General features: G+C 32.7%; 9 protein-coding genes and 1 long non-coding RNA gene across 17 annotated transcripts; 4 read left to right on the forward strand and 6 right to left on the reverse strand.

Annotated features, from left to right (window-relative positions):
* The first annotated feature begins 27,028 nt into the window (after positions 1 to 27,028).
* Positions 27,029 to 29,260, forward strand: LOC145325021 (uncharacterized). The gene is made up of 2 exons (XM_080167813.1): positions 27,029 to 27,175; positions 28,369 to 29,260. Exons 1-2 carry the CDS (start codon positions 27,170 to 27,172, stop codon positions 29,077 to 29,079), a joined length of 717 nt encoding a protein of 238 aa, XP_080023939.1. The 5' UTR covers positions 27,029 to 27,169; the 3' UTR covers positions 29,080 to 29,260.
* Positions 29,261 to 50,925: 21,665 nt separating this feature from the next.
* On the forward strand, positions 50,926 to 76,655 carry LOC145325038 (putative cytochrome P450 49a1). Of its 3 annotated transcripts, XM_080167834.1 has the most exons (21): positions 50,926 to 51,082; positions 54,052 to 54,131; positions 54,903 to 55,008; positions 60,459 to 60,512; positions 61,027 to 61,084; positions 61,614 to 61,656; positions 61,897 to 61,949; positions 62,643 to 62,723; positions 63,069 to 63,134; positions 63,468 to 63,524; positions 63,969 to 64,059; positions 64,546 to 64,646; positions 65,228 to 65,312; positions 65,711 to 65,778; positions 67,337 to 67,423; positions 67,734 to 67,832; positions 72,692 to 72,760; positions 73,270 to 73,314; positions 74,749 to 74,800; positions 75,448 to 75,549; positions 75,961 to 76,655. In XM_080167834.1, the coding sequence occupies exons 1-21, from the start codon at positions 51,027 to 51,029 to the stop codon at positions 76,011 to 76,013; spliced, it is 1,506 nt and encodes a 501-aa protein (XP_080023960.1). In that variant the 5' UTR covers positions 50,926 to 51,026; the 3' UTR covers positions 76,014 to 76,655. The 3 variants fall into 3 exon arrangements, with proteins under 3 accessions (XP_080023960.1, XP_080023962.1, XP_080023961.1); XM_080167836.1 differs by lacking the exons at positions 72,692 to 72,760; positions 73,270 to 73,314; positions 74,749 to 74,800; positions 75,448 to 75,549; positions 75,961 to 76,655 and adding an exon at positions 72,299 to 72,391; XM_080167835.1 differs by lacking the exons at positions 72,692 to 72,760; positions 73,270 to 73,314; positions 74,749 to 74,800; positions 75,448 to 75,549; positions 75,961 to 76,655 and adding an exon at positions 70,583 to 70,686.
* A 16,699-nt stretch (positions 76,656 to 93,354) lies between these two features.
* Positions 93,355 to 97,037, forward strand: LOC145325032 (uncharacterized). Its single transcript, XM_080167826.1, has 4 exons — positions 93,355 to 93,561; positions 94,026 to 94,068; positions 95,244 to 95,298; positions 96,758 to 97,037. The coding sequence occupies exons 1-4, from the start codon at positions 93,466 to 93,468 to the stop codon at positions 96,897 to 96,899; spliced, it is 336 nt and encodes a 111-aa protein (XP_080023952.1). The 5' UTR covers positions 93,355 to 93,465; the 3' UTR covers positions 96,900 to 97,037.
* On the forward strand, positions 96,770 to 111,890 carry LOC145325031 (uncharacterized). 2 transcript variants are annotated; one of them, XM_080167824.1, is made up of 10 exons: positions 96,770 to 96,846; positions 97,014 to 97,065; positions 97,642 to 97,716; positions 98,148 to 98,228; positions 108,968 to 109,030; positions 109,567 to 109,662; positions 109,987 to 110,093; positions 110,378 to 110,468; positions 110,751 to 110,832; positions 111,668 to 111,890. In XM_080167824.1, the coding sequence occupies exons 3-10, from the start codon at positions 97,681 to 97,683 to the stop codon at positions 111,769 to 111,771; spliced, it is 660 nt and encodes a 219-aa protein (XP_080023950.1). In that variant the 5' UTR covers positions 96,770 to 96,846; positions 97,014 to 97,065; positions 97,642 to 97,680; the 3' UTR covers positions 111,772 to 111,890. The 2 variants fall into 2 exon arrangements, with proteins under 2 accessions (XP_080023950.1, XP_080023951.1); XM_080167825.1 differs by lacking the exon at positions 96,770 to 96,846 and having other exon boundaries at positions 96,933 to 97,065.
* Positions 111,891 to 112,340: 450 nt separating this feature from the next.
* On the reverse strand, positions 112,341 to 143,022 carry LOC145325029 (mitogen-activated protein kinase kinase kinase 5-like). Its single transcript, XM_080167822.1, has 23 exons — positions 142,941 to 143,022; positions 142,413 to 142,522; positions 141,951 to 142,039; positions 141,432 to 141,527; positions 140,895 to 141,009; positions 140,508 to 140,639; positions 140,144 to 140,249; positions 139,480 to 139,541; positions 139,204 to 139,307; positions 138,205 to 138,293; positions 137,478 to 137,505; positions 136,887 to 136,943; positions 120,283 to 120,376; positions 119,334 to 119,474; positions 118,978 to 119,034; positions 118,218 to 118,334; positions 117,586 to 117,648; positions 117,113 to 117,199; positions 116,556 to 116,726; positions 116,219 to 116,319; positions 114,562 to 114,805; positions 114,060 to 114,175; positions 112,341 to 113,511 (listed from the first exon to the last, which is right to left on the reverse strand). Exons 1-23 carry the CDS (start codon positions 142,999 to 143,001, stop codon positions 113,409 to 113,411), a joined length of 2,343 nt encoding a protein of 780 aa, XP_080023948.1. The 5' UTR covers positions 143,002 to 143,022; the 3' UTR covers positions 112,341 to 113,408.
* A 332-nt stretch (positions 143,023 to 143,354) lies between these two features.
* LOC145324440 (mitogen-activated protein kinase kinase kinase 15-like) lies at positions 143,355 to 155,242 on the reverse strand. The gene is made up of 17 exons (XM_080167026.1): positions 155,176 to 155,242; positions 154,767 to 154,907; positions 154,253 to 154,420; positions 153,699 to 153,776; positions 153,303 to 153,423; positions 152,571 to 152,716; positions 151,984 to 152,066; positions 151,319 to 151,438; positions 150,634 to 150,706; positions 150,257 to 150,343; positions 148,259 to 148,348; positions 147,733 to 147,888; positions 145,941 to 146,020; positions 145,757 to 145,844; positions 144,482 to 144,535; positions 143,834 to 143,941; positions 143,355 to 143,495 (listed from the first exon to the last, which is right to left on the reverse strand). Exons 1-17 carry the CDS (start codon positions 155,188 to 155,190, stop codon positions 143,355 to 143,357), a joined length of 1,749 nt encoding a protein of 582 aa, XP_080023152.1. The 5' UTR covers positions 155,191 to 155,242.
* On the reverse strand, positions 155,236 to 173,103 carry LOC145325028 (uncharacterized). Of its 4 annotated transcripts, none has more exons than XM_080167820.1 (28): positions 172,976 to 173,103; positions 172,035 to 172,138; positions 171,502 to 171,547; positions 171,144 to 171,208; positions 170,631 to 170,695; positions 169,319 to 169,430; positions 168,861 to 168,901; positions 167,990 to 168,041; positions 166,873 to 166,961; positions 165,965 to 166,426; positions 165,577 to 165,828; positions 165,276 to 165,341; positions 164,776 to 165,099; positions 164,354 to 164,464; positions 163,439 to 163,702; positions 162,872 to 162,973; positions 162,563 to 162,712; positions 162,278 to 162,361; positions 160,812 to 160,939; positions 160,336 to 160,461; positions 159,262 to 159,325; positions 158,378 to 158,409; positions 157,319 to 158,026; positions 157,025 to 157,120; positions 156,746 to 156,815; positions 156,331 to 156,384; positions 156,069 to 156,145; positions 155,236 to 155,782 (listed from the first exon to the last, which is right to left on the reverse strand). In XM_080167820.1, the coding sequence occupies exons 1-28, from the start codon at positions 173,066 to 173,068 to the stop codon at positions 155,693 to 155,695; spliced, it is 3,927 nt and encodes a 1,308-aa protein (XP_080023946.1). In that variant the 5' UTR covers positions 173,069 to 173,103; the 3' UTR covers positions 155,236 to 155,692. The 4 variants fall into 4 exon arrangements, with proteins under 4 accessions (XP_080023946.1, XP_080023945.1, XP_080023943.1 ...); XM_080167819.1 differs by having other exon boundaries at positions 157,319 to 158,023; positions 165,276 to 165,347; XM_080167817.1 differs by having other exon boundaries at positions 165,276 to 165,347.
* On the reverse strand, positions 173,084 to 218,937 carry LOC145325027 (histone-lysine N-methyltransferase eggless-like). Of its 2 annotated transcripts, none has more exons than XM_080167816.1 (44): positions 218,778 to 218,937; positions 217,978 to 218,680; positions 217,543 to 217,617; positions 217,152 to 217,322; positions 216,819 to 216,879; positions 216,214 to 216,311; positions 215,460 to 215,497; positions 214,864 to 214,950; positions 214,372 to 214,454; positions 213,505 to 213,579; positions 212,896 to 212,989; positions 211,400 to 211,473; positions 211,035 to 211,143; positions 210,583 to 210,676; positions 210,187 to 210,287; positions 209,947 to 210,074; positions 209,165 to 209,273; positions 208,580 to 208,645; positions 207,982 to 208,071; positions 207,602 to 207,691; positions 207,330 to 207,403; positions 207,044 to 207,095; positions 206,618 to 206,769; positions 206,299 to 206,374; positions 205,384 to 205,445; positions 204,969 to 205,056; positions 204,735 to 204,817; positions 204,224 to 204,309; positions 203,530 to 203,574; positions 202,796 to 202,886; positions 201,907 to 201,993; positions 201,152 to 201,261; positions 200,460 to 200,545; positions 200,163 to 200,219; positions 199,639 to 199,764; positions 179,630 to 179,759; positions 179,144 to 179,247; positions 178,532 to 178,685; positions 176,999 to 177,064; positions 175,832 to 175,905; positions 174,754 to 174,863; positions 174,340 to 174,393; positions 173,964 to 174,039; positions 173,084 to 173,652 (listed from the first exon to the last, which is right to left on the reverse strand). In XM_080167816.1, exons 1-44 carry the CDS (start codon positions 218,850 to 218,852, stop codon positions 173,581 to 173,583), a joined length of 4,536 nt encoding a protein of 1,511 aa, XP_080023942.1. In that variant the 5' UTR covers positions 218,853 to 218,937; the 3' UTR covers positions 173,084 to 173,580. The 2 variants fall into 2 exon arrangements, with proteins under 2 accessions (XP_080023942.1, XP_080023941.1); XM_080167815.1 differs by having other exon boundaries at positions 217,152 to 217,325; positions 218,778 to 218,918.
* Positions 218,938 to 219,404: 467 nt separating this feature from the next.
* Positions 219,405 to 226,621, reverse strand: Bem46 (abhydrolase domain containing 13-like protein Bem46). The gene is made up of 14 exons (XM_080167823.1): positions 226,478 to 226,621; positions 226,013 to 226,073; positions 225,555 to 225,651; positions 225,174 to 225,274; positions 224,410 to 224,533; positions 224,134 to 224,241; positions 223,693 to 223,813; positions 223,359 to 223,462; positions 222,802 to 222,911; positions 222,396 to 222,484; positions 221,580 to 221,647; positions 221,007 to 221,082; positions 220,530 to 220,652; positions 219,405 to 219,932 (listed from the first exon to the last, which is right to left on the reverse strand). Exons 1-13 carry the CDS (start codon positions 226,502 to 226,504, stop codon positions 220,572 to 220,574), a joined length of 1,167 nt encoding a protein of 388 aa, XP_080023949.1. The 5' UTR covers positions 226,505 to 226,621; the 3' UTR covers positions 219,405 to 219,932; positions 220,530 to 220,571.
* Positions 226,622 to 236,892: 10,271 nt separating this feature from the next.
* On the reverse strand, positions 236,893 to 237,817 carry LOC145325033 (uncharacterized). The gene is made up of 3 exons (XR_013881383.1): positions 237,754 to 237,817; positions 237,363 to 237,412; positions 236,893 to 237,061 (listed from the first exon to the last, which is right to left on the reverse strand). It is a non-coding gene; the product is annotated as an uncharacterized LOC145325033 (long non-coding RNA).
* Between the last annotated feature and the right edge of the window lie 1,342 nt (positions 237,818 to 239,159).

Below are 239,159 nucleotides of genomic sequence, written 5' to 3' on the forward strand. Positions count from 1 at the left end.
CCACTGCCATCTTATTCTTATACTTTAATCTATAAAACTTTGTGTACTGCAGTGTAATTCATAGTCCAATGTCTTCCTCTTCCCTGCTTGTTGGAAATAACAAACCCTCTAACTACATTACCTATATAGTAGCTGCACTGTTAACAAAATTATCTTGACACCACCTTCTTAACCATATATGGCCGCCAGAAGAATAAGCTTTGTTTACTAAAAAATAAACCAACTCAATATGTCAACCTTTTTATGGAGTTTAAGTCCATTTGATTTGCAACTATTTGGATTTACGATCCAAAAAAAAACATTCAGTTATAGACATTTAAATGCGAAAAAATGGTAAAGAATAAGAATAATAGTATATGGTATTAGAGCAGTTTTCCGCGGACATGTAAATGAAAATCAAAAAATATGATTGATATTCTTTATTCCTAAATAATTGTCTATAATACGACACGATACTTGATTTTTAGGTACGAAACAACTCTAATCTAGTAGATATTATTTTGCTTTGAAGCCATAATGGAAAAATAATGCGATAAAAAAGGTAACAAATTAGAAATAGAAATTGTTTGGTAGTGTTTCGATAATAAAAAGAAAAACAGGGAAAATTATTTTATCGTTCATTGTCCTATCCCATTATTCCTGGTAGTTAGGCCAGATGAAGAAAAAAAACAATCAATGGTTAATATTGGATAAAAGGTTCGTGACTTAAGATTTTCAAGCTTCAACAATCGAAAGATAAAGTGGATGTATTTGGGGGGATCAAATATTTTATATTTTGGGCCTTTTATTTCCATCCTACTTAGAGGATATTAATTAGGATTTAACTGTTGATTTTTTAACCTTTTTTATGCAGCGCTTGACAGCTATGCTTTGTTGGTGGCTCAGCTGCGGCTAATAAGTAATTTGTCGACTTCGGTTTTTTTAAGCTGCTAACTTTTATTTTAATGACATACGAGTTGATAGAACGGTTAAAATTTTACATCAGGCTGCATGCTAAATGCATATTAATCTTACTACCATGTGTCCTATTGAGTAGAGAAACTAATTCTAGAGTATCTACGCTACTAATATCCTATAAAGAAATGCAACAAAACCGTATTTACAAAGAAAATTAAAAGTAATAATAAAAATAAATAAATGGCTGTGTAAATTTAATTTAGAATTTTACACCTTTTTAATATAATAAAAGTACATGTAATGTTATACTTTTAACCGTTGCATTTTCTAGAATTCGTGTTTTGAAAATATCCCCAGGCGGCCAATAGAACTTTTTTTGTAGTAGCGCAGCAACTTTATAAGTTGTGAAGTTCGTATTTACATTTTTTTCAAACCCATTAAGAAGGCAGTCTTTACTTACGTGGCTTTTTACTTTAGAACCAAAAACACAAAGGTTGTTAAAAAAGCAAAATATAACTTATAGCTGACTTATAGTCGGAAAATATTTATCAATCAAGAAAACAGAATTAATTTGTTTAGAACTCTATCTCTTTTAGAAGCTGAGAAAACAGGATAAATAAAAGGGGGACCTGTTAAATGTTAAACATAAATATGTCTAAATAAAAGCCTGTTATTACAATTAACTTTTACTTTTTATATAAATATATTTTAGCTTGTAAATACTGCACTTTTTATATACAAAATATTCCTTGTAAAAAGAATAAAACAAATAAAATGATTATATTAAGCGGACAATAAGCTCTAAAAATCGTTATTAAGAAAAAGATTACAACATCAATAAAACAAAGCTTGAACAGTACATGAAACTTCATCTAGCTGAACTTACTCTACTTTTTTGTTATATAGAAGCTATTCTTTTTCTAATATACTTCATCGTTTCATGAATCTAAATAAGCTGTTTAAAATTATAGGAAATTTATAAAAAGCTAGGAAAAACATTTGTTTGTTTTGTGAAAACTTTAAAAAGATATTTTTTTGTATAAATCTATTACTCTATTTAGATTTAGCCTAATTTGCATAAAAGATTTGAAAGCGGTAAAAAGCTTCCAATTTATTTTGTTCTGAAGTGAGAATTCGTGATACGGAATTATTTCTATTTTGACCCAACTACTGATACGAGGCAGTTTGCCACTTTCCCCTAAAGTTCTTAGCAAGCACAGCCCCCCCCCCCCCACCCACCCTCTTATCTTTAAAAAGTTTAAAACTATAGTAGGGGTGTCTTTTACACCTAACCCCTGCGGTTGGCTCCTAACGCTGCTTGCCTAAACCTGCGGTCCCCTCACCCTGTGAGACTACCATGTATCCAATATAACCTAACATAACCTAGCCTAAGTTTCTTAGGTGGATTTCAGATTTTTGGGAGGGAATGGGGGAAAATACTTCCATTGAAGATTTGGTGGGGATCAGAAAGGTGGGGGGGGGGGCCAAAGGAAATCACACCCAATATTTTCCGATATTCAAAATTCTCAGTAAACTATAAACATGCAAAGAATCTTATATTTCTCAAATATGCAGTTGAATGTAAATCTATATACATCAACAATTTGGAAAACACATTATTCTAAAAAATATTTTGCCCTTTTGCTAGGAGGGCAGCTACTCGGTAACTAGTGTATGTCTGAAATACAGGCTGACCGCCATTAACAGTTAAGTAAGTCTTTTACAAGCTAATTGATAAAATATCAGGCCAATTTATTTTTTCATTTCATGGAAGCTTTACAATAGCTTTACTTTTGTCTTGTTATTGAGGGAGTGGTCATTGGACTGTTGTCCCCAATATTTCTTATTCGTTGGATTAACAACTTTGGGGGCTTTTATTAAATTCTGATTGGTTGGTACAATAAGTTCAGTGTACAAACGTTTTAACCACTATTTGAAATATACAGAAGAGGTAATTTAGTGTGTCATAATTGGGAATGTACATTAGTTTATCGGCCATGGTCCATTATCCCTTTATACCCCTGTTATGTAGGACCTTACCTGTAAAGTAGCTGCTCTGATAAAATGACCAAAACTCAAATTCTCAGATGTTGTAATGTAATCTCTCCTTTTGGACGTAAAATAAAAAAAATCTCCCAAAATAGATGACTTAATGTAATTTAGTTAGAAAAGGCGTTTCCAGTGGGTTAAGTTACTTTTTTTACCCACTGAGGGAGGGTGAGGACAATGGCTTATAAAATATCAAATATTAATCAGAAAACAAGGAATTAATTCATACCTCAAGATTTGGAAGAAGGCATGTTAATTAATTGTCCATTGTCCTATCACCCGATCCCTGTACATTATCCCAACATATGGAAGACTTGTTTGTTAAATTGTGAGCTTAACAAGGATGACAACATCCATAAAAGCGAAGCTCTGAAACGATATGACAGACGAACTTTAACTTTTGTTGAGTGTCAGAACTGAATATACAAAATATGAAAATAAAAGGTTTGACAAAATTATACGTAAATTTGTTGCAAAACTTCTGAAATACAGAATTCTGTTTAAGGACATACTGACATTTTTAATACTTGATTATAGAGATGCCTCGCTCATAATATTGTACCTTATTGTAATAGGAATTAGTTTTTTCAAAATCAGATCGATCGGATAAAAAATTGTTATTAAAAAAGTACAAAAATCAACATGTTTAAAATGGACGTACGGACATTCTGGTAACGTAATAGAGTTGCTACGCTTTCTAAGTCGTACCTAATTACTACAGGAATCACCATGCAAAGTTTGAAGTCGATAGGACAATTTTAACAGGCCCAAATTAACGAATAAAAGAGAAAGAGAAAATAATCTCGGACGGACGTACGGACAGACGGACCGACCATAATTATAGAAAAGCTTCGCTTTTAAAAATAGATCATGGTTGTATATTCGAGTAGTCATTAACGAAAAATAATTCTTTAAAGTGTGCTGAGCTTCTATTCAGCTTTTCTCTATGTAATTCTAGTTCTTTAAATATAACTTTTTTCATGTATAATTTGATATTTTCAAAATAAATAAACATTAAACCCTACCTTCCAATTCTGTAAGAATAGAAATAACATGCATAAAAGCTAAAACTAATAAACAGCGCTTCCCCCAAAATTTGTGATTCTCTTTATGTCATGTTAGGTTTTGCATACAAAGTATCCCCGCAAGGTTATGGCACCACAGGAGGGCTAGGGCCTCATGCAGGAGTTGGCTAAGGAAGGAAAACTAACTCCCATCCGCTATTTCAATTTTTTTTTAAATATATGTGTTCTTGAACTTTTGTCTTCAGGTAAAATTTAATGACGAAGCCCAAAATTCATAACTTTTGCACCACGTCGTCTTCCTGTGACGTCATAAAATGAGGAGAAGTGGGAAAGAAAATCCCTAAAAAAGAGATGGAGAATATGACGTCACAGGATGACGACGTGGTGCAAAAGTTATGTATTTTGGGCTTCGTCTTAACCTTCTGTTATAAAATGAAGTAACATTGATGGAACTCTAAGTATCTAGTCAAACACATCCTTCTTCCTTCGTTACCTAGAAATATATTGAAAATGAAGCGTTGTTATTAGGTTAGGTTATTATGAGCAGGGTTAGGGCATTACAGAGGTGAATTCTCAAAAAAAACTTTTGCCTCACTAAAATTATTTGCCCCACTAAAATTTTAGTGAGGCAAAATTATCCCCTCTAAATTTTTAGTGAGCCTCACTGATTTTAGTGGGGCAAACTGATTTTAGTGAGGCAATTTTTTTTTAAGAATTCACCTCAGGTATAGGCAAAGTTTAGGCCCTCATGCAGAGGTTAGCCACAAGGAAAGAAAATTTCCCCAATGGATTATTTTCAATTTATCCCACAAATAAGAAAGAGGTTTCTGTGGTCAACTTGTCATTTGGACAAGCATCTACATTCTTAACAGAAAGGTGAAGAATTACTACAACCTGTATAAAAAACTTGTATTAACCCCCCCCCCCCCCATAATAATAATCTGCACATTGCATAGATATTATGTGTATACAACGTCCATGATAAAAATGTTGCCAAAAAATTGTTTCCAAAATTTACACAGGCACCCAGAAATAGATATGTGTGTGTGTGTGTGTTTCAGGAATAAATAGTAAATATTTTTCTTAAACAATAATTTGAATTGTTGTTGTTTGCCGGTGTTTATTAAGATACCCCTTAAAATATGCATATCCTATAATATGAAGCAGTAAGGATTTTTGTCTGTTCTTTTAATAACTACAAAACTTATTGGGTTCTCCATTTCATGAAAATGTCTTATAGGTCCCTGGATGGTTTTAGGCTATTTAATCTGGGTTGGCAAGGGCTATTTTATCTTATGTCGACTTAGACCTTATTGGACAAAATCATATAAAATTATCTTACAGGCTAGTATATAAGTTAGTGTATAAATAAAGTCTTTTTCCTTATATTTATATCTATGTAAGGCTAAAGAAATCCTATTATTTAGGATTTGGCTTCTGTCACTATTAGCAACTTAAATGGCAAAAGGCAAACGTAGATATAAAATCTTCTGATTCAATGTCGAAAAATTTCTGGGCTCATTAAGCAGAAATTTAAAATTTCCATCATATCAAATACCTAAATTCAGTTGTATTCTATAGTTTGTTCAAGTTATCTATCCTTTTTCCCTGAAACAAGTTGTTGCGGTTATGAATTGAGCTACTTTTGGCTGCAATTTCCATAAATAGTAGCATAATAATAATAATATTCATATAACAAACAAGAATATTCATGCTGATAAGTAGAGCAGAAAAAATTATTTGGTAAAAAATGAAAACTTTAAACAATACTAAAGCATTGATACAGTGTGTTTTTTATGAGAACTTTTTTAAAAGCAATTTTACCCCACTTATAGTTATCAGAATTTAATGATTAATGGCTTATTTTCTTCGTTTTTTAATGCAATTAATAAAACAACAAAAAAATATTTTAGTTTTTTTTAAAAAAGTAGAGTAAAATAAAACATTCGAAACCTAGGTGTCAACATCTAAAAATGGTTTTAGCGCATTTTTCTTATGCTCAAATATTCAATCTTTTGCAAGAATGGCTGCCAAACACTTCAACTATTGAGATATAGAGCTAAAAATGTAAACAGACAATATCAAGGACATGTACTAGAACATATCAAAGTTTGAAGGTCATATCTCAACCAGGGAGGGAGTACTGCCCCCCCCCCCCCCAAAGTCGACTACAGAAAATTCAATTTTTTTCTTGGCATAAGAAAAATGCGCCTAAACCATTTTTAGATGTTGACACCTAAGTTTTGAATTTTAGATTTCACTATACTTTTTAAATAAAACTGAAATATATTTTTTTGGTGTTCTATTAATTGCATTAAAAAACGAAGAAAATAAGCCATTAATCATTAAATTCTGATAACTATAAGTGAGGTAAAATTGCTTTCAAAAAAGTTTTCATAAAAAAAAACACTAAATATTATAACATTCCTTCGAAATATTTCTTAAAATGAGTTATTTACACCCCAATGTATGAAATGATCGAGGTATATTGTATACTTTTGTATATAAAAGTTAAAAGTTTATTAATTTATTAACTATAGAACATTATGATTACAAAATAGCACTTGAAATAAACAAAAAAAAATCAAGAAATCCGTTTTTTTATAAAATCAAATCATTTATAAATCCCAAAATCAAGATTTTGAAAGAACAAAAAAAAACGTTGGTAATTGATTTAATTGTTATAAGTGGCAAATTAAATTCTTTCAAATGACTTTGAGTGCACTAATAAATGGGTGGGGAGAGGGGGAGAAAATATGACAAAGACCGATTTTGTCGAGCTAAACCAATTTCTTTAACTGTTTAATGTTTCAAAGCGAATATTTTCTATGATTATGGTCTTCCGTCCGAACATTCATAAGCTCTTACTTTTAACTTAGGCAAGTTCGAATGTCCGATTGATTTTAAACTTTGTTAGGTAAAATTTAGAATGCGTAGCAACTCTGTAATAGTCTGTAAGTTTATTACAAAGCTATTTTTAACTTTAAGGACATTAAATTGTTATTTTCTGACACTCTTAAAGTGTTGATGTTCGTTTGTCATATCGTCTGATTTAAGAGCTTCACTTTTATATGAATGTTGTTTTAAAGAATTACAGGTATACTGTTTTGCTTTGCATATCTGTCTGTCTGTCCGTCTAAAGTATTTTAAATAAATAAGCTGATTTAAACAAAAGTTAAAGAAAAATACTTTTGTAAATATTCCATTGATTTCGGAAGAAATATAGTATAAAACTTACTTTGTCCTATAATCATGATGAATAGTACTGCTTCAATGAGTCTTTTTTCTTGTGAAGATTTGTTAGTTTCACTTCCTATGAACACTCATATCCTTGTTGCTTTTTTGTTGTATTTTAAAAATCATCATTGACATTCTAAATTGTTTGAGCAGATTGAAAATTTTGACAGTTTAGATAATAAACAAGAATAAAAACATATACTAGTAGGGAGACCCTGAAATATAATAAAAATGAGGAAAATATGAGTTAAAGGTAAATTAATCATATATTTTCTAAATATCAGCCGAGTGCTTCTGCCATTTTTTTTCTTTTAGCGTAAAATCGGCAATTGTTGCTTTACAAATAACAATTCACACTAACTAATTTTATATTGGACTTTCTATGTAAAAGAGAGAAAAAAATAATACGTCTTAATGATATTTAAGCTATAAATGACGTTAAATAAAGGCGTTATAAAACTATAAACATCATATTCAAATAACGGATCTAATGCAATTATATCACTTGCTGTATGGCTCCTAATCCCATTAATTGCCATTGGATAAAAATTAAATAAGAGCCGTACCTACTGGAAAAAAAAACTATAGTATCTTGTTGTAGACAATTGTCAGAACTGAATATACAAAATATAAAAATATAAGGTTTGACAAAATTATACGTAAATTTGTTGCAAAACTTCTTAAATACAGAATTCTGTTTAAGGACATACTGGTATTTTAATACTTGATTATAGAGATGCTTCGCTCATAATATTGTAACTTATTGTAAAAGGAATCCGTAATAAAAAAAAATCAGATCAATCGGATGATTTTATCACATAAAAATTGTTATTAAAAAAGTAAAAAAATCATCATGTTTAAAAAAGACGTACGGACATTCTGGTAACAATTATAGAGTTGCTACGCTTTCTTAATCGTACCTAACTACTACAGGAATCACCATGCAAAGTTTGAAATCGATAGAACAATTCTAACATGCCTAATTAACGAATAAAAGCTAACTATCTCGGACGGACGGACGGACCCTTATTATAGAAAAGCTTCGCTTTTAAGAATACGTATCCATAGGCACTTCAAGACAAACACCGAAAAAAATACAAAGAAATTTTATTTTTGTGTCATCAATACAATACGTTTTCTTTTCATTGAATACGTACAATTTTTAGTAGCGAAGCTACTCTATAATTCACTTTGTCCGTCCGTCCGTCAGTCCGTCAGTCAGTCCGTCAGTCCGTCAGTCCGTAACGCTATGGGGGAAATGGGATTTACTCAGCTCCTATAAAAGATAAAATGCTGAAATTTTTTGACAACATTCCCATCATTAAGGAGCACAATTGACTATAAAACATCATTGGCGTTCGGACCGATTTTTAGCAGGTTTTAGGCTATTTTTATATTTTTCACATTTTTCTCCATATCTTCAGTGTTTATGGTCCGATTTTCAAAATTTTTTCAGTTACAGATATCAAAATTAAATTTCCCGTCGTTTAAAGGAACAACCATGAAGACCAGACTGCCTTTTCAGCAGGTTTTAGGCTATTTTTTTTATTTTTCCTATTTCCCCATATCTTCAGTGTTTATGGTCCGATTTTCAAAATTTTTTCAGTTATAGATATCAAAATTAAATTTTCCGTCTTTTAAAGAAAACAACCATGACGGCCAGACTGCCTTTTTAGCAGGTTTTAGGCTGTTTTTTTTATATATTTAACATCTTTCTCCATATCTTCAGTGTTTATAGTCCGATTTTCAAAATTTTTCAGTTTTATATATCAAAATTAAATTTCCCGTCTTTAAAACAAAATAACCATGACGGCCAAACTGCCTTTTTAGCAGGTTTTAGGCTATTTTTATATATTTAACACTTTTTTCCATATCTTCAGTGTATATGGTCCGATTTTCCAAATTTTTTAAGTTAAGGATTTAAAAATTAAATTTTTTGTCGTTTTAATAAAACAACTATGACGGCCAGACTGCCTTTTATTAGGTTTTTGGCTATTTTTATATGTTTTACATATTTCCCCATATCTTTGTATATTTTGATGCAATTTTCAAACTTTTATGGGATATCTGTATCAAAATAATTTTTCCCATTATAATTTACTTTGACCATCGTCATCATGCAAAATAAAACAAGGTTTCATGTTTATTTTATCCAATAAATCTATTCTTGATTTTAGTAAAAACCTTTTAAATCTACGTATTCCAATCGACGATTTTTTGTGCTTCGCTACTTATGGATGTTGTCATCCTTGTTTTATTATATAATTGATTATTTTAAACAATACACAATTGAAGAAAATTACCTTAGGGCATTTTTGACACTTTGATAAGCATTGAAATACATCACACTGAACAAGAAGGACAACAAACATAAAAGCGAAGCTTAAAAATTAACAAATAAATAAATTAAAATATGTTGTACAATGTTTAAATTAATTGAACTGAAAAATTGAACATTTTAGCAGGGAGGTAGGGGACATTGTGCTATTCATTACACCAGTAATCAAAGTTTTATAATAAAGATTTATCATTCATTGGCTCAACATCTTTGGGGACATTTTAGTTAGTTCATTAAGTTGAATGTCAAAACATTTCAACCAATAATTGTAATCTACAGAAGGGGTAATTTTGTTCATCATCATTGGGGATATATATACATCAATTTATCGGCCATTGTCTTATCCCTTTAGATACCTGACATTTTAGCCATATTTTAAAGTATATTTTTGTTAATGAATCTTGAATATCTTAAATTTTAAAATGACAGATTTTATTACATTCCCATATTATAGAAAAGCTTATTTCTGAAAACAAGAGAGAAAGAAAGAGAGAAAAGAGAGAACAAACAAATACAAATACAATGATGAGAAATTACGAAGGATAAACTCAATTAATGCGCTTTTTCCAAAAAAAAAAAACCTATCATAAATCCGTGAAAGTTCTCATATAGTTGTTACACAAACTTACTGTTAGATACCTATAACTAACGAAAATACGATGAAACGCCCCTTAAGAGGCGTTGCCACGGAGGGGACTATACTCGAATTTACTTCTTGATATCTCTCTAAGTTTAATCGTTGAAATGTAAATCAATGTCTTAGCAATTTTTGAGTTAATCCATGTATTATTATAATGTGTGTCCATTACCATCAGAGATGTAGAATAAATAATTTGAAGGTATTTGAAAACAAGGATGACAACATCCATAAAAGCGAAGCACTGAAAAGGTAGGACAAACGGTCACGAACACTTATATAGTGTCAGAACTGAATAATCAGAATATATATGTATAAGAGTCGAAGCTAAATTGTAAGTAAATTTGTTGAAAAACTGCTTTATACAGGATAATGTTTATAGACATACTTACATATTTAGGACTTGATTATAGAGTTGCTTCGCCTATAACATTATACTTTGTTGTCCCAGAAATCAATATACCAAAAATCAGACCAATCGGATGGTTAGATCACATAAAAATTTGTTGTTAAAAAAGTAAAAAAATCAACATGTTTAAAATGGACGTACGGAAATTTTGGTAATAAATATAGAGTTGCTACGCTTTCTAAATCGTACCTAACAACTAAAGGAATCACCATGCAAAATTTGAAATCGATAGGACAATTCTAACATGACTAAATTAACGAAAAAAGCTACTGGCTGCTACTTGGCTGTGTTAATATAAGCGATACCATTGGTTGATTTTCAATGAACTAATAGAAAGGTTGCCCAAGGTGGTTGCGATGGGGACTCGGGGAGATACAGTTATTTAACCCTTTCTCCCTCTAGTGTTTCACTCTAATATTTAAACGACTGAACCAATTTTCACGTAAGTTTTGCATTTGTCCAGAAGAGGTATTAAAGAGGTATTGGGATGGAGTTGGGACAATAATCCCTACCCCTAACACGACAAGTGGCCAATAATTTAAACAATTAACTTATCTGTATATCCATGAATACAATAAACACACCTGAGATAGAATTTTAGAAACACAATAATTTCACCCACAGGCAATTTTAGACAGCTATGAAATCTAAACAGGGAACAATTTTTTCATCAGAATAAATATAGCAGAAAAGGAAAGAATGTTATGACTTAAAGACAGGCTAAAAGATGCTATGTAAAAAGAAAGAAAGAGAGACTGAGAAAGACAGAAAGCAAGAAAAAAAAATCTGAAGAAAAACTGTCTGTCTGTCCCTATCTTTCTGACCATTGAACCGATATTGTTCTTCTTTACACAGTAGCATTTCATAGGTCATGGGAAATTTTATAATTATCATGGGGGAGGGTACGACCACCCTCCCAGAAAACATACCCTAGACAAAATGTCCCCAACCAATTTTTTTAAATTTCTTTTTACAACAAAATATAATTTATGTGCCCCAAGAGGCCTCTAGGATCGTATCCACTACCAATAAAGATATACTTAAAGAGAGTAAGATAGGCAGATAAAAAGATAAATATATCTACATAAACGCTATTAAGACAAAATTCAAGTGCGAAACATAATATGATGTATCCCATTTTCTTACGCGTTATAACCATTCTTTCACTTCTTTTCAATTCACACTAACTAATTTTATATTGGACTTTCTATGTAAAAGAGAGAAAAAAATAATACGTCTTAATGATATTTAAGCTATAAATGACGTTAAATAAAGGCGTTATAAAACTATAAACATCATATTCAAATAACGGATCTAATGCAATTATATCACTTGCTGTATGGCTCCTAATCCCATTAATTGCCATTGGATAAAAATTAAATAAGAGCCGTACCTACTGGAAAAAAAAAACTATAGTATCTTGTTGTAGACAATTGTCAGAACTGAATATACAAAATATAAAAATATAAGGTTTGACAAAATTATACGTAAATTTGTTGCAAAACTTCTTAAATACAGAATTCTGTTTAAGGACATACTGGTATTTTAATACTTGATTATAGAGATGCTTCGCTCATAATATTGTAACTTATTGTAAAAGGAATCCGTAATAAAAAAAAATCAGATCAATCGGATGATTTTATCACATAAAAATTGTTATTAAAAAAGTAAAAAAATCATCATGTTTAAAAAAGACGTACGGACATTCTGGTAACAATTATAGAGTTGCTACGCTTTCTTAATCGTACCTAACTACTACAGGAATCACCATGCAAAGTTTGAAATCGATAGAACAATTCTAACATGCCTAATTAACGAATAAAAGCTAACTATCTCGGACGGACGGACGGACCCTTATTATAGAAAAGCTTCGCTTTTAAGAATACGTATCCATAGGCACTTCAAGACAAACACCGAAAAAAATACAAAGAAATTTTATTTTTGTGTCATCAATACAATACGTTTTCTTTTCATTGAATACGTACAATTTTTAGTAGCGAAGCTACTCTATAATTCACTTTGTCCGTCCGTCCGTCAGTCCGTCAGTCAGTCCGTCAGTCCGTCAGTCCGTAACGCTATGGGGGAAATGGGATTTACTCAGCTCCTATAAAAGATAAAATGCTGAAATTTTTTGACAACATTCCCATCATTAAGGAGCACAATTGACTATTAAACATCATTGGCGTTTGGACCGATTTTTAGCAGGTTTTAGGCTATTTTTATATTTTTCACATTTTTCTCCATATCTTCAGTGTTTATGGTCCGATTTTCAAAATTTTTTCAGTTACAGATATCAAAATTAAATTTCCCGTCGTTTAAAGGAACAACCATGAAGACCAGACTGCCTTTTCAGCAGGTTTTAGGCTATTTTTTTTATTTTTCCTATTTCCCCATATCTTCAGTGTTTATGGTCCGATTTTCAAAATTTTTTCAGTTATAGATATCAAAATTAAATTTTCCGTCTTTTAAAGAAAACAACCATGACGGCCAGACTGCCTTTTTAGCAGGTTTTAGGCTGTTTTTTTTATATATTTAACATCTTTCTCCATATCTTCAGTGTTTATAGTCCGATTTTCAAAATTTTTCAGTTTTATATATCAAAATTAAATTTCCCGTCTTTAAAACAAAATAACCATGACGGCCAAACTGCCTTTTTAGCAGGTTTTAGGCTATTTTTATATATTTAACACTTTTTTCCATATCTTCAGTGTATATGGTCCGATTTTCCAAATTTTTTAAGTTAAGGATTTAAAAATTAAATTTTTTGTCGTTTTAATAAAACAACTATGACGGCCAGACTGCCTTTTATTAGGTTTTTGGCTATTTTTATATGTTTTACATATTTCCCCATATCTTTGTATATTTTGATGCAATTTTCAAACTTTTATGGGATATCTGTATCAAAATAATTTTTCCCATTATAATTTACTTTGACCATCGTCATCATGCAAAATAAAACAAGGTTTCATGTTTATTTTATCCAATAAATCTATTCTTGATTTTAGTAAAAACCTTTTAAATCTACGTATTCCAATCGACGATTTTTTGTGCTTCGCTACTTATGGATGTTGTCATCCTTGTTTTATTATATAATTGATTATTTCAAACAATACACAATTGAAGAAAATTACCTTAGGGCATTTTTGACACTTTGATAAGCATTGAAATACATCACACTGAACAAGAAGGACAACAAACATAAAAGCGAAGCTTAAAAATTAACAAATAAATAAATTAAAATATGTTGTACAATGTTTAAATTAATTGAACTGAAAAATTGAACATTTTAGCAGGGAGGTAGGGGACATTGTGCTATTCATTACACCAGTAATCAAAGTTTTATAATAAAGATTTATCATTCATTGGCTCAACATCTTTGGGGACATTTTAGTTAGTTCATTAAGTTGAATGTCAAAACATTTCAACCAATAATTGTAATCTACAGAAGGGGTAATTTTGTTCATCATCATTGGGGATATATATACATCAATTTATCGGCCATTGTCTTATCCCTTTAGATACCTGACATTTTAGCCATATTTTAAAGTATATTTTTGTTAATGAATCTTGAATATCTTAAATTTTAAAATGACAGATTTTATTACATTCCCATATTATAGAAAAGCTTATTTCTGAAAACAAGAGAGAAAGAAAGAGAGAAAAGAGAGAACAAACAAATACAAATACAATGATGAGAAATTACGAAGGATAAACTCAATTAATGCGCTTTTTCCAAAAAAAAAAAACCTATCATAAATCCGTGAAAGTTCTCATATAGTTGTTACACAAACTTACTGTTAGATACCTATAACTAACGAAAATACGATGAAACGCCCCTTAAGAGGCGTTGCCACGGAGGGGACTATACTCGAATTTACTTCTTGATATCTCTCTAAGTTTAATCGTTGAAATGTAAATCAATGTCTTAGCAATTTTTGAGTTAATCCATGTATTATTATAATGTGTGTCCATTACCATCAGAGATGTAGAATAAATAATTTGAAGGTATTTGAAAACAAGGATGACAACATCCATAAAAGCGAAGCACTGAAAAGGTAGGACAAACGGTCACGAACACTTATATAGTGTCAGAACTGAATAATCAGAATATATATGTATAAGAGTCGAAGCTAAATTGTAAGTAAATTTGTTGAAAAACTGCTTTATACAGGATAATGTTTATAGACATACTTACATATTTAGGACTTGATTATAGAGTTGCTTCGCCTATAACATTATACTTTGTTGTCCCAGAAATCAATATACCAAAAATCAGACCAATCGGATGGTTAGATCACATAAAAATTTGTTGTTAAAAAAGTAAAAAAATCAACATGTTTAAAATGGACGTACGGAAATTTTGGTAATAAATATAGAGTTGCTACGCTTTCTAAATCGTACCTAACAACTAAAGGAATCACCATGCAAAATTTGAAATCGATAGGACAATTCTAACATGACTAAATTAACGAAAAAAGCTACTGGCTGCTACTTGGCTGTGTTAATATAAGCGATACCATTGGTTGATTTTCAATGAACTAATAGAAAGGTTGCCCAAGGTGGTTGCGATGGGGACTCGGGGAGATACAGTTATTTAACCCTTTCTCCCTCTAGTGTTTCACTCTAATATTTAAACGACTGAACCAATTTTCACGTAAGTTTTGCATTTGTCCAGAAGAGGTATTAAAGAGGTATTGGGATGGAGTTGGGACAATAATCCCTACCCCTAACACGACAAGTGGCCAATAATTTAAACAATTAACTTATCTGTATATCCATGAATACAATAAACACACCTGAGATAGAATTTTAGAAACACAATAATTTCACCCACAGGCAATTTTAGACAGCTATGAAATCTAAACAGGGAACAATTTTTTCATCAGAATAAATATAGCAGAAAAGGAAAGAATGTTATGACTTAAAGACAGGCTAAAAGATGCTATGTAAAAAGAAAGAAAGAGAGACTGAGAAAGACAGAAAGCAAGAAAAAAAAATCTGAAGAAAAACTGTCTGTCTGTCCCTATCTTTCTGACCATTGAACCGATATTGTTCTTCTTTACACAGTAGCATTTCATAGGTCATGGGAAATTTTATAATTATCATGGGGGAGGGTACGACCACCCTCCCAGAAAACATACCCTAGACAAAATGTCCCCAACCAATTTTTTTAAATTTCTTTTTACAACAAAATATAATTTATGTGCCCCAAGAGGCCTCTAGGATCGTATCCACTACCAATAAAGATATACTTAAAGAGAGTAAGATAGGCAGATAAAAAGATAAATATATCTACATAAACGCTATTAAGACAAAATTCAAGTGCGAAACATAATATGATGTATCCCATTTTCTTACGCGTTATAACCATTCTTATCTTTTTACTTTTGTTTCTAAATCAGCAATTGAATTAAAGCCTCCACAACCCCCCCCCCCCTTCTTTCAGGGGTTCTAAGAATTCGTGAGATTTATATAATAGATTATTTGGTGTGTAATCATCATTGGCGTAAAAAAGGGATTGTTAAAATGTTTAAACTACCAGGTTGCTTTGCTGTTTTTCTCTTTGTTCATACTCAAAACAATTTTGATTCATAGGTTAGTAGTAAAATTTATATTTGTTCCTTAAGATCTCGCTAACCACTAAATCACAACATATAAACAAGGATAACATCCATAAAAGCAAGTCCTGAAACGATAGGACAAATGAGCTGAACACTTATAGAATATAGGGTGTCCGAACTTAATAAGCAGAATATATGTGGTATTCGGCAACCGTGAGCCATGTCTATGGCACCCCTGATCTGGGGTTCGGTGGAGGGTCAATGGCCCTCCCCCGAGTCCTGGGGAAGGGGTCTAGTGACCCCCTCCCTACGCTTAGAATTAATGATTGAATCTGTCATGTTTATTATGGTTAACTGTATTCTTAATTCTCCCCCACCCTTTCCAGGGATGGGGGAATCATTATTGCCCAAACTGACCATTGTATATGTATTATTTATGCTTTTATGTTATGATTATTTATTCCTATCCATGTAATTATTGTTTGTTGTATATAGCTTCAGTATCTCTTAACCCTTCAATAAAGTGACAACTGAAAATAGATGTTGATCATTATCTAGTGAAAGCTAGAGAAGCGTAGCTTCTCTATAGTAAGGTGTCCACGTCTGTCACACTGCCGTAATCTAATTGAACTCCGGTGTCTGCCATTTATCCTCGGCGGATACCACAACTTTGGTGACAGCTGTGTGAGATTACGGCGAACCACAAGTGTAGAGCAGACGCGCATCTGAGGCTAAGGTACTCCCAGCAGTGAATCTGGCAAAACTGACGCAAGCAACCTGAATTACCCACCCTGGACAGCAAAGTTTAACTCTGCATCCGGCAGTTGTGGAAGCGAGACAGCGAAATCTGACGAATAACCGCGAGCAGCGCTGATATCTAACGGAGAATTGAGCGCCAAAAGGGCTGAAACAGGCCTGCGGACCGGCTGAAACAAGCCAAATAAGTGTAAACGGCTGAAAATAGGCCAACTTTACTGCAAGAAATAGCAGGATCCGAACCAGTGGCGCTAGCAGGACGGGACATTCCCTGCCGCCATCAGCCGGATTTGGATCAGCGGCGCTAGCAGGACGGGACATTCCCTGCCGCCGATAGGCTGAAACATGCCACATAGCTGCAAGCTGCGAGCTAACATACGAGTGTAGTGCACCAGAACAGAGAAAAACTACGTCAACCCCGAGTATCCTGAGAAGCTACAACGCAGCCACCCATCTAGAAAACAGATATTATATCACATTTGCAGGGATTACCACCCTAGTGTGATGGCCAAACAATAGATTTATGAGCAAAGCTTGGCAAACAAATTGTTGTGTTGTGATAAATCTAAGAATAGAACAGGCTTGGATTACTGTGTATTGTGATAACAGCTAAAAATAGAACAGAGTTGGTAAACAAATCTGTTATGCAATTGTGATAAGGACAAAAATAGAAGCTAGATGTAATATAATCAAAACAATCTCAAGCCCACAGCACAACAACAATACACCCCTTATTCCAAGGGAAGGGGAGGGGCCCCTCTCCATTGAAGGCAAATACAATCAGGGTGATATAATAGATAAGCCTAAGATTAAGAAGAAAAGGCCCTATTACACCAGCACACAGTTACCCCCCTCCCTCACAGGGGGAACGGACGGAGTTACCCCCGTCCCCTCACGCGCTTCCCCCTTCCTACCCACACTAGACTAAGTCCGTCTGTAGTGTGGAGCTAGCGATCGGATACACAGAGCGCCATTCACGGGTAGCGCAACAGAGTGCGGAAAATATCATAAATCCAACGGACAAAGCGGACCAATGAGAGAGCGAGTTGAGGGGTGAGAGCGCGTTTTCCCCGTGTGCGCGGATTTGACGGCGCGAACGCGCGTTACAAGGACAGGAGATTCCACGCACACACACACACACACACTCACACCAGAGCGGAGCTACTCCATAGCATTTAACAGGGGTATTTTTAGCAAATAAAGAATTGCAAGTTTCTTTCCTTCTAGCTCTCGTGTGATAAGGGAAAACCCAATCAGTTCCTGACAGCAGTTCAGACCCTCAACATCTATCTACCTCTACCAGCCTACCCTACAACCTCAACACCTAACTAGTGATAAGTACAGCTAAGTTATATCTTTGTAACTAAACGCCCAACCTAGTGATACAAACAGTGTTGGCTGTTAGGCTAGGAAGCCTCAAGTGACAAACCATTCAATTCTAGTACTGTATAACTTTGTGCCCGCCGTTTCACCGTTGACCCAATGGACCAGCATCAAGCCCCAGGAGGTGACCAAGCCCCAGGATGGCTCCAGGATGACCCTCAGCCGGCCCCAGCCGAGTACCGCAAGCTGATGCTGAGCAATCTGCCGGAGTTTAGAGGGCCGCCCAAACAATCCTGGTCGGCACATATCCGCAGACTTGAGATGTCATGGGCGGCTTACCGCGTACCACCTCATGATTCCCTCAACCGCCGCAACGCCCTACTACTGTCACTGGTAGGGCAAGCGGCGGAAATGGCGTCCCATCTGTTTGGCGAGGCAGGCCAAGCCTTGACCTACGAACAGGTCAAGACCGAGTGTGAGTTGCTATTTCGCCCTGCTTTTGAATCCCAAACGCTTAAACAAGCGTTTAGGGATTACAAGCAACACTCGACAGAACCTATACAAGCGTACATATCAACTAAGTGCGCCTTGTATAGGGACGCCTACAACCATGAGGATCTTGAGTTGTTGGTGGACGAATTAAATCGTGGAATTCGTAACGCCAACGTAAAACGCCTCATGATGAACCATGAAATTACGAGTGTACCTGAGTACACTCGTAAGGCCATGTTCACCGTGACCATGGTTACTAAGCAGCTGAAGGAAGGTGTGTGCTTAGTGGACTCGACCGACGGGCTGACTGGATCTGCCTGCATCCAGTTGCCCCAATATGACGAGTCGGAGCCAATGGAGATTGGCTCCTTGGCTCCGGGTCTCCACCAGATGGGGAAGGTCGCTCCAGATGACAAGGTTCCAGGCCGCTGCTACCGCTGCCAGGGGAGAGGCCACCGAGCTCGAGACTGCCCAACGCCTGTGGAAGTTAGCCTAGAGGAGAGACGCACCCAGCCACGCCGTGACCGTTCTGCCAAGTGTGAGCGTTGCCACTATGACGGTCACACGGCGGCCGATTGTAGAGCCGACTGGGCCCAGGTAGCCAGCCGCAGGCGCACCGCCGACAAGGGTGCCCCTCCAGGGAAGCCCAGCAGAGTGGCCCATATGGAAGGGAGCGCGCCCCCAGCACCACCACAGCAAGCAGCCGCCCCCAGAGCTGCGGACCGAGCCGATGGGATGCCGCAGTTTGGGACTGTCCCAGCTAGGATCAACGTACTGGGCGGCGCGGCTGAACCCAACCGGGTTGGCCTAGGCTTCAGTCTTAACCATCTGGGGCCAGAGCTGATACAGCCCAACAACATAGCCGAGCCAGAGGTGCTGAGGCCCCAGCCTTTTAGCCTCAACATGATGGAACCTGCCCGACTGAGCCTACCCAGCAAGAGTGGAGGGGCGCTGCCCAGCGTCCCTGAGACGGTGTATGGGGAGGCCCTGGCAGCCGCTGAACGAGAGAGGCAGGAGGTGCTAGCCAGCACCTCTGCATCGATGTATGGGACGCCACCCGGCGTCGCCACCTGGGATGATGGGGGGGTGCTATCCAGCGCCTCCCACCTGGTGCCTGGGGCGACAACCGTCGCCGCCACCGAGATACCTGGATCCTGGAACGAGCCAGCCTCCAACCTGATGTCTGGGGCGACAACCGTCGCCGCCACCGAGAGACCTGAGTCCTGGAACGAGCCAGCGGTCCCAGAGGGAGGGGTGACACCCGTCACCCCCAGTCAGCCAGCGCCACCAGCCTGCAGGGAGAGCCCAGCTACATGCCAGCCAGCGCCACCAGCCTGCAGGGAGAGTCCAGCTACATGCCATCCAGAGCCCCCTGCCAGCCAAGGGAACCCAGCTGCTCAACATCAGGATAAGTTGAATTTGTTAAATGAGTTGTATCCAAAATATGGTAAACACCCAGCCTTGCCTGTGCCCCCTGCACCTGAGGCTGGGGAGATTGAAATTTGGGAAAATAAGGACTTGCCTGTGCCACATGCACCTGAGTTCCTAGGGCAGGGGAGGGCAGTGAGTAAGGGCGAGCCTGTGCCACATGCACTTCAGCCCCATGCCACTGGGCATGCCTTGGACAAGGGAAGGGAGCACTTAGGGCTAGGGGAGCCGACACCCAGGCAAGTGCCAGTCGCTTGCCAGTCTGTCATTGGGGAGGGTATCGGGGTGCCTCGGCCGCATACAGATAACGCTCAATGGAAATTTGTATCTAGCCAGGAGCAGCCCAGCCGTGTCCAGCCCCAAGAAGTAGCCGTGACCAGAGCTGAAGATCCCCAGCCGCGTGTACGAGGAAGATGGTTACCTGGAAGCCTCTCCCATTGGTGGATGGTCCTGTGGGGCCTCCTGCTGGCAGCCGTGTGGCCTACAACCAGCTACGTCCTGGTGGGGTGGGACTGTGCCAACCCCACCCATGTCACGTCTTACAATAAAGAAAAGATGTGTGAGACGGAGCCCCTACACCAGGAGGTGCCCCTGGGCCATGAAGTACACGTCCTGCAGCAAGTCAAGGTGAGGGAAACCACTGGGTTCAGCTGTCAGCTCACCGTGTCCCAGTGGACATTCAGGTGTGGGGTATGGGGTCACCTCAAGGTGACCTCGGTCCCCACCCTCATGAGGCCAACCAAGATAGACCCAGAAGCGTGCCGAGACCTGGCCAGGAACCGAGTATACACGTTGCCAGGCAAGATCCAGCCACTGACGTTCCAGCTGAACCACCCCCTGTTCTTCACCATCGACATGGTGGGCGCCCTCGTCAACAGCCCCGAGGGGGTGGGTTGCGAGGGGGAGGACGTCCCCTTTGAGGGCCAGCTATACCGCAACGAATTAGTGCTCCAGGAGCGGCGGCTGCTGGTCAAGGAGGAGACCTATGTGGTGGAGGATGGACGGGTGGAGTCCCAGTCTGACCACCTGACCCTAGAGTGTCCCCATTCTGAGCTGTCCTGCATCACTGGGGAAGCAACCTACGTGTGGGACCACCTGGGAAGAGATTGCCCCTTGAGGCTGATCCGCAGCCTCCAGCCCAGCCTGGTGATGGATGCATATCTGGTTGACCATCAGGCCCAGTTTTTCATCAACATGACCAACCCCACCTCGATTGTGAACTGCGACTTCGAGGCCCATGCCACCAACCATCCAGCGTTGTTCGTGGCAGCTGACCCAGCCGCGGGTGCGCTGCCCAGAGTGTCGGCCAGGGATGTTGACGTTCCCCTTCAAGCACAGATCCATGCAGGTTATATTGGGTTTACCCTGGAAACGCGCATGAAAAGCACTGCAGCAGAAGAAGTAGCGGCCAACTGCTGGAAGCTCCAGCAACTAGATCCGGCCCACCCGGTGCGTGTCCAGGGGAGCACGTTCTCGGTACTGAGGGGAGACATCCTGCTGCAGCTGACCTGCCAAAGGCACAAGTACGTTGTCCGCGAACACAAGGAGTGTTGGGACAAAGTGCCAGTAGAGCCCACAGGTTTTGTAGACGCTGTGACACGGGTATACAGTGAGCACGCCACCAAGATTCCCTGCTCCTCCACCTACCCCCTGACTGTGCACGCGGAGGAAGGCTGGATAGAGTTAACCCCTGCTCCCAAGAAGAGGCCACCCCCGCTGGATACGCCTAAGCAGTTGTTGACAGAACCCTTAGATGACTTCAGTTCAGGTGGTTTGTATTCGCAGGCTGAGTTGAACGACTGGCAACAACTGCTGGCGTTCCCAGCATACAAGAGTGCCATGCTGACCGGCCTATCCTATGGCTCCTGCGTTCAGCAAGGCAGCTGTTCGGCCACAGGAGACCATGGGATAGTGTCCTACAACATTGACCGACTGGCGGAGGAAGGAGAGGCAGCCCTGGATGTCTGGGCAGGATTTAGACAAGCCATCCACGAGTGGGGAGATGGCGCAGCCATACTGTGCTTGCTGTTGTTGATCCTCAAACTGCTGGGGGACCTAACCATCATTTCTCTGGCAGCAGCACAGGGAGGAGTCCGGGCAGCCCTGAATGCGATATCACAAGTGTTCCTGTACCATCCAGCTTTATATAGGAAAGCGCTGGCTAGAGCCAGGCTCAACCATGCCAAGTCCCGGGACTTTTCAGTGGACTGGGATGCCATTCCCATCGGCAGGGAAGCAGCCGAGGAAATGGTGTCTATGAAATCAACTGACAGCGGGCATGACCGCCCAGGTAGGCCAGGACCGCCCTCTGGCAGACCCCGCGGCCCCTCAGGAGGACAGGCCGCTGCGCAGACAATCAACCTGGCAGCCAGTGCCCCAGCCGCTGCCAACAACAACCAGCAGGCCCCACTGCTGACCGTTCCAGCAACAACTGTGCCACCAGCAAACCTGATACCTGCCGGCGCTGACCAACGTATCCAACCCAAGTCAGCCTCTGCCTTCTATCCCACATTGGGAGCCCATCAACCCAAAGAAGATACTCACCACTAGGATTCTATTGAATCATTATCGTTTGTATATATTTTAGCCCTAAGGAGCGGGCCGAAGGCCTCAACCACTGTCGGAAGTCTGGTAGGGAAACCACCTCCCAGCCTTCCGAGGGGAGAGTTGTGGTATTCGGCAACCGTGAGCCATGTCTATGGCACCCCTGATCTGGGGTTCGGTGGAGGGTCAATGGCCCTCCCCCGAGTCCTGGGGAAGGGGTCTAGTGACCCCCTCCCTACGCTTAGAATTAATGATTGAATCTGTCATGTTTATTATGGTTAACTGTATTCTTAATTCTCCCCCACCCTTTCCAGGGATGGGGGAATCATTATTGCCCAAACTGACCATTGTATATGTATTATTTATGCTTTTATGTTATGATTATTTATTCCTATCCATGTAATTATTGTTTGTTGTATATAGCTTCAGTATCTCTTAACCCTTCAATAAAGTGACAACTGAAAATAGATGTTGATCATTATCTAGTGAAAGCTAGAGAAGCGTAGCTTCTCTATAGTAAGGTGTCCACGTCTGTCACACTGCCGTAATCTAATTGAACTCCGGTGTCTGCCATTTATCCTCGGCGGATACCACATATAAATTGAAATTCAAAATAAATTGTAAATAAATTTGTTGCAAAACTGATAACCTACAAGATACTGTTTAAGGACATACTTACATTTTTAGGATTATAGAGATGCGTTGACTACAACATTGTAAATTGTTATAAAAGGAATCAGCATTCAAAAATTTAGAAGAATAGGATAATCACATAAAAATTGTTGTTAAAAAGGTTAAAAAGCAACATGTTTAGAATGGAAGTACGGACTTTCTGGTAACGATTATAGAGTTGCTAAGCTTTCTAAATCATACTTAATTGTTATAGGATTCATCAGGCAAAGTTTGAAATCGATAGGATAATTCTAACATGACTAACGGACCAAACCAAATTATAGAAAATCTTTACTTTTAAAAATGTAAACACAGACTTGAAATTAAGTTAGAGATATTTTGTTAATAGTAGAACAAAAGTAAGTAACCCCTGAAAAAACAAGGATGACAACATCCATAAAAGCGAAGCACTGAAACGGTAGGACAAACGGACATTAACACTTGTATAGTATCTAAACTGAAAAATCGGAACATAAATTATAAATGTCGAATCAAAATTGTAGGTAAATTTGTTGAAAAACTGCTTAAAACAGGATAATGTTTATGGACATACTTACATTTTTGGACTTGATTATAGAGTTGCTTCGCTTATGATATTGTTCTTTGTTGTCCCAGGAATCAATATACCAAAAATCAGATCAAACGGATAATTAAAACAATTGAAAATTTGTTGTTAAAAAGTAGAAAAATCAATATATTTAAAATGGACGTACGGACATTCCGGTAATGATTATAGAGTTGCTACGCTTTCTAAATCGTACCCAACTACTACAGGAATCATCATGCAAAGTTTGAAATCGATAGGACAATTCTAACTTGCCTAAATTAACGAATGAAAGCTATCTATCTCGGACGGACGGACGGACGGACGGACACTGTACGGACGGACGGACGGACCGACCCTAATTATAGAAAAGCTTCGCTTTTAAAAACTCTCTGCATGCCCTTGCTTTGTAATGTATAGTGAAATAATATAAAACAGTTAGATTTCGTTTAATTCAAAATTTTGCTGAGTAACCAATGGAAAATTAACATTTTCTTTGGAATTTTCTTTTTTCTTTGCTTTTTTTGTCCATGGGCTTATTGCCAACTTTAATCGTTGCCTAGTGTTAAAAGGCTTTCCTATTATTTCCTTTCTAAAGAAAAAAATACATTTGGAAGGGGTGGGGTCATAGACGTCCAAGGGGGGTATAAAGTGGGGATTCTCCCCCCCCCCCTCCCAAACGAATTTGGGGGTGCCCCAAATTTTTTTTCATTTTACCCCCCCCCCCCCCCCCATTTAAAATTTACCCCTATCCTATACCCCCCAAAAAATAAAAAATCTTTAACAAAAAAATAATTTTGCGTACTTCGCGCGCATTTTTAATACTAAATATTTAATAAAATTTAAATTAACCCCCTCCCCCCCTAAGCAAATACAACGAAAAAAAATGTTAACCCTCTCCCCCTCAGTAAGCCCGAATTTATAAAAAAAAAATTGGTAGTGACGTAAAACTAAAAGCCAACATTTCATGGTATTTTAGGACACTCATAACTTATTTCTAAAACATTAAGGATGACAACATCCATAAAAGCGAAGATCTGAAACGATAGGACATACTTACGTTTTTAGGACTTGATTATAGAGATGCTTCATTATAACATTGTACTTTGTTGTACTAGGAATTACAATTCCAAAAATTGGATGATTTTATCATATAAAAATTTGTTGTTAAAAAAGTTAAAAATCAACATGTTTAAAATGGATTCTTGTAACGATCATAGAGTTGCTACGCTTTTTTAATCTTACCCAACTACTACAGAAATCACCAAGCAAAGTTTGAAATTGATAACATGCCTAAATTAACGAAAATGGCCAGACGGACGGACGGACCGACCCTAATTATAGAAAAGCTTCGCTTTTAAACATATGAATGACAACTCAAAGTTATATTGACATGGTTTCTTCAACCCTTGTTAAAAATAAAGTTTTTTTATAAATAGGGTCTGTTAGTCCATAACGGTTAGCTCTTATCGTTAAATTAAGCATGTTAGAATTATCCTATCGATTTCAAACTTTGCATGATGATTCCTGTAACACTTTGGTATTATTATGAAAGTTTTGCAACTCTATAATCGTTGCCAGATAGTCCGTACGTCGATTTAAAACACATTAATATAAACTTTTTGTGTGATATATTTATCCTATTCATCTGAGTTTCGGAATATTTAGTCTTATGATAACAAGGTACAATATTATAAACGAAACGTTTCCCTAATCAAGTCCTGTACATGTAAGAATATCTTAAAACAGTATCATATATTTAATCCTTTTTTCATTTTTAAAATTATTTTGAATAGACATCAAAATTAATATTCTGCCCAAAAAGTTCTTACACTCTACAAGTGTGTATGTTTGTTTGTCATACAGTCTTTTCTAAAGTTTCGCTTTTATGGGTGTTGTAATCCTTGTTTATAAGAATGCTTATTGTCTGTCTCTTTCTTTTAAGTATTTTTTTCTCACAAAAATTCAATTTGTGTACGCGTACTTTATTTTAATTTCTTTTCTAATTAATCTTTATGAAGCATGATACAATTTGGAACATGAGTGTACTCTTTATTACTTGAGCCAGTAATTATAGATTATTGTTTTGTAGCTGCTTGATTCATAATATTACTGGTATGATTGTAGATCACAATATATTTTTTTGTGACGAGATACAATTCTTATTTGTAATATAAATTTTTGACTATTATTTCAGTTATGGATTTGTTTTTTTTAAATGTAGTAAAGAGTATGTTTGTTGTTTACTTAATTTTAATAATCTTAAAATTTAAAGAAATACGATTCAAAAGAAGGAAAAACTTACCTATCTAAACAAATAGGATCTACCATTGCAAGAATAAACACTCAAGAAAAGAGTAATCAATTCAAATCCCAGACTGTGATATATGTATTTGGTTTTAACAAATATTTGGAGAAATGGATTTTTAACTAGCATGAAATAATTTCGCCTTTGTTTTTTAACATCTTGTTGTTATAAATATATATTTTCACATTTATATTTTTAATAATCATTTTTCATTTTTTATGACACCTTCGAGCAAGGACATCCAACTTTTTTTCAGGGGGATAAAAGGAGGATTTTTAACAAAGGTTTGAGGGGGTAATCTAATGTATTTTTATTTTTTTTATTTTTAGGGGTGTAAACATCTATTTGCGCCCCCCGGGCCCCCCCCCCCCCCTTTGGATGTTTATGCCTGCGAGAAAAAAAACAATAGTATTTGATAAAAATTCAAGAAAATACCAGATTTTTTTTTCAAATCAAAGATAATGATAAAAAGCACGTAGCTTTCCACCCTTCAAATATACACATGCCTATTAATGGAAAAATACTTCGAAGGCATTGTAGAATATATTTTCATATATATGAATCATATAATTTCATATATGTGATATATATATAATATAAACTTCAGGTTTTACATAGTAAATGCCCCGCCCTTTCATCCATTCAATGCCCTGTCTTTGCGTACTCAAATACGCATAAACTTCATTCTACGCACACACCCACACACACAAATATACGCACTTTTGCGTCATGCCGGGGGGAAAGCAGAGTACAACCACACAACGGCGGACCGCGTCACTAAAAAACAGCTGTCGCTTTTTTCAATGTACCGTCACGGCGACAGCTGCGTACATGCGTACAGGGAGACGCACGGCATGTGACGCATTTGGGCGCGTCACGACGCCGTATAAATAATATAAAGGCTTTCAAATTGGACCATTGGATCTGCAGAATCCAAACAGTGTACACAATGAAGGTGTGTGGACTATTTTTTATTGTGATTTTTCAAACATGTTATTTTTTTTTACTTTTAGCCTTTTTTATGGTGGTTGTCATTTTAAGCTAGTAACATGCCCAATTTGAGTGTGAATTAATTTCTGATCTAATAACGCAAATAATTTTTAATTCTAATAGTTTAATAGTAACAGTTTTATCTTTTTTTGAAACCACAAATCATTTTGTGAATTACTTTTTTAATTATTTCATATTAACCCAATTATAAATGTCTTATAATAAAACAAGTATTTTTAATTATTAAATTAGTAAGGTTTTGATAATCTTATTTTTTAAAATGATAAATATAATTTTTATTTCCTGAATAATAATAAGATTAAAACAATACAAAATCATTCAAATTAAATGCAAAACAAAATACTTAAAAGTGATTTAACGGTTTTGTTATTATAAATTTTTTCTTGACTAAGGAGCATTGTGAAGATTTCATATCATTATGGTCATTAACTACATTTTTTTCATAAAGAAGTTTTTTTATTTCATTGTGTTGCATATAGTTCTTATATTTCCTCGCTGGTTAAGCAGTTTAATTACCCCCCCTCCCCCCCTCCCATCCCTTCAACAATCTTCCCTCTTAATGTTATAGTTGTGTAAAAATTTATTGCATCATTAATTTGCATCTTTATATCCAGAAATCATTTTCAGATTGGCGCATTTTTTGTGCAAAATATTTATTTGATGTTTCGCAGAATTTTTTTGGAAAAAGAAGGAGGGGAGAGGGGCGTGTGTACTGTCTTTTGTCCAAAATATTTATATCAATTAAATAGTCTTTATTTCTTTTAACAGTTTTTGTTTTGTCCAAATAAAAATATATTTGCAAATAATTAGAAAATATTAATTTAATTTCTACAAATTATGTCTTTGTTTATAATTTTAAATCAATAAGGCATTTCATTGCCTTTTAATTAATTTGTTTTGTAGATATTTAATTTTAGACAGATCTACACAAGTTTCTTTGCAGAAAGGGAGAGGACAATATAAAATCTTTTTTCAAATAACAATTTAGTATTAGAGATAGTATTTTTTTTATCTTCTATTGTGCCGTCCCTTTTATATTAGTTATTCTTCAATAATGACAATTTTCGTATGGATGAGAACCGGTTCCTATCCACCGGATTCAAATGAATACGAGAATGATAATTTTTTTTTATTTAGGTGTTCCTTACCCTCCTGGCCGTAGTTGCCTCCCCCATCCTTGCTGACAAGCCCCACCATGCCCCCGCCTACGGCTATGCCCCCGAGTACTACTGCCGTGACACCAACACCTCCATCTACGCCGAGGTGTGCGTGCCCGCCTTCGCCGAGCAGGTGACTCCCGTCACCCTGGCCACCAAGGTTGTCGTCGATGCCGACTACTGCTTCGACGAGGTCCTGACTGTGTGCGAGGAGACCAACGAGATTGTTGAGCGTGAGATCTGCACCTACGAGTACGCCCGTGAGGACGTCACCGCTCCCTGCACCACCACCCAGGTCACCTATGACAACCGTGCCGAGACCATGAAGGTGACCACCTGTGCCCCCAGCGGCTACGGAACCCCCGGCTACGGCCATGGCGAGCACCAGTACTGCAGAGAAGAGTACCAGACCCAGGCCTACAAGGTGCCTCTGGTCACCGTGCCCAAGGAGGAGACCTGCAAGCTGGCCTACCCCGCCCCCAGCAGAGTTTGCGTCACCAAGTCCATCACCATCACCGAGGTCAAGTGCCAAGACAAGGTCGAGCAGAAGTGCTTCAACGTTGCTGAATTCAAGGACTCCAGCGTTACCATCCAGCAGAAGGAGATCGTTATTGGAGAGCCCAGCTGCGAGCAACTGACTCTGACCCTGCCCACCCAGGCCTGCACCAAGCACGAGCCCTACCACGGTTAAGTTACCCTCCCAACAAATTTTTTCCCAAATCCTCTCCCCCTATCCCCAACAAACCCTGTCCTAAATCCCCTTCCCTCCCCCCCCCCCCCATGATAATATATGAAAAAAGATCCATGCTGTGAAACCATATTATTTATTTATTTATTTAATAAAATGTAGAATAAATTATTTGGTCTGCTAATTCTTGTTTTTTAAATATTAATGTTGGTTTTATTATAAAAATTTATGCATGGTAGGTAAAACAACAAACACACACACACACACACACATAAAAAACACATCAATCTTATTATCAAAATTCTATCATTTCCTTCCCAAGTTTTTTGTAAGTAAAGTTCTCCCTCCTCCCTCTTGTCCCCCTCTGAGTGGTAATGATGAGGGTGTATGCAAACTTCCTGCACTTGCATATAATAATACAGTCAGGGTTTTCAATTAACATTCATTTGTCATTATACAATTTGAAATTTTTTTAAGTCTTAAAGATATCAAAAAAATAATTTAGTTTTGTCTAAATTTTAAAAACAAAAATGCATTACATTTATTTATTTTGCAACCTTGATTCATAATTTTGCAATCATACATATATCTTTGCAAATTGCATTATGTAAAAAAAATCCGCAACCATATTGCTCTATGCAATTCTGTGTATAATATATAGCTGGTTTTATTTTGGTTAGACTTGTTAGACTTAAATATAAGTAGAATTTTATAGCTTAATTGAAACAAATTAGTCAGTCTTATATTTATTTGATTATCCAATTTAAAATGCATAAGTTTAATCATTTATTTTTTAAAGAGCTTTCAATTTTATAAATGTTATATTTGTATTTAAATTTTTATTTGTATGACTAATATTAATATTGGTAAAATTACCACTTATAAAAACGTTATGTGGCTGAGCTGGGGTTATGATTGACTTATTTTTTCGTCTAATTAATCATAGATTTATGTGAACAAAATAATGTAAATCTATCTATGAAGCAAAAATTTTACAAATATATTATATATAGATATAAAATTAGATATATAAGCTTAGATGGCAAATCAGACAGAATAATCAGTCAAACTAAATTAGGAATTTAAAGAAAAATTTCTAAAGATATACATATTTAGTTACATTTCATTTATTCAAATAAAATGAGGGAATAAAATTTTAGACGTTCCCCATGCAAAGATTAATCCTAAGAATTTTAACCAATGTATGCACTTTTTGTACCAATGAAGTGTTCGGATTGTTCAGAAACTGTCTTTCGAATGGTCCAGTAAAGACATCTAGAATTTCTATATATACAGCAGGGGCGTGCAGAAGGGGGTGTATCCCCTCTACACTCTCTTGACAATTGTTTACACGCTCCTTTTACACTAATAATACAGCCAAGGGGGTGTCGAGTGTATAAAAAAAGTCACACCCCCTCAAATCTAAGGAAAATAAAAGTTGCAGCCTTCGCGTCAATTTACAAGTTCAGGGGCACCTTTTGACTTCTGAGTGAATGGGTGGACACCTAGGGTGAATGGGTGGTGTATCTTACCCCCTACCACTAACTATACACCCGTCTTGTCTTTGGTTTAGTGTTAAGATATTCGAAAATATTTTGGACGCAACTTTTTGAACTGGTCGTGTAATGATTAATGTATCCAATTATTGTCAAATCTATTTTACATCCCACCAATATTACATACAACAAGGATGACAACGCCCATAAAAGCGAAGCTTCGAAATTAAGCGGAAGAACAAACGAACATGAACACTTGTGGAGTGTCAAAACTTAAAAAACAGAAGACCCTGTATTCTCCAAGTGTTTTTTTCTATTTATAAGCAAGTAGCTTTCTGTTTTTTTGTAGGGACCTGGCAGTGTTTATATTTCCGACGCTGTTAGATGATTTCAAAGACCCAATATAAAATCGTGTGCAGAGTCACATTTAGCTCATGTCCCCTCTATTCTTTTACTTTATTGACAGGCAGAAACTTAGAGAGTAGCTTCGCTAATACAAATCTGTGAATACTTTGAGCTTAACAGATCTATTTCAGAGAAAAAGTAATATTGAAAGGTTTGGTGATTTTTTCTCTCCATATAACCCTATCAAATTGTATTTAAAGCAGCTAAGAACTTTTTAAGTTGCCCTTCCGAATTAAAGTTAAAATATCATAATAAGAAAAAGTAATTAATCACTTGCTCTATCCTAAAAGAACGGAGGGGAAGGGGAAGCTAAAACATCATCCTGTTTTTTCTGTCCTTTTAATGGATTTATTGTTACTTGGATCGTACACCAGATTTTCATTTTCTATAATGAAGTTTACTCTCAAGCTGGCTAAAATAATGATCTACCCCATCCCCTCCCCTCCTACTGAACAAACAGCCCGACCAATAAAAGCGAAGGGATATGTATGTATGTATTTCATTAATTTAACTATCGATATACAATTTATGATAATAATATAGGATAAGGTAAGAATAGTTTATGGTACAAGGATAGTAGAGCTTAGTACACCTCTTTTAGTACATGGCATTACTGGTAGAGGTTTTACTACTAACTCGATTATGATTAAAATTTAGGGGTGTAAAACCCCCCTGGAGATATGATTTCAAAATTAAATGTGACTTAACTGGTGGTTACTATGTAGTTATATTGTAATTATAATTGTAGTTATATTGTAGTTATGAATGTAGTTATATTGTAGTTAGAAATGTAGTTATATATATATGTTGTTATTATTGTAGTTATAATATAATTTTGTAAGTAAAAAAATTGTAGAAATAATAAATGTCATTTAGGAGTTCTAAAATGTAAAAATATGCTGATCTGTGTGTTTAGAAGAAAATTATGCTGATTGTATCATAAATAGAATTTTTTATTGTGATATTTAGAAGGAAGCTACTCTTTATTTAGATGTTTAAATTGTTTGCAGCTGTGATTTATTAGGATGGAATGTGGTGGCCGTTTAGGTTACGGTAATTTGGTTTGGAGAAGTTTACATTGCTGACATTTTTGTTAAATCATCTATATAATATTGACATCCCTGAAAGTTTAGGTTAATATATGTAGTCATAAATAGATAAATGCCCTTGCCCTCATTAAGCATAATCTAAAGACTAATTTTGGGAGACCCTTGTAATAGAAAATGCTAACCCCAATACTTAGCTAGCAAAATTCTGATACTAGGCCATTGTTGTCAAGTTTATTACAGAAATGAATAATGTAAGTATAATTTTATAACTAATGTCAAGCAGATTAAGAGTTGAACGTGGTGGCCGATTAGGATACATTATTTTAGGTTTGCAGTTGATATTGGTGACATTTGCTGTTAAATCTACTTAATAAAAAAAACACCTCTGAAAGTTTAAATTGTTATTTGTAGTCAATATAGATTCATGCCCCACCCCATTAAGCGTAAATCTAAGGACTAATTTTTTGGAGACCTACATAAAACCTAGAAAAATGCTAACCCACACACTTAGCTAGCAGAATTCTGATGCTAGGCCAATTTTGTTATATTACAGAAGTGAGTGTTGTAAGTATAATTTTACAACTAATGTCTGGCAGATTAAGTTATATTAGAAGATTTGATGGAAGATTTTTTTTTTGAAGGCTAAGTTGACTATGAAATATTACTTATTTTCTTGGGAATAAGTGGCCGTTTTAGGTAAAATATTTTAAATTTGAAGAATTTTGTTTTTATAAATGAAGGCGGAGATGACATAGTAGCGATTTTAATTTATGAGGATTATAAAATTTTGAAGATGAAGTGTTGATATTGTCTTGGAAATGTGGCTGACATTGAATTGGGTTTGTAGTTATTATCACTTAGATCCATTTTGGGTTGTAGTTTCTAGAAGTTGTGTCTTGGAATAAATATTTTAATATAACTAAAGTTGATATTTATAAGTTACATTTTTTGTGTGAAGTGACTCACTTAAGTCACAAGTGAGTTTACTGCAGCTTTCACATTGTGCATGCGACCGTATGCTCTGAGAGCTTACACTAAACTGATATTACAACCTAAATTAACGACAATTTTTCTCCTGTCATAATATCCATTTATATTTTACATCCAGTCTCTCATTTTTAGAAAGCTTTAAAAATATAGCCATAGATAAAAGTAAGAATTAATATTTCATGAGTATTACAACATTAATGGGATGCCAGCAAACCTGGTTTATATGCTTTACTAATGCAATAAAAGTTCAAATAACACTAAAAATACATAATGATAAAAATAATGGGATCGGCTGAACGTACAGATCATACCCGCACACCATTTTAAGTGGCATAAGAAGGCCTACAAATAATCTGGAATGGCCAAGATCCAATGATGCACAGGGAAAGCTTCACTGAAGAAAAACGCGTAAAATAGGTCTTTTTCGCGCATTTCTCTGCACTGCGAGATAATTATGCATTATTGATTTATGGCTATTCCAGATCATTTGTAGGCCTTCTTATGCCACTTTAAACAGTGTGCGGGCATGATCTGTACGTTCAGCCGTTTGACAGCTAGCAGCCTTTAAAATTCATAGATTTTTGGAAAATTGCGTTACCAGCAATATTTTACCGTAAACTGCAGTAGATCCAAATAATGTAAAATTAAAGTGTTCCAGTCAACTTTTAGTTCCTGCAGGTCCTGTCACTCCAGGTCTACAGGAATCTTTGAACAGCTCCTGTGACTACTATATTTTTGACTTGACCCTTAAAGGTGGAGAGAGGGAGAGGGGGGAGGGGTTAGTAGTTTGCGTTGAACGCAGGGTCACCCAGGTAAAGAGCAAAAATATTTTCATGATTTGAATAAAGCATTTTATGTTACCACTGCACATCACAATAATAACTTATCTTATGCAGTAGTACATCCTAATACGAAATATACTGTGTGCAAGTTGATTTCAGGTTCTAGGTATGATCCTCTAGGTTTCTCTTTTCCTATTCTTTTGATTTTTGCAACTTGATTTTTGGGACCATTAGGAATAATGGGGTATAGTCCCTTTCGTAACATCGCACCTTATGAGGCGATTCTACGTATTTTTCACAGTAGCTTTTCTCCTCCTTCTAGCCACTGCGGGGGGCTCTAACCATGCCGGGCCAATTACCTAACCCTGTAGGGCAATCACCTAACCCAATATAACCTAACCTAACCTAAAATAACCTATAAAAAGCCATTTTAAAAATACGACGAATGTTACGAAAGGGACTATTCCCTAATAATGTTATAAGCAAAACATATCTTTTTTTGATTCTTAAAATGTATGTCTGTCCATATTAAGAACTAGAGTTGGCTCGATATAACTATCTCACTATTGGCTAGTTTTCTATAAGTACATATCTATTTATCTATTTTAATTTTCCTCCCTCACCATTACTATCTAAAAGAAAGAAGTAAATATTTAATATTTAAATGATTTTAAAAAGATTTCTTCAATTATATTTTTTATTTACATTACCATCACCAAAGGGTTATTATGATTAAAATTTTAGTTTTAATATTTGAACACTACGGAAGTGTCGCCACAATCGAATTCTTTTAAAACAGAGTTTTCTTAGATTTTCTATATTATGAACGTATATTTTTTGTTTATTAAATCAAGATTAAATACTTCAATGTAATTCAAATATCAACATGGATTGGAAAACTTTATTCATTCCATAAACAAATAGAATAAAGGTCTTATCGCTTTGGTCAATGAGAATTTAATGAGAATTATTGGAGCACTATGAGTTTTGAACTTTTATTCCTTGGAAAACTTGAGCTCGTTTATAGACATTTATTTCCTATATAGATCTGACATGGTTCTTGAAGCAATAAAGCAGGCTGTTTTGTAAATGTTAAAAATTGGAAGAATCTATTAAATAAAAGTTATCGCAAATATACTTAGTAAATAAGGTATTGAAGTAAGTTACACGGAATTTTTTATTCAAACTTCTAAATGATATCGAATTCTATATGGTATGATGCCCTATATTTGTTCATGTTCATTTCTCTGACTTCCTGATTTGTTAAGCTTCGTTTTTATAGAAGTTTTCATCCTTGTTTAAAATCATGAAATTTTTTTCTGTAGTTTACCCAAATACTAAACTGCAAATGTCGTCGTATGGCTAAGAGTTTTAAAATATTTTAAATGAATTTATAATGTCTGCATAAGTTTTCATTATTAACAATTTTACAACATGCAGTCATCAAATATGAAAACGAATACATGGTAATTCAAATTGCTAACTTGAATAGCATAGACATTCATGGTGGGGGGTGTAGGGGTGTTTACTCCCCTCAAACTTTGAAACCTCTCACTTTACCCCTATCAAAAAATATTATAATACCCACCTCAAATCTTAGAAATAATTCATTTTACCCCACTCAAAAAGCTTTGACGTCCTTGTTTATTTAGCATACTAAATTTAATATTTCAAGTTTCTGTTTGAAAAGCAGACAAAAATATATCCACATAAATTATGTTGATTTTTATTATGTGAATCAGATCAGATCAGCACACTTATACATAAAATAAGTAGGTAATCTTAATTGTTTTAAGCATTTTCTATGTAATCTATATATATATACATATTTCTGGTGTTTCATGTCCACGTTGTCCACGTTTATTACCAGAAACCTTTTGAAATAAAATCTTTATATTTTTCTTAATGATGATAATTTCCAATGATGATACAACAAAGTTTTCCCTATGTAGATTACAATTAGTTGTTGTAACGTTTGGACACTCATCCTGATGAACCAACCAATCAAACATTTATTTATAGTCTTCAAATTTGTTAATCCAACGAATAAAAAACGTTATTTTAAAACTTTGGAAACAAGTGAAAAAAACTTAAACAGCCCAATGTCCCAATACCTCCCTGACTACAGAGAGTTTTTAGCAAAAAATTCAGCTGTTTATATAGATAGCAGCCGAAAAAATCACAGTTCCCCAATAGCGTTTCTGGCAGACAAAGTGAGTTAATAATTAAAGTCGCCTCTACAAATGAGTAGCAAGCAAATAACCAAGACAAACCAACACGAGAGTCCTAAAGTTGCTTAGCTTCTAAAATTTTCCATCCTCAAATATTTAAACACCCTTATAAGAATTATGAATCTTCAACTATTAAGAATATTCCGTTTAGAAAATATAACTTTTATATATGGAATTTACAATTAATTATCATTTTCACAATTTCTTACAAATTAACTAATTAATTTGCTAATTAACTATTAAATGATATCATAATATTTCATTAATTACTTTTTGGTGGTTTTTGTATTAACTTTAATTCTCAGTTTAAAATAAAGTGTCCTTTATAGGAAAAACAATTTTTACATGATATCCTTATCTAAGATGTTTTGATACAAAAGAGTTTCTTAAAGATACATATACACTAAGAAATATAAGTTTTCCGGAATTTTAATGTTAGGGGGAGATTTGAAATCTGCATCAAATTTTAAGGATTTTTTATAAAATTCGTATTTTGTATAATTCTTTATCTAAAAGCGGAAATGCATTTTAAGTTAATTAATTTTGACCAATAGGATAGGTGGATTTTAAACTACCTGCGCTCTTATTGGTTGAATGATGTACGCCATCCAATCAGAGCGCAGATTTTTTAAATCCACCAATCACAGATGCCAAAATTAATTAACTTAAATTGCATTTCCGCTTTTAGATAAAGAATTATAGAAAAAAGAAATTTTATAAAAATTCCTCAAAATTTGATGCAGATTTCAAATCTCCCCCTAACTTTAAAATTCCGGAAAACTTATTTATCTTAATATATACACACACACACACACACCACAATAACCCTTCAGTGCTACCCTTTTCAACCTAACCTGACCTAAAATTGCCCTCCACCCCCCTCCCCTACGCTTCTATGACTGTTTTCGGCCTTGTTATTATACGTGATTCTCAAGGTAGACATTTCAATCTTTACATCCCCTTATCAACAATCTATGATTATGGTATCTGTTACTATTGCATGATCCGTAATTTCCAAGTTCTTATCATATTTTAGATCTCTCCTTAATATGGAAACTACTGCACTTAATTCAGTTAATACGAAGTGATAAAGTGAATAATATCTAAACAAAAGTGATATTATATCGTTACAAGAAAGTCCGTAATTTTTATTAAAACATGTTAAATTTTTACTTTTTTGACAACATGATATAATTATCCTATCCATCTGATTTTAAAACACTGATTTCTATTACAATAAGGTACAATACTAAAAGCGAAGCATCTCTATAATTAAGTTCTAAAAATGTAAGTATATCCTGAAAAAGTGTACTGTATTTAATCAGTTTTGCAACAAATTTACTTACAATTTTGTTTAGATCTATAATTTATATTCTGCTTATTCAGTTCTGACACGCTACATATGGTAATGTTCGTTTATCCTATCAATTCAGAGCTTTAAGGGACAACAAAAAAACTATAAAAAAATTATTTAATTATATAAAAAATTATAAACAACCTTATAAAAACATGCAAGAAAAATGGGGATGGGAGAAAAAAAATATTAGTTATAAAAATTTGACGTATTACGTATTTCTGGTTTGTTCTAGAAAGCTGCTCTTTAAAGATTGTTATCATAAATAATGATAAGAATTGGTATTCCTCAGGGAACTTAAGGGATAAGACAATATTATATACATCATAAATAATAATAATAGGGGGGGGGGGGGGGTAATGCAACCATCTCGTAATCAATGTATAAATTAAGATTCGAATTTTAATCTGAAATTTTGCATGGGTAATCCTTTTGGTATGTATATTTTTCCTAAATCGAACAAAGAGTTGAAAAAGTAACGGCTAACGGCTGGCGGCTTAGGTCTAAAAATTTTTAAAGTGCTCTCTCTATCGTTGGATTAATATGTTGGGTACTTTCATTAAATATTGATAGGTTGGTTCAAACTAGCAGTTTTCAAACGTTTACACAATAATTTAACCAGCTAAAGGGGTAATTCTGTAAATATTCATTACAGCACTTGAGTTGTAGGGGGGGGGGGGGGGGAAGTCTCCTCCCATTTTCAATTTTCCAAAGTGTTTAGTTTCAGTTGAGGCGAATAAATAGGATTCGAAGCCACACTGGAAAAATTGTAATGTAACTATGCTATTAACATCGTTTAAAGAATACCATACTTATTCCAAAAATAAATACTCTAAAATTCAAATGATTTCCTAAAAACTGAAGTAAATTCAAAAGAATTTAAACAATGGTTATTGTATCATTTATCTGATGTACGGCCAATGTCATTTTTCTTGGTAAATTATGTTAGTGGTTAAGCTACTCTACAAGCAGGGCAATTTTAGTAACACATACGGCAAAAAAAACAAGTAAAATGGTGCTTTCCCTCTAAGTGGCTGTCGATCACGGAAACCCCTCTCTTTTTTAAAAATAAATTGAAAATAAGGCGGTTTTTTTTCAAACTGTTCGGGGGCTCAAACCATGTGGGACTCGCCAGTATCCAAAAAAACCTAACCTAACTATCCCCCCCCCCTTATTTTCAATTTGTTTTAAAATCGGTAGTTTTCTGGGCTTGACAAAGTTTTTAAGTGAAAGTATTGATTTTACAGCATTTTGGTGTGACTTAGGAAATAATCTACGCAACTATTAAACGTTATCGTTTTTGGTTGTACTTCTAAATTGTATTTTTGTCAATTTCACCATGCTATTTATAAAGGAACCTTGAAATGTAGATATTTTGTGGGGTAGAACATTATCAGTTTTCCCAGAAACATTCTAATCATTTTTTGTTTTGAGAGGAGGGTGTTGGTCATGAGAAAGAAATTTAGTTAATTTTGAAGTTTTTCATGTTGAATGTTTTATTTTAAATATTCAAGCTTTCAATGAAAATTTTTTATATATAAAAACAGGTGGATGTTTAGTTTATCGATCATTGTTCCATTACCCCATTCCTGTAAGTTACTATAGTTACAATTTTTGCTGATGATAATGATGAGAAGATGATTAAAGTCCCTTAAAAGGTTATGACGTCATACGATAGAATAAGAGTCCAGAGGTGAATTCTTTAAAAAAACGTTTGCCCCACTAAAATCAGTTTGCCCTTCTAAAATTTTAGTGAGGCAAAATTATCCCCTCTGATTTTTTAGTTTTCCTCACTGATTTTAGTGGAGCAAAAGTTTTTTAAGAATTCACCTCAGTATATACTGTAATTGACCAATGGTAAAATTTATGCTGGCCTCTCATTGGTTATTTTATCTTATGACGTCATAATCTGTTGAGGGACTTTAATCATCTTCTAATGATGAATATATTTTTTTACATCCAAATAGCTTGATTTTACTAGACTTTAGATTTACACAATATTTAGTAGTTAAGCTACTCTATAGTTCGAAATATCTGTCTGTCCGTCTAATCGTCAGTTAGTTAAATGACGACTGAATTTTATCTGAATATTCTCTACAACAATGATTTGAGCATTGAGTATAAAATTTACTTTGTCCTTCAGTATGTTTCTGACGGTCATTTTATTTTTGTACAAAAAAAAAGTATAATTACTCAGCTGTTATTATAGATAGACGGCTGTTTTTTCGTAGAGCTTCATTTCTCATGGACATTGTCATCCTTGTTTCTCTAGATACAAACGTGTTATTATTTTTGTAGGTTTTGTTTTGAGCTGATTTGATATAGAATCTATAAAAATTTATCAAAAATCTAAAAAAAAATCTATCTATAATTACTTAAATCTAACAACAGAAATAAAAAATAAAAACACACACCTTACAAAATCATGATAATTATTCATTTCGAGCTTGCGGCTTTGCTTTAAAATTGTAGAAAAAATCTAAAAAAGAAATAGCCGAAACCATGCCTGGACCTTTTAAAGCTTCCCTAAAAGGGATAACTTAATCAGTTCAGTAGTTTACTGCTGTATATAATTGGAATATTAACCATGGAAACAAGACGGACATATATTCTTATTAGTAGCCAAGCTACTCTATAATTCACATTGTCTGTCCGTCCGTCCTTCAGTAACGCTATGGGGGAAACGTGATTTTCTCGGATCCTATTAGAGATAGACAGCTTAATTCTTTAGTGAAGATTACTATGACATATGCATATCTAATCTAATCATTGTTTTGTCCGCCTGTTTTTTAATTGGGGTGCTAGATCGGTTCCGTGATTTTTATTTTTGAAGTTTTTTTATAACATACTCTATTTTCCCAGATGTTTTTTCATAATTTTAGAGCTTCGCTACTTATGGATGTTGTCATCCTTGTATAACTTCTTAATCAAGAACACTGAAGTGGGTGTAATTTTTATGAGTTTCATATCCCCCACAAAATCCTTATTATTTAACTTTTATTTTGTAATACTTTTATTTATGGATTTATTGAATTACTTGGATCTTACACAAGGTTTTCATGTACTTTTATGAAGTGAAACTCGTATCTGGCTAAAAAAAATTATATACCCCATATTCTCCCTTTACCCCTTCCCCTCCCCTCCTACTGTAGAAACTAACTAACCATAAAATGATGTCCATGTTAGCAACCTAAATTGACGACAATTTTTCCCATGTCATAATATCCACGTATATTCTATATTTATGATTTTTTTGCTTTAAAAATTTTTATGATGACTCAACATTTAATCTGTGCATGAAAAGTGCATGATGTTTAATAGAATATATGGTTTCTTAAGCAATCACATTCATGGTGGTATAAGTTGAAAATTAACCCGACCCCCCCCCCCCCCCCCTTCCACTCCAACATTACTAATATGATTTTGACGGTAAAGTTTAAATTAAAGTCAGAAAACAGTAAAAGTGTCGAACTATGACGAAGTGACGAATTAACAATTAACCAATGAGAAGCCAGTATTCACAATGGTAAAATATATAGCGGCCTCTCATTGGTTAATTGTTATTTTTTTCTGACGTCATAGTTCGACACTTTTACTGTTTTCGGGGGTGGGGGGGTGACGCAAATTTCAGATCCATGATTTCGCGATTTGAGAAAAATTTATCTTTATATTATAGCGAATTAAATAATCTTGCAAGCATCGCTTTTATCTTATGAAGAAAAATCAGCGAAAAACTAGATCTGAAATTTGCGTCACCCTTCAAATATGACGCATGACCGCTACGACCGCAAGACGTAGCAGTAAATTGTCCACTATCAACTAATCTGATTTTAACATTTTAAATTTGTTGATTATGCAGATCTATAAGATTTGTTATAGAAACAATATAAATAGTACATAATACACGTATTATGAGCTAATTTTCTAAGCCAGGTTTTTCTAGCACGTACTAGTCTTATTTTTTTGCACATACTATTTGCAACATTTTTATTGTTTTTAACAAGGAAGTAATGCAGCGAAGTTTTGAAATAGCATTTTCTTTCTTTAGTAATTTTTAGGGGGATGTCTATGTGAGTAGACATAAAGAAAAACATTATATTACGTTCCACTTACTCTTTTTTGTTGTTAGCTGGCTTTTATGAGTTCCTTTCTAGAAGCAAAGCTCCTCTATAACGTACTTTGTCTGTCCGTCGGTCCGTAACGCTGTGATGTAAATGAAATTTTGTCTGCTACTATTTGAGATAGACTGCTGTTATTTACTTCCAATATACTTCTTTGTCCGTCAGTCGGTCATGCTTTAAAAGAAATATAAATATTTTTAAACTTGTCCATCTCTTTTTTAGTAGCAAAGCTACTCTATCATCCTTTTTCTGTCAGTCAGTCAGTTACACTTTATGGGTGATCTGATTTTCTAAAAAAAAATGCATATTGATTCTAAAAATTATTCAGTATCACTTTTTGGGTAATGTGATTTTCTTGATAAATTAAAAAAAAATGCATATTGATTCTATAAAAATTGTTTTTAGCATTCCATCCACAATAATAAAATCATCTAAAAATAAGGTCATTGCTTATAAAACGTTACAAATATATCTGTACTTAAATTAAATATGTTCATATTGTCTGTACTGTTTTTAACTGCCTTTTTCCCAAATATGACGAATGCTTTTGTTATGCTTTTGCATAGATAAACTATTTCACTTTTGTCAATTTAGAGTGCTAAAAAAAGCCTTAACAAATATTTGAACCCTTTTCATACACTCTCATATATATTTGTAAAATGTTACCTTTTTAAAAACCCGAAGAAAATATAAAATAACATGATAATATCAATTTAAGGGTCCTACTACAAACGCAGAAGTCCCAAACGTCGGAGTGGACACTTAACCTAATCTAACCTATTTTAGACTACCTTTTAAGTTTTTTTTTAAATGCCTAACCCCTGCGGGGGGCTTATTTGTACATTCATATCTTAACCTAACCTAATCTGTATAGAAATACTCAATCAAATTGATATTTTAACATTCCTGCGTTAGTCCACTCCGACGTTTCGGACTCCTGCGTTTGTCCTGGGACCAATTTAAGTTAAATGTAAACAAGGTTGACAACATCCATAAAAGCGAAGCTCTGAAAAGGTCGGACAAACAAACATTAACATCACTTGTAAAGTGTCAAAACTGAAAAGTAGAATATAAATGTATAAGTCTAAACAAATTGACAAAAAGAGCTAACCGTTACGGATGGATGGACGTAGTAACGGACTATAATTATAGAAAAGCTTCGCTTTAAAAAATATAAATCGCAACATTTTTAGAAAATAGTAGCTAACCACACTTTTCTTCTAAACAAAACGTGTTTCTTTTACTTGGAATCAAAACATTTTTCATTGATCTATCTCTATATCCATGGTATTGAACATTTCATACATTGCCTTTACAGGCCAAATCAATTTGTACTTAAGCCCTGGAATAGATAGGACAATAGGAAGTTAAAAAATATCTTCTTTTAATATTCATTGTAAGATTCTTTCTTAAGGGATAAGACAATGAACGACAAATTTATGTGCATACCCAATAATAATAAACAATTTTACACTTTCTGTAGATTAAAGCTATTGGTTGATAATTTTGGCACTTAATTTAGTGAACCAACCAATTAAAATGTAAAAAGTACCCGAAGTTTTTAAGTTAACAAATAAGAAAACATGAAATGAAAATTTAAGCACTACGTTATGATTATTAGTCCAATGCCCCCTTTCTTTTCTTTTCTTTTCTTTTCTGACTTGTCTTAAATATCTTTTTGAGTACAAATGGGCTATTCCTAAACCAAAAACTGGATAGGAATATCATTCTCATTTAAACAAAAACTCATTTTTATGCTAAAATGTGGTTTAATTTTGGTTTTTAAATTTCATTTATTTCTCTGGTATCATTTTTCTTTCTTTTAGTAATTAATAAAAATTATAAAATCTTCCAAAAAAAATTAAAAATCTTCTAAACATGATACCAGGGAAATAAATGAATATTTACATCCACTATTTAAGGGGTTGTTTATATGGGAATGGGGTATTCCTGTCCAGTTTTTTGTTTAGGAATGAATATTTCTTACCCGAGGGAATAAATGATGGACCGATAGGTCATCATTTATTCACAAGGGTAAGAAATATTCATTCCTAAACAAAAAACTGGACAGGAATATCATTCTCATTTAAACAAAAACTCATTTTTATGCCAGTAAAATGTAGTTTTATTTTGGTTTTTAAATTTCATTTATTTCCCTAGTAAAATTTTTCTTTCTTTTAGTAATTAATAAAAATTCAAAAATCTTCCAAAAAAAATTTAAAATCTTCTAAAATCATACCAGGGATATAAATGAGATACCAGGGAAATAAATGAATATTTACATCCACTATTTAAGGGGTTGTTTATATGGGAATGAATATTTACATCCACTATTTAAGGGGTTGTTTATATGGGAATGATAAAAGACATGCATTTTTATGCACATTGATTTAAAAAATTACAGAAGATTTTGATCCTTAGTTAAAAATGTCTTTTCAAGATTTTCTGAATTTGTTTATACACAGGAAACAATAGGATCAAACTTTAAACTGTTTTAACCTATTTTTGAATGGGGGGTCAAAAATATACTAGGACACCTATAGAATCAGACTGCAGAGCCCAAATTTGAATTAAGTCCCCAATAAACTTTTTTTGGGGGATTTAAAAATTAATTTTTAGTGTTGCTGTAATCATTTTGACCGAAGCAAAAGCTCTTTTTTTACTTCGGGTAATATTGTGGCTTACAGAACATTTTTATATAATTCACTTTATATTGATACAGTAAAAAAGCATTACTCTGTTCATTGGAAATAATTTTTTTTCTCCAAAACAATTAATTTCATTGAAAAATCTAACATTTACAATAAAACAAATAATTCTGAAATCTAACCAATAAGAAGTCTTGTTTTATACAATTCTTTACAATTCAAAAAAAGAGTGTTTTCACAAAGTGACGTATTTCCAATGTAGTTAAATATTTTTTATTTAATTAAAATGAAAAGAATGAAAACCATACACATAAAAGATACATACTTTTTAAAATTATTTTAAAAGATAAGTTTGAATAATCTTATTTTATAACACATTTGTATATGTGACAAAAATAAATTTGTTGTATTGCATAAACATTTGTTGTCATTTAACCCTTTACAGCCATTTTTTATGTTTTTAAAATAAGTGAGAGAACACAAACATGTTAATGTTAATTCGTTGATATACTATAAAGAATTGACTTTTTAGTGAATTTTTATAGTAAAATCATAAGGCCTAATTTTACTCTATACCAGAATACAATATTTATGAAGCAAAACACTCTAAAAGCTACGAATTTTACCCAAATAAAAAAAAGACCTTTTGCTTTGGTCAAAATGATCACGGCAACAGTAAAAATTAATATTTAAATCCCCCAAAAAAAGTTTATTAGGGACTTAATTCAAATTTAGGCTTTGCAGTCTCATTCTACTGGTGTCATAGTATATTTTTTATATACGTTTTAAAAATAGGTTAAAAACAGTTTAATGAGACCTAAAACTTTCTAACAGCAGAATTATGCGCCATTTTATGTTTCCTGTACACTTTTGTACACAAAGAAGCTGCGCATTTTTATAGAGAAAGTTTATGCTTTTCCTTCCAATTTCCTAGCAGCTACATTAAAACTGATGTATGTTTGTTTGTCGAACTGTCCGTTTGTTGGGAAAAAAAAATAAAACAACCAAAATGTAGGGGTTATGTATTTTTTCAATCGAAGAATTTTCTTGCGATGGTAGTGGTACCTTTTCCAAAAATAATCACAAACTTTTCCTGGACCTACTGCAAAGGTTGAGCGTTTAGCTAGTCCGTCTTAGAAAAAAAAACTAACGGCTGCGCCCTAGCATTTAGGAGCTCTGCATATAAGTGATCAAGAGAAAGCAATAAATATTCTGAAACTGAAATATAAAATCTCCAAAATTATCACGAGACCTATGTGAAGCTTCCATAAAGAAGGTGTATCAACTATTTTTTTTATAGCTAGCCGGTTCTTTTAGTAAGTAGTAGATGTAAAATTTTTCATAGAATTCAGATATGCAATCGGTTTTTTTGTAGACCTCTTATTTTTTAAGTAATCTAAGTTTAAAAAAAAAAAAATTAAGTCGATTTTAAGGTACTAAAATGCAACAAAAAAAAGAAAGAAAATGGTCATTATGAACAAAAATAGTAAGATCTTTAATTTGACACCTTACTTTTTCAATTCTGTCAGGTAATTATTGAAAAAATCGATTTTTTTTAACCCACGAGAATAAAAACTTTGAACTTAATTTTATTATTTCACAAATAAAAAAATATGGGTTCATATATACCTTCAGAATCAGAAAAATATTACGAATCCATTGTAAGCAAAATTGAAAAAAAAAGTTTACAATATAGTATATAAACTACAATAAAAGGAATTATATGAAAAAATCATATTATATTGTACAGGCAACGTCTTAATTCTTCAATTGAGTATAAAAATGGGAAGGGGGTAAAGAGGGGGTAAAGAGGGGGTAAAAAAGGGAAGACAATAGTGTTGTCTGAACAAAAAAAATAATTGGCCATTTCTTTAATTTTTTAATTTTTTAATTTTTTTCAATTTTGCTTACAATGGATTCGTAATATTTTTCTGATTCTGAAGGTATATATGAACCCATGTTTTTTATGTCTGTTTGAGAAAATATTTAGGTCTAAAGTTTTTATTATACCGAGGTTAAAAAAATAGATTTTTTCAATAATTACTCAACAGAATTTTAAAAGTAAGGTGTCAAATTAAAGATCTTACTATTTTTGTTCATACTGGCCATTTTCTTCTTTTATTTTGTTGCGTTTTAGTACCTTAAAACCGACTTAATTATTTTTTTAAAAAACTTAAATTACTTAAAAAATAAGAGGTCTACAAAAAAACCGATTGCATATCTGAATTCTATGAAAAATTTTACATCTACTACTTACTAAAAGAACCGGCTAGCTATAAAAAAAAAAGTTGATACAACTTCTTTGAGAAAAATAACTGAACTACTTAATATAACTTTAATACTATGCTATAGATAATTTTTCAGTATAGCTGAGAACCGGTTCTAATCTACCGGATATTAGTCGGTTTCAAATCGATACTGGAAAACAATTTGCAGTATTTCTGTATAACTTTATGTTTGGTATTTTTTGTTTACATAATTCAATATTTACATAATTATGTAAGTGTATATTTCAACTATTGTTAAGCAAAGGTCTTTACAAAATATTTATGTAATTGTATGTTTTTAATATGATTGAGCAACGGTCTTGGAAAAATATTTTGGTAACCGCTAACCGCTGATTCGACCGGGTTCTCCTTAACAGGGTAGATTCTCATATGTCCCGGGAAGGTTTTTAACTATTTTGGGGGAGGGTGCCACCAACCTCCCGAGAGAAATCACAAAAAATCGAGAGAAAAAATCGACTTGAACGCAACATAGACAATAATTACATATTTGAAATAAAAAAAAAACATTGTAGGTGCCACTAGAGGCCTCTAGGGGCGTAGACGCCAGTGCCTAAAATAGAAGTAAATAACAACATATATATATTTTAAAATTTTTCGAAATCACAAATCCTTATTGCATTTAAAGCATTCACTCTTTGAAATTTTAATACCATCATTATATTAGGTTATTTGTTTATCTTACTAACTTTGTTTGATGGAAATGACGTCCAATTGACGTACAGATACCATAAATAGTTAAAGAGTAGCCACGCTACTCAAAAAAGTGTATATTTACCCTTTGGATATTTTAAACCAAAAAGTTATAAAGATAAGATAACAGTTAGGGAGTTGAATCCATTTTTATAGAAGCAGAAATATAATCTATGATTATGGTTTTGACCCTCTAAAACTGTAATCTACCCTTCCACTTTCCCCTCTCTTGGTGAAGATATCTTCAACGCCGATACGATTTTTGAAATATAAGAGTCCACTTTTGTCTCTCTTGTTGAAGATATCTTCACCAAGAGAGGCAAAAGTGGAATCTTGAATTTCAAAAATCGTATCGGCGTTGAAGATATCTTCACCAAGAGAGGGGAAAGTGGAATCTTACATTTCAAAAATCGTATCGGCGTTGAAGATATCTTCACCAAGAGAGGGGAAAGTGGAAAGGTAGATTACAGTTTTAGAGGGTCCAAACCATAATCATAGATTATATTTCTGCTTCTATAAAAATGGGTTCAACTCCCTAACTGGATAATGATAAAAAAAAACTTTAAGTTGGCTGATATATTTTTTTGAAGTAGCACTGCTACTCTATAACCAAAATTTTACCGTCTGTTCGTCAATTGGTCAGCAACGTTTAGGGGAAAACATGAATTTCTCAGCTATCATTCAAGATAGACGGCTAAACTTTTGTTATACTATGGTAATGAGCATCCTGTATATAATTTATTTGTCCCGTCACAGTTTTTCGGTAATTTTATCTGTACATACAATGGGAAAAAAAGATTTAATCGGCTGCTATTATAGATTGACAGCTGATTTTATCGGTGAAGAGTCGTGCGAATCTATTCGAAACATCACTTGCTCCATTTGTCTGTCTTTAATGCTTTATAGAACATCAAAAGGGGAAATGTGTTTTTCTCCTCTGTTTTTTGAGATAGAAGGGTTTAATTATTTTGGTGAAAATTTAGGTGACAAAAGCGCGTCTACCCTGCATGTTAACTTGTCCATTGTTCTAATGATACTGCCCTTAAACACATAAATGAAATTTTGTGTGACAATTCGTATGACAACCGAGCATAGTGTTTGTTTGTTGCAGCCCTGATTCTCTGAAGATAGGATTCCTATGCACACAGAGATTGGAGGTGAGAATCCTATGCTCAATCTTAGATTGGAAAGCTTCTCGCACAGCTGATTGTTTTCTATGTTACATTACAAGCTGACCCGCAATTATCATGGAAGCTACTCAATTATTACATCACCCTGGCCTAGAGTTTTGGCAGGTGTTCCATATTAAGCCACCCTATTTAATGGCACTCTCATACGAGGAGCATGGACGAGGGAAAGCATGGTCAAAGCTGCTTGATTGGTAGAATCCTAACTTATTACAAATCTCCATCCTAACAACTTTAGGGCATCTCAGGGCATCTCAGGGCATAGCTATATACTTTTTATGCTGTCTACGTTGCTCTTCCTCCATTAGTATTTGCATTGCAGTTCTTACTTTTACTAGCTTTGATAATTATTGATGTTGCCATCCTTGTTTTAAATGTTATAGAGTGTGTGCGCCTATAATTTTACATGTGTGAAAATTGTGTTTCTCCTATGAAATTTCTCTATAAAAAAACGTTTCTATGCCTATTCTAGCTAATGTATAGTATCTATAAAATGTACTAAAGATAGGCTTGCGCAAAAAGTCTTAATTTTAGGTACTTAACTGACAATAGTTTTGAAATGATAAATCTATGGAAATCTATTGACTTTTAGCCTTATTAAACACTTTTAATTATCCTAATTTGATCACAAGTTATTTTTTTAAAGATGTCATCAAAGTTTTAAAATCTTTACTTTGGACCAGTCTATCGATGAAAGGCCTAAACAAGCAACGCTTTACTAAGCGCGTCGGGCAGATTTCTGTTTAGTTTGATATTCTACGTGAGCAGAGGTGCAGTCACATAGAATGTATATACTGCGTAATAAAGAAAAAAAACACGCCGCCGTGGTTAAACGCACATTTTAGACAGTAAAGACTATACCACAAAGAAGTGATTATCACAATAAAAATATAAAATATACTCCTATAATTCATATTAATTACTTTTTTTTTAATTGATATAAAAAATATTGTTTGAAAAATACCAAGTTTTGTATTTTAACTAGAATTATTTGTTTAATATACTCATAATATATATAAATATATGCATTTTGTATGAATTTTATATTTTAGTAGACACAGATAGGTAAATAGATATATAGAGCGAGTGTAAATATGTTTTAAAAAACTTTATAGAACGATTGAGAATGAAAACCTTATTTTTTTAAAAGTATATATTTGGCCTGTACAAAGATGTTAGTTTGATATAAATCAGCCTTGGGTTGAGAAACATAGCTTTTAAAACTAGATAAAGAAAGGTAGTTAATACTAAACCGGTCGGACTTATCAAAAAGCGAAATTTATAAATTAACAAATAAATAATTTTTTTTAAATAGTAAGGAAGCTACTCTATAACTTTAGCATAATTACGTCCATCCGTTTATAGTTTTTTTTTAACATACATAAAAAAAAACATTTATTCAGTGACAGATTACGCCACGTCTTACGAAGCAGTACATACAATAGTACACCAATATATTTACGCAGATATTTCTTTTTTATTTGTGGATGTTAAAAAAGTTTTTTCATTTTCTACTTTTACTGTTAACTAGTATCTGCGCCCCTTGCATACTAGGGGTCGAAAGGAAGAGGACAGAAAAATAGCCAAAAACCATCCCCGGACTTAAATCTAAAAAAAGAAAATCGGTTCATTAGTTAGTTCGAGATCATAACTGATAAATAGAAATCTTTTATTACTTTAAAGATACTAGCAGCTTCGCCCCTAAAGGCCTCAAGGGACACTTGAGGAAGAGGGAGTTGAATCCCAAACCCCATTTTTAAAAGCGAAGCTTTTCTATAATTAGGGTCCGTACGTCCGTCCGTCACGGATAGCTTTTTTCGTTAATTTAGACATGTTAGAATTGTCCTATAGATTTCAAATTTTGCATGGTGATTCCTTTAGTAGTTAGGTACGATTTAGAAAGCGTAACAACTCTATAACATTACTAAAATGTCCGTACGTCCATTTTAAACATGTTGATTTTTTTACTTTTTTAAATAGCTTTTTTCGTTAATTTAGGCATGTTAGAATTGTCCAATCGATTTCAAATTTTGCATGGTGATTCCTGTAATAGTTAGGTACGAGTTAGAAAGCGTAGCAACTCTATAATCAATTTTAAACATGTTGATTTTTTTACATTTTTAACAACAAATTTGTATGTGACCTAATTATCCGATTGGTCTGATTTTTGGTATACTGATTCCTGGAATAACAAAGTACAATATTATAAGCGAAGCAACTCTATAATCAAGTCTTAAAAATGTTCAAGCAGTTTTTCAACAAATTTACTTACAATTTTCCTTTTACTCTTATACATTCGCATTCTGATTATTCAGTTCTGACATTATACAAGTGTTAATGTCCGTTTGTCCTACCGTTTCAGAGCTTCGCTTTTATGGATGTTGTCATCCTTGTTAAATTTAGATTTTAAAAAAAGAGAAAAAAAATTATTTCAGGGGGGGCGGGAATTTTTTCTAAGGGTGATTTCTATTGGGAGGGTGGTGGTACCCTCCCCCAAAATAATTATAAACCTTCCCGGGACTTATGAGAAGCTACCCTGTTAAGGAGAATCAGATCGGTTCAGCGGTTAGTGAGATCCTTTGGTACAAACAAACAAACAGATAGACAGTTAGACATCGTTCTACTTTGTATTAAAGAAAGATACCAAAAAAACTGAAAATTAAAATTTTTGATAAAATTGTAAATTACAGATAGCATAAAGCTACTAAAATGAAGTATAAGATGAAGTTATTACTCAGAGATTTAACAAAACTTAGCACCTCAAGGTAGGTTTACTTCTTTGGTCAGGGAGGGAGGAGACATTGGACTGTAAATTACACTGGTAACCAAAGTTTTATAGCCTTGTTTTCTTATTCTTTTGCTGATAAAACATTGGGTACTTTTGTTCAATTTTGATTGTTTGGTTGAAAACCAAACTGTTCAACCAATAATTTTAAGGGATAATTTTGTTTATCATCATTGGGGGTTATTTCAATTTATCGTCCATAGTCTTATCAATCAAGATCCTTGCTGGATCAATCATCATGTCATTATTTTAATCTTAAAATTTCCACAACAAAAACAAATTACATCTTCAAGTATTTTATTTTTTGAAAAGCTCATTAAGTTTACAGAGACGTTTGTTCTTAAACTTTTTAAAAACATTATATGCATAATTATATTGTGTAAAGATTAAGCATCGTTAGAAATATCATTATTATAGAGTAGTTGCTCTTTTAGAAATTGTACTTTTGTTTATTTGTCTATGATTATTAGGGGGGGGGGGGTGGAGTCATTGGACTGTTAATTATATTAGTACACAAAGATTCTTAGTCATGTTTTCTTATTCGTTGTATCTTAAACTTTTTGTATTGGAATTTTGATTGTAATGTCCAAACTTTTCAACCAACAATTTAATAATATACTCAAGTGGAAATTTAATCACTAATGGGTACGTATATGAATTTATCGTCTAGTGTCTTATCCCTTAAGATCCCTGATTATTATATAAGATAAATGATATATACAAAAATACGCAAAAAAAAAATATTTTTCATATGCAGAATACATGTGTTTGTCGCAAATATACAGGGTGTTTTTTTTTAATGGAACAAAAGTATTGCTTAATATAACCCACTTGCCATTGACAGAAATTAATAATCTATATCTTAATTTCTTCATTGGGTTGGGGAGTTTTGTATAAGAAAAAAATACTTGTCGATTTTCAACAAATTATGTCTAAAAAACAGGTTTTTCCAAAGTACCTATTTTTGGATGATTTTTGGATCATGAATAATTTAAAGAGTGTGCAAAAATGCGTACATTTTTAAAATTCAAATTGCGCGGCTTGTGTTAATAGTAGAAAAATGTTATTTATATCGTTAGAATCGTCGTAAACTCTAGTTTTTGGGTGTTTAAGAACTATTCCTGTGCTACGTATAGTTTAGGAGCTACGTGGTAAAATGTCCCAACTTACTTAAAACTTTTCAACCTTTCTCACATTTTCCAACCTAGCTTCTATACCTAATACAAATAACATGAATATGATACATATATTTCCAAAAACTAGAGTTTATGAGAATTCTAACGGTATGCGTAATATTTTTCTACTATTAACACAAGCCGTACAATTTGATTTTTTAAAATGTACGCATTTTTGCACACTCTTTAAATTGGTCATGATCCAAAAATCTTCCAAAAATAGGTACTTTGGAAAAACCAGTTTTTAAGGCATAATTATTGAAAATCGATAAACCCAATGAAGAAATTAAGATATAGATTATTAATTTCTGTTAATTGCAAGTGGGTTATATTCAGCAATAGTTTTGTTCCATTAAAAAAAAAATACCCTGTATATATGCAATATAATGCATATATCAAGCCTTGATAGGACACTGTCAGATAGATTTATCTTATAAAGGGTGAGCAAAAAAAAATGCGTACCTTTTTAAAATTGAAATTGCGCGGCTTGTTTTAATAGTAGAAAAATGTTACGCATATCGTTAGAACCGTTAGGAAGTCTATTTTTTGGAAATATAAAAACGATTCCTGTGCTACGTATAGTTTAGGAGCTATGTGGTAAAATGTCCCAACTAGCTTAAAACTACACTTGCGAGTAAATCATTAAAGATTAAAGCATACAAAAAAATATGTACCTTTTTAAAGTTGAGATTGCGCGGCTTGTGTTAATAGTAGAAAAACGTTATGCATATCGTTAGAACCGCTATGAAGTCTATTTGTTGGAAATATAAGAACCATTACTGTGCAACTTATAGTTTAGGAGCTACGTAGAAGAATGTCCCAACTGACTTAAAACTTGACTTGAGAGTAAATCATTAAAGATAAAAAAAAATGTGTGCAAAAATGCATACATTTTTAAAATTCAAACTGCTCGGCTTGTGTGAATAGTAGAAAAATGCTATGTATATCATTATAACCGTCATAAGCTCTATTTTTTGGAAATATGAGTACGATTTTTGTGCTATTTTTAATTTAGGAGCTGTATTGATAAATGTGAGAAAAGTGGAAAAATTTCATCTTTAATGATTTACTCGCAAGTCAAGTTTTAATTCATTGGGGACATTCTACCACATAGCTCATAAATTATACGTAGCACAGGAATCGTTTTTATATTTCCAAAAAATAGACTTCATAGCGGTTCTAATGGTATGCATAACGTTTTTCTACTATTAACACAAGCTGAGCAACTAGAATTTTTAAAAATGTACGTATTTTTATTTGTATACCCTTTACTTTAATCTTTAATGATTTACTCGCAAGTCAAGTTTTAAGCCAGTTGGGACATTTTAACACGTAGCTCCCCAACTATACGTAGCAGAGGAATCGTTCTTATATTTCCAAAAAATAGACTTTATAGCGGTTCTAATGGTATGCATAACGTTTTTCTACTATTAACACAAGCCGCGCAATTTCAATTTCAAAAAGGTACGCATTTTTTTTTGCTCACCCTTTACTACTGGCAATATGTGAACTGTGTCAAGGATAAAAGCGAAGCTAAAAAATCCTACAAGGGAGAAAAGGAAAAATTGGGGGGAGAAGGGTTTCATTTGTCTTTTTGATGGGTGTCCACTCCCTTCCCTCCCAATTCACAACTACCAATAAAAAATAGCATAAATCCATTCAGCAGCAAATTCCTTATTATTTATAGTCTAAACGGTAGAACGATTATCGACATCTTTCACTCCAACCGTACAGGCAGACATTATTTTACTATGTATTTAAAATAATTATTTAGGCTTCAGTCAACAACAGCTTTACCCCTAACAGATGCCTTTGTGAAAGCCAAGCCATATGAAGATATTCCAATGCCCAGAGGTCAATATTTGTTCAAGCGCTGCTACTCTGTAACTAACACATGTCCGTATGGTTACAGCGTATATAAATCGAGGAAAATTCAAATAAAATTGTTTTATTTCATTTATAATGTTGAAAAGAACGTATCCTAATTTTTGTAATTTTATTTTAACCCATTTGTTGAAAGCTCCCAAAGTTTAAAGTTTTGACTCAACGGGGTAAAAAAAATAGATTTTTTCAATAATTACTCAACAGAATTCAAAAAGTAAGATGTCAAATAAAGATCTTACTGGTTTTTAATTTCAATTTTCATCTTTTTTGTTGCGTTTTAGTACCTTGAAACCAACTTAATTTTTAAAAAAAATACTTAAATTACTTCAAAAATAAGAGGTCTACAAAAAACCGATTGCATATCTAAATTCATGGATCATTTTACATCTACTACTTACTAAAAACACCGACTAGCTATTTTTTTTAAATCACAAAAGTTGGGACACGTTTTTTTAGAAAATTAAGTTTTGCTCTATAGATTACTACCGGCTGCACCGCTAGAAATCACTTTTAAAGATTTGCGGGTGGGGATTGTCCCACTTAACTAGATTTTAGTTTTAAAAAGGAAAAAAATTGGGGGGGGGGGGGAATAAACATTACTGCAAAGGAGAGCCACTTAGGTTAGCGATACTTTTTGGTTCGGACACAATGACAGGCAGACTTACAAACAGAACACCTCCTGTTACTTGAATTTTTATCTTATTCATTCACAAGAAAACTGAATTAATAATCCTAATTTAGGTTTACCAATAATTGGAAATACACATCAGATGTTACGGAAAGAAAATATGAAATATTCGGACAGATATTTTGCTGGGCTCAGAGACCAATATGGTGACATTTTTAAGTAAGTTCTATAAAAACGTACGGGAAGAAAGTCGCTAAAAAAAATCAGCATGTGACGTAATAAATATGAGGGAGATGACGATGAGAGGAGAAGTGGGAAAGAAAAACCCCAGAAAAGAGATTGATATTCCCTCATTTTTATTACGTCATATGCTGATTTTTTAGCCACATTCTCTCCGTTCAATAAAAACAAATATTTTTGTCGCTAATTTTCAAGGAGTAATAATCTCATCCATAATCGCGTAATGTTTAAAGTTGTAACATTGTACATTAAGTTTTGCAATAAAATTATTGATTTTCTTAACCGTCGAATTTTTGCTCGACTCTTTAGTTTACGTCGGTGATCACTGGGATTTTCGAACGCATAGAAATTTCGTACGAAAGTTTTTTCGTCGTGATCTATTCATGATAGTTCAAATAATATGATACGCAAATTGATCAAAAATATTGAAATAAATTACTACAGTAAATTTCAATTTTACTTAAAGAATAAATCTATTATTTAAAGGTATTTTTAAAGTTTTTTAATGTTCAATCTATACATATATATTTTAAAAGTCTTAAAAAAGGTAAAAGTATCTCAGAGTACATTAAACAAGTATATGCCAATAAATGGTAACATAATCACAACAAATAATAACATAATCAACATTTTCTTTACTATGCAAATTTCTATGTTTAAAGCTTGAAATAAGTTTTTAAGAAATGTTTTTTTACATTTACTTATCCCTGAACTCTGTGAGTATGGTAGATTTACAAACAGCTGCATATAATAAAATTTTTTTAAGGATTAATACTATCAGGTACAAAATTTAATACAACACATTTTTTAAAGTGCAACTTAATTGGATTAAATGAAAAGATAAAAAAAAACCAAAAGTTTGTGTGCTTTAACTCATACCTACATATCCCATCATTTACCATTGTTTCTAATTTGGGGACGGACTATCTCTGTGAAACTCCTATAACTCTAAATTTGCCTAACCTAAGACAATATTATGTAAGTGTGTGTGTGTGTGTGTGTTTTTGTAAAGAATTATATATTTTGTTAACTTTTACATTGGTATCCTTGATTAAATCTTCTTGAAAATAGGGTAATAAACTTATGTTTCTACATCCTTCCTGTATCTATATATAAGTGTTTATATATTTTAGCAAATTAAATTAATGTTATATTATTATTATCTGATTCAATAAGACTGACATCTACTAATCTATTTTAAGGGTTGATATGGTATAACAATAAGAGTTTACATTTTTCTTTTTTTATAAATACAAATACTTTCATGCAAAAAAAAACAATAAAATGAAAGCCTTTTTCAAATTTTAAATATTTTTTGTGACACAATAAAATAAAATCGTATAAATATCTTATTTGCATGGAAACATACTTTTTGGTTTAATTTTAGAAAGAATATTTAAGTAAATTTAATACTTAAAAATGAACTTAAGAAGAATTGTCAGAACACTGTTTCATGACAACAAGAAAGTATTACAATTAAAAACAAGGATGAATATTACTATAATTGCACAGCTTAAACAATCAAAGGCTAATTTTCATACTATATATACCCAAACACTATTATTCTTATACGAAATTTAAATTAAATAATTCTTATATCTGCAATTTTTAAAAGCCACATTTTTTTGTATCTGGTCGGTTAATCCGTCCGTTAGTGAATAACGTAGAGTTCTGCTTGTTTTGGTATACTTACTATCTCAAATTAAGAGTACAATAAGGAATATAAGGAGTATTTGCAACAAATTAACAACGAATTTATATTCAAATTATTTACTTTATTTCGCATCTTCATTATAAAAAGTCACTAAATTTTCTTTTACGTTATTCTCTTTGAATGCTCACTTGAGTTATAGAGTAGCTTCGGGTTTTTTTATGACGGAGTGAAAGAGTGGGAGGAGTTACAATAAAAAATAGGAGGGAGAGTTCTCACCGAATATTATTTCTACCTTCTGCAGCGCAACTACTTTACAAATAGGTTTTCTAAAGCAATAGTTTTACAAATAGTCAAGATTTTTAAAAACTTTTCAAGTCAAAACCTTAATTATTTACAGTCTCCGTCAATAGACATTAGATCAATAAAACAATTTACAGTTTTTTTATCTGGTCAAAATAATTTGTTTTTTGTTCACAACAATAACTTAGATATTATTTTTTACTAATAACCGTTTGTTTATTTTATTCGTATTTTCTCTCCTTTTTCTCTTGTCTTGTAACTGTAGGTTTTTAAAAACAATCAAGAATTGTCCCCAATGTTGTACATACATACAAACTAGACGGAAGAGGGAAATTGGAGAGATTCAACTTATCTTAAGAGAAGGTCGCAATGACTTATATCTATTATTTGTACAGAAATTTTCAATGTACCAAAAATTTAAATTGTATGCTTTTATTCTATAGTATAAATTGATAAGGTGCATTTTGTATGTAGCAAAGGATCTTGCTAACCACTGATACGAAATGGTTCTCCTTTACAGTGTAGATTTGCATAGGTCCTGGGAACATTTATACCATTTTGGGGGAGGGTACCATCATCTTACATTTATGATTGAAACTAAAAAGAATGGGGTCCAATACAAGTGCCCCCAGAGGCCTTTGGGGTATAGCTGCAAGCTGTCATTATTGTGACAAAATCTTTTATTTTGGAAGTATTAACAACGTAAAATATAAATATGTCCAATCTTTACCTATACATATTTTGCAAGTTAATCTTGCTTTGTAATAAGAAATGTAGAAGAGTTTTCTAAGAAAGACCTGAATATGGATTTGTAATAGATGTATTATTATGTTTTTATGTTCTCTAATAAAGTGAAGCACGCAGAGGGCTAAAATGACGATTACCCCTTAAACCTCCTTCTACACCATCCCCTCTCTTCCTACGGATAAACTAACTGACCAACACAGGAGTTCCATGTTTGCAACCTAGGTTGACGAAGATTTATTGTATATTTATTGTATATTTATTAAAATTGGTTGTCACGCGCTCCTACTCTTCCCATTTAATCTGGAATACAGGGATAGAACCATTGACTACAAAGTTATACCCCCACCCCCCGCAAAAATAATTATGATCAAAAATCGATAAACCTAGATTGGACAGTGGGAAAAAATAATTTTCGAGAAATCTAAAACAATATATAAAGTAATAAAGACCAAGACATAATAAATGAAGTAATAATTATTAGCCACTAGGGGAGCTTATTGTTTGTCAGAAAATAGCCTAAATCCATTTTAATTCTTTCCTGAAAAGTTTTCTGAGATCTTTAGCTTCAGACAAAAAAGGATAGTATAGGCCAATATAAATATAGGTTAGAGATATTATTTTATAGCCCATTGTCATATCACTGTTTTCCAGAAATTATTTCTCTTCCTTCTTCCAAGTATAAGATGTGCTCAAGACGTTTTTACAATAATGCAATATTGAGCAGCACAACATATCTCTGACTAAAAACGTCGGTACGTGCGTAATAATGTATGTAAAGCAGAGTAGATTGCATTAGTGTTTCATGTCCCAAAAGGTCTAGTAAAGGGCTGTAATGGCGTTCCAACTTTTCAGGAAATGGTAGTGTTGGTTTGGGGAAGGTTTTATGCTATTGAATATAGAAATATCGAATCCTCATCATTGTAAACAATTTATATTTAAAAAGCTAATAATTTGAACGATTTATTGCTAAAATTTGGAAAAATTTTTGTTGTTGAATGAAATGAATACCAATACTCAATCTTGTTGTATCTTATAAATCATTATACATAATGGGTCGCGTTAAACTTAACTTCGTGGCGTATAATATTGTAGGAAACGTTTGTTTGTACAATGTTATAGGCAAAGCTTCTCTAAAATCAAGTTCTAAAAATGCAAGTATGTCCTTAAACATTTTTCTGTATATAAGCAGTTTTGCAAGAAATCTAATACAATTTTGTTAGGTAAAGTTTTTACATTTACTACATTTATATTCTGTTTATTCAGATCTGACACTCTACAAGTGTTAATATTCATTTGTCATAAAATTTCCGAGCTTCGCTTTTATGGATGTTGCCATAAATTCTCATATATTATAAACGTACATAAAAGTCCATAGAAAAGTCTTGACAAAATTTTAAGTAATTTGCTGCAAAACTGATTAATTAGAGGATGCTGTTTAAGGACAAGACATGTTTATCACATATTTATTTATGTATTTTAACGCATATTTTCCTGACAAAAAGATTGGCAAGGTGAATTATAGAGTAGCTTTTCTCTTAACTTGCACTTCTCATAAACTTGATAGGTCACTCATATTTATTATTATGGTGTTTCATTCTTATAACAAAATAAATGTGCTATACAAAAACTCAAAAAATAATTTAGTTTATGAAAACTAGACTCCATTAAATATAAAAGAAGACAACAAAAGAAGATGAAATGCAATAAACTTTAGCAGAAAATATTCATTACATATTGTCAATTGTTCAATATGTGAATATAATAGATACATTTCTTAACTTTTTATATTTTGTTTTCAATATTAGGATACATAAACATTTGCTATATTGTTAATTTGCAGAAATGTGTGAAGGACTTAATATCATAACGACATAGTGTGACATTAGGTGTTTATACATTACAGCTAAGAAAAAATAACTGGACTCTCCGTTTAGAGGAGACTGGTTTGGTCCAAAAAATTATAATTATAATTTTCACAAGATTTATTTGAATAATAAATGAAAATATGTAGAAAAAACATTGCTAATTAATAATTTATTATTATTTTTCTTTTTAATTTAACGGTAAATGTATGAACGCCATGATCTGCACCTGTTGTCTACTACTTCCTTTCTCTCCAAACGGGCGTTTACATAGGGGGGATAAAGGGAACAGACCCCACCTTTTTTAAAATTCAGGAGAAGACCAACTTTAACTTTTAAACTCCAAAAAATTTTAAAGTTTGTTAACCTCAAAAAGAAGTATTATTGTATGAGGTATAATAAAAAAGGTTATACCAATACGATATTATAAGGAGAATAAATAAAAACCAAAATTTTGAAGTTTAAATGTTTACCCTCCTAAAAGATAAAAAGCTTGGACGTCCTTGCCTATATAATGTAAAGATTACCCCCCCCCCCACAAAAAAAAATAAATTCGGGTTGCCATAGGCCCCCCCACAAAATTTGGAATTTTAACCCCCCAAAATGAAAAAACTTGGACGCCCTTGAAATAACCCCACTTTTTTGGGATTATGAATACGAACTTTCTGTACGATTTTTCCAAATTTATGTTCTCTACGAAGAAACTCTCACGAAAATGATACCTGCAATCTTTACGTCGTACGGAGTTTATATATGTATGACTCAACTAAGCATCAAGTATGATATTAATTTCGATATGATTGTTAGCCTAAATATACCATGAATTTAGATATTGAATAGAATAATAATATACTTGTTTTTTTCAGATTAAGATTGGTGAATAAAGATCTTGTCTTCATTTGCTCTCCAGAGGCCTCCAGGTAAATTTTAAAACAGTTTAATATAGAATAAATTTGCTGCTAAAAACATCTAGTTTTTAATAATTAGGCTAGATGTGTTTATATGAACTTTGTAGTTTACAAAATTTCATAAAATTAAATTTTCTTGTGCTTTAAATAAATTAGGGCATAATAAAATAGTAGTGAAGCTACTCTATAACTACTACATGTGTCTGTTTGTCCGGCAATCCGTCTGTGTGGGGGAAATTTGATTTTCTCGACTGCTATTGACGATGAAAAGCTGGAAATCTTAGTAAAGATTCCAATGATAAATGTGCAATTCTATACATTGTTTTGTCCGTCTGTTTGTCGATCATGCTTTAAAGGACATACATTTTATTTTTTAATTGTTTCATAATATTCTTTCATGTTTTGCACATTATCTCTTTTTTTTTCTTTGTTATGACAACTGAACATCTGTTATGTAACTCACTTTGTCCGTTTGTCCATTCCATGATATTTTTATGCTTCGCTAATTATGGATATTTTTATTTAGAACCCTTTATTCCAAGGATGGTACAATGCCATATTTACCTGGGTTTGAAAAGTTTGAGGTAATAGTTATTTCTCGCATCGTATTATAAACAGCTTTCCGCGGATATAGACATTTTTATATTCTTAGAAAGCTGGATATAATACTGTGCTAGGCATAGTTTTTTTCGTTTGGATGAGAACCGGTTCGAATGAATACGAGAAAATATTTTTTTTAATTATCATAATTCATAAATGTGCGGTTTCAGAACAGAAACCCTCCCCCACTTCCCTTCTTATATTGAAATAGCCGCATGCTTAGGGAACCCCAGGGGTTTGACACAAAGAACCCAACACCTTTTTTTCAATTTATGTAAAAAGTAATGGGATGGGGAGGGGGGGCGGGACGTTCTGTATCTGCTAGTCACACTCACTTTGAGGGAAAGCACCGAATAAAATATCGACTTTAAATACAAGTGAATAGTCCACATCTTTTTGCTTAGTTAGGTTAATAAAATATTTCAAGCATTTTTTTCTGTTTTTATTGTAGCATTAATTACCAACAAATTAACCTCTTAAAGATAAATTTGTTTATATATTATTTTTTTTTAGGAAATTCGAAGTAAATCTTTACCTCATTATTTTCCACTTCCAGGTATAATGCACTGTTACTATGGTTGGTTTTAGGCTTTTTTTCTGACCTCTCTTGTCAATTCCTTAGAGGCTACAGGCGAGGCAACTAGTATTCCTTTAAGTACTTACTTTTATAGTAATGAATCAACTCTAAAGCACATTATCTGTCCGTCTGTCTGTAAGATAAAAGTGATTTGATGTTATTATATTTTATGTTTCTCTGCTTCGCTGCTTATAGATGTTGTCAGCCTTGTTTGTTTAGGATTATTGTCGCAAGGTGAGGCATGGAGAGAATTTAGGAGCGCAGTTCAACAGGTAAATTTTCATAAGTAACTTCCACATGGATATAGGATATACGTTAAGCTATATAAGTTGGAAAGAATTTTAATGTATATAATACCTAGATTTGAAATCTGCATAATATTTTAAGGATTTTTTATAAAATTCGTTTTTTATATAGTTCTTTATTTAAAATCGCAAATACAATTTAAGTTAATTAATTTTGACCAATAGGATAGGTGGATTGAAAACTACCTGAGCACTAATTGGTTAAATGATGTAAGAAACTTAAGCTTCTCCAATCAGAGCGCAGATTGTTTTCAACCCACCATCACAGATGTCAAAATTAATTAACTTAAATTGTATTTGCGCTTTTAGATAAAGAATTATACAAAAAACGAATTTTATAAAAAAAAAATCCTTAAAATTTTATGCAGATTTCAAATCTATTATATACATTAAAATTCTTTCCAACTTATATAGCTTAATATACGTGGATATATTGACAGATAAATGTTGTCATCAATTTATCTGGCTAATATGTACCTCATTTATTGGTCAGCTCGTTCAGTCGTTAGGAGGGGTGATGGGGTAAAGGGGTGGATGGGGTATCGTTATTTTAGCCAGCTACAAGCATCACTTCATTAGAGTACATGAAAATCTCGTGCAACATCAAAGTAATAACATATCGATTATGAAAGATTTACTTGATTTAGATTTTTTATTCAGGACATGATGAGACCTCGAAGTGCTTTGTATTATACTGAACATTTGAATCAAACTGCAGACCTACTTTGTGATAAATTATGGGTATGATCTTATTTTTATTTTGTACCTGTTTTAATTTTGTATATCTTTGATATAACATAACTTGTGTCAAAGTTTTTTTTCAAGATTTAAATTTTTTTTTAAATTTTTCAGCTTTTATGCTTCAGAAAATAGTTTTCAGTATGGCTTCGATTCTCAGCCATACTGAAAAATTATGTATAGCATAGTATTAATAATCTTTGATAATTGTAAAAGACATATGTTTTCATGAAAACTTATTCTGTTAACTAGCATGTCTGTTTAAGAAAGGGCTGTAAACTTATTTTCATATCCCAAAATGTGCTAGTTTTATAAAAACTAAGCTTGACACAAATTTATTTTGTATAGGAAAGTATAGATGAACACGGAGACGCATCAAACACAAATCTAATTTTTCAAAAATTTGCTCTGGAGGTAAAACATTAAACCTGGGATGATTTTATCCATTAGTAGAGCAGCAACAACAAACAATTTAATATGAATAATCTTTAGTTCGAGAAAGGTGAAACGAATCAGGAATCTTAAGGGATAAACTAATTGCCGATGAATTGGTGTTCACCCCCAAAATTACCCCTTCTGTAGATTACAATTAGTGGTTAACTCTCAATTAAATAATCCAGCCAATCAAAATTCAATAAAGTCTCTAAGGTTGTTAAGCCAACGAACATGAAAACGTTATTATAAGACTAGTGTAATAAACAAACCTATGTCCCCTCTTATTGATAATAAATCAACTATACCTTTTAGGCCTCAGGTATTATGTTCATCGGCAGCCATCTAGGTGTTCTTTCTGGAGAAGGGGAGGTAAGAAAGAAGCTGTTTATAGTGCCTATGAAAAATGACGTCATTCAATACAAATGACTTATGATAGGCCAATACGCATAATATATAAAATGCTAGCGGCTACGCCCCCTAGATGCCTCTAGGGGTACTTAAGGTGGTGGTGGGAAGTCACCACCCTTGCCCCCCAATACATTTAACTTTAGTTTTAATAAGAAAAAAGACACTTTTAATTAGGAGGGGTGGGTCTTTTTTTCGAGGAGCAATTACTTTTGGGAGGGTGGTGGTACTTTCCCCCAAAATAGCTATAAAGCTTCTCAGGACCTATATGAAGTTACAATGTAAAGGAGAACCATATCGGTCCAGCAGTTAGCGAATTCCTTCAATACAGACAGACAGACAGAGATCCTTTAAATTATTTTAGGGATGGTTAATTTAAAGCATAAAATTTTAATTTGATATTTTTAGGGTAAAAAATTGATGGATGCTGTTACTGTATTAATTTCAAAACTTCAACTTTTGTTGAATCTTCCCATGTGGATTCTCAAACTTAAAGGAGGTAAAATCGAACGAATAAATCAACTGAAATTATAAAACTATAGTATATGGCCGTTTACGAGATCTTTTAGCATTTAATAGGCAAAATACTAAAAGAAATTCTTTGGCTAGCCTAAGAATTAGGGTTTCATTAGACTTGTATATGTTTAAAAGAATGCGTAAGACTTAAGAACTTTAACGTCTAGGCTAGTCTTAGAAACTATATATAATTTGGCCAATTTTATTAAAGCCTTAAAAAATAATTTCAATATTCATATTCTTGGTAGAGTGTGTAACAATAGTCTATGAAAGTGTACAAAAAATCCATCAAATGATATAACATCTATTAATTTTATCTTGTATTTATTTTCGTAGTGTTTGTAACTAAGTTGATGGAGTAGGTTGAGACACTTTTGTATAGGCACTAGGGCCAGCTTAAGCTCTACGTTCAAGCATATTATGACCTAAAACAATGTCATATCAGACCTCCTCTTTATTATTTATTTAGAATATAAAGCCTTGGTGGACTGTATGACAACGATCTATGAAATATGTAATGAAAAAATCCTCGAAGCAATTGAAAGAGATAAAACTGACGGCTCTTTAGAGGTAAAAAATATAATGATATATGCCTGATAATGCCTTTTTTATTAGCAAAGCTACTCTATAATTTACTTTGTCCATTAGTCAGTTCGTAAAGCTATGGGGGAAACGTGATTTTCTCGGCTCCTATACAAGATAGACAGCTGAAATTTTGAGTGAAGATTATGAAGATTATCTATAAATTGTTTTGCCCATCTGTCTGTTATTTGAGGTGCTACATCGATTCCTAGATTTTCAAGTTTTCGTAATTTTCTCAATTCTTTTACAAGATAGAGGAATGAAATTTTCAGGGATCAATCAATTTTAGATTCTACTTAATTTCACGTAGTTTTGATAAGATTTGTCTGTCAATTGGGGTGCTAGATCGATTCCTAGATTTTTAAGTTTTCGTGATTTTAAAGGTTGCGTGATTTGAAAGGTTTCCTGTTTTACCTATTTTATCATGTTAAATGTTTATTGTATGACACTGCTCTATAGTAAATTTTTTCCCAATATCAATTCATAATTTTTGGATGTTGTCATCCTTGTTATTAGAAAGACGGACTACGAATATTTATAAAGAATACAAATGTACATTTTTACTTTAGGGAACAGTTTTGGCCAAGTTGATAGAACGGTGTGGGAAAGAGTCTCCTATTCCAATTATAATGGCTGTTGATGCTTTAGCTGCAGGTATAATACAATCTTTGCCATAATGTCGACATAATATCAGATAATTAGCTTTTCAAAGAAATAATATTTTTGGTAGTATTTCTATAAAAAAAATCTTCTATTTTATAGCATTTTACTTTGTATTATAGATAAATATTTTTTCTCGCTGCAGTCACTGAACAGATTGAGTTTTCAATTTTAGGAAAGATTTATATATGTTATTGCTGACATGTTTCCCTTGAAGATAGAGGAGCACCCAAAAAAGTTATAAACCTTTCTGGAAATATGAGAAGCTTCACTATAAAATAAGTTATAACAGTTTAGCAGCGAGATCTTGAGGTACACATACACACAGCCAGACAAACGTACTGTTAAGTTACAAAAGTTAATCACTTTATTTAATGTTGATTTATGTTAAGGTATTGATACAACAGCACATACGGCCTCCTTTCTGGCATATCATCTGGCCATAAATCCTGATAAACAGGTAAACATGCAGGCGGTTTCCCTCAAAATCCCTATTCGAGCAGAGAACCCCTTCTTCCTTTTTATAAAATGAGTTAAAAATATGAGGAGGGGTATATTTAGAATTGTTTGTTTATTACTTTCGATCAGGTTAGGTAAGGTTATATTGGCTTGTTGGTAGCTTCGAATGGTTAGGGAACCTAAGGTATAGGTCACGCAGGTGGTAGGCAAAAGAAAAAACTAATCCACCCCCAACCTCCTTTCTTTTACTTTATTTCAAAATGAGGGGGTCGAATTTCAGTTCTCGACAGCTCTAGGGAATCTCGGAGCAAAAAAAGGGTACTAATTCTACAATTTTTCATTTACGTATCCGCGGCTAACTTTCTATTAAATAATATTATCAGCTAACTTTTTTATTAAGTAATAAATTTGTAAAACAATATAATAAGGCAAATAATTATTACTTAATCTCTACTGCAAGGCACAATTATCAAGTTTTGTACTTTTCGTTGTTTGTGTCCTTAATTGTATGTCATCGTGAATTTTTTTCTTGAAAGATTAGGTTGTTATTAGACTTTGTACAGTACAATTTTGCTGCGTTTTGTTTTTGTAAAATATTTGAAAATGAAAATGCATTAAATGTACTATGTTAAATTAAGGAAATTTTCAAATTAAATTAAAACTGTATGAACATAAAGTTATAGAAATTTTTCAAACTTGAATATTAGAGTAACAGGATGTCTGTCTGTGTGCATGTGTATGTGTGTAGCAAAGAATCTCGCTAACTGCTGAACTAATAATGTTCTCTTTTACAGTGAAGCTTTCCATAGGTTCATGGAAGGTTTATAACTATTTTGGAGGAGGGTATCACAACCCTCCCAAGAGTTATTGAGCTTAGAAAAAAATGCCCCCCCCCCAAAAAAAAAAAAAATACTTTTTTATCTTATTCTTTTAAAACCAAAATTAAAAGTGCAGGGTTGACTTTTTACCCCCCCCCCCCCCTCCCTCACTTAAGTTAGGATCCTCTGAATAAAAAGAAAAAAGCTTATATAGATCACATAAAATGACATGAGATCCCTGGATAATGCTTATAATTTAATTTAATTGTAGACAGTTTTCCACGGATAGCAAGGGCGTCCAAGCTATTTTATTTTCTTGGGGGGGTGGGGGTAAAAATTCAAAATTTAAAATTTTGGGGGTGCAAATTCATTTAGGAAACGGGGGGGGGGAATCTTTCTATCATATGGGCAAGGACGTCCAAGCTTTTTTTTGGGGGGGGGGGTCAAAATTCAAAATTCATTGGGGGTGGGGGGGGAGTAATCACCCCTTTATCCCCCCCCCCCTTATTGGACGTTCTTGACGGAAAGTAAAATAAAATGTTTAAATTTGTCTAGGAAAAAATCATTTAGGGAACGGGGGGGGGGGGGGGTAATCTTTATATCATATGGGCAAGGACGTCCCAGCTTTTACTTTTTTGGGGGGTCAAAATGTAAATTTCATTGGGGGGGGGGGAGTAATCACCCCTTTATCCCCCCCCCCCCATTGGCGGAAAGTAAAACAAAATGTTTAAATTTGTCTAGGAGAAGTTATATGAGGAAATCTGCCACGTTGTTGGGCCTAAAGGTGATATGACTGAGACTAAACTAGCAGAAATGAGATATCTAAAGGTATAGTTTATCTAATATTCATATTAGTCCGTCTGTGACGTTAGAAACTGTAGTTTTCTCGGCTGATAGCTGAAATTTTTGGTTGGTTTGTACCAATGATTGTCCAGTAATTTATTAGGCCCGTCGGTTTGTCGGTCATGCTCCAAAATACTTATTCATTTAATGATTTTCCTTAAATCATAGCATTTACATTTTCTTCGTTTTATTGGCAACCTCTATAGCTCAATATGTCTGTATGGTCAGCCATATACATGATATTATGTGCTTCGCTGCTTATGGATGTTTTTATCCTTGTTGTTTTCTGATTTAGGCATGTCAACAGGAATCTCAACGGATATGGCCCATAGCAAATGGTACAGCAAGGAAAACTCAGGAAGATATGATCCTTTCTGGTTTTCATATACCTAAGGTATGTAATCTGAAAGTAGTAAGGTTTTTACGAAAGAAACTAAAGATCTTGGAAACGGCTGGGTTGGTTGGATTGTAAGTTACAGAGAAGTTTCTACACCTCTTGCCCTTTTATAAAGACTAGGGGCAAAGTAGCGAATTATTCTACATAGTTATTAGGACGGCTTAGCGGTTAACAATTTTTTGCGGTCGGTTCAAATATGACAAAGAATAGCTGCTGTGAACTCTGCTGGATAAGACAATCAATCCTACGAACTTGTATAACATGTTGTACAGTAGACTCAACTGTTTACTAACATTTTGATTGCGTCTAAAAAAGAAAAATGAAGTTTATGAGTGGCGCAGTAACTAAAGCAGTCAAAGAAGGTGTGTCAACTATTTTTTTTATAGCTAGCCGGTTCTTTTAGTAAGTAGTAGATGTAAAATTTTTCATAGAATTCAGATATGCAATCGGTTTTTTTGTAGACCTCTTATTTTTAAAGTAATTTAAGTTTAAAAAAAAAAAATAAGTCGATTTTAAGGTACTAAAATGCAACAAAAAAAAGAAAGAAAATGGTCATTATGAACAAAAATAGTAAGATCTTTAATTTGACACCTTACTTTTTCAATTCTGTCAGGTAATTATTGAAAAAATCGATTTTTTTAAACCCACGAGAATAAAAACTTTGAACTTAATTTTATTATTTCACAAATAAAAAAATATGGGTTCATATATACCTTTAGAATCAGAAAAATATTACGAATCCATTGTAAGCAAAATTGAAAAAAAAAGTTTACAATATAGTATATAAACTACAATAAAAGGAATTATATGAAAATATCATATTATATTGTACAGGCAACGTCTTAATTCTTGAATTGAGTATAAAAATGGGAAGGGGGTAAAGAGGGGGTAAAAAAGGGAAGACAATAGTGTTGCCTGAACAAAAAATATAATTGGCCATTTGTTTATTTTTTAACTTTTTTTCAATTTTGCTTACAATGGATTCGTAATATTTTTCTGATTCTAAAGGTATATATGAACCTATGTTTTTTATGTCTGTTGGAGAAAATATTTAGGTCTAAAGTTTTTATTATACCGAGGTTAAAAAAATAGATTTTTTCAATAATTACTCAACAGAATTTTAAAAGTAAGGTGTCAAATTAAAGATCTTACTATTTTTGTTCTTACTGGCCATTTTCTTCTTTTATTTTGTTGCGTTTTAGTACCTTAAAACCGACTTAATTTTTTTTTTAAAAACTTAAATTACTTAAAAAATAAGAGGTCTACAAAAAAACCGATTGCATATCTGAATTCTATGAAAAATTTTACATCTACTACTTACTAAAAGAACCGGCTAGCTATAAAAAAAAGTTGATACAACTTCTTTAAAAAAATACAAGAACAGAAAAGTACAATTTAGACTGTGACAATTTTGTCATTAAATAGCAGAATGTTAAATTTATCTTAAACCGTGGTATTTCATTGACAGCAGCTACGATCCTAGGGACCTTTAGGGGCACTTGAAGGACGGGAAGGAGGTTGTCGACCCTCAACTTTTAGGAAATGTTTTTACAAAAAAAAAACTTTTTAGATCATTTATTAAAGGGGCGAATTCTCTTAGGGGGGGGGGGGTTAGAGATATCCTCCTCAAAAATAGTTATAAACCTTTTATGCACAAATAAGAAGCTTCACAGTAAATGAGAACCATATCGGTTCAGATGTTAAAGAGATCCTTCGCTACAAACAAACAAACAGACAGACATCGTTCTACTTTGTATTAACTCAACTCCCTAGCTGGTTAAGGTACTTTATCTTAATGTATTGACATAGTGATGGACGTACAGACATGTCCTATTTATGGAGTAGCAGCGCATTTTCTGTACAAACTCTGAATTTAATTTTTAAAAGACAAAAGTGAAAAGATACAAAACAACATTCCCAAAAAAGTACTATGTCGTCAACTTGTCAAAATTTTGTTCAGTATTTGTATTTAAATAAAAAGATTTATTAACCTAGACGGGCTATCAAACACACTAGTCCGTCTAACTAAAAAGGTTTCTAGCAAACGACGTTTTTTATTAAATTTAGTCAATAATAAGAAATTTTTGGACTACTTTTCCTAAGGTATTCAACTATTTATAGATGACATTGCCCGTTCTTACCATAACATTGCCGGTTTGTTCGTACACTGTGTTGCTATTGGTCCAAGTTATTAATTAGGGATCTAGACCTTCTATATTTATTCTGAAATCAATGCAATATGTATTGTTTTCAATGAACTTAAAAATTATTTGTTTACTGAGTCTAAATTTCTTTATAAAGGAAAATGATCCGCGTAAAAAAAATTTGTTATTAAAAAAGTATCTCTTAAGTCTTCTGCAGTTTCTATGCAGTCTACACTCTCTACGCCGTTGTATTTTTTAATATCGAAATATACAAACAAGTCATAATTACCTTATTTTAATTTACCGTTCTTTTTCGATGTGTTTTTACTTGGATGTTGCACCAGATTTGCTTGTACTCTGATAATGTAACATTCGCAGCTGGCTAAAATAACGATAACCCCATCCATCTTCTTTACCCAAACCTCTCCCCACATCCTGGATGAACTATCTGACCAATAATTAAATGAGGTTTACAATAGCAAGATAAATTGACGACAAATTTTTCACATGTCAATATTAATTTAGGATAAAACAGTAATCAGAGTTGGAATTCTCACCTCAAATGTTAATATATCCAAGTATATAATATATCCATTAATTTAGGACACAACTGTAATCAGAGTTGGAATTCTCACCTCAAATGTTAATATATCCACATATATAATATATCCATTAATTTAGGACACAACTGTAATCAGAGTTGGAATTCTCACCTCAAATGTTAATATATCCACGTATATAATGTATCCATTAATTTAGTATACAACAGTAATCAGAGTTGGAATTCTCACCTCAAATGTTAATATATCCACATTCCACGTATATAATATATCCATTTATTTAGAATACAACTGTAATCAGAGTTTGAATTCTCACCTCAAATGTTAATATATCCACATATATAATATATCCATAAATTTAGGACACAACAGTAATCAGAGTTGGAATTATCACCTCAAATGTTAATAATATATCCACATATATAATATATCCATTAATTTAGGATACAACTGTAATCAGAGTTGGAATGCTCACCTCAAATGTTAATATATCCACGTATATAATATATCCATTAATTTAGGACACAACAGTAATCAGAGTTGGAATTCTCACCTCAAATGTTAATATATCCACATATCTATAATACAAAGTAGCTTGATGTCTGTCCGTCCGTCCCTAAAGATCTCGGTAACCACTGAACCGATCGGATTCTACTCTTCAGGGAATATACCTACTGGTCCTGTGGTGGTTTTAGGCTATTTTCTTAGGGGGTGGTACACCCCAAACCCCCCCAAAAATATTTTTTTTACTTTTTTTGTAAAATCTCAGTAACTGCTGATCAAATTGGGCTCTACCCTTCTGGGAATATACCTACTGGTCCTCTGGTGGTTTTAAGCTATTTTCTTGGGGGGTGGGACACCCCAACCTCCCCAAAAATAAAAAAATCCCTACTTCCAAAATTTTTAATTTTTTAAAATTTTTGTAAACAAAAACCAGTAATTGGGGTGGGGGAACCCAAATGCAACATGGGGCGAAGCCCCCCCCAAAAAAAAAAATTTAAATATTTTTTTTTAACTTTAATTTTTGTGTATGCGAATAACCTAGGTTTAATTTTTACGAATTGAAATTTTTGTGTATACGGCAAACAACCTGGGTTTAATTTGTACAAATTAAAATTTTTGTGCATAAAACGCACAACCTGGGTTTAATTTTACCACAGAGTAATTAAACAAAGAATAATTTTTTTGAATATTTCTATTTAGGAGGGTTGACTTCCCATTACTTCATAGGGCGAAGCCCCTAGAGGCTAGGGGCGAAGCCGCTAGTATAATATATTCATTAATTTAGGACACAACAGTAATCAGAGTTGAAATTCTCACCTCAAATGTTAATATATCCACGTATACAATATATCCATTAATTAAGGATACAACTGTAATCAGAGTTGGAATTCTCACCTCAAATGTTAATAATATATCCACATATATAATATATCCATTAATTTAGGATACAACTGTAATCAGAGTTGGAATTCTCACCTCAAATGTTAATATATCCACATATATAATATATCCATTAATTTAGGGCACAACAGTAATCAGAGTTGGAATTCTCACCTCAAATGTTAATATATCCACATATATAATATATCCATTTATTTAGAATACAACTGTAATCAGAGTTAGAATTCTCACCTCAAATGTTAATATATCCACGTATATAATATATCCATTAATTTAGGATACAACAGTAATCAGAGTTGGAATTCTCACCTCAAATGTTAATATATCCACATGTATAATATATCAATTAATTAAGGACACAACTGTAATCAGAGTTGGAATTCTCACATCAAATGTTAATATATCCACGTATATAACATATCCATTAATTTAGGACACAACTGTAATTAGAGTTGGAATTCTCACCTCAAATGTTAATATATCCACATATATAATATATCCATTAATTAAGGACACAACTGTAATCAGAGTTGGAATTCTTACCTCAAATGTTAATATATCCACGTATATAATTTATCCATTAATTAAGGACACAACAGTAATCAGAGTTGGAATTCTCACCTCAAATGTTAATAATATATCCACATATATAATATATCTTTTAATTTAGGACACAACAGTAATCAGAGTTGGAATTCTCACCTCAAATGTTAATATATCCACGTATATAATTTATCCATTAATTTAGGACACAACAGTAATCAGAGTTGGAATTCTCACATCAAATGATGGGAAATATTACAAAGATCCAGAAAAGGTTAGATATTCACTTTTTTACAAACAAATGGAATATTTGCATCTACGCCCCTAGAGGCATCTAGGAGTATTATAGGGAATGGGGGGGGGGAAGTCGACCCTCTTATTTGTATTTTAGATTTTCATAAACAAAATTTCTACGGGCGATTACTCTTGGTGGTATACCTTCACGAAAATAGTTATAAACGTTCCTTGCACCTACAAGAAGCTTCACTGTACAAAGCAACCCTATCGGTTTGCAGAAAGCGGATCACTCACTACACGACATCCTGTTACTTTTCTTTTATTTATGGTTATGGACTTATGCTCATTTGTCATGGGAATCTTCGCAAGGAATAAGAGAGGCTTATTAAACATTCATATCAGCCAAGTAAAACTTAATCTACATCATTTTATGGACAGACATGTCGCGTCGTCGCCTTTAATCTGATTTTTTCCCTAAAAATACTTTAAAGGACGGATGGAAGACGACATAAAAATCTTAGTTTAAAATTATTCAATTTTTTTTAGTTCTTGCCTGAAAGATGGATAAGAGGTTGCCCTCATAATCAAAAGGTAATAGAATTAAACTTAGGTATACCTATATGCTAAGATAGGGAATACAATTAGCTTTAGATTAGCTTTAATTTATGTGATTCAGCTTAGTTTTTTAGCAATTAAAACTTTTCTAAAATTTCTTAAAAGCTATGCGTTTTTGTACATGTGACTAACATACGACTAGAACCCATTAAGATAAGCTTTTGACAATATTCTTGGAATATTGTACAAAGATAGGGTGAGACAGCTAGTATGCAATTTTCAAGGATTTAATAAAAAAATTTTTTATATAACACATTAATGGATATATGTAGAATATAGGTGGATATTATGATAAGGGACATATTGACATCAATTTAGGTTGCTAACATAGAACTCATTTATTGGACAGTTCGCTAAACCAGTAGGAGGGTAGGGGATGTGGTAAGGGGGTTGATTGAGGATCGTTATCTTAACCCGCTGCAAGTTTCACTTTATTAGAAAACATGAAAATCTGGTGTAATATCCAAGTGATAATATATACATTAACACATGCTCAATGCTTGTGATGTCTTGTCCAGGAGGTTGCGCCTTGGTAATTTTAACACCTCCTTAACTTTCTTAGGGGGTGATAAGAAAAACTTTATTATTGGGTGTACCTCAAAATTTTAGCTAATTAGGAATTGGGTGTAATGTCCCTTTAGCTCCCTCCCAAACGACATATTTTAATGCATCACAAAAATTTTGCAATGAAGATTGAAATTAGATCTGTATTGAAAATTCTTCCATATGTATAAGAATTTTTAATAAGAATCTCGGTACCTTCACTTTTTTTTATTTTTTTTAGTTATAATCCAAAGTATTTGAAAAAAATACGTGATATATTCATTGTTTGCTGATAAACTTAGATGTTTTGCATTAATTTCGTTTAAGGAAAACTGACATTATTCCTGGTCGAGTTTCACGTTGTTTTCCATGCTTAATATTTATGCAATTTTCCTTTAAAATTTATTATATAACAAAATAATCCTTTCTTATCACTATTTAATTAAGTTTTTATTAAGATAATATTAATATTTTATACAGTATTTTCCTTGTTATAAAATATTAATTTTTTTGCTCGATGCTAGTACATTTTATTTGACCAAGATAAAAAGAGGTTAGGTAGATGTTTGTTGTTTCATTTTTTTCATGTTTGTCTAAGTATTAAGAATTCGTAAACAGCTTAACTTTTATCAGGCAAGCCTGTTTCATTGAAAAATTTATAAGCTAAGAAATCAACCTTCCCACTAAAAAAAAACAATCTTTTATACTTTTTCGGCTATAATGCAGGTCTTGGCAGCCACCTTTAATCCCTATTTTCCAAAAATAAAATTAAATATCCAAAAGGATTTAAATTTGAGGCTAACACGCGGCTGACACGCAGCTGGCGAGCTTGGTCAAATGATTGTTTTAAAAAAAATGTTTTTTTAGGTTGATCCTTTTGCCAACTTGCCATTTGGACATGGAGCTCGAGCTTGCATAGGTAAGTTAATATATCGTCTGTCTGCCAGTCCTTCAGTCCGTACGTAACGTAAAGAAATATTCTCTGCAGCTGTTTAAAATAGTGAGCAATTTTTTTTTGAATATTTCCGGTACCAATTAGCATCTAGTATATAATTTTAACTTGGTCTTTCGGTCATGCAAACATCTCGTATACGCATATTCCTAGGGAAGCCTACTCAGTTCCACACCAAACATCTACTGTTAGTCATGCAATTTAAATTTTATATATATTATGAAAAATTGTAAAGTACACCTGGTACTGGGCAGTAGCTTGGTGTACTATTGTATGTACTGCTTCATAAGACGGGGCGTAATCTGTCACTGAATAAATGTTTTTTATGCTTTTAAAGACAAAATACTTATCTTTATAAAGGTTTCGCGATTTTTTTATGATTTATCGCGTGTCAGTTTATAATGAACTTAAGCTGACCCTAGTGGCTATGCAAAAGTATCTCTTCCTACTTCAAGACTACTTGTGTCCAAACACTCAAAAACTATGGCTACACACACGCGCATACACACTGGGATAATTTTAATACTTTTTTCGTGAAACTAGAAAACTAGTAGACCAATTACACAATGCGCCAACTAGCAATAAAAAAATGAACTAATATCTATTATTTTTAGGTCAAAGGTTTGCAAAGCTAGAGCTGTACATGGTCGCCTTCAGACTTGTTCAAAGGTTCAAGCTGGAATACCATCATGATCCTGTTCATGTCGACTTTACAGGTAAATTTTAATCTTTTGCCAGGGAAGTGTAAACTTAATTTGGGGGAAAGAGAAAAAAAATGGAAGGCAGGCACATTCAATATTCACACTCTTATTACCACATTAGGAAATTATCAGAACTACATATTATCACAACAGCAATTATTTTTCAAAGTCTTATTATTAACCTTTTATAAAAGTAACAGGGTGTCAATCAGTTTTGTTGTCAGTGTGTGTGTGTGCAGCGTAAAATCTCGCTTATCGCTGAACAGGTATGGGTTCTTCTTAAAAGCTGAAGTAACTTTAAGGTTTATTTTGGGAGAGTTTGCCCCTTTATTAGTGGATTCTACTAATTTATAGTGTGGCTCGACTGTAGGATAATAAAAATATAAGCAGCTGAAAATTATATAACTGTATTTTTTTATATTTTAGGAGTTGGACATCCAGATAGAGACGTGAGGTTAAGGCTTATACCAAGAAATTAAACTAATTGTAAAGTAGCAGCGCTACAAAAAGAAATAGGGAGAATAATATGGCAGAAGATTAATTTATCTTCCATTAATATATCCTACTTTTATCAAAATTATAAACAAATTGATATACATAAGTATCATAAACCTGTAAAAAGCATTTGAAATTCTATATTTTATGAATGTTAGCAAAACTACACTACAAGTGTTTAAGTCTGTCCATCTTTCTGTCTGTATTGCTTGTGTTGATCGATTTTTAATAATGAACCTTAAAATAGAAACAATTTGAGAATTTTTTTATATTCCATCTTTCCCTAACACTCTCAATACGGTTGATCGCATAATTTACTTGTAATATCGAACAGCTTCGCCACTATTGGACATAATGATCCTTGTTAATCTTCAAATTATTAGAACCAGTTCATATATTTGTAAAAATAACATTAGCAATAAAAATATTTTTTCTATTTAATTTAGATTTTTAACATACTATTGTTTTTATGATATTAAAATGAAAAAAATAATATCTTTATCAGAATTAAATTATCAAAAAATGTACCTTTAATAATATGTTATGTATCAAATGTGTATATTACATTATGTAAATATGTTATATTTTGAATATATTTTTTGAAAATAAAACAATAAAATGAAAAATGATTATTAATTGGCGTACTAAACTATAAGGAAATATGTAAAAAGAATAATCTAATGCCATTGTTCAACCCCTTACAAATTCAGTGAATATAAACGTTCTTTATTTTTTAAAAGCAGAGATTTTGTATAATTAGGGTCGGTTCGTCCATCCGTCCGTAACGGTTAGCTCTTATTGTTAATTTAGGCATGTTAGAACTGTCCTATTGATTGCATGGTGATTCCTATAGTAGTCAGGTACGGTTTAAAAAGCGTAGCAACTCTATAATCGTTACCAGTATTTCCGTTCGTCCATTATAAACATGTTGATTTTACAGCAAATTTTTATGTGATATAATTATTCGATTGATCTGATTTTTTCGGAATACTGATTCCTAGGACAAAAAGTTACACTGTTATGAACGAAGCATCTCAGTCAAGTTCTAAAAATGTAAGTATGTCCTTGAACATTATCTTGTATTTAATCTGTTTTTCAACAAATTTACTTAAAATTTTGTTTCGATTTTTATACATTTAAATTCTTATTATTCAGTTCTGACACTCTACAAGTGTTAATGTTCTAATGTCTTACCATTTCAGAGCTTCGCTTTTATGGATTTTGTCATCCATATTTTCTTTTACAAAATTAAACTTCGTATATTTGAGTAGAAAATAAAAATGGCAATTTATCACAAAGTATTTTGTAGGGCACTTATACCCCCCCCCCTCCATATTTTAAATATATCCTTACATAAAAATGACAGGATGTCTATGAGTCTGTCTGTCTGTGTGTACCGAAGGATCTCGCTAACAGCTGATATGGTTCTCCTTAGGTCCTCGGGGAGGGTACCACCACCCAGCAAAGAGAAATCGCCATTAGAAAAAAAGGGTATAGTCCTTTCCATGACATCGCTCCATATGGGGCGATGATTTTCTATAGCTCCTTCAAGGAGCTATAGCATAGCCTCTTATCATATGGAGCGATGTGAAAGCCCCTTTTAAGGAGCGTTCATATCGCCCCTTATGATAAGAGGCTATGCTATAGCTCCTTCATGGCCTCTTAATAGCTCCTTTGAAGGGGCGTTAATATCGCCTCTTATGATAAGAGGCTATACTATAGCCCCATGATGGCTCCTTCATAGCCTCTCCATCGCCCCTCCGTAGTCCCTTACCTTAATTTATATAACATCCCACTTGATGGCCCCTACATCGCTCCTCCATCGCCCCTTCTCCAAATTTATATTACATTGTACTTTGATGGCCCCTACATCGCTCCTACATCGCCCCTTCATCGCTCCTACATCGCTCCTTCATCGCTCCTTCTCCAAATTTATATTAAATTGTACTGTGATGGCCCCTACATCGCTCCTACATCGCTCCTTCATCACTCCTACATCGCCCCTCCATCGCTCCTCCATCGCTCCTTCATCGCTCCTTCTCCAAATTTATATTAAATTGTACTGTGATGGCCCCTACATCGCTCCTACATCGCTCCTTCATCGCTCCTACATCGCCCCTTCATCGCTCCTTCTCCAAATTTATATTACATTGTACTTTGATGGCCCCTACATCGCCCCTCCATCGCTCCTACATCGCCCCTCCATCGCTCCTTCATCGCTCCATCTCCAAATTTATATTACATTGTACTTTGATGGCCCCTACATCGCCCCTCCATCGCTCCTTCTCCAAATTTATATTAAATTGTACTGTGATGGCCCCTACATCGCTCCTTCATCGCTCCTTCATCGCTCCTACATCGCCCCTTCATCGCTCCTTCTCCAAATTTATATTACATTGTACTTTGATGGCCCCTACATCGCCCCTCCATCGCTCCTACATCGCCCCTCCATCGCTCCTACATCGCTCCTTCATCGCTCCTTCATCGCTCCTTCTCCAAATTTATATTAAATTGTACTGTGATGGCCCCTACATCGCTCCTACATCGCTCCTTCATCGCACCTACATCGCCCCTTCATCGCTCCTTCTCCAAATTTATATTACATTGCAACTTGATGGCCCCTACATCGCTCCTCCATCGCTCCTTCATCGCTCCTACATCGCCCCTTCATCGCTACTTCTCCAAATTTATATTACATTGCAACTTGATGGCCCCTACATCGCTCCTCCATCGCCCCTTAATAGCCCCTTACCTTAATTTATATAACAAAGCTCCTATATGGCCTCTCTATCGCCCCTTAATAGCCACTTACCTTAATTTATATAAAATAGCCCTACATAGCCTCTCCATCGCCCCTTAATAGCCCCTTACCTTAATTTATATAGCATAGCCCCTACATAGCCTCTCCATCGCCCCTTAATAGCCCCTTACCCTAATCTATATAACATAGCCCCTACATAGCCCCTTCATCGCTCCTTCTCCAAATTTATATTACATTGTACTTTGATGGCCCCTACATCGCCCCTACATCGCTCCTCCATCGCTCCTTCATCGCTCCTACATCGCCCCTTAATAGCCCCTTACCTAAATTTATATAACAAAGCTCCTATATAGCCTCTCCATCGCCCCTTAATAGCCCCTTACCTTAATTTATATAACATAGCCCCTACATAGCCTCTCAATCGCCCCTTAATAGCCCCTTACCTTAATTTATATAACATAGCCCTACATAGCCTCTCCATCGCCCCTTAATAGCCCCTTACCTTAATTTATATAGCATAGCCCCTACATAGCCTCTCCATCGCCCCTTAATAGCCCCTTACCCTAATCTATATAACATAGCCCCTACATAGCCCCTTCATCGCTCCTTCTCCAAATTTATATTACATTGTACTTTGATGGCCCCTACATCGCCCCTACATCGCTCCTCCATCGCTCCTTCATCGCTCCTACATCGCCCCTTAATAGCCCCTTACCTTAATTTATATAAAAAAGCCCCTACATAGCCTCTCCATCGCCCCTTAATAGCTCCTTACCTTAATTTATATAACATAGCCCCTACATAGCCTCTCCATCGCCCCTTAATAGCCCCTTACCTTAATTTATATAACAAAGCCCCTACATAGCCTCTCCATCGCCCCTTAATAGCCCCTTACCTTAATTTATATAGCATAGCCCCTACATAGCCTCTCCATCGCCCCTTAATAGCCCCTTACCCTAATCTATATAACATAGCCCCTACATAGCCTCTCCATCGCCCCTTAATAGCCCCTTACCTTAATTTATATAGCATAACCCCTACATAGCCTCTCCATCGCCCCTTAATAGCCCCTTACCCTAATCTATATAACATAGCCCCTACATAGCCCCTTCATCGCTCCTTCTCCAAATTTATATTACATTGTACTTTCTCATCGCTCCTTACCCTAATCTATATAACATAGCCCCTACATAGCCCCTTCATCGCTCCTTCTCCAAATTTATATTACATTGTACTTTCTTCATCGCTCCTACATCGCCCCTTAATAGCCCCTTACCTTAATTTATATAAAAAAGCCCCTACATAGCCTCTCAATCGCCCCTTAATAGCCCCTTACCTTAATTTATATAACATAGCCCCTACATAGCCTCTCAATCGCCCCTTAATAGCCCCTTACCTTAATTTATATAACATAGCCCTACATAGCCTCTCCATCGCCCCTTAATAGCCCCTTACCTTAATTTATATAGCATAGCCCCTACATAGCCTCTCCATCGCCCCTTAATAGCCCCTTACCCTAATCTATATAACATAGCCCCTACATAGCCTCTCCATCGCCCCTTAATAGCCCCTTACCTAAATTTATATAACAAAGCTCCTATATAGCCTCTCCATCGCCCCTTAATAGCCCCTTATCTTAATTTATATAACATAGCCCCTACATAGCCTCTCAATCGCCCCTTAATAGCCCCTTACCTTAATTTATATAACATAGCCCTACATAGCCTCTCCATCGCCCCTTAATAGCCCCTTACCTTAATTTATATAGCATAGCCCCTACATAGCCTCTCCATCGCCCCTTAATAGCCCCTTACCCTAATCTATATAACATAGCCCCTACATAGCCCCTTCATCGCTCCTTCTCCAAATTTATATTACATTGTACTTTGATGGCCCCTACATCGCCCCTACATCGCTCCTCCATCGCTCCTTCATCGCTCCTACATCGCCCCTTAATAGCCCCTTACCTAAATTTATATAACAAAGCTCCTATATAGCCTCTCCATCGCCCCTTAATAGCCCCTTACCTTAATTTATATAACATAGCCCCTACATAGCCTCTCAATCGCCCCTTAATAGCCCCTTACCTTAATTTATATAACATAGCCCTACATAGCCTCTCCATCGCCCCTTAATAGCCCCTTACCTTAATTTATATAGCATAGCCCCTACATAGCCTCTCCATCGCCCCTTAATAGCCCCTTACCCTAATCTATATAACATAGCCCCTACATAGCCTCTCCATCGCCCCTTAATAGCCCCTTACCTAAATTTATATAACAAAGCTCCTATATAGCCTCTCCATCGCCCCTTAATAGCCCCTTACCTTAATTTATATAACATAGCCCCTACATAGCCTCTCAATCGCCCCTTAATAGCCCCTTACCTTAATTTATATAACATAGCCCTACATAGCCTCTCCATCGCCCCTTAATAGCCCCTTACCTTAATTTATATAGCATAGCCCCTACATAGCCTCTCCATCGCCCCTTAATAGCCCCTTACCTTAATTTATATAGCATAGCCCCTACATAGCCTCTCCATCGCCCCTTAATAGCCCCTTACCCTAATCTATATAACATAGCCCCTACATAGCCTCTCCATCGCCCCTTAATAGCCCCTTACCTAAATTTATATAACAAAGCTCCTATATAGCCTCTCCATCGCCCCTTAATAGCCCCTTACCTTAATTTATATAACATAGCCCCTACATAGCCTCTCAATCGCCCCTTAATAGCCCCTTACCTTAATTTATATAACATAGCCCTACATAGCCTCTCCATCGCCCCTTAATAGCCCCTTACCTTAATTTATATAACATAGCCCTACATAGCCTCTCCATCGCCCCTTAATAGCCCCTTACCTTAATTTATATAGCATAGCCCCTACATAGCCTCTCCATCGCCCCTTAATAGCCTCTTACCTTAATTTATATAATCCTTACCTTAATATATATAACATAGCCCCTACATAGCCTCTCCATCGTCCCTAAATAGCCCCTTACCCTAATTTATATAACATAGCCCCTACATAGCCTCTCCATCGCCCCTTAATAGCCTCTTACCTTAATTTATATAACATAGGCCCTACAAAGCATCTCCATCGCCCCTTACCTTAATTATATAACATAGCCCCTACATAGCCTCTCCATCGCCCCTTAATAGCCTCTTACCTTAATTTATATAACATAGCCCCTACATAGCCTCTTCATCGCCCCTTACCTTAATTTATATAACATAGGCCCTTTATGGCTCCTGTACAGCCTCTGTAATTGTATTGCCCCTTCATTATAGAAGGTAGGGCATTAAGGTAAGGAAGGAATGTGACCCTCTACAGTTTTAAATTTAAGTTTTAAAAGGATGACAAGGATGACAACATTTATAAAAGCAAAGCTCTGAAACGGTAGAAAAAAGTTTAATGAACATTAATAATGTAGAATGTCAGAACTGAATAGTCAGAACATAAATTTAAAATTCGAAACAAAATTGTAAGTAAATTTATTGAGAAATTGCTTACATGCAGGAAAATGCTTAAGGACGTACTCACATTTTTTGGACTTGTTTATAGATATGATTCGCTTATAACATTCTATTTTGTTGTCCTAGGAATCAGTATCCCAGAAATCAGATTAATCGGATAATTTTGATACATAAAAATTTGTTGTAAGTTAATAATTAGTATGCTTAAAATGGACGTACGGATATTCTGATAATGATTATAGACTTTCTAAATCGTACCTTTCTACTACAGGAATCACATGCCTAAATTAACGAAAATAGCTAACCGTTACGGACGTACGGACTGATCCTTAATATAGAAAAGCTTTGCTTTTAAAAAGTTAAAAAGATTTTTTGAGGGGATGGGGTAATATTTTTCTTGGGGTGAATTTTCTGGGAGGGTGGAGATACCCTCCCTCGAAATAATTATAAACCCTCTATGAACTTAAAAGAAGCTTCACTGTAAAGGAGAACCATATAGGTTCAGCGGTTAGCTTTTCTACAGACAAAAAAAGATTACTACTTTATATAATAGGTTATGAAAAAGGAAAAAAAAGCAAGATAACAAGGATAACAACATTCACAAAAGCAAAGCTCTAAAATCAGGAGGTCAAACATAAATTTTGTTAAAATTAGCGTAAATCTATAATACAAAGTAGAATGATGTCTGTCCATCCGTCTGTCTGTCTGTTTGTCCGTCTGTCTGTCAGTCCCTTAAGATCTCGGTAACCACTGAACCGATTATATTCTACTATTCAGGGATTATACCTACTGGTCCTGTGGTGGTTTTAGGCTATTTTCTTGGGGGGTGGGATACCCCCAACCCCCCCAAAAACAAAAAAATCCCCCCCCATTTTTTTTTTGCTGAAGATTTTCTTGGTCCTATTACGAATTTCGCCAAAAAAAATTTTTATCACCTCTTGGGGTAAAGCCCCTAGAGGCTAGGGGCGAATCTGCTAGTATAGAATATAGTAAAAGGGCATAATTTTATTTTTAGTATTTGATTATAATACTAAACCTTGTTGTCCTAAGAAACATTACTCCAAAACCCAGATGAATGGGACAATGATATTATACAAAAAAAATGGACGTACATACTTTCTAGTAATGAATATAGTATTGTACCCAACTGTTATAGAAATCATTCTGCAAAGTTTGAAATCGATAGGATATTTATAACATGTCTAAATTAAAGAAAATGTCGTCTAACCGTTTGGACGTACGGACAAACCAATCCTTACTATAGAAAAGTTTCGCATTTAAAAAGGAAAATTATAATGAAAATATAATGAATTAATAAAATAAATATAAATAATATAATAACATAATGAAATAAAGAAAAAAAAATAAACTAAGAGAATGAAATTTTTTAGTTAAATAGAATATTGAATAAGGATCATATAATGGACAAACAGACAAAGTAAGTTATAGAGCAGACTTTAAGAGAATATGCTATTACTCAAAGATTATCACGAAACCTAAGTCTTTTGAAGCATAATTGAGAGACAGACAAAATAATTTATAGACTGGATATACATATGTCATGGGAATATTCACTAAAAATCTCAACAGTCTATCTTTAACAATAGCAGAGAAAACCACATGCTTAACTTAATGAGAAGAGCAATGACGAAAGGACTAACCCTAATTGTAGAAAAGTTTCTCTTTTAACAAAAAAAGTATTTTTTTTGGTCTGAAGCTTAAAAATTTCATAAACTGACTAAATTCTCCATTTAAGGGAAGCTTCACATAGGTCATGGGATGGTTTTTTGCTATTTCATTTTCAGATTTAAGCCCCTAATTGGTTTAGGCTATTTTTCTGCCTCCTTACATTAAAAAGAGCGCAGCTGCAAGTGAATAAGAAAAGAGAAATATAAAAGAAGAATACATATTATCCTATTATATAAAGTAGTAAAACATAAACAAACGTTGGAGTGGACAAACCTAGGAATGGGACAATCGTCGGAGTGGACATTGCTTATGTAAAACGCAGGAGTGTCTTTAATTTTATTTATAAGATAAAAATCTTTCAAAACAAAAAAAAAATCTTGAATATCTTTTCTCACAGACTGAAATTTTAAAATCAGTCTGACAGTTTTCCAAAGTAGGTAAGTTCTATCGAAAGGCAAAGGTTTGAAACAGATAGAACATTTCATTAAACTAAAACATATTTTTTTCTCACATTGTTTACAACTGTCAAATATGTTTTTTTATATGCCTAACCCCTGCAGGGGGCTTATTTGTATATTTATATCTTAACCTAACCTAACCTGTGTAGAAATAACTAAACAAATGTTGTTGAAACCTAATTTTTAAGATATTATAGACACTTCTGCGTTTTACTTATATAATGTCCACTCCGACATTTGTCCGAAATATCCTGCGTTTGTCCACGTTAGTAAGGCTTTCTGTTCTGAAACTTAAGATCTCAATAACTACTAAACAGATTGCGCTTTCTATTTCAGGTAAGCTTAATATTTGTCTTGTAATGGCTTTAGGCTATTTTATTTTAAGTCGAGGGATGGTTTTAGGCTATTCTATTTTAAGTCCTGGGAAGGTTTTAGGCTTTTATTCATTCCCCTTTGAATACAGAGCCAATAGATGCTGGGGGCGTAGCCGCTAGTCGATATACAAAGTTTTTTTTTGTCTGTAGCAAAGGATCTCGTTTGCTCCTAAACCGATATGATGTATGTCTGTCTGTCTATATCGTAGGATCTTGCTAACCGCTGAGTCCTGAGATGATTTTAAGATAGTTTATTTTTTTTCCTTATAATAAAATAACAGGATATTTGTCCATAAAAAGCGAAGCAATATCTTAATTTTTGTTGTTGGAACTGTTATTCAGTTGATTATACCGAGGATCTAAAGGAATAAGACAATGGCCGATAAATTTTTATCCTTCCCTAATAACGATACACAAAATTGCAACACTACAACCAAAATATGACAAAAGTCCCCAAAGTTTTGAGCCAACGAATAAGAAAACTTCATTATAAAACTTTGGAGACTATTGTAAAAATTGCCTAATGTTTCCTTTCTCCCTGAGATTATACAGACTATCCTTAAACTAATATTTACATTAAAGTAACAGGATGTTTATCAGTATCAACTGAACCGATATGCTTCTCCTTTACATTGAAGCTTATTTTACTCGCAGGAAAAGTTTTCATTTTGGGGAGGGGACCAACACTTTCAGCCCCCGGAAGGTATCACTTCCCTTAAATTCTTAACCTTCCCCCTCCCCCCCCCCTCTCCACCACATCTATTCATTAAAGTACTCCTAGGGTCATCTATGGGATTAGCCGTTAGTGACTTAAAAATAATTCAAGTGCAATGATATATTTACCAAATTAATACGATAATTTTGTATACATTTTTTATGAAAAAAAATTATTTTGCCAAAGGCAGCCAAAAAATAAGCAGCAAATATTTCAAAAATGCTCTGATAATCAGAGATCTACAGGGATAAGACGAGTGTCGATAAAATGATATATATACATATATACAGTGTGTTTTTTTATGAGAACTTTTTTGAAAGCAATTTTACCTTACTTATAGTTATCAGAATTTAATGATTAATGGCTTATTCTCTTCTTTTTTTATAACCTTTAATAGAAAAGCAAAAAATATTTCAGTTTTTATTCAAAAAGTACAGTAAATTAAAAAATTTAAATCTTAGGTGTCAACATCTAAAAATGGTTTTAGTGCATTTTTCTTATAATCTACCTTTGCAAGAATGGCTGCAAAACGCTTCAAAGTTGAGATATAGAGCTAAAAATTTATATAGATACTATTTGTGACATGTACTAGAACATTTTGAAATTTGAAGGCCATATCTCAACCAGGGAGGGAATACTGGCCCCCCAATGTACTCCCTCCATTCTTGGAAAGGGTAGAAGATTTGAGCATTAGAAAAATGCGCTAAAACCATTTCTCGTATTCATTTGAATCCGGTGGATAGGAACCGGTTCTCATCCATACGAAAAAACTATGTCTAGCATCGTATTATATCCAGCTTTCTACGAATATAGATATGTACAATCATAAGATTAAACCCAGTTTTTTTAGCCGGTGCCTTCGGCACCTCGGGGCTAAAAAAACTAGTTTTAATCTCATAATTGTACTTTCTATATCCGCGGAAAGCCGTTTATAATACGATGCGAGAAATAACTATTTTAGATGTTGACACCCATGTTTTGAAATTTTGAATTTACTGTACTTTTTAAATAAAAACTGAAATATTTTTTTGCTTTTCTGTTAATGGTTATAAAAAACGAAGAGAATAAGCCATTAAATTCTGATAACTATAAGTAGGGTAAAATTGCTTTCAAAAATGTTCTCATAAAAAAAACACTTTATATATATGTATGTTTATATATTAATTATTCCCATTGATGATTCACAAAATTACCCCTTCTTTAGTTTAGAATTAGTGGTTGAAACATTTAGACACTCAACTTAATGAACTAAACAATCACTAAACAATAAAAAGTCCCCAAGGTTGTTAATCTAACGAATAAGAAAACGGTATTATAAAACTTTGGAGACTAGACAGCACTCTTGGATAAGCCAACTTATAACACTTTGGGAACTATCCCAATCCTCCCTGGCGAAATGACAATGAGATTTTTTGGTAAATTTGTGGCAAACTTTATTCTTAATAAATTAGCACTTGCCAAAATTATACTGGAGAGATATTTCATTGAAGAATAAATCTTTTTTTTTGCCCAAACTTTTCGTCAGCCAATAATAACAGATAAGTTAAACATTGTAAAAATAATATAGTAACTTAACTCGAGTTGTCGAGAAATTAGGTCCTGAGATGGTTTTAGGCCTGGAAAGGTTTATAACAATTTTATCTGTATTTCTTAAAATAAATTAACAGAATCTTTGTCTGTATGTATGAATGTCTGTCTGTACCGAAGGATCTTGCTAACCGCTGAACCAATATGGTTCTCCTTTACAGTGAAGATTCCTATAGGTCCTGAGATCGTTCTCCTTAATAGGGTAGCTTCTCATAGGTCCTGGGGAGGTTAATAACTATTTTATTTTAATCCTTATAATAAAGTAACAGGATCTTTGTCTGTATGTATGTCTGTCTGTACCTTGCTAACCACTAAACCGACATGGTTCTCCTTTACAGTGAAGCTTCCTATGGGTAATGAGATGGCTTTAGGCCATTTTATTTTTAATCCTTATAAAAAGTAACAGGATCATTGTCTGTATGTATCAAAGAAGATCGCTAACTGCAGAACCGATATGGTTCTCCTTTATAGGGTAGCTTCCAATAGATCCTGGGAAGGTGTATAACTGTTTCGAAGGAGGATATAAGGGGCTATTAAGGGGCGATGGAGAGGCTATATAGAGGCTATGTTATATAAATTAAGGTAAGGGGCTTTTAAGTGGCGATGGAGGGCTATTAAGGGGCGATGGAGAGGCTATGTTATATAAATTAAGGTAAGGAGCTATTAAGGGGCGATGGAGAGGCTATGTAGCGGCTATGTTATATAAATTGGCTATTAAGGGGCGATGGAGAGGCTATATAGGGGCTATTTTATATAAATTAAGGTAAAGGACTATTAAGGGGCGATGGAGAGGCTATATAGGGGCTATGCTATATAAATTAAGGTAAGGGGCTATTAAGGGGCTATGTTATATAAATTCGGGTAAGGGGCTATTAAGGGGCGATGGGGAGGCTATGTAGGAGCTATGTTATATAATTAAGGTAAGGGGATATTAAGGGGCGATGGAGAGGCTATGTAGGGGCTATGTTACATAATTAAGGTAAGAGGCTATTATGGGGCGATGGAGAGGCTATGTAGGAGCTTTGTTATATAGATTAAGGTAAGGGGCTATTAAGGGGCGATGGAGAGGCTTTGTAGGGGCTATGTTATATAGATTAGGGTAAGGGGCTATTAAGGGGCGATGGAGAGGCTATGTAGGGGCTATGCTATATAAATTAAGGTAAGGGGCTATTAAGGGGCGATGGAGAGGCTATGTAGGGCTATGTTATATAAATTAAGGTAAGGGGCTATTAAGGGGCGATTGAGAGGCTATGTAGGGGCTATGTTATATAAATTAAGGTAAGGGGCTATTAAGGGGCGATGGAGAGGCTATATAGGAGCTTTGTTATATAAATTTAGGTAAGGGGCTATTAAGGGGCGATGGAGAGGCTATGTAGGGGCTATGTTATATAGATTAGGGTAAGGGGCTATTAAGGGGCGATGGAGAGGCTATGTAGGGGCTATGCTATATAAATTAAGGTAAGGGGCTATTAAGGGGCGATGGAGAGGCTATGTAGGGCTATGTTATATAAATTAAGGTAAGGGGCTATTAAGGGGCGATTGAGAGGCTATGTAGGGGCTATGTTATATAAATTAAGGTAAGGGGCTATTAAGGGGCGATGGAGAGGCTATATAGGAGCTTTGTTATATAAATTTAGGTAAGGGGCTATTAAGGGGCGATGTAGGAGCGATGAAGGAGCGATGGAGGAGCGATGTAGGGGCGATGTAGGGGCCATCAAAGTACAATGTAATATAAATTTGGAGAAGGAGCGATGAAGGGGCTATGTAGGGGCTATGTTATATAGATTAGGGTAAGGGGCTATTAAGGGGCGATGGAGAGGCTATGTAGGGGCTATGCTATATAAATTAAGGTAAGGGGCTATTAAGGGGCGATGGAGAGGCTATGTAGGGCTATGTTATATAAATTAAGGTAAGGGGCTATTAAGGGGCGATTGAGAGGCTATGTAGGGGCTATGTTATATAAATTAAGGTAAGGGGCTATTAAGGGGCGATGGAGAGGCTATATAGGAGCTTTGTTATATAAATTTAGGTAAGGGGCTATTAAGGGGCGATGGAGAGGCTATGTAGGGGCTATGTTATATAGATTAGGGTAAGGGGCTATTAAGGGGCGATGGAGAGGCTATGTAGGGGCTATGCTATATAAATTAAGGTAAGGGGCTATTAAGGGGCGATGGAGAGGCTATGTAGGGCTATGTTATATAAATTAAGGTAAGGGGCTATTAAGGGGCGATTGAGAGGCTATGTAGGGGCTATGTTATATAAATTAAGGTAAGGGGCTATTAAGGGGCGATGGAGAGGTTATATAGGAGCTTTGTTATATAAATTTAGGTAAGGGGCTATTAAGGGGCGATGGAGAGGCTATGTAGGGGCTATGTTATATAGATTAGGGTAAGGGGCTATTAAGGGGCGATGGAGAGGCTATGTAGGGGCTATGCTATATAAATTAAGGTAAGGGGCTATTAAGGGGCGATGGAGAGGCTATGTAGGGCTATGTTATATAAATTAAGGTAAGGGGCTATTAAGGGGCGATTGAGAGGCTATGTAGGGGCTATGTTATATAAATTAAGGTAAGGGGCTATTAAGGGGCGATGGAGAGGCTATATAGGAGCTTTGTTATATAAATTTAGGTAAGGGGCTATTAAGGGGCGATGGAGAGGCTATGTAGGGGCTATGTTATATAGATTAGGGTAAGGGGCTATTAAGGGGCGATGGAGAGGCTATGTAGGGGCTATGCTATATAAATTAAGGTAAGGGGCTATTAAGGGGCGATGGAGAGGCTATGTAGGGCTATGTTATATAAATTAAGGTAAGGGGCTATTAAGGGGCGATTGAGAGGCTATGTAGGGGCTATGTTATATAAATTAAGGTAAGGGGCTATTAAGGGGCGATGGAGAGGCTATATAGGAGCTTTGTTATATAAATTTAGGTAAGGGGCTATTAAGGGGCGATGTAGGAGCGATGAAGGAGCGATGGAGGAGCGATGTAGGGGCGATGTAGGGGCCATCAAAGTACAATGTAATATAAATTTGGAGAAGGAGCGATGAAGGGGCTATGTAGGGGCTATGTTATATAGATTAGGGTAAGGGGCTATTAAGGGGCGATGGAGAGGCTATGTAGGGGCTATGCTATATAAATTAAGGTAAGGGGCTATTAAGGGGCGATGGAGAGGCTATGTAGGGCTATGTTATATAAATTAAGGTAAGGGGCTATTAAGGGGCGATTGAGAGGCTATGTAGGGGCTATGTTATATAAATTAAGGTAAGTGGCTATTAAGGGGCGATAGAGAGGCCATATAGGAGCTTTGTTATATAAATTAAGGTAAGGGGCTATTAAGGGGCGATGGAGGAGCGATGTAGGGGCCATCAAGTTGCAATGTAATATAAATTTGGAGAAGTAGCGATGAAGGGGCGATGTAGGAGCGATGAAGGAGCGATGGAGGAGCGATGTAGGGGCCATCAAGTTGCAATGTAATATAAATTTGGAGAAGGAGCGATGAAGGGGCGATGTAGGAGCGATGAAGGAGCGATGTAGGAGCGATGTAGGGGCCATCACAGTACAATTTAATATAAATTTGGAGAAGGAGCGATGAAGGAGCGATAAAGGAGCGATGGAGGGGCGATGTAGGAGCGATGTAGCAGCGATGTAGGGGCCATCAAGTTGCAATGTAATATAAATTTGGAGAAGGAGCGATGAAGGGGCGATGTAGGAGCGATGAAGGAGCGATGTAGGAGCGATGTAGGGGCCATCACAGTACAATGTAATATAAATTTGAAGAAGGAGCGATGAAGGGGCGATGTAGGAGCGATGGAGGGGCGATGTAGGAGCGATGGAGGGGCGATGTAGGGGCCATCAAAGTACAATGTAATATAAATTTGAAGAAGGAGCGATGAAGGGGCGATGTAGAAGCGATGGAGGGGCAATGTAGGGGCCATCAAAGTACAATCTAATATAAATTTGGAGAAGGAGCGATGGAGGAGCGATGTAGGAGCGATGTAGGGGCCATCAAGGGACTAAGATATATATAATAGTGAAGGGGCCATGAAGAGGCGATATTTAATTAAATAGCCCCTTGGGATAAGAGGACATATCATCTCCTCTTTAGAAGGGGCGATAAAGGAGCGATAAAGGATCATTTAATCGCCTCTTAGGGCAAGGGGCTATTAAATCGCTCCTTTCAAGGAGTCATAACATCGCCTCTTGTTATATGGGGCTATTAAATCGCTCCTTTCAAGGAGCCAATACATCGCCCCTTGTCATAAGAGGCGATCAATTAAAATCATCGCTCCATATGGAGCGATGTCATGGAAAGGACTATACCCGAAAAAAATTCCCTCCCTCCTAAAAAGTTTTTTTTTTGTATTTTTTTAAAATTTGCAATTAAAAATATTTAAAAACTATAAAGGGGGGGGGTTGGTATTTTATCACTCCCCCCATATGTATCTTTATATAAAGTCTTTATAGGCTATGGTCATAGATATATCGACTAGTAGATATTATAAGGTCGATGTTATTAATTTTCTAAGTAAATTTTGTCGGTTTATTTGCTTAGTTCTCTTTAATCAATTTCTTTTATTAAGAACGTAATGTTATATATAATTTAGTCTGTTCTTCTGTCCTCTCATAAATCTAGATGGTCAATTTGGTCCCATAATCCGACAAACTTTAAAAGCTATCTTTATCCTTATAGATTCATCTTTTAATATCTGAATTATTTGATATGTTTTGTCATGTACTTCATATTATATGATTAAAGAAATTTTTACACGATATAATTTACCCCAACTAAGCTTTATCCTAAGTATTGCGACTATTTACAGTTGCCTCATTGTTCGAATTAGAGCTGGGCTGGATATCCGGCCATTTTTAATATCCTGCCGGATATTGAAACTATCCGGATACCGGATGTCCGACTGATTTGTAATGCTGGATATCCGCTTATTTGCCGGATATCCGGCCCAACCCTAGTTCTAATGAAATGAAAAATGAATAATCTGTTCACTTTTTAACCATTAATATGGCCGGATTATTCCTGCATTGTTTTCCTAGTGGCTGATTTAGAGTGTATGTATCTATTGCAAAGGCAATCCTTATAATAAAGTAACAGGATGTGTGTTTGTATGTTTGTACCGAAGGATCTCGCTAACCGCTGAACCGATCGGGTTCTCCTTAACAGGGTAGATCCTCATATGTCCCGGGAAGGTTCATAACTATTTTGGGCAGGGTGGGGAAAAACCCAGGGTTTTTTAAAAAAGCCCAACCCAACCCGTAAAAACCCTTAAAACCCTGGGTTTTTATGGGTTTTTTAGGGTTTTATTGGTTTTTTTTCATTTAGGAGTCAAATATATTTGATATATTGATGAAATGTTAATGTTTATGTTGTTGTAGGTAAAAGGTTAGCAAGATTTCACAATAAACAAGATAGATAATGAAGAAAGCTGGCATTCCGATTAATTATAAACCCTTATTAGCAATGGTGCACAAAATATTCTATTAAGGGGGAGGGGAGGTTAAAAGCTTCAAAACAAGGAACCTACTCCTCTATTCTTAAGCTGTAAACACCCCCCCCCCCCCTTCCAGAAATTATTAAGGTCTTTTCCTTTTTACATCTTAATAAAACCCTGTGCACGCCACTGTAACTATTTCCTTTCATAAATTGTTATGTTTTAGTTTTAAAAAATCAATAATGATTAATAGATTATGTAATTTACACAATTTATATATTTTATATATCATCAATTTAGTAGCAAAGCGTTTTGAGAGAAAGTAATTTCATAAACATTTGAACAATAAGTACCTAGAGCATCATTTATATAATTACTTCATATTTTTTTATGTTTTTTAGGTAAAATTTGCTTTAAAATGTTATTAGATCCTAGTCTTTGAGTAAATAGAGGTTTAATTTGTAAATTTTAACGTGAAATTTCAATGTTTTTTCAAAAACCCAAAAAACCTTGGGTTTTTTTTCAATGGGTTTTTTAAAAAACCCTGGGTGGGTTTTTTTGGGTGGGTTTTTTGTATGCCCACCCTGATTTTGGGGGAGGATACCACCACCCTCCCTAGAGAAATATTTTTTTTTTAAATATAGCGATTTTAGAAAGAGAGTTCAACGAAAAATAAACGTCAAACGTAAAATAGCCATATTTTAGATATAAAAAAAACATTTAAAGTGCCAATAGAGGCCTCTAGGGGCGTAGCCGCTAGTCTATTAAAAAGAGCTATTATATTTTCTTAAAAAATTTCTAATTTAATGAATTAAAATAACAATTGATTATTCAAATGCATATTACTATGAATAAAGTCTTTCTTGTTCAAAAACACTTAAAATAATTTTATTGAGTAATTTATTTTAGTTAGAATTGTTAAGGTATATAGAATGGAAAAGTATTATATTATTTGTAATTGCTTAGCTTTGCTTTTATTTCTGTTACTTTGTTACCAAAGTATTCAACATTTGAATTCAAATCCTATGGTAATTACTTTTTTTTAAATATACCAATAGACTTATATTAATTTGACCCTTTCACGTAAGGGTGCAAACATTTTAGCTTTACATAAAAGTAACAGAATATCTATCTGTGTGTTTTTTCCTTTACAGGTAAGCTTCTTACAGGTCCAGTGAAAGTTTATAACTATTTTAAAATCAATTATTTTGATCTAGAGTCTAGAGTTTTCACTGCTAATGAGAACGGGGAATTCCATTGTAAATCATGTTTGTCCCAAACATTTTATTAGCACAATCTCTCAACTAAGTAAGCTTTTAAAAAAGCTAAGACAAACTATTAGTCTCTAAACTAGTAATAAAATGTTAATCTACATAATGGCAAATTTTGTAAATCAATTTACAGTCCAAAGTCTTATCCCTTAAGATCCCTACTGCCAAGAGATGTTTAATCACTAATGAACTAAAAGAAAATGTTGTTTTTTTTTATACAGGGAGTTAGAAAGGAATGGGGTGATATAGACCTTCCTATACCAGGTATTACATATGTATATTGAGCAAAATCTTAGACCAGCTTAGGCGTTAGAGTTTCATAAGTCTTACATATTCATTTATTTAGTAGCGAAGCCACTCTATAATTCACTTTTTCCGTCAGTCAGTCTGTCGTAACGATATGGAGGAAACGTGATTTTTTCGTTAGTAACGAAGCTACTCTATAATTTACTTTTTCCGTCAGTCAGTCTGTCCGTAACGCTATGGGGGAAACGTGATTTTCTCGGCCCCTATTCAAGATAGACAGCTGAAATTTTTAGTAAAGATTCCTATGACATATGCTCATCTAATGTATACATTGTTTTGTCCATCTGTCTGTTATTTGGGGTGCTAGATCGATTCCTAGATTTTCAAGTTTTCGTGACTTTCTCAATTCCTTTTCAAGATAGAGGTCTAAAATTTTCCGGGATTAATCAAATTTAGATTCTACTTATTTTCACTAAGATTTGTCTGTTAATTGGGGTGCTAGATCGATTCCTAGATTTTTAGGTTTTTATGATTTTCCCGATTCCTATTTAGGATTCACAGCTGAAGTTATCAGGGATTAAATATGCTCATATTCTACATATTTCCATGATGTTTCATTAAGATTTGTCTTTTAATTGCAGTGCTAAATTGATTCCTTTATTTCGTGATTTTAAAAGGTTGAGTGATTTTAAAGGTTTCCTGTTTTACCTATTTCATGTTTATTGTATTACACTGCTCTTTAGTAATTTTTTTCCGATTTCAATTCATAATTTTTTAGCTTCGCTACTTATGGATGTTGTCATCCTTGTTTATATATGCAAGGCTAAGGACATTAATTGTAGGGAAATTTTACAGAATTTGGCTCATTGATCATTGGGTAACAGATTTTTGGTCATTTATATTTTGAAGATTTATCAAGAATTGAATCAGTCTTATATAAGTTTTATCACCGCAAAAAAAATAGTTTTAAAATCATTCTTCAGTTAAAAATGTATGCACTTCATATTCTTGAGAAGTCGGCTGAATCAGCCATTTGGCCTCCAAAATTGGAAATTATATAGCATACATTTTAATTAATTATACATATATTCTAATTAATGTTAAATGGGAACGCCTTATTGAATATCAATACAAAAAAAATTTACGTAATTTATTTAATATTAAGTACTTACAAATAAAACTTTATTTTTTAGGACCTGTGTTATCATTCTGCAATCACAACCCATTTCGTTCTAATAGAGAAGAATTGTAAGTATTATGTATTTTATTGTACAATCTATCTAACTTTAATATTTCCAGGGAGTAAGGGAGGGGACAACAGCAATTAATTCAATTTAAGAGTATTTGCTGAAAGACCTTGAAATCCAGATTAATCCAGCAAATATGGAGGAAATTTTAAAGGGAGAGTTAATACAATACAGAAAACAATAAAATAGGAAGAAAGTTCCAAGAAAATAGCATTCATTTGAAAGTTATATTACCAGTACATCAGACTGACGTAACCATTATGTAGTTAATAACTAGAAAAATCTCCCTGGAACCCATTCAACCCATAGCCCCATAACCCAAAATTTAATTGGATTCTTAGATTATTTATAAAACAATTATCAAAATAAGGTTTTTACCTATGAAATGATATTTTCTTAATCATAACAAATTAAGTTTATTGATACTTGTCTGCAATATTCAAAATTAACAAACAAGTTAGCGGCATTCTGTGCACTAGTACTCAAAGTCAGTCAGAAACCGCTAAATTCTTGCACATTCCCTTTAAGTCAGTACCCAAAGTCTGAGACTCCTAAAAATTGAATATTCGATCCATTGTCCCCTCCCTTACTCCCTGGATATTTCTAAAATGTTTACTGAAAACTAAATTGAAAGTACTTAAAAACGACATTATCTGAACATAAGTCTACAGGGATCTAAAAGGATAAGACAATGAATGACAAATTGATGTACATCCAAAATGATGATACACAAAATTACCCATTCTGTAGAATACAATTAGTGGTTGAAAAGTTTGAACACCCAACTAAATGAATCAACCAATCAAAATTCAATAAAAGTCCTCAAAATTGTTAAGCAAACAAATAAGAAAACGGAATTATAAAACTTTTGTGGTCCCTCAATTATGAATGTACCCAAATATTACTATCTAAAATATATCCATAATACAAAGTAGCTTGATGTCTGCCCGTCCGTTGTTGTTGTAGCCATGATTCTCTGAAGTTAGGGCTCAGATGCACACGGAGACTGGAAGTGAGAATCCTTTGGTTAATCTTAGATTGGTAAGCTTCGCGCACAGCTGATTGTATTCTATGTTACATTACAAGCTGACCCGCAATTCTCGTGGAAGCTACTCAATTATTACATCACCCTGGCCTAGAGTGTTGTCTGTCCGTCCGTCCCTTAGGATCTCGGTAATCACTGAACCGATCGGATTCTACTCTTCAAGGTATATACCTATTGGTCCTGTGGTGGTTTTAAGCTATTTTCTTAGGGGGTGGGACTCTCCCAACCCCCAAAAAATGATAATTCCCCCCCCCAAAAAAAAAAAAAAATTCTGGGGAAACTACTTCACATAAAAAGACAGCACCAGAAATACTTAATTTTTTTTTTAAATTACCTCTTAGGGCAAAACCTTAGAGGCTAGGGGAGAAGCCGCTAGTGTTAAAATAAAACAAAATGAAAACTAAACTATTTTAAGGTACAACATCTACGAATATGATAGAAATACAAAGGATATAATGAACAAGATTCATAATATTAAAAATCTAAAAGAAAACTACAACTATAGTACGTACAGAACATTCTGGTTTGGAAGATGTATCAAAACAGAATTAAAGTAAGTCAAGTAATATTTTGTTTCCTACAATCAAAAGGATATGATTTATTTTTATTTTAAAAAGTTGTTGTGGGCTTTGCTATAAAACTGCTGTTTAATCTCATCTCTGCATTTTTAGAAAAGTTCTCAACACTACTAAGCTGTATAGCATTCCACCTATCTATTTTACGGTAAGTTTATTGTGATTCATTGCTGAGGGAACAAAGTCGCTCAAAAATCAGCATGTGATGTCATAAGAATGAGGGATTATCCATCTCTTTTTTAGGGGTTTTCTTTCCCACACCTCATCCCTAATTTTTATGACGTCAGAATTTTTTTTGAGCATCTTTGTCCCCTCATATTCATATTAAATGTATTTATAATATTAAATCTAAAGTCAATGAGGTGAAAAACATTGCTTGTATAGAAAAGATATAATTAATTCAAATTTACAATTGTATTTTAGCGTTAGATGGATTAAATTTAAGATTTTTCAGTATATTTCTGGCCATGGTGTTAAATGGTAGATTTGCAGTTAAAAAATATCTTGTAGCAATATTCGGATCAAGTCTTCGTGTTTCAAAGCGGAGCCACATAAACGTAACAGTAACTCCACATATCTTTAATTGATGTGCCTCTGAGGCCGAATTTGTAATCTAATTTTTCTCTTGTCCCTAAGCCACTGCTAGGCTGACCTAAATAACCATGGCTAGACATCCCCAAAACAAACTGTATGTTGTTATTTTATTCCAACTTTATATTTTCAGGAGAAACTTGTTGGCTGGGTGCATCAACAAGGAGAAGAGATGTCCATGGTTTACAGCAATCAAGATCCAGATTCTGTAAGTATATCGCCCGGTTGGTTAAGAAGATCAAAGTTTTCATTTTTTGAGGGGGTTAGACTTATAAATTTTTATTAACTTCCGACTGTCGCTTGTGTACAAATAAATTGAAGACGCCGCAGCCTGTTACAATTAATTCACAAAAGGCAGTCGCGGCTGATGATGTGTACTATTTTATATAAATTAGTTTGATAGATTCATAGTCGAGCAGAAGAGGATTGTAGGAAGGTGCATCCAACCCCCACACCACCCTGGACAAGGGTGTACTCCCCCTTAAAATAGAATGTGGGGGTGTCAAGTTAAAAAGTCACATTCCCCTTGAATTCAAGGTGGGTGTGATACAATTTTGTGCAGAGGCTTGTCAAAATTTTAAGGGTGTGATCCTCACACCTTCCTGGGAAATCCCTGTGCAATCCTATCTGTCTTTTTAGGCTCAAATGGTGTCCTTTGGTGTAGATGAAATAACATATTGTCAATTTCATTATTATGTTTGGGACCAATCTACAACACAGGTTAGCATATAACAATAACGTAAATCAATGTAAATCGGTCTGTCCGTCCGTCAGTCCGGTTAGCTTTTTCGTTAATTTAGGCATGAATTAATTGTCCCATCGATTTCAAACTTTTCATGATGATTCCTGTAGTAGTGAGGTACGATTAACAAAGCGTACCAACTCTAAAATCGTTACCAGAATGTCCGTACGTCCATTTAAAACATGATGATTTTAAACCAGACATATGTCTACTTGAAATCAATCCAATATATCTTTGACGATGGAAATTTGAAACCCACGGGTCAATATTTCTCAGATATTCCCCCTATTTACGAACTGTCCAAAGTCGTTGATAATAATTAGGGAAAGGGTTGAAAATGGACATGAAACAGAAATATTAAAATCTTTTCTAAATTTTTACGATCCTGAAAGTTAATATTTACTGATATTTTCCAATAAATTTTTTCGTTCCGTCAAAATTTGGAAAAATAGCCAATATAGCTGTCTAGAAAGAACACGAAACCTCTACACCTAATATTTTCTCAGTGTTTTTTTTTACTTTTTATACAAATTTTTTTTAAAAATTAAATATTGATGAGTTTTTTATTTTTATAGAATGAATTATAAAAAAATAATATTGGTTGATTGGTTTTTGCGATATCAGAACCATATCAGTTTTACTTGTAAACAATTCAATAAATATGAAAACTTAGATATAAAATTTGTATAATAGATAAGACTTTTAAATAATTTATTCTCCCCTTTCTTTATTCCAAAAATCTCGATTTTTCTTTCATTGTCATATCCTAGTATTTATTATGTGTATTTGTATTGTTGTGTGAGTATGTGTGGGGGAGGGGGTTGTAAACAACTTAGGAGATAAGACAATGGATGATAATCTTGTTATCCTTGTTTTATTTAGATTACATTTAATAGATGCCTATTGAGTATAGGACATGTCAAAACATAAATACAAGGATATTTTAATTGGTTGGTTAAAACTAGCAGTGTCTTCACTTTTTAACCAAGTGAAAATTTTAAATATTACCATTGGGTATATCTAACATTGGCTCAAATAAAAGTAAAATTTAATTTTTGTTTCTATAAATGCTCATATTTAAACTTCCTATTGCAAAGGATTATGGGGGTGGGGTGTTCACAGAGATTTTACCCCCCCCCCCCATATTCAATTGAATATGATTTACTTTACTACCATTCTCCGACAAAATAAAAATAGAAGGTGAAACAAGGACTATAAAATCTAAAATAATACATTTAGATAGTTCTTAGAAGCGAAGCTCCTCTATATAAGACAATGAGCAAAAAATTTATTTACATCCCCAAAGATAATAAACTAAATCACCCCTTCTGCAGATTAAATTTTGAAGTCAAGTCAAGATTTAATAAAAGTCCCCAAAGTTTTTGAACCCCCCACCCCCCCTACGGGGAAATGCTAATAATTAGGACAATTCTAACATGCCTAAATTAATGAAAAAAGCTATCCATCTCATTCGTACGGAAAAACCTAGCTTTTAAAAAGGGAAAATGAAGGAAACCTCCAAATAACACCTTTATACAATTACTATATTATTACGGGATAAGACAATGGACGATAAATTGATTTAATATTTTATTTTTAATTGTAGAATTTCTTTGCTGTTTACAATGAGCAAAAATTTAAATTAGATAAAAGAATAGTTATTTCTCGCATCGTATTATAAACGCCTTGCCGCGGATATCTTATGATTGTATATTTTTATATTCGTAGAAAGCTGGATATAATACGATGATAGACATAGTTTTTTCGTATTGATGAGAACCGGTGCCTAACCACTGCACCGGATTTAAATGAATACGAGAAATAATTTTAAAATACTTAAATAAATTATTAAATAGAAGTATATATATTGGCGTTTTCACTCGAAGTACCCAATTGTGCAGATAAACTCCCCTTCTCCCATAAAATTGAAAACAAGGGGTAGCGAAGCTTTTCTGTAATTAGGGTCGGTCCGTCCATACGTCCGTCCGTCCGTAACGGATAGCTTTTTTCGTTAATTTATGCATGTTAGAATTGATTTTTGGTTTTCTGATTCATGGGACAACAAAGTACAATATTATAAGCGAAGCAACTCTATAATCAAGTCCTAAAAATATAAGTATGTACATAAATATTATCCTGTATCAAGCAGTTTTTCAACAAATTTACTTACAATTTTGCTTTGACTCTTATACATTTACACTCTGATTATTCAGTTCTGACATTATACAAGTGTTAATGTCCGTTTGTTCTACCGTTTCAGAGCTTCGCTTTTATGGATGTTGTCATCCTTGTTTTACTATAAATATATTTTTTATGGAATAGGAATCAGTATTTTAAGAATAAGATAAAGAGGATTATTATATCTATTAAAAAATTTATGTTATAAAGGGTAAAAGGCAAAGCTTTGATACTAATATTATGCATGGTTAAAAAGTTAGATATTTTAATAGCTTTATTCAGTGGTCTGTTTATTTATATGTCCATGAAATTTTGTCTTGTAAAAAATCTGGATCAGTTTAAAATCCAATGGCCGGCTCTTATGGTTTAAAATAAAAATACTCTAATTTTGATTTAGCAACAAAGCTTCGTTAGTACTTGACGTCATCGTTCTTGTCTATATAACAAGAATGGTTATATTTTGACTAGCAGCTAAATTTGTTTAATAAAATTTAAAGCTGTAATTAACGCTGTTTGATACTACCATTTAAGCTATAAAACAGGGATGACATAAACTCCCTAAACTCGAAGGTCTGGGACGGTAGGATAAACGAATATTAACACTTGTAGAGTGTCAGAACTGAATAATCAGAATTTAAATGTATAAAAGTAGAGACAAAATTGTTAGTAAATTTGTTGAAATACAGGATAATGTTGAAGTACATACTTACATTTTTAGGAATCAATTTTAGAGATGCTTTGCTTATGACATTGTACTTTGTTGATATGATAATAATTAGGGGAGGGGGAAGAGTTGTGAAATATTAACTTTATGAAAACAGAAATATATTTTAAATTAAAATTTTCCATGACTCTATGAGTCTATACATGTTTGGCGTGGGGGGGGGGGGGGGGGGTAATATTATAAGAGATTAAGGAAAAGCTTTTAGTTATCTATCCAATAGGGGTAGGTAGAGGGGGGAAGGGTCATATCATACATGTAAGATGATAGGGGAAGGGGTGTTAATTATATCTACTGCTGTTAAAAACAAAGCTTTTCTATAATTGAGGTTGGTTTCACGTCCGTCCGTCTGTACATCTAGAACAGATAGATTAAGAAAGTGGAACAACTTTATAATATTAACTTATAATTCTGTTTATACTTATACATTTATATTCTGATTATTCAGTTCTGACAATCTACAAGTGTTACTGTTTGTTTGTACTACTGATTCACTTTTATGGATGTTGTCATCCTTGTTGATAAACCCTCCGATTTCCTTTATTTGGCTAAAGTTAAACAGAGTTGCCCCCCCCCCCCATATTCAATTGAATATGATTTACTACTATTTTCTGCCAAAATAAAGGTAAAAGGTAAAACATGGACAATAATAGTTATTTCTTTCATTGTGTTGTAAACGGCTTTCCGCGGATATAGAATGTACAATTATAAGATTAAAACCAGTTTTTTTAGCCCCGAGGTGCCGAAGAAAAAAACTAATTCTATATTCTAATCTCCCTCCCCCCCCCCCCCAAAAAAAAAAAGTTGCTCTTAAGAATTCATTTGTAGTTCAGGAAGGGAGCAGAGAAAATAAGAACGGCTTGCTTTTTTCCTATGCCTTGTAAAGTAAATCATATTCAATTGAATATGGGGGGGGGGGGTTAAAAAACCCTGTGATCACACCCCACCCCCCATAATCCTATACAATAGGAAGTTTAAATATGAGCATTTATAGAAACAACAAGGATGACAACATCCATAAAAGCGAAGCGCTGAACGTGTAGGACAAACGGACATTAACACTTGTATAGTGTCAAAATTGAATAATCAGATTATAAATGTATAAGAGTTGATGCAAAATTGATTATAGAGTTGCTACGCTTTCTAAATCTTACCTAAGTAATTCGCTTTTAGACAAATCACTCAAATTAAGCAAAGAAGACTGTATTTCAAATTGGAATAAAAACAACCTGCATGCCCATACAATTCTCCTAACCCAATTTTCCTTCAAACTGTTACAAAATGCAGGGCAAGAAACTAATTTTATCTCTGATTTTCTTGAGTTTTTAATAACACAGTGATTCCTGTTTTTCTGATTAATTTCTAGCTACTAAGCTATGTTGATGTAAATAAAAGTCTCGTACTATAATATGTAATTCTGTATGTATATGTCTTTTCTTTATGAAATACATATCTTTAAAACAAAACAAACTTTCATGTGAGACAATGTTAGATATATATACCTTTGTAAGAATGTGTTTCTAAGGACCAATTTTTAAAAGCGAAGCTTTTCTATAATCAAGGCCGCTCCGTCCTTTACTGATATCTCTTATCATAATTTTCTTTTCTATAATTGGGGTTGGTTGCACGTCCGTCCGTCTGTACATCTGGAACAGATAGATTTTTTAGAATTTTTAGAATTTAGGCTTGTTAGTATTGTTCTATTGTACAATTTAGAAAACATAGCAACTCTATAATATTCACTTATAATTTTGTTTTTACTTAAACATTTATATTCTGATTATTCAGTTATAACAACAGACAAAATACAAGTGTTAATGTTTGTTTGTACTACCATTTTGCTTTTAAGGAAGTTGTCATCCTTGTTTTTTTATCTCTCATTTTATTCTTAATCCTCTCCCTCCCCCAAAGAAAATATATGTTGTTGACCCGTTTAAGATGACCCCTTCTTAAGTTACAAACCCCTTCCCCCCTATAATCCTATAGTCAATTTCATCGATTCGTGGGATAACTGTTAAAGAGGGGGGGGGGGGGGGTGAAGTATTATCATGAGAACTTCATAAAAAGGAGGGAAATTTAAACAGTATAATGTAATAATGGAGCATGTATGAGATCTAAAGGGATATGACAATGGCAGATATATTGATGTACAACCCCAAAGATGATACACAAAATTACCCCTTCTGTAGATTACAATTGGTGGTTGAAACGTTAAGACACTTATTGAACTAACCAACCATTATTCTTCAAAAGTCCCCAAAGTTGTTCGACAAAAAAACTTTGTGGACAAGTGTAATAAACAGCCCAATGTCGTCTCCCTCCCTGGTATAATATAATAAGGGAAGATGTATGTAGCCTTGATGTGCATAGGTCTTACAAGTTTTCACCAAAAATTTTAGCTTTCCATTTTAAATAGTAGTCAGGAAATTTATGTTTCCCCTTAGCCATACAGATGGACAGACGCACCAAGTTATTTCTAGAGTAGCTTTGCTAAAAAAATATAACATTAAATGATATTTAAAGATTTTTTCATAACAAATTGTTATAATTTAACGAGGGCTCTAAAGGGATAAGACAATGGCAGATATATTGATGTACAACCCCAAAGATGATACACAAAATTACCCCTTCTATAGATTACAATTAGTAGTTGAAACGTTAGGACACTTATTGAACTAACCAATCATTATTCTTTGAAAGTCCCCAAAGTTGTTAGACAAAAAAACTTTGTGGACAAGTGTAATAAACAGCCCAATGTCGTCTCCCTCCCTGGTATAATATAATAAGGAAAGACAAATGTAGCCTTGATGTGCATAGGTCTTACAAGTTTTCACCAAAAATTTTAGCTTTCTACATTAAATAGTAGTCAAGAAATTCATGTTTCCCCTTAGCCATACAGATGGACAGACGCACCAAGTTATCTCTAGAGTAGTTTTGCTGCTATAAATATAACATAAGATGCTATTTAAAGGTTTTTGTATAACAAATTGTTATAATATAACGAGGGATCTAAAGAGATGAGACAATGGCCGATAAATTGATGAATATCCCAATTTATGATACAAAATGTAGATAACAAATAGTGGTTGAAACAGATGGACACTCAATTTAATCACCCAACCAATCACCCAATTCATTAAAAGTCCCCAAAGTTGCTAAGCTAACGAAAAGAAAATGTTATTATAAACTTTAGAGACTTTGGTTTACCTCGTAATTACCTCGTACGGGCGGAATTACAGTCAAGGACCTTATCAACTTGATGTACTGTCCAGGTCCTGGTCCAGCAATCCAGGAGAACTAAGGATGACTTTAACGCACCCTTCTCTGTCCAAACAATATTAGGTTAAGTAACATCCATCAGACAACCAACTCTCTGTGGTGCATGACCTTTTTCTGAGAAGTCCCAACTGTGCATGGTAACAAGTTGCGCCTGTTTTATATAAAAAATAAAAAACCTTCATTTTATCATAAAACGAGCAAAAATCGAGCTATCTGGCTAATTTTTTAATATGTTAGAGATTTTTTCATGCTTAACAACTTTGCTTTTATATTTTGTTTTGAAAAAATCATTTTAAAACCGGTTTATTTGGGCTTGAAAATTGATGTACCTAAAATCGCATATTTTTTTGTCCAAAAATTTAAATCTAGCCTAAAACCTGCCCAAATTGATTTCCTCTGATGGTATATGATAACCAAACATAAAAATATAGTTTTTAAAAAAATCGAATGCTATGAAAATTTTAAGAAGAAAAAAAGCACAGTACCCTACCTTAACATTTAAAAAAATCAATTTTTGACCAACTTACGTAAGAGATAAAACAATAACCAATGATCCTAGAAGGCTAATTTTTTTATATGTTGTACTCAAAGCAATTCCTAACAACTTTGCTTTTCTATAAAAGTTGAAAAAAATCACGCTAAATATCATTTTTTTCCTTCGTAAGTTCGTATGGTTTATAAATTTCTTTAAAATGCAAAAATCTAATATTTTTGTATTTAGCGCCTATATGAATGCTCATCCCTCATTGGTTACTTAGTACGCCGCTAATACTTCCTATTGGTGATTATAGTTTAGAGGTGTGTGACTTTCAACGAATATATGAAATGAATTTCACTCCTCGTCAAAAGTTATGCTATCTCTCTCTCTCTCTCTCTCTCTCTCTCTCTCTCTCTCTCTCTCTCTCTCTCTCTCTCTCTCTCTCTCTCTCTCTCTCCCTCCCTCCCTCCCTCCCTCCCTCCCTCTCTCTCTCTCTCTCTCTCTCTCTCTCTCTCTCTCTCTCTCTCTCTCTCTCTCTCTCTCTCTCTCTCTCTCTCTCTCTCTCTCTCTCTCTCTCTCTCTCTCTCTCTCTCTCTCTCTCTCTCTCTCTCTCTCTCTCTCTCTCTCTCTCTCTCTCTCTTAATGGCTTAACTAATCAATATTAAATTGTTAGGGAAGCTAAGTATTGTTGTATGTGCAGGTTTTAGGCTATCTCTTTTTATTTGATTCTATCTATCTATCTTTCTATCTATCTATTCAATCTTTTTTAGTCTAGGACAGGTTTTAGGCTATAAGAGGGCCGTGAGAAAGATTATACATTACTTATACAGGAATCCTCAATTAATGCTACTAGGTTTAAAGGACGATTTAACCATGTGTAACATTTTAAAAGGAGAAAATAAGGGGGGGGGGGGATAAAGAGATTGGGTTTTGCTTACTTTCGGAAATAGCCTAAAACCTTTCCAAGATTCTAAGTAACAGCCACTAAGGAAGGAATAATCCGTGCGTCTGTACCAAAAAATGGCTTCACCCCCTCCTTCTAATTATTTTACTAAAACTAAAATGAAAAAGGGGGATGAATTTAACAACTTCCCCCTACCTCAAGGTTTCTTAAAAGCCTCTAGGGGCGTAGCCGCTTGTATTAAGATAAAAAGCAGAGAAAATTCGTTATTAAGCATAAATATTTGATAGCAGAGCTACTATTTAGCTTATTATCATTCAAAATATAATTCTGGTAAATCTATATGTATATATACATATCTGAGTTTATGTGGAACAAGATCCCTGAAACAGCTTTGCATTGAAAGTTTCTTTTTCTAAAATTTCTATCTATCTATCTATATACATATATATCAATCTATGTAACTATCTATCTATCTATCTACCTATCTATCTATATATCTGTCTATCTATCTGTATATTTGTCTACCTGTCTATCTATTTACCTATCAATCTATCTATCTATCTAACTAACTATTTATCTAATTATCTATCTATTTATGTAACTATCCATCTATTTAATCCAAGTAATTTCTAGTCCTTGTTTTCTCTGTTGACTGTTTTATTACCCCCATATCCTATTACCTCTCAACTTTAAACTCTCTCGCGCAATTTGTGTTCTTTAGATAATAGCTTTTAGTTTAATATTGCTTTCACACAAAGTGCCCTGTTGAGCAATGGTACATCCCCTCACTCATGTTTTTTTAATAAATTGAATATTAAGATGGGGATGGGGGGGGGGGTGGAGTATTTTGTTTGTTTATTTGTTATTCAGGTTAGGTTATATTGAGCACTGGGCAGACCCGCAGGGTTATGGCACTTATCCAGCGCCCATTATTTTTAAAACTAGAGAGTGTGGGGGAGCGGGTTATAGTTCTCAAATGGCACTTTGTGTGAAAACTTAAATAAACTATAAGCTATGTACATCAATCTAATTCTAATTTTATTTATTTAGGTATGCTACAAATATTTTTATTCTTGTTAAAAATTAAAGTTTAAACATCAGAGTGGGTATTTTTTTCAACGGACTTTTTGTATTTTAAACATTTTTTCATCTTAGAGTTTATCAGGGAGGGAGGGGACATTGGGTTGTTTATTACAATATTTCCCAAAGTTTTATAAAAACATTTTCTTATTTGTTGGCTTCATAACTTTGTTGACTTTTATTGAATTTTGATTGGTTGATTTATTAAGTTAAGTTTTCAAACGTTTCATCCTCTAATTGTAATCTACACTATAGATAATCATTGGGTTTGAACATCAATTTACCAACAATTGTCTTATCCCTGAGCATACACCGGAAACGGATGATATCAAATAACAGGGAATCTATAAATATATTGTTACAAATACAATTACAAACTATTATAAGTTAACTTTAATATATTTCATTATCGTTATATACTTTTTTTACGTAATGCAAAATTATACTTTTTTAATATTAGGAAGAATTTTTATTTTACCCTGTAAAAAAAGCAATGAAAAAAGTAAGACGTCTAAAATGTCGTATTCTTAACAGGTAGACTTTTTGGAGTAAGGAAATTATGTCATCACATTAATTTCATAGAAAGAACCTAAAAGTCTAATATATTTAGTAAATTTTATTTCGGAATTGTTTAACGAACATACTTCATTTAAGATTGCGTGATTTATTTCGAAATAGAAATATAAAACGTAAAAATTTATTATTTTTCAAAATCTTTTATTTATTTACGAAGCACTTCGTAAATAAATATTAAGAAATTTGAATATTTAGAAAAATAGAAATAGGAAGGTATTTGTGAACGAACGGAGAGGGGAATAAATATCATATTTTTGAAATAGAATTCTTGCCGACGTTAATTAATATTCCCCAATTTCAATATTTTCATGTCTCTAAATTCCCTTTTGATTTTTCTCGAAATACGATACGTTTAGGGTTTGGAATACTTAATATTTTAAATATCTAGTAGACACATCATTGTTTTAAACTTTAAACAAAAAGTTTTTTTTTGTGAATAATAATCAAATAGATCTGATTCCTATTACAACAAGGTACAATATTATAAGCGAATCATTTCTATAATCAAGTCCTAAAAATGTAAGTATGTCCTTAAACAGTATTCTGTATTTAAGAAGTTTTACAATAAATTTACGCATAATTTTATTTATCTTTTATATCTATATTTTGCATATTGAGTTCTGACAATCTGCAAAAGTTAATGCTCGTTTGTCCTACCGTTTCAGAGCTTCGCTTTTTTGGATGTTGTCATCCTTATTTCTCTTAAATTAGCTTGACACATATAATTTGTGTAGTTTTGACTTTATAAAAGCGTTTAGTAGGACCAAATAAATTTCTATTTCAATTAACATATTGATCGAACATTAATATACGGCGCTAGTTAATGAATAGATGCGCTACCAAAACGCACAGAGAGGCTTTCCCTTTATTGATTTTTTAACGCCATAATTAAATTTTTCTTTTTAAAAAGAAAGAATATTTACAAAAAGTGCAACAAATTACAGAGTAAATTAGGAAGTTAAACTCTAATTCTTACGCCATTTGTTCGATCGATAATACATAATTTTCCATTCATAACCCATGACCCTGCGTGCGAAGTTAGCCTCTACTTATTATGCCTGCTGGTTTACTTTAGCTTTGTGTAGCTTCAAGTACCGAAAATCTTAATTTTTTCATATGAAAAATAACATAGACGGGTGATGTACCAGGTCAATTGAAATTTGTATCGAATTTAAAATGTCTTAAAATTGTCCTCTGTATTCTTCAGATTCGAATTAAATTCATATGAATAGAATAACCTAGGGTAAAACACAAATATTAAAACGTTTACTAAAAAATTGCCCTCACCCTTCCCACACTTTTCAGTATATTTGAAAACTAGGGGAGGGGGTTCTGTGTTCGCTGGACATTTTGAGGAAAAGCGCCGAACAACAATCAAATATGAAAGAAAATTAATTAATGTTGTATTTGAACAAGATGTGTACATTGTACATACCTGATAAATAAATCATAAATTAAAATCATTAATAACTGTTCATGTTGTTTGATCATTAATGTTAAGGATTGTTATGAATGGAAGTCTGAACAGGAATATTTTTCCTGTGCAAGGAAAGCTGTCGCAAAGGTATAAATATACTTGTTATAGGTGGGCGTCAAATATCTACTTAAAAATATCCTTTCCTGACTATTTCTTTTTCTCTATATTTTGATGTATTGTTTATTTTAAAATACTTCGATACAATTAAACGTGATAGTCCTTGTTTTATATCAATGCCAATTAAAAGAACTTAATTTTTTTTCTCTTGTGTTCCAATGCAAAACTTCTACCTTTGTCTGGACAAGTTCTTAAAAAAATAATTACGATAAAAATGTCATATTTATATAAAAAAAGTCATGCCCTGAAAATTCAAACTTTAGTCCAAACAAACTAACTTAAATTGCAAGTCAATAAAAAGTCAATAATGTAATAAAAGCATATAAGATTATATGGGAATTGTAGGATATAGATATTACTATAGCTTCGCACCTAGCCTCTAGGGGCTTACTTACCCACTATCTTTGTTATCACAATCTGATCAGTTCCGCGATTAGATCTTAAGCAACAAAAGAACAGACATCGTTTTATTTTGTAATATTGATATATATATATCTTAAATTGAGGAGCTGACCAGAAACGGAAGTGTATGCCATATCCCCCAAGAATCATATTTTCTACAGGGATTACAAAATATAAATCAATGTTCAAATTCAAAACAGGTGAAACGACATTCGCTAGGTGAGGTGTCAAGTCAAAAAATCATTAAATAGACATAGTAAACTTACCCCATTTTTCGTCAAAATTAAAAATTGAATATTTGAAGGCGAAATTTTAGACTAATTCATTTTGCGATATAATTTTTAGAAAGCTAACATTATTGAAAGAATTTCATAACTAACTTAATTTATGTTTCGTCATATGAAGCATATCGAGGGAAGAATTTTTTACAGGAAACGTATGCACCAATTTAATTATAGTCATTTAACATAAATTCATTTATTTAAGACATATTAGATGCAGATTCGCAGAATTATTTTTTTTAGTCTAAAGAAAGAAAACTGGAGGTGGAAAATCTTTTGGATATTATGTTCTCAAATTTGACACATTCTGCATGTAAACGAAGATGTATTTCAAGAGGATGGAGAATGAGGTAAACCCAACAAAAAAGTTCAATGGGGGGGGGGGGTATATAGATATTACCCCCTTACATGGCAACGTATTTGTAATGCCATTAGAATGGCGTTGCTACAAAAGACCTAAATTACTTGAGACCTAATCCTATAAAAGGCCATAATAAAATATATCAATAATACATCCATAAATCCTAACGTGACCTAGCCAAACCCTGGCTGGGGCCCTAACCCTACGGGGCTACTCAACATTACCTAACCTACCTACTTAAGTTATGTGAGAAGAAATAGCATTGTTACTCAGGTGTAGTCCAGCTGTAGAAAATATTGTGGATGAACAGATAAAGTTTGGATTCAAAGGAGAAATACAACTGTCATATCAAGAAAAAGAAGTGGTATGTAAAATGTAAATCATTCAAGTAAAAAAATAGATGGGGCATGAGCTTTAAGTACTATGCCCACCCTGTCCCTATTTTATATTTGGGCTTTAAAATCTCAATAACCACTGGCCAAAAATGATTCTCCTTTACAGTAAAGAATCTTTGGGGAAGCTATCTCCAGCGTTCCAAGAGAAATAGCCCCTGAAAAAATGAATCCCGCCAATTTTCTGACCCTCTTTACTGAGACTCGTTGACGCTGGTTTATAAATAAAGATATAATTAAAATTAATTTACTAGGAGTATATAGCCTATGGTCCATTGAATTTTATCGGAGAAATCGGAGGATACTGTGGAATGCTTCTGGGTTGGTCTCTTGTAGGTAAATAAACTTTATAGATACAATAAATATAGGAGGTTTAGATCAACAACCTCTTAAATACCAATTGAAACACACTGTAGTAACAATACGATCATATTTTGGTATGGAGTGGCATGTTTTATATTATGTCATCTTTGAATTTCTTAGTACAAAGATTTGCTTGGGAGAATTATTTTGTCTCAAGATTTGCGCTCTTATTTTCAATTGCACGGAGCATTGTTTCTGATTTGCCATCTAGTGTTATTAATCTATTCAGATTAACTTAGTAAGATTCCACAAATCAGATGTGCTGAAAATGGATTGCCTATTTCTTTCCTAATTTCCAAAGTTGTACAGCAGATAACCCAATTATTGCAAACGCTATTTTCAGCTACTCCGGTCAAAGGGAAAAACGATATAATGTATAACCGATTTATACATTATACATTCAAAATTTTAATTTTTCGAATTTTTATTTTTTTTTAAAAGCTAGAAGCTTTTTTAGCTAGTAGTAAATAATGAGATAGGACGCGGAAGCTAGGTACACTTTCAGAATGGAACCGACCAATGGAAGCAGCCAGATTTCTGAACCTGGCCACACGTGACAACGACGATAATGGATGAGAAGAAATGGGCTAAACAAACAAACAAACAAACAAACACTTTCAGAAACTAAAATTCAGTACATCACAAATCAATGATAATCTGCCGTTATTTTAAAAACAAAGAAACGACCCGTTGACCATGGACATTTTTGAGACGCCCTTCAAATATTTATAAGGCAAAAAGTTGCTATATAAAAATTGTCATCCTCGTTTTATCTCTGCATCTCTAATAATTTGTTTCTAATATTTAGGTTGTCTAATGTCAACTCGAGGTGGACTCAACTATTTAAGAACTATGTGTCACAGAAGAGCTTCAATTCAATCTAATAAACATGCTATTGTTAAAGTGGCATAACTTTGATAATTTTTTACATCCTCATAAGTGTAGAAAATCTTAGGAATCTTAAGGGATTGGACAATAGAAGATACATTTATTAACACCCCCATTTACGAAAAACAATATTACTTTGCAGATTACAATCATTCATTAGTCATATTTTGTGAAATCTAATAACGATTGAGAAAGCATGTTTGAAAAACTCTGGGAACTAGGGTAATTTACAGTATGTCCCATCACTGCACAATTGGGGTATAGTCCCTTTCGTGGAAACACACCTTAAGGGGCGATTCGTCGTATTTTTCGCAGTAGCTTTTCTCCTATTTCTAGCCCCTGCTGGGGGTTCTAACCCTGCGGGGCCAATTGCCTTACCCTGTGGGGCAATCAACAAACCCAATATAACCTAACATAACCAAAAATGACCTATAAAAAGCCATTTAAAAAAATACGACGAATCGCCCCTTATGGAGCGTTGCCACGAAAGTGACTATTCCTTACAATTGTTATATTCTTACTTATCCATTAAAAATATTTAAGCCTATTATGCTACAATTTACTATTTTTGTTTCTCAATAATAATATCATCATAATGTTAGTCTTTATTAATATTCATATACATACGGTATACAGTTTGTAAATTACATAAAATAAATTTATAATTTAACAATTTATTGTAGGCCATTTTATGGCTTTTGTCTTATACATAATTTTAATAATATAGATTTTTATTTGTTAGCACCTTTTGGTAATCTTGCAAAATAAATTATTGCTTTCAAATTTGATATTTAGTTTCTTTCTTGATTTAAAGGCTAATATTGATTTTCATTAAAAGAATTTAAAAGAATTAACACTTTAGATATTAAAAAGCTAAGGCACATTTAAATTTTGGCATTGTTTTTTGTTTTGTTTAAGGCACATTTACAATATTTTTAATTAGGTATATGAACACTTTTTGATCACAACTTTAATATTTCAGAAATTTTGTCTTCAAATCATTATAAAGGGTATATCTAATAATTGTCAATTTGAGTAAAATTTATGAATCAAAAAATACAATTTTGTTAGTAGATTTTTCATTTAAAATGACTAGTTTATTGTACAAAAAGAAGTTTACATTTTTAGCACTTTTTAACTGGTATGTTCTTCAAAAAAAATTTTGTTGTAAATTTCATAGCATTGGGTAGGTATGTATAGATTTGTTAGGATTAAATTAAAAGGTAAATAAATTAGAATATAAGGCTGTAATATATAGAGATAAGTCTATAAAAGATAAATTAATTTTCCACAAAAGTTCTGTAAAATATTATTTGTTTCTGTAGCTTTAAGTGGTGGGGGAGTAGGGAATTAATTCATTTTCTAATGACCTATCCCTGATACTAGTACATTTTTTTTACGATTTTTATTTCTAGCTTAAAAATATTGAGAGAAAGATAATTTTCTTCCATTCAAAATACACCCCAAAGCTGGTTTTACCCCGAGTTAAGCCGACAAAATATTAAATTTTTTTCCAGCCATCTTAAGTTGAATTAAATTTCCTCTAGGCGTAAAGCAGGAAGAAAACACTTATTTTCCTTAAATAATTTTAAGATTTAGATAAAAAATTGAAGAAAAGGTTAATTTATATTCTATTATCCAATCCCTGTCAACTGATAGGATTATATTGGGCTGGTGGGGACCTGCACGCCCCTGTGCCTGAGAATGGCCCTCCAGATTCTTAGTTCAGGTCCTGCCCGCAAGCCAAGCCTGCGCAGATCATCCCTAAATAAAAGAATTGTTTCAGTTAACACGACACTACTCCGCCCATAGAAACCTCTAGAGGCACTTAAATGAAAGTTGAAAAGGGGCGTTACTGACCCTCCACTTTATAGTAAAAAAAAACACCTTTTCCGAGGAGTTATTCCCCCCCCCCCCCCGATGAAAAATAGTTAAAAACCTTATCTGGACTAATCAAGAACCAACCAATCAAAATTCAATAAGAGTTATCAAAGTTTTGATCCAACCAATAGGATAACTTGGTAGTTATATAACTAACTTTGACACCAGTGAAATTTACATTCCAATGTGCTCACCCTCCCTGAGTTTTTGTTAGGTTGAAAATAAAAGGGGAAGTGGGTTGATATTGGGTTGGTATGTATAATCCAAATTTCCGAGGCATTTCAATAATTTTTTTTAAGTTTTGATATAAAACAAATACTCCAACGACCCAGGGAGGGAGGGGACAATGACTTCAAATTATACTAGATCCAAAAGTTTTGTACCTCAGTTATCTCATTCGTTGGCTCAAAAACTTTGGACAATGAACATACCTTGTAACAAGTTCAAGCAAGTCTGAGAGAGTAATTTCTTCATCCAGGATACGATTAATACAGTCTGTGCTCAAATCCAACTGGTTCAACCAGGATACCAGGGTAGGGTCTGCATTCTACACAATATATTTATTAAGTTGTCATAATAATAAATGTTTTTTTTTCAGATGGGTTTAAAATTATCAAAAAAGCTTATTGTTATGTTTAGCAGTTCAACATACGATTTCAAAAATAATTTTGGTAGGTATCATCATTTTTGGCTAAGTACCATTCTAGTCTCAATTTTTATGCAGCGATGTTTCTTTACAATTCACTTTTTACATACATTTTACTTGGTCCGTCGGTATTAAAATTTAAAAAATATTTCTTAAAGGATAATACCAATATTGGTTCATTGGCTCTTTAACTCTCTTTGTTTGTTGTCAATCAACGAATTTTTGTGCTTTCCTTCTTGTAGATGTTGCCATCCTCGTTTAAATATGTATCTAGCAAAAAATGTTACCTTATTTCCGCTAGCACCTTCGCTTGTTGAGGCAACTGCTTCACCCATGTTGACTGCTTCGCCCCCAGCTGCAAAGCTACTTCTTGTAGCAGCTGCGCCCACGCCAATGCTGGAAGCTGCGAAGCTCTGACTCAACAGCTGCAAATGAATTTTCTGTTCCTGAAGAGATTGTTTGAGAAGCTCCTGATAGCTGTGCTGGGCGGCAACAAGGTCAACTAGCAACATCTTATTTTCCTCTCTCAGTCTAAAGTTAATACAACAAAATTAATAAAAGTACCTATTACTTTGCAAATCACATCACTTTAAAACTTTAAGATAGTAAAAAATAATTTTTTTTTTATTTGGTTAAGGGGGTGGGAAGTTCTGACACATTTTCGTAAACCTGGTATATAGGCTTTATCTTTGGACTGAGAGGATAGGTTATTAGGGATAAAATCATTCTTATATGATGAATTTTCCCAAGTTTTAAGATTTTTTGGATAGGCCTCCAGGTGGTCTCTGTAAAGGTAAAAATAAAAATAAATTTTTTTTTAAAAGGTTAGAGGTCAACTTATAAAACAAAATATGCATCTTTTTGAATGTAATTCACATATTTGAAGAAAAAACATGCAAATTTTGTTTCATAAACTGACCTCTAACTAAAAAAATTTTTTTTTTCATTTTTACTTGTACAGAGGCCATCTGGAGGCCTGGAGCTCCGGAACCTGGAGGCCTATCCAAAAAATCTTAAATCTGGGGGAAATTCATCATATAAGAATGATTTTATCCCTAATAACCTATCCTCTCAGTCCAAAGACAAAGCCTATAATCACTGTTTACGCAAAAGTGTCAGAACTCCCCCCCCCCCCCTTGTTTAAAGTAACACCTAACAGACAACAAACTCTTTGATTGTAAAATCTATGTCTGGAAGCACTAGCTGTGTAAAATAATGAGTTGCGCCAATGTCATTTTAACGTCAATACCTATAAGTATAACGCTGTGTTGAGCCAAGAATAAAAAATATCACCTTCCCAACTAGGTGAAAAGCCCTGGCCAAGGGTTTACTTTTTAGTAATAGGCAAATATTTTCTTTGGCTTAAAAAAACTCAGGGTTGACATCATAGAATAAGAAGGAATAGAAATGAAAACCCTAAATATTTCTGGTAAATTTGAAGGAATCTTTGACTTGCGCAGTAAAGACAATAATGATAAAGTACAAATCACAATGACTAGTTGGACAAAACTAGAAAAGTTTAATTTGTATCAAGATCTAATATAAGAAACATAAGAGCGCAACCTAGTTTTATAATATAAATACTGAGACCAATATTTTGTTGTAAATTTTCTTACATAATTATTTTTTTAAGGCTTAATATGCACATTAAATGCATTTTTAATCCATTGTGAATAGGGAAGAGGAAGCTGGATTCTTGGCTACATGGCTTTTAGTAAATCATTGGAAAAGAAATTTATTTTGAATATTTTTTCTGAATAATTACTGAAATCATGTTATTTACTAACAGCCTTGTAGCCGTTTTGGTCTTTCAAAAGTTCCAATTTTACTTCAGGCTAGCCAGGCAGAATCTTCTACCTGGATTCTATTCTATACTTTATCTTCTTTGGTTGACATGTCTTTTTATTAGGTGCAAAATTTCCGGTTTAAAGGTGATTTTCCTACCTTGATAAACTATGAAGAGCCTTAGACCTTTCAGGTTCTGTATCTATAGAATGACGTGGAGGAATAACTCCGCCTACAGCACCAGTTGCGTCTACTCCATCCTGAAAAAAAAGTTTATTATTGGGTGTACAAAAATATTTTCAATTTACATTACAATTACAAGAGTAATCTTAATAAATATAAGAGCGTATGGCATTCAAATACGAACTCGAGATAGAAAATTAACAAACTTAAATCATCGAGATGCTTTGTTCTACAAAAAAATAACTTAAGATAAATGAAGTAAGATGTCTATCAAAGATTTAACACACTTATAAAACTAAAGCCAAAATCTTACCAGTGCAGAATTAACCGTGGATACTCCACTTGTAGATCCTCCCTCGTGTTCCCTGGGTGGCTGAACAACATGATGGAAAGGTATGATAGGACCTGGACCTGCCAGCTCCAGCTGTACGCCTGGATCTGCCAGGTGGGCTCCTAGCTCAGGTGATAACACCAGAATTGCAGCCTAAACATTTTATTTTATGAATAGTTTATGAACGGTGACAAAAATACTTATTTACATATTTCAATTCATTTCTAAAGAAACAGGCAGAAGTCCTTCAATGTCCTGGGACTTTATTAGGCTTTTATATCTTTGCATTTAAAAATTGAGCTGGGTTTAGATGTTACTATTTTTAGATTTAAGCCTTGGAATGGATAGTGCTATTTTTAGTCTCCTCATTCCTTTAAATGCAAAGCCACTTACTGCTAGGGACTCAGCCACTAATAATACTATAAAGAAATTTATACCTAAACTAAAAACGCCAACAATTTTGAATTATGAGAACAATGCAATGTTAAGGAATTCTTAAAACTAATAAAATACCCTCAAACCAAATAAAATATTCATACCTGTACAGCAGATCTGACCAGGTTATCCAGTGCAAACATCCAGTGAGGCTTGATACTATGCAGTCGTAGCACTGTATTTACTGCATCCTAAGGATAGAAAGAAATTTAAGTATTAATCTATTTTGTATAGAATGATAGACGGCGGGCTTGAGTATTTATTCTTTGAAGATTTAGCATTATTCTATATACTGCATCCCCACTTTGAACAAGTTTTTCGCCCGGTAATTACACGTGCATTTTAGAAATAAAGAAAAGATTACTGCCCTTTTGACATTTATACAAAACGTCTAAATATTAGAAGCTAGAAAATTTGTAAATTGCAAAGGACTAGAGTACTATTAAAAAAATTATTTCAATGTAATAAAACACTTTTTAGAGAAAGTTGTTTTGGAGGTGGGACTCAGAAGGGTCATAATTTTTTGGGGGGAATTGATAGAGGTAGAAAGCATACATATATGGCATAAAAATCCTACCTGAAAGTTGTATAGAGCTAGATGAATATGGTTTATCTTAGCCCCGTCATAATCAAGATCATCCTGAAATAAAAGAAAATATTCAGAATATTCAAAATTCACAGCTGTATTATCTAAGAATGAAAAGACATTGAATTGTAAATTACATTGGTACCCAAAGTTTTATAACCCTGTTATCTTATTTGTTAGCTCAAAAACTTTTAATACTTTAATTCAATTTTAATTGGTTGGTTTCAAGCTTGTAGTGTCCAAACTTTTTGGCCAATAACTTTAATCTACAGAAGGTGCAATTTTGTTTATCGTAAATTGGAATGTATATCAATTTATCGTGGATTATCTCATCCCTGTAGACTCTTGTCTATTAATGTTCGCTTGAATAAAAGCTTGAAATGCACAAACTGATTTTGCAGCCAAATATATACTTTCAACTGTCTTTTTTACCTATAAAAAAGTACTCATCAAAAAGGAAAATATTTTAACATTTTTTTTGCAAAGAAAGCAACCTCTATTTTATATTATTTTAGAGGGAGAATATATGCCTTTTTGTAATGTTTGTAATTATGCCTCAAAAGTATATATATAAATCTAACATAACAACTAAAGAAGAATATAAAATCAAACAAAGAAGGTACCTTGAGTTTCTTAATAACATTCTCTAGTGAATCCTTATTTTGGTCAGGCAGATACCCTCGCAATCCTTCCATTAACAGGCTGAGTTGTCCAACGGTCAGGCAACAATCTGGCACATCCTAAAAACGACATTGCATTTAATTGTTACGAATCTGACATTGGGGTTTTTAAGTAGTACAGCTATACTACTCTATAGCCACTTTGTCCGTCTGTCTTTACGACTAAGGGAAAATCCTTAGATATAGAACTGAAATTTGTAAAGATGCTTATAAAGTTATAACCATTATACAATATACATCTACTCTACAACACACTTTGTCCGACTGTCTGTCAATAGTGCAAAAGGAGATATTTGAATTCTATGGAGTGGATTAAATAAATTCGAAAAATCCTATGATAAATCAGCATCTACTTTGCTAGTAAATATTTTGCTAATTTATTTTATATTTCTGTACTTCACTAATTATGGATGTTTTTATCCATCTTATTAACTGAAGCGAAGATCTTAAAATTTTGGTCCAAATGAATAATGTTCTTTACAGAAAAGATAGTAAATAATCCAAGCACTGAAGGCTAAGGACGAAGTTACATATTACTTAAAGTTTTTTGTTGTAGCTAAAGATTTCTATGTCTTCTGAACCGATTGAGTTTTTTAATATAGGGAATCTTACCCTGGGTGGTTTTAGGCTAGTTGTATGATCTCTAAATTCCCGTTTAAATTTAGAAACCCCAGGGCGCAACCGCTAATTTTGAAAAAAATACCTTAACAATAAGCTGATGCCATGTTGCGCAGATATTTGCTCTATCCTGCTTCAAAACCTAAAATATACCTTGTTAATAAGTTATTATAAGCAAGGATGACTTTATCCATAAAAGCTAAGTCGTCATCTAGCAAATCAATCTTAGGTTACAAGCTCTATTGATTCTCATAATTTTGGGGTCAGATATTTCAAAAGGCTGGAAAGAAAGTTTATTTTTCCTAATTCAATTAACTAATCCGTGTGCCATTTGATCCAATTATTTTTTAAAAAGCAGCTCCATCAAAATCACTTTCTATTGAGAAACAGCATTAAAAGACTTTTTAAAAGAGTAAAAAACGGTTTGACATTGAAACTAACCTTAACCAAAGTCTCTCTGCGTTGAGAATCTTTCTTGAGAAGATAGAAACCATCCTCCTTCGGAGAATCCAGGACATCCGGAGACTGCAGGGCTCCGCTGGAATCCCTCCGAGAGTTCACCAGTTGGCTTAGCGGATTTTCCTGAATCAAAATGGGTTCATTAGCATATATAATAAACACAGACAATTTCTGGAATATTTTAAGCAGAAAGTATAGGTTTAGTTATACCTAGACAAGAAGGATAAAGACAATAAAAAAGCAAAATAAATTTACATAAGTTTTAAGACAGATTTTAATTCAAAAGAATTATAGAACTATTGATGCTATCTCTTTTAAGTGCCAAATGAACGCAAAAACATCCTCCCCCTATTTTTTAAATGAATTGAAAACAAGGATGACAACATCCATAAGTAGCGAAGCTCAAAAATCATAGAAGAACATCCAGAATGAACTATAGTGTATTTAAACACATAATAAAAATTTATATAAAATCGCGAAACCTTTCATGATTTATAATGTAGAAATCTAGGAATCGATCTAGCACCACAACCAATAAGTAAATTTTAGACTTCTATCTTTAATAGGAATCGAGAAAATCATGAAAACTTAAAAATCTAGGAATCGATCTAGCACCCCAATTAATTGACAAATCTCAATGAAACTTAGTAAAAATATAAAGAATGATGACTTATTTAATCACTAAAAATTTCAGCTGTCTATCTTTTATAGGAGCCGAGTAAATCACGTTTCCCCAAAAACGTTTCAGACATACAGACGGACATTTTAAATTATAGAGTAGCTTCGCTACTAATAAGAGGTATTAGGAGGGGGATCGGAGGGGATTTTTTTTTCTTAAATCCTAACCCTTGCGGGATCACTAACCTAGTGAGGCTGCCCTGTTCCCATTATATAATAATATTATCCCACATATTAATATCATAAACTATACCTTATCTAAACTATGAAGATTTTCTGTAGGACTGAGGATAATAGAACTATCACTGGTTCCTGTGTTTGCTGTTCCACCACCAATTCCAACAACACTGAAATAATAAATTTCTTTAAAAAAGGAATGAATCCTGAGGCTTTTTGTTTAAATCCTATCATTTCAATAACTTCTGAACTGATTAAGGGAAGCTTCAGATAGGTCCCGGGCTGATGTCAGACTATTATATTCTAGATTCATTCTTGAGATGGTTTTTCTAGCTTCCTCCTTAACCTCTTAGAATACAAAGCCCATACTATACTTCATGAAAAATCTCCTTTAATCTTTGAAAACATTCACTTAAAAATATGTTTTTATTACGCTTATCTTTATTGATGTTAGCCTAAACTATACTTGAAATATTTGATCAAGATGATTGATTCAAATCAAAACATGACTATAAATTACTGATATGGAGAACAAGATACTTATACATACAACCATCAATTTGAAAAGTACAAATATTCTAATTTAGAGGTTATTATGCATATTTAAATACTTAACTATAACTACAAACTGTACTGTTCATTAAAATTCGCTTTTATATACTATTTCACCTTTAAAGACACAACTTTTAAAATGTACCCAATTGAATGTACCAAAGCAAAGCATACATTTAAGAACCTAATCAAATTAAAAATGAAAAACACCTTGTTAATATATAAATATACAAACATTTCCCTTATTATCAAACTATCAACTACCTTTTAGATAAATTATCCTGTGTTTGAGAAGAATTATGATGCTTGACAATCCAATCCCTAAGATGACCCGCCCTGTGTAGCCTCCAGGGCTCGGGGCGGAATCCAAAATTCCTGATTGTCTCAGGTGAGGGCGTGAGCTCGAATACTGGCGAGGGGGGGTTGCTGATATCACAGTTGTAGTTGTAGTTGTTGTTGGTGGAGAATATGTTGTGGGCTGTGTCAGTGCAGCCAGGTGAACAACTGCTGGACTGATACGGCTGAGATCCTAATTCACAGATTTAAAGATGTCACAATTAGTTTTTCTACACGAGTATTGTAATGATTCCAAATACAAGGCAAAATTTTGATCCCTTTAATTTTAGGTATGATTCATTTAATTGCAATTGGTAATTTTCATTATTTCTTGTTAAACATAACCATATTAAAATGAATTAAATCCCTACAAAAATGTTTGGGCGAAATCTACTTTAATTGATTGAAATGAGAAATATTATTTTTTTACATGCAAAATTTGATTGAAATCCAAAAGTACAAAACCAAAAATATGTTTATGGGTGAAAAGAAATAAATGTGACACCTTTATTATCAGACACCGTTCCTGCCCTCCATCTTAAGTATGACGAGGACAGGGGGTGGCGTGATGCCCCAGGGTGCTGGGGAGGTCGTTTGGTACAAGGTTTATACAATATTTGGTGTGGGTTACTAGTATCCTCTGTTATGTTGGCTAGATAACTGTTTTGGCTGCATGTGGCACCATAGTCATCTAAGGATGCCAGGTTAGGCGTAGAACCTGACAAAGCTTTGCTAGCTGATTGATTTGGTTGATAATGCTGGAATAGGTTGGGTAGCCTTGTGTCTGATAAGCTAAAATCAGATAGGGAATCAGACACTAGGGATCTTACCCTTCTGTCACTACCACTGCAGTGACTAGCAGTGGCTCCATCAACTAGTTGGATAGGTATGTCTCTGTAATCAGTAATGTCTGCATCCAACTTGGGAGATTTTTGAGATTTCACTTGCCATACCGGCCGACCGTCTACCGATGCATCAAATGATATGAGTCTTTTGGTGCCAGCTCTGGCTTGTGGGGACCAGGATGGGGCCGCAGCCCCCCTGGCACCCTCACCACCACTGTCAGGTTTGTTTGGGGAAGGGTAGGGCAGAGCATTGTTGTTGTTGCTGTTAATTATTGGTATCTTTAACTTTAGACCCTTGCTTTGAAATCGTGAACTAACATATTTATTAATCTATGGCTTTACATTACACTATTTACTTTATCTTGTAAAGTTAAAGTTAATTGCAGATGTTCTTATAAATTGTATTTATTTATTTAATTTTGAAAAAACTTAGGATGTACACCTAAACCTTCCCTTCTCTGTCATAATCCTCCCTAATCCCTTTCCTAAATTACGTTCTTCAATAAACTTAATAATTAGGTTGGGTAAAGTATTATCTATGCAGAAGTATCATTGATACAAAGGGCTATGCACATACTTATTTTCAAAAACATTTGTGCAATTTTTTGCAATTTAACTTCAATCTAAGTTGAAACTATAATTCATAGAAATGAGACATGTCAAGCTGAATCTATTAGAGATGCCCTTGGATAAAATTAAGGTCAATGTAAGTGTCTGAATATGCAAATGATTATATCAATCAAACTGTTTGTATGATTGTGTGTTAGAGTTTTATAAAATATTTGCAAGCTGAGAAAGGACTCATTAAAAAACATTGCACAAAATAAATTTAGATAAAGTTGAATTAATAGACAAACAATAACATCTTAGAGGAGTAAAAAAAGCTATCAATACCCTCATCTAACGTGATTAATGCAAACAAATTAAATCATTTGAAAATTATTAATATTTATAAACTCTATAGAGTAGCTACAATTTAACAAGGATGGCAACATCGAGGCACATAAAATATGGAAAGGAAAAACGGGCAAATAAGTTTTAAAGCAGATGTGCAGCTAAAATAACAAATAAAAGAAAGTGAGAGAATGTACAACAATTTGAAGAAAATCACGAAACCTTTATGAAAAAAGATTTATTTCCTTTAAAGCATGACCGACAGACGGACAAAACAATGCAGACTAGATGCACATATGTTGTATGGATGAGAATCTTTACCGATTATTTCAGCTGTCTATTTTCAATGGCAGCCGAGAAAATCACATTTCTCCTATAGCATTGCAGACTGACTGACACACGTCCAATCAAAGTGAATTATAGTATAGCTTCGCTACTAAAAAATAATAATTCATGGTAAGCCTTTCACAAGTAGGACAAAAGAAGTTTTTCCCACTCCTTAAATTTTGAAAACACAAATAAAAATGCAGGGATATAATAGCATTTTTATGGAGAAAAAAAAAACATTAAAGATTGCACTTTTTAAAATATACAAGAGTTAGGGAGTTGAATCCATTTTTATAGAAGCAGAAATATAATCTATGATTATGGTTTGGACCCTCTAAAACTGTAATCTACCCTTCCACTTTCCCCTCTCTTGGTGAAGATATCTTCAACGCCGATACGATTTTTGAAATATAAGATTCCACTTTTGTCTCTATTGTTGAAGATATCTTCACCAAGAGAGGCAAAAGTGGAATCTTATATTTCAAAAATCGTATCGGCGTTGAAGATATCTTCACCAAGAGAAGGAAAGTAGAATCTTACATTTCAAAAATCGTATCGGCGTTGAAGATATCTTCACCAAGAGAGGGGAAAGTGGAATCTTACATTTCAAAAATCGTATCGGCGTTGAAGATATCTTCACCAAGAGAGGGGAAAGTGGAAAGGTAGATTACAGTTTTAGAGGGTCCAAACCATAATCATAGATTATATTTCTGCTTCTATAAAAATGGATTCAACTCCCTAACTGTACAAAGATGATTTTTTAATAAAGAGTTTTTAGGCACCTATATAATTCTAATTTATATTTATCCCTTTCATTCATGATTATGGAAAAATTCTTACAATCTTTGATCCTATGCATCCATTCAGGGGACAAGGCAACTGAGGGAAACTTATTTTGCCTCTAACTTTTCACAAATTGAAGATTTCATTTAGGACAAAATCCATAATTTGTACAAAGTTAATAATTATAATTTTCATCAATAACGTTTAATGTATAATAATGTAAGTGGCAAAATAATTTTCTTTAGTTACAATATCTCCAATCCTGAATAGATCAACTTGTAATGTAACATCAAAGGAAGGAAGTATTCAATTTGGGTTAAAAATTTGTAAAAAAAAATTCTGCGTAAATATTTTACTACGAGCTTGCTGTTATTTGTTTATCTCACATAATGTTTACAATAGTTAGGATGATGTCATTTATGTTGTGGTTAATTTTTTTTTTAGTTAAAAGGGATATGAAAATATGCAAAATAAAGCTTTAACAATAATGCAATGCAATCGCTTGACTTTTGAACCTGTTTTTCAAATCCTCCACCAGCTGGAAAAATGATAAGGACACCTCAAAATTTTTTTTTAGGGGTTGGAGGACAATGTTTATTAACCCCCCCCCCCCCCCCAATTCCCAGTGAAATATTATCCGCTTAACAGGTAGAGCTTAACCAAATCAGATGTATGTAACTATTCCTGTATCCCTGAACCTTAGTAATGCGATTCAAATTTTTAGTATTTAGCAAATATATTTTATTCTACTTATTTAATATTCATTCAGGCATAAAATTGTTAATTAGAAATTAAAGCCTATCAATTTCTTTAAGGAAAAGAAGGGACAGATATTGTGAAGAAAAAATGTATTACAGAAAACTTTCATGAAGTAATGATCTCTACAGTTTTTAGTTAACAAAATATTTTATTAGATAGTTCTTTAAACCTAAAAATAGCTAGTTTTTTAAAAACATTCAACGGTTAATAATGCTACTCTACTTTAGGACACAATTTCTAAATTTTATAAAACTAGGTAATCATTTTTGTTTATTGCAGGAAATTAACTTATTATCAATTATTATTATAATTATATTTATGAAATTACGCAATGGTTACCATTTTTCGAAAAGGTTTACTCTTATATTTCAGAACATAAACTAATATTTGTCTTCTAATTTGTATGCTTGGTAATATGATTCTTTCCCCTAAGGGTAACATTCATTGAAAATTACCTTTTTTTAATTTGTAATTTTTAGCAATTTTTGCAAATATTTTTACACCTAATTCTATTATTCTTTTAAATCATTTGTGCACAGTTATATATAAATTATCTGGGTTAGGAACAAGCATGTTTTGTAACTTATCTTATTTTAGTCTTTACATTTCTTGACATCTTAAATCGTGTTGTAAAATAGCTATATATACATGAGACAAAAAGACAACATGTAAATTTTTGTGTATGTGTATATTCATTTTAGGAGCAAAAATTATATTTAAGTATCGAATGTATGTATGTCTAAAGTACATAAATACCCTATAATACAGGGATCTAGAGAGATAGGACAATAGACAACAAATTGATGTACATGATCTCTAATGATACAAGTTTCTTTAATAGTTCTCAAAGTTTTAGCCAACGAATGAGGATCTATATTTATTAAACTTTGGTTACCAGTAAATTTATATTTCAATATCACTTCCATTCCAGCAAAAATTTACTCATAAAATTCATCAGGCAAATAATTTATTATTTAAGGGAAGCCCACATTTCTTAGGTAAGTAACTTTCAGTAGAGCTCCACAGAAATGGCCCAAAAATTTAATAGATTTCTTGTATATATACATAAAAAGATTAACTTGTTTCTATATGATTAACATTTCATCAGTAATATGTACAAAAAAGTTACACTGTAATGACAAATATTGTCCTAGTTAGAAACACCTTTACAAATTGAAAAATTCACCAAAGCAAATATTGCTCATGTGTCAAGTTGACAGTGTGTAAACAATATACTAATTTGTATACAGGCTATTTTATTTTCTGAATTGAAAACATTACCCGTTTATTTCAGTATCAGTAAGTTTGAATAATGTTAGCTAATAATAAAACTACAATTAACAAGAAAACCTAGCATTAGTATTTCCAAAAGCAAAGAATGATGCATAACAATCTTAGGCATCTATGAAATAATATCAATCAAAGTAGTTCATATCTATATTCAAAGATAAACATATCCTATTACCTACATAGATTAGTTTTTTTTGTCTTAAGCTAAAAATCTCAGAAAATGCTGGTCCAGATTTGTTGTGCCTTTCAGGTAAGCTTTTTAAATATCTTGGGGTGGTTTTAGACTAAAGAAGAAGCAACTAGTTTAGAGTAGCTGCGCTACAACAAAGGAATGATCTCATAAATTCTCATTCTATTTTATGCATTTTTTCACCTAACCCTAATGGGGTAGATAGGGTAAAAAACAAATCTACTGTTTTGTAAATATGAGGAAAGGGATTTTTTACTATTTCAAATGGCAAATAAGGTGAAAGAAACTTTTAAACAGGGGTTTGATTATATATAAAGAACTTTTAAAGGAAAGTATTTAGCCCTAAACTTTCTCTAATTACTCATTACAATTCTATCAAAGTGAGCCCCCACCACAACAGATGTGCAAATTATTCAAATTTTAATCCAAACAAAAGAATTAAATAAAAGGGGTAAATACAGGGATCTAAAGGGATAAGACAATGGACAATAAATTGATTTACTTCCAAATAATGATAAACAAAATTATGCCTTACTATTAGTAGTTAAAACGTTTGAACATTCAACTTAATGAAACCACCAATCAAAATTTAATAAATGTCCTAAAACATTTTAAGACAACAAATAAGAAACTTCATTAAACAACTTTGGGAGACTAGTGTAATAAACAGCCCAATGTCCCCTCCTTCGCCCCTGGGTAGATAACATATGAATTTAAATTATTCTGCATTTTAAGAGTGCAGCTACTATATAAATGGGGTATAAGCCATCCGTCAATATACGAGATGTCGTAATGTTTCAGAGGATATGCAAAACAAACAAATAAAACAAGCTAAAGGGATAGTTTCACGAAGTGCGTTTAAAAAAAAATAGTGAACTGTAAGTTTTTTCTATTTTAAATAACGTAGTAGTGCATAATATAAAGTTATTGATTAAAATTAAGAGATTTTACCAGGGATTTTCCTTAAAAAATGAGTTTTTCATTTTTATTTTCAACTTCGTTGCGTGTTATATATGGCAAAAACTTTTTTGTCATAAGTACAACTTTAGATAGCATTTACTAGTTAATAGAACTTTAAACTTTTTATACAACAAAATACACATAACAACAAAGAATGACCAATAAAATATTCAGTATGGTACTTAGAGTAGTGATCTTTTTATATGTCTTAGTAGAATATATTAGGCATTTGATAGATATGATTGTGATAAAGAATTTTATCATTGACCTGACCAAACTTTTTTTATTTGACAATATCTAAAAGAGTTAGTGATTTGCAACATAAATTACATGAGAATGGTCTTTTTATATATATATATATTGTATGGTTAGTTGGTATTTCCGCGTGAGATAATGTTTATATTGTAAGTAAACCGGACGGTTTTCTTTATTTTTTTAAAAAGAATTTATAGAAAACCTGTTCTATAGTGAACCTGACGTTATTTTTCATGTTTTTTAAGTAACTTGTCCCAAGGGGAACCCCTGTTCAATTTTTTTATAACTCTTGTGAAATATGTGGAAAAAGATTATCTAAAATTGGTGTTTTGGCTATACATATTTGGAAAAAAGTAGACCATTCTCATGTAATTTATGTGGCAAATCTCTTTAACTTTTTTCGTTATTGTCAAATAAAAAAAGTTTGGTCTGGTCAATGTTAAAAATTCTTTAACATATAATCATATCTATCCAATGCCTAATATATTCTACTAAGACATATAAAAGTTCACTACTCTAAGTACCTTAACTCTTTAAATACACTTCATAGAACTATCCCTTTGCTTAGAAACAACTTTTGAAACATTTTATTTGCTGAATATACCATAAAATTTACAAACCTACAGTTTTAATGTTAATGTGATTTCATCTTAATTATTTTGCAGATTTTTTTTGATAATGTAATCAAGAGTTTATTTTAAATAGCTCAAATAGAGAAATATGACACTGAATTAACTTATGTAAAGCGAAGATTTTTTACAATTAGTGTTTATTTGTATGTCAGTCTATCCCTTTGTAACCGAGTTCTATTTTAGGCATATTGGTTTCTTCCTATTGATTATACTCTTATAATAAGTCATAATTATCAACGCTTTATTATCTCTACCAGTAAAATAAGTAACTGTAAAATATTTAATGATAATGAAAAGCCATAGATTTCCTAATTGGCATACTACTACGTAATCACTTTTCACTTATTATTATAGAGATAACACTATGAAAACAATTCTACAACTAATCAAATAATTTATATTTTAACTTTATAATACTATCACTTTAATGATAACATGTGTTATCTTTTTATAACATCATTTTTGTTTGTTTAATGATGAAATAAGTTTTTTTTTACTTAAATCCAGCAATTTCTAAATTCGTCATATAGTGTAAGGACCAAAGGTTAAGTTTAACTGAAGAAATATGGTTTATAAATGAGTCATCACCAAAAGTTTGCAACTTAATATTTCACAATAACATTTTATTTTAATTCAATAAGTCATCAGATTTTTAAAATTGTACTGAAAATGACTTTCATATGAAGTCATCAGTTTTATAACAATCACATGTAGCAACATATGAAGCATTTTTTTCACCTACATATGCATTTTTGCAGTATGTGTGTTTTATTTTTAAACCGGTATTAAATCATTGATATAAATAACAGAAAGTTTACAAAATTGTTTATTAAACACAGCTGAGATTAGTTGAAAGAGAAAGAAATGATTGTGCGAGTGTTTTGTGTTTTAAAAGAAATCCACTCCAACTGTGTGTGTGACTGTGTGTGTGTGTGTGTGTAGCTGTGTGAACATTTTACTACATGGGTTCGGTGGGTAGAAAAGAGAGAGGGATAAAAAAGAGCTAGGAGAAAGTGAGAGAGATAAAAAGAGTGGGGGCGCCTAAGCGATGCTGTCATGTATATTACAGCGGTGAAAAGTGTGTGTGTCTCTGTAATTTGTGTGTGTTCAAAATATTACGTCACCACCTATTCTAGACTAACATATATTTTTAAAGCTCTATGGCGGTGTCTTAAAAAATTTCCTACCATATAATCACTCTTTAATCTCAGTGCAATCTTGCTTATAATTAAACTGTAACATCATAAATTAAAGATTTTTAAAAACCAAACTCAGGCTAGTCAACTATAATTTCAAGCCTTTACTCCCCGCGTTAATTTAAATATTTACGCTAGGGAAAAATATATTTAAATGTAAATTGAAAAATATTTCTTTACTTTCGAAAAGGCTTTATCTAAGACTAGCGGCTACGCCCCTAAAAGCCTCTAGGGGCACTTAAGGTAGGAGAGGGAAAAGTTGACCTCATCCCATTTTAAATTTGAGTTTCAAAAGAGTAAAAAAATATTATTTGGGGGTAGGGAGGTGAAGACACCCTCCCCAAAATAGTTTAAAAACTTCCAAAGACCTATAAGAAGCTTCACTGTAAAGGAGAACAATATCGGTTTAGCATTTAGCGAGATCCTTAGGGACAGACAAAAAACGCTTACTACTTTATATAATAGGATAACAAGTATAATAATGTTTATCTTTTTTGGTTAGCTGTAATCGATCGAATGTATGAAAAATCAGAGAGAGGGCGGAGATATTGCAATGTTTTTTAACAACTTTATCTCATTAGTTGGCTCCATAACTTTGGGTACTTTCACTCATTTTTGATAGATTGGTTCCAAACTTAAGTGTCCAAACCTTTCAACGAAATATTTTAATTTACAGAAAGTTGTATAAATTTATCGTCTATTGTCTTATCCCTTCACACTTATTAAATTTAACCAACCAAAGAATTTTTTATCCAATCTTAACCAGACAAATGTCATCTAGCTAAAAAAGATGCGTAGATTTCATTTCTGGCAACCAGAAAATCCGCAGAAATCGAATTCATGAGATCCAAAAAAGTTTCATTAAAAAAAACCTTACACCAAAAATAACAAACAATAATTATAACGACGACTTAGTTTCTTTTTCCTGTTTAATACGAATATTGAAACTTATTTTCAGGCATGCATGTTTGTTGGTATAGTACTTTTTTTAGAAACCAAAATACAGACATATTTAAAACTACGAAATTGTATATTAGTCACTAGAAAGATTATATTTTTTTTCTTGCTTTAAAACAACTTTTTGTACATAAAAACCCGTATTGTCTTCATTATTGACACAAACATGCATGCTGTATAGTTTTTAAAAATTTAGTCAAATAAAATACCTGATTAGAATACAAAGCAAGAAATAAAGGTTATCAACTCCCTATGAGCTTTTTGTGTTAAATAGAATTATTAATAAGAATAAAAGGGTTTCAAAAAAAAGTAAAATAACAAAATGTTAGGTGAATTGTTAATATTAAATCAATCAAAAAATGTTTTACATTCTTATAATTAATTTCAATAAAACATATATATGCTCAATAAAGGTTATTTATAATTATGAATTCTACCAGACTAAAATATAAAAGGGGAAATAGTTTATGAAGACGACACAAAATGATTTTAAAAATTACTTATTTTTATCTTTTTTTTTTTAATCTTTAACAATTCTAATGTTTTTATTATGTAAATATATAAAGTATTATTCAAACTTAAAGGATTTAATCTTTTTCTTTGTAATTTATATGTCAAAACAGTGTAAAAATGAAGTTCTTAATTACGAATTTTCAAATCATTAGATTTTAATACAATTTATTATGGAAATAAAGAATAATTTCAACAAAAAAAAATTGCTACAAAAAGGCTTACTGTATTATTAAACTGACTTAATTGTATAATTGCATTTATTTTGTTTATTTACCTTGCAAAATGAGTGTTTAAGTGCTGCATTGGTTAAAATCAAACCTAAAAGTGCTCTTTATTCAGTGACAGAGTGAAAAAAATATATACCTTGTTTTATAGTTTTTGATCTCTTTTTTTATATATTTTTATCTGATATGTATATCAAAATTTAAAAGTATCTATTTCATTAGATATTCATACTTAACTAAGACGTCTTTGTTACTTTTTGCACTATATTTGCTCTAAAAAGGATTCTTTATCTGACTTTTACATTTAAAATGAAAGATTTTATGCCAATTTTTGTGTTGACTGTAGAAAAAAATAATTATTTTGTTTATATGCAATTTTCTATAATAAAATGTGAGAAATGCCTTTTTTCACATGTAGGGCGAAAAAAGTAACACTGAAAATATTTTTTACGTCTTAAGCATGTCCTAAACTCAAAGATAATAAACTTTCATAAAAGATTTATTTCAGAATATGTCATTTAGGGCATAAAATTAATTTTGCAAATTAACATTGCAAATGTTTGCCAATAACTTTTAAAAATGATTTCTGCGGATTTTCTAATTTACATGGGTGTTTTCTACACATTTTCCCCTTTCTAAAAATACCTTCCTCATAAAGATTGGCTTCCGGAAAGTATATACTTTTCCAAAATGATATGTGCCTTTAGATCACTGAAAATGTATAATATTACATTGGAAGTAGAATATAAAAGAAACACACAGATACATTATTCTTAATTTACCTACTTTTTATCCTCCTTTCTAATTATCTAATTACAGTTAATTATTGTTCTAAAATGACACAGAAAACAAAGAAAAGGGTCTCAACAAAAAAGACTTCATTCCTCTATTTTAATTTGGTGCAGATTTGAATATAGTGAGTAAAATATCTTTGCTACAGAGGGCGATAAAGCAATGACTCACAAAGTATTTCATTTCATATATGTATTTCTTTTCAGTATTTCAGTAGCTGTGTTTATTTTAAACTTTGCAAGATTACGTTCGATTTAACAAACAGTATCATCCTTGTCTAATATGCACAGGTAAATTTGAAGAATTTGTTAACTGTAAGTGACAAATTAACCGTGAAATAACTCAACAAAAACATCCACATTTTACACATTTTGTTCTACTTTAATGCTTAGGTTTCAATTTTTACATTTAAAAAAAAAAGCAGGGATCTAAGGGGATAAGTTTATGTCATGAATATTTTTGCTTAACGTATAAATTAGCAGTTTCATAAGTTAACCCAAGGCAGTTAAGTATATTTGGGTATCAACACGATAAAATTAATTTCCGTATTGGTATACCTCTCAGGGATAGAAAGAGGGTCAAATGAAAACTGATACAGTCCATTATTTATTACAAAAACGCCTTTAAATGGTTAATTTGTATTTTTGTTAGATAGATAGCTAACTCATTTTCTATGATTTCATATCTATAATACAAAGTAGAACGATGTCTGTCTGAAGCTTAAGATCTCAGTAACCACTGAACCGATTGGGCTCTACTCTTCAAGAAATATACATACTGGTTCTGGGATGGTTTTAAGCTATAATAATTCACTACAAATATTGACATCCTTTTCTTTCGAGAAATTTGATGGTGTATCACTTTTTTTCTTAAGAGTTGACGTTCTCTTTTAAAATTATATTCAGCATCCAATAGACATTAAAGTAATATATATAGAGTGATAAATAGTATTTGTAACCCTGTTCTCAAAGGCCTTGTACCGTCTGTGGGTTGGGTCTTTCAAATCAGCTGAATCTTTCAAAAATGTAAATACAACCGGGTGCTGGCAAAAAAAACAAAAAGCAAATTGGAAACTAATGTGAACACAAGGACGCCCAAGCTTTTTACTTTGAATGAGGGGTTCCATACGTTTAAGGGGAATAATCAAACGTATTTAAAAAAAACTTGTGGGGTGTAAAATAAGATATTTCAAAGTCTAAAGGGGTGAACACCCCTTTACCCCTTTTTTTGGACGTCTATGTATGAGCTGCACTAATATTTGCATAAATCCTAGTTAAATTAATTTTGCATTGTCTACATACTGTTCAATTGTTGAAAAATATTTGGAAAAATATCTACTGATCTCAAAAAACTGACAATTACCCAATTACTGAAAATAAGGACATAGTTAATTTGCCACCACCTGAGAGAGAGCTCAACCCTTTATGGAAAAATAATTGAAAACAACGTAAATTCAGGCAAAAAATAAATTTGGGAACATCTGCAATATATTAGTTCTACATTTGTCGCTAGATGTCACTAAAAACTTAATAATTTTGATTTGCAACAAAGTATTCACATCATTAGGAAAAATGTTATATTAATCACAAATAACTAGGTTTAAAAATGCAGTAGTGTAAATCGGAAAAGATGATTATGAATTTAATTGTATAGTCAGGAGCCTAGTTGTGAAAATTTGATAATGGCAGTTTTAAATACTTCACTGAAGTTTAGACAGAAATGACAATTTTACACAAAAATTGTCCCTTTCTTTTTCAGAAAGCAGAAGAAAGCATTAAACAGCTGAAATTAGATCGCAAAGTTTAATGAAATTGTTTTTCGTCTGCAACGCTTTAGGTCTTTGCAATTGGAAATCAAATAGTAAGCTCTTTATACATCCATTCTATAAATTTATTCAATAGACGAGACCTTAAAACCTCAAAACCATTGGGGAAAAGAAAGTAGTTTATATTAATTTATAACACTAAACAAAAATACAAGCCTTTAATTGCATTTAAACTGCGCAGAAAAGAATTGCTCCTGTTTAATTGCAAATACATTCCTCTTTTTTACCTTTCCTTTATCACTGTGTGTGTAAGTTGAGTAAAATATTAATGATGTCATCTTGTGATAGCCTGATATCTAGTTGCCGAATGTGTACGCAGTTTCCTGAGTGTTTCCTCATCCTAGCTCAATATTTACTACTAGCTAAAAAAGCTTCAAACTTCAAAAAAAAAAAATCAAAATTTAAAAAATTCAAATTTATAATGTATATTGTATAAATCGTTTACACATTCAAATTTTGATTTTTTTAAGGGAAGTTTGAAGATTTGTAGCTAGTAGTAAATATTGAGCGAGGATGAGGAAACACTCAGGAAACTGCGTACACATTCGGCAACTAGATATCAGGCTATCCATCTTGTAGTATGATCAGGAATTTAAAGGATAAGGATAAGGCAATGGGCGATAAGTTGTACATCCACAACGATGATGCACAAAATTATCCCTCTTGTATATTACAATTAGTGATTGCAACGTTTGGACGCTCATTTTAATAAACCAACCAATCAAAAAGTCAAAAGTCCCAAAAGTTGTTTTGCCAACGAATTACCTAACCTTCCATAGTAAACAAACAAAAAACTACCCTCCATCCTTATTCTCAATTGATTTTAAAATTAGGGGGGAGGGGGTATTAATAATCAACCGGCAACTTGTGGTAAAGCACCGATGAACTTATTGTGAAGCTGGTTTTTACGTTTCTAAAAAATACACAATCTTCTATGTATCCCTTATATGGTGTTAATATTTAACTAATTAATATCATATTGTGATAAGGTCTTAAATAAATCAGAAAACCTATTCTATGGATTAAAATATAAAAGATAAATATTATCAATAACAGAAATGAAGTGTCCATTTTGTCCATGATAATTTAATTTAATTTATTACTTGAGGTTATCTGTTTAGAGTGAGAGAGAAGCCATGTAAAGATCATAAGATTTACTAAAATGCATTGACACCATTTTATGATACTATTTTTAATCGAGGAAGCAAAGGAACATCAAATAAAACTAATCTAATACTTTGTCTTCCTAATTACATACCAGCTACCAAAGGCTAGATTTAACACATAAGAATAGATGTAAAGATAGATTTAGTCGACTTTATTCCATCCCTGTATCCATGGTGTTTTTAATTTTGACGTCATATTTAAACTTGGCGGGCAATTTTATCTGATAACATTTAGGACATGTCAATGATTTTGACACATTCAAATTAACTTGGGCCTTATTAGTAGCGAAGCTACTCTATAATTAGAAATGTCCGTCCGTCCGTGTGTCCGTCCGTCCGTGTGAGACAGAATAGGGGAAACGTGATTTTCTCGGCTCCTATTAAAGATAGACAGCTGAAATTTTTTGACAACATTCCCATTAATAAGGAGCACAATTAACTATAAAACATCAAGGGCGGTCGGACCCCTTTCTAGCAGGTTTTAGGCTATTTTTGTATGTTTCACATTTTCTCCATATCTTCAGTGTTTATAGTCCGATTTTCAAAAATTTTTCAGTTATTGATATCAAAATTAAATTTCCTGTCGTTTACAGAAATCAACCATGACGGCCACACTGCCATTTTGCAGGTTTTAGGCTATTTTTGTATTTTTCACATTTCCACCATATCTTCAGTGTTTATGGTCCAATTTTCAAAAATTTTTCAGTTATAGATATGAGAATTAAATTTCCCGTCGTTTAAAGAAAACATCCATGACGGCCAGACTGCTTTTTTGCAGGTTTTAGGCTATTTTTGTATTTATCACATTTTTCTCCATATCTTCAGTGTTTATGGTCCGATTTTCAAAATTTTTTCAGTTATAGATATCAAAATTAAATTTCCCGTCGTTTAAAGAAAACAACCATGGCGGTCAGACTGCCTTTTATCAGGTTTTTGGCTATTTTTATATGTTTTACATATTTCCCCATATATTTGGTGTTTTTGGTCCAATTTTCAAACTTTTTTGGGATAAATACACTTTAAATCTACTTTTACGTATTTCCATCCACGATTTTTTGTGCTTCGCTACTTATGGATGTTGTCATCCTTGTTTTCATATCAATTTGTCCAAATGTCTTTTCGTTCTGGGTTGTTTAATCACAACAAAAATAAGATTTTATACTTTAACACATATAAACCATAATGATATGCATATATACATACAATTATAAATTTTAGTACAACCAACCATAGACGTCCAAGGGGGGGGGGGGTAATGGGGCGATTACCCCCCCCCCCAAACGAATTTGGGGGTGCCGTACGCACCCCCAAAAATTTTTTCATTTTACCCCCCCATTTAAAATTTACCCCTACCCTGGGGGTGCCGTAGGCACCCCCAACCATTTAGGAGGGGGTATTTACCCCCCCAAACATCTCTAACAAAAAAACTTTTTGCGCGCATTTTTAATACTAAATTTTTGATAAAATTTAAATTACCCCCCCCCCCCAAAAAAAAATTTTACCCCGGGGGTAAATTATAGGGGGGGTAAACAAATTTTACCCCTGCCAACAGATTTCAGGGGGAGTAATTACCCCCCCCAAGCAAATTTTACCCCCCGGGGTAAAATTTTTTTTTGGGGGGGGGTAAAAAAATTGCCGCGCCATTTAACCCCCCCCCAAAATAAAAAGCTTGGACGCCCCTGCAACCAACTCAAATACATTTAAACATACAAATATGAATAAAAATAAAAATAATGTTTCTACACAAACTATGATATTCTAAATTATAGTAAAGTAATAATAATATGAACATAATATGTTTAGTTTGAATTCATCAAATGACGGATAATTATAGTTGATATTTAGTAATAGAGATTTTCAAATATGCTAATTCTGGAAATCCTTCACACATTATTTCACTTGACCTGTGTGTATGTACATTATTCATATGATAAAGGAAAACTTACAATAACAGTACGTTCCCACAATGTGCCTATCGAGCACTTACCCCCTTCCCACCCTATAGTTTGCAATAAATGCATAACCCTTGTAGTGCTCTAACCCAACATATTCTAACCCAACCTGAAGTAATAAAAAACAAACCCCTCCGCCTAGCTTTCAATTTATTTCAGACTTTATAGAGAAGGGGGGGGGGGGGGTGCTCGACAATGCACTTTGAGGGAAATCGCCATAAGATGACCTTACCTTGATTCTATGGACTCAACGTGACCGCTGTCATTTGTCTCTGAACTAGCTGCAATCCTGAAAAATAAATCAATAGGTAATAATCTTTTAGTATTTTAAACTTTTCCTAAGTGTTAAATTAAGAAATAAGGAATATTAACAGCAAAACTATTTAATCAATAAGCACTTTCATGTAGTCTTGCATGAATCAACACATTTATAGTTTTAAGTTTGGGCCAAAAAATCAGCATAAAGCTTCTTGTTGACCTGTTAATATATACTTCTATTTCTGACATAAGTGAAATGTCCATTATATAGCAAAGTCACAAAGATGTCTTTGTGTAGAGAAGAATGTCGCTTACCGCTGAACCTATATGATTCTTCATAACAGTAAAGCCTCCTAAAAGTCTAGATAAGTTTTGTAATTTCCCAAGGGAAATTGTCCTTAAAAATACCCACTAGGTAAAGAAAAAAAAATTTTACGTGTTCTTTTTTTAAACTAAAATTAGAGGGTTGATGTACCTCCCTCCCCCCTTCTTCATTCTCCCAAGTGCCCCTAGAGGCCACTAAAGGCGTAAACGCAAGTTAAGTAAATTAAAATAAATGAATTACCTTGAAATTGTTCTAGAAAACCTCTCAGCTGAAAACAAAAAATAACATTAATAGGTATAAAAATATTTTTAGTTAAGAAAAATTAACAGATTTTAGCTGTGATATTGTAAAAGATTGCTTTTGGGCTTTTAGTGCTAAAAATAAAATGAAATGGTTTGATATAATGATATAAGAATCAGCTTGATATTTAAAGATTTTTAAAATAAAACTTTGGTGGTAAACAGAAAGGAATGTTTAGTTACTTTCTTAAAAGTATTACATTGAAAATATATCGATCAGGGGCCAGCAAAATAATTCCATTTGAGATTGCTGAAAATTTGGATCTTTGTGTGGCGTTATGTTGACTTCGTATGTCCTATAACAAACGGGATGTGGGTAAGAAGGGAGGGGAAAAAAGGAAGTTGGTTGTGGGGAAATTTTCACTTATAATTGTTAGTTAGAATCCCTGTCCTTGTCCCTAATATTTATCACAATGAAAATAGTTATTTATCGCGTCGTATTCTAAAACAGCTTTTCGCGGATTTAAAAATGTAAAATTATAAGATTAAGACCAGTTTTTAAGCCCCGAGATGCCAAAGACACAGGCTATAAAAATGGTACAATTTTATATTCGTAGAAAACTGGATGTTTTACGATGCTTTTCATAAATTTTTGAGTATAACTGAGAACCGGTTCTAAGCCAGCGGATGTTAATCGGTTTCGAAGCTATACTGAAAAAAGTTTGTACCTGGAACTGAGATACTTCTGGATAGTTCTGGAAGAGGACTGGCTCCAGACATATTCAACTTACTCATCTTCTTATTTCTCTTACCCATACTAAATTAGTTAAATCATATACTAATCTTACTAATAGGAACAGGGACAATCTTTATATAGGAAAAGGTAATGTAACAAATATAATTTTGTCTAAAAACATTGCTGTAAGAGCAGCAATCTGTAATGAAGTAAAAATATCAGGGATGTTAAGAGATAAGACACAACGTAGGGTAAGCGATGATAAACAAAATTACCCCTTCAGTGGGTTAAAAATATTAATTGAGAAGTAGCTTTAACCAACCAATACTGAAACCAACGAATGAAAGTATTTATTGAGTACCAGAATAATCTACAGTCCAGTGAAAAAGTATATCCAATGATCCATTGCATTCATTTCAGCAAAATTGTGTGTGTATGTATACTGACGGACGGACTTATACAGAAACATTGCCACTTAAAAAAGTAGCAAAATGTTAAATTTGTCTTCTTTTTGTATTCAATTTTCTATAGGTATTTCAACTAGAGTTTTTCTGACCTATTACATTTTTCAAAAATACTTTTCTTTGTCTATGATTAGAAATGATTAAAAATTACACATGTGTTTATCTCAAAATATGTTACATCAGCACCATGATATATGCATTAGTTTTATTTATTATAAAAAAATAATTAATGATTTTTTTATGTAATGTTTACTTTAATAAGTGTGCCTTGTTGCCATGGAATAAAATAAAAATTTTTAAGAGATCCTTAAAAAATCAAATATTATAATTTTCAGAAAGAGGGTAAAATCCGTAAGTGGCGAAGCATTGCAAAGGAATATTAATGATTTATAAGTTTAAAGAAATCTGGACATAATTTTTTTTTTTATCAGACCATTAAATCACAACACAAGAAATTATTAACGGGCATATAACTGTCAGACATTTGTTATTGTAGCAATGCTTTGCTGCTGATAAAAATAACTTACTCAGCAATGAAAGGATCCTCTAGCAATTCGGAAGCTTTTGGCCTCTTTTCCGGATCTGCTTCAAAGCATCTCATTATGAATGTTTTAGCTGTCTCGGATAGTTCCTGTAAAGATAACAACTTTAAAATGATTTGAGGTCATCACAGCTGTTAAAATACAGAAACGCCTAATCTTAAAGGGCACATTTTTAGATAAACCTATGGAGATTATAAGCCTAGGTATAAAACAGCCTGAAACCTGACCAAAACTAACTGAACCTTTCCCAAAATAGTTCACCTGAGGTATTTCTGGAGGCATTTTGTAGAATCCAACTTTAAACATAGCTGCTTCTGGGGTTCCTGAAAATAAAAGGATTTTAGGATCATGTAAAGAAAATGAAGTAACAGATTTCGTGATATTTACACAGTAGCTTTTCTATCCCCTGCGGGGCAATCATTAACATTTACCTAACCTTAAATAACGACGAAAGGGGAAAAGTCGAGCATCCTCTTTCAATTTTAAAAGAACGGTAGATTTCTCTTGGGAGGTTGGATGGAGGTACACTCCCCAAAAATATTTAAAATTTCGTTTTGCTCGTTACTTTTATATAATACAAGAGGCTACGCCCCTAGAAGCCTATAGGGGTACTTAAGGTAAGGGAGGGAAGGCAACCTATCCATAATTTTCAATTTATGTTTTAAAAAGTAAAAAAAAAATGGGGGGGGGGTTAATTTTTTTCCAAGGGTGATTTCTCTTGGGAGGGTGGAGAATGAGATACCCTTCCACAACCTTCAATGGCCTGGTAATCTAAGGGTTCCGGTTCAAGCCCTGCCACGTACAAAATTAACTCTGATGAATTGAGCCATACTGATGAGCCCTAAAAGGGCGAAACACTGCGTCTATGGATACTTTATATAATAGGAGGATTAATGTCAATATATCTTGAATATGATGTTCTTACCTAATTCAATGAAAGGAGGGTTTCCAGTTGCCATTTCCACGACAGTACAGCCCAGAGACCAGATATCGGCAGGGGCCCCGTAGCCCCGCTGTCCTTTGTCAATTACCTGAAATTTTACAATACTTTAAGTTTTACAAAGAATTTCATTAAATAAAATCTGTTCTATGCATCTAGAGCTGCCAATCCAAATTCAATAAAAGTCCCAAAATTCTTTAGACAACTGAAATAAGAGATAACGAGGTTATAAAACTTTGGGTACTAGTGACATTTTTAGACTGGTATCCTCTCCCCCCCCCCCCCCTTATTTTAAGTTTGATTTACATTTCATTATTAATTGTCAAGTTTAGCTAAATATTAATCCTACCTCTGGGGCCATATATTGAAGGGTTCCAGTGAATGTTTCCGTCATAGGACAGATACCCGCCAGTCTTTTGCTGGTACCAAAATCTGATATCTTGACAACACCGCTGTACGTATTCACCAACACGTTATCTCCCTGAAAGATTAATAAAGTGATATAAGATTTCGGGAAAAAAAAATATTTAGGTTTTGTTATGTCTAACTGAAAACTGGTATTTTGAACCTGGGCCTTGGAATTTTTAATTTTAAAGCAGAGAAACTAAGAAAATGGCCCTCCTTAATTTTTTTTTACTTTTTGTATTTCAAACTAAAATTGAAAATGGGATGGAGTCTACTTCCTCAACCCACCCCAAGTGTCGCTAGTTAATGTAGAAGATATAAATGTTGTTACCTTGATATCTCTATGTACAATTTTCTGATCATGTAAGTACTTGAGACCCTCCAATATTTGCTTTGTGTAGTAGGCAATGGTTCCTTCATTTTCTTTCAGAGGTCCCCATTTAGATCTAAATAGGTAGATATATTTATCAAAAATGATTTACATACAGATTTTCCTCAAGGAAAAAAAGGATTTTCTGCAGGGTTGTAATGTAACGTAAAGTTATATAGATGCTTCAAATATTACATTGTAATTTGAAGGTTGGGTTCTTGCATCTAAAGATAATTTTGAATTATATATTTTATTTGGCTTGGAGGGTGAGGGGAGATTTTAGTGTGAAAAGGGTAATCCACTCCTGAAGATCAATTTCTTAAGAAAGTAAATACCATTTCAATTCTATAATTATAGCAAATGAATTTGATTTAAGGAATAGTTTTAAAAAAGGCTAAATATATTAGAGGTAACATAGAATAAAATTTTTAATATGATTGGACATGTTGAAGGTTTTGCTGCATGCAGATCACATAAACTATGCGGAAGAATTTATACCTAAGAAGGGCAGACAGAGATCCACCAGGGACTTGCTCCATAATAATCTTGAAATATCCATCTTCGGACAAGGAACCAAGATACTGCACAATATTTCTAAAAAAAAATATTATTATAGTCATATCAATTTCATATTATAATGATTTATATAAATATTAGTTGATTTGGCCATAGCCTCTAAGTGACGGCGAGATGGGTAATAAAAATTGCATAAAACAACACTAAGTCATTTTAAAAGCTTCCCTACAAAGAGCAGCAAATCATGAATAGCAATTTCAGAGATATTTGGCTTCAGACAAAAAACGTGTAATTACTGTACACAAAAAACATGTCGTTTTTATTTATTCTATTTTCATCTTTTGATTATTTTTAATTACAAAACACGAGTGTAATATATAAGGTAGTGAGTTGGTCAAAAAAATCCCTAGTTTTTCTACGAGCTATCTATTTTTGATTTTTACAGACGAATATACCTTAATTAGAATGTAGCTGCGTCTCTGGAAAAAAATAACTGCTGACCTGTGTCTTAGCTGTGAATGAAGCTTGATTTCTTCGTGCAAGGGCTGAACATCGCCTAGATTCTTTTCTGGCACCTCTTTTACTGCCACCTACAAATAAAAACTGCAAAATCTTCCTTATTTGATTATTTTCGTTGCTTGTCAGTTAGTTTTGTAGAAGAAACTTGAAGACCTATTTCAGTCCAAATAACTTTAAGCAATAACCACCAAAGTGTCTTGTCGAACAGAGAACCCTAATGGATATTTTTTTTTTGTAAACTAGGTCAGTTTAGGTTGGGTCAAATTGGGAAACTGGGTAGCCCAGAAAGGTTAGGTTACCATAGGTTAGGTATGAGAAAAAGACTCCCAACCCTTATTTTTCAATTATTTTGAAACTAAGGGGGAGAGTTCAGTGATCCATAAGCTTTTTGAGGGAAAACAGTATACTTAAAACACTAATATGATAAGTAAAAGGTAGACTAACCTTTATTTGAGTATATTTATCTCTGGCTGCATAAACAACACCATAGGTACCCTTGCCCAATATAGTCTTGTTATTCTTGTCATCAATATCATACTCTACTTCTATCTGACCTGTAAAAGAGTTCTTCATTACTTTCAGGTTAATATGACAAAATCCACAAGGCAAAACACTAAAATCAAACGGTAGTACAAACGAACGTTGCAGCTTGCTGTCCTATGTTACGTATCATTATTCCAAAACTCAGATAAATAGAATTATACCTATCATAAATAAATGTTGTCAAAAAAAAGTTAAAATCAGAAAGTTTTAAATCGACGTACGGACTTTTGGTAACGATTATAGAGTTGCTACTATTTCTAGATCGTACTTAACTGTTACTTGAATCACCATGGAAAGTTTGAAATTGATAGGAAGATTCTAACATGCCCAAATTAACGATAAGAGCTATCTGTTACGTATAACAAAGACAGAATATAAATAAATAACTCAGCAACAACCATCATAAAATAATAAAATGCCAATGTTTACCTGAATCTGCATCATTATCCAGATCAGTGAACATACCGTCTCCGTCAGCGGTCAACTCCATGACAAGGTCGAAAAACCTGAAGCCCAATACTTAATTAATGAGCTTATCATGATTTTTGTTCACAAGAAATGTTAAATGGTAAAAGGTAATGTAAAGAACTTATAAAAAATATAATTTGGTGAGTTGTGATTGGTATGTAGGATGTTTGTATTATTCTAAAACTATAAATGCTTATTTTCAGTATTTTCATATTATAATGTCTATAACTTATTATTTTCAAAGACTATTTTTTCCAAGCAAACGATAAAGATATTTTGATAATTAAAAATTCATTAGCTAGTATTTACCGAGATTTTATTTAATATACGGACACACAACCAAATACTGTAGTACATAAGATATTAATTTAAGTATTATTTCCTACTGCGCCAACGGGAGCTGGCGAAGTGCATCTGGAAGTCATCAGAATGAACGTACAGGAACAGAACTTTGTCATCACGCTTGTATGTTGTCACAGATTTTATCATATTCACGGTGAACAGCCATTCATGAACCTACAATTGTTGTATTTAGACTTTAAAGTAGCCATTCGAAGCCTTAGGCATTAATTTTGAAATAATATTGATTAGCATTTAACAAAGCTTGATGTAGACAGCCATTCATGGAATTAGAATTAATGTATTTTAGACTTTTGAGTAGCATTTGTCTTTGCTTTTTTTGTAATTACGCTTTCATGTTCATATTAAACAAGCAGCCTAATAATTTATAAGTATTTTAAACTTTTAAATTAATAGCGTATGACTAAGGCTTTGGGTCTTTAAGTATTTGAAACAAGTACTTCACCGTTTGTATTGTACTTTTCAGGGATGCCAGACTAAATTTGTATTTTTACCTGTTTACAGGAATAGTTATTTCTGAGACAGTTGATGCAAAGATTCTCTATAGTTATAGATTTCTCATCCGCGTCTTTGTTTACTTTCACATAGCTTGGCATATACACCTAAATAATTTACAATGCTTCATTGATTTAAATCCTCAGAGATAAAACAATGGACGATAAGTTAGTTTATATAAACCTCTAATAATGATAAACAAAATTACCCTCTCTGGAAATTACGAGTTAAAACGTATAGATTATGAATGATAGTTAATGATTTAACCAATTAAACATTTATCAAGGTACCAAAAGTTTTTAGCCAATGAATACAAATAAACTAGTCTAATATTTATACAGTCCAATGGCCTCTCCCTCCTTTATTATCTTTCAAAAATCCCTAAGGTTTTTCTTTCTTAACTCTTTTACCCCTAAAAATGAAGCACTATTCATTGGTGTGTGTTATGATTAAAAAGTTGTGAAACTTACACTTACGCAATGCTCAATTAAACAACTTTTAAAAAGGTTTAAATATTTTAAAGAATGTAAAAAGTGCTCCCTAATCCACCAGTATGCCAAAAAAAACTTGGGAATTAATGCAACTTCGGCTCTTTTCTTCTTTGACATTCTTTAGATAAAAACAAAGCATTTGACATATGATCTTACCTTATTTGGTTCCCAGATCAGGATTGGAAACATTATGCTTTCCTCTGTCTCTTCCTGATAAGAAAATAATAATGGATTGCAGAATATAATAGTAATCTATCGCGTCGTATTATAGACAGCTTGAATTGAATTGATATTGAAAGGAAAAATTATTAGATTAAAACAAGTTTTGCAATCAATATTAGTACCTATTGATTTAATAATTTTTATTTTAATATTTGTGTAAAATTGGATGTAATACGATGCTATACATTATTTTTTCCGGTTCTAATCCAGCGGATTTTAATCGGTTTCGAAGCCATACTGAAAAATTGTTTCTTAAACTTTACAAATTATAATAAGACAATTTAACCACCAGACAAATAGGAGAAACATGCTTAAAGATTAAAAAATAAAATGAGAGTTTAATATATCCTTTAATAATATTGGAGCACTGAGAGTTTTACACGATAACTATAGACGTTATTTCCTATTAGAATTGGGCCGGATATCCGGTGTGGCCGGATATCCGGCCATTTTCAATATCCGGCCGGATACCGGATATTGAAACTATCCGGCCGGATATCCGGCTCTATTATTTTTTATACTTTACACCAAAAATCTCTGCTTTTTTAAAATCTTAAATGGCTATAATTTTCTTATTATTGAAGCTAGAAGAACATTTTTTCTGAATAAGTTTAACTTTATGTAAATTTGTATAAGATTTTTGAAGAAAATTTTTTTTAACATACTTTAATATCTGGTAATTTGGCCGGTTATCCGGCCGGATATCCGGTAATTTGGCCGGATAACCGGATATTTGCCGGATATCCGGCGTTGGCCGGATATCCGGCCGGTTACCGGATATCCGGTATCCGGCCCAAAAAGTATCCGGCCCAACCCTATTTCCTATATAGATCTTATGCTGTTTTGCTAATAAAAAATGCAAGTATCGTGTTCTAAAAATTGTAGCAAATACATATACCTATTAAATAATACTTACCTTAAATCCTAGATTGCATGAAATGTTTAATCAAATTAAAAATAGCATACAAAAGTCTTTTTTTTAGTATTAATATTATTCTAAAAGTGACATGACGTATGTATGATTCCCCTATACAGCAAGAAACAAAAAAATAGTAAAAAGAAAGGAAATACAATTATTTTCACTTTGTAGACCTAGTGAACAAAATCTATCCCACTTAAGACTTTCTATTCTGTATTTCTCCACGCCTTTTAATATAAAACAAATTCTTTATTAAGATATGATTACAATATTTTAAAACAAAAAAATACCTTAGTCGCGTCATCAAAGTATTCAATCCAGAAATTAAAGATTGTTTCCTCTGGTGAAAGGCCTTGGGTTTCACACTTGCGACGAAATCTTAATAAAAATGCATTTAAAAAAAGATACTTTTAAAAATCTTAAGATGGTTTTCGACATATTAATATAAAAGCACATAAAACAGAAATGTTTTACCTTTTGATTAGAGCAATATTTCCAATGGTGGACTTTAGATACCAATTTGGTGGCTTCAGTTTAAACATACACTCACTAGCCTACAATAAATAGTTTATCACCATTATATCATACTCATGGGTAGATTTGTGATTCAAGTCAAATGTGACATTCAGCCTTATAGAATTAAGGAAACCTTTAAAGGGCGAATATAGTTTCAATATGATATGAGCTTATATGAAAGGTGCCATTACATACTTTTAAAATATCTATGTTAAATTTAAAAAATCAAAAAAATCCTTAAGTAGATTTTGCAATTTTTGCTTTTACTTCAACATATGATAAATGAGAAAGTCAACAAAATCGTTTATTTTAGCCCTTTACAAGACTTTTTTGACTATTTTTCTTAAGTTTAATTGACTATTACATTGGCATGCATCTTAATTGATAATTAAAGTGTTTATTTTTTTATATTATATACTATTTTATTGATTTTTTAAAAAGCATAAAATAATTTGCGTCAATTTGCGTCCTGAGTAATTACTAGGGTAAATAATACGTTTTAAAGTTTTTTTTCTGTATAAAGATCAATGATTAATTCTTGATGATATAATTACCCTAGTACGCATTTTTCAACACACACACACAAACGCACCGAACGCCAGATTTTCTCCAGATAAAAATATAAGAAAAAAAAAACACTATTCACCTATTATTTTTGTCCTCTTTAAATTAATTATAACAATTACCATATAATTTTCATACTTACATGAAATAAAATTTCTCCTGTAAAGGTTTTTTAAAAAAAATAAAATTCATATACTTTACACTTTGTTGGGGAATATTGTCAAGGAAGAAACAATCCACAATACAAAAAAATAGATTGATAACTGGTTTCCACTTTTATTACGACTATCATTTAACGAAAGCTTTTTAATTCAACCTTGCTACGAAGCCTTGTGTGATGCTAGGGTGTTTGGAGTTCTTAGGGAACCACACTTATTACATAAATTTATCCTGAGAATGTTCAGGTTTTAAGCTATAACAGACTTATACATTTGGATATGTCAATATCTTAAAGTTACTTATAATCTATGGAATTGCACGGTTTTTTTGAGCCCATATTATATTCAACCTATATTCGCCCTTTAACGCCGTGGTACAAACAAATTTGTCTGGGGCGATTTAGTAACAGACAAATTGAAATGTAACTACATAAAATATACAAAGACAGATATATCCTATGATATAAAGTAAAAGGGTTTATTTGTCTGAAGCTAATGATCTCGTAAATGCTTGCCTGAATGGAGTGTATTTTTCAGTAAAGCTTTATTAATGTCTTGGGATGGTTTAAGTTATTTTCTTGACCTAACCTACCCTCCCCTGGAGGCCAGGCCCAGGGTAGTAATAAACTAGCGGCTACGCCCCTAGAGGCCTCTAGTGGCATTTAAATTTTTTTTATTTAAATACCTAATTTGAGAAATAATTTGTCTTTGGTCAATCAGCTGTTAAATTCATGTCTCTACGCAGCGCCACTACGATAGCGACACTATGCGGCGAGAATATTTCAATTTTTTCGATTTTATTGTGATTTCTCTTGGGAGGGTGGTGGTACCCTCCCCCAAAATAGTTATAAACCTTCCCAGGACCTATGAGTATCTACCCTGTTAAGGGTAACCCGATCGGTTCAAGGGTTAGCGAGATCCTTCGGTACAGACACACAGACAAACACCCTGTTACTTTAGTATAAGGATAGTCTCATACTAACACACGACACGAATTGCGACTAACAAAAAAAAGTATTAACACTAACCTGAGTTGCTTTGCTATAATCCTCGGCAAGCACAGAAATTTCAAAGAAAGTGGCCACATCCCAATAATCCTCCAGGGAGCTGAGACTTCCCTTCCTACCAATCAGATTATTCAGAACCATACCGATGCGCTGCAACTCAGGGCTGCTACAGAAATCCTAAAAGTAAATAAATTCTAAAATGTATTTTTTTCAGGTAAATCCTTTTTTTGTAAATCAATTTAAAATAGGATTTAGCAGTTTTAACCAAAGTCTCATAATAAGATAATAAAAAATCTGCAAATTTTTTGAAAATCCGTCAAGTCTTTGAATCAAATTATGAGAATAATGCCTCGGATGTTTAAAAGAGTAAGGAAAATAAGGAAAAAAACTAAATTAGCTTAAAACCAAGATATAAATTTTAAATAGTCTAAAACCGTACAGAACCTATAAGAAGCTTCAATTTCAATCAGTTCATTAGTTAAAGAAATTATAAGCTACAGTCAGAAAAATCCTTACTACTTTATATAATAAGAAGAAAAGACTGTACCTGTCCAGAAACGACAAGGAGGGTGGCAAGATTGATACCCGCATATTCATTCGGCTGTACCTCGAATCCTTTTCTGTACCAACGAACAGCCTAGTAAAAAAATAACACTTTATTTTTTCCAATTTTTCTGTACATTTAATTTTATACAAATAAAAAGTAAAGCCTTTCTATTACTAGGGTCTATACGTCAGTCTTCAAGTAAGTAATTTAGGGTTGCAATGTTTTTTTTGTCACAAAGTTAAAAGTGCAGCTTCTAAAAAACTGTGGCCTTATTGAAAGTATTTTCTGTATGTTTATACATGTTTTTTTACCAGTAACAAATAATATCTTTTTGCTTTGATATAATTCCTAAAAAATACAATAACATTTTGTTATTGTATAAGGGGGGGGGGGGGGGGGTTTAATGCAACCATCTCGTAATCAATGTATAAATGGCACTTAAAATTCGAATTTTGATCTAAAATTTTGCATGAGTAATCCTTGGTAGTTCTATTTTCCCTAAATCGAAAAAAAAGTTGAAAAAGTAACGGCTAACGGCTCAGCCGTTTAGCCGTTTTTTGGCTATTTTTAGGGCAAATCTGTCATAAATTACGTAGAAATCAACTTATTGAAACATATTTTTGCTTTAAATCATGTGAAATGATACAAAAAAAACATTTTTTAGATTTCTAGTACCAGCAACTTCCGGCTAGAACCGTTTGAAAACGTTTTGGATAGGAAAGAGCATTATGTGGAGAGAGGTTTCGTGATGGATTTCGCTTGAAAATACCCAACAAATGTCTTAACGGATGAGCCGCCAGCCGTTAGCCGCTACTTTTCCAACTTTTTGTTCGATTTAGGGAAAATAGACCTACCAAGGATTACTCATGCAAAATTTCAGATCAAAATTCGAATTCTAAGTGCCATTTACACATTGATTACGAGATGGTTGCATTAACCCCCCCCCCCCCTTATATACCTATTCAAAAGAAGGTGTATCAACTTTTTTTTATATAGCTAGCCGGTTCTTTTAGTAAGTAGTAGATGTAAAATTTTTCATAGAATTCAGATATGCAATCGGTTTTTTTTGTAGACCTCTTATTTTTTAAGTAATTTAAGTTTAAAAAAAAAAAATTAAGTCGATTTTAAGGTACTAAAATGCAACAAAAAAAAGAAAGAAAATGCCATTATGAACAAAAATAGTAAGATCTTTAATTTGACACCTTACTTTTTCAATTCTGTCAGGTAATTATTGAAAAAATCGATTTTTTTAAACCCACGAGAATAAAAACTTTGACATTAATTTTATTATTATTTCACAGGTAAAAAAATATGGGTTCAGAAAAATATTACGAATTCATTGTAAGCAAAATTGAATAAAAAAGTTTACAATATAGTATATAAACTACAATAAAAGGAATTATATGAAAATATCATATTATATTGTACAGGCAACGTCTTAATTCTTGAATTGAGTATAAAAATGGGAAGGGGGTAAAGAGGGGGTAAAAAAGGGAAGACGATAGTGTTGCCTGAACAAAAAATACAATTGGCCATTTGTTTAATTTTTAATTTTTTTACTTTTTTTCAATTTTGCTTACAATGGATTCGTAATATTTTTCTGATTCTAAAGGTATATATGAACCCATGTTTTTTATGTCTGTTTGAGAAAATATTTAGGTCTAAAGTTTTTATTAAACCGAGGTTAAAAAAATAGATTTTTTCAATAATTACTCAACAGAATTTTAAAAGTAAGGTGTCAAATTAAAGATCTTACTATTTTTGTTCTTACTGGCCATTTTCTTCTTTTATTTTGTTGCGTTTTAGTACCTTAAAACCGACTTAATTATTTTTTTAAAAAACTTAAATTACTTAAAAAATAAGAGGTCTACAAAAAAACCGATTACATATCTGAATTCTATGAAAAATTTTACATCTACTACTTACTAAAAGAACCGGCTAGCTATAAAAAAAAAGTTGATACACCTTCTTTGAAAATAAATAGTATTTATTAAATACCTTATCTAACATTTCTTTATCAGTGCAGTCACTCTCCACAAACTTGTCTTTGCATATGCGTCCACATAGACAAATGATATCTGGAACCTAACATAGATTAATAATATTAAGAAAAGTCACTCTCTACAATTACATTTACATATATGTGTCCATATATTATCTATAGACAGCTTTCCGCGGATATCAAAACCATTTTTTTGGCCCCTGGCAAACAAAAATGGTATTAATTTTATGATTGTTATTTTAATATTTGGTAGGTAAATTGTCTGTAATAAAATGCTATACATGGTTTAACAGTATGGCCGAGAACCGGTTTTAATCCAGCGGATATAAATCAGTTTCAAAGCAATACTGGACAAATAATCATAAACTAGTACCTCATTTTCTTTCTTGGTCAGTGCTTTTGTTATGACTTGGTAAGCCTTTTCTCTATCTCCCTCTTTGTGTCGTCTGAATAAAGGTATTTTTCAAATAAGGATTGTTGTATCCATAAGAAACAAACCAACATTTTTTTAAAGATAGTGTAAAGTAATTTTTATATGTTCAGTTCAAGAACCAAAGAAAATCGCATGTCCAAATTCAAGGCTAAATGCAAAATACAAATGAAATTTATTATAATAAAGTGTAAAGTTAGGTAAGGACTGTTTAGCACATTCAGCTTACTTTTTTTACTTCTTAGCATTTCATTAGCAATAGCCATTGCAGTTTTAGTTATCTTTAGATCTTTAAGGGGGCGGGAGGTAGGTTGTGCTAAAATTCCGTAAATGTGTGAGTTTTAAGGCTCAAAAAACAGTAGTAGAACGATAATATTCACTAAATATTTTTCACTAATATTTTTGTCTATGCCATTACCTAGTTCTTTTCAATAAGGAATACACAAATTTAGTGAATATTATTGTTCTACTACGGTTTTTAAGCCTTAAAACTCATATTTTTACGGAATTTTAGCACAACATACCTCCCCCTTAGATATAGAAACTTTGACATACAAAGAAAAGATAAGAATAATTAGAAGAATGAACAGTAGTGATAGTAGCTGCGCTTATAAAGGTAATGTTTTACCTGTTAAGTGCAAAAGCATATAAGAAAATGATGGCTGGGTTGTCGATGTAAATTTTTCTGTTGGGAATTGTCTTGAGATCATTGACCAGCTGGACCATGGCATCGTAATCCTGGATCTCTCTAAATATATGCAGGGATCTTAGGGGACAAGACAATGGACGATGAATTTACATACATGCCCAAATTACACCCTCATGTAGTTCAAAATTATTTAATACACTAATTCGGAGCCAACAAATAAAAATTCAAAATAAAAATACTCAAAGTTTTTAAGCCCACGAATACGATGACAGAATAATAAAACTTTCGAGTGCCAATGAAATTAAAAGTCAAATATCTCCTTCCTGTCTGAATATATGGGATACTTCATATTAGAATACTTGAATTACTGACCCTTTATATGCTTAAAGTATAAACTATATATAGGCTGGTTAATAAATTTATCAAGAGAAAAATGAACTTCTACCACTCAATTTTATTTAAAAGAAAAAAAAATGTTTAGTAAATTTGATTTAAAACTTAACTTAAAGTTGCTTTTATCAAAAGGCTAAAAGCGTAGTAGAAATCTTATAACTAAACAAATAACAAATATTTTTGTTGAAACAACTTACTGCAATTTTCAAGGACTTGAAGGTCCTTGTTTTTTTCAGTGTAGTATATAATACCTGAAGCTAATAAGCATGCTATGAACAACGTCCCCACTCAAAACATTCGGATCATCAAGTCTACGCTTCATGTTATGTAGCACCTGTAATTAATAACTTTTATTGTTTGTTCGCAGATTTTTGTTCCCAGCGCTGCAGATTAAAATTCTTTCGCTTTTAAATGAAAATTAAATGGAAGATTGGTCACTTAATAAGAAACAGCCCCTCCCCACCCCACCTCTCCCCTCCTCCGATGTTTTCAAACTTCTAAGACATAATTTTCACTTATAAAAGCGATAGAAAAGTTGTGACATTTTTTAAAAATTATCATGTCACATATGAATGAGGTGGATTCCTTAAAAAAATAAGGTTTTATTTATTTAATTTTTGTAGATTTTTCGTGTGATTTTAGAGTATTTTTCACAAATTCAACTGTGGTGAGTCAGCGAACCTAGGTATTTTTTTAAGAATTCACCTCGGGTGTAAAACGAACAAAAATTTACATTCGACTAATTTGCACAATTTGAACCCAAAACATTTAAAATTGTCCCTGGCGCCTTTTTAAATTGGATATCATAAGCGTGAATGAAAAATAAATAATCTTTTACCGTTTGAAGTTCAGGGCCGGAATACTGTTCCCTACACTTTCTTAAGTCTGCCAGAAACTTTTCCTTCATATGAACCTTGGACTGGACCTCCAGGTCTCGCATCAGATGCTTTAGCTTCGAGGTCAAGGAGATACGAGGCATGTCACCTACAAAAAAAAGGATAGTTACATGAAGTGTATTAGGAAAGTTACCTACAGTAGTTATCATTTCAATGTTTTTTTTTTGTTTAAAAAAGTGAATAAAGTATAGCAAATCAAAAATATACCTTTATCACGCAGTCTTAGGAAAATAAAAAATTAGGGTTGGCAATCCGAATCCTGAACTTTCGAATTTTTGTTAATTTTCATGACTTTTGTAGCACGTATTTTATTTTTACAGGAGCTTTTCTTTCATGCTTATTTTAGGTTAGGTTAAGTAAGGGTTAAAAAATATCCCCTGTAAGGGCTAGAATTTTTATTTAAAAAAAAAAATTTTAATAATATTGCTAGAATCCGCAACCCAAAATCCGAAAATCCGAAGAAAAAAACAAGAATCCGCAATCCACAAAATAATTCGCTTTTTTTGGGACGGATTTTTGTAAAAATTCGAATCCAAATCCGACCCAAATATTGGGCGGATTGCCAACCCTAATAAAAATATCTATGTTTAACATGTGTCTTAAAAGTTATGTTAAGGAAAAAAATATTTCTAAGTAGCATATAATACATTACAATAATATTATAATAAACCTACCAATAACCGCTGAATGATCAGTAATAACCAGTGACCCATTATCTCCAGAAGGATGATAGGACACAAAACTGTAACCGGAGCACGATTTCTTAAGATCTACGGTTGTTTCCTTATCCAAGTCCTGAATAAGTAATATTTTGTATTTTGAAGCCTTTAATCACAATATGGTAAGTTGGCATGGTGTAAAATGTAGAAGCTTCTAAAAAACTCACTTTGTCGGTGCGTCTGTCCATCTAAGAAAACAAATACAATCTAGTGCTTTTAAGTGTAAAGATACTGCTGACCTATAAGAGAATCTTGTTACTAACTCGGTTCGTCTGTCTGTCCATTTATTTTCTATATTTTGCTACTCACTCATGGATGTCGTCATAAACTGTAAAGGTATCTTAAAATTACCTGATAGAGTAAGATATTTTGTTTCATTCCAAAGCTTTCCCTAACACCAAGATGATAGAACAAGGCACTTTGTTGTAACTAAACAAAAAAGTTTTTATGACAACTTAAGCTTTTGGTATTAATAAAAAAAAGTTCCTTTATCTTAAGACACATGTAAAACTTTTATAGAACAACAAAAATTTTAATCTTTTAGTTTAAGCCAAAAATTTCCTTAGAACAGTAAATGAAACACGCCACAGTCAGACAAAACAGTAGATCTTTTGAACCATTGAAAAGAATGAACCATGAGGTTTGAGTTTTATAATCAATGGAGATTTTATTCTTACAAAAATAATTTGTTGTGAGATTAAATATGTAATTAGAAAAATATGGATGACTTTGATTTGTTATTTAAAATGCCTAATGGATAAGAAAAAGTTTCATAACCGCGAAATCTTTTTCGTTGGCTTTAAATTTTTGTGTATAAAATTTTGATTGGATGGTTTCAAACTAGTAGCATTCATCATTTTTAACCAATAATTTAAATCTACAAAAGGGGTAATTTTGTTTATTACCTGGATGCTTAAGTCTACAATGGCCACGTCAGCATTGAGAAAAAGGTCCAGCACGTTAGCCTCGCCAAAGTCCAACTTCTCAAACTGTACATGGTGTACGGTAGCGTAGGATAGGGAACCACAAGAAAATTTTACATCCTCCAGTGCCTTCTTCCTCACACTCAATTGCTAAAACAGAGGACTGTCAATGCAAAATAAGTCTATATTTTAAAGAATTAAAATTACAAAAAAAGGTGCGTATCAGGGTCATCCCTCTTTTTTATATTTTAGTTTTAAAACAGAATTAATCTTTTTTTTAAGGTGGGCGATTTATTTTGAGAGGGTGGAGGTACCCTCCCAAAAACAGTTGTATAACTTTGAAATAAGGATTATTTAACGATGGCAGTAAGTGTTTTATTGTTTCATTTATAAAAAAATAACTACTTTTATTCTCAACTGAAAATCTCTCATCGAACATCGGACGAAAATACATGGATCATAAAGTATCTGCGCTAATAGCACGTTGTAAACTTACTTGTGGTTGGTGCAGATCAATAACCACAACTATCTCCAGCCTGGGCTTGGTGTAGGCGTTCGTGACGGTCGTCTTACCAGAGTTGTCAGACTTGCTGCCAAAACTATCAGTTTGACCCGTCCCGTCAGACACTATTTCAGCCTGAACAAATATTCAAATTTAGCAAATTACAGGTCAATGACAATATGAGTTTTGTCATAATCTAATGCAGGAATTGTCGTCAATTTAGCTTGCTATTTTCCCTGTCATTTATTGATCAGTTCGTTTATCCATCAGGATGGAAGGGGATGGAGTAAAGAAGGGGATGTAAGAGAACGTTATTTTGGCCCTTTAGAAGGTTCACTTTATTAGAGAACATAAAAATATGGTGTAAGATCCAAGTAATAATAAATCCATTAAAATAACATACCTCGTTAACAGGCATTGTCACAAATTGTTTAATCTTTAGTCAGAAATTACTCATTATGGGTCTGAAAAAAATCAACAAATATAGAAAAAAAATATAACCAGGTACAGATATAGAATTTGATACAGCTTAAACAAAAAATATATCTTTACTATAGAATATGACAAAAATGGCAATAGTCATATTTCTTGTTACGATTGAATTTTATAAAAATCAAGGATAATATGATGTTTAGGTTTTTATCTTACTTTAATTTACTGCAGGTATTTAACTATAATTTTCTGAATAAATGATAAAAAATATCATATTTTTACCAAAAGTATTAGGAATATTATATATAATAAAAACCTTAAAAAGTAGCAAAATCTGGTCAAAAATATAATAAAAACAAGTTTTAGAATATTTTTCTGTACATTTGATTGTCTGATAATGTACAAAAAAGGTAAACAGTTGGCAGTTTGTAAAAATGAATAAGTATTGATAAATAATGATAATTATTGACAACATTAAACATCACTTTTTACATAAAGCCTTCAACTGCAATTCCAAGAAAGCTTCTGTGTTTGCTTTTCTTGCTCTTCTTTTTCTTGTCCTTTTTCTTCTTTTTTCTCTGCAATAAAACAAGATCAGTAATTATGAAAACATTTTTAGAACACACCCAAATAATCTACTTGTTTTTGTTTTGTTTCTTTATTTTCTACTACCTAATGTTTTTAATTTATGTTCAGTGAATGACTGTTAGTGTTCAGTTCAGCGGCATTCTATGTGCTAGTCCTCAAAGTCTTTAAAATTAGCCAAAATAAGAAAAAAGTGCAACCAACCAAAAACTTAATATTAGATCCATATTTCCATCCCTATTCCCGATGGATACACTTGAAAATAAGACACATTTTTACCTGAACATGGTTTGATTCAGCCGTGTCATCCTGACTTTCATCTTGACCAGTAGATTCACCATCCAATGCTGCACCACCTTTAATAAAATTGATCAAATATTCTCTACAAGGATTTCAATATACTTTGAAATAATGGATTTATCCAATCTGATTAGATATTATATATTTATGTTTGTAATATTATAATGTCTATAATGAATTCTTTACATAGGTAGAAGATTTTTTTTTTAGTTTTTACTTTGATGCGAAAAGAATTACTTGCCTTCAAAGCTAGGGTTGGTTTTATTTGTCTTGTTCTGGTTATTAAGCTCTACATCTATAATTAATAAATCTTTATTCTTATTGAAACGACGATATATAAAATATTCTAATCTGTTCATATGAAGATTATTCTATTGTTCAGCTTACTAAACATTTGTTAAAGAAATCTTTTTTTTCTAGTTGAGGAACCATTTACTCCCAACCCCCCACCCTTCAAAAAAAGGATAGGTAAAGGAAAACAAAGCAGAGTTAAAGCTAGTAGAAAATGTTTTGCAAAATATAGAAAGGATGCTAAAATTGCAATAATTTTAATTTTAGTAGGGATAGGTTTGGATCCAGGGGTAATATACCTGTCCGTAAATAATTTCAAATAAGTAATAACAATATTATTTAAGTTTTCAAGTATTATTAACTACCTTGACGACTAGATAGATCACCGTTTACTGCAACAGAAGTGCTCAGCTTACGCTTCTTGGTTGGGCTTGCCTGTAGTAAGGCACATTTTAAACTATAGATTTAATACCCTAGATCGACAATAATTAGCCCAACTTAAAATTAAATCAAAAATGTTAGTTTAACTAAAGGGGGAGGGTTGTTTGATCAAATTTTATTTCGTTATGAAAATATCCTGAATAATAAATCAAAGAAAAAGTTGAAAAATCTACAATTTTTGTAAACTATAAAATGTGTTGTGCCTGAAAATTGTCATCACTGTCCAACTCTAAATTATCTAACTCATCATCTGAATCTTCCAGTACGGGCCTCTTTGGAGAAGATTTAGCACTCTTGTTCTGAGGTTTAATTGATTTAAGTGATTTATAAACCAGAAGCTACTATAATTTACCCTAACCCACAAGACTTTGTATAATGCATATTACTTCGGAATAAAAGCTTTATTATAGAAACCCATGCACTTCAACACAAAAGTTTAACTCCATATAATACTTCTGCGAAAAAAAAAACACTTTTATCAATAACTTAATTCCTGCCTTTAAAGTCAACTCTGAAAAAATATTCTTCTTTTTTGACGGAGCAGACTCTTCATGGTGGTTCTTTTTAGGAGACTCAGGCAGCTCATGGTGGCTCTTTTTGGGAGAAACAGGCAGCTCTTGGTGGTTCTTTTTAGAAGAAACAGGTATGTCATGGTGGCTATTTTTGGAAGACTCAGGCTGCTCATGGTGATTCTTTTTGGGAGAGGTAGGCAGTTCATGTTGATTCTTTATGGGAGAAGCAGGCTGCTCATGGTGATTCTTTTTGGGAGAGGTAGGAATTTCATGGTGGCTCTTTTTGGGAGAGGTAGGAATTTCATGGTGGCTCTTCTTGGGAGAAGTAGGCATCTCATGGTGGCTCTTCTTGGGAGAAGTAGGCAGCTCATGGTGGCTCTTCTTGGGAGAGGACAGAAGCTCATGGTGGCTCTTCTTGGGAGAAGCAGGTAACTCATGGTGGTTATTTTTAGAAGGCTCCTTATTCGTTGCCAAATCATTTTCAGGTGTCTCAGCCTTTTTCGAAGGTTCATTGATCTTTTTCTTTTGATGGCTGGCGTTTTGCTTATTTTTCTTACGTTTGCTGTTCTTTTGTGAAGATTCAGAATTCTGGCTCAAGTTTTCAAAGTAATTGGAATTATTCTTTGTAGAAAAATCCGACTCTGCATCCGAATTAGACACGTAATTGGGCTCCACGTCAGTTTTAGTATTCTTCTAGGCAAATAGAAAAAATAATATTTAATTGAATAAAAGTGATTTGGTTGAAAATAAACTTAACTAAGTTTCGAAGCGGCATTTCTATTTATATACCTATAGATATAATTGCAGTCATTTAAGGAAAGTAATGCGCAAAAAGAAGCAGGAAAAAAAGAAAGCAAATTTCAAGCTATAAAAATGGGGATGGTTTGTGTAACTATACAAAAAAAGGCTGGCGTGGGCATTGTAGAAATTTTAAACTTTTAAAATGTTAATTTTGTGACACATTATTACCGTTGTTTTCGTCTATTGTGCCATTAGGTACATTTGTAGCCAAAATACAATTAAAAATCAATAAATTATGCATACCTCCTCCTTTTTCTTTTCCTTTGGCAAGTCAACTAAAACAAATTTAAGTTTAACCATAGCTTAGCAATATTGAAACAAGTAGGGGAATAAATATCTAATATAATATGCAAACATTGATATTTGTTCACATTAAAAGATTTTAAAAGTTAGGAAATAAAAAGAGGACTAACCACGAACAAGAGCAAGTGATTCTAAGCATCTTCCAGCATTGACCCATAGTAATTTTTTAGTGAATATACTAGGTTTATGTTTAATTTTTGCTTTATCGACTAAAAAGTTAGGTTTCACCATGGTTTTATATGAAAAAAACTTTGAAATGTTAAGCATTGTTTAGTGCAATATCATCGAATACTTTGTTGAGTTCAAACTGTTGTTTAAAAGCTCTGACACAAAATAAATTATTGTGATTAAAAATGTATATTTAGAAAAAGGGTTGATAACTTGTAAACAGTTTGATTAAAGTACTTTTGCAATTTACAACATTTGATGCTTTTCTGCAGTGTTATTTTATTTTGTCCTTTGAACTCAACAAAGCATTTGATGATATTGCTTTAAAAATTGCTTTACATTTCAAATTTTTTTTCATATAAAACCATGGTTAAACCTAACTTTTTAGTCGATAAAGCAAATATTAAACATAAACCTAGTATATTCACTAAAAAAATACTATGGGTCAATGCTGGAAGATGCTTAAAATCACTTGCTCTGGTTCGTGGATAGTCCTCTTTACTTTGCGTAATTTTATTTAATTAAAAACCAAGTTTATTATTTTTATATTATTTAGGGCTTTTAAATTTATAACTCTCTGTATATTACCTGAATCAAGGCCACAATAAAAAGAACACAGCAACTTTTATAGATAGAATACTTGAAAATAAAGTTACCTTCCATTTTCTTGGTTTGCTTCTTTACTGGTATCACCTCATTTTCCCCATCTGTTCCTTCCTCCTGTTAAAAAGTAAAGTTTTTTTGTACATTTTTTTTGTTTAGATCCAACTTGTAAAACACATATTTACCCAGGAATCTTAAGGATTGAAGTTCAGTTAATCTTCAACCCAAAGTCTAGGAATGTAATTCTGTCTTTGATATGTAGCGCCCTGATTAGATATAAGAGATCCCTAATTTTTCATTTTTGTTCATTACCCTATCCCTGCACTGAAAATATACAAAGGTGAATTCTTTAAAAATTCCATTACTGCAAAACCAAATTTCTGTGATTTATGAAAAACAACAAATCTGTATGATTTAGAACTATGCAAAGAAAAATATATTCAGGCCTCTAGTTTACAGTTAGGACAAAAATAAGACAAACAGATATTTTGTGATTTATTTAATGAGCAAATAATTTGATATGGATAAATCACACGGAATCTATTGTTTCAAGTATATTTTATTATTACTTATGTATATAAAACATTAAAGAAATGTTAACAAACAAAATGAACATTGAACAAATATATGCGGCTAAAATTTGAGACATTATAATAAAATCTTCTTGAAATCCATCCTAAATAGAATATTCCTTTCACGTTAAATTCAATAAGATTTTTACTATTATAGTTGTTAATGTATGCATTAATTTGTCATTTGAACATTTCTTCTGTTTGTTTTGTTAATATTTAGTACATTTCTGTACATAATAAAAATAAAAGGGCATTTGCACATGAGTTACTAAGGTGTACATACACTTCCGCATATTATCACAACACTAATCAGCATAGAAAAAAAGAATAAAGTTAATGGCAGGTTTGTCCAAGTAAAGAAATATTAAACAACTTAATTAATTCGAAAAAAAATATTTCGTAAATTATAGTCGTTTTTTTGGGGATCTACTAGGACAGACTCCCAAAATCAGCTGAAAATACTACACATTCTTTTTAAATCAATTCTGTTGCGATTATATTTATTCAAAAATGTGATACATGTGCGAAAGTGAATGGACACCATTGTTGTCCTACCTGTGATTTTGGTAGTTGGTAGGGAGTGGGAAGCCCATCATGATGTAGGTTGGATGATTCACTAGCATCACTTTCATATCCCTCCTCCTTCCCTTCTTCCTTGTGGTCACCTTCACCATTTTCTTCCTGAAGATCATGATTGTTGTTTTAGTTGTTAGGTTAACTATAGTGTTTCAATATTATTATGTTCAGAGGTGAAATACAATTAAGAGAAATAATTATTTTTTATTAATTGAATATTTACTCAATAAATAAATAACTAGGACCCTAAGGGATGAGACAATAAACGACGACCTCAATGATAATGAACAAAATAAACCCTTCTTCTGTATGTTAAAATATTGGCTGAAAAGTTTGGAACCTAGTAGTTTGAAAACAAAAATAAAAATTTAATAACAGTACCCAAAGTTTTTGAGCCAACGAATGAAAAAACGTTCCTATGACCCCTTTCTCCCTGCTATGTACAAAATATTAACCTTCTTTTGTTCTTCAAAGTGTTCCATCGCTGCTTTGATGGATCTAAAAATCTTTCCGCTAGGGGTCTCGATTTTCAACTTTCCTTTTCCTTCAGGAGGTGTATATATGAAGTCTCTTGGCAGATCCTCTGAAAGAATTACTTATTATATAAAGTATTAAGATTTTTTTTTGTCTGTAGCTGAAGATATCGATAACTACTGAACTGAGTTCTCCGTTTTATGAAAGCTTGTCCCTGGATGATTTTTGACTATTTAATTTTTGCAGCTAAGTTTGGTTTTAGGCTAATTATTTTCCTTACTTCTTCGAATCCAGAGCTCCTAGATGCTAGGAGCTCAGAAGTTAGTAGTCTTATAAAATACGTAATTTCAATAACATTTGATTTCTGATAAGCAAAGAAGCTTGCACCTAAAAGCAGCGAAGTAAGGAATATAGGTAAAAGGCAATGTGGGTAATAGAGAAATGGCCAAAAATCTATAAAAGAACCCCTAAGCCACAGCCATGTCGTTTAAAAAGATCATTCGAGATTACCTATAGAGTATATTTGGTCAATAACGTGAGGTCAAAAATAACAAGATACAGGCATAAAAAAAGTGGCTTACGAATTTCTTATTATTCTTTTTAATAGAACAAGGATGACAACATCCATAAAAGCGAAGCACTGAAACGGTAGGACATACGGACATTAACACTTGTATAGTGTCTGAACTGAATAATCAGAATATAAAAGTATATTAGTCGAAGCAAAATTGTAAGTAAATTTGTTGAAAGATTGCTTGATACAGGATAATGTTTATGGACATACTTACATTCTTAGGACTTGATTATAGGGTTGCGTTGCTTATAATATTGTTCTTTGTTGTCCCAGGATTCAATATACCAAAAATCAGATCAATCGGATGATTAGATCACATAAAAATTTGTTGTTAAAAAAGTAAAAAAAGCAACATATTTAAAATGGACGTACGGACATTCTTGTAATGATTATAGAGTTGCTATGCTTTTTAAATCGGACGTAACTACTAAAGGAATCACCATGCAAAGTTTGAAATCGATAGGACAATTCTAACATGCCTAAATTAACGAATAAGGCTATCCGTCTGTGACGGACCGACCCTAATTATAGAAAAGCTTCGCTTTTAAAAAGGGAGGACAAGCTTGTGCTTGTATTGTGTAAAATCCGTGAGTTAGCTTCATCGAAAGCTATTATTAAGTCTAAGTGTTCTTAATATTGACAAAATGCATAGTACAATCAAACGCTTATTTAATAACACTTAGACTTAATAATCGCTTTCTGAAGCTAACTTACGGATTTTACACAGTACAAGCACAAACTACTACTCCCTTTATGTATTTTTATATAGGCAGTTATAATGATGAATAAAAAGCAAGATAATAAAACTGAGCAAAGCAATACAGACGAACTATAAAAACTAGTTTTTACAAATTTACATACATGAAATCCTACCTTTCGTGTACATTTTACGCTTTTCCTTCTTCGTTTCTGTGTTCTTCTTGGTAACTGATGATTCTTGAACAACTGATTTTGTTTCTGTATCATTTTTTAAGGTTATCTTTCTATTGAACTTTCATTAATATAAGAATTATTAACTCCTTACTATCATAAAGAATAAATTAAGTAATGTCAAAAAAAAAATGAAACGAGAATTTGAAGATAAAAAAATGTAAACTTCTTAAGTTCTTTAAGATTACATAATATTACAGGAAGTTTCGAAATAGGAAGAATGAATCCCTTTAGTCTGCATTGATTTGATGTAATATTCTTGGGCTTTTTTGATTGTAGAGAAGGTTTTTCCATTAGGAGCTTGGATTTTAATTTTTCTCTTGCCACCCCCTTCAGGTTTGGGGGTGCTCATATCTGTGTAGCCCTCAGGAATCTGGCCTAAAACCAACATATTTGTAATGTCACTGTAAGAAAAGAATTTTTTCTACAAGAACAAGGTTAAACTAAAAAAACCGGATACAGATTCTGATCATATTGTCAAATTTTGGCGGATTTATAAATAATCTACATAATACAAAATTTAGATTTCAACTTTACCTAATTTCAAACCAGTCTTCTTCTTTTTGTCCGATTTTGGTGTTTGTTCCTCGGTTGTTTTTTCTACTGGAGTTATTTCAACAACCATAGATTCATCTGCATCTAATATCAATCCGTTTTTTAGTTGTATGATTAAATGCTTAATGGCTAAACTATGACTCCATGACTAAACTAATTTTACACGAAGATCGATTGAACAAAAGTAATTTTAAAATTAAAGGTATGTCCTCTAAATAAAGCAATAGGGCTTTTCTGGTCGAGGCAAAGCGCTAGTTCCTAAAATAACACCAGTGTAAAGTATATTAAAAAAAGTTTTAGCAAGAGTGTTAAGGAAGACAGAAAGATGGGATTAAATACAGGATTTAACAGCTAAAACACACATGATTTTCCAGATATCTAATAGGTGGGTAGTTAGGCCAAGCTTTTGATTAGTTACTTGGGATATTTTGCTTAAAGAAGGCATCTTGATATCTGATTTGCTAAAGTAAACAAGTTAGGTTCATGGTAGTATGTAACCCAATACATAATAACATAAAATCAACACAAAACTAAAAAAAGAATTAATCCCTGAATCACCATCAGACTCCACGTCACTATCAACAGTCTTAGTCTCGTGTTCACTGTCATCCTTTTCCTCTTCTTCAGAGTTATCTTCATTATCCTTTTTTTCCTGCTCAGATTTAGCATTTTCGCGTGACTTGGCAAAATACTCTTGAGCAGCTTTAATTGTTGAGAACTTTTTACCGTCTGGTGCTTGTATCTTGATATTTTTCTTTTTGGGATTGGCGGCAGATGGTGTACTCAAATCTGTGTAGCCTTCAGGGATTTCATCTGAGAGTAAAATATGATTGTTAATAATTGTTAGGATTGATGGAAAACTGATGCTTTATGAGTTTTTGCAGATTATGATTATTATTGGTAAGCAATAAAGTTATTCGAAAATAACATTAACTAATACTAAGTGTTTTTTTAATTACAATTAAACCAATTCAATTCATAATTTTATTGAAAACTAAATACTAATTCGATTCTAAAGTCGAAAAGGGATAGTTGCAAGAAGTTCATTTCAGAAAAATGATTGCAAGCATAACTTACATATGTAAAAAAAAGACGGCATGCCGTTTATGTGAAAATAAGACAGCCATATTAGTTGCAAATATCATAAAAATATGATTTTCAATTCTTGATATTTTTAAAACTACGTGGTAAAAAATTGAAATTCTTTCAAATATACCTATGCCCTATAGACGTAGTTTAACCCCTTCGAATATTTTAGTTCACTAAATTCAAATTGAAATGCATTCCAGCTGGCTAATATTACGATACCCCCCATCCATCCCCTTCCTCCCACTGGAGGAATGAACTGACCAATAAATGATTACTATAGTAGCAACATAGATTGACGACAAAACTTCTATCATAATATCTAAGTATTCTATATCCATTTATAGTTCAATCTTTTTTATATAATCATTAACTTACTTCTTCCAGGTGTATTTGCTCCCTTTTTAGATCTGCTCCTTTTCTTTACTTCCTTCTTGGCAGGAGTCTTATCATCAATCTCATCAACCTCAGATTTGTCATCTTCTTGTTCTGATTTAAATCCTTTTTTAGTTGCAATTTCATTTACATTTTGGAAGATAAAACGAGACCGAAAACAGTCGTAGATGCTCATGGATCTTAAGGGATAGGACAATGGAGGAAAAATTGATGTACATTGTACATCCCCAATGATGATAAACAAAATTACCCCTTATATGTATTAAAATATTGGCTAAAAAATTTTGGACACTACTAGTTTGGAACCAACCAATCAAAATTCAATTAATTGAAATGATATCCGTAGTAAACTTGTGAGTATAAGGACCTACTCTAGAAAATGTTAATAGAAAAAGGATAAATTCCTTGTTCATCATCAGACTCTATCTTCCTTGCACGGTCTCTCTTATTTTCACCCTCATCGATAGAACTTTCTTCTGAGTCTGACTCCTTTTCACGATCTCTTTCATTTTCGTCTTGTTCAATATCACTTTCTTCCTGTTCTCTCTCCTTTTCATCTGACTCTTCCTCACTCTCATTCTTATCCTCCTCAAGTGACTTGGCAAAGTATTCTTGGGCTGCTCTTATACTCTTGAAAGTTTTGCCATCTGGAGCTTGAATCTTGATTTTTCTCTTTCCCTTCTCATTTGGGACGCTGCTTAAATCTTTGTAGCCTTCAGGGATTTCATCTAAAACATAATCATTAAGAATCTTTAACTAAGTACTTTCCTATGCTACCATAGGCTATGCTTTGATAAAGACAAAAAGCTTACAACATTATATAATAGGATTATGAAATAACAATATGATGAGTGAACATTATAGATATATCGTTTTTAATGCATAAATCTTAAATATTACTTACTTCTTGCAGATGTTTTAACTGCCTTTTTAGGGGTCTTTTTCTCAACAACCATAGACTCCTCTACAACTGGCTCTGATTTTAATCCTTTTTTTGTTTGAGTTGCATTTTAAATTTAAGTTTAATTTTCATACTTATATAACTATTTCTTTACAAGGAGTTATAAGTGTGAATGAATTCATTTGAATCTACTAAATACTCACACAAGGATTGAATATCAAAAGAAAAAGGTGCTTTAGACATATAAATAAAAACCCTTATTTTTGAAAAATAAAGTTGATAACAAAGCAAAAAAGATTATTCCCTGGTTCATTGTCCGAATGTCTCTCCATGTCTACATCACTGTCCTCTGTATTTGACTCGTTATCCTCTATTTCATCTTCTTTTTCCACCACCTCCTCTCCACTATTATCTTGCATTGACTTGGCGTAGTATTCCTGAGCAGCCTTGATGGTTGAGAACTTTTTACCATCAGGTGCCTGTATCTTGATCAACTTTTTCTTGGGATTAGCAGTAGATGGTGTGCTGAGATCTATATACCCTTCTGGAATTACATCTAAACAAGGACAATATTATGTCTGTAAGTGGAGCACTAATAATAAGCTAACAATATTCTTAAAATAAATAGGTAAGTATGTAAGAAAGAATCAGCTTGTTAATAAAAATAAAATATATGAACAAAGTTTTCTTACTTTTTCCAGGTGTGTTTGCTCCTTTCTTCTTTTTAGCAGGAGTTTCGTCCTTTTCAACTTTTACAGCTGGTGTTTCAATTTCTTTAAGCTCAGTTACAAGTGTATCCTTATCTTTCTTCTTTTTAGCCGGTGTTTTCTTGTTAGTATTATTTTGTTCAGGTTTAAAATCATCATCAGATGGTATATTGTCAAAATTAAGCTTTGTTGTAACATCCTTAGTTGTCTTTTTAGCAGACTCTTTCTTTGGAGCAGCTACTGTATTGTTTGCGTCATCATTAGCCATTGTTACATCTGCTTGATTGTCAGTATTGTTAGAAGTTCCATTGGCTTTATCAAAATATTCTCTTGCTTTCTTTATAGTAGTGAAAGTTTTTCCATCTGGAGCAGTTATTTTGAAATATTTCCTTTTGGGATTTGCAGCAGAAAAATATTCTTCTTTTATGTACCCCTCAGGAATCTCATCTAAAATAATTTTCATAGAAAAATTTGGTTTTCATTTGTTTGTTTAAAGTGGCTTCAGGGATGTATATTCTGCAAATTTGACCCTGCTAAAAAAAGGGGGGGGGGGGGGGTAAAAAAATAAAAATATCTGGTTGGGGGTAAAAAAAGTAAGAATTAAAAGAAATGAAAGCATTTTTTTTCCATTTTTCTCCACTCTTTGGCGAAACAAACTAAAAGAATATGTGGGAGGGGGGATAATATGAATAAAATAAAGAGTTTTGAAAATATTTTTCCATTTTATCCCCTTTCTTGCTGGAAAGAACTAGGAGGGGAAAAAAAAAATTTGCAGCAGGGGAAAAAAATGAATCTAGTGCAGAATATACACCCCTGTGTGGCTTTTATATCTACAGCTTCCCCCCACCCACACACACAACATAAAATCATTAAGTGGTTTTTTTAAAGCTTACCTCTTTTCACAGCAGATTTGGTTTGTGGGGTCTTCTTAGCTTTTGAGGAACCAGAGACTTCGCCATTTTCTTCAGGCCTCAGGCGTTTACTAAAATTAGCAGAAAATTAGAAGTGGCGAAAATAGGTATTTATAGTTAATAGGTATTTTTAATACCTGAAGGTTTAAAGAGGACTATAGTATACACGAACTAGAGCAAGTAATTCTAAGCATCTTCCAGCATTGACCCATAGTATTTTTTTGTGAATATACTAGGTTTATGTTTAATATTTGCTTTATCGACCAAAAAGTTAGGTTTCACCATGGTTTTATATGAAAAAAACTTTGAAATGTAAATCAAAGAAATTTTAAAGCATACCAACCATTAATATCAACCTAAGATTATTTTATATAGGAAATAAACAATGCATAAATAAGTTTATTGAACAGAGTCAAACTTAAAAAAAATGAGAGAAAAGTTTTAAAAGGAGATTTTCTATTGATTTTAAGGTTCCTGTACATGTAGGTTTATGTTAAATATTTGCTTTATCGACTAAAAAGTAAGGTTTCACCATGGTTTTATATGAAAAAACTTTGAAATGTTAAGCAATTTTTAAAGCAATATCATAAATGCTTTGTTGAGTTCAACGGACAAAATAAAATAACACTGCAGAAAAGCATCAAATGTTGTAAATTGCAAAAGTACATTAATTAAACTGTTAACAAGTTACCAACCCTTTTCTAAATATACATTTTTAATCACAATAATTTATTTTGTGTCAAAGCTTTTAAACAACAGTTTGAACTCATCAAAACATTCGATAATATTGCACCAAACAATGCTTAACTTTTCAAAAAAAAATTCATATAAAACCATGGTGAAACCTAACTTTTTAGTCGATAAAGCAAATATTAAACATAAACCTAGTATATTTACTAAAAAAATACTATCGGTCAATGCTGGAAGATGCTTAGAATCACTTGCTCTTGTTCGTGGATAGTCCTCTTTTAGTTTAAATGATAATTTTATAGTAATGTTAGAAAATATGCAATATAATACATTCTAAATCTAGTTATGGCCTATTTAATTTAACTTTAGTATGGATTACCAAAATACAAACTATGTTACTTAGACTTACTTTGGACTAGATTCGCCATCTTCTTTCTTTCTCTTCTTAGGACTAGCAACTTCTAAAATGGTTGATATTAAGAATGATTAATAACTAATGTATTCTATATAAATAGAAAAGAACTTGACGTAGGTATAAAGTTTATTTAAAGTTATAAAAAAATGTCTTCTCATTGCATTAAAAGGATGTGTTGATATTTTCACTATACTGCACTTTACAGCTAAGTTTCACCCCTTAGTAATTAAGGTGGCTAGGATAGTTTTGTGGATTTAAAAAAAATTCAGGGTTGGAAAGTGAGGGGTTTCAAGTTTGAGGGGGCACAACACTCCTTTACTCCCACCATTAGCCGACTATGTTTGACATGTCCAGGACTTAGTTTAGTATTATTGAGCTAGCTGCGATTAGGATTAATATTCCCTGTGACAATTATATTGATTTATTATATTATACTAGCGGCTATGTCCCTAGAGGCCTTTAGGGGCACTTGAGGAGTGAGGAGTTGAATTTGATAAACCAATTAATTTTGTTTTAGATTAAAAAAGAGGAAGTAAAGTTTGAATAAACAAAATTGGGGTGGGGGGGATTTTTTTTCAAGGGGCGATTTCTCTTGGAAGGGTGGTGGTTCCCTCCCCCAAAATAGTTATAAACCTTCCCAGGACCTATGAGAAGCTACCCTGTTAAGGAGATCCTGATCGGTTCAGCGGCTAGCGAGATCCTTCGGTACAAACATACAAACACACAGACAAACAACCAGTCATTCTGTTACTGTATTATAAGGATATGCACGGGCATTATAAATTAAATCATTATAGTTGAAACTCCTCTCTATACATAATAACAATATAATCAACACAGCAACAATATTTAAAAAAAACCTTACCATCTTCCGTTTGTGTTTCTCCCCCTGTATCCATACTCGAACTAAATAGAACAAAATGGTGTTAAAATTTTAAGTGTCAAAATAAGCTTTTTGATTCAAAATAATGTTTGGCATTTTTCACTCAAAGACAAATTCATGTTTTTTTCTCTCCAAAGATATTATTATTGGAGAACTTTATTTCTCGTACTCATTCAAAACCGCTTAAAATCCGGTGGATTAGAAGAGGTTCTCAGCCATAATGAAAATCAAGTATGTCACCGTATTACAGACAATTTCCCACGAATATTAACATGAAATAATAGGTTCAATATAAATTTTAATCTTATAATTTTTCATTCATATATTTGCAAAAAGCTGTCTATAATACGATGAGATAAATAACTATTATCGTCTTCTTTTATATACCTCAGATTGAATAATCGATGAAGTAACAGTTAAAAATTCTAAAAATAAATTACCCTTCAACTCCGAACAATTTTGGTTTCTTGCCATACAAAATAAGGAATCCATTTTCGTTATGAAATCTTGAAAATTTGTACTGAATCGTTGTACCAACAGCAATAAGTTGACCTAAACAAAACATTAATATTATTTCAGAGGTCACGTAATATTCTATCAAATAAATGGCTATAATTCTCGAAGTGCTTTGAAGAGCACATAAACCACCCTCACTTACATGAAATAAAATTAAAACAAGGATGACAACATCCATAAGTAGCGAAGCACAAAAATTGTGGATGGGAATACGTAGAAGTAGATTTATGTGCATTTAAGTGTATTTATTAAAATCAAGAATAGATTTGTTGGAGAAAATAAACACGAAACCTTGTTTTATTTTGTATGATGAAGACGGTTATTTCAAACATATAAAAATAGCCAAAAACCTGCTTAAAGGCAGTTTGGCCGCCATTGTTTCTTTTCTTAAAACGCCAGAAATCTAATCTTAATATCTTTAACTGAAAAATTTTTGAAAATTGGTCCATAAACACCAAAGATATGGGTAAAAATGTGAAAAATATAAAAATAGCCAAAAACCTGCAAAAAGGTAGCCTGACTGTCATTGATGTTTCTTCAAATGACAAGAAATTTAATTTTGATATTTTTAACTGAAAAAAATTCGAAAATCGGACCATAAACACCAAAGATATGGGGAAAATGTGAAAGATATTAAAATAGCCAAAAACCTGCAAAAAGGCAGTCTGACCGTCATTGTTGTTTTCTTCAAACGACGGGAAATTTAATTTTGATATCTTTCACTGAAAAAATTTTGAAAATTGGACCATAAACACCAAAGATATGGGGAAAATTTGGAAAATATAAAAAATAGCCTAAAACCTGCTAAAAAGCAGTCCGATCGCTGTTGATGTTTTACAGTCAATTGTGCTCCCTAATGATGGGAATATTGTCAAAAAATTTCAGCTCTCTATCTTTTATAGGAGCCGAGAAAATCACGTTTCCCCCAATTCATTAATTACAGACGGACGGACGGACAGACGGACGGACGGACAGACGGACGGACATTGTGAATTATAGAGTAGCTTCGCTACTAATAAGGTGAGGGGATATGATGGGGAATAGTTTTTGTTTGTTTATTGCTTTATAGGTAAAAAATTACAAGCACAAATAACTAAATACTGCTTATACTAGGTATTAAGTCTTTAATTCATAAATATATTTTGGTCATTTCAGTAAATAAACCTTTTTACATTTATTCCAAACTTGAATAACAAATACCTACAAAGTTAATGAATAATGAATATTATCCCTCACCTATATTATTCTTATCCTTGATATGAACAGCCAGGCCAAAACCACTGCAGATAAGCACTCCATTTCTAAATGATAATAATTCAATGTCCGTCTGTATCAGAAGCTTTAGGTAATCGCTGAACCAAATGAGCTCTTCTCTTTGGGGAATATATCTACTGGTCCTGTGGTGGTTTTAAGTTGTTTTCTTGTAGGTTAGGATTTCAATAACTAACGAACTAATTAGGTTCTTCCTTTTAGATAAGATTCACAAAGGCCCCGGGAAGGTTTTATGCTATCTAATTTTTAAATCTGAGTCTAGGGATGATTTTAAGCTATCATTCTTAAGATATAGAGCTTCTAGATGCTATGGGCGCAGCTCTAATTAATACTCTACATCAACCAAAATTTAATGTTTCCATGATATAAGGGGCATTAAAACTACCAATTTTGTGTTAAAATATGTTAATAACAGTCAATACAGAAGCAAAGATAGACCCTTGTTGTAGAGTAGTTACTGTAACTATTGCCACTTACCCTGCACTTAAAAACTTTGCTTGCAATGATCTTCCTGGCTCAATCTTCAACACTGTGAAAATACCCTAAAAAGTTTACATTTTTTTGTGATATAAAATATGGTACTTTAAAACGACAATGTTTTCCTAAGAAGAGCAGCACAAACAATATCAAATAATAGTGAACTGTAATACAGTAAAAAAGGAGAAAATCTCGTTATATATTAAGTATTAGTAAATATAATTTTAATGATACTGCGAAAATAACTATAAACATTTTGTCCTATTAAAAAATCATATTCAAAGGCAATTTTTGTGCTGTGACAAATCACTATTTAAGATGATTGACACAATGCAAATATAACAAGAATTTTTCTTACCTTAACTTTTGCATGAGTGTCTGAAGGGGATTTCTTTTCAACACTTCTAAAACAAACAAGATTAGATTTATTTTAAAATTATTCCTTTAAAGATGAAAAAAATATCCTTTGGTCTTCAGACCACTTAAGAACCTCCATATAGAGTTTACAATGTTTATGTACAAAAGAGAGGGGTATGTTTCTGGTAAAATCCGTAAAGAATATGTGTTATAAGTAAAAAAAAGGTAGTAGCACGATAAAATTTGTTAACTTTAAAAAAAAAGTTTTTGTCTATAGTTCTTTTCAATAAGAAATACACATATTTAGTGAATATTATCGTTCTACTACTATTTTAAGCTTTAAAACACACACCTTTACGGATTCTACCAGAAACCTATCCCTATCTTTTTACATCCTTGAAATGCCTCAAATCACAATTAAAACAATAAGATGGTTCTTAGGTTTCCTAAAAAGTAAGACTTTTTCGGGTTAGTAGACTAAATACCAAATTACAGAAAACTTAGTTTTCTAGAAAAATTGTAAAAAAAACTTACTTGATCTTAATATCTTTAAACTCAATGAGGACTCCCTCTAACTCAACAATTTCTGCTAAGACATGGGTTTTTAAGTACTCGTAAACACTTTGCATCGGGAAATCCTAAAATATTTATGTTGTAAAATTGGATATTGAATACTCACATACCCTGATAAAATGTTTCTCTTAGATGGCTTTCGTAACGATTCTCTCTTGAATCTTTAACCCATCCACCTGACCATTGAGGAACGTATTGACTGATAACTTAAGGACTATATATGCATTGATGCAATTTAAATTGACGACAAAATTTCCCCTGCCACAACGTCAAAGTATTATATATCCATTCTTGTAACTATTTATTCTTTACAGTCCGGAGGAAGGGACCCTTATTACTATATCAGCTTTAATGGAGGTAGAGGGCTAGAAATTTTTATGTGGTAACACTGTTTGAAAAAAAAAATTATTATAAAACTGTCAATGTCATATTTAATTTGCTTCCTTCGCCCCTTCATTTAGCAACCCTCATTTTTAGGTAAATCATCTTTAAAGTTCTCAAAGCTTCATATTACATTGGCTCGAGGTTTATCCTAAAAGTTTTAGTAATTTAAAAATTAACTTGTATCATTAATTAATAAAAACTCTTTTATAAGACTAAAATTGTGCAGAGCTGAATCTTTAATGAGTAGCCGTTGCCGTAGTCGTCGCCACTGCAAGTGCTGCCAATAAAACATGGATTTTAAAATATTTAAAGTTTTTACGTATTATTATTATTTTTTTCATCATATTTTTCCTGAAAATGCAAATAGTGGTTTTGATTTAAAGATCGTATATAGCTGTGGCCACGCGTAGCCAATTTGATGTAAAGATCGCTATTAGGTTAGTAGCTGGACCTCTGGCAGCGGCAACGGCAACACATTTAAAGTTCCAGCTCTGTTATTGCGGAGTAAAAAATATTACCGCATATTTTTCATCCAAAGGTACTCTGATTTTCTTTTTGACCGAGACCAGCAAGTCCCCCTCCTCGGGGGGTATTTCAAGCTCCACTCCCATTTTATACAACAAATATTTCTATCTGAAATGGTTTGTTGAGAAAATGTTTAGATTAAAGAGACGTATAATCGCCTCTTTCTACTACAAAAATGCCTTGATGATGTTTTATTTTTCCAAGCTTAGTGAAAAATTCTAAAAAAAAATGTACCAAAATGTATAAAAAAAACTTTGAGATTTCATTTGAACTATTTTCTGTTCTTTCAGAACACAATTTCATTTCCCTCGCACTTGAAGAATAATTTAATTTACATAGTTATTATAAACATGAAAATGGGAATATGAATGCTAATAATACAGAAGGTACACATGAAACAAATGATTTTACAAACTATCACATGACATACAAAACTTATTTGTACTACAAAATTGATTCTTCCATAGAAGCAAAAATAAATACATTAATATTTATAAACAAAACAGTACACTATGCTTTTAAAAGCACAAATTGTGTAATCACAATTCATTAGGTATTGGGTAATTGTGAATATTTTATTGTTGATTAATTGATTGCTTTACAATAATCTGACGCGGCATTTCTCAGATCCACACTTGCACACTAGCTCCCTACCTTCAATTCCACCAATCTGTAAAAATAAACCGTATCATTAAATTGAGTTCTTTTAACATGAAAATAAACACAAGTAAGACGCAGGGGTCTAAAAGGATAGGACAATGGCCGATGAATTGATGTACATAATACAAATTTACCATTTCTGTACATTATGATTGGTGGTTGAAACGTCTGGACACTCAATTAAATGAACCAACCAACCAAATTAATAAAAGTCCCTAAGGTTCTTAAGCAAACGAATAAGAAAACGTTAAGAATTAGTGAATTTCAAGTAAAAAACTTGTAAAGTTATGGGAAAAAAATGCTAAAATTATCAATGTTTACCTCATAGTTATAATCCCAATGAAGTTCAGATCCCGCCGCTATGTGGCAATGAGCAAAAAAGGCCACCCAATGGAACCTAAACACATTTTAAAAATAAGTACTGATAGCGGGTTCACTAATGTTGCATCTGGAGCACAAAATTTTTGGATGAAAATTATTTTTAATGAATGATTTAAGTTAGTTTAAGTAGACATAGTTCCCGTTGAAATAAGGTCCACCGAAAGGGCTAGAAATAAGTTTTTAATCAAAACTACGGTGAAGGGGAGGGACTTTCCGGTGGTCCAGAAGAAATAGGTTTCATCCTATTTTTTATATATTTGCCCAGCAAGCAGTGCTATGTAAATAAAAGACGCACATTAATTTTAAAATATCCTACCTTAGGTCATGAGTATCAACAAAAACACTTTGCACAAAACAGTTTGGATCACAACTGAAATTAATAATAAAATAAGATTAGTTTTCATGACAATTATTCTTTTTACACTAAAAATAAATCTAAATATGCTCCCTAATGATTGGAATGTAAACAAGAAAAATCAGAGGTCTAGCTTTAATAGCCTTTTTTCCACATACCGTTACAAATGGACTAATTGACAAAATGAATTTAAGAGTAGCTTCGCTACTAAAAAGTACACAAATCAATTCCCCATGGATCGGAACTAGCTGAAATAAAATTTGAAAATCTTGTTTACAAAAAAATCGATAGAAAACGGCTAAACATTATACAGTCAAACAAACAGACACTGATAATTTTTATTTTAGAGAAGCTTCAATGATAAATAAATCTTACCAATGGTTGAGATATCTTCCAATATTGCCTTCAAACTTTGCGTCCATAGTATAGGCTTCCTCTTCTGCCCCAAAGAACTTTCTTGTGGATCTGAACGTCCCTGTCTGAGCCTAAATTAAAGTCTATGATTGCTACGCTATGTTTTAATATTTGTGTGATATGTGTTCTACGACCATACGGATTTCTGGCTTTAGATAAAAAAAAATCATCAAATGTTAGACTCAAGACTTTTGATGATAACTTTATATACATTAGGGTGGGTTCATATCGGAATTAGACAAAGCGGGGATATGCAACAGATAAAATTAACCTTAAAAACATTTCTGACCGAAAAAGAATTTTAAAAAATTGAGTTTTAGAACACGACCACTTAAAAATATAATTCATTACTTATTAGTATGCAAAGACGACATTCAAATTTTTTTTTGAATCAGAACTAAGGCTTCATGGTGCTCCCTGGAAAGGCCTTGAGGAGCTGAATCAGGAACTTTTGTCCGTTTCAAAATATCTCGTTCCTAGCCTTAGAAATCACTAAAAAAACAAAACTTTTTAAGGTTTATTGAGAATTGTCCAATTTGTAGAGGTTTTTTAGATTTTCTCAGGCTAGGAACGAGATTTTTTGAAACGGACAAAAGTTCCTGACTCAGCTCCTCAAGGCATTTCCAGGGAGCACCATGAAGCCATAGTTCTGATTCAATAAATTTTTGACTCCCATTTACAAATAGCTATACAATTGAATGTCTGGTCGTCAGCGGTTTTAAGACTTAGGATAAATTTTAAAACATCCAGAGGTGTATTATATCTATATAAATTGAGTGCAGATCCCCGCTTTGGCCTCAGAAAAAAAATGTCCAAAATCGACCCACCCTAATATACATCCCCTATGATAATTAACAAAATTAGACCTTGCTAGTCTGGAACCCAGCAAAATTCAATGTATGTTGAAATACCTAAAGCTTTTAAGCAAACAAATAAGATAATGTGGTTATAAAATTTTAATTCAAAGGTTCTCTTCCTTCTTCATTGGTTAGGGAATGGCAGCTGTTCTACCCAATAAAACATGAAAAGGTTTTCTTACCGACATTCCCATCATGCCCATAGGAGCACTGAATCCAGAAGCTTTTGGTCGTCTTTCATCTGAATCATCCTCATCTAGAAGAGAGAGAATTAATTAAATCCTCCTAAAATTAGATGGTACCAGTCACTATTTCTCAAATGCCAATGTACAGGGTGCGTCACATAAATCGGGACATTTTGTAATTTTTAAAGAAATGAACATAAAATCGTCAATTTTAAAGATTTTATTGAATTTTAAAAACTGGGAAGCAAAATAGGTATATGACTAGTAGATTATTCAATAAAATCGCCGCCAGCCTCAATCACCGTCTCTACCCGCCTCCTCAACCGCCGGCAGGTCCAGGTTAAAATGTACCTGTCCAAGCTGACGTAGTTCTCCTTGATAGTGGCAATGAGGGAGGTCTTTGTAGTATGGGCACGTCTATTGGTGCATGCTTCAAAGTAGCCCTAGGCCCAAAAGTCCATTGAATTAAGATCGGGCTACTGGGAGGCCACAATTCCTTAGGATCATGAGTAACCGCCAAATTGACAAAATCCATGTTTTTGCTCTCATTTGGGCTAGGATTTAGCTACAGTGGACTTTAAGTACTCAAAATGCGTGTCTCGATGAGCTTAAGACACACACAAAATTTTGGGTCAAATTTTCAACTCCTTCCCTGTCGGGCCCTACTGTTTGTGATTTCTTAAGGCTCAAAATCTTGAAAATCGACCTCATTTCGGCTAGGATTTGAGCTAAAATGGATTTAAACACGGTAAAATGTGTGTCTCAATGAGCCTAAGACACCCACAAAATTTGGGGTTAAGATTCCAACTCCTTCCCTGTCGGACCCTACGTTTTGTGATTTTGCGCACTTAACCACCGGCGCATTTGGAATCTGCCTTGTTGAACACATACGCGTCCAGCTCGGTGTACACGTCCATCTTCGTCCAAAGATTTTTTTGTGCTAAAAGGTCATTACCTAAGCTTTCTATAGTGGGGTCAAACGTCCTGATTGGTCAAGTAGTTTTCGCGCAATGGCCGTTTAAAAAATGTCCCGATTTATGTGACGCACCCTGTATAAGTATTTTATTTGGAGAAAAACTAGGACTCTATTGAATACAAAAAGTCTATCTGAACAAGAAATGAAAAATAATTGGGAAGGAGACAGTGGTTTTCAGCTTGTAGTACCTGATGTTTCATCCAAAGGCCCATCAACCTGGCTTATATTCTCGACTAGAATATCTCTTTCAGTAACTAAAATAAGAGATAGTTCTATTAAAATTATTCATTTCTAAAGAATTAACATATAATATTGACGAAAATGTTCATGCCTTTCCCTCTGTAGCCTCTTAATATCTCAAATTTTAAAGAGCATTTTAACAAACTCGTTGCATTTCTTTAAACCAAAGCCACTTTCTCAATTCTACAATTCCCCCTAATTTTAATACAATTGAAAGAAAGAAAAATATTTTTCATTAGGTATATTTGGCTCAATACCAGCTGAGTATCCACAAATTTCCCAATAGTAGCTAAGTATCCACGCATATTTCCCAAGAGTAGTTGAATATCCACACTTTTCCCCTATGGTAGTTGAATATCCACAATAGTTTCCTATTAGTATTTTCATTATATCCTTTCATAATGCTGATTCCGACGACAAAAAAGCACATTAATGCAAGCAATTCACAGCTATCATTTGACTTATTTACAGATTTAGAAACCAAATATTAAAACATCCATAAAAGCGAAGCTCTTAAATGAAAGGACAAACTAACATTAACAGGATAATACTGTATAAGTCTATATAAAATTATTGTAATTATAGTAAATTTGTGGCAAATTTTCTTAAGTATATGCTACTGTTTAAGGACATACTAACATTTTTAGGACTTGATTATTGTACCTTATCGTAATAAGAATCAGTATTCCATAAATTAGATATCCTCAAACTTATAGATAATAAATACCATTTATAAATAATAATAAATCAATCCACGTATGTTTTTGTCTTGAATTTAAATTGTACAAAGAAGCCGAAAAATCTCCACCCCCTTATTGCAAGTTTGCAAAACAAGGATGACAAAATCATTAAAAGCGTAGTTGGGCATACAATAATCAATTTGATTTGTTGGTAATTGCGTTCTTTATAATGTGCTTTACAGCAATCATAACGACAAGTTTAAAATCGACGGACGGACAGACGCACAGACCCTTATTTTTAAAATGATCAATCTACAGGGCTAATAATCCAATATTTTTTTGGACCAAAAATCCCTAAAGCCACGATTTTATAGAGTTTATATAATTTCCTAGAAATGTAGAAAAATTTTGCTTTCATTTATTACATTATATGAAGAAAAAAATGTTAAAAGTTTTAAAAGCAACATGTTTAAAATTGACCTACGGACTTTATAACATGAGTTGCTACGCTTCCTAAATCGTACCTTTTGTATTAAATCGATAGGACAATTCTAACATGTACAAATTAACAAAAAAGCTAACCAAAATAATTGTTTAAAAACTTTTTTCCCCAAATGGTAGTTGAATATCCACACATTTTCCCAATGGTAGCTGACTATCCAAAAATGACCCCAATAGTAGCTGAATATCCACGTGGATACTCAGCTGGAATTGAGCCGTATATTTTTATACGAGTTTGGTTTTCATCTGTTTTCAGATATTTTAAAAAGAATTTTATATTTAAGATATTTTTATCATTACCTTCGCTCCATTTCTTTTTGACAACCATTCCATTGGCAAACGGATCAGGTTTAGCTATGAGATCATTGATGTCTATCACTTTCTTTGTAGGTTTTGCTGAGTTCTTATCTTCATCACTTTGGGACATGTCAGATGCTTCAACATTACCATCAACCTGTTGTAAATGGAGTATTATTATATAAAAGTAACAGGATGTCTGTATCGAAGGATCTCGCTAACCTCTGAACCATTATGGTTCTCCTTTACAGAGAAACTTTGTAACTATTTTTGGGTAGGTAAAACCACCAAACTCCCAAGAGAAATCTCTCCTAGAAATCCCCCCCCCCCCCCCTTAAAAAACGGCCATATTTTTCTTTCTTTTCTTTTTTAAAATAAATTGAAATTGGAGGACTGACTTCACAACCCCCCCCCCCCCCCCCCACTACTACGCCTAGGTGGTCGATAGTAGTATATAATGCAGAAAATGTATTGACAAAATAAATTGTAGTAAATGATGAAGAATCGTGAGGAATAATGAGTTGTATGGGTAAGACAGTTAAAATTAAATACATTGTAAAAATGATTCATGCTGACAAACAAACGAACAGACACTAAGTTATATAGAAGAAATACCTGTGGCAGATTATTTCTAAAGTTTCTGTTGAATGAAGACTTTGTTGTCCTTTTCTTTTTCTTTCTGTTCACTTTGGGAACAAACTCTTGATCTTCCTCTTCAACTAAAATAAAACTATCTTGTAAAGTCCAATGTGTATAGAGAACAATCAGGGAGGGATGGAACATGACTCTTAATTATAATTGCACCTAAAGTAAAAAAAAAGACGTTCTCATTCTTGACTGAAAACCTTTGGATACTTTTTATAAAAATTGATTGGCAGGTTCAAACTACACATTTTTTATCACCAAAGGGGGGCGTGGAAATGTGAAAAAATTTCGCAGTTATCTTATTTATCCTTTCTTTTCTTCCACCAACCACATATTTTTATTTTTTCTCCTCTCTTTAGCAGGGTCAATTTTGCCATGGCCAATTTTACAGAATATACTCCCTTTTTTATATCTGCGGAAAACTGTTTATAATACGATGCGTGAAATAACTATTACCTGGTTCATATTCACTTTCATCCTCTGTGGACATATTGATATCAGTCTGTCTTGGTGGAGACTGTTGTCTCAGAGCTTCAAGGAAGCTGATGTCATCATTCGGCTCCTCTACATCACTCTCATATCCTTCCTGATAATACAGGGATGATAAAGGAAATGTGCACATATCCCCTAGTAATCTCTGTCTCAGCAATTTACCTTTTTTTGTGCTTATATAAGCATTTTTGTCAGATTTAAGTAGGACGTGCTCACATCGAGAAAGTCCGCACTTTACAACAAAAGTGGCTTACTTAAATCGGACATGTCGGACTAACGAGCCATTTTCGTAGGTTAATTGCTTACTTGAAGAACTATTATTGCCCTATTAACCCCTAAAAATCCCCAAAAATAAGGGTGGCTGATAAGAATCAGCCAAATCGGACGCTTTTGTCGTAAATGTCTTACAGATTAAGATTTTAATCCGGATTATTTTTCCTCAAAATTTAATCCCTTCTCAGCCATTTAGGCTATATTTGTAGTTGATTGCTTACTTATATCTTCCATTTTTGCTACAAAATCCTTACTTAAACAAGCCATTTTTGTGATTAATGTCCTACTTATATCTTCCATTTTTGCTACAAAATCCTTAATTAAACAAGCCATTTTTGGGGTTCATTGCTTACTTAAATCCTCCATTTTTGCTGCAAAACCCTTACTTAAATAAGCCATTTTTGGGGTTGATTACTTACTTAAATCATCCATTTTTGTTGCAAAATCCCTACTTAAATAAGCCATTTTTGGGGTTGATTGCTTACTTAAATCATCTATTTTTGCTACAAAATCCTTACTTAAATAAGCCATTTTTGGGTTTGATTACTTACTTAAATCATCCATTTTTGTTGCAAAACCCTTACTTAAATAAGCCATTTTTGGGGTTGATTACTTACTTAAATCATCCATTTTTGTTGCAAAATCCTTACTTAATTAAGCCATTTTTGGGGTTGATTGCTTACTTAAATCATCCATTTTTGTTGCAAAACCCTTACTTAAATAAGCCATTTTTGGGGTTGATTACTTACTTAAATAAGCCATTTTTGAGGTTGATTACTTACTTAAATCATCCATTTTTGTTGCAAAATCCTTACTTAAATAAGCCATTTTTGGGGTTGATTACTTACTTAAATCATCCATTTTTGTTGCAAAATCCTTACTTAAATAAGCCATTTTTGGGGTTGATTGCTTACTTAAATCATCCATTTTTGTTGCAAAACCCTTACTTAAATAAGCCATTTTTGGGGTTGATTACTTACTTAAATCATCCATTTTTGTTGCAAAATCCTTACTTAATTAAGCCATTTTTGGGGTTGATTGCTTACTTAAATCATCCATTTTTGTTGCAAAACCCTTACCTAAATAAGCCATTTTTGGGGTTGATTACTTACTTAAATCATCCATTTTTGTTGCAAATTCCTTACTTAAATAAGCCATTTTTGTGATTAACTTCCTACTTATATCTTCCATTTTTGTTACAAAATCCTTACTTAAACAAGCCATTTTTGTGATTAAATTCCTACTTATATCTTCCATTTTGGCTACAAAATTCTTACTCAAACAAGCCATTTTTGTGATTAATCTCCCACTTATATATTCCATTTTTGTTACAAAATTCTTACTTAAACAAGCCATTTTTGAAATTAATTTCTTACTTAAATCTTCCATTTTTGCTACAAAATCCTTACTTAAACAAGCCATTTTTTGTGATTTATTTCCTACTTTCATGATGAAAATTGGCAAAATTGATTTTATAATTAATGTAAAAAAAAACTTTATAAGTCAAATTATATTAAACTACATGATATTATACAGTATTACAATACATTCAAAAATTTTATATTCTTTTCATGTTTAAAAAATGACTGATGAAAGTTTGTTTTAAATTTATACAAATTAGATGTTTAAATCAAATTCACTAGTTTTCTGCATAAATCAATCTTCTGTTTCTGATTTAAAGTTGTGTTATAAAGTTCCAGCAAAACCACTCTAACCACAGACTGAGACAATCTGCCTTTGAAGTGATTCTAATGTACTCTAATGATATTTTGATTGATTTATCAACTCTGTTCTCCAATGAAGTAAACTCCTGAGAAAAATTACTAAAATTAAATATATTTAATATTGATATGAAATACACAAAACTACTCTTTCTAACATATGTTTCTTTAATATTTACAATAAATATTCATGAATTATTATTAACATTTAGAATAAATAAATAATAGTAAAATATCTAATAAAGTATTTGTCATTTGGGATTAGACTTTTATTCAAAAACAAATTTAAAGCTATTATATATAAAAACAAGCAATGAAGTGCACTGATGTCTAAGGGGGGAGGGATGTACAGGTATGATAACCCCCACCCCCAATGAAATTTGGCATTTAGGAACTAAGACATCATTGTGGAGCTTCTATGTAATACAGCATGACACACAAAAAGTATTTTTTAGGGTTTACAGACCATATTACTTAGTGTATCAAAAAAAGTAGCATATGTTCTTGATCTCTTAACATTTCCACACAAGAAAAAAATTTTAGAAAGAGCCAAAATTTTGAAAAAGTAACTTAAGAAAAAGTAATTTACATAAGTTTTAAGTAAAAAGTTAAAATAAGTTTTAAGTTGAAAGCATTTTTTTTATATATATTTTCATGATCCTAACTTTCATAAAATTTCATCAAAATGAGTTTTGATTTTCAAAAGCATAATTTACCAGAGATCTAAAGAGATATGTCGAAAAGGGGGCCAAATAAATGTCGGAATTCATCCTTTATTATACACATTGTGATGAAAAAATTAAGTTTTTAAAGTTAAAAGCATATTTCTATTATTGGGATTATTTATACCCACAAATTTTAGTTCCAAGGTTAAAAGTTTTGGGAATAAAAAAGATTTACAACCTGAAATGGAAATTACCATTCCTTTCAAAAAAAAGCATGGAAGTCCTTGAAAGTCCTTAAAAATGTAAGAATCGATCTAGCACCCCAAACAATTGGCAAAACTTAATGAAACTTGGTGAAAATATGAAGATTATTACCATAATTATCCCTAAAAATTTCAGCTCTGTATCTTTTATAGGAGTTGAAAAAATCATGTTTCACCCTTTCTGTCTCTGACAGATGGACGGACAGACAGATAGACATTTCAAATAATAGAGTAGCTTTACTACTAATTATAGAATAGCTTTGCTACTAAAAATAAGCTCAGAACTCATATTTATAGTTTTAGAGGGGGTCTTTTGCTCCACTAGCCTCTAGAAAGGAAGTCCCGAAATGAAACTGTAATGGTTAATTAGTTAAGTTATGTTAAAAAAGTTTTCTTTAAAAAAATCAGATTGATATCTTTAAAAATAAGCTCAGAACTTACATTTTAAGTGTTTTGGGGGATCTTTTGTTCCACTAGCCCCTAGAAGAAAGGTCCCAAAATTCAATTTTTACAGTTTTACAGGTGGATCCAATCAAATAAATGAGCTTACAAGCTATAAAAACAAGCCCAACAATCCAGGGCAAAATTTGGTACTGAATTATAAATATTATTGTAGCATTTGCTGCATAACAAAAACACACACACAGAAAAACTTTAGGGTACCTATATTTTTGGGTACCCCAATGCCATAGAAATGATAAGAGGGTAATAAAAAAAAATTACTTGTGTAAGAACCAATTATATTCAGAAAGTTTTTTAAAAACAGAGGGGAAGAGGAATGAGGATACTTTGTTAAATAGTTTAATGTTGCTGCCCTACTTATGGATATACTTATCCTTGTTTTAAATTAGTATAGTATAATGTTGTTGTTTTACATATGTATATAACTGTCCTTGTTAACATTAGAAGGAATAATGTTGCGTTACTAATGTCCTTGTTAACCATTACAGATTGGGGGGGGAGTCATATTGACCCCCCCCCTCTAGTTATTTCAATGTCATTTTTTTTGTAGGTAAGATAGAGAGTTGTGACTTCATGACTATTTAAGTTTTGTAATTATACGTTGGCAAGAGTTGATCTGGTCTGTGTCGGTCGTGGCGTCCAGTCAAAGTTGGTTAGGTGGCACCAAATTTAGAAAAAATTTTAAATAAATCTTAATTTCTACATTATGACTTTTGTGTAAAAGGAAAACCTAAATTTTTTTTGGTGAATACTTAGATATCAATGACCTTCTGAGAAACGTGGTGTTATGACCGTTTGACCGCTCCCTGACAGACTTTATGACCGTTTTTTGTCCGGCTTTTACTACAGACATATATCATGAATATCATGGCTTATATTACAGCTAGAGACCTATAAATTTTGTTGGTAAATCCTTGAGCAACAATAAACAGATAAAAATATTAATTGGCGTTGCCAACCGCTGTTTTACCGCCTATCCGCCGAAAATGGCGGTTTCCGTTATTTGCCGTTTTGGCGATGATCAGAAAAAGTATTTTTTTGTTATGAAAAATTAAAAGTTTGTCCTAAAATTTGGTCATCCTAGCTGCAAAATTGGCCGCTCTACAGCTGTTTTAATATTTAACGGCTGGCCGCTAAAAAGCAGCTAATGAGCGGTCTGACCGCTATGACTAGAAAAAGTAATTTTCTCTAAAAATACACATGAACCACCAGAAAATTTTTATGTCTCTAACTGTAACAGGAGCCGAGATAGAGGGGGGGTCAATATGAACTCCCCCCCCCCAATCTGTTTAGGTGGGAATTGGGGCCCGATCTGTAAGGGTTAAATTTAGATTATCATAATGTTGCTGACATTGTGGATATAAATGCACTTGTTAAAATCAGTAATTTACCACAAAAATGGCACAATTAAGTAAGCAATTTACTTTTTTTCATGCTTACTCCACGAGGAGAGATTACTAGGGACAGCATAATATAATTTTGCCGCGCTATTTATGAATATACTTCAACATTACTTAAACATCACAATTGTATAATATTGCTGCTCTACTTATATTTATACTTGTCCATGTTAAATTCAGTATAGTAAAATAATGCTGTTCTTCTTATGAACATACTTGTCCTTATACCAGTATTACCTCTAGCTAGGGGCTCGGTGACGCTTTGGGTAAAAGTCCTCTCCGCCCCACCTTGAACCTACTCTGTGTCTAAATTGCAATGTAACGCGCTCAATCGCCCAAGGGTATTAAGTAAGGTAACACCAAATAGATAGCCAAATCTTTAATTGCACGAATTTTGTCTAGAGGTCCTAACTGCATGGTAATGAGTTGCACCTGTTTTAAACCAAGACATTCCCCATACTCAAACTATTAATGTCACAAACCTCCCTCCTTGTTTGCTCAAACAAATGCATCTTAAAAACGTTTTAAGAAATAAAGCCAAACATTAACCCATTTACTAATTTAAAACAAGGAAATTTAAATAACAAAATGATTTGCTCATAAAAAAATTTAAAAGGGTGGGGTCAAAATAGGTAAACAAGGATGACAACATCCAAAAAAGCGAAGAAAAGGTGTGATAAATGAACATTAACACTTTTAGAGTGTCAGAACTAAATAATCAGAATATAAATGTTTAAAAGATGAAACAAAATTTTGAGTAAATTTGTTGAAAAACTGCTTAGATACAGAATAATGTTTAAGGACATACTTACATTTTTATAGATGCTACGCTTACAAAATTATACTTTGTTGTCCTAGGAATCAGTATTTCAAAAATCAGATCAATCAAAAAATTATATAACACAAAAATTAGCTGTTTAGAATTCAGGTAACAATTATAGAGTTCCTACGATTTCTGAAGTCTACCTATCTACCACAAGAATCACTATACAAATTTTGAAATTGATAGAAAAATTCTGACGTGCCTATTTTAATTTAATTTAATGCATAATTTTAATTAACACTCAAAATATTCTTAAAAGTATATACTTGATATTGGGAAATATGTAAAAATATAAAAATAGCCAAAAACCTGCTAAAGTGCAGTCCAATCACCATGGATGTTTTTTGAAACAACTGGAAAATTAATTTTGATATTCTTAACTACAAAAATTTTGAAAATTGGACCATAATCACCAAAGATATGGGGACGGACGGACGGACGGACAAACAGACAGGCGGGTGGACGGACATTTTGAATTATAGAGTAGCTTCGCTACTAAAAAGTAATCAGCTATCTATATCCAATTGATTAGGGTTTATATAAGAAGATGTAGATTGTTATTGCTGAGCTTCTTATGAATAAATATAAAGATTTAAAAAGGTTTAATTGTTATTGTTGCCCTACCTATGATCTTATTATTCTTGATTAAGAAAGTCTACTTTTTATTGATGTGATTCTTATGAAATGACTATTCTTGTTTGCATATTTTTTAAATGTTAGTATTTGAAATATATAACAAAGGAAAGGGTTATTTTTGTCTTTCTTTATGATAATTAACTAACAGCTACACCCCTAGAAGCATCTAGGGGTAGGAGGGGGAAAAGTCAACCTCAGCCTATTTTGAATTTGAGCTTCAAAAGAGTTAAAAAGTATTTTTTGTTTGGGGGGGCGTGAAGATACCCTCCCCAAAAATAGTTTAAAACCTTCCCAGGACCTATAAGAAGCTTAACTGTAAAGGAGACAATATGACAATATGCAGACGTGAAGGCCCACCAGAGTAAAGCATTGTATGGATCGTGAAGGGATGTGACACTAGACGAAATTAAAATAACTATATTGTTTCTTATTTATTATTGCTTTAATGCAGGGATCTACAGGGAAAAGATAAAGGCCGATAAATTAATGTACATCCCCGATGATAAAACAAAAATCTTCCATTACAATTAGTGGTTAAAACTTTTGGATACTCAACTTAATGAACCAACCAATCCCCAAAGTAAGTTGTTAGGCCAACAAATAGGAAAAAATTATTATAAAACTATGGGGACTATTGTATAAAATAGCCCATGGTCCCCTCCCTCCCTTGAACTATCCTTATTTTCATTATAGACTTAATATTTGATCTTACCAGGAATCTAAGGAGATAAGACAATGGACGATAAATTTATGTAAGCACCTCAATTACAATAAATCTTTTTTGTGGGTAACACTTTTTTAGTAGAAAGGTTAAGGTTTAACCACTACCATACTTAATAACCTAACTATTAAAAATCCAATAAAAGTCCCCAAAGTTATTAAGCCAGCGAATAAGAAAACGTTATTGTAAAACTTTGGGGACTAGTGTAATAATCAGCCCATTGTCCCCACTCATTCTCTGCTAGTTCCTGATAATTCAATTATAACAAGGATGACAACATCCATAAAAGCGAAGCTCTGAAATGGAATGACAAACGAACGTTAACACTTGTCGATTGTCAGAACTGAATTAGCAGAATATTAAATGCATTAGTACAAACAATATTGTAAGTAAATTTGTTGCAAAACTGCATAAATTGATGATACTGTTTAAGGACATACTTACATTTTTAGGACTTGTTTATAGAAATGCTTCGCTTATAACATTGTACCTTGTTGGAATAGGAATCAGTTTTTTAAAAATCAGAAGAATCGGGTAATTTTAACATACAAAAATTTGTTGTAAAAAAAAGTTAAAAATCGACATGTTTAAAAAGGACGTATGGACATTCTGATATTGATTATAGAGTTGCTACGCTTTCTAAATTGTACCTAACTACTATAGGATTCATCATGCAAAGTTTGGAATCGATAGGACAATTCTAATCTATCTAAATTAACAAAAAGAGCTAACTGTCTGTGACGTACAGACCGACGGACCGACCCTAATTATAGAAAAGCATCGCTTTTAAAAATTACTATTAGTCAACGTAGACTTTCCAGAATAGACACACATCATAGTGCCCCTAAAAGCTCTCTCTTTTCTCAGGCAAGTCGTGTCTTTTGTCTTGAGAAAAGCTGTGTCTTTTGTCTTACAAGCTCTGTCTTTTCATTTTGCAAGTTGTGTCTTTTGTAGTACAAAGTAGAACGATGTCTGTCTGTCCGTCTCTATGAATGCTGAACCGAATGGGCTCTACTTTTCAGGGAATATACTTACTGGTCCTGTGATGGTTTTAAGCTATTTTCTTGGGGGTGAGACACCCCCAACTCCCCCTCCCAAAAAAAAAATTTAATAAAAGATTGAAAAGAAAGCATTATGGATAACTCATAAAATTATGGTTCGCAGCACCAAAATCTAAAATCTGCTTTTTTTTCAAATATGTTAAAAAAAAGTGGTTGCTTCTCCAATTTTTTTTATTAATTACCTCTTGGGGCAAAGCCCCTAAAGGCTAGGGGCGAAGCGCCAGTTCAATTATATTACAAGGAGAGACAGGACACAGAGAGGTAACTTAAAATAGAACTTAAGATAAAACTTTGGGTAACCTTGCCTAGTTCCAGTGCTCAACAAGGTACTTCAAGTGAAAGCGTTAATGTTTTTTTTGAGCATGTATGTTTTTGTTTTGTTTTTACTTCAAACTAAATTTTATTTTTTACCAGGAATATTAAGGAATAAGACAATGGACGATAAATTGATGTAAATTTCCCATTTACGATAAGAAATAAATAAATCATTGGTCAAAAAGTTTTGACACAGCTATTTTTGAACCAAGCAATCAAAATTCAATATAAGTTATTAAGCTGACCAATTACATTAGTCGAATTTGATAACCCAATTTCTTATTTTAGATTTTAAAAGAAAAAGGAAAAAAATATAAAATATGTTGGGGGGTGGAAATTTTTTTGGGGGGGGGAGGATTCCCCCCATCATTTTTAATTTTTGTTAAAAAATTAAACTTTTTTTCTAAGGGGGAGTATTTTTCATTTTTTGGGGGGTTGGGGGTGTCCCGATCCCCAAGAAAATAGTTATAAACCTTCCCGGGACCTGAAGAAGCTACCCTGTTAAGGAGAACCCGATCGGTTCAGCATTTAGCGAGATCCTTTAGTACAGACACACAAACAGACAAACACCCTGTTACTTTAGTATAAGGATAGTGTCTAAACGTCCACTCCTAATTGTAATCCATAGAAGGGGTAATTTTGTTTACCATCATTGAGGATGTAATTGTACAACAATTAATCTGCCATTGTCTTATCCCTTTAGATTCCTGCGATAATAAAATTTGGGTATAGTGGCAAGGGGTGTTTCATCGTAATTTTAAAAGCGAAGCTTTCTGAAATAAGGGTTGGTACGTCCGTCCGTAAGTACGTCTGTCCATACATCCGGAACGGATAGCTTTTTTTCGTTAATTTAGGCATGTTAGAATTATCCTATTGATTTCAAACTTTGCATGGTGATTCCTGTAGTAGTTTGGTATGATTTATAAAGCGCAGCAACTCTATAATCATTACCAGAATGTCCATGCATCCATTTTAAATTTTTATATATTGGTTTCTGGGACAACACAGTACAATATTATAAGCAAAGTAACCCTATAATCAAGTCCTAAAAATGTAAGTATGTACATAAACATTATCCTGTATCAAGCATCCTTGGTTTATGAGATTTTGATAGGTTATTTTAGGTTAAGTTGGGTTATGTGATTGCCCCGCAGAGTAGGTCAGTTGCGCGACAAAATGGGGACATGCAGGAATTGACCTAAAGTCATGCACAACTAAGGGATTAGACAATGATGATAAATAAATCTTAAGATCCCTGATAGTATAACATAACATTAAAATCATTAATAAAAATTTCACCTTGATTTTACGAACATTTAAAACTATTTGTATACAGTTTAAAGATTGTGGATTTTAAACTTTGAGAACAGGGATCTTAAGGGATAAGATTTGACTTTGTGGGCGTGGTGACGCTTCGAGTAGAAGTCCTCTCCACGTCACCTTTGAACATGCACTGCATTTTAAATTGCAATGTAACGCCCTCAATCAAGACGCATCAGATAACCAAACCTTTGATTGTACGACCTTTGTCCGAGAAGTCCTAACTGTGAAATAGTAATGAGTTATGCTTGTTTTAGGCCAAGGCATTCCCCCCACTCTAACTATTTATGTCGCGCATCTGATATAGCAGCAGTTGGACCCATTTTTAATGTCTTTAGTTGTGACGCGGTGTCGTACCGAGATTCGAACCTACGACGAGAATGCGGTACGTATTGAGACATGGCTGCGGGTTAAGGGAGAAGATAATGGACGACAAATTGAAATACATCCCAAATGATAATAATAGTTATTTCTCGCATCGTATTATAAACGGCTTTCCGCGGATATAGAAAGTACAATTATGAGATTAAAACTAGTTTTTTAGCCCCGAGGTGCCGAAGGCGCCGGCTAAAAAAACTGGTTTTAATCTTATGATTGTACATTTCTATATTCGTAGAAAGCTGGATAAAATACGATGCTAGACATAGTTTTTTCGTATGGATGAGAACCGGTTCCTATCCACCGGATTCGAATGAATACGAGAAACATGATTATCCTTCCAAATATTAAAACTGTTGGTTGAAATGTTTCTGAGCAAACAAATAAGATAAAGCAGTATACAACTTTGGGTAAAAGTGAAATAAAGAACCCAGTGTCCCTTCCAAGTTTAACTGGTTATAAAACTTTGGGTACAAGTGAAATTTACGGTCCAATGGCACCTCCCTCCTTGCTTGCTCAAACAAATGCATCATAAAAACGTTTTAAGAAATAAAGCCTAACATTAACACATTTACTAATTTAAAACAAGTAATTTTAAATAACAAAATGATTAGCTCTTAAATTTAAAGGGTGGCATCAAAATAGGTAAACAAAGATGACAACATCCATAAAAGCGAAGCTCTGAAAAGGTGTGATAAATAAACATTAACACTTTTAGAGTGTCAGAACTGAAGAATATAAATGTTTAACGGTTGAAACAAAAATTTTGAGTAAATTTGTTGAAAAACTGCTTAATACAGGATAATGTTTAAGGACATACTTACATTTTTAAAGATGCTACGCTTACAAAATTGTACTTTATTGTCCTAGGAATCAGTATTCCAGAAATCAGATCAATTGAATAATTATTAAACACAAAAATTTCCTGTTTAGAATGGACGTACGGACATTCATGTAACGATTATAGAGTTCCTACGATTTTTAAAGTCTACCTATCTACCACAAGAATCACCATACAAATTTTGAAATTGTCTTTCCGTCGGTATACCCATGTGTTTATGTCTATATCTCCGTCAATACCTTTTTGTTAATAAGGCATGTAAGAGCTGTCTTTTAAATTCAAAGGTTTCAGGGTTTCAGTGCTCAACAAGGTACCCTGAGTGAAAGCGCCAATTTTTATTGGGATAAGACAATGAATGTTTAATTGAAATACATCCCCAATGATGATAATAGTTATTTATTGCATCTAATTATAGACAGCATTCTGCGGATAGTAAAATTAAAAGGTTTATTCTGGTTTTGTTATCCCTGAGGGGCCGAAGTCCAGGGCTTAAAAATCTGGCATTGATATTATGGTTTTTTCATTATGATATTCATAAAAAATTGTGTTATCATAATACATTACACATTTTTCCAGTATGGCTTTGAACCGGTTCTAATACCGCGGATATTAATCGGTTTCAAAGCCATACAGAAAATAAAATTACCCCTGTTATAGATTAAAATTTTTGATTGAGCACTACTTGTTTGGAACCAACCAATCAAAATTGAATAAAAGTACCCAAAGTTTTTAAGCTAAATATAAGCGAGGATGATAATAAAATTTTGGGTACCTGTGAAAATACAGTCTAATATATGTACCCTCCCTCCTTAGGTATAAATGTAATTTACTGCTCAATGATCCCTACATTACTGGGTATGGTGTGTCTACAAAGTGTCCAAACTTTTCCACCAATAAATTTAATCTACAAAAGGGATCCCGTTTTATAATTGTAATTGCGCATACTGTAAACAGTTATCGCACAAGTAAATTTCTGTTTTTGATAATTGTCTACAATATAATACATTTTTTTCAGTATGAATCAAAACCTATTAAATCAAGAGAGAAAAATTAGATTCGTAGCCACATTGAAATAGTTATTTATAGCATCGTATTATAAACACAAAACAGCTTTCCGTGGATTTAAAAATATAAAATTGTAAGAGAAAAAATATTTTTAAAAAAATGCGTAGAATACTTGATATAATACGATACAATAAATGATTTTATAGTATGTCTTAGAACCGGTTCTAATCCAGCGAAAATTATTCGGTTTCGAAGCCATACTAAAAAGTATTTTACTAGTCATAATATATACCCCTACCTTATATATACACAACAAGTATGCATGATATTTGTTTGTTTGTTATGGTTTATTTCTTTAAAGTGTGATTTTATCAACATTGCAATATTAACATAATAAAATTCAAACAATATTCTTTAATATTCGAATTTTAAAATGTTTACAGCATTGTTAACATAATATTTGCTTTCACATACAAGGCTTTGAATTTAAACTTTTATAACTTTTAACATTAACACTCATTCAATGCTTCACTCTAGGCAGGTAAAAATAAACTGAGTCTGACCCGCGCACACTCACTCACACACACACACACACAAACAAACGTGCATATACAAACTAAAGCAACCATCGCATTTATCATTCAAGCTAATGTACATTTACACTTTTTGTGCTAACAAAACTCATGGAAGGAGTCGTTTTACGGGTGTCATCATAAAATACAAAATTGTAGAACTGATCAAGCCTGACCAAAGTTAAATTCTGTGTCACCTGCCTACAATGCTTCGTTACGGCAATATCGGCAATTTTAAGCGGCGTAAACGCGTTTCAAAACTTTTCATCCAATAAAAGTAGTCTTGGGAATTATTTTAAGGACTTGCCCTAAAAATACTTTTTTCTAGAACTCCAAGCGCCCAACAAAAGATGTCATATGTAGAATCCACGTAAGACGCACAATTACGGCGTTAGTGGCAAGATATAAGTAACGATTACAAGAGCTCAATTATTTATCATAGATATCCCTAGTAATGTCTTCCTGTGTAAGAAGGCAAAAATAAGTAAAATGCTTATTTAATTGTGCCATCTTTGTGGTAAATTACTGATCAGCCACATAAATATAAAATGCTTACTTATGTCAGCAATCTACAACAATTTGGTCTTACTTGTGAGTTAAAAGTGGGTGGAGTAAATTAATCCTCAGACATTTATAGTAAAAGTTGCTTATATCAGTTGAAGTGAAGTAAAATGAGGAGGACTAGTTATTAATCCCAAGGGCATTCAAACTTTTTTATTTTTGGGGGGAGGTCAAATTGCGCACGAAGCGTGCTGGAAATTTTTTTACCACCCAAAATTTTTACCTATGGGGTAAAATTTGCAATTAAACCTCCTGGAATCTGTTGGGAGACAGGATGAATACCCCCTCCCAAAATCTGTTTGGGGGGTAATTACACCCCCTAAAAAATTTACCCCCAGGGTAAAATCTGTTGGGGGGGGGGGGGTTTATACTGTACCCAAAGTTTTATAGAGGTAACCAAAGTTTTATACTGTACCCAAAGTTTTATACTGGTACCCAATGTTTTATACTGGTACCCAAAGTTGTATACTGGTACCCAAAGTTTTATACTGGTATATATACAAAGTGACTTATTTCCAATGTAGTTAAATAATTTTTATTTAATTAAAATGAAAAGAATGAAAACCATACACATAAAAGATACATTCTTTTTAAAATTATTTTAAAAAATAAGTTTGAATAATCTTATTTTATAACGCATTTGTATATGTGACAAAAATAAATTTGTTGTATTGCATAAACATTTGTTGTCATTTAACCCTTTGCAGCCAATTTTTATGTTTTTAAAAGAAGTGAGAGAACAGAAACATGTTAATGTTAATTCGTTGATATATTATAAAGAATTAGCTTTTTAGTGAATTTTTATAGTAAAATCATAAGGCCTAATTTTACTCTATACCAGAATACAATATTTATGAAGCAAAACAAATTTTAAAAAAACCTTTTGCTTCGGTCAAAATGATCACGGCAACAGTAAAAATTTATATTTAAATCCCCCCAAAAAAGTTTATTGGGGATTTAATTCAAATTTAGGCTCTGCAGTCTGATTCTACTGGTGTCATAGTATATTTTTTATATTCGTTTTAAAAATAGGTTAAAAACAGTTCAAAGTCTCTACATTACTTCTTTATTTTACGATAATTCTCTTTTTATTACGTTGAAGTCTCCCATATATTTTTTAAAACTTTGATTTTTTGTCATTTCTCTTGGGAGGGTGGTTGTACCCTCCCCCAAAATAGTTATAAACCTTTCCAGAAACCATGAGAATCTACCCTGATAAGGAGAACCCGATCAGTTCAGCGGTAAGCAAGATACATACACACAGACAGACACACAGACAAACAAACATTCTGTTACTTAAGTATAAGGATTTTACTTTACACTGAAAGTTGTCTATAATACAATGCAATAATAATGTCAAATCCCGGCTTGGTGATGTAATTTCAATAATCTTATTTGTTTATGATAAGGGTCTGTGCGTCCGTCTGTTCATACACTATGTCGATTTAGAATTGTCCTATCAATTTCAAACTGTAGGTGGTGATTCCTGTGTATTATTATTTAAGAAGCGTAGCAACTCTATGAACAGAAAGTTTGTATGTCCAATTGAAATATGTTGATTTTTAAATTTTTTTTACATTTTTTTTGTGTGATTTTAAACCAGTTTTGTTAGCCCGAGATTGCAAAGGCACGGGTAAACTAAACTGGTTTTAATCTTATGTACATTTTTGTATTCATAGAAAACAGGATATAATGTTTTTTCAGTATGCTCTAGTACCAAAAATATTTTTTCCAGTATGGCTTCGAAACCAATTAAAATCCGCTGAATTAGAACCGGTTCTAATCCATACTAAAAAATTCTAGACAATTTTCCACGAGCATTAAAATAAAAACCATAAAAATAAAATCAGTTTTCTTTGCCAGATCCTTCGACCATTCAGAGCTAACAAAACTGGTTTTAAACTTTTAAATTTTTAAATCTAATTTCTGCAGAAAGCTAACAATAATACGATGCTATAAATAATTCTAATTTTTAAATTCATATACTGTTTTAAAAGTGAAGCTTTTCTATAATTAGGGTCGGTCCGTCTGTCCGTAACCTATAGCTTTTTTCAATAATTTAGGCATGTCAAAATTGTCCTAGCGATTTCAAACTTTGTATGGTGATTCCTGTAGAAGTTAGGTACAAGTTAGAAAGCGTAGCAACTCTATAATCATTACCAGAATGTCCGTACGTCCATTTTAAACATGTTGATTTTTTACATTTTAACAACAAATTTATAAGTGTCCTAATTATCCGATTGGTCTGAATTTTTGTATACTGATTCCTGGGACAACAAAGTGCAATATTATAAGCAAAGCAACTCTATAATCAAGTTCTAAAAATGTAAGTATGTCCATAAATATTATCCTGTATCAAGCAGTTTTTCAATTTTCATCAAACTTTTAGACATGACAGGTCTCTACAGTTCTTGATGTGTGATAGATCTTTCTTTTTGATATCAAAATGGCTAAGATTGTGTTAGAAACCTGATTAAGGTGTCTATAGAAAGATATTGACGTGCCCCATCAAAAATTCTAAACATGGGGTTTATCTACGAGATTTTAAGTACATAAGACGGTCTGTTCTTTTTTTTAAGACAGAGCAGTCATATCTCTATGTTTGATGGGTCTGTCTTTTGAAAGCCAAATTGGCTAGGATTGGGTGAAAAATCTTATTAAGGCGTCTATAGAAAGGTCTTTATAAGCCACATAAAAAACCTCTAAACCTATAAGTGTATAGGAGAACCATATTGGTTCAGCAGTTATCAAGATCCTAAGGTAAAGAGAGACAGACATACAGACAAAGGTACTGTTACTTTATTATATGGAATAAAAAAAATAGCCTAAAACCATCTAAGGACCTGTAGGAAGCTTCTGTGTATAGGAGAACCATATTGGTTCAGCAGTTAGCAAGATCCTTAGGTACAAAACAGACAGACATACAGACAAAGGTACTGTTACTTTATTATAAGGAATAAAAATAAAATAGCCTAAAACCATCTTAGGACCTATAGGAAGCTTCCATGTATAGGAGAAACATATTGGTTCAGCAGTTGGATCAATCCTTTGGTACAGACAGACATACATATATACAAAGATCCTGTTACTTTGTTATAAGGAATAAAAATAAGATAGCCTAAAACCATCTCAGGACCTAATGGAAGGTTCACCGTAAAAGATAATTTTATAGGTTCAGCTGTTATTGAGGTTATTTTCTACAGACATAAAAAACTTACTACTTTATATATCAACAATACTTGTGAGTTAAAAGAGGGTGGAGTAAATAAATACTCAGTCATTTACAGTAAAAGTGGCTTATATAAGTTGAAGTGAAGAAAAAGAAGGAGGAGTAATAATTAATACCTTCCTTCCTGTAAGCAGTTTATGAAAAAAAGAGAAGATTTGGCTGATATAAGCCAAATAAGCAACAAATGTGATTGATTGCTTGTAAGTAATTTATCAAAAAATTGGATGATTTGGTACATAAGCCAATTAAGCATTTATTGTGATTGATTGCTTGTAACTAATTTATCAAAAAATTGGATGATTTGGTATATAAGCCAAATAAGTAATAAATGTGATTGATTGCTTATAAGTATTCTATCAAAAAATTGCATGATTTGGTATATAAGCCAAATAAGCAATAAATGAGATTGATTGCTTATAAGTTATCTATCAAAAAATTCCATGATTTGGTATATAAGCCAAATAAGCATTTATTGTGATTGATTGCTTGTAAGTAATTTATCAAAAAATTAGATGATTTGGTATATAAGCCAAATAAGCATTTATTGTGATTGATTGCTTATAAGTAATTTATGAAAAAATAGCATAATTTGGTATATAAGCCAAATAAGCATTTGTTGTGATTGATTGCTTATAAGTAATTTATGAAAAAATAGCATAATTTGGTATATTAGCCAAATAAGTAATAATTTTCATTGATTGCTTATAAGTAGTTTATGAAAAAATAGCATGATATGGTTTGTAAGCCAAATAAGCAATAACTTTCATTAATTACTTATAAGTTATTTATAAAAAAAAATTGCTTTATTTGGTATATAAGCCAAATAAGCAACATTTTTCATTGATTACTTATAAGTTATTAATAAAAAAATTGCATGATTTGGTATATAAGCCAAATAAGCAATAATTTTCATTGATTACTTATAAGTAACTTATAAAAAAGATTGCATGATTTGTTATATAAAATGCAATAATTTTAATTGATTTCTTAAAAGTACTTATAATTGTGGAAGGAATTTCATAATTTAATTTTGATATTCTTAACTACAACAATTTTGAAAATTGGACCATAAACACCAAAGATATGAGGAAAAATATAAAATATTTAAAAAGCTTGGATGATTTATAGTTAATTATGCTTGTTAACCCTTAATGGTTAGGGGGGAGGGGCATTCAGGACAGCCCTTTCCGTTTTTTTCTCTCATTTTCTTCGTGTTTAGCTGAGTGAGTTTTTAAACACAGGTATGACACATAATTGAGAGTTTGAATTTTTTTAATATCTTCATCCAGGCAGGCACAGGATGCAAGCAAAAATGCAGGGTTATCCAGGTAAAGAGCAGAAATAATTTTTTAATTAAACAAAGCATTTTATGTTACCAAAATACTAAATTATCCTCTAGTAGTACATGCTTATCTAAAATATAGTTGTTAATTCCTTCCTTCCTGGAAGCAGTTTATGAAAAAAAGAAAAATTTAGCTGATATATGCCAAATAAGCAATACATTTCATTGATTACTTATAAGTAATTAATGAAAAAATGGCATGATTTGGTATTTAAGCCAAATAAGCAATAATTTTCATTGATTGCTGATAAGTATTTTGTCCAAAAATTCCATGATTTAGTATAGAAGCCAAATGAGCATTTATTATGATTGATTGCTTATAAGTAATTAAATTAGTTAAATTTCATGTTTTCTAAAAACAATTTCATTTCTAACTGGTTTTAGTCCAGAAGAATTTCAATTGATGGATTTTTTTATAATTTTTACAAAAAAAATAAAGGGTAGGGGAAAAATGGCCAAATAATTGCTTCAGTGGTAAGCAAGATTTCTGAAGACGAACAAAAAAAATTGGTGGGAGTTAATTTTTCTGGGGCAATTTTCTTAGTTGGGTGTTTGTACCCTCTTTTGAAATAGTTATAAACTTTCCCAGGAACCATAAAAAGTGTCACTGTAAAGGAGAAATAGTAGTAAGCGAGATCTTGAGGTACAGGCAAACAAATAGACATTCAGTTACATCCATATAAGGAAATTTTACTTTCTTTCTATCTATTTATAGAAGAGCAAAATATCTATCTATCTTTCTCTTTTATTATTTCTCAAATTCTCTCTCTCTCTCTATCACACACACTCTCTTGATCTCTCTCCCTCTCAATCAATGTCCCTCTCTTTTTCACTTTCTCTTTCTCTCTCTCTATCTATCTATCTAATTATCTAACTATCTATCAATCTATTTATATATCTTAAATTTAAATATCCATGTTTTAATTTTACCTTTGCTACCAGGAATGAAGGGGACAATGGGCTTATTTGGCTTATATACCAAATAAAGCAATTTTTTTATAAATAACTTATAAGTAATTAATGAAAGTTATTGCTTATTTGGCTTACAAACCATATCATGCTATTTTTTCATAAACTACTTATAAGCAATCAATGAAAATTATTACTTATTTGGCTTATATACCAAATTATGCTATTTTTTCATAAATTACTTATAAGCAATCAATCACAACAAATGCTTATTTGGCTTATATACCAAATCATGCTATTTTTTCATAAATTACTTACAAGCAGTCAATCACAATAAATGCTTATTTTGCTTATATACTAAATCATCTAATTTTTTGATAAATTACTTATAAGTAATCAATAACAATAAATGCTTATTTGGCTTATATACCAAATCATGCAATTTATTGATAGATTACTTATAAGCAATCAATCACAATAAATGCTTATTTTGCTTATATACCAAATCATGTAATTTTTTGATATATTACTTATAAGCAATCAATCACAATAAATGCTTATTTGGCTTATATACCGAATCATGCAATTTTTTGATACATTACTTAAAAGCAATCAATCACAATAAATGCTTATTTGGCTTATATACTAAATCATACAATTTTTTGATAAATTAATTACAAGCAATCAATGAAAATGATTGCTTATTTGGCTTATATACCAAATCATACAATTTTTTCATAAATTACTTATAAGCAATCAATGAAAATGATTGCTTATTTGGCTTATATACCAAATCATGCTATTTTTTCATAAATTACTTACAAGCAGTCAATCACAATAAATGCTTATTTGGCTTATATACCAAATCATACAATTTTTTGATAGATTACTTATAAGCAATCAATCACAATAAATGCTTATTTGGCTTATATACCAAATCATCCAATTTGTTGATAAATTACTGAGTATTTATTTACTCCACCCTCTTTTATCTCACAAGTAAGACCAAATTGTTGTAGAATGCTGATATAAGTAAGCAATTAGTATTCTTTATGGCTTATCAGTAATTTACCACAAAAATGGCACAATGGCACATTTAAGTAAGCCAAAAAAAATGTTAATTGCTTACTTACACGTTTTGAGATTACTAGGGATAAATGTCAATGACCAAATCATCTTTTAAAATTGCTAAAAAGCTATTTCTATTTTCTATTTTTCTGTAAACTATAATCAGTAATCCTCTCTTGTTTAGATAACCAAGAAGACAAATCAACTATCAAAAGCTTTGGAAAAGTCAAAGTAACACTAAATGGATAATACATTGAAAAAAAGCGGTTTCAAAAATTCCTCAAAAATTTAGAATACTTGAAGTTTAAAATTCTATCAATTAGGGAGATAAAAGAGTTTCTAGTTCTTAACAATCTTTCATAAAAACCAGATCATTTAGTCTAAAAAAAGAAAATAAGATATTCCTACCTTCTGTTTTTCAACGTTCTCAATGAGATCAAGATCAGCAAAGTATTCATCTCCATGATTCTTTCCCTGATAATTGGACTCATCCACACCAAATAACTTTCCAACGTAGATACAGATAAATCCTCCCTGAAACAAATGTTAGTACATCAAGACATTTCTTTAAAAATTCAGTTTTGTTTAGGTAACTAAGCTTATTTATAATTCACTTTGTCTGTCCGTCAGTCCGTCCGTCCGCAAAATTAGGGAGAAATATGATTTTCTCGGCTGCCATTAGATGTAGTCAGCTGATTTTTGTTTGAAGATTCCTATGCCATATTGTCAGTCATAAAAACGTTCTTTTTGGTACCTAAGGTTTCATGATTTTCCTGTTTTTGCATATTCTCTCTAGTTTTTCTTTTTTTAGAACTGATAGTCTGTTCCTCACTCACTGAGCATTGTTTATTTGTGACAATTTGCATTAAAAGATATTAATATAATCCGTACAAAAGCCTTAACGCGGAACTGAAACTAAGTTACTAACATACCTTTGGTATATCACATAATGTTCGCACACCCCAATCTCGAGTTTCTGTTTTGAAAACCTATATATTTTTATTTAATCATTTTTATGATACATAAAATTGAATAAATTTAATTTTTATAATGATTTTTAAAAGGATTTGCTTAATCTTAAAAAAACCTTGTAGATTTCTTATTAGTTTTATTATTAAACCGAAATTTTAAGTCAATTTAATTTTAATTTAACAAATACTTTCTGGCATCCAAAATCGTATTTTATATTACAAACGTAGCACATCTATAATAATATCAGTTTGTCTTACCTGTAACTTATTGCGTAGGGGATTTTGAGCGACTCTGTTGAGACAAGTTTTGGCACATTTGCACTGTTTATTACACTCGTAAATACCTTAAAATTAAAACAAGGATAATAACGAAGCATAAAACTCATAAAACAGACAAACGGCCAAAGTAAGTTATAGAACAAATGTTTAGTTGTCATAACAAAGAAAAAAGGGGAGACAAATATTTAAACACTTAAAGAAAATCACGAAACCTTTAAAAAAAATAAGATTTGTGTCTTTTGAAGCATGGCCAACAGACAGACGGACGAAACAGTAGATAAGATGCGCATACTCCTCATTATAATTTCAGCCTTCTAAACTTAAATAGCAGCCAAGAAAATCACGATTCCCCAATAGCGTTACGGACTTACTAACAAGATAAATTACATAGTAGCTCAGCTCATGAAAAGTAATATATAGATCATTATAAGAAAAAACAAGGTGAAAAAGTTTTGAAACTGAATATATCTTTATGACTTTCAGGCGATAATATCTATTTCCCCTAATAATCAATGCCAACTTCCTCTAATAATCAATTTCATTAATTGCAAAAAAAATCCAAACCATCAAGTTTACATCACGTAGTTTTAACTGAGGCACTTGGAGTAGATTTATTACTCAGAACGAAAATAATAACCCTCGAACCTTAGCTACAAAAAAATGAAACCAACCTGTAGGAACAAATTCATGCAGTCGTCTGTATTTATATACAGCGTTCGGGTTAATCTTCCTCTTTATACAGTGGGCAGTGGCTTGGATTGTTAACTGATGACACGCACAACTAAAAATATATTGGTATAATGTATACCTAATTAAAAGAAGAAAAACTATCATGGCTTAATCTTTTAATAAAACTTTAATTTTGATTTAAGCACACTAGCTTCAAAATCAGACATTACTCAATTTTTACAAAAAATCTGCAATGCTAGGACAGATTAATCTTAATTTAAAGAAAATTAAGAAAAAATTGCCTACCACTTGCGGTTTGGGTTTTGTTTATTTGAAAATTTGCAGATCTTAAATGATACTTACTAATAACAGAAATTGGTGGAAAAGTTAGAACTTAAAAGGGGTAGCTTCACGAAATGCATTTGAACTTAATTTAGTGAACCGCATATTTTTTGGTAATTAATGGGTTAAACTATATTTATATGGCATATATTTGAAAGAATGTCAATTTTCTACCACGTAGTTTTGAAAATATCAAGACTTGAAAATCGTCTTTTTGTGATATATGCAATTTAAAAAGACGATTTTCAAGTCTTGATATTTTAGAAACTACGTGATAGAAAATTGAAATTCTTTCAAATATATGCTATATAAATGTTGTTTAACCAATTAACCAGGGAAAACTATGCGGTTCACTAAATTAAGTTCAAATGCATTTCGTGAAACTACCCCTTTAAAAAAGGTAAAAAAAACATACTTATTAGAATCCTGACAATCATCATTACAGTTGCATCCAACTAAGAATTCCTCATCTGTATTTATAAATACTCCGTCTTGGGGAATCCTGAACAAAAATATAAATGATCTTTACATCATGTTCCTTAATCTGTAGTTCAAACAAAGCTTTAATCCTTATACTAAAGTAACAGGATGTTTGTTTGTCTGTGGTGTATCTGTGTGTCTCTACCGAAGGATCTCGCTAACCGCTTAACCGATTGGGTTCTTCTTAACAGGGTAGATTGTCATATGTCCCGGGAAGGTTTTTAACTATTTTGGGGGAGGGTACCACCACCCTCCCAAGAGAAATCACAATAAAATCGAAAAAAAAATTGAAATATTTCCGCCGCATAGTGTCGCTAGCATAGTCTCGCTAGCCTAGTCGCGCTGCGTAGACTCATGAATTTAACAATTAATAACATAGACAAGTTATTTCTCAAATTAGATATTTAAAATAAAAAAAAAACAGTTAAAGGCCACTAGAGGCCTCTAAGGGCGTAGCCGCTAGTCCTATTATATAAAGAGTAAGCGTTTTTTGTCTGTCCCGAAGGATCTCAATAACTGCTGAACCGATATTGTTCTCTTTTACAGTGAAGATTCTTATGGGTCCTGGGAAGGTTTTAAACTATTTTTGGGGAGGGTGTCTTCACCCCCCTCCCCCACAAAAAATATTCTTTTACTCGTTTGAATACAAATCTAAAATGGGATGAGGTCGACTTTTCCCCCTCCTAGAGACTTCTAGGGGCGTAACCGCTAGTTAATGTATATTTGACTTAAGAACAGTGTTTGATTGAGTAATGACAAACTAAAGATCTTTAAAGCTACTCTATACTTCATGTTACTTAACATATGATTTAAAGAAACAATACCTGACAGTGGAATAATCAATATGATCTGGAAAACTGTTGTCAATGGAATTCACCCACGGAATTGGAACATTCTCTTTGCTATAACTCAAATCTAAGAAAATTAAGAAAATTTTTGTTTTGAAATACGTAAGATCAGTAAAACCAGTAGAAAATTCATAATGCTGTATATAAATATCGAAATTAATATCTAAAATTTTGCATTACTTAGTGAATTAAAGTAAAAGAATAGAGAGAGCATGAGCTATATGTAACTCTACCAACAGGGTGGGGACCCTTTGCCGACTTTTATTTGGGTCTTTGAATATCAGAAATAAAAAGACAGCCGAGTCGCCACAAAAGAACAAAAAGCAATTTGCTATTAGAAGAAAAAAGTCCACACCACTTAGGCCAGGTATTTGTCTTATACATTTATTTAATTAGGTGATATTAGAAAAAGTTTTCTCGTATTCATTCGAATCCGGTGGATAGGAACCGGTTCTCATCAATACGAAAAAACTATGTCTAGCATCGTATTATAAACGGCTTTCTACGAATATAAAAATGTACAATCATAAGATTAAAAACAGTTTTTTAGCCCGTGCCTTCGGCACCTGGGGGCTAAAAAACTGGTTTTAATCTTATAATTGTACATTCTATATCCGCGGAAAGCCGTTTATAATACGAGGCGAGAAATAACTATTCTCGTATTCATTCGAATCCGGTGGATAGGAACCAGTTTATTAAAAATATCTAACCTGGTTTCAAATTGATAAAGGTTTTGGGGCCCCACTCATCAAAAACTGTTCAAAAAGTTGCATTCAAATTTCACATTGATTAATATTTCATTATATATCAAGGGGGGGGGGAAGTTTTGACACATTTGCGTAAACAAACAGCGAGTATACGCTTTATCTTTGGACTGAGAGGATAGGTTATTAGGTATAAAATCATTCTTATATGATGAACTTCCCCCAGATTTAAGATTTTTTGGATAGGCCTCCAGGTTCCAGAGCTCCAGGCCTCCAGGTCCACTCTGTACAGGTAAAAATTAAGAAAATACTTTTTTTTTGAAGAGTTAGAAGTCAACCTATGAAACAAAATATGCATATTTTTGAATGTTATTCACATATTTGAAGAACAAAAATGCATATTTTGTTTCATAAGTTGACTTTTAACTCTTAAAAAAAAATTTTTTTTTTAATTTTTACCTGTACAGAGAGGACCTGGAGGCCTGGAGCTCCGGAACCTGGAGGTCTATCCAAAAAATCTTAAATCTAGGGGAAGTTCATCATATAAGAATGATTTTATCTCTAATAACCTATCCTCTCAGTCCAAAGATAAAGCCTATACTCACTGTTTACGCAAATGTGTCAAAACTTCCCCCCCCCCTTGTTTTCTCTTATATTCAACTTTAAATATAAACTTAATTATTTTGAATGCGCAACTTTCCTTTGACAAACCAATCAGTATTGAACATGTCAATTTCAAGAGAACTTTTAACAATTCTTAGATATCTAAGCACTTCTTCTAGATTCCTGAAAAAAAAACATTATGTATATTATATTGGTGCGCTGGACTTGAGCAAAGAGTTTAAAAGAATTAGAATTTTAATTAAGATTATGTATTACAGTTGCCTGTGCACCTTCCAGCATTGAAGTTAAACCTCTTTGTGTATGAGTTAAGTTTCTGTTAAAAATAGTTAAATGAACGATTTTTTGCTCCACGATTTCATAGTAAGAAAAAATTTTACTAATATTGCAGAAAACTATCATATTCAATATAAAAAGCTTAAGAACACTTGCTCTCGAACATAGTGATCTTTCACATTAAGTACTTTTTTAAATACATTTTCCATTAATATCACAGAAAAATATAATTCTTTACTTTACTTACTTAATAAATAATAACATTAACACACATACCTATGTTTAACTAATCTAAAAGAAAGTAAAGTAATTACCTTAGAGTTCTACCACAAGGGGCAGTGTAGGATACTGTTTTGTTTTGTACTTTGTTGGTTAATTTTCCTTGTAATTTGCACACCTAATACAAAAATAATATCAAAATAACAGTAAATCATATATTCAATGTAGTAATTTTTATGTAAAAATAATGTCATTGTTAATGTTCAATTAATACAAACCTTCATCACAAATAATAAAAATAAAAGATTAAGAAACATCTGTTTTTTTACCTTTCTATCCCATCCAAGATATAAAGGAATAAGAAGCGGATTAGTTCCTTTCCAATCATTTTCATTGTAAGCAAAGTTTTCAATACACCTAGAAAATTGAACAAGAATACTTTTCATGGATACTAAGGACTTTTAAAACTAATAACAAGGTTTTGTCTTTTTAAGCTTGACGGACAGACAGACGGACAAAAAGTGTATAGATCAGATCCGTATAAATATTAGGAATCTTGACTAAAATTTTCAGCTGTCTATCTAAAATAGCAGTTGAGAAAGTCACATTTCTCCAACAATAAGATTTTTGACTCTATAAGCATGACAGACAGACAGACGGACAAAATAATGTATAGAGTAGATGCACATATATATAAGGAATCTTCGGAATGCATTTTACAAACAACTGGAATAAAAAAATTACCCTGGTGCGCACTGATGTTTGGTGAATGTTTTGCCAAATTTTCTTTTGTCGCTGATATCAACCTAAAAGATTAACTTAATTACTATATTTTAATACTAGCGGCTTCGCCCCTAGCCTCTAGGGGCTTCGCCCTATATAGTTTTGGGAAGTCAACCCTCCTTAATAGAAATATTCAAAAAAATATTCTTTGTTTAATTACTCTGTGATAAAATTAAACCCAGGTTGTGCGCTTTATGCAGAAAAATTTTAATTTGTACAAATTAAAAAAAATATATTTTGATTTTTTTTTTTGGGGGGGGGATTCATGGGGGCTTTGCCCCATGTTGCAGTGGGGTTCCCCCACCCCAATTACTGGTTTTTGTTTAAAATTAAAAAAAATAAAAAAAAAAAATTTTGGAAGTGGGGATTTTTTTATTTTTGGGGGGGTTGGAGTGTCCCACCTCCCAAGAAAATAGCTTAAAACCACCAGAGGACCAGTAGGTATATTCCCAGAAGGGTAGAGCCCAATTTGATCAGCAGTTACTGAGATTTTACAAAAAAATGTAAAAAAAAAAAATTTGGGGGTTGGATTTTTTTTATTTTTGGGGGGGTTGGGGGTGTCCCACCCCCCAAGAAAATAGCCTAAAACCACCACAGGACCAGTAGGTATATTCCCTGAAGAGTAGAATCCGATCGGTTCAGTGGTTACCGAGATCTTAAGGGACAGACAGACAGACGGACAGACGGTCAGACGGACAGACATCAAGCTACTTTGTATTATAGATAAATCTAATTTTTATTTTATTTTCATTTTAAAAGCTAGCAATCAAATATGAGCTTTTGAAAATGCTTTGATAACATATGAAAATTAGTTTGTGTTCTTTAGACCTAACAAAGGCGTTTGATCATTATTGGCATTTTCTATATAAAAGTTACCTGTTTTACAATACCCTCTCTGTCTGGATGTTCACGTTCAACAGCAGGAATATTCTCATGTCTAATACTTGAGGAACTGAATTAAATTTTACAATTAATCATATTTTCCGTATCATATTTTCTACACAAAATTCATTTTTTCCTCAAACTGCAAAAAGAATCCCCCTCTCCCCAAGTTTATTCCCCAAGGAGGGGGGAAAAAGGGAAAAATCAATGAAGTAGCTAAGATAAGAAGGCCCTTCCCCTCTCCTAAATGCATTCGAGTTTTAAATAAGATGGGGGGAGTTTTATAATACAGACATTTACCTCTTCCTCTTACCTGGATTTTCCACTTTTCCTGGCAACATTGGCCTTCCTGAACTGAGCAGCTGATTCAGGGGTTTGATTGTTCTCCTGTAGAGGGATGACGTCCCTTTGTCCGCTGGTGTACTCAATATCTGTTCTTTGCATCCTTCGGATTCGGTTATCAACCTAGAATAACGTTTGTTATATGAACAGATAGAGAATTATATTAAAATAACAGTACAGAGCAGAAGCTGAAATTCTCTTTGATAAGAAATTTGCCAATATGAGTAGTGCACTATTCCTTGCCACAAAAATCCTTTTCATGGATAATGATAATTAAACGGCAATGATGTAAGTATTGAATTGGAAAATGAAACAAAAAATTCCTATTCAATTCTTTGAAACATCCCGAGCTAGACTCAATATATTGATAATAAATTAAAAATAAGGCCAAGCTCACCTGTCCTGTTTTGTTTCTTTGATTGGCAAATTGAGTAAACAGAGGTCCAAGCCTAAAAATTAGTTGTTTCTTTTATAAAAAAAAATAGATAGAATAAGTGTTTTATTCTAGTGGCGTAGTGGGTAAGTCCTTGTCTATACATCTGTTTAACAAAAGAATTTGACCTACCATATTAATGACCTTAAATCTAACAAAAATATTCTTCTTATTGGCGTGTTACATTGATGACCTTATAAACTTTGTAGTATAACACATCAATAGCTATACAATGGTAGAATAGTCATACCTCGTGGAACCTCTATAGAGCCACTCGTACATGTTTCGCTCCTCAAAGAATAAGCTCACCAAACTAGCATCAACCTTAAAACAATTTTGCTTTTTTGAGAACAATATTAATATCATTTTAGTTGCAAGTCTTAAAAAGCATAACACAAAGTGTGTCTACACTTTTTAGGGTGTTAATACTAAACATTATAAACATTATAATTATTAGCAATGCTTGCCAGAAATGTAATTTGCTGTTCTTTATTGAATTACTAATCGATGTTTTATGTTTACCTTAGCTACTCTAGTAATATGCCATTTGCTGTCGAATTCAGTTTTAACTGCCTGACCCACTGTAAGCTTCACCATAGGTCGCTCAGGATACTAAAAGATGATAATATATAAACTAGCTACCTATTTTATTTACACTTTGGATTTTTATATTAAAAAAACATGACGTTCCAACTCCACCCCAAAAAAATCAGAGGTGTCAGGTCAAAACATACCTAATTTTCTAATTTGACAAGAAAACCCAAAAAATCCACGTTATATCCCAAGAAAACAAATGCCATGCCAAATTTTAGGGTTCTATTCCTGATTTAAAGTCTTAGAACACATTTGTTTAAGAAAAATCAGCGCAAAATAATTCTTCCTTTTTATTGAATAAATCCTACCTTCTCAAGATACTCTTTAATAAATTGTCTGGAATTTACATGTACATCTTCAGAAACATCAGGCGAGGAAAAACACACAACACGAACATTCTGATTCAAATTTTATGTCCTAATTGAAATATATTTTCTAACAGCGGAGTGTGGTGGGGAGTTTTAACACCCCCAATAAACATGGTATTACAAGAACTCCTTTTCCCTTTTTCCACCCCTTAAAGGCTTCAAACCCCCCTGATGACTTCCCAACTTTTTGAAAATCTCTTGAAGTAATTGTAGTACATAAATTATTTTATTATTATTAAATGAAATGCTATTATTAAATCTAAAATACTCAAATTTAATAGATACTGAATAGGTATCAAAGGCCTTAAGAAAGTCAAAATAACAAAAAAATAGATATAATATTATTTAGTCATGAAACCTTTACAAAGATTCACGAAGACTCACTATTGGACGTATAAACTGATGTATAATGGAGATTTTGAATATGCTATAAAAACAAGCTATTTATATTGACCAGATGAGTAGAATTTTAGTCTTATTTATGCTATTTAGTATTTATAAACCTGCTAGGTATATAATAATAGGACATAATAAATTCCTTGTGCTCGACATATCTTGTGACTCCGTCATCAAAGAAAATCAGATATCTGTTCATATTTAAACTCTAAATAACATAAAATTATTTTTTATTAGCAAAATAGAATTAAAGGGAAAAGTAGGTTGCGGAAAAAACCGTAAAAGTGTGTGTTTTAAGGCTTAAAAATAGTAGTAGAACGATAATATTCACTAAATATGTGTATTTCTTATTGAAAAGAACTATAGACAAAAATATTTTTTTGAAGTTAACATAAATTTTTGTCGTTCTACTACTGTTTTTAACTTAAAACACACAACCTTTACGGATTTTACCCGCAACCTACCTTTCCCTTTGTAGTTCCGCGTTGAAGCACTTGAGTAACTTTAAAACGTTACGTAAAAACGAACACTTTTTTATTTAGATGTTTTGGGGAAGATACTCATCGTCTTGGGAATCTCAATCTTCACAAGATAAATCAGGACATCTGATTTCAAATACAGCAATGCCACAACGCCCTCTAACGTAGTTTAGGACAAACGTAAAGAAAAACGGACGTTATAAATTTTAATGAAATTGCTCTTTTAACAAATACAATTACACACTAACCTTTGGAGGTTCAGCAATGATTCCAGCATAGTAAGATCCTTGGTCCTCCGGTTTCTCATGATAAAGTGCAATAACACGGGTGCCAACATTTATTTTCACAGTAGCCGCACTAAAAAATAACAAATACACTGCACTGATAAATTGCAATCAATAAGAACTGAAAGCGACTTGGATTAGTTATTTCTCGCATCGTATTATAAACAGCTTTCCGCGGATATAGAATGAACAATTTTAAGATTAAAACTAGTTTTTTAGCCTCTAGGTGCCGAAGGCACGGGCTAAAAAAACTGGCTTTAATCTTATGATTGTACATTTATGACATAGTTTTTTCGTATGGATGAGAACCGGTTCTTATCCACCGGATTCGAATGAATACTAGAAAAACTTTTATATTTATTACTTTCTTGAAAATTATTTTTAAAACTTACTAGCTGCTATGCCCCTAGACGCCTCTAGGGGCAATTGTTGTCGGAGATACCTCCCCAAAAAATAGTGGAAAACCTTGCCTTGACCTACAAGAAGTGTCATTGTAAAGGAGAACCATTTCGGTTCAGAGATTAGCAAGATCCTTTGCAAGCATACAGACAAAAAAGCTCACTACTTTATATAATAGGATACTAACGCAATATTTAAATATTAGGTTAATAAAATAAATGTGTTACTATTTTAACAAGATATCCTAAAGTAGTCCAGCTAAGATTTTATCAATTCAGAATTCAATGTTAAAGTGACGGACGGACAATGCGGTTGTAGGGAAGCTGCGCTACTAAAAACAATCTTACTTGTAATAAGCCATCTGTTTAAGATTTCTTTGCTTTGACTGCATAATTTTCTTGTTTCCAACCATGGTTTCAAATTTTATCTTGTAGTTGGCTAGTTCTCCAATGGTAGTGCTTGATATTTCATCAACCTGAAATTCAAACAAAAATGGATTAGAAAAGACTGAAAAATAATAAATACCATCTACTATTAACTGTTCTGCTTGTTATATTAATGACGTTTAATGAAGTAAAATATCTCACCTTTCCTTCCTTCCAAACATTGATAGTTTGACCACCTCTGAGATAGAAAACCTTTTCTCCTAAAGTTATTTGCGGCCTCTCCAAGTTTCCTTGTTGAGGTACTGCAAAAAAAGATAATATTATCACAATATAAAGCTTACTAGAAAAACAAATTCAATTTGATTTAAAATCACATTATAAACTGAATTGAAATACAAGTATAAAAATATGATCAAATTATACATTCAAAAATCAACCGAAACCATCGAATGACATCAAGATTTGAGTAATGATTCATTTTTTAAGACATGATATATTTTGATACTGTTTTGTTTCTATCTATCAATTCTCTCAAGAATTTATATCTGCAATGTAAAGTTATCTTTGATAAAGATTTGAAAAATTGTCTTTACTTACCAAAAGGTAAAGGTTGAACAGGTGCTGGTTGTTGCAGTTGCATTCCTGGTTGCATAGGATGTTGCCTGCTAGCGCCTCCATGCAACATACCCCCCTATAATATAAAAAAATATATGGTAGATAGAAGTTAATTGTTGTTCTATTAACAAGTTAGCTGAAGTGCTTTCATGCAAGATATAAAAATTCCGTATATTTATCTGTGCATTATCAATTTTGTGAAAAAAAGTGGACGGTGTCATACCATAAAACTTCTCTAAAACGCGCATTAAACGTTTAAACTAGTGATAGTGGGATTCAATAATGACAATTTAAATTTACACAGTAAATGAACAAATAAAAGAATGTTAAGATAATTAAAATATAATCTAAATTTAGAACACAGCCAATTAAGAACAAATTTTTTTGTTTTTTTTCCTTTTGGGATTTAATTACATCCTTTCATTTTCTGTTACCTGTGAGTTGAAAGTGCCAGGTTGTCTGTTTATCTGTTGTCGCTGGGGTCCTCCTATTGGTTGGCGCCCTGCAATTCCCGCGTTTCCCATAGGTCGTTGTTGCTGTGGTCTGAAGAATGTGAATCATTGAAGTATTTATTCAAATACGCAATTAAATTTTTCAACATATATGATACAGATCTGCGGACATACTGCGTTATAAAAAAAATTTGCAGCAAATGATTATTTTTCAAGAACACTTAAATGCTAACACCTTAAAACCTACACGTCAGAAAATCAATTCCTATTTAATCAAAAACGATTCTATTTTGATGGAAAATGCGTTATGAAAATTTATTTATTAAACAATTAAGTTTATTTTGTACCTAGGTCTTTGTTGTATTTCCTCATCCAATGGAATATCCAACGGTTCAAGAGACTGATATTCTGGCTCAAATGGCTAGAAAAAAAAATTAGGTTTAAATTTAGAATAAAAATATCTTTAATTATGTAGATTCATGATTGTATTTTCAAACACTTATTAAATATCATATTAAAGTCAAGGTCTTTACGGTTATAAGTACACGCCAGGCTACAATTGAATCATAGAGAAAAAAATAAAAGAGAGGAATCGAAGCAACTAGAAGACGAAAATAGGCAGTGGGCCTAGAGGCCTACTCAGCGCTGTTGCCGCGCTAAAATTTATTGCTATTCCACTACTTTTCAAATGGGAGGATTAAAAATCATTAAAAAAAATATTTTTTTTACTTTTTACTATTTCCATATTTAGGGCAAGAGTATTAGATTAGATATTTTCGTTTTAATGTTTTAATTAAAAATTACATAGAATTTTATTTTTATTTAAAAAAACTTGTTCATGAAAGATGAATCCTTCTATTTCTAAAAAGGGGGAAATTTTTTTCATAATTAACATTCAGCTGATTCTGACCGCCCACGGCTGTTTGCTAAATATCGCTTTTCTTTTTATTCACATTATTATTTATGATTGACTTACAAAAAGCCCTGGGCGGCTTTTGACTTTCGTCTGCTTCTAAATTTAGGGATGGGGAAGTAGTATTTTACCATGAAAAAGGGGTGAGTATTCATCCTCTTATCCTTTTTCCTTATGAATTGAATCAAGACAAAAGTAAGTGCCGAGCTCTGGGACCTATGTATGGTGAAATTAGACATAAAACCATGATGATTCCAGGTAAAACCAAAATATTTCAGCGGGATCTTTTTAAGAAAATTAGATTTGAAAATTTCAGGTTCAATTTTCACCCCCTAGGAGTTGCTGTATAATCACGACAAGAAAAGCAAAGATCATTTATTTAAAATGTTGAACAACTTTGCTTTTATGAAGTCTTTCATAAAACCTCTCTCTATATATGATTTATTTAAGGCTGAATTTCCGTGACCTTAGCAAAGCAATTGATAAAATGACCATTAATTAACTCCCTTCAGGAGTGATTTTATGAATAACTTTATAAAAGCAAACTTGTTCAAAATTTTATATAAATAGTCTATGCTTTTCTTGTCATGATTATGCGGCAACTCCTAGGGGGTGAAAATTGAACTTGAAATTTTCAAATCTAATTTTCTCAAAAAGAACCCGCTGAAATATTTTGGTTTTACCTGGAATCATTATGGTCTAATTTCACCATTCATAGGTCCCAGAGCTCGGCACTTACTTTTATCTTGATTCAATTGTAGCCTGGCTTGAGTAAATTTATCTTAACAAACTAGAAACAAAGCTTATGTTGGTGTACCAACCAATGCTTACATTTCATGACCCGTTTCAAAATCCTTTTTACAAAAGCTCGAACCCACCACCTTGCGAAAATTTCAAAAATAGCAAGTTTTAACAATATTTCTTCCTTACCTCGTAAATGTCTCTAAACAGCTGTTCGACCCCTTTTTCAATGTCCTTGAAATTTTTGGTTATAGTCTCTCTTTCTTCTTCCATGTCTTCAAACCTAACAAAACAAGGAAGACAACATTCATAAAAGCGAAGCTCTGTAACTATGGGACAAATAAACATTAACTCTTAAAGAGTGTCAGAACTGAATAGGCAGAATATAAATGTAAGAGTCTGAGGAAAATTAAAAGTAAATTTGTTGCAAAACTGCATAAATGCAGGATACTGTTTCATGACATACAAATGATATTTAGGACTTGATTATAAAGATGCTTTGCTCATAACTTTATACCTTACCTATTTTAACAGGAATCAGTATTCCAAATATCAGATGAATAGGATAATCTTATCAAATGAGTAAAAAAAATCAGCATGTTCGTACGGACTTTCTGTAACTAAACTGGTTTTAATCTGATGATTTCTATTTTAATATTCGTGGAAAATTGTCTGTAATACGATGCTATGAATGATTTTTGAGAATGCTAAGAACCGGTTCAAATCCAGCGGATATCAATCGGTTTGGAAACTATCTTCCTGTATTATATCACTGAATTTAAAACTCCTATTACTTACCTTTTACTTAATTCAGCGCAGGATTCAATAATCATATTTGGAACATCAAGTTCTTTTGACCATGTCCCAAACATCCTACAAAATATTGTCAGTTTAGAATTCTTTACAACTGCTTTCATATAAATAACCAGGGAGGGAGGGAGGGGACATTAGACTGTTCATTACACTAGTTCCCAAAGTTTTTTTTTAATAAAGTTATCTTATTCGTTGGCTTAACAACTTTAGGGACTTTTACTGAATTTTGATTTGATTAAGTTGAGTATCCAAATGTTTCAACCACTAATTGCAATTTACAGAAGGTGAAAGTTTGTTTATCATCAAAGAGGATGTATATCAATATATCGGTCATTTTCTTATCCCATTGGATCCCTGGTTTAAACTGTGTTTAACTTAAAAACATCGCAAAGTCCGTAACATGGAATATCACTGTGTTATATTCTACCACATTTGTTAACTCTAAAATTCATACTGGTTCGTTTATTGCTACGCTACTAAGGATTATATATGTTTTTCTTTATTTTTAGGAGCAAAGCTACTTTATAAATCACTTTGTCATTCTGTCAGGCAGTCCAAAATGCTATGTGGGAAATCAAATGTGCTTTTCTCGGCTGCTATTCAAAATAGACATCTAAAATTGTTTCCTGTGACACATACGCATCTAATCTAAACAATGTTTTGTCCGTCCGTCTTTCTGTTGACCATGTTGCGAGGTTTAACCATATTATTCATTCTCTTTTAACATTGTAATGAGAACTGAACATCTGCTCTGTAACTCACTTTGTCTGTTGGTCCAATCCATGATTTTTTTATGCTTCGCTACTTTTGGATGTTGACATTCTTGTTAAGAAATATCTAAAATAATCTTACTTGTCGACAAACTGTTCATTAGTCAAAAGTTCATCTCCCTCGGAACAGCTGATTTGAACTTGAGAACTGTCACTGTCATCGGTCTAAACAAATATCAAGTTTAGTCTGTAAAAAGTGCGCAACTGCGTAACAAAACAGCGGCACTCCTTCATAGTAAAATGACATTGACTTTCTTTATAAGTTTTTTTTGCAGTATGGATTAAAAATCCGATTAGATTAGAACCAGTTTAGAGCCAAAATAAAAAATAATGTTTATATTGTATTACAAAAGTACTAGCGGCTACGCCTTTAGAGACATCTCAGGGCACTTGAGGAGGAGGATGAGGGGATTTTTAGGGGTGGTGCCCTCCACCAAAACAGTTATAAATCTTCCCAGCGCCCATGAGAAGCTCCCCTGTAAAGGAGAACTATGTCAGTTGAGCGGTGAGCTAGATCCTTCGGTACAGACAGATATACAAAGATCCTGTTATTTATTATAAGGACTACACTAACCTCTGATTTTTCGTCTGAATCCTCTAATTCTAGAACATCTTCTGCCACTGGAAATTCTTCATTCAATAAAGGCTCGTTATTATCAATCTAAAATTGTTTATTTTTCTATATAGATTAGAGATAAATTGGAACGAATTGGTAGTAGCCTTTTCATACATATAAAACTTCACCTTACAAATTTTTTATCACACTAGCGGATTCGCCCCTAAAACACAAAAAAATGGAGGAAATTTTTGTTCTGGTTGGGGGGGGGGGGGGGGGGGGGAAGGTTTCAGGGTTGTCCCAACCCTCAAGAAAATAGTCTAAAACCACCACAGAACCATTAGTTATATTCCCTGAAAAGAAGAGCCCAATCAGTTCAGCAGTTACTAAGATATTAAGCTTCAGACAGACAAAATGACAGACAGACATCAAGCTACTTTGTATTAACTTTTAAATAGTATTATTTTTTTAGTGGTTTCCCCTCAGAGTGTCTAGTCGAGCAGGTCTTTCCCTTCCATTACTTACGATAAAAATGAAGGTAAAGGGGGGGGGGGGTGCTGTACTCGGTAGGCTCTTAAAGGGAAAGCAAAATCTTTTCAATTTAAATTTCTAACCTTGTCCATTAATCGTAGTTGTTCTCTTTGGATATCAGCTAAAAAAAGAAAATATTTTTATTTAGTTAGGTAATGTGTTTACAGTTTAAAACAAGTCTTGAATACCTATATTTTAACCTTTATAATATGTAAGTTAAATTCAATCAAGGAAACATTAATTGAAGATAGTTTTCGGGGAGTTTTCTATGATATTTTTTATCTCTATTTTAGTAAGTACATGGATGACAACATCCATAAAAGCGAAGCACTGCAACGGTAGGACAAACGGACATTAACACTTGTATAGTATCTAAACTGAAAAATCGGAACATAAATGTATAAATGTCGAATCAAAATTGTAGGTAAATTTGTTGAAAAACTGCTTAAAAACAGGATAATGTTTATGGACATACTTACATTTTTGGACTTGATTATAGAGTTGCTTCGCTTATAATATTGTTCTTTGTTGTCCCAGGAATCAATATACCAAAAATCAGATCAAACGGATAATTAAAACACTTGAAAATTTGCTGTTAAAAAAGTAGAAAAATCCACATGTTTAAAATGGACGTACAGACATTCTTGTAATGATTATAGAGTTGCTACGCTTTCTAAATCGTACCCAACTACTACAGGAATCATCATGCAAAGTTTTAAATCGATAGGACAATTCTAACATGCCTAAATTAACGAATAAAAGCTATCTATCTCGGACGGACGGACGGACCCTAATTATAGAAAAGCTTCGCTTTAAAAAAAATAAATTATAGCTTACCATAGCAAGTAAAACAAATTTTTCTTTTCTTCTTTGTATCTTCATCATAATTATACACAGATAAAACATAGTTGTCAGCTGTCAATAAGTCCTTTCGCCTAAGCAAAAAAAAGAATATACATTATATAAAATTGTAAATAAATATCGCGTTAAGAAAACTATATACCTATACTAGCGGCTATGCCCCTAGAGGCACTTGAGGTGTTAAAGAAGGAGGGGGGTGGGAAGTGAGAGTCAACCTTCGCCCCACTTATTTTAGTTTTCAAAGAAAGAAAATGGAGTGGGAGCGATTCTTCTTGGGATGGTGGTGGTACCCTATCCCAAAATATTATAAAACTTATATGATTTTTGAGAACCTTAACTATAAAGGAGAAACATATCGGTTCAGATAGACATCCTGTTTCTTTTATGTAAGGATTTTACAGTTTAAAGTGGTAACTAGCAAACTTTAAGTGGTGATAAATCAGAACCTGTTAGTTATAATTTAGAAACTTTACTTCATTTACCATCAATTGCAAGTCTAAAAAGCGCCTTCTCTCCTCTCTTTACTGTTACACCAAACGCCCAGTAAGATCTTTACTACTAAAAAATTTAACTTTACTTACTTTGAGGAGGAACATTCCGGATTAATGCATTGCCATACAATTCTTCTTTTCTTTTTTGGCACTAAAACAACAAATCATATAATATATATCATAATACTCCCAAAAGTATGTAAGTCGAGGAAGATCTCGTACACGGCTAAACCGAGATCTCCATAATTATTATGTTATTTTGGTAATAGCTAAAGGAAGCTTATAAGCCATTGTGCAAGGGAAAAAACGTTCCTTAAAAAAATAACCCTCCAACCCCTTCCCTCCCCCCACCTTTATAAACATAAAAGAGTTAAAAGAAGCCATTTCCAATTTTTGAATGAACACAACAGAAATGCAATTTACCTGAAATTTCAATAGAACTGTCAGAATCTCTATCAGAATTTTTAGTAGGTTTATTTGTTTCCTTTACGTTGGTGGATTTCTTGTTATCATCTGTTGTTTGAATAGGAATACTTTGTATACTATCCGTGTCCTTTTCATTCTTCTTATCAACAGGTAACTCTTCTATTTCATCTTCTTGTGGAATACAAATAATATTAATCAAATCAATTTTTATATTTACAATGGATTATAACTATTCAACAACATGACATCTTTAAATATTATAGTGACAGTATAACTACTCTACAATGTGTACTGTTACTACAATACACTGTTACTGAAAGCAAACTTCATATAAAGCATTTCATTTAATACAAAATCCACCCCCCCCCCCCAAAAAAAAGAATGATACCTGAGTCACTACTAACAATATCCTCAGTGTTAGGAGATGGTGATTTTGGCATTTTTTTCTCTTCAACACCAACTTCTACATTCAAAGATAAAGATGAGTAATAGATTTGCATGAGTTTACGTCCTAAAATTTTGCAACTGAGTAGCGAAGCAACGAGCTGAAAACCTTATAAGAAACCCTATACACTGCAGTTAACTCTAATAAATTGCATTCATAATGTATCATGTTCAGTAATACATTTATTACAACAATTTCTATTTAAGTAATAAAATTTTACAAAGTTGTGTGGTTGTACTGTTAGCTGTTAGGGGGATATGCATTAAAGTCTAGTTTATCTATTAAAAAAACTTCAACAACTAGGCTGTAAAAAAATTTCAAAATTTCATTTTCTAGAAAAAAAACTTATTCTAAATTTACACATCACTTTATCCTTGCCTTCATCTTGGCTATCAATTTGGTCCGGATCGTCTGGGTCTTCCTCATTTCTATTAGTTTTTATACTAGCTACTACTTTTTTAGCTAGCTCCTCATTGTTATCAACTTCCTCAATGTCCTCACTTTCTGAATCTTTTTCACTTTCTACATCAACTACCACAGTGCCTTTCTCAACAGTTTCCATTTCAGAACTTACGTTTTTCTCAGTTTCTTTAAATGCTGCATCATCTATCCCTTCACCTTCAACATCCACTGCTGAAGTATCTTTTTTGTCATTTTCTTTTTCTAATTTTTCACTTTCAGCCTCTACATCAATTGGAGTTGAAAGCTTCTCCTTTTCAGGTTCTTTTTCAATCTTTTCCTCGTCCTTTTCAGTGTCTTTAATAATTTCACCATTTACTTCAGAAGTGTCATTTTTAGCTTCAATGCTCTCATCAACGTCCATTTTTTCATCTTTTGATTCAGTTTTGTTGGAATCAGAGGATTCATTCTTATCTGTATCATTTTTAGATTGAGAATCTTTGGGTTTTATTGTAGTCTCAAAAAGTTTATCAAATTGGTCAATAGGTTTTTCTTTCTCTATGGGCTCATTTTCAGAATCTTTACTTTTTTCCTCCTCTTGATTTTCTGAGTTATCTTTGTCTAAACTTGCAGGAGATTTTGCTTCTTCTGATGGTAAATCTGAGGTGTTTGTTTCTTCAGCCTTAAATATGACATTTGTTAATAAGTTTAGATTAGTCTTGTATGATTTAAAGGAATCCTTGTATTTAACAAGGATAATTATTATTATAAATTATCACCTTTTGGCTGTCAGGTTTCTCCTCAATATTTTCAGATGCCTCACTTTTAGAAGTGGCATCTTTTTCCACGTCCATTTTTGATCAACATTAGTTCTGTAATTACAGTCTTTTAAGGCTCACAAAGAGATAAATTTAAGTTAAAAATTTCAAAGTTCAGAAACCATTCTACTATCAACTAGGTTACTTGGAAATCTAATAAATAATTCTTAATTAAAGAAAATTTTAATATCTATAAAAAATACTTCTGAACTTTAAAATCCTAATAAAAATACTGTCACAAATGAATGCATTGATTATTGTTATGTTAATTTTAAGTACATGTTTGTCCCAAAAAAAATTAATGAACCTAGGTATTTACTTTATGTTACATTTCTTTAAATAAAGATGTTAAATAACTAATTCTTTTTAATAATGAAAACAAAATGACGATTTTCAAAAAAGCAAAGCTTAAAAACTTTGGGCAACTATGAAAGCATTGCTACATTTTTCTATGCTACGACTGTAAATTTAGCAATGCTTTGATGAGCTCTTTAAAAAGACTATTAGACTATTAGTCATGCAACAGACCCGACTGACACTGTTATTCTGACGTTGCTACGCAGTGACGTACAAGCCCTTTTTGATTAAAAGCTTCACTTTTACTGTAAATCTAAACAACTAATCAAGAATATCACAATTATGAACAAACTAAACACTGAAAAAAATAACAATTAAATAAATTTTGGTTGCGCAGAAAGTTTCAATAGAAAATTTTGAAGAAACCTAAAATATCCAAACTTTTTTTTCAAGCTCAATTAAGAAATGCAATTTAGCCACTTAGGTAAGTGTGATAACTTTTTTATTGGCAGAAAAGTTAAAGATGTTTTTTCTTTAGATTAAATATCCCCCACTGTTATTTAAATAGATGCTTACGCTAAAAAATATAATTCTTTTAAATGACACTTATTGAAACAATTTAAGTTTATAAAACCGTCAAGTGGCTTTATACTTTTACACAGAAATAAAAATCTAAATTAGAAAATAGATATTTTTTATTGTCGGAAAATTTGCAGATCTTTTATATTTTCAGGTGCAATAGCAATGATAATCAAAATGTTATCATATTGACTATAAATGATCTGTAATAATCTAAATGATACTGAAAGATAATATAATCTAATAATTATCCATGAACATAGGGTGAAGAAATAGGCATCTTACAACAATGACTTTTGTGTGTATATGCATTTTTCTTGATAGATCAGATAGACATTGACTACTTTGTAAAAGGATAGTTACATGAAGTGCATTTCAGAAAATAAAGATTTCAAGCATAAGTTACAAGTATACCATCAAACATATATAATTTTGTATTGCAATAAATAACCATTTAGACATCACTAAATTAGTCGTCATGCTATTTTTGTGAAAACAAGCCAGCTATATAAATTGCAAGTATCACAAGAATACGATTTTCTAGTCTTGAAATTTTTAAACTACATAGTAGAAAATTGAAATTCTTTCAAATATATGCCCAATAAATGTAGTTTAAACCATTGAACAGGAAAAAATATAGTTCACTAAATTTAAGTTTAAATCCATTTCGTGCATCTACCCCTTTTGTATTTTTGTACATAAAATAATTTTGATCTAGATAATTTCCTACTTAAAATTATGGAATGTTTTTTTTCTGTATCCAACTTGTATAAAGACTAGGTAAATACGTATACGTTTTTAAAGTCTTTGCTGTAAGGTTCTTAAGCTTAACCCCACAATCATGAATAATCCCTAAATAGAAATAACTATTATATAAATCTAAATGATACTGGTTGTAGTAACTATTGAAGAAGGAGAACTTGTTTTCTGTCTTCCATGATCATTGTGCAAATATATTACCTTAATAAAAATACAAAATTATTAAGTTTATCTGGATATTTACTTCTTTAGCAAATTTAACTACAAAATGTCAAAGTCAAGTGTAGACACCAATAATAATAAAAGAGAAAATCTCAAAAAGTGATAAAAGAACCGTCTATTACAAGACTTTTTAATATCATTATATATGTACCTAGGCATTTTTAATGAATAAGTGAAATGAATAATAAATAACTATACAATTATTTTTACAAATGAACATAATATTTTATGTGACAGTTTACAATCTCTACACTTTATTTTCATAATTGGAATGTTATATATATTCATTCTAAGGTAATTTTAGTAGGTATCCTTACACTTATTTAGTATTACCTCATCTAAAAAGTAGTTGATAGTTTGAAAATATTCTGAGCAAGTCCATGTTTCATTGTGGGTTCCACCAGCAAACCTAATTTATCATTCAAAGTTATTCAAAGGTTATTTTGATCCATTTTTTATTAACTAAACTAATAGTTCGATGTAATACAGGCTAATTATTGTCAACTATTTTAATAAAGTTTTTTAATGAATAACCAACACCTGCTAAAAGATGAGAGCTGAGATGCAATATATCATTATAGAGATACAAAGTAGAACGATGTATGTCTGTCTATCTGCCTGTCTGTTTGTTTGTACCGAAGGATCTCGCTAAGCGCTGAACCGATCGGGTTCTCCTTAACAGGTCCCGGGGAATTTTATGACTATTTTGAGGGAGGGTACCACCACCCTCCCAAGAGAAGTAAAAACAAATCGAAATTGTTAAAATATTTTTGCTTTTACGTAGAGACTTGAACGCAATATAGACATAAAATAGAAAAACAAAAATTTAAAGTACCACTAAAGGCCTCTTTGGATGTAGCCGCTAGCTGTCTTCAAACTAAAAGGATGCATGTTTTATTTGTATACCTTGCTAAGCGTTTGACAGGTGAACCACATCCAGAATACAGACTTGTCATCATAGAGGGCGGAATCAACTACATATAATATTTGTATAAGATAAGCGGCTTTATTTTGTATTAAAGATTCACAGGAAAACTACTTTAATACTTTCTCGTTATGATATGATATGATGATGATATTTTGTTTTTTTGACTGTCTTGCTCCGATCATAATGAAATTTAACTTTCTGTATAAGATATTATTGTGAAGATTTTTCTAATTTAATAATAGTCTTATACAAAAATTAAGTAATTACTCTTTTTGTCATGAGACGGGGACAGATAATTTGCTTTTAAGTAAGTCTGACAAACTAACCACAACCTATTACTTGTGTAGTAGCTTTGTTTCCTGCTAATTAGGGTTGGCAATCTGAATCCGGGATCCGGAATCCGCCCAATTTTTTAATCCGAATCCGGAATCCGTTTTTTAATAGTGGATTCGGATTCTTAATTGGTAGGCTAAAATTAGCGTCTTGAGTTTTTTAATACTTCTCATTATCATCATTATATATACCTAATATCTTTTAAAATCTGGTTCGATTCTCGGAAGTAAATTATAGAGAACACCAATAATATTAATTTTTAGGACATTTCACATATGTAGCACTTAATTTTTTTTAAAAGCCTTATAAAATATTGCTAGAAACCGGAATCCGAATCTGGAATCCGCCAAAAATCCGAATCCGGAATCCGCCATTTTTTGGACAGATTCATGTAACGTAAGAATCCGAATCCGGTCCAAAAAATTGACGGATTGCCATCCCTACTGCTAATAATCACTAACCTTGTCCATAAGCCCAGATATGAATAGCACCGGCTGCGTTACTTTGCAAATTTTCTTTCCAGATTTAAACTGGTTCTTATAAAACCAAACTATAACAAAAAAAGTAGGTTTTAATCTTCACAATATATGCTTTTTTTTACTACAAAGACATTAGGAAGTTCATCTGCAGAAAAGATGTTTTATCTCTAACTTTTTCACCATCTTAAACTTAAATAAAGGATGCTTTTTTACAATAAAATAATTACCATTATTCGTAACTAACAAGAATCGTCATATCGATGGAACAATTCTAACATGTATAATTTGAAGTAATGAGCTATCAGTTACGGACAAATGTACGAACTGACTATGTGTAGAAAAGCTTCGCTTTTAAAAATATGTGTCAACCTATGCACTTGTATCATACCTGGTAACATTTTGATAAACTTGAAAGGGAACAATATCTTGGCTATGTCTGGTATTGAAGTAAATGTGTTCTCTAAGATCACAGCTCCGATTCTATCTTTGTTTTTAGATCTAAAAGGAGAAAATCTATCATGGGTGGACATTGTACATTATACGACAATATTCTTCATATATTTAGACTAAATAAATTCATAGAATGTTGTTTATAGATAAACCTATATATCTATGGTATAGATGTATATACAGACCTACCTCCCCCCCCCCCCCTTTCAATAACCTTTTTCGTCTACTCGCAAATTGTTTTCTGCTACTTGGATGTGTTAGTATTCCCGTTACCATTGGTTCATTTTTAAAGACCCAATTTAGAGTCAGCACAAGGTTATTGCGATAGGGAAATACGGTTATTTAAACCCTTTCTCCCTCTAATGTTTTTACTCTTATTATAAACCCCAGCGTTTCTTTACCATTTTAAGTTACTCTAGGTACTTACAGATACTATCATAATTTTCGAAATAAAAAATGCAAATATTAATAGCAAAAAAAAATAATATAATGTACCTAGATGCTAGATCAACTGCAACGGCTCCACCCAGAGACCGGCCAAAGACAACAATTTTGTTGGTTGCCAGGTCTGACCGCGTATGCAAATAATCAAGACAGGCCTGAAAAAAAGATTTTTCTCAAATTAATTAGCAGGATGTACGAGTGTTAGTGTAGAAAAAGATCTCAATGACTAGGATGGATCAGCAATATCTAGGTATACCTGGTAGAGTATTATTCTTAGGATTTTTCGGATAAATCAAAAGCTTTCCCGCCCAAAAATCTAGTATGCTATTTCTTGGAAAGCTTCACTCTAGATGCTATGGGCGCAGCAGCTTTATAAAAAACTTACTTGAGCATCCATGTAGAGACCATCCTCCCCCGGCTGTCCATCCGACCTGCCATACCCACGATACTCCAACAGAGCTATGTTACATGAGATCTCGTCATACAAAGCTTTGGCATTTCCCAATCTTAATAAAAAATTTAAATGATAATTTAGCACTTCAAAGATAACTTTTCAGTTAACCTGGAAAGTGACAAAAATCTTATTCGGTGGCCTAAAAAATTTGGGTACTTGAATTAAAATTGTGATTCATTGGTTCTAAACTAATAGTGGACCAACTTTTCAAACAATGATTTTAATCTACAGAAGAGGTTAATTCATGATTATTGGAGATGTACATCAATTCATCGCCCATTGACTTATCCCTTAAGATCCCTGATAATGCAACATGACAGGGTCATTGGCTGACTTAAAAAACGTACAATTTCTAAAAATAAATTTCCATACCTGTGGCCTATGTTGCCAGCATTCCCGTGTAGAAAGAGAATGGTGGGAACTCGTGAAAATAATTCTTGGGGCTGTTTAATTAAAAATAAATGCAATTCTGTTCCATCCCTAAAATAATTTTTAATCATTCACCTAAGAAACAGTTAATATTTAGTGCTAAAACACGTAAAATCAACTTGATTAGTTTATTTAAAACTGATGCCTTTAAAAAAAAAAAATTAGGAACTGATCAGACACACAAACCACTTAAGAAATTATTTTGTAACAAAAACTTACCTAGCTTTGATAAACAAATTTTCGAAAGGTAGATGGAAAATAGCTGGTGAGGGAACAAAGACTCTGGATTGTGGGGGCTGATCAGGATGATATAACAATTTATCTCCTGCTTTGTATAATACACCTAAATTAAAAAATATATAATATACTATGTTTTGATTATTTGATATAAAGACGGAAAAATAAGGGACTTAACATAAAATTTATAAATGGGTTCTTTAAAGCATTTTACGTAAAGCATGATGCTTCGATTAATTATAATGTTTAAGTTAGATCTTCCGTTAAATATTGAACCAAAATGTACAATCTTATCTTTTTTAGGCGCGTCGTAGCTCAGTGGTAACGTACTGAGTTACGGTGATGAGAGTTAGAGTTCTAGTCCCCATATGGCAACTCGAATTTCTCAGTTGAATACATTTACGCAACTTCCCCTGGTTGTGTAAGAAGGGGATTATTGAGTAAGTTTGGATACTTAATAGTCAAGTACATAATATCAGTACTACCCTTATCCCAAGCTCCTCTGCGGAGAGCGTCATTCATTATGGTGACTTAATTCTGGACACCTGCTATACTAGGCAAGGGTGAGGTAATAAAGAGTAGTTCCCTTGAGACAGCGGGTCAAGTACTTGTACTTGAGCGCGGACCTTGAGCTGGCCCTGGTGCTAGCATACAAAAGAGTCTCGTCCTACTAGCTCCATGACTACTTAGGTCCAAACATTAAGAAACTATGGCTACACACACACACATATGAGATTTCACATTACCTGTAATTCCGAATATCACCATAAATAGAGCAAAGAAGCCGCCATACAGCCAGTAAAATAGTATTATGGATAGAAGGGCAGCTCCAGAAAATGCCCAGAACCTATAAAAAAAAATATAATCAAAGATACACTATGATATAATCGACAATCATTAAGAAAAAAACAATAATAATAATGCAATAAACACAAAAAAAAGCATCATATATACTTTAAAGATAGAAATTCACAATAAAAAGTTGCCTTATACGTTGTCTCAATAGTCTTGGGTATTTTTTCTAGACTAATCAATGTCTTGAAAATTAAAAATAATTTTAAAAATTCAATTCGTGAATTTTTGCAATAATTTTGCAGATTTTTTATAATAGCTCAGATAATTTTTACCTTTTAATAAGTGCAAATGTAATTCTAGCTACTATCTTGATGAAGAGAAAATCTGAATTAGTTGATTCTGATACCCGTCTCCCAGACCCTGGACACCCTAAATAGTTTTTTAATTTAAGGTTCTTTCACTCAAAGAACCTAACAATCACAGATTACCACCTTTAAAAAAACTGAAAAGAGAGGGGTCATAGTTTTTTTTACTGCGCATCAACTCTACGGAGGCCCCGACCTCTACAATGCACCCAATGTAATTCAACCAACCTAACCTGAATTAAAATAACACTCTTTTCTCATTTCAGAAATATTATTTTTGATTAGACAAACACAAACAGTATTATGTTAAACAGCAATTACTTTAAAAGCATTAGATAGGGTTTAATCATAAGAGATCTTTAATTTTAAAAAACTAAGTTCTCCTTTTTCAGTTCGTGACAATTAAAGATAACATTAAAACTTACCCCCACTGCCCTGGGACCCGGTTTCTTCATGTTCAATGAGTAAGGCCGTATCCTCAGCCTTCCTGTTGATTTAACAGCATAGATATAATACGCAGGCCATTGGTAGGCAAATATTTAGATGCGACGGTATGTAATTAATATTTTATTAAATCATTCTATAATTCGTTAAGGGGTTTTGTGTTTATGGCACAAATAAAAAAAAACTTAGGGCGCTGTGGACTAACCCCCTCTTCTATAAAAATAATAAAAAATAGTTCTTAGTACTGCTGCAATGTCAGGTGCGCAATATAAAAGTTAACATAAAGGGAAATGCCTTGACGCAACGCATTACCATGTACAGTTAACTATTTTCAAAGGCCTTGCAATAAGGGTGGTTTTCGTCATCTGAATGTTTTTATCGATAAACTTGCAAATAATTACAAGATCTACAATTACAAATAACAAGCATGCGTATTATATAAAATCCCTGTTCGAGTGAAGACTTGAGGACATGATTATTAATCATCAATTTCGGTCCAGCTAGTAGTGTTATCACTTCAAACTAGTTCCACGCAACGATAAATATCGATTTTAGCTTTATCAAGTCATTTTGTAAGTTTCTGAAAAATGTTTTTGTAATGTGTTATGAAAAATTTATATAGGTGTTTTTACCTATAGTAAAAAATAAATTACGTAGTCAGACAGTTCATGTAAATTGTAATCTGGATCACCGTGGCCCTACAGCGTAGTATGGTGTATCTTTAGTTTTAGTCAATGCGCAATATGATCCAGGGCGACCACTCCAAAACAAAAAAAATATAGTATTTTTATAGTATATTTTTTTCATCCATATAGTATATATAGTATATTTTTTTTCACTCATATAGTATGATATAGTATCTGACTTTGAATTATTTAGTAATACATAGTATATACATCATTCAATTATAACTCAAAGAAAAGCTGTTATCAAAGCAATTTCACATATAAGGGGGAGGGGGGGAAGTTTTGCCACTTTCGCTTAATCTGTGATTATTAGGCTAGGTATTAATGTGAGACTATAGGTTATTTGGGATAAAAGTTTACTTTTGGGTAGTATTTCACGTATATTTAATCATTTTTGGATAGGTCTCCAGGTTCAGGTGCTGCACGCTAGCTGGTTTCTGAACAAGTAAAAAAATTTAAATTTCTGTTTGAAAAGTTAGATATCAACTTATTAAACAGAATAACTATGCATCTTTTTGGATGTTATTAACATATCTGAAGAAAAAATTAAGATAAGACTCCAAGTTCTGGCCTTGAAGGCCTCCAGGTCCACTCTGGACAGGTTATAAATATTTTTTTTAATTTGAAGAGTTAGAGGTCAACTTATAAAGCAGAATATGCATCTTATTGGATGTTATTAACATTAATGAAGAAAAAATTAAAATCGACCTCCAAGTTTTGATCATTCAGGCCTCAAGGTCTACTCTGGACAGGTAAAATTCAAATTTCTTGTTTGAAGAGTTAGAGGTCAAATTTTAAACAAAGTATGCATCTATTAGGATATTTTTTTTTATATATTTGAAGAAAAAATGACATTTAGCCTCCAGGTTCAGGTGCTGCAGAGCCTCAGGTGGTCTCTGGACAGGTAAAAATCAAACTTCTTACTTGAACAGTTAATGGTATATTTGTTAAAAAAAATGAGCTTATATTTGGATGTTATTTATATATAGGTGGACTCTAGACAGGTATAAAATCAAATTTTTTTATTTAAGAAGTTAGAGGTTAGTTTACTAAACAATATAAGCATCTTTTTAGATGTTATTTATGTGTTTTAAGAAAAAATGACAATTGACCTCCAGGTTAATGTGCTGCAGGTCTCCAGGTGGACTCTGGACAGGTAAAAATCAAAATTTCCTATTTATAGAGTAAAAGGTTAGTTTTTAAAACACTATAAGCATCTTTTTAGACGTTATTTACATAACTGAAGAAAAAATACAATTGCTCTCCAGGTACAGGTTCTGCAGGCCTCCAGAGAAGACTGCAGACCTCAGAGAAGACCTGGAGGACTACAGGACCTGAACTTGATGGACAATTTCAATTTGTTATTCAAATAGATGCATATTCTGACCTCTTAACTCTTCAATTAAGAAATTTGAATATTCTAGCTGTCCTGAGTGAACCTTAACTTGGAGCCTGTTATGTTAATATTATCCAAATAAATTCATATTCTGTTTTATAAATTGACCTCTAACTCGTCATATAAGAAATTTGATTGTTTACCTTTCCAGAGTGGACCTGGAGGACTGCAAGACCTGAACTTTGAGGTCAATTATAATCTTTTCTTCATTTATGTTGATAACATCCAAAAAGATGCATATTCTGCTTTATAAGTTAATGGGTGTTTTGTTTAATAAGTTGAACTCTAACTCTTCAAACAAAATTTTAAATTTTTTTACCTGTCCAGAAACCACCTTCCAGCCTGCAGCATCAATATTAGGGAACTACTACCCAAAAGTAAATTTTTATCCCAAATTACCTTTAGTCTCATATTAATACCTAGCCTAATAATCATGGAGTAAATGAAAGTTGCAAAACTTTTCCCTCCACCTTAAGTTAATTCTATGATGAAAAATAACTGATATTTAAATCAAAATCACAAAAAATAATATATTTTAATGGATTTTCTTCATCTCTTTCTTACTGTAGAGCTTTATGCATTTTTGTCGTATCACAGTATCTTTTGAAAGGTTATTGAAGGTTAGGTTAGGTAAGATAAAGGTCATTGGTTGCCCCGCAGGGCTAGAGCCCCCCGCAGGGGCTAGAAATAGGAGAAAACCTACTGTGAAAATAAGACAAAACGCACCTTAAGAGGCGTTGTCGCAAAAATGACAATATTCGTTATTTGTTATATAAATGTAATATTATATAGTATATATAGTAAATTTTGGTCAAATAAAGGTGATATTATATAGTATATATAGTAAATTTTTGTCGTATAGTATGATATAGTATCCAAATTCATCCTATATAGTATAAATAGTATATATAGTATGCAGTGGTCGCCCTGAATATCGATAAATCCCGACAGAATCACGAATTTTAGTAGGTCTACAAAACATCATACCTATCTTTGGAATTATTTAAGATAAATTAATAATTTTTTTGCATAAACAAGGGGGGGGGGGCCCGGGGGGGGCGTAATGACATAAGCTCTTAAACCGTGAGCAAAATGGTCTAAATATTGAGCTAGACCCTTCAAACTTGGTATATAAGCTTAGTCCTATAGGTATTACATCTAAATGGCAAAAAAATCCAAAAAAATTTATTTTTAAGTTAGGTTAGGTAAGAAAAACCCTGCGGAAATGGGTTTTTTAGGCTTTTTTGGTCTATTTTGATGTGGAAACTTGCCTTAAATTGTTTTTTCTTAGAGTTTTAACTTAATTACACTGTATCTATTCATATTGACATTATTTAAGATGATTCAGCAAGTCGGGGACCGACCCCAGGGGGCTAGGTGGGTGGCCCGCAGGGGTTAAGTTAATTTTTTCCAATATATTTGTTGTGATACATCAAATTATAGGTTTTTTAGGTCAAGGAACTCAAATTCAGAGCTAAAATAAGCATTAGACTAATCTGAAGCTAGCCCCAGCGGGCTAGGTTGGTGGCCCGCAGGGGTTAAGTGCATTTTTTCTAATATATATCTTGTTATATATCAAACTATAGGTTTTTTAGGTCAAGAAACTCAAATTCTGAGCGAAAATTAGCATTAGACTGACCTGAAGCTAACCCCCCGGGCTAGGTTGGTTTTCTGCAGGGCTTAAGAGCATTTACCTAACCTAACCTAGAAACTTACTTATATTTTAACAGGTTTTTTTCTTGAATAAACTTTGTCTATTAATGAAGACTTTATTTAAGATGATCCAGCAAGTCGGGGACCGACCCCAGCGGGCTAGGTGGGTGGCCCGCAGGGGTTAAGTGCATTTTCCCCAATATATATGATGTGATACATCAAATGATATGTTTTTTAGGTCAAAGAACTCAAATTCAGAGCTGAAATAAGCATTAGAATAATCTGAAGCTAACCACAGCGGGCTAGCTGGGTTGCCCACAGGGCTTAAGTGCATTTTACCTAAGCTAACCTAGAAACTTACATTTATTATTTTTTTTAGGTTTTTTTTCTAGAATAAACTGTCCATTCATGAGGACCTTATTTCAGATGATTCAGCAAGTCGAAGACCGACCCCAGCGGGCTAGGTGGGTGGCCTGCAGGGGTTAAGTGCATTTTCCCCAATATATATGTTGTGATAAATTTAATTATATGTTTTTCAGGTCAAAGAACTCAAATTCAGAGCTGAAATAAGCATTAGACTAATCTGAAGCTAACCCCAGCGGGCTAGATAGGTAGCCCACAGGGCTTAAGTGCATTTTACCTAACCTAACCTAGAAACTTAAATTTAATATTTTTTTTTTAGGTTTTTTCAAATAAACTGTCCATTCATGAGGACCTTATTTCAGATGATCCAGCAAGTCGAAGACCGACCCCAGCGGGTTAGGTGGGTGTCCCTCAGGGGTTAAATGCATTTTTTTAAAGTATTTGTTTGTCATACATCCAACTATAGGTTTTTAAGGTCAAGTAACTCAAATTTACAGCTAATAAAAGCATCAGACTAATCTGAAGCTAGCCTCAGCGGGCTAGGTGGGTTGCCTGCAAGTCTTAAGTGCATTTTACCTAACCTAACCTAGAACCTTACTTGTTTTTTTATGGTTTTTTTTCTGGAATAAACTGTCTATTTATTAGAACATTATTTAAGATTTAAGACCCCAGCAGGCTAGGTGGCGTGGCCCGCAGGGGTTAAGTGCATTTTTAGTTGTCATACATAAAATTATAGTTTTTTAGGTCCAGAAATTCAAAGGGGTAGTTTCACGAAATGCATTTGAACTTAATTTAGTGAACTGCATATTTTTTCCTGGTTAATTGGTTAAACTACTTTTATATGGCATATATTTGAAAGAATTTCAATTTTGATAGTACAATGTTAGCGGTGGAAGAATTTAATATGCTAATAGGATACAATTTTTTAATTTAATGTATACCACATACCACGAAAAAACTATCATCAGGTTGCTATTGTGTTTTTTTTAGCTCCAAATTGACTTTAAAAACCTATAGTTTGATGTATAACAACACGTAATTTGGAAAATTTACCCCTGCAGGCCACCCACCTAATCCGCAGGTTAGCCTTAGGTCAGTCTAATGCTTAAAATAGCTCTGAATTTGAGTTTCTTGACATAAAAAAACCTATAATTTGATGTATGACAACACAAACTTTAGAAATATGCACTACACCCCTGTGGGCCACCCACCTAGCCCGCTGGGGTCGGTCCCCAACTTGCTGGATTATCTAAAATAATGTCCTCATTAATAGACACAGTTTATTCAAGGAAAAAACCAAAAAGAATAAGTAAGTTTCTAGGTTAGGTTAGGTAAAATGCACATAAGCCCTGTGGAAAATCTACCTAGCCCGCAGGGGTTAGCTTCAGGTAAGTCTTATGCCAATTTTAGCTCTGAATTTGAGTTTCTTGACCTTAAAAACCTTTATTTTGATAAATAACAAGATCTATATTGGAAATAATGCATTTAACCCCTGCGGGCCACCAACCTAGCCCGCTGGGGCTAGTTTCAGATTAGTCTTATGCTAACTCTAGCTCTGAATTTGGGTTAACTGACCTAAAAAACTTATTGTAATTTGATGTATCGCAACATATATATTGGGAAAAATACACTTAACCCCTGCGGGCCACCCACCTAGCCCGCTGGGGTCGGTCCCCGACTTGCTTGATCATCTTAAATAAAGTCTTCATTAATACACAGTTTATTCAAGAAAAAAAACTGTAAAAATATAAGTAAGTTTCTAGGTTAGGTTAGGTAAATGCTCTTAAGCCCTGCAGAAAACCAACCTAGCCCAGAAGGGTTAGCTTCAGGTCAGTCTAATGCTAATTTTCGCTCAGAATTTGAATTTCTTGACCTAAAAAACATATAGTTTGATATATAACAAGATATATATTAGAAAAAATGCACTTAACCCCTGCGGGCCACCAACCTAGCCCGCTGGGGCTAGCTTCAGATTAGTCTAATGCTTATTTTAGCTCTGAATTTGAGTTCCTTGACCTAAAAAACCTATAATTTGATGTATCACAACAAATATATTGGGAAAAATGAACTTAACCCCTGCGGGCCACCCACCTAGCCCGCTGGGGTCGGTCCCCGACTTGCTGAATCATCTTAAATAATGTCCATATGAATAGATTCAGTGCATTTAAGTTAAAACCCTAAGAAAAAACAATTTAAGGCAAGTTTCCACATCAAAATAGACCAAAAAAAGCCTAAAAACCCCATTTCCGCAGGGTTTTTATTACCTAACCTAACCTAAAAATAAAATTTTTTGGATTTTTTTGCCATTTAGATGTAATACCTATAGGACTAAGCTTATTTACCAAGTTTGAAGGGTCTAGCTCAATATTTAGACCATTTTGCTCACGGTTTAAGAGCTTATGTCATTACGCCCCCCCCCCCCCCCCTTTAATTATGACCTTAATACCTATTGTTTTATTTTAAAAAAATTATTCAAATATTTGTATAACAGCAATATAAGGTCTTAAATATACCCTATATAAAAATAGAATATTTTTTGATCACTTACTACAAACTTGAAGCTATAGAACTATAAGCAGCAAAAAGCGGGCATAAGATAAGATGAATAATGAGTGTGCAAAATTTTATTACATTTGATCCATGCTAAGTTCGCCCCATTTCACCCCATGTGAGGCATACTTAATTTTTCTCACCGATTCGGCCCCCCCCCCCCCTGGCGGCTTGGGGGTGGGCAATATGTTCAACATTTAAACAAAATGTTTTAGACTTTACGATTTCTTGGTCAAAATTTTACATAATTTATTGAAACAACAGTAGAATTAATGAAATAAATTATTTTTTAAAATTTTCTTATTAAAATACATGTAATCCCATTTCGAAAAATAAAAAAAATTAGTCATAACTCATAAAAATAAAAAAAGGTTTCAACTGTTAAGGTCAAGATTTTCAAGCAAAAGATACGCTAGGACCACTGTGTGATGCTCACTGATAAAAGGAATCTACACGTACAAAAATCCCAATTTTAATTATTTTGCATGTAAAGCAGCCTAGAATTAAATTCACGTACGTACGTTTCTCCTGTTTCGTTTCATAAAGAACGTACAGACATTCCGAACTATACATAGCTTCGATTATAAAAAAAATACCATTTAATCGAAATCATTGATGGTGTTTATTAAACAACGTGTTACGACGAAATATTTTCACGTAATTAATAGAAATAACGATTCCTATCAATTTATGTTTTATAATTCGATAATTGCACTAATCGAACTCGACACGCCAAAAATATATCTTTCAGTCCTTTGAACAGATAATATTCCGAAATTAAGCAATGAATTTGCACAAATTAATCGCAATTTATTGGCAGAAATCGTCAGATGTGTCTCGGCAGCCCTTTTTGTTTTGGTTTCACGATACTAGAGCGCAAATGCCGAGACTTTTGTATTTAGCAAATGTCGTCGTTACTAGGTTTATTATAAGATTGTGATTCATTTTAATGATTTTAATTAGTGGAATGACAATGGAAGATAAATTGACATATATCCCGAATGATGATAAACCAAATTGCCCTTCTCGATAAAAATTATTAGTTAATAAGTTTGAACTCTGCAAGTTGGAACCAAACAAGCCAGTTCAGCAAAAATCTTTTGATACTCGTATAGAATTAGAATCGTAAGGGTTAAGTTAATGCACGAGAAATTATTAAACATCCCTAAATGACGAAAAACAAAATGACCACTTTTATAGATTATAATTTTTGGTTTGAAAAGTTTAGATACTGAGCTAGACAATCGAGATTTAATAAAAATACCCAAAATTTTCGCGTTAACGAATTTATAATCTTTGGGTACCAGTGAAATTTACAGTGTAAACCAGGGATAAGGGATGGGAAACGTAAGAAAAAATTATTCCAGGCCTATTTTCCAACTAGGCCTAAAAAACTAGTTTCGGGATGACGCAGTAGTTAGATTTGAAAACTATGAACAATGATGAAATAGCTATTATATGAATGCAAAGAAAAAAAGTATAGAATAGAATTCAGGTAGTTGATTCCACCTAGCATAAAATATAATAAAAACTTTTCAAAGAACCAATATGTTAGTGGGTTTAAGTAGAATCCCGTTAAGATGTTCATTACTTCGCCACCAGCCCCCCCCCCCCATTTAAAAAAAAAGTTTTTTTTGAGATGGTTAAATCTGATTTATTTTCAAACATTTTAAGGGGGGATCTACTTCACCCCAAAATTTGTATATAGAAATAAACACCGCTTTAGCCCCCCAGCTTTAATAAATAAATTAAGTAGAATTGAATAAGTACATGGGTAACATTCTATCAACTAATTGTTCCATAGCATACATATAAATTAAGAATTAAAAAAAAAATAATTTTACGTTAAAAATTAACAGAAAAGTTTAATTAAGTGTGCAATAATTTTTACCAAAATTAATGAAAATTTTTTTAACAAAACACAGTACACTTTTTATTTACATATTGAACTAGTTTTGTATTTGTAATCATTTAGGTGGGTTATCAATTCCACATGAAATATAACTTTTAAATTGTCTAAAGACATGAGTTTTTCACATTTTTCTGAAGTATAAAATGTTGAATCCTACGCAGTCTTCAAAAAATGATCTCTCTGTTTATGTTTTGCTATATGGACATTTATTAATGTGTAGATTTAATAATAAGTTGATGTGATTGAACATCATATATATTGTAGTCATTCTGATAGCAGAAAATTTCCATTGTTTTCATTCTAATAGCAGAAATTTATGTTTGCTTGAATTAATTTAGCCAATTAGGAACTGGGGGAAGCGTTGGTTATTAATTAATTGGTTAATGCTAAAAGCAAGTTTCAGGCTATTGGATATTAGCCTACAGCCAATAATGAACTGGCGAAAATGAGTTGATTTTATAGGCAAAAAAGAAAAGTTGCCCCATCACTTTAAAAAGGAGGCTGAGACCTAATTTTCGGTCAGGTTTCCCATCCCTTATCCCTGGTGTAAACGTACAAGCTTAGACTAGGAACAGTAAACACTGAATAACTCCAGTTTGATTTAAATTTTCATCAATATTACTTCCATGAAATCAAGATACTTCCATTCTACTTATTTAATTATTCAGACTTCTTTTTTCTCGTATTCATTCGAATCCGGTGGATAGGAACCGGTTCTCATCCATACGAAAAAACTATGTCTAGCATCGTATTATATCCAGCTTTCTACAAATATAAAAATGTACAATCATAAGATTAAAACCAGTTTTTTTAGCCGGTGCCTTCGGCACCTCGGGGCTAAAAAAACTGGTTTTAATATTATAATTGTACATTCTATATCCGCGGAAAGCCGTTTATAATACGATGCGAGAAATAACTATTATTGTATTTAATGAGATAATGTTGCTATTATCATATTCAAAATAAATACAATAATAACCTTTAAAATATTTAAACACTAGTCTCTTATTGGACATAAAATGACATCCAATAAGAAACAGGAATAAAAATATGGGAAAGAAAATTATTTTTTTTTCAAAATTAATTCTAGGAATATTGGAATAATAAATATAGGGGAAAGAAAATTATTTTTTTTCAAATTTATTTCGCTTCATACTGGAATAAATATTATTTTTTTTAAATTTTACTATCAACCAATAAGATATAGGCATGTTATCATAAAAATTTAGAAAACAATAATTTTTATTCCAACATTATCAAAATTAAAGGAATTGACAAAGAAATAATATTTTTTTCCAAACTTTTACTACCTCATGCCTATTTCTTATTGGTCAACATCAGAATTCAAAAAGAATAAAAAATTTTCCAACATTTTCATAATTATAAAGTCTCACGTATTGAAAAGGGAATTTTTAAAAAAAATAATTTTTATTCCAAAATTTACTACATCATGCCTATTTCCTATTGGTTGACACCAGGATTTAAAAAAAATAATATTTTTTCCAACATTTTCATGATTATACAATTTCATATTTTAAAGAAAGGAATTGATAAAAAAAATTTTATTCCAAACTTTTACTACATCATGCCTATTTCTTATTGGTTGACACCAGGATTTAAAAAAAAAATAATATTTTTTCCAACATTTTCATGATTATACAATTTCATATTTTAAAGAAAGGAATTGATAAAAAAAATTTTATTCCAAACTTTTACTACATCATGCCTATTTCTTATTGGTTGACACCAGAATTTTAAAAAAAATAATATTTTTTCCAACATTTTCATAATTATACAATTTCATATTTTAAAGAAAGGAATTGATAAAAAAAATTTTATTCCAAACTTTTACTACATCATGCCTATTTCTTGGTTGACATCAGGATTGTTAAAAAAATAATATTTTTTCCAACATTACACAATTAGGAAATTTCTTATTTTGAAAAAGGAATTTATACAAAAGAAATAATTTCTATTCCTAACTTTTTCTATATTGTGCCTATTTCTTATTGGTTGATTCTAGGATTAAAAGAACATAGTATTCCAACATTAAAAAAAAGATGCAGCTAAATTATTTTGGGGTATATTTTTTGTTACAGACAAAGCCCAAGCTTTTTCTGAGGGGGGAGACCCCCCTCAACCCCCCCTTCCCCTGAGGGGGGAAACCCCCCTCGACCCCCCCCCCTGACGCTCACAGAATCTTTTAAAACATTACACTTAAAACTAACAAAAGTTTAAACATTCAGGAAAACTCGAGTTATAGAGTAGGTTTGCCAAACAAAAATTTTATAAATACACAAATAAATCAAATTAACATTTATTTTAGGGTAAACATTTAACAAAATAGATATAAAATAACCAGTTGATTTCTTCATGTGTAATTTTGCAAGCAGACACCAAAATCGTTGCCACATCTCCAAGTGACTTTTACATAACCAATAACAAGCAGAATGGAAGGAAGCTAATTCTCCTAAAATATAACAATTATTTTGATAGGTTGGTAATAAAATCTATTTGTCTTTCTATTAAAGCATTAATCTTTGCAATTTTAAAATCACAAGTTTAATATTTATAGGACAATTATAACATGTCTAAGTTTGTTAATATTGATGTACTTACCAACAGAAAGTCCGTCAGGCAGACACATAGACAGACAGACTTACGGACACAGATTTACAAACAGACAGATGTGGATAAACAGTTGAAGTGACATACAGACGAATGAACAAACGGGCATTAATTATAGAGAAGCTAGATTTAACAAAACTTACCATGCAAACTCTCGCAGCAAAAAATGGTAGATTCAAGTTTTCTGACAAGCCTAAAATATTTTATATAATTATATTTCTTATAAAAATATTGATAATAATAGCTACACCCCCAAGCTTCCATGTACAAAGAATGGACAGAAAAAAATGGCCTAAAACCATCCCAGGACCTATGTAAAGCTAAACTGAAAAAAAACCATTCGGACCAGTAATTTCTGAGATCATAAGTATCAGACAAAAAACATTAATACTTTATGTAATAGTTCAAGACATTAATAAAGCTTCCCTGAAAATTACAATTTAATCGAACAAGCATTTTTTTTTAGATAATTAGCTTCAGGCAAAAAAAACAATGTACTTTATATAATAAAATAACACTGAACAAAATACCTACGTTTTATCTGACATAACCTCCGCCTAAATTAATGTTCAAATGATTACTAAGTTAGAAAATATTGTCGTACATTATATTAAAGAACTTTATAGGTCAGCTGAATCTTAGTTTCCGATTTTGTATGTGTCACCGTCATCCTATCTAAATATTTACTACTAGTTTTAAAAGCTTCAAACTTCTAAAAAAAATCAAAATTTAGTTTTCACAACTATTTTTACGTTTTATTAAATGGAGTTCCAATTAAAAAAAGGGAGGACTTATACTATGGGTAGGGGGGGTGGGGCGTTGGGGATTAATAGAAAAACTATTATACCCCCCCCCCCTTTCCTTTCAGCTTTTCCCTTTGACTGGATTAGCTGATAATAGCTTTTGCAATAGTTAGGTTATCTGTCGTACAACTTTGGAAATCAGGGAACAAACGGGTAATCAATTTTTAGTTGATCATTTTATTTTCAGAAAAAATGGGTAAATATAAAGATTTCAAATAGGTAATTAGCTAAAATGAAAAATTAAGTTATTTTTATAAAACAGAAAAATTTCATTGTTACAAAAAGGAAGGTATAAAAAATATATTTTTGAAGAAAATATTTATCTTTTGAAGAGAGAGAGGGGAAGAGATAGAAATAGCATGTGAGTGAGAGAGAAAAAAAGAATTAGATGAAGTGGGGGGGGGGGGTAAATATATAAGTGAAAGAAGAGAGAATGAGATGGGGTATGGGGAGGGAGGGGAAAAGGAAACAGACAGAAAGAGAGAGAGGAGAGGGAAAGAAAGGCACAGAGAACCAATGAACGTACAGTATAATTACCCTTGTAATATGTATTATTTCAGTTTTGAGTTTTTAAGACAGAGTTTTAAATCCACCAAACCCAAGTATCGTATTTTAATAATATTGTTAATACAATAAAGGTCATTTAAAATCATTTCATCAATATTAAGGTCAAGTGACAAAAATTTTAATTTCCACCTACTTCGCCCCCACAGGGGGGGCAACAGTAGACGGACAATTCAAATTTTTGATCACATGACCAAATTGTTGAAATAATTTTAAAATCCTTTATCGCATTCACAATATTACGAAAATATGATAAATAACTAATATTTCCTTATTTCTTCATGTTCTTATTTTCTCTAAAAAGGCCATTTTGATAATCTAAAGGAACACATTAAAGTCTAAAAACATGCATAACAATAAACAAAATAATTATTTATTACATCAAAATTTATCATACGTTACATCTGAATGAATTTCACTTGTGAAAATAAATAAATCTTTACATAAAAGGGGTAGTTTCACGAAATGCATTTAAACTTAATTTAGTGAACCGCATATTTTATCCTGGTTAAATGGTTAAACTACATTTATATGGCATATATTTGAAAAAATTTCAATTTTCTACCACATAGT

The sequence above is a fragment of the Acartia tonsa genome, chromosome 7 (genome assembly GCF_053477335.1).
Source record: "Acartia tonsa isolate MP-2025a chromosome 7, ASM5347733v1, whole genome shotgun sequence".
Lineage (NCBI taxonomy): Eukaryota > Metazoa > Arthropoda > Copepoda > Calanoida > Acartiidae > Acartia > Acartia tonsa.

Excerpts from the sequence above, each read along its gene's own strand:
- LOC145325032 (XM_080167826.1), top strand. The coding sequence starts at position 93,466 with ATGGAAAAGTATTATATTATTTGTAATTGCTTAGCTTTGCTTTTATTT. Across the intron at positions 93,562-94,025 it reads ATTTGAATTCAAATCCTATG|GGAGTTAGAAAGGAATGGGG; the intron begins GTAATTACTTTT and ends TTTTTTATACAG. Across the intron at positions 95,299-96,757 it reads CGTTCTAATAGAGAAGAATT|GTACAACATCTACGAATATG; the intron begins GTAAGTATTATG and ends AACTATTTTAAG.
- Bem46 (XM_080167823.1), bottom strand. The coding sequence starts at position 226,504 with ATGTCCTCAAGTCTTCACTCGAACAGG. Across the intron at positions 224,242-224,409 it reads AATTTGTTTATCAAAGCTAG|GGATGGAACAGAATTGCATT; the intron begins GTAAGTTTTTGT and ends AAATTATTTTAG. Across the intron at positions 223,814-224,133 it reads GCTGGCAACATAGGCCACAG|ATTGGGAAATGCCAAAGCTT; the intron begins GTATGGAAATTT and ends TTTTTTATTAAG.
- LOC145325038 (XM_080167834.1), top strand. The coding sequence starts at position 51,027 with ATGAAGTATAAGATGAAGTTATTACTCAGAGATTTAACAAAACTTAGC. Across the intron at positions 54,132-54,902 it reads AGATATTCCAATGCCCAGAG|GTTTACCAATAATTGGAAAT; the intron begins GTCAATATTTGT and ends ATCCTAATTTAG. Across the intron at positions 72,761-73,269 it reads ATTACAAAGATCCAGAAAAG|TTCTTGCCTGAAAGATGGAT; the intron begins GTTAGATATTCA and ends AATTTTTTTTAG.
- LOC145324440 (XM_080167026.1), bottom strand. Across the intron at positions 153,424-153,698 it reads AAAATATCTTACTCTATCAG|GACTTGGATAAGGAAACAAC; the intron begins GTAATTTTAAGA and ends TTACTTATTCAG. Across the intron at positions 150,707-151,318 it reads TATGCTTTTGCACTTAACAG|ACGACACAAAGAGGGAGATA; the intron begins GTAAAACATTAC and ends ACCTTTATTCAG.
- LOC145325031 (XM_080167824.1), top strand. The coding sequence starts at position 97,681 with ATGTCCATGGTTTACAGCAATCAAGATCCAGATTCT. Across the intron at positions 97,717-98,147 it reads GCAATCAAGATCCAGATTCT|GCTCAAATGGTGTCCTTTGG; the intron begins GTAAGTATATCG and ends CTGTCTTTTTAG. Across the intron at positions 110,833-111,667 it reads TCTGGGTTGGTCTCTTGTAG|GTTGTCTAATGTCAACTCGA; the intron begins GTAAATAAACTT and ends TCTAATATTTAG.
- LOC145325028 (XM_080167817.1), bottom strand. The coding sequence starts at position 173,068 with ATGGGAGTGGAGCTTGAAATACCCCCCGAGGAGGGGGACTTGCTGGTC. Across the intron at positions 162,713-162,871 it reads GAAGACTGGTTTGAAATTAG|GCCAGATTCCTGAGGGCTAC; the intron begins GTAAAGTTGAAA and ends TGTTGGTTTTAG. Across the intron at positions 160,462-160,811 it reads ACTTTGAAGAACAAAAGAAG|GAAGAAAATGGTGAAGGTGA; the intron begins GTTAATATTTTG and ends CATGATCTTCAG.
- LOC145325029 (XM_080167822.1), bottom strand. The coding sequence starts at position 143,001 with ATGGAGTTGACCGCTGACGGAGACGGTATGTTCACTGATCTGGATAAT. Across the intron at positions 142,040-142,412 it reads ATAAATATACTCAAATAAAG|GTGGCAGTAAAAGAGGTGCC; the intron begins GTTAGTCTACCT and ends TTTTATTTGTAG. Across the intron at positions 120,377-136,886 it reads GTTGAGTCCATAGAATCAAG|TGTTGTTGGAATTGGTGGTG; the intron begins GTAAGGTCATCT and ends TTATTATTTCAG.
- LOC145325027 (XM_080167815.1), bottom strand. The coding sequence starts at position 218,852 with ATGGACGTGGAAAAAGATGCCACTTCTAAAAGTGAGGCATCTGAAAAT. Across the intron at positions 214,455-214,863 it reads ATTCAGACGAAAAATCAGAG|ACCGATGACAGTGACAGTTC; the intron begins GTTAGTGTAGTC and ends ATATTTGTTTAG. Across the intron at positions 204,310-204,734 it reads CCTTGTGGTAGAACTCTAAG|GAATCTAGAAGAAGTGCTTA; the intron begins GTAATTACTTTA and ends TTTTTTTTTCAG.